This window comes from Hypomesus transpacificus, chromosome 15, assembly GCF_021917145.1.
Source record: "Hypomesus transpacificus isolate Combined female chromosome 15, fHypTra1, whole genome shotgun sequence".
NCBI classification, from domain to species: Eukaryota; Metazoa; Chordata; class Actinopteri; order Osmeriformes; family Osmeridae; genus Hypomesus; species Hypomesus transpacificus.
Window position 1 is genome coordinate 2,199,228 of NC_061074.1, and position 284,378 is coordinate 2,483,605.

At 45.4% G+C, this 284,378-nt stretch overlaps 16 protein-coding genes, 2 long non-coding RNA genes and 8 other non-coding genes across 38 annotated transcripts in view; 11 read left to right on the forward strand and 15 right to left on the reverse strand.

Moving 5' to 3' along the window:
- Window positions 1–821, forward strand: part of ccdc150 (coiled-coil domain containing 150) — an 8,971-nt gene extending 8,150 nt beyond the window's left edge. For all 4 annotated transcript variants that reach the window (XM_047036605.1, XM_047036608.1, XM_047036606.1 and 1 more), the window contains exon 26: window positions 758–821. The gene's annotated coding sequence lies outside the window, so the exon portion shown is untranslated. The remainder of the gene's footprint in view (window positions 1–757) is intronic.
- Window positions 822–6,572: 5,751 nt separating this feature from the next.
- On the forward strand, window positions 6,573–12,969 carry LOC124477802 (von Willebrand factor A domain-containing protein 7-like). The gene is made up of 15 exons (XM_047035825.1): window positions 6,573–6,978; window positions 7,069–7,338; window positions 7,500–7,593; window positions 7,703–7,828; window positions 8,200–8,386; window positions 8,480–8,652; window positions 8,738–8,850; window positions 8,954–9,070; window positions 9,350–9,559; window positions 9,803–9,935; window positions 10,122–10,268; window positions 11,149–11,235; window positions 11,346–11,620; window positions 11,788–12,081; window positions 12,266–12,969. The coding sequence occupies exons 1-15, from the start codon at window positions 6,781–6,783 to the stop codon at window positions 12,743–12,745; spliced, it is 2,904 nt and encodes a 967-aa protein (XP_046891781.1). The 5' UTR covers window positions 6,573–6,780; the 3' UTR covers window positions 12,746–12,969.
- Window positions 12,970–13,163: 194 nt separating this feature from the next.
- LOC124477809 lies at window positions 13,164–15,379 on the reverse strand. The gene is made up of 2 exons (XR_006957186.1): window positions 14,606–15,379; window positions 13,164–14,492 (listed from the first exon to the last, which is right to left on the reverse strand). It is a non-coding gene; the product is annotated as an uncharacterized LOC124477809 (long non-coding RNA).
- Window positions 15,380–24,973: 9,594 nt separating this feature from the next.
- Window positions 24,974–28,365, forward strand: LOC124477808. Its single transcript, XR_006957185.1, has 3 exons — window positions 24,974–25,119; window positions 25,299–25,463; window positions 27,682–28,365. It is a non-coding gene; the product is annotated as an uncharacterized LOC124477808 (long non-coding RNA).
- A 2,162-nt stretch (window positions 28,366–30,527) lies between these two features.
- LOC124477892 (von Willebrand factor A domain-containing protein 7-like) lies at window positions 30,528–38,757 on the forward strand. The gene is made up of 16 exons (XM_047035963.1): window positions 30,528–32,446; window positions 32,522–32,791; window positions 32,987–33,080; window positions 33,190–33,315; window positions 33,687–33,873; window positions 34,077–34,249; window positions 34,335–34,447; window positions 34,545–34,661; window positions 34,937–35,116; window positions 35,395–35,590; window positions 35,641–35,662; window positions 35,767–35,861; window positions 36,511–36,597; window positions 36,709–36,983; window positions 37,165–37,458; window positions 37,623–38,757. The coding sequence occupies exons 1-16, from the start codon at window positions 32,249–32,251 to the stop codon at window positions 38,292–38,294; spliced, it is 3,099 nt and encodes a 1,032-aa protein (XP_046891919.1). The 5' UTR covers window positions 30,528–32,248; the 3' UTR covers window positions 38,295–38,757.
- A 340-nt stretch (window positions 38,758–39,097) lies between these two features.
- Window positions 39,098–43,896, reverse strand: LOC124477807. Of its 2 annotated transcripts, none has more exons than XR_006957184.1 (4): window positions 43,411–43,888; window positions 42,889–43,046; window positions 40,077–40,153; window positions 39,098–39,993 (listed from the first exon to the last, which is right to left on the reverse strand). XR_006957184.1 is itself a non-coding variant. In XM_047035832.1 (4 exons), the coding sequence occupies exons 1-4, from the start codon at window positions 43,555–43,557 to the stop codon at window positions 39,735–39,737; spliced, it is 624 nt and encodes a 207-aa protein (XP_046891788.1). In that variant the 5' UTR covers window positions 43,558–43,896; the 3' UTR covers window positions 39,101–39,734. The 2 variants fall into 2 exon arrangements, 1 of the variants encoding a protein (XP_046891788.1); XM_047035832.1 differs by having other exon boundaries at window positions 39,101–39,993; window positions 40,094–40,153; window positions 43,411–43,896.
- A 12,097-nt stretch (window positions 43,897–55,993) lies between these two features.
- LOC124477805 (G-protein coupled receptor 4-like) lies at window positions 55,994–58,189 on the forward strand. The gene is made up of 2 exons (XM_047035830.1): window positions 55,994–56,422; window positions 56,910–58,189. The coding sequence occupies exon 2, from the start codon at window positions 56,932–56,934 to the stop codon at window positions 57,787–57,789; it is 858 nt and encodes a 285-aa protein (XP_046891786.1). The 5' UTR covers window positions 55,994–56,422; window positions 56,910–56,931; the 3' UTR covers window positions 57,790–58,189.
- A 3,733-nt stretch (window positions 58,190–61,922) lies between these two features.
- Window positions 61,923–67,296, forward strand: aamdc (adipogenesis associated, Mth938 domain containing). Of its 4 annotated transcripts, XM_047035826.1 has the most exons (11): window positions 61,923–62,546; window positions 62,734–62,808; window positions 63,193–63,318; window positions 63,421–63,536; window positions 63,785–63,972; window positions 64,240–64,518; window positions 64,663–64,885; window positions 65,039–65,309; window positions 65,400–66,528; window positions 66,617–66,712; window positions 66,916–67,296. In XM_047035826.1, the coding sequence occupies exons 1-9, from the start codon at window positions 62,495–62,497 to the stop codon at window positions 65,483–65,485; spliced, it is 1,416 nt and encodes a 471-aa protein (XP_046891782.1). In that variant the 5' UTR covers window positions 61,923–62,494; the 3' UTR covers window positions 65,486–66,528; window positions 66,617–66,712; window positions 66,916–67,296. The 4 variants fall into 4 exon arrangements, with proteins under 4 accessions (XP_046891782.1, XP_046891783.1, XP_046891784.1 ...); XM_047035827.1 differs by having other exon boundaries at window positions 61,923–63,318; XM_047035829.1 differs by lacking the exons at window positions 61,923–62,546; window positions 62,734–62,808; window positions 63,193–63,318; ... (3 more) ...; window positions 64,663–64,885; window positions 65,039–65,309 and having other exon boundaries at window positions 66,007–66,272; window positions 66,355–66,528.
- ints4 (integrator complex subunit 4) lies at window positions 67,163–75,006 on the reverse strand. Of its 2 annotated transcripts, none has more exons than XM_047035824.1 (24): window positions 74,878–75,006; window positions 74,184–74,378; window positions 73,890–74,007; window positions 73,675–73,781; window positions 73,428–73,536; window positions 73,212–73,318; window positions 73,059–73,109; window positions 72,878–72,966; window positions 72,647–72,767; window positions 72,331–72,402; window positions 71,820–71,994; window positions 71,393–71,598; window positions 70,895–71,037; window positions 70,680–70,795; window positions 70,428–70,561; window positions 70,140–70,306; window positions 69,785–69,878; window positions 69,608–69,688; window positions 69,367–69,497; window positions 69,132–69,191; window positions 68,799–68,958; window positions 68,563–68,706; window positions 68,283–68,403; window positions 67,163–68,035 (listed from the first exon to the last, which is right to left on the reverse strand). In XM_047035824.1, the coding sequence occupies exons 1-24, from the start codon at window positions 74,929–74,931 to the stop codon at window positions 67,839–67,841; spliced, it is 2,952 nt and encodes a 983-aa protein (XP_046891780.1). In that variant the 5' UTR covers window positions 74,932–75,006; the 3' UTR covers window positions 67,163–67,838. The 2 variants fall into 2 exon arrangements, with proteins under 2 accessions (XP_046891780.1, XP_046891779.1); XM_047035823.1 differs by having other exon boundaries at window positions 73,212–73,321.
- A 61-nt stretch (window positions 75,007–75,067) lies between these two features.
- Window positions 75,068–77,037, reverse strand: kctd14 (potassium channel tetramerization domain containing 14). Its single transcript, XM_047035831.1, has 4 exons — window positions 76,917–77,037; window positions 76,083–76,307; window positions 75,854–75,988; window positions 75,068–75,636 (listed from the first exon to the last, which is right to left on the reverse strand). The coding sequence occupies exons 1-4, from the start codon at window positions 76,968–76,970 to the stop codon at window positions 75,325–75,327; spliced, it is 726 nt and encodes a 241-aa protein (XP_046891787.1). The 5' UTR covers window positions 76,971–77,037; the 3' UTR covers window positions 75,068–75,324.
- A 256-nt stretch (window positions 77,038–77,293) lies between these two features.
- rps3 (ribosomal protein S3) lies at window positions 77,294–80,768 on the reverse strand. The gene is made up of 7 exons (XM_047036417.1): window positions 80,691–80,768; window positions 80,034–80,164; window positions 79,705–79,798; window positions 79,261–79,355; window positions 78,536–78,723; window positions 77,796–78,000; window positions 77,294–77,369 (listed from the first exon to the last, which is right to left on the reverse strand). Exons 1-6 carry the CDS (start codon window positions 80,718–80,720, stop codon window positions 77,801–77,803), a joined length of 738 nt encoding a protein of 245 aa, XP_046892373.1. The 5' UTR covers window positions 80,721–80,768; the 3' UTR covers window positions 77,294–77,369; window positions 77,796–77,800.
- LOC124478377 lies at window positions 77,481–77,627 on the reverse strand. Its single transcript, XR_006957231.1, has one exon. It is a non-coding gene; the product is annotated as a small nucleolar RNA SNORD15 (small nucleolar RNA).
- Window positions 78,233–78,377, reverse strand: LOC124478382. Its single transcript, XR_006957235.1, has one exon. It is a non-coding gene; the product is annotated as a small nucleolar RNA SNORD15 (small nucleolar RNA).
- LOC124478383 lies at window positions 78,908–79,054 on the reverse strand. Its single transcript, XR_006957236.1, has one exon. It is a non-coding gene; the product is annotated as a small nucleolar RNA SNORD15 (small nucleolar RNA).
- LOC124478384 lies at window positions 79,454–79,598 on the reverse strand. The gene has a single exon (XR_006957237.1). It is a non-coding gene; the product is annotated as a small nucleolar RNA SNORD15 (small nucleolar RNA).
- Window positions 80,769–81,243: 475 nt separating the features above from the next.
- Window positions 81,244–87,734, reverse strand: LOC124478249 (NACHT and WD repeat domain-containing protein 2). Of its 2 annotated transcripts, XM_047036467.1 has the most exons (8): window positions 87,543–87,734; window positions 87,355–87,443; window positions 86,683–86,790; window positions 86,294–86,497; window positions 86,054–86,201; window positions 85,403–85,938; window positions 84,694–85,306; window positions 81,244–84,580 (listed from the first exon to the last, which is right to left on the reverse strand). In XM_047036467.1, exons 1-8 carry the CDS (start codon window positions 87,613–87,615, stop codon window positions 81,357–81,359), a joined length of 4,995 nt encoding a protein of 1,664 aa, XP_046892423.1. In that variant the 5' UTR covers window positions 87,616–87,734; the 3' UTR covers window positions 81,244–81,356. The 2 variants fall into 2 exon arrangements, with proteins under 2 accessions (XP_046892423.1, XP_046892424.1); XM_047036468.1 differs by lacking the exons at window positions 87,355–87,443; window positions 87,543–87,734 and having other exon boundaries at window positions 86,294–86,508; window positions 86,683–86,773.
- A 79-nt stretch (window positions 87,735–87,813) lies between these two features.
- Window positions 87,814–117,921, reverse strand: LOC124478250 (F-BAR and double SH3 domains protein 2-like). 2 transcript variants are annotated; one of them, XM_047036469.1, is made up of 21 exons: window positions 117,661–117,921; window positions 115,237–115,334; window positions 110,795–110,840; window positions 104,746–104,825; window positions 104,397–104,541; window positions 104,059–104,192; window positions 103,066–103,120; window positions 102,696–102,824; window positions 99,769–99,891; window positions 99,491–99,586; window positions 97,226–97,342; window positions 97,028–97,132; window positions 94,620–94,709; window positions 94,426–94,488; window positions 92,876–93,010; window positions 92,467–92,550; window positions 92,155–92,332; window positions 91,565–91,773; window positions 90,738–90,909; window positions 90,279–90,373; window positions 87,814–90,146 (listed from the first exon to the last, which is right to left on the reverse strand). In XM_047036469.1, exons 1-21 carry the CDS (start codon window positions 117,679–117,681, stop codon window positions 90,063–90,065), a joined length of 2,259 nt encoding a protein of 752 aa, XP_046892425.1. In that variant the 5' UTR covers window positions 117,682–117,921; the 3' UTR covers window positions 87,814–90,062. The 2 variants fall into 2 exon arrangements, with proteins under 2 accessions (XP_046892425.1, XP_046892426.1); XM_047036470.1 differs by lacking the exons at window positions 115,237–115,334; window positions 117,661–117,921 and adding an exon at window positions 110,993–111,167.
- Window positions 109,872–109,945, forward strand: trnat-agu. The gene has a single exon. It is a non-coding gene; the product is annotated as a tRNA-Thr (tRNA).
- trnam-cau lies at window positions 112,048–112,120 on the forward strand. The gene has a single exon. It is a non-coding gene; the product is annotated as a tRNA-Met (tRNA).
- trnat-agu lies at window positions 112,404–112,477 on the forward strand. Its single transcript has one exon. It is a non-coding gene; the product is annotated as a tRNA-Thr (tRNA).
- trnat-agu lies at window positions 112,610–112,687 on the forward strand. The gene has a single exon. It is a non-coding gene; the product is annotated as a tRNA-Thr (tRNA).
- Window positions 117,922–118,894: 973 nt separating the features above from the next.
- LOC124478251 (P2Y purinoceptor 2-like) lies at window positions 118,895–122,099 on the forward strand. Of its 2 annotated transcripts, none has more exons than XM_047036473.1 (3): window positions 118,895–119,160; window positions 120,588–121,450; window positions 121,702–122,099. In XM_047036473.1, the coding sequence occupies exons 2-3, from the start codon at window positions 120,605–120,607 to the stop codon at window positions 121,894–121,896; spliced, it is 1,041 nt and encodes a 346-aa protein (XP_046892429.1). In that variant the 5' UTR covers window positions 118,895–119,160; window positions 120,588–120,604; the 3' UTR covers window positions 121,897–122,099. The 2 variants fall into 2 exon arrangements, with proteins under 2 accessions (XP_046892429.1, XP_046892427.1); XM_047036471.1 differs by lacking the exon at window positions 118,895–119,160 and adding an exon at window positions 119,449–119,606.
- Window positions 122,100–124,633: 2,534 nt separating this feature from the next.
- Window positions 124,634–145,789, reverse strand: relt (RELT TNF receptor). Its single transcript, XM_047036338.1, is given in 11 exon segments — window positions 124,634–126,701; window positions 127,371–127,517; window positions 127,616–127,978; window positions 129,022–129,100; window positions 129,516–129,596; window positions 132,294–132,540; window positions 132,542–132,617; window positions 133,374–133,558; window positions 134,286–134,378; window positions 134,627–134,701; window positions 145,438–145,789. Coding segments are annotated over 10 exon segments (1,320 nt in total). The 5' UTR covers window positions 134,672–134,701; window positions 145,438–145,789; the 3' UTR covers window positions 124,634–126,697.
- A 985-nt stretch (window positions 145,790–146,774) lies between these two features.
- On the reverse strand, window positions 146,775–189,037 carry LOC124477381 (rho guanine nucleotide exchange factor 17-like). The gene is made up of 24 exons (XM_047035100.1): window positions 183,465–189,037; window positions 158,510–158,587; window positions 157,127–157,309; window positions 156,331–156,447; window positions 155,586–155,678; window positions 155,245–155,421; window positions 155,057–155,107; window positions 154,802–154,911; window positions 154,431–154,516; window positions 154,215–154,333; window positions 153,848–154,055; window positions 153,638–153,711; window positions 153,389–153,472; window positions 152,884–152,987; window positions 152,513–152,634; window positions 152,247–152,366; window positions 151,744–152,011; window positions 151,470–151,556; window positions 151,315–151,382; window positions 150,890–151,038; window positions 150,164–150,338; window positions 149,860–149,955; window positions 149,377–149,559; window positions 146,775–149,145 (listed from the first exon to the last, which is right to left on the reverse strand). The coding sequence occupies exons 1-24, from the start codon at window positions 188,559–188,561 to the stop codon at window positions 148,931–148,933; spliced, it is 8,064 nt and encodes a 2,687-aa protein (XP_046891056.1). The 5' UTR covers window positions 188,562–189,037; the 3' UTR covers window positions 146,775–148,930.
- A 563-nt stretch (window positions 189,038–189,600) lies between these two features.
- On the reverse strand, window positions 189,601–195,945 carry LOC124478140 (P2Y purinoceptor 3). The gene is made up of 3 exons (XM_047036306.1): window positions 195,591–195,945; window positions 192,488–192,923; window positions 189,601–191,690 (listed from the first exon to the last, which is right to left on the reverse strand). Exons 2-3 carry the CDS (start codon window positions 192,904–192,906, stop codon window positions 191,018–191,020), a joined length of 1,092 nt encoding a protein of 363 aa, XP_046892262.1. The 5' UTR covers window positions 192,907–192,923; window positions 195,591–195,945; the 3' UTR covers window positions 189,601–191,017.
- A 9,654-nt stretch (window positions 195,946–205,599) lies between these two features.
- Window positions 205,600–216,369, reverse strand: fam168a (family with sequence similarity 168 member A). Of its 2 annotated transcripts, XM_047035662.1 has the most exons (8): window positions 216,149–216,369; window positions 211,309–211,417; window positions 210,832–210,923; window positions 210,606–210,686; window positions 209,843–209,988; window positions 209,445–209,622; window positions 209,165–209,298; window positions 205,600–208,993 (listed from the first exon to the last, which is right to left on the reverse strand). In XM_047035662.1, exons 2-7 carry the CDS (start codon window positions 211,368–211,370, stop codon window positions 209,186–209,188), a joined length of 672 nt encoding a protein of 223 aa, XP_046891618.1. In that variant the 5' UTR covers window positions 211,371–211,417; window positions 216,149–216,369; the 3' UTR covers window positions 205,600–208,993; window positions 209,165–209,185. The 2 variants fall into 2 exon arrangements, with proteins under 2 accessions (XP_046891618.1, XP_046891619.1); XM_047035663.1 differs by lacking the exon at window positions 211,309–211,417 and having other exon boundaries at window positions 216,149–216,368.
- Between the last annotated feature and the right edge of the window lie 68,009 nt (window positions 216,370–284,378).

The following is a 284,378-nucleotide window of genomic DNA, read 5'->3' on the forward strand; positions in this document are numbered from 1 at the left end:
GGTTCTTCAACCATAAAGTAGATTTATTTTGTAAACACAGTGAATTAAATGGGGTTAAAAACAACTAATGAATAATGCCACTGAGAACTATATGCTGCAGTTGACACAGCAAGTGGCAATATTGTGTTAAATATGTGGAGAAGATAAAACTGGTCATTATCTTATATTTAAGTGCTTTCAGATTCCCAGGCAGCCTTTGCTGATTGCACGACCCCCACGTTTTTTCTTTCAGAACCCGAACATTTTCTCAGTTGCGAAAAACCAGGCCTTTCACAAGTGTAATCGAATGTGTCCGACTCATTTCTGAGCGTAAGAGAGAAACATTGACAGAATGTATAATGTGGAGTGTTGAGTTGAGGGAACTGATAGCCAGCATTCTGGGCCAAGCCAGTACAACCTGAGAAACACTGCTAATATAGGAACATATCATGACTATTGAGCAACCTAGTCTATATTAGTACTAGTAAAGTACATAAGTACTTTTATGTTCATTGGGTACATTACTGTAGTATGTGCATCACTACCAGAAAGCCTGTGGTTTTCCCCCCCAAATTGGATCCCCTAAATCCTTGTAAAAAAAAATGGCGAGGGCTGTGCAAGGGCTGTGTGTGAGGCAGGATTAGTCTGAGCAGAGGCACATGGCTGTGGTGTTTTTCTAACCATGTTTGCCCAGTGGCAGTAGTCGTTAGGGTATTGCAGTGTTTTGCCACGGTCGCTAAATTGATAACCGCCTATTTGGTTGCTGTCCTCATTGCAGCCGGCGAGCGACAGTGTGGAACCAGACTGGCAGAGATGGACCTCCACCATGCACCGCTGGGAGACCAAGAGAGAGCTGGCACGCATCGCCAAAGGATACAAACCTGGACAGAGCAGCACAATGACACACACACACTGACACACTCACACATATGCTTGCACTTTCAAGCATAAACACTCACACATAAAGGACATCATCTCCACAGTAATTGCTTTTTTATTTGAGTTTGAATTGAACATTGACACCCATAAATGTTATATCAGCCATATGTATGATATAGCCATATATATCAGCTGTATAGTTGAGAAGTGTTTGTAAACTGTTTAACTTGGGGGGGGGGGGGGGGGGGGGGGGGGGTTCATCATATCAACTGTACTATCATTACCAACTTCTTCTGATATGTCTGTACAAATGTTGTTTTTTGTATGAGTAGTATTTTAAAAATAAAAAATATTTTCAATAGAACTGTGTGTAATTGTATTCTGGTTTCACCAGTACCGTTTTGTATGTACAGTACACATTGTGATTGTGGTATTATGTGCATGTGTTTGAACATGAAATTTCAAATCATACAGATTATTGTACTCAAGTCTTCTACAATCACTCCATGTTTGGCTGGTGAGGGGCGGTCTGAGTTCATCAAGCAGGGAGGAGTCACTGCAGTTCTCAACAGGGGTTGTTAAAGTTCTGTATGCCATGTTTCCATTCCTGAGACCATTTTACAAGTTTGGCATTTTCTGAAGAAGGTTGACACATCTAAGAAGGTCATATGAACAGAGAGAACAAGCTGGTGAGGCTATGTAATTTATTTGTTAACCAGTGTTGACAGTACGGTGAAATACCATGTATAGAAACTATATGTAGCCACATTGGCATGATGAAGTCAAGACAAGGGAAAATATACAAATGCAAAACCATCCTTCACCTTAATGCCATTGATTGCCCAATGTGAAAGTAATGTGGTCACAATACCAGATGAATGTAAAAAAATATATATATATATTGCATTACACTCTCTACTACACCATTCCTGGTAGTGATGAGAGCATGTTCTTACGCAAACAAGACATCTGTGGTTGTTTACATAGAAAGTTACCATCATTCTGCCAAGCCGACTGAATTGTTCTTTTTGATGGCTCATTTATGGACAGACAAATGCTGTGAGACTCACATTTCACCAACACAGATAAAGGAGCATTTGCGTTCTGGGTAGCTTTTAGCCTCTTTAGGCACATGTCATCTGCAACAGTCTATATGAGAAATTGTCATTTAAATCAACCGACAATTTATTCAAAGGAAGCATACCACTCATGTACAAACCCCATTGGTTCACAGAACTAAGGGTCTCAGGAGGTAGGTCATTCTCAAACCCCATTGGTCACAGACCTCAAGATGCCTGAGGAGTTGGATCTTTCTTCGGACACGCACGCACAGATTGACTTAAACTGCCCTTTATACCTGAAAGAAATGTGGATGTGTGGCGGATGGACACTTTGCTGCAGCACGGATGATGGAAGAGTGAGTTTAAGAGGTTTGGATGGCTGCGGTGTGGAAAATAGCACAGCCACACCAAGACGGTGTCTCATATTGAATCAGTGTGAGAGGTGGGAACTTCAAAATGGCAATCTCTGCCAATGAGTTGAGAGATGAGCGAATCAATCCCTTTATGTTAGTGGGTCTTTGGCTCAGGCTCCAGACGGTCATCAGGGTCTCAGATATCTTCAGAGGGATTCTTAGTTCTTAGTACAGTAGTTCTTACTGTAGACCTCTCACTCTGTGTGCCAGGATGATGGACATCTATAAAAAGAGAACATTGAGGCTGAAAGCCCAAGAGCTTGCTAAAACACTAACTACTTAAACTAGCATTCAATACCTTGTATGCAGACATTTGACATCTATGACCACAGCATATGGCCCTGGCCCCTGTAGGCCCCCGTGTAGAACCGCCCCTGGCTGGTCAACAAAGGACACAAAAATTGTTTGGGTTGAGGACATGTTCTGGTTCTTCTGGCAGGGCCAGCATCAACCTGAAGGGTCAGGGGTACTGGGGAAGCTCTGGCTAGGAGATTGGGTTGTTTGACAAATACTCCTCCTCACCCCCTGTGAGGTTGTTCAATCACAGGGTCGAATGATTCTCTCCTCAATACATTTCTGATGCCCTGTGAAGAGTCATTTTTAGGTGTGGTCCCTTATCAGGAGTAGCCAGCTGTGGGCACTTGGGCTTTGATTGATCTTACTTACCTAATTGACCTAATCCCTAAAAGTCTACTTGTCTGTGATGTGGTGGCAGATTGCAGGATTTTTGATCTGAGATGTAGAATGCTTTTTCTTCTACTATTGTAAAAGCGGACCTCTTAATCACAAGAGAAACATATAAACTGATGTGCCAGTAACATTGCCAGATGCAATATTTTCTGTATATTCATTTACCAAAGGATTGTTTATTACTCTCTCTCTCTTTCTGATACATATCTCAAATAAATGTGGTCTTTAATTCCAAGTGTCTGTCATCTCACACCCAAAAATATTTCTACAGTCAGAGTAACTGGATTTACTGGAATTAGGCAATGTTGCAGGCACAGTCTCTGTGAATGAGCCTTTTGGGAAATGTGAGGTGAACAATACTGAAAATGAAAGTGAGTGTATTTCAACAGACCGACTATTGTTTGTACCACTCCCAACTGTCAAATATGTGCCAAAGATCATTGTCAGCACAACATTCTCAAAAACACAGAGTTAAAGATTCTAACTGCTGGTTACGCTGAGCGTTTAGCATCCAACCCAAAATATAAACCTCTACTGCAGTCCAGTCATTGTTTCTACTGTCTCTGCAACCGTGTGAGACAGGTGGCCTGATGTGGCACCACTTAGAGTCCACCAGCTCCAACCTAGTACCTAAATGGCCTAAAGAACCACAGACTTGAATTTTGTGTTGGCGTCTTGTGTTACACTTGCACCTCCTTCTTTCTCAGGTGACTCTCCTGCAGGCTGTCAAGACCCCTGAAAAACCAGATCATCATCAACCAGATCCCCCCCCCCCCCATGTAGTAACCATTTTAGCAGATCATATCCTGTACAGTATGTATTTGTGCTGAAGAAGGCATGTACTGAGTATCTTTGGAAACCAACTTTTCATCTTGCTGTGGTTTTCACAGGTGCGACCCAGAGTACTTTAGTCGCCAGAGGTTCACAGGCAATGGTCCAAACCGTGGGAAACTTCAACACAGTGCAGAGATGATTAAACAAGTGGGGTTATAGGCATTCAGAATTAACTATACTCAGTCCTACAATCTGAAAGTTGTTGGTGAGAAGGATCAGACTGAAACTTATATTAACAAACATTGAGCATATCTGAAAAGGAACATGGATATATCATACATAACAATGGATAGATTTTTTTGTTAATCTAACCCTGAGAGTTCTATGAATGTGGGCATAGGAGAAATATGCAAAGCTTTTAAACCCCCCTACAATCATTATTCACGTGCTTTCAATGCTCAAATGAGCACAGTCCAAACATTTTGAGACAGTCTTGCATGCGGGTTGTAGGAGCCAGATACAAAATAGGTACTTGTTTAGTACTCTTCATGTAATCTTCTTATTGACAAGAGTATATTATAGGTATTTGCATTATTTTATAGCCTGGCTGCCAGCCCAACTTCTCCCCGCCCACAAAAAAATGTGTTCGGAAAGTTGGGTCTGGAGGGTCTCGTATTGGGGACAACTACAGAAAACCAGAATCGGGACGGACCAATGAAATTGCCAGGGCGGGCTTTATACGATGATGGACAGATGATCAACAGTAACGTAATCAACAACGTCACGAAAGAGCGCTTGGGTTGAATTCGTTTTCAACAAACAACATATTACGTTGCTCTGATTGGTTGTAGGTCTATCCAATTGAGCGAAGAGGCATTTGTTTTACGAGTTCGGTTGAAACATGCCCCGTAGTCACAGCCCAACGGAGAGTTTTCAGACTCATATTCTGACTAGAATTATGAGTATGACAACGTCAGGCTAATTATTTATGTAATGGACAGCCTTTCTTAAATCCAATTTCTTGTGTCCAGTAGATTGAGTCGTGTTGTAAAGTGAACCAAGAATATGTCCTCAGAAAAGTACATCAACAAGCTTTACCAGCAAGCCTAGCTTTATTCCAAATCTGAAATAAAACATAATTTGTATGTCCCGGTTTTCTCAAGATTGTAACATGTATCAAAGTACATAAATAACTGAATTCATATTGACTCAATTTAATTTCCGTCTTCTTTTAATCAAGGAGATCTAGTTGAATATTGTTTACTATATCTTTTCTGTTCCATCAGTTTTCTATTTGATTTTGTGGAGGTGAATCAAAACCCTAGTCAGGTTTATGCTGTTTTAAACACCCATCCAATATCTGGTGAGTTATTAATAATTAAGCCACACAAAGTCAAAATAATTCAACCAGTTAGTTGCCAATAGCAATCATCAATTCACTACATGGCATTCAGTCATTTTTTTATTCTGAAAATGAAAGTGTTTGTGTATGGCACAACATGAGAGATGATTGATGCGTGTATTGTTTTTAAAAGACTGGCTATCATTTTTCCACTCGCAACTGTTAAATCTGTGTCAATTGTCAGAACAACATTCTCAAAAACATAGTCTGAGATAAGATACTAACTTCTAGTTACAGGTTTCATTTCTTTGAGTTAATCTAACCCTGAGAATTCTATAGATGGGGGCATCCATAGAATGCTCAAATGAACAGAGCACAGTCGAAACATTCAAGACAGTCCTGCATTAGGGTCGCAGGAGCCACATACATAATGGGTACTTGTTTAGTACTGTAAACGGTCGGGGAGATACATGCCTGTGCTGTGGAGCGGCTCCACAGTCCTCCACTCGAGTCTGAACATCCGTTTCACGGTTATGGTGATCTGGTCATTCAGATATCACTTTGGCACAGCTCTTCCACCTGCTTTCCATCAAGAGAGACACATATCTAGGGGTTATGGTATTAATGCATCATCTGACTTGTCACATTGGTGTGCACTTTGTGTAACAATACAGATACACTGTTGGGCCTGTCTTCTCTGTCTCACTGCAGTTGTCTTTCTGATACTGGGCAACTAGCTAGCTGGTGTGTCACATGACGCAACTGCCAGTTCGATTGACCGATGGATGTCATTGGACAATTGAGTAAAAGTCAGGTGATCTGTAACTCTCGATTGGCATCTGCTTCATATTTACGACCTGCTTCACATGCATAAATGTACCATAAACTTGGCACAGACACTTTACACATCCATTCAGTGCAAGACATCTCTAGACATGCGACAGGACATTCCCACAACAAACATGGAAATAGGGTGCTGAAAGCAACCATTAATCGTTAAATAACCATTCAACTTAGTGTTAGCTATATGACGTAACATTTCTACTATCTTAATGCTATGTGAGTGGTTTGATAACTTACATAATGTATTTTTCTCTGCAAAAAAAAATAATATGGTGTTTTTGGACATCTTAAATAAAATAATTTGTTTATGGATGGATGAAGAATCAGGTTACCTTTTTATAGCTGAAAGATGTTTTCAGTATCCACATTCCAGAGCACTCTAAATGAAAGGTTTTTCTCTGTTAAAATCTAATATCTTAGGTCACAAAACAACATAATCATATCATCAATCAATCATCACCAAGCAGTAGATAAGTAACCATGGTACAGGATAAACACTGATTACAGTTAACTGGCAAACATTCCAAAGAAACCAGTTAAACTTGTAAACCACTTGCATGATTGGCATGCATGACACCCTTTATTATGTAGTTCCATGAATTGCAGATCACTGCAGGATGAAACACTTTTGAGACCTTAAGTGGCGTATACGCATAATACTCTAAAGGCTGACTACTTATTCACAAGAGAAAGCTATAGACCGCAGAAATATTTAGTCGACATAGATGACTTGCTTGATGAAAAAATTGCTTGATTGTGCCGGATTTTGTCTCTCTCTGTCTGTGTCTTAGGTCGGTCAATGATGCTGTCTGCTGTGCCATTAGTCTTTCTCCTCATTCCTTTCCTGCAGAAAGGAGCACTTGGTTTCAAGGCGATTTCTGTGTTTGAAAGTGGCTCAAAAAATCACCAACAAATCACAGTTGAAGCAATCTTGGAGACCACTCTACAGGTCTGCAGAGATGTGGCCATCGCTGAGGGACGAGACTTTTCATCAGCGGTAAGTAGGTTGTCACTAAGGATAACAAAAAAAAAAGTTTTGGGATTGTACGTAAATGTGAAATGTGTCTGTGTTTATGTGTCTGTGTAGCCCAGACCCTTGACTACTGAGGGTGTTGCTCTGGCCTGCCAGTCCTCAGGGTCTGAGAGTTTCTCCAGAGCCCAAGGAGACTTAAAATGGAGCAACACATTTGTGGACGCCCGGAAGCTGTTTAGTCCCAGTTATCACTTTGACAGCGAAACTTTCCAGGAGGGACGTAAACTTATTACTGATGGCATGTCAGTGGTCAAAAAGAGTATCGACCAAGGAAACTTACAGGCAGCAAGAGAGAAGCTGGGAGAAATCTCACACACTTTGCAGGTGATTACATTATAATTGACTGTAATTCTCACAATTGAACATAACTTTGTAAATGTTTTGCCATGTAAACATTTTCAATATAGAAATGACTTAAGTTGGAATTTTGTGGCCTTTGAATGCTGTTACATAACGTATGAATCCTTCATAATTTATCCCGGAAGGATTTCTACAGCCACAGTAATTGGATTGAATTAGGGAACAAACTTCCCCATCCCAGTCTTATCAGATCAGACATTTCCATTGGCCCAGTTGCAGGTATATGTACATACCCTGCCAAAAGTACAATATATGATCAAGAGCAATACCATTGCCATCATTTCAATTTCATATGATTCGTTCATTCATTAATTGTTCTCTTCACCAGATAGCAGCACACCCACCTGTAGGAGCTGTGTTGATGATGACTGTCGGAACAACATTCTGGACAACATTTTTAGAGACAAGATACTAACCTCAGGATATTTCAGCTTTTTACCATTCAAACCCGAAGGTAAATCGCCATCTGCATTTGTAAGAAACGGTAGGGGATTTAATATTGGCCAAACAACCAATACTAATTCCCCTATGTTTGAAGGAAAAGGGGCAACTGAAAGGTGTTTTAACCATTATGCCAATAGCAATGGAACTGCAGTTATTTGACTCTATGGGTTGAAACATAGCAAGAGTGGTCAAGAGTAAAGTTAAATGAAACATATATTTAATAACATTGCAAATTAATTAAATAAATTAAGGCAAAATAAAAGCTTTAAATCGTACCTACTCTACCACCATGATTATTGTAAATCAGAGAGAGAGAAAAAAACTGTTAAAAGCTTTTCTCTTTTTTTCCCCTTTTCTCTCATGATCTGCACTTTTTGATAGGGAAGTGCAGCCATGGAGACTTATTGGACACAGCCAGTTTGATTGAGCCAACGGGAGGCATTAACAAGGACGACCTTGACGCAAGGCACGGGTTTTTACACCTGACTGCTGCGGACATGGCGATGGCCGCCACCAGAGAACTCCTGGAGGACATCCGAGGTGCTGCTGGAGACAGAAACTTCCTGCAGTACGAGACCGAGAACACATGACAATGGTGTGTTAAACAGATATAGCATGGTTTACTTGTACACTATTGTAATCTCTCTTATCTCTCTCTCAGGATGATTGGGATTTCCAATGGAACCAAGGCTCTATGTTTAGTGATCGACACCACAGGCAGCATGTCTGATGACATTGCTGAGGTGAAGAGGGTGTCTTCCCTCATTGTTGACAGCAGGAGAGGAACAAAAGCTGAGCCCTCACTCTACATCCTGGTCCCCTTCAACGATCCAGGTGGGACATTCTCATTGGTTGAAGATCAATAGATTATTTAAGGGTGCCATTTCTTGTGATCATGGTTTCTCTGTTTCTAATCCAGAATTTGGGCCACTAATGAGGACAACAGATCCAGACTACTTCAAGACCCAGATCAATAGTCTTACTGCTTCAGGTGGTGGAGATTTTCCTGAGATGAGTCTGTCAGGACTCCAGGTGAGCGTACAGTTAAAACACTTGTCACGTGACAAAAAGGCTTGACCAGGTCCACACTTAGAGCACCCAGTGTCCTCAGTGGCATTTCCCTTGTGTTTTGCAGCTGGCGCTAACGGGTGCTCCTCCATCCTCTGAGATCTTTCTCTTTACTGATGCCACGGCCAAAGATACTTACCTGGCAGGCACGGTGCTTGCACTGATAGAGCGCAGCAAGTCAGTGGTGAGTAGCCATTCTTTCTTGAGAGGAAAGCAACTACTCATCCAACATATCCTCCCAAACACCAAACTTGAGGCCCAGAGACAGTGTACTGATGTCTGTACTGTCATGAATACAGTATGCTATGGTCACAAACACTCCCACCGGTGTGTCTGACAGTAGATATTTCATACTGAATATGACAGGAAAAAATCCAGCAAATTTTCAACTAGAATTTTCTTTGTCAATCCCTATATGTACCTTTTGATGTAATCTATCTCTTTCCCTTTTGACTAATTCTAGGTGAATTTATTGTTGACTGGGAGCCTCGCGTCCAGAAGGAGAAGAAGCAGCGGAAGTATTGACCAAGGGCAGACCATGCAAATGAGATCGGTGGACATCCAGCTGTACAAGGACTTGGCCCAAGCCTCCGGGGGACAGGCCATCCAGGTCACTAAGACCCAGCTGCCCGAGGCGACCAGCCTGATCTTGCAGTCCACCAGCTCCAACCTGGTACTGTACCACTGAGATGAGAAACTACTCCGTAGTAACTGACTCAGACTTGATTCCTCTGTGTTGTTAGCTTATCTGTATTTTACTGTGGCATCCACACCCCTTTCATTTCATTTAGATGCAGTTCTATGGGCTTGTGTGAAGCCCTCTGTGACATTGCTTGTAAAAAGGGGCTATACAAATAACATTTGATTTCTTTCTTTCTCGTGCTTCTTTCATTGTCTTTTGTTCTCTCTTTCTCAGGTGACTCTTCTGCAGGCTGTGAGGAGCCCTGGAAAACCAGATAACTTCTCCTTTGTTGTGGACGTGTCTGTGACAAACGTGACCGTCTACATTGTTGGCTCCGCCCCCTCTTTTACTCTTATTAATCCTGCAGGTGACAACAGTCTTTACAATATGTATTTTTCTTGGTCCAGCACATAGCTCTAGTTCAAAATACTAATATTACTAAAGATTTTGCATTGTGTGACTTATATAGTGATGAAACCAGAGCCCATATTGTTTCAAACAAACTTTCAATCCTTACAGGATATCATGTTATTTCTGGTTGCTTTATCCATAGGTGTGTCACAGAGTAACCTTGACATCAATGGTACGCTGGCATCGTTCCAAAGTGTGGGGACATTTCAAACATTGCTGCTGAATAAAAAAGTGGGGCTCTGGGAAATCAGAATTGACTCTGCGCAGCCCTACACTCTAAAGGTTGTAGGTGAGAATGATTACATATTGGAAGAGGGTTAAATAAGCATTCCATGCCTTTGCTATATATTTTCTAATATAATGGAACTGTGTTTTACTTAAGTGACATTCCCTAACATTGTTATCTTATTAATCAGCTGTGTCAAAAGAGTAATTTAAAAATGTACTTTATGACTTAGCAGCCAAGGTTGTTGGTAGATGAATACAATTACCAGACAGATTTTTTTGCCAGTCCCAAAAAATACATTGCTTTTGACAAGCTATTTCAATTTGCTTTTGGCAGTATATTGGTCTCGTATGCGATCCCAATATTATAGTCGTGTGCAATGGTAGTAAACACATCCATACAAAGTCCAAATAGGGTCTTGCTTTGGCATTGGCGTGTGTGGTTCAGAAAAGGATGGTCATGGTCTTAGGGTAGTGCATTGTTACAAATTTGGCAACTTTGTTATTAGATTTAGACTTTTCACATTTCCTAGCGACATTTCCTTTTCTTTACTTTGGTGATCAACTTTTTGTTGTTGAGCAGCAGCACAATGACAGTAATTATATTTAATTGGGTTTTAGCTACTATAGGCCTACATCACAAAAACAATGCTGTAAGATGGCTGATGCGATTAACGTTAAGTACGCAAGCGCACAACACATAAAACGCAGCAGATCCAATCAGATTGAAGTGACAGCAAACCAGCAACTTTCTCAAGTGCATTTAGGAAATTATATTTTCCCACCCACCTGTGTGGTGTGTAGTCTTCATAATTTACCTGACAAAAACAATGTATGCATTTGGTGACTGGTGAGTGCTCATTTTGGACGCTGGCTGTGAGTGTGATCATGTCATCTTTCTGGAGACTAGTGTTTCCCAAATTCCCATATTATTCTACTTCCAGGTCAGAGCACTCTCAATTTTCTGTTTAAACTTGTGGAGGTTGCCGAAGGCTCAAGTCTGGCAATTTTAAACACCCGTCCAGCATCTGGTGAGAGAGGAAGATTCTATGTGCCATTGCAAATACATTCATATCAATACATATATATTGATATTGGCTTTCTCTCAGTTTCTCATCATCCTCGTTTAATCTGCTCCCAGGCAGCAACGCCACCCTGGTGGTCACGGTAACAGGCAGCGACTCTGCGGAGGTGACAGAGGTAGTATTGGTAGAGTCCTCAGGGACGCAAGAGATCAAAGGCGGCGTGCAGCCAATGGGGGGCGGAGATTTCCTGGTGACGATGGGTAAACTACCCGCCGGCGACTTTTTAGTGCGTCTTAGTGGAGTAGACAGCAGCAGCAGAATCCGGGCAGCACCAATCAGCTTCCAGAGACAGTCCTCCACTCGTGTCAGGACCTCCAGTTTCATGGTTACGGTGAGCCCTCAGGACATTCATATATCACTTTATCACAGCTCCACCAGCTTTCCATCCAGAGAGACACCTATCCTGGGATTATTGTATAATCTCGCCTCATTATTCCATGTAATTTACTGTTTGATCACAGTATGGATGACTGTCTTTGCTGTGTCCCTCAACATCAGGCTGTATCTGATGGTGTCTTTGAGCCAGGATCCTCCCCTGTAGTCCCATTCACAGTGTCAACCAATGGCACGGGAGGAGACTTTGTTATCCAAGCCACCAACAACCAGGGGTTCAGATCATCCTCTCCGCCCAGCCTGTTTGTGGAGACTGGGGGAAGCGCTAACGGAACTGTCACCCTCACAGTGCCCGCCGACACGCCCTCCGGCAGTGACGTCACCCTGACCATTGAAGCTCAGGCCCCAGGGACGGTTGACACCAATTATGCCGTGCTGCGCCTCTCTATCACACGCCAGGTAACACACCAAAGACACAGGAAATCCTTAAAAGTTAAGTTTTTTTCCCCCAAACAATCCTCTCACAAGGTCAGAATGTGGGTCAGGTAGCTTGTTTGTATAACATTTAAACCAGCGACTGTTTTAAATAGACGTCACTTCAAACAGAGGTGAACCTCCTGTTCTTGTCGGTTCCTCCTCTAAGGCGACAGACGTGACTCGCCCTGTCTGCCAGATCGTCAGCGTAACGGCCAACTGTTCCGCCAACTGCAGCCTGTCCACGTGGCAGCTCTCTGCCAACCTCTCCGACGGTAACGGGACGGGCATCCAGCGGATCAGCCTGCGCCAGGGTGACGGCACCCTCAACACCACTAGGGTGTTGGAACCTGGGGGTGAAAACGTCACCCTGGCACTTTACAGTGCCTCCTGCTGCTCTCCAGATGTAGAGCTGGTGGCTGTGGATGGTGAGGGGAATGTGGGCACGTGTTTCCAGTCCATCAGGGTTGCGACGACAACAATGGATACCACCAGCCAAGCACCTAACACCACTGTCTTTCCCCCTCTGCCTATGACCAATGCTATAACGGTTCCTGTAAGCAATCCCACCAGCAGTGGGAATGCTTTAGATGTGTTTGCTTCAATCTATTTTACTGTTCCTCTTGTAATCCTGAAGCTTGGCATTTAGCTAGTTGGTGGAACACATTGTTCTATTGCGAGTATCACAACAGTATGTCTGTATGTAGAAGTTATGATTACTATCGAGTAATTATTCTATGGTGGATTCTATATTATTATTAGATCAAGGGGCCAATTATTATCATTATTTGGTATCCATACAATCATCATCTTCTGTTTATCCAGGGTCGGGTCAGGTGTGTGTAATTTAAATAAATTAAAATTATGTCTTAATTTGTTTGTTTCATAACCATGCTTTACTTCCTGCTTTGTAGAGTTACCATGGACATGTCAGTTGCAAAAACAAAGTAGGGTATATTCAGAATTCCTGTTTAAATGATAGACTAGGCCTATAACAGTGGCAGTTAATGAAAAAGAAGTCAGATAAAGATGTTGAAAAAAGTGCAGTTATAAGAACTAAATTCACATTTTTGCTGCTTTCTGTTATTTTGTGGCCTAGATTAAAAGGCAAATGTTATTTGACAATAATGAATTATTCATTTTAGTATCACCTGTGTGCCAGTGTAGGTCAGTTAGCTGTAGCCTACTGATTTCTAGCCTAGTTCAATAGTGTAAAAACATTCTGTCCGGTTGTGCTTGCCTTTTTTCATTTTTATATCTAACTATTAGGCTGCAAATTAGCGTACTTCCAAGTTTATTCTGAGCAACAGCCTCAAAATCGACAAAGGTCAGAAGCTACTCCTGTAGCACACAGAAAATATAACTCTAGTGCTACAGACATACAAAATTGAAATTAAAGTTTAAAAGTCGGTTCACCAATGATTATCAGTGGGCTTATTTGTCTACAATCATCAATTGACAGTTGTTTGGTTGATTGTACATAGGTGACAAAATTTGATTTTCTCGCCCTCTAGATGATTGGAGGAAGTGTGTATGGTTTGAACGTGGGGGAGAGAGACAGTTGTCTGCCTCACCGAGAGAGGCGTTAAGCCTCAGGAAACCCAAATCCACAATATCCTTTTTTAATTCTGAAAGTTTAATTTAGGTTGTGGGCTAAAATATTATCGTATGTGAAGCAATAATATTAACTTCTGTTAATCACTTTTCTTACAAAATTGTTCATACCTTGATGATGCTGGTGATGATCATTACACATTGTAACTCACCGTAGGGCCTACTGTTCAGAAAATGTTCGGGTTAGAGTTGAGGCTCACCTTTTCTATGGCAAGCCGATACAACAGTGCCCCCTCACTTGTCAGTTTTCAATAGGTCACCAATTTTGGTACAACACCCGGACATCTTGAATCCAAGACTATTTTACTAATGAAATACTGTCTAGCTAACTAAGGAAAAGACAATATTTAAAGTGGATGGTTTATTAGCTATCCGCTGAAAAGTGGATGTCCCTGTCTGAGCTAGCAAAACGATGAACGCCAAGCCGTTGCTTCATAATAAGTTCTTCGACCTGTTGCTTAAGATGGAGAATCTCTTCTTTGAGAGACTCATTTTCTTGGAGTGCAAGAACAGCGGGATCCGGAACCGAAGCGTAGTCGTGTTCTGCCAGTAATTCATCCATCTTCTTACCCTGTGGTGGGTCTTCTCCCACGCCTCGATCTATCCTCTCCCACACACCCAGTCTGAGGTGAAACAGTATTATGAACAAATGAAAGTGATGGCAGAAAATGAATGTACATTACAGTGAACCAATTAGATCATATAGGCTTTGGGTGTTTTACCCTGACTCATCTGATTCTTCACCCAGTGCATCCTCTCCACAGGTGGGAGTGGTCCCATGACTGAAAAACAAACTGTCGCCTTAATTCAATTTAGGCTATTTAGTTCAATCGATGGTCACAGGTCAATACTGACTGTTGGACGAAGGTTGTTAAACGTTGCCAAAAATAAATACCTTGCCGTTCTAACAATCGCCCGCCTGCCATGCTTGATCGAGGACCATGTAAAAAGAGTTGGTACAACTCCCTCCTTAAGTTTCCTGATGCCACATAGCGTCTTTGTAATTGACTCTTCAGGAAAGTGATCGGAACACACTCTGGTGTTATCTGCGATCTGTAAAAACAATGATCATAACAACTAGTATCAAAACAAATCAGTAATTGATACAGATCTATCATCCCGACTTGCATTTGGCTGGTGTCTTAGGTAGCGGAGCTAACATTAGTTAGCTGGCTTGTCACTGATGTCAACAACAACAACAACAACGTTAACAATATCTATTGTTTGCTTTGTGTTAATGTTGACTAGTTTTGCTTGAGTAACATTATGCTCTTAAAATAAAATAAAAATATATTTAAACCAATCATTCACGATGTTACGTTAAGGAAGAGTATGAGAGGAAAAACCTTGAGCAGGTAGGACACACACACACAGATACCATAAACATTCAGGCACTTTCTCACGCACATGTAAAACATACACACACACAGACATGCACTGTGTGCTGGTGTGCAGGGCCAGCAGATCCAGCAGTTCCGCAGTGAGACCACTTTCCTCCAGAGGGAGCTGCAGCGCCTGTCATTCAGCCAGGAGGGGGAGCTAGAGGCAGAGAGGGAGATGAGACTGGCGATGCAGGACAAGTGTCAAGTAAACTAGGGTGACCGGCAGACGTCCTCTTTTACCTGGACATGTCCTCTTTTCGAGACTTATAAAATGCGTCCGGCAGGGATTCCAAAATTGTCTGGGATTTAGCCCCGTCAAATATTTGTGTTTCTCTGTGTCTTTCACAGACTAGTTATTACGCCCTTACAAGTTTTGGAAAGGGTATCTCCCTTACATTCCACCTTCTTGCGCGAGCTCTGACTGTAGAGAGAACTTTCATTGGTCAACCGCCTTCTCAATGTTGCCAGATGCACAATAATTATCCTCTCAATACAATCATTTTGAGCCTTTGGTTTGATACTTTGCCATTTCCAATCTGGCAACACTGTGAGCACCTTGCCGCCTTTGTTATCATTATTGCTTCAATATATGAGGACTGAAAAGTGTCTTTATTTTCAAATTTTAATATGTGGCCATATACAAAATGTATTATTTAAATATTTAAAATGTGTTATTTGTTATCATTATTGCTTTAATATATGAATAAGACACTTTAAAGACATTAAACAACCACTGAAAGCCACATAAGCACTGGACTAAATGCAAAACCAAAAGATTTGTTTTACATTTGCACTTAGCAATTTTGTTAAGGTTCAAAATTGAACCCCCCCTCCCCTCCACCCTGCGTGACGAAGTGTCCTCTTTTTTGCAAACTCAAATCTGGTCACCCTACGTAAACTAGAAGACCTGCATAAAAGGTTACGGTTCACCGAGTCACGTTAACAAAGATAACACGATCAACTCTCCCAGTCATTATGGAAGCAAATCGTGACCAAAATTCAAGAACGTGGCTGCAAAATTGTAGCCTGACGTTGTCATACTCATAATTCTAGTCAGAATATGAGTCTGAGAACTCTCCGTTGGGCTTTGACTATGGGGCCTGTTTCAAACGAGCCTGGAAAACAAATGCCTCTTCGCTCAATTGGATAGATCTACAACCAATCAGAGCAACAGAGTATGTGACGTATGTCAAGCGCCTCATAGTTGTTGTCAACAGAACTAAACTGAGAGGCAGCTAAATCTTTACTGACTAAACTGCAAGCAGACTTGAACTATGCTTGAAGAATGAATACAAATGATTTTTGCCTGTGTTGTAAAATTAATGGTGGGGGGAGTACTTGTTCACACGGTCAACCTTTTTGAGCTAAACAATAAAGGGCAATGCGTATACGAACGAGTTCTCCGTTTAGGATTACAACTCCACAAAAGAAAAGGAGAAACCACAATGACCACTGGGTTTTCATTGTGTCCCATCTTCTTCGCGACCATCGGGCCAGCTGATAAATTAAACTTTTACCGAATCCCGTAGGAAGGACTGCAAAAACATATTTTCCATCGAAAAATGCCTTGATTGCGTCTCTCTGTTCCTCTTTCAAAATTAATGCGCTGTCGATGTCTTCTAAAACAGACTCGATGGCAGAATCATAACATCCCAGATCTCCAGCGGTAGCCATGTTTGTTCAAAACGAATTCAACTTAAGCGCTATTTTGTGTCGTGGGTGATTACGTTACTGTTGATCATCTGTCCATCATCGTATAAAGCCCGCCCTGGCAATTTCATTGGTTCGCCCAGATTCTGGTTTTCTGTAGTTGGTCCCCAATACGAGACCCTCCAGACCCAACTTCCCGACCAAATTTTTTTGTGGCGGGGAGAAGTTGGGCTGGCAGCCAGGCTAGCAAAATCGTGACCACAATTCAAATTAATTTATATATATATCTATGGAGCTACCCATCTTGTTCGGTAGGGGGCGGTGTGCACATACGCATTGCATTACATGGCAAATGTGCCGGGAAATTGATTGAAATGCCGGGTCTTTAGAGGACGCATCACAGATCATGGCACTCCCTCAAATTGTCCAGACACTGATAGAATTAGCTGAGCTGGTAGACACTAATAATATATTTGAGTCTGATGCCCGTGACCGAGTAGAACAAACTGAGTTGCTAGTTTGAGGAAGACCCAGATCATCTGGGATAGCACATCTTGCCGACGTCGGCCCGGTGTGTAGAAGATACGTCGGCAAGATGTAGTATAAAGATCGTTGGTATTTCGAAACTGACTTCCAGACGATGTGTGGACGATGAATCAAATCACACCCGGCCGCACTACAGATTTATTCTGATAGATAACTCCTTATATGCTGTTAAATACTAGGCAATGTCTGATCTCTCAGAGAGCAAATATTTCACTATCCATAACCGATATGAAATGTCACTTTGCAAATGAACATAGCCTATAGGCTGACCATTGACTTTGATAGGAATAAGGAGACAATGAAAAATATGCTTGAGTACTATACTACAGTAATATGCTTGATGCAGTACAGTAGCTAGCTAGCGTGACTTGATTCAACCTGGATTTTCTGTGTGGGTATTATAATTAAGAGACACAATTGAAGTTCATGATTTTATATCAGGCTATGTTGATGGCATAAGCTCTTAAAAGAACTCCAACACAGAAAAGAGAACAACGGAACATAAATATATAGGCTATAGCTTTGCCAGTTGTTCCACGCCTTCCATCGGTCTAACTGCCGATCTTGGCAAAGGAGAAGACACAAGTTTTTACAAGTTTCATAAGCACTTGCTCCATACTGTTCCTCCAACGAGCAACTTAGCTTTTGTCCTGAGGTAAAGTTTGGTCGTTCTGAAATCGTTTACTTTTCCCTGTGAAAGCAAGCTGTTTCACCTTTGGCCTAGTTCAGACAAAATCTGAATTTCCGCAATCTGAATTTGAATTTCCGCAATCTGAATTTCAGAAATCTGAATTTCAAGAATCTGAATTCCTGCAATCTGAATTTCAAGAAGCTGAATTCCTGCAATTTGAATTTTAGAAATGTGTATTTTTGGATCAAAATAATTCAGTTGTATTATATTCGGCATACAAATAATTCAGATATTATATATTCAACAGCAAAATATTTAAGTTTTCTGAAATTCGACACACAAAAATTTCAGATATTTCATTTTCAAATGTAGATACTTTTGTCAGCTTTCTAGCTCCATGAATCCGTTGCTTTGCATCCTCCGATGGATGGTCTGGTGCCTTACGCCGAACAGCTCCGCTATGTCCTTTATTTTTAAACGATTTATTAAATAGTTTTCGATGGACTCGAACGGAATGTGGATGGTTGGTCGTCCCCTTCCCATCATTTGAGGCTCCACAGCATCCAGCCGTTCCAGTACTGAAGAGAGGTGTACTATGGCAACCTCATTAATGTGTACGTCTGTGACGGCAGAGTATGCAGCCAAGCTCTCTGTGACTTGTTCTACTCGGTCACGGGCATCAGACTCAGATATATTATCAGTTTCTACCAGCTCAGCTAATTCTATCAGTGTCTGCACAGTTTGAGGGAGCGCCTTGATCTGTGATGCGTCCTCTAAAGACCCGGCATTTCAATCAATTTCCCGGCACATTTGCCATGTTATGCAATGCGTATGTGCACACCGCCCCATACCGAACAAGATGGGTAGCTCGGTCAGCAGGGAGCTGAAGAAGAGCGGCTACTGACGTCACTCTCCTGCGCCGCTCAGAATGCATTTTCGTTTTCGAATTATGGGCAGTTCTTTGAGGGCAGAACATGAAAATGAAAATGCAATGTCCGCTCTGTTTTCTTTTTGATTATGGCATAACATTTGCAGTCTTGAGGAAGAAAATGCAAATGCAAATAGGATGATTGATTACTAATTTTATTTATGAGTCAAATAATGCAGCCACATTCTTAAAATGAAAATGCATATCTGGAAATACATTTGAATTTGAATTGTGGTCACGATTTTGCAGCCACGTTCTTAAAATGAAAATGCATTTCTGGAAATGCATTTTCAAATTTTACATTTCAAATTGAATTTTGGTATCTATTTGCTGGGGCATATTTTGAAAATTAAATTTCAATTGTCTTTTTTGTTTTCATTTTAATTAAGGGAAAGAATGAGCAGTCTTAAAGAAGAAAATTAAAATGCAAATAGGATGATTGATTACTAATTTCATTTATGAGTCAAATAATGCAGCCACATTCTTAAAATGAAAATGCATTCCTGGAAATGCATTTTCATTTGAATTTTGGTCACGATTTGCTTCCATAAGTCTTCAGAGGTAGAAGACAAGGAAAAGTCAGAAGGAGGAATGACAGCAATGAAGGAAACACGGGTGTTAGAGCCAGTTCAATGATTTGTCATTCTTGTAAATTAATATTAACTGCCTGTTATTTTCTGTACTCTTAATTATTACAGGTTTAAGATGTAATAGATGTAAAGATGTAAGGTGTCCCAGTCTCTCCTGCAGCCTTACACCCCCACCCGCCACCTACGGTCTTCTTCAGACAACCGCCTGGTGGCCCCACCTCTCAAGACCGCCCGGTCCCAGCACAAGCTCTTCTCCTGCCTGGCACCCCAGTGGTGGAATCAACTCCCCACCTCCATCAGAGACACGGACTGTCTCTCCACCTTCAAGAGAAGGCTCAAGACGCACTTGTTCCGGGAGTACAATGGTACTTAGGAATGGTTTGCTGAATCCAACGCTAGTTCCCTCAAGGTTCACAATGACTCTTGCCTAGACTGTTGCTCTTGTTGGTTAGTGGTAGCTGATTTAAACTGTTGTATTCTTTTTTAGTTAATCCTATTCTTTATTGCTTTCCTACAGGTACACCTGCACTCAGAGATTAATGTTGTGTAATTTTAACTTGTTTAACTACATGCTCTTATGGTTTCTTCCCTTTAGCACTATTTTTTGGTTGTTCACAATATGTACTTCTTGTTTTTTGACTACCCGCAATGCTGTGGGGCTATCTTGTTGTTATTATCAGTGACCTATGCACTTTGTGAAGCTCTCTCTTGGAAGTCGCTTTGGATAAAAGCGTCTGCTAAATGAATAAATGTAAATGTAAATGTAATTGTGTGTATTTCTTTCTTATGTATAAGGTGTATACACAAAGGGGGACTGGCGGAGACAGAGGTAGGCTAGTTGGCGCGTGAGCACTTTGGGAGGCGGGTGGCGAGCGTTCGCAGTTACAAGGGCTGTTTATCAATCCGAAGAACGCTGAGAACGCAAGTACATTATTTTGAAGAACCTTCTTGCAAGCGTCCTTACAAGAATTGTCTTGCAAGGACGCAAGGACGGAGAATGAATTGAGATTAGGATTGAGATTTCCTGGACTCGCAGTATTATGATAACACTGACTAACTACAAAGACTAGATAACAAAGCTAAAAAATGGTCCGTCTACCTGTAGTTTTACGTTTTCTGTAGCCCTTGCTAACTTACAGTACCTAGTGTCTGCACTGAGATGCTAGCTAAGTTATCGACAAGTCGGTGCAAATTTACAAATTAGCCGTTTCATCAATAAAATAAGAAAAATTTCAGCGACTGAACTGCTTATTTCTCGTCACATTTTAATTCAGATGCTGATTTACACGTACCTTTTAGCTGAAATATGAAAGGTAAAAAATTACAGTTGAGAGGTTTGTCTGCCTCGCTTGACATCTTGCAATGACTTCTGGGAAATCAGAAGCGTTCTTTTGTCTTCCAAGATGGCATCCCCATTCATTTCTATGAAAAGTGCTCAGTGGCGCAGTGAGGCAAGCGAGAGCGCGAGACTGGACGCGGCCATCTTTCCACTTCCGTGTCTTCCTGTCTAGCTTTAAACAATCCGAAGAATGCTGAGAATGCAAGTACATTCTTTTGAAGAACCTTCTTGCAAGCGTCCTTGCAAGAATTGTCTTGCAAGGACGCAAGGACGGAGAATTAATTGAGATGGTTAGGGTTTTCCTGGACTCGCAGCATTATGATAACACTGACTAACTACAAAGACTAGATAACAAAGCTAAAAAATGGTCCGTCTACCTGTAATTTTTACGTTTTCTGTAGCCCTTGCTAACTTACAGTACCTAGTGTCTGCACTGCACTGAGATGCTAGCTAGGTTATCGACAAGTCGGAGCAAATTTACAAATTAGCCGTTTCATCAATAAAATAAGAAATGTTTCAGCGATTGAACTGCTTATTTCTCGTCACATTTTAATTCAGATGCTGATTTACACGTACCGTTTAGCTGAAATATGAAAGGTAAAAAATTACAGTTGTGAGGTTTGTCTGCCTCGCTTGACATCTTGCAATGACTTATGGGAAATCAGAAGCGTTCTCTCAGGTCAAGTCACCATCCGATGCATCCTCGATAAAAGGGGCGGATCAGGAACATTTCCGGGTATTTTTGGTGTTCTTGGTGACTTGTGTTCTTTGGATTGGAACCGTACTTGTGCAATAAAAGATGATGTCAAACGAGTTCGCAAGAACACAAGAACGGAAAAAACGTGGATTGATAAACAGCCACTGGCTCTTTTTTTCCCTAGCTCCGAGAGCTCATGTAAATCGCCTATCGGCCAATGTGAACTTTTGTGCTCGTGCCCTCTTAGTTTCCGCGATCACATTTGCAGGCAACTTTCATTGACCAAGCAAATAAATGGGTTGCTAGTTTACCCATTTCGGATTGGTTTCAAACTTAACAAAAAATTAGGAAAAATTCTTCTATGAAAGCTAGTAGTATGAGCCAGATTCGAGAATCAAACAAAAATTATTGGGGGAGATAGAATTTTGTAAATGTTGAATGGAGTTAATAGAATAAAAACGACCGGAAGAGTCGGAAACCTAACCGTACATGCAATACCACCTACATCCACCGGGGCCGTTGCTTCAAGCCGAGGGGCGAGGGGTGGGGGCTTGGTTCTCTCTGGTCAAGTCACCATCCGATGCATCCTCGATAAAAGGGGCGGATCAGGAACATTTCCGGGTATTTTTGGCATTCTTGGTGACTTGTGTCAGAGAATGTCTAATAAAGAGAGAACTCCCACTCTAGGGAAACTTCCGGGTTCTGAACTGGTTGCAGTTCCACACAAGTTCCATATGAGGGCGCTAACGGTCGAGTGCAGAATGAATGGAGGTCTATGGAGCTATACCCCTCAAAATCCACTTTTCTCAGGATATGATTTTTTGTCTAGTAATTTTAATTCTGAAATCGAAAGGGGAAGCAAAAAAAATACACACCACTGGGTGTTAGATTTTTTTAAAGTCGCCTTTCTGTTCTAAAAAGCCTTTGAAAATGGCATTGACGTCATACACATTGTACGACAAGAGCTACTGCTTAACGGCAAGCTCTGGTTACTTCCAATTTACTCTCGAGGCATCGACAACACAGCTGACAGGTTAGGCTCTCCCTGTCAATACACATGCTAGAAAGAGTTTTGGCTTGCTAATGTTGTTCCTAATGTTGCTAATGCTCTGACATTCTGGTTCTGCTTCGGATGCCATCAAGTGGGATCTCTGGTCGTAGTCAGTCCTTCACTAACCAATCAACATTCGTTAGCAGAATGCTAGCGTGTTATGGGCAACAACGACTTACCCTGTAAGAAATCAAAAGGACATAAGTAGGAGTCAGGTGGCTGAGCGGTTAGGGAGTCGGGCTAGTAATCTGAAGGTTGCTAGTGCTACTGTTCGATTCCCGGCCGTGTCAAATGACGTTGTGTCCTTGGGCAAGGCACTTCACTCTACTTCAGGGGCGTGTTCAGGGAGTGGCCTAGGGTGGCACGGGCCACCCCTGAAATCTGATTGGCCACCCCAATATATGATTGGTTATATTCCCAGTCAGAGGCGGGCCACTATATATTCCCAGTCAGAGGTGGGCCACCCCTGGTGCCACCCCTATCAAAAATGTCTGGACACACCGCTGCTCTACTTGCCTCGGGGGAATGACCCTGTACTTATTGTAAGTCGCTCTGGATAAGAGCGTCTGCTAAATGACTAAATGTAAGTACTCGTTCATACAACTTTTGACCTGTAATCCATGTTGAACATGCAAAAACTATAATCAAATCTGAGATTTATCAGTGACAATCAGGCGTTTTTTTCCGCTCTTGTGTTCTTGCGTACTCGTTTGACGTCATCTTTTATTGCCCAAGTACGGTTCCAATCCAAAGAACACAAGTCACCAAGAACACCAAAAATACCCGGAAATGTTCCTGATCCGCCCCTTTTATCGAGGATGCATCGGATGGTGACTTGACCAGCGAGAACGCTTCTGATTTCCCATAAGTCATTGCAAGATGTCAAGCGAGGCAGACAAACCTCACAACTGTAATTGTTTACCTTTCAAATTTCAGCTAAACGGTACGTGTAAATCAGCATCTGAAGTCAAATGTGACGAGAAATAGGCAGTTCAGTCGCTGAAAATGTTCTTATTTTATTGATGAAACGGCTAATTTGTAAATTTGCTCCGTCTTGTCGATAACCTAGCTCAGTGCAGTGCAGACACTAGTTAACAGGTACTGTAAGTTAGTAAGGGCTACAGAAAACGTAAAATTACAGGTAGACGGACCATTTTTTAGCTTTGTTATCTAGTTTTTGTAGTTAGTCAGTGTTATCATAATGCTGCGAGTCCAGGAAAACCCTAACCATCTCAATTCATTCTCCGTCCTTGCGTCCTTGCAAGACCATTCCTGCAAGGAGGCTTGCCAGAACGTTCTTCAAAAGGATGTACTTGCGTTCTCAGCGTTCTTCGGATTGATAAACAGCCCCGGTTTAAGGAGAGCCTGCCCACTCCCTATTAAGCCCCATTGTACCGAATTTTGTTGCAGTTCCACCCGAGTTCCACCGAGAGTGATCGCGGTCGAGTTCAAAATAAATGGGAGTCTATGGAGCTAAACGGCTAAATTTGTCTCTTTCGCCTGATTGTCGTTGATAAATCTCAGATTTGATTATAGTTTTTGCATGTTCAACATGGATTACACGTCAAAAGTTGAATGAACAAGTACTTAAGTCCTTCTGATTTCTTGAGGGGTAAGTCGTTGTTGCCCATAACACACTAGCATTCTGCTAACGAATGTTGATTGGTTAGTGAAGGACTGACTACGACCAGAGATCCCGCTTGATGGCATCCGAAGCAGAACCAGAATGTCAGAGCATTAGCAACATTAGCAACAACATTAGCAAGCCAAAACTCTTTCTAGCATTTGTATTGACAGGGAGAGCCTAACCTGTCAGCTGTGTTGTCGATGCCTCGAGAGTAAAGTGGAAGTAACCAGAGCTTGCTGTCAAGCAGTAGCTCTGGTCGTACGATGTGTATGACGTCAATGCCATTTTCAAAGGCTTTTTAGAACAGAAAGGCGACTTTTAAAAAAATCTAACACCCAGTGGTGTGTGTTTTTTTGCCTCCCCTTTCGATTTCAGAATTCAAATTACTAGACAAAAAATCATATCCTGAGAAAAGTGGATTTTGAGGGGTATAGCTCCATAGACCTCCATTCATTCTGCACTCGACCGTTAGCGCCCTCATATGGAACTTGAGTGGAACTGCAACCAGTTCAGAACCCGGAAGTTTCCCGAGAGTGGGAGTTCTCTCTTTATTAGACATTCTCTGGTTGTGCTTTCGACGTACATGTTAAAAAATACAGGATCGTTTTTCGTTGTCGTCCGCAATGAATGGATAGTAAAAGCACTGCTTATTCTACCATTTTGTTGTATTTGATTATGCGTAACTGCTACATTTGTCATCGTAACGTCTAAACAATTGGAATAACACACATATTGCATATATAAATCACAAGAATAATCAGTAAAATTACAAATACAAGTTTAGTAAATACAATTATTTAATAAACATTTTTACGTTTGAATTTTGGCAGGGTAGGCAGTGCCTACCTTGCCTACCCTGACTGCACGTCACTGATGTGCAGAGGTTGGAGGAGGAGATCCGGAAGCTGCAGGAGGCCAAGGATGAAGCCGAGCAGAAGCTGTGGGACGTGAGTCTGGAGTCCCAGCAGGTACGAGGCGACCTCCGCTCTGTCACCCTCTTTCATTTGAAGGCCTGTTCCAATTTTGCCACTTTTTTTCGTCCTTCGTTTTCCACTCGATGTACACTTTTTGTGGGTTCGCTCGTGGGCAGTGTCGCGTTGCCCCTCCCACCCAAGTTCAGACCTAAACATTCATATCCCTTCTGTAGATCTATGAGAACTTGGAGGAGGCTCACCACTGGTTTCGCTCTAACTTCGACGTCCCGAGGACCAGGACTCCGGGGGGGGGGGGGGAACCACAGCAGAGCAGGCTGCGTTCCCCAAGCAGCGCTAAAGAGGGCGAGCGCACCGCCTCTTCCAGACACCGCAGGAAGGTACTCGTGCTCTGACCACACTTCTAAAAGATTCCACACTCATCCCAGTCCAGCTTCTATACAGACATTACTTGGTAGTTTAATGATTCTTCAACCATAAAGTAGATTTATTTTGTAAACACAGTGAATTAAATGGGGTTAAAAACACCTAATGAATAATCAGGGTGACCAGATTTGAGTTTGTGAAAAAGAAGACGCTTCGTTACAGGGGGGGGGGGGGGGGGGGGGGGGGGGGGGGGGGTAGTAATGTGTCTTGTCCTTATATTAAAGCAATAAATGTAATAGCAATAGATGTAGCGTATTTTTGGCGACATAATAAAATAAGAAAAATCATACAATTTTACGTTTTGGCATGGCTGCAGATGTCATGTGCTGTTGTAAATAATGCAACTGGAGGCGCAGGGTGCTCAGTGTTGCCAGATTGGAAATGCTAAGTATTGTACCAGAGGCTCAAAATCATTAGCCTGACGTTGTCATACTCATAATTCTAGTCAGAATATGAGTCTGAGAACTCTCCGTTGGGCTTTCACTACAGGGCGTGTTTCAAACGAGCCTGGAAAACAAATGCCTCTTCGCTCAATTGGATAGATCTACAAGCAATCAGAGCAACAGAGTATGTGACGTATGTTAAGCACCGCATAGTTGTTGTCAACAGAACTAAACTACAAGTAGACTTGAAGTATGCTTGAAGAATGAATACAAACGATTTTTGCCGGTGTTGTAAAATTAATTTAAGGGTAGGGAGAGTACTTGTTCACACGGTCAACCTTTTTGAGCGAAACAATAAAGGGCAATGCATATACGAAGTTCTCCGTTTAGGATTACAACTCCATCGGGGCCAGCTGATAAATTAAACTTTTACCGAATCCCGTAGGAAGGACGGCAAAAACATATTTTCCATCGACAAATTGCCTTGATTGCGTCTCTCTGTTCCTCTTTCAAAATTAATGCGCTGTCGATGTCTTCTAAAACAGACTCGATGGCAGAATCACAACATCCCAGATCTCCAGCGGTAGCCATGTTTGTTCAAAACGAATTCAACTTTAGCGCTCTTTTGTGACGTGGGTGATTACGTTACTGTTGATCATCTGTCCATCATCGTATAAAGCCCGCCCTGGCAATTTCATTGGTTCGCCCAGATTCTGGTTTTCTGTAGTTGGTCCCCAATACGAGACCCTCCAGACCCAATTTCCCGAACAAATTTATTTTGGGCGGGGAGAAGTTGGGCTGGCAGCCAGGCTACAAAATCATTGTATTTGAAGGATAATTATCGTGCATCAGGCAACACTGAGAAGGCGGACGACCAATGACAGTTTTCCCTACAGTCAGAGCTCACGCAAGAAGGTGGAACGTAAGAGAGAAACACTTTCCAAAACTTTTAAGGGCGTAATAAAAGTTTTTGAAAGACCCAAAGAAACACAAATATCCGACGAGACATTTTTGTCTCGACGTTTTTGGAATCCCTGACGGACGCATTTTTTAGGTCTCGAAAAGAGACCTGTCCGGGACACATGTCCGGGTATAAGAGGACGTCTGGTCGCCCTAGAATAATGCCACGGAGAACTGTATGCTGCAGTTTACACAGCTAGTGGCAATATTGTGTTAAATATGTGGAGAAGATAAAACTGGTCATTATCTTATATTTAAGTGCTTTCAGATTCCCAGGCAGCCTTTGCTGATTGCACGACCCCCACGTTTTTTCTTTCAGAACCCGAACATTTTCTCAGTTGCGAAAAACCAGGCCTTTCACAAATGTAATCGAATGTGTCCGACTCATTTCTGGGCGTGAGAGAGAAACATTGACAGAATTTATAATGTGGATAGTTGAGTTGAGGGAACTGATGGCCAGCATTCTGGGCCAAGCCAATACAACCAACCTGAGTAACACTGCTAATATAGGAACATATCATGACTATTGAGCAACCTACTCTACATTAGTACTAGTAAAGTACATACGTAATGTATGTCCATTGGGTACATTACTGCAGTATGTGCATCACTACCAGAAAGCCTGGTGTTTTTCCCCCCCAAATTGGATCCCCTAAATCCTTGGCGAGGATTGTGTTTGAGGCAGGATTAGTCTGAGCAGAGGCGCATGGCTGGTTGTGGTGTTTTTCTAACCATGTTTGCCCAGTGGCAGTAGTCGTTAGGGGATTGCAGTATTTTGCCACGGTCGCTAAATTGATAACCGCCTATTTGGTTGCTGTCCTCATTGCAGCCGGCGAGCGACAGTGTGGAACCAGACTGGCAGAGATGGACCTCCACCATGCACCGCTGGGAGACCAAGAGAGAGCTGGCACGCATCGCCAAAGGATACAAACCTGGACAGAGCAGCACAATGACACACACACACTGACACACTCACACATATGCTTGCACTTTCAAGCATAAACATTCACACATAAAGGACATCATCTAATCACTGTGGAAAGAGGAGCGTTCTTTCGATTTATCGCGAACTGTTGCTCTTTGGGTGTTTGAGGAGAAAAAAATATCACGGTCTGTGAGACCTTAGCTGTATTTTCGGTCTGTGAGACCCTAAGCTGAGTGTGCGGTTTTTGAGGCCTTAGTCGTGTATTGTTGGTCCTGTTACCTAGTAGCGCTAAAACCCTGTTTTATTATCGTTCTGTCCGATACACTGTATCGTGTATTATTTGTTCGCCAGTTGTTCACTCGCACAGGGGGGGGCTCTGGGATAGGCAAGCTGCCCATGGGCTTACACACCATCACGCAGTAAACCTCCTGTTTTGCACACTAGGTAAGGAACGGGTGCCACCCCATGTATGTTTAGTTAGGGATAATTATGGTTTAGTAGACAGGGCACTTTTCTGGTATTTTCTTTGGCACCGTTCGTTGTTCCATTGTTTCTCCCCTGTGACGAAATAAATATCTATATTTCCGATACCGCTGCGCTTCGTTTTATCCGCACCATGATTCCCTCTGTGTTAGGCCAGAGGGGTCGTAACAGATCCAATTTTACAAGTTTGGCATTTTCTGAAGAAGGTTGACACATCTAAGAAAGTCATATGAACAGAGAGAGCAAGCTGCTGAGGCTATGTAATTGATTTGTTAAAAAGTGTTGACAATACGGTGTAATACTATGTACCAGAAACACATTGGCATGATGAAATCAAGACAAGGGAAAATATACAAATACAAAACCTACCTTCACCTTAATGCGATTGCCCAATGTGAAAGTAATGTGGTCCTAACACCAGATTAATGTAAAAATATATATATTTATTGCATTACGCTTACTCTCTACTACACCATTCCTGGTAGTGATGAGAGCATGTTCTTACGCAAACAAGACATCTGTGGTTGTTTACATAGAAAGTTACCATCATTCTGCCAAGCCCACTGAATTGTTGTTTTTGATGGCTCATTAATGGACAGACAAATTCTGTGAGACTCTTTACATTTGACCAACACAGATAAAGGAGCATTTGTGTTCTGGGCAGCTTTTTGCCTCTTTAGGCACATTTCATCTGCAACAGTCTATATGAGAAATTCTCATTTAAATCAACTGACAATTTATTCAAAGGAAGCATACAACTCATGTACAAACCCCATTGGCTCACAGAACTAAGGGTCTCAGGAGGGAGGTCATTCTCGAACCCCATAGGTCACTGACCTCTAGGGTTCTGAGGAGTTGGACCTTTCATCTGACACGCACGCACAGACTGACTTAAACTGCCCTTTATACCTGAAAGATATGTGGATGTGTGGCGGATGGACACTTTGCTGCAGCACGGATGATGGGAGAGTGAGTTTAAGAGGTTTGGATGGCTGCGGTGTGGAGAATAGCACAGCCACACCAAGACGGTGTCTCATATTGAATCAGTGTGAGTGGTGGGAACTTCAAAATGGCGATCTCCGCCAATGAGTTGAGAGATGAGCGAATCAATCCCTTTGTGTTAGTGGATCTGGGGCTCAGGCTCTAGACAGCATAGAGTCAGTCATCAGAATGACTGACTCCAGACAACTGTCAAGTCTGTGTCAAAGATAATTGTCAGAACAACATTCTCAAAAACATTGTCCGATATAAAATACTGGTGACGCTGAGCATTTAGTTTCCAACCCCCCAAAAAACTCTTCTGCATCCCAGTCATTGTTTCTATTCTCTGCTCTACAGTCTTTCCGTGTGAGACAGGTAGCCTGAAGTGGCACTGTCACGCCAAAAACTGTCCAAGTGCCCAAAACTGTCCTAGCTGACGTCACAATGCCGTTCCGATGACAGCACCACTTGAGAGTCCACCAGCTCCAACCTGGTACCACCAAGATAATGACATAAAGAACCACAGACTTGAATCCTGTGTTGGCGTTTTGTGTTACAAACACTTGCATTTCCTTCTTTCTCAGGTGACTCTCCTGATCTGGTTTTTCAGGGGTCTTGACAGCCCCCTGAAAAACCAGATCATCGTCAACCAGATCCCCCCCCCCCCCCATGTTGCTGACTGAATGTACTTTTTGATGGCTCATATATGGACAGACAAATGTTGTGAGACAGACTCTTCACATTTGACCAACAAAGATAAAGGAGCATTCGCGTTCTCGGCAGCTTTTTGCCTCTTTAGGCACATTCATCTGCAACTGTCTATATGAGAAATTCTCATTTAGATCAATTCATTCAAAGGAAGCATACCACTCATGTACAAATCCCAATGGCTCACAGAACTAAGGGTCTCATGAGGGAGGTCATTCTCGAACCCCATTGGTCACTGACTTCTAGGGGCCTGAGGAGCTGGACCTTTCTTCCGACACGCACGCACAGATTGACTTAAACTGCCCTTAATACCTGAAAGAAATGTGGATGTGTGACGGATGGACACTTTGCTGCAGCACGGATGATGGGAGAGTGAGTTTATGAGGTTTGTATAGCTGTGGACTGGAGAGTAGCACAGCCACACCAAGACGATGTCTTATATTGAATCTCTGCCAATGAGTTGAGAGATGAGCGAATCAATCCCTTTGTGTTAGTGGATCTGTGGCTCAGGCTCCAGACATTCATAGAGTCAGTCATCAGAATCCTAAGGACAACAAGAGTTCCAGCCTCGGAGATCTTCACAGGGATTCTTACTGTAGACCTCTCACTCTGTGTGCCAGGATGATGGGCATCTATGAAAAGAGAACTTCGAGGCTGAAAGACCAAAAACGTGCTAAAACACTAACTACACAAATTAGGCTTCATTACCTTGTATGCAGACATTTGACATCTACGACCACAGCAAACATGGGCCTACAAAGAGCAACCGTTTAGAACCCCCACCAAAATGTGAGACACCTGACATCAGATTTACTGGATTTAGGCAATGTTGCATGTACAGTCTCTGTGAATAAGCATTTTGGGGAATGTGAGGTGAGCAATACGGAAAACGAAAGTGTGTGTACAAGGAACATGACACGTATTGAGCATGTATTGATTTTAACAGACCGACTATTATTTTTACCACTCCCAACTGTCAAGTCCGTGTCGAAGATAAATGTCAGAACAACATTCTCAAAAACATTGTCGGAGATAATATACTGGTGATGCTGAGCGTTTGGCATCCAACCCCCCAAAAATACCTCTTCTGCATTCCAGTCATTGTTTTTACAGTCTCTGCAACCGTGTGAGACAGGTGACTCTCTTCCAGGCTGTCAACAGCCCTGAGAAAAATGATCATCATCAACCAGATCCCCCACTCCCCACCATGTAGTAACCATTTTAGCAGATAATTAATTTATCCTGTAGAGTATGTATTTGTGCTAAAGAAGGCATATACTGACTATCTTTGGAAACCAACTGTCATTTTTCTTACTGTTGAGCTAGGCAAAAAAAACATTACAAAATTAAAGAAAGTTTCTAAATGGTAGGTCAACCGATCATCTTATTTTGATTAAAACATAAAAACAATATTAGGCACATGAAGCTCAAAAAAACGGTATTTGCGCTTAAATGAATTCAGAATTAACTATACTCAGTCCTACAATCTGAGAGTTGTTGATGAGAAGGATCAGACTGAAACTTAACTCAAAAGAACATTGAGCATAACTGAAAAGGAACATGGATATATCAAACATAACAATGAACACATTTTTTTGTTAATCTAATCCTGATAGTTCTATGGTGTCAGCTATCTGACTTAATCTTAATATTATTTTAGCGGTTTGCTAACTTACATGATGTATGTTTCTGTGCTAAAAAAGCAAATATGGTGTTTTTGGTCAATTTAAAAAAGAAATTGTCTATGGATGGATGAAGAATTAGATAACCTTTTCGTAGCTGAAAGATGCTTTCTGTATACACATTCCAACAGTCTATGTTTTTTTGTAAATGAAAAGTTTGTCTCTGTTACTGAAAATAGAGGTCATTCTCTGGTATATCTTGGTTCTCAAAGCAACATAATTATAGATCACAAAGCAGTAGGTCAGTAATCATGGGACTGTATAAACACTCATTAGACTGGGGTCAGATGGCTGAGTGGTTAGGGAATCGGGGTATCGATCAGAAGATAGCCGGTTCTATGCCCGGCTCTGCCAACACGTTGTGGCACCTTCACCCTACTTGCCTTGGGGGAATGTCCCTGTACTTACTGTCAGTCGCTCTGGAGTGTCTGCTAAATGACAAAATATAAATGTATTGATTACAGTTTCCTGGAAACATTCCAGAGAAACCAGTCAAACTTGAAAACCACGTGCATGATGCCCACAGTGACACCCACTATCATTCTATAAATTGCAGATTACTGCAGAATGAAACACTTTTGAGACCTTAGGTGGCGTATGCTCGTAATACTTGGTCAATGATGCTGTCTGCTGTGCCATTAGTCTTTCTCCTCATTCCCTTCCTGCAGAAAGGGGCACTTGGTTTCAAGGGAATTTCTTGGATTGAAAGTGGCTCAAAAACTCACCAACAAATCACAGTTGAAGCAATCTTGGAGACCACTGTACAGGTCTGCAGAGATGTGGCCATCGCTGAGGGACGAGACATTTCATCAGCGGTAAGTCACCAAGGATTAAAAAAAATACAATTTTGGAGTGTACGTAAATGTGTCTGTGTTTATGTGTCTGTGTAGCCCAGACCCTTGACTACTGAGGGTGTTGCTCTAGCCTGCCAGTCCTCAGGGTCTGAGAGTTTCTCCAGAGCCCAAGGAGACTTAAAATGGAGCAACACATTAGTGGACTCCCAGAGGCTGCATAGTCCCAGTTATCACTTTGACAGTGAGACGTTCGAGGAGGGACGTAAACTCATAACTGATGGTATGTCAGTGGTCAAAAAGAATATAATCCAAGGAAATTTACAGGCAGCAAGAGAGAAACTGGGAGAAATCTCACACACATTGCAGTTAATGACATTATAATTGACTGTAATACTTACAATTTAAGATAACTTAAACATTTTACATTTATTCATTTATCAGATAGTTTTAGCGATATAAATAATTATTTGTCTATATTAATAGAAATGACTTAATCTGGAAGTTGGAATTTTGTGGCATTTCAATGAATAACGTATGAATCTTTCATCATTTACCCTAAAGGATTTCTACAGCCACAGTAATTGGATTGAATTAGGAAATCAACTTCCCCATCCCAGTCTTATCAGATCTGACATTTCCATTGGCCCAGTTGCAGGTATATGTACATACCCTGCCAAAAGTACAATATGTGATCAAGAGCAATACCATTGCCATCATTTCAATGTAATATAATTATTTTATTCATTAATTGTTTTCTCCACCAGATAGCAGCACACCCACCTGTAGGAGCTGTGTTGAGGATGACTGTCGGAACAACATTCTGGACAACATTATTAGAGACAAGATACTAACCTCAGGATATTTCAACATTTTTTCATTTAAACCCAAAGGTAAATCGCCATCTGCATTTGTAAGAAACTCTAGGGGATTTAATATTAGCCAAACAACCAAAATTAATTCCCCTATGTTTGAAGGAAGAGGGGAAACTGAAAAGTGTATTTACCATTATGCCAATTCTAATGGAATTGCAATTATTTGATTTCAAATCATAGCATAGAGTGGTCAAAAGTGAGGTTAAATCAAATATATATTTAATAACATTGCAAATGAATGAATGAAATCAATTACGAGGCAAACAAAATGAAGACTTTAAATCTTACCTACTCTACCATGATTATTAAATCAGAGAGAGAGAAAAAGCTGATCAGAAAGCTTTTCTCTTTTTTTCCCCTTTTCTCTCATGATCTGCACTTTTTGATAGGGAAGTGCAGCCATGGAGACTTATTGGACACAGCCAGTTTAATTGAGCCAACGGGAGGCATTAACAAGGACGACCTTGACGCTAAGCACGGGTTTTTACACCTGACTGCTGCGAACGTGGCGATGGCCGCCACCAGAGAACTCCTGGAGGACATCCGAGGTGCTGCTGGAGACAGAAACTTCCTGTGGTACAAGACCGAGAACACATGACAATGGTGTGTTACACAGCTGTAGCATGGATTTCTGTACACTCTTGTAATCTCTCTCTCTTTCTCTTTCTCTTTTTCTCTTTCTCTTTCTTTCTCTCTCTCTCTCTCTCTCTCTCTCTCTCTCTCTCTCTCTCTCTCTCTCTCTCTCCCTCTCTCTCTCTCTCTCTCTCTCCCTCTCTCAGGATGATTGGGATCTCCAATGGAACCAAGGCTCTATGTTTAGTGATCGACACCACAGGCAGCATGTCTGATGACATTGCTGAGGTGAAGAGGGTGTCTTCCTTCATTGTTGACAGCAGGAGAGGAACAAAAGCTGAGCCCTCACTCTACATCCTGGTCCCCTTCAACGATCCAGGTGAGACATTCTCATTGGTCGAAGATCAGTAGATTATTTAAGTGTGCCATTTCTTGTAATCATGGTTTCTCTGTTTCTAATCCAGAATTTGGGCCACTAACGAGGACAACAGATCCAGACTACTTCAAGACCCAGATAAACAGTCTTACTGCTTCAGGTGGTGACGATATTCCTGAGTTGAGTCTGTCAGGACTCCAGGTGAGCCTACACCAACAATTAAAACACTAGTCACATGTGACAAAAAGGCTTGACCAGGTCCACACTTACAGCACCCAGTGTCCCTTGTGTTTTGCAGCTGGCGCTAACAGCTGCTCCTCCATCCTCGGATATCTTCCTCTTCACTGATGCCCCGGCCAAAGATACGCACCTAAGAGGCACGGTGACTGCACTGATAGAGCGCAGCAAGTCAGTGGTGAGTAGCTATTCTTTCTTGAGAGGAAAGCAACAACTCATACAGCATATCCCCAACACCAAACTTGAGGCCCAGAGACAGTGTACTGATGTCTGTACTGTCATTAATACAGTATACTATGGTCACAAACACTCCCACCGGTGTATCTGACAATACATATGTCATACTAAATATAACAGGGAAAAATTGAGGTAATTTTTAACTGGAATTTTCTTTGTCAATCTTAACCCTACATGTACCTTTTGATGTCATTCATTTGATGTGTCTAATTTTAGGTGAATTTCATGTTGACTGGGGGCCTTGCGTCCAGAAGGAGAAGAAGAAGCATTGGAAGTATTGACACCCAGCTGTACAGGGACTTGGCCCAAGCCTCCGGGGGACAGGCCATCCAGGTCACAAAGACCCAGCTGCCCCAGGCGACCAGCCTGATCTTGCAGTCCACCAGCCCCAACCTGGTACTGTACCACTGAGATGAGAAACTATTCCGTAGTAACTGACTCAGACTTGATTACTCTGTGTTGGTAGCTTATCTGTATTTTACTGTGCGCATCCACGCCCCTTTTATTAAATTTATATGCAGTTCTATGGCCAAAAATTTTAAAAATACTAAATATCTATAGGCGTGTGAAGCCCTCTGTGACATCGCTTGTAAAAAGGGCTATACAAATAACATTTGATTTGATTTATTTCTTTCTCGTGCTTCTTTCATTGTCTTTTGTTCTCTCTTTCTCAGGTGACTCTTCTGCAGGCTGTAAGGAGCCCTGGAAAACCAGATAACTTCTCCTTTGTTGTGGACGTGTCTGTGACCAATGTGACCGTCTACATTGTTGGGTCCGCCCCCTCATTTACTCTTATTAATCCTGCAGGTGACAACAGTCTTTACAATATGTATTTTTCTTGGTATGACATATATAACTATTGTTTAAACTGCTAATATTACTAATGATGTATTAGTATTTGTATTCTGTGACTTGTACAGTGATGAAACCAGAGCCCATTATGTCTGTTTCAAACAACCTTTCAAAACAAGTATATTGTTTTATTTATCCACAGGTGTGTCACAGAGTAACCTTGACATCAATGACCTGCTGGCATCAGTCTAAAGTGTGGGGACATTTCAAACATTGCTGCTGAATAAAAAAGTGGGGCTCTGGGAAATCAGAGTTGACTCAGCGAGGCCCTACACTCTAAAGGTTGTAGGTGAGAATGAATACATATTGGGAGAGGGTTAAATAATCCTTCCATGCCCTTGTTAAATCTATTCTAATATAATGTAACTGTTTTACTTTTGCTCATTAATGATAATACCGGTAAGTGACATTCATTAACATTGTTATCTTATTAATCACCTGTGTCAAAAGTGTAATTTGTTTTAATGATGTATGCAGAGTCCAAAATGTACTTTGTACATAAATAATCAGACATATTTTTTACCAGCCCCCAAAAATATATATTGGTTTTGACTAGCTATTGTAATTTGCTTTTGGTAGTAATTATCATGTCATCTTGGTCGCATATGCGATTCTCAATCAATATTATAGTCATGTACAGTGATAATGGTTATTATGGTAATTTACCATTAAACTACCATAACTTAATGGTTTTAGCTACTATAAGCGTACATCACAAAAAAATACTGTATGATGACTGACGTGATTAACGTTAGGTATGCGCACAACACATGCAGCTAGGCATACCCAATCAGATTAAAGTGACAGCAGAACCAGCAGCTTTCTCTAGCGTATGTAGGAAATTATATTTTTTTACCCCCCAGTGTGGTGTGTAGTGACTGTAATTTACCCACCGAAAAGAAAATGTATGCATTTTTACTATATTATTCTACTTCCAGGTCAGAGCACTCTCAATTTTCTGTTTGAACTTGTGGAGGTTGCCCAAGGCTCAAGTCTGGCAATTTTAAACACCCGTCCAGCATCTGGTGAGAGAGGAAGATTCTATGTGCCATTGCAGATGCGTTCATATCAACACAGATTGGGCTGATATTGGCTTTCTCTCAGTTCCTCATCATTCTTGTTTAATCTGCTACCAGGCAGCAACGCCACCCTGGTGGTCACGGTAACAGGCAGCGACTCTGCGGAAGTGACGGAGGTGGCATTGGTAGAGTCCTCGGGGACGCAGGAGATCAAAGGCAGCGTGCAGCCAATAGGGGGCGAAGATTTCCTGGTGACGATGGGTAAACTACCCGCCGGCGACTTTTTAGTGCGTTTTAGTGGAATAGACAGCAGCAGCAGAACCCGGGCTGCACCAATCAGCTTCCAGAGACAGTCCTCCACTCGTGTCCGGACCTCCAGTTTCTCGGTTACGGTAAACCCTCGGGTCATTCAGATATCACTTTATCACAGCTCTTCCACCAGCTTTCTATCCAGAGACACCTATCCTGGATTATCTACATTATATAGTATAATCTCACCTCATTATTATTTAATGTAATTTGCTGTCTGACCACAGTGTGGATGACTGTCTATGCTGTGTCCCTCGTCATCAGGCTGTATTTGACGGTGTCTTTGAGCCAGGATCGTCCCCTGTAGTCCCATTCACAGTGTCAACCAATGGCACGGGAGGAGAATTTGTTATCCAAGCCACCAACAACCAGGGGTTCAGATCCTCCTTTCCGTCCAGCCTGTTTGTGGAGACTGGGGGGAGCGCTAACGGAACTGTCACCCTCACAGTGCCCGCCGACACGCCCTCCGGCAGTGACGTCACCCTGACCATTGAAGCTCAGGCCCCAGGGACGGTTGAAACCAATTATGCTGTGCTGCGCCTCTCTATCACACGCCAGGTAACACACCAAAGACACAGGAAAACCGTTTTTTCTCCAAAAAATCCTCTCACAAGTAGGGCAGTGTGGGTCAGATAGCTTGTTTGTAGAATACCATTTAAACCAGTCTTGACTACACGTCACTTCAAACAGCTCCTCCTGTTCTTGTCTTTTCTTCCTCTAAGGCAACAGACGTGACTCGCCCTGTTTGCCAGATCGTCAGCGTAACGGCCAACTGTTCCGCCAACTGCAGCCTGTCCACATGGCAGCTCTCTGCCAACCTCTCAGACGGTAATGGGACGGGCATCCAGCGGATCAGCCTGCGCCAGGGTGACGGCACCCTCAACACCACTAGGGTGTTGGACCCTGAGGGTGAAAACGTGACCCTGGCACTCTACAGTGCCTCCTGCTGCTCTCCAGATGTAGAGCTGGTGGCTGTGGATGGTGAGGGGAATGTGGGCACGTGTTTCCGGTCCATCAGGGTGGCGACGACAACGGCACCTAACACCACTGTCTTTACCTCTCTGCCTATGACCAATGCTACAACGGTGGCTACCACCAGCCAGGCACCTAACACTACTGTCTTTACCTCTCTGCCTATGGCCAATGCTACAACGGTGGCTACCACCATCCAGGCACCTAACACCACTGTCTTTACCTCTCTGCCTATGACCAATGCTACAATGGTGGCTACCACCAGCCAGGCACCTAACACCACTGTCTTTACCTCTCTGCCTATGACCAATGCTACAACGGTTCCTGTAAGCAATCCCACCAGCAGTGGGAATACTTTAGATGTGTTTGCTTCCATCTATCTCACTGCTGTTCCTCTTGTAATCCTTAAACTTGGCATTTAGCTATTTGGTGGATTACAATGTGATATTGCGAGTATCACAACAGTATGTGTGTATGTAGAAGTTATGATTACTATTGAGTAATTATTCTATATAAGATTCTATATTCGAGTATTCTTTATTATTATTAGATCAAGGAGCCAAATATTATCATTATTTGGTATCCATCCAATCATCATCTTCTGTTTATCCGGGGTCGGTGTGTGTAATTTAAATACATGAAAATATCTATTTCTGAAAAAAAAATCAGAATTCCTGTTTAAATGATAGACTAGGCCTATAAAAGTGGCCTAGTTAATGAAAAAGAAGTCAGATAAAGATGTTGAAAAAAGTGCATTTATAAGAACTCAATTCACATTTTTGCTGCTTTCTGTTATTTTGTGGCCTAGATTAACATTTAAAATTTTAACATTTAGTCATTTAGCGGACGCTTTTATCCAGAGTGACTTACAGTAAGTACAGAGACATTCCCCCCGAGGCAAGTAGGGTGAAGTGCCTTGCCCAAGGACACAGCGTCATTTAGCACGGCGGGGAATCAATCCAGCAACTTTCTGATTACTAGCCCAACTCCCTCACCACTCAGCCATCTGACTTCCGCCAGGTTAAAAGGCAAATGTTATTTGACAATAATGAATTATTCATTTTAGCATCCCCTGTGTGCCAGTGTAGGTCAGTTAGCTGTCGCCTACTGATTACTAGCCTAGTTCAACCCTAGTGTAAAAAATGTTTGTTCGGTTGTGCCTGCCTTTTTTCAATATTATCGCTAACTAGTTTATTTTGAGCAACATCCTAAAATCGACAAAAGTCAAAAGCTACTCCTGTAGCACACAGAAAATATAGCTCTAGTGCTAATGTGACAGACACAAAATTAATTATTAGTGGGCTTATTTGTCTACAATCACCAATTGACAGTTTTTTGCTTGTACAAAAGGTGACAAAATGTGATTTTCTCGCCCTATAGAGAATGATTGGAGGAAGTATGGTTTGAACATGGGGGAGAGGCAGTTGTCTGCCTCTCCGAGAGAGGCGTTAAACCTCAGGAATCCCAAATCCACAATATCCTTTTCTAATTATGAATATGTAATTTAGGTTGTGGGCTAAAAAATTATCATGTGTGAAGCAATAATATTAACTTCTTTTAATCACTTTTCTTACAAAATTGTTCATACCTTTATGATGCTGGTGATGATCATTATACATTCTTACTTGCCATAGGGCCTACTGTTCAGAAAATGTTTGGGTTCGGGTTGAAGCTCACATTTTCTATGGCAAGCCGATAGAACAGTGCCCCCTTCCTGGTCAGTTTTCTAGGTCAACAATTTTGGTGAACATTCGGACATCTTGAATCCAAGGCTATTTTACTAATGAAATACTGTCTAGCTAACTAAGGAAAAGACAATATTTAAAGTGGATGGTTTATTGCAGTAGGTAGGCAGGAAGGTATTAGCTATCCGCTGAAAAGTGGATGTCCCTGTCTGAGCTAGCAAAATGGTGAACGCCAAGCCGTTGCTTCATAATGAGTGCTTCGACACGTTGCTTAAGATGGAGAATCTCTTCTTTGAGAGATTCGTTTTCTTGGAGTGCATGAACAGCGGGATCCAGAACCGAAGCGTAGTCGTGGTCTGCCAGTAATTCATCCATCTTCTTACCCTGTGGTGGGTCTTCTCCCACGCCTCGATCTATCCTCTCCCACACACCCAGTCTGAGGTGAAACAGTATTATGAACAAATGAAAGTGATAGCAGAAAATGAATGTACATTAGAGTGAACCAATTAGATCATATACGCTTTGGGTGTTTTTACTCTGACTCATCTGATTCTTCGCCCAGTCCATCCTCTCCACAGGTGGCAGTGGTAACATGACTGAAAAAAAAAACTGTCGCATTAATTCGATTCAGTAGTAGGCTATTTAGTTAAATCGATGGTTTGTTTGTTTGTTTAATTTGGATACCCATTAGCTCCAACATAAGCTGAAAGCTATTCTTCCTGGGGTCCTACAATCTATCATGTGACAACACAATTTACGACATCACATTTCACACCATACACATTATTCAGATTACAAATCATATTTACAATTAACACAATTAATCACACACACAAAAAGAAAAAATCTAAAAATAAATAATATTGAGAAAGTTGACAAGATACCGCTACCCCAAATAGATTTTTAAATGTTATATTAAATATATTTTTAAATGAGATATAACAAAAGCCCTATGACTGAATATTTCTTAACTGATCTTAATTATTGCAATGTCTTTGAAGGTAATAGTTCTTCAGTAATTTTTTAAAACCATACTCTGGGTGTTTTGTTGTTTGATGGTAGTTGGAAGAGAGTTCCATTCACACATTGCTCTATACCTGACTGAACGTTGAATTGATTTGGTTTTCACTTTAGGTGACATAAAACTACCTCCTACTGCATGCTTTGTTGGATAATGATGTATATCATTGCTAAACGATAATTTTGAATATACAGTAAAAGGTGTTTTGTTTGTTATAACATTGTAAAAAAATGTTTATATTAGTGAATACAAAAATCAGTTTTTAACTGTAAACCATGAGAGGCTTTCATGCATTTTATCCACATTTTATCTAAACCCACATGAGAGAGCCACATGTGCCACTTTATTCTGTATTACTTGTAGTTTTCTTATATTAAGTGTTGAGGTGCTGGACCAAACAACAGAACAATAATCAAGGTGTGAAAAAAACTAAGCATGAATTACTTGTTTGACAGTCTGTGATGTAAAGTGTTTAGCACACCTTTTAATAACAGACAAAGTGTTGCCCATTTTAGTTACCAGTTTTTGAACATGTCTATCCCAACACAATCTATGATCAATCGTCACTCCCAAACGTTTAGCCTCTTCTTTTTGCTCTACAGAATTTTTCTCTATGCTGAGTTCAAGTTTTGGTTTGGAACATAAAGAAAAAGGAGTTCCAACCACTAAACAAGTAGTTTTAGAGATATTGAGAATCAATTTGTTACTCCTTATCCAGTCCACCACAAACTGTAGCTCTTTTTGTAGGTTTGTATTTAAATCACCAATATCAGTTCCTGCTAAATATATAGTGGAATCATCAGCAAACATTGAAATGCTTGCTTTATCTAAAAACAATGGAAGATCATTGGTAAAGATTGAGTAGAGGAGCGGCCCAAGACAACTTCCTTGAGGCACGCCATGTTCTACAACCCTTACCTCTGAAAAACTTCCATTAAAGTAAACTAATTGTCTTCTCTCTGTCAAATAACTTTCCATCCATAATAATGCGGTTCCTGAAAAACCATAATATTTCAATTTTTTTTTTACAGTAAATCATGATCAATGATATCAAATTCTGCAGTCAAATCCAGATTTACAACACCTATTATTTTCCTTTCCTCCATATCCTTGAACCAGTCATTTACCATCTGAGTCAAGGCAGTGGCTGTTGAGTGTTTTCCTCTATATGCATGCTGAAAATGTGTAATTAAATCGTTGTTAAAAAAATAAGACTGAATCTGTTCATAAACAATTCTTTCCATTATTTTACTGAGAATTGGTAATAAACTTATTGGTCTACTTTTTGAGCCAGAGAAAGACATTTTCTTATTTTTAGATATTGGCGCCACATTACATATTTTCCATGCTTGCAAACATATATTTTCCATAAAACACATATTAATTATATGAGCAATAGTAGGAGCAATGATTGAAACTATTGGTTTAAGCAACTTATATTCAAGATAGTCAACATCAGGCGGTTTGTTTTTACAATTCATCAGAAGTAATTCCACTTTGGAATCACTGACACATTTAAAACCAAATGTTTTACCTTCCATCATCTTAATTATCAATGTAGTTGATACATCTATTTTATATGACTGTGTTATATTTTAAAGATTATTTATTTTATTTATGAAATAGTCGTTGAGATGATTCGCTATATCACTTGGATTAGTAAAAAATTCACCTTCACTTTCTAAATAACCTGAAGTTGATTTATTATTTCCTCTTACTATATTATTCAATGTATTCCATAATTGTTTACTATCATGTTTTGTTTCTGTAATTTTCTTACAGTAATACAATTGCCCTCCGTCCGTCTCTCTGTCACTCATGCGTCTTTCTCACATATGCACAGTCACAACGTCAGCACACGTTAGCAACAATGCATACATACGGCGTTCTAGTAAGACCGAAAGCTATATCAGCGAGCTTTCAGCATTAGTGTCGTAGCTAAAAGTCGAGGAAAGTTGAGGCTACTTTTCGCTAGGTACCTTACTCGAAGGTTCCCCTTCGTTCTTTTTGTGAGAAGTCTCAGGAGCTAGCTACTTACCCGGCGTCCTGGAGCCGACCAATTAAATAGTTGTTTAGCACTAGCGTGGCTATATGCATAATGGAGAAATTATATCTGACAACCCCTACCCCCCTCCCCGCCACAACTAGATTTCTAATCTGTGGGAAACACTGCATGATTTTCTACTATTGTCATTAAAGTTCTAACAAAGAACTGAAATGCTTTTCTCTGGATCCTTAGGTACCTCTGACCAATTTGCATTTCTAATATCATCTAACAGGTCCTACTGACTGTTGGACTGAAATGAATACCTTGCCGTTCTAACAATCGTGCGCCTGCCATGCTTGATTGAGGACCATGTGAAGAGAGTTGGTACAACACCCTCCCTCAGTTTCCTGATGCCACATAGCGTCTTAGTAAAGGACTCTTCAGGAAAGTGATCGGAACACACTCTGGTGTTGTCTGCGATCTGTAAAAACAATGATCATAACAACTAGTATCAAAACAAATCAGTAATTGATACATATCTAGCCAGCCCGACTTGCATTTGGCTGGTATCTTCGTGTCCTGCTTGCTAGCTAGCGTAGCTAACATTAGTTAGCTGACTTGTCACTGATGTTAACGAAGTTAAAAATATCTATTGTTTACTTTAGTGTTAATGTTGACTAGTTTTGCTTGAGTAACATTATGCTCTTATAATAAAAATATATTTACACCAATCATTCACGATGTTACGTTAACTAGCTCTAACTACTACTTGCTAACTTTTGGTAGCTAATGCACCGGTTGCTAGCTACTGTGACGTTAGCTGTTAACAGTAGCCTTTGTCTAACCTTAAAATGCGGACCAATATCTCTCCTTATTTTAATAACCCATTCTCGACGAATTGCAGAATTGACAGGGAAGCGGTGAAATGTTTTCCGTTTGCCAGATTCCTTCTTTTTGTTGGACTTGCACTCGGGGACGCAGCAGTAGGACATCACTCTGTTTTGTTGTCCAATCGAGCCTCCTTTTCGTTGAGCTCGATATCAAAATGGCGACGCATGTGAAGCTGAAGGGCGGAGTCAGACGTTCTTAACATTTTAGGACCTAGTCAGAGCCTGTTTAAATAACAAGTCACAGGTGATGTTGTGCTGAAAAAAAGATACCAAACATTGGAATGGTAAACATTTCTTCATGTATTATATCAAGGGCAAATCAAAGGCCTACTCAAAAACGTCCGTGTGAATAGGTGTGTTCGACTTCATGCAGCACCGGCGGCGCAGAGAGCCGTCTGGCTCGAAGTTGAGAATGCCATTGGCTATGGCGAGCGGATATGGCGAGCGGAAAGGGACATTCCTAGGCTTACCAGGAGAAGGAGCAATCTAACCATACGTCGCCGCCAGACCGTGTGGATTTTTTGAATGGAAGTGAATGGGACTGCAAACGAGAGACTGGCGGCGACGTGGCGGCGACGGCATGTAAGGGACGTCTACCGGCGGCGACGTCGCGGCGACGCATGTTCGAAAGTATACAAAATTCTTACGCCTACTAAGTACGTCTGAGATAAGTACGTCGTCACTAAGCCGTCGTCGCCAAACAACACACCTACTAAGTAGCTACGTCGCCGCCGTCACTGACTTTTTTTTTCAAACCTTATTGAGTGAAATAAAGTCGCAAAATTCGCCAAACAACACACCTACTAAGTAGCTACGTTGCCGCCGTCACTGACTTGTTTTTTCAAACCTTAATGAGTGAAATAAACTCGCAAGGCTACATGTTTCATATGTTAAAATGTCTTTATTTAGAACTATAGTGTAAGAGTAGCCAACTGTGCACAGTCTATAGCATAGAGGATTTTACAACAGGTGCAGGGGGTGCTTTTGCACCCCCTACTGTTGGGATGAAAAAAATACATTTTCAAACTAATGTAGGCTACACAAACGATTAAAGGTTTTTAGAACATGTTAAAGTGATGTCGGAGTTTTATGTTCTATCATGGTTTGTTGTACTCTAATAATTAATTATACATTGTAAGATCCAGTATTCATTTTGAGCATGTTTTAAAACCTAGCCTGTAGTATGCTAATTGTTTGTAGGCTTTTTGAACATTTTGACATTTAATAATTATAGATTGATATGTGGATATAATCATTCAAACCTTTCAAAGTGCCAATACACACATCTGTACAAGCCCAGCATGAGGTGTGTAGCCAACCAGTGCTTATTTAAAGCTGTCATAACCGGGTTCATATATGAAGGAAGAATAGATAGATACGTAGGCACTCCAGGCAGTGACAAGGCACAGAAAATAAGGATAACAGTGTATTTATTCAATAAAAAGGGCTTCCAAAGAAACAGTTGGATGTGAGGGTCATGTAAATTAGTAGTGAAGGGAGTGGATGTGGGATCAGTGCAAGTGTAGAGTGTGTAGAGAATCATTACAAACTAAAAAGCAAGCAGTGATGATGTTTCTGCTATAGAGAGACTCAGCATATTAAGAACCGAGGCACAGATCCCAGGTGTACCCTTGCAGCAATCACAGCTCCTCTACCTGCCTGCCATCCTGCAACAGAAACAGACACAGAAACAGACCAGGAGAAGAGAACCAAACAATGCTCAGAGCCAACAATCTAACATGGTTTATGCCATCATCAGAACAGGCATAACCTCCCGATCACTACAAGTCATTCAGGTAATTGTAATGTCCTATTGACATCTGTGAACATATGCTTTCTCAAGTAGTATTTAGCCAACTGAAGAAGCTGTGCTTTCACTGAACCACAACCTAGCATAGTCTAGGTGACCACAATACAGTGTATTTGGTGCTTGTAAAGTTTGCATTCATTACAATTGTTATATTGCTTGTATTTGGTTATTTCCCAACATGTGGCAACAGTATAGTCTAGTTGTATTGAGTTTGTTTGATGTGTTTGCTAACTTGGTGGTTCTAATAAATTACTAATGAATGTAGCCTATTGCTAATGGAGTTTTAATTGATAATTTTGCCTTCTGACTACACTTTTCTGCTTAGCTCTGGTGTAGAAGTGCAAGACAGCAAATTAAACATATTCAGACCATCAGTGAAGGTTTTCATTTTTTGTGTGGACGCTACACTAACAGAACCTAGCACACTGTTATAACAGGATACCAAAGTTTATTTGTCACTAGCCTATTGATATTGCTTTAAACATGATTCTATACCATTAAATTCACAACTTTCAGGGTTAATACTGAAGATGTATTAGATAGTACCCAATTGCTGTGAAAGTACCAAGTCAATGAAGTGAATCACCAAGTACAAGTTCAAGATAAATTCAACGTTTTTATTATAGATCTATAAAGTGCAGGTGTCTGCACCTTTAGTACTGGTGTCTTCCAGCTCCTCAGCTCTCTCAATACCTAGATATGTTTCTGTAACTTTTTTATTTACTGGGGCAAAAAAGGCTGCAATGTCCCTTCCACAGTTCATGATGACTACTCGAAGAAGAAAAACAATGTAATGTGTAAAATGACTAGTGAGTGTGTCGACAATGTATCAATATACATATCAATGTGCATTCTGAAGGCAACAGGGGGAAAAGACTCAAGGATGGGTGCTAACAGTCTCTTAGGATCCTGCCAGCTTTCCTGAGGCATCGTGTGTCGTAGGTGTCCTGTAGGGCAGGGAGCATCCTGCCAATGATGAACTTAGCAGGCCGGACCACACTACGTGGGGCCTTGCGAGTGAGTCCCATCAAGCAGAGACTGTCTCCAGATTTTAGAATGAGAGGTGGGGACAGGGTGACACCCAGCCTTACAAGCTCTATAAATTATGATGGTGTCCAACCATCAATGTGCTTTGTAGGTGAGATGAAGGATTTATTATTAGATTCTGTATTTACAGGGAGGCAGTTGAGAGAAGCTATTAATGGAAGAAATATGATCTCTCTTCCTAGTTAAATTGACATGTTTAGCAAAATATTAGCCTAATTGTTTATACAGGTCTATCTTATTGTAAGGCCTGGGCTATAAATCAGTTATTCTACTTAGTCCATAGATGTAAAGTGAAGAAAACTTAAGGCCAACTCTAAATGATCTGGCAGGCTAGTTAGTAGGCCTATCTAGCAATAGATAGAATAGGCTGTTACTTTCATATGGGCTTCTCCCGCCATCCACTCTTGGAACTGGAGTCCCAATGTTTCTCAACACATTCTCAACCAGTATTTTATCCACTGCCTGTCTTGTCCTTCTGAAGTTGTTAAATTGAATAGGCTAAACATCAACATGTAACATAAAGTATAGCCTAGACTGTCTAAGCTATACTTTATAACGTCGTCGCCATACTTTCCTACATTTTAGAGTAAATTTATAGTTATAAGGTTTTTGCCAGTTCATCATTTTGGAGCTTTTAACACGAAGCAAAGGCATTGTCAGAAGATGACTAGTCGTAGCCCGACATTAAAAACATTTTATAGTCGGTTGACTGATCGCGTTGTTGTACCCAGTCAAAGGAATAAACACACAGGAACATCATGAACATTCAATGGTCTAGCCCAGTTATCCTGGCAAAACATGTAACATAATGTTCTATATGTATTGCCAGGACACGGAGTAGCCTAGGCATACGTAAAATTGAAAGCTAATTCGTTTGGAATGTCTAGGCTATACTTGATGTTACATGTTGATGTTTAGCCTATTCAATTTAACAACTTCAGAAGGACAAGACAGGCAGTGGATAAAATACTGGTTGAGAATGTCTATTGTGATGCTATTACTAGAAACATTGGGACTCCAGTTCCAAGAGTGGATGGCGGGAGAAGCCCATATGAAAGTAACAGCCTATTATATCTATTGCTAGATAGGCCTACTAACTAGCCTGCCAGATCATTTAGAGTTGGCCTTAAGTTTTCTTCACTTTACATCTATGGACTAAGTAGAATAACTGATTTATAGCCTAGGCCTTATAATAAGATAGACCTGTATAAACGATTAGGCTAATATTTTGCTAAACATGTCAATCTAACTAGAAAGAGAGATCATATTTCTTCCATTAATATCTTCTCTCAACTGCCTCCCTGTAAATACAGAATCTAATAATAAATCCTTCATCTCACCTACGAAGCACATTGATGGTTGGACACCATCATAATTTATAGAGCTTGTAAGGCTGGGTGTCACCCTGTCCCCACCTCTCATTCTAAAATCTGGAGACAGTCTCTGCTTGATGGGACTAACTCGCAAGGCCCTACGTAGTGTGGTCCGGCCTGCTAAGTTCATCATTGGCAGGATGCTCCCTGCCCTACAGGACACCTACCACACACGATGCCTCAGGAAAGCTGGCAGGATCCTAAGAGACTGTTATCACCCATGCTTCAGTCTTTTCCCCCTGTTGCCTTCTGAATGCACATTGATATGTATATTGATACATTGTCGACACACTCACTAGTCATTTTACACATTACATTGTTTTTCTTCTTCGAGTAGTCATCATGAACTGTGGAAGGGACATTGCAGCCTTTTTTGCCCCAGTAAATAAAAAAGTTACAGAAACATATCTAGGTATTGAGAGAGCTGAGGAGCTGGAAGACACCAGTACTAAAGGTGCAGACACCTGCACTTTATAGATCTATAATAAATACGTTGAATTTATCTTGAACTTACTTGGTGATTCACTTCATTGACTTGGTACTTTCACAGCAATTGGGTACTATCTAATACATCTTCAGTATTAACCCTGAAAGTTGTGAATTTAATGGTATAGAATCATGTTTAAAGCAATATCAATAGGCTAGTGACAAATAAACTTTGGTATCCTGTTATAACAGTGTGCTAGGTTCTGTTAGTGTAGCGTCCACACAAAAAATGAAAACCTTCACTGATGGTCTGAATATGTTTAATTTGCTGTCTTGCACTTCTACACCAGAGCTAAGCAGAAAAGTGTAGTCAGAAGGCAAAATTATCAATTAGAACTCCATTAGCAATAGGCTACATTCATTAGTAATTTATTAGAACCACCAAGTTAGCAAACACATCAAACAAACTCAATACAACTAAACTATACTGTTGCCACATGTTGGGAAATAACCAAATACAAGCAATATAACAATTGTAATGAATGCAAACTTTACAAGCACCAAATACACTGTATTGTGGTCACCTAGACTATTCTAGGTTGTGGTTCAGTGAAAGCACAGCTTCTTCAGTTGGCTAAATACTACTTGAGAAAGCATATGTTCACAGATGTCAATAGGACATTACAATTACCTGAATGACTTGTAGTGATCGGGAGGTTATGCCTGTTCTGATGATGGCATAAACCATGTTAGATTGTTGGCTCTGAGCATTGTTTGGTTCTCTTCTCCCTGTCTGTTTCTGTGTCTTTGTTTCTGTTGCAGGATGGCAGGCAGGTAGAGGAGCTGTGATTGCTGCAAGGGTACACCTAGGATCTGTGCCTCGGTTCTTAATAAGCTGTGCCCTAAAATGCTTGGTCTCTCTATTACTAGCAGGAACATCATCACTGTTTGCTTTTTAGTTTGTAATGATTCTCTACACACTCTACACTTGCACTGATCCCACATCCACTCCCTACACTACTAATTTACATGACCCTCACATCCAACTGTTTCTTTGGAAGCCCTTTTTATTGAATAAATACACTGTTATCCTTATTTTCTGTGCCTTGTCACTGCCTGAAGTGCTTACGTATCTATTCTTCCTTCATATATGAACCCGGTTATGACAGCTTTAAACAAGCACTGGTTGGCTACACACCTCATGCCGGGCTTATACAGATGTGTGTATTGGCACTTTGAAAGGTTTAAATGATTATATCCACATATCAATGTTTAATTATTATATGTCAAAATGTTCAAAATGTGAATAGCCTACAAACAATTAGCAAAGGCCTACTACAGGCTAGAGGCGATTCTAGGTTTTAAAACATGCTCAAAATGAACACTGGATCTTAATGTATAATTAATCATTAGAGTAGCCTACAACAAACCATGATAGAACATACAACTCTGACATCACTTTAACATGTTCTAAAAACCTTTAATCGTTTGTGTACATTAGTTTGAAAATGTATTTTTTTCATCCCAACAGTAGGGGGTGCAAAAGCACCCCCTGCACCTGTTGTAAAATCCTCAATGCTACTGACTGTGCACAGTTGGCTACTCTTAAACTATGGCTCTCAATAAAGAAATGTTAACATATTAAACATGTAGCCTTGCGACTTTATTTCACTCAATAAGGTTTGAAAAAACAAGTCAGTGACGGCGGCGATGTAGCTACTTAGTAGGTGTGTTGTTTGGCGACGACGGCTTAGTGACGACGTACTTATCTCAGACGTACTTAGTAGGCGTAAGTATTTTGTATACTTTCGAACATGCGTCGCCGCGACGTCGCCGCCGGTAGACGTTCCTTACATGCCGTCGCCGCCAGTCTCTCGTTTGCATTCACTTCCATTCAAAAAATCCACACGGTCTGGCGGCGACGTATGGTTAGGCTGCTCCTTCTCCTGGTAAGCCTAGGAATGTCCCTTTCCGCTCGCCATACATTGGCTGCTTCAAGTCAGCCGGGCTGCAGGCGACGCCGGCGCTGCTTGAAGTCGAACGCACCTGTTGTATTTGTATGATCTATCATTTATTGTAACCCGTAGTACGGTGGCCGACATGTGCAAACGCGCTGCAAATTAAGAAAACACATGCAAATGTACAAAACACAAGCAAATTAAGAAAACGTCTTCATTAATTTGACAACACATGCGCAGCCTTCAGCAAAGGCGCTGCAAATACACACAACACAACCAAATACACAAACGCGCTGCAAATACATAAATGCGTTGCAATAACGAAAGCAGCAAACCAAAAACGTTGCAGTACACATACGCTTTGCAAAAACGTCCGTCCGTCCGTCATCTGCCGCTTGTCCGGGATCGGGTCGCGGGGGCAGCGACCTAAGCAGGGAGGCCCAGACTTCCCTCAACCCGGCCACTTCCACCAGCTCTTCCTGGGGGACCCCGAGGCGTTCCCAGGCCAGCCGAGAGACATAGTCCCTCCAGCGTGTTCCTCACCAGGGAGGCGTCCAGGAGGCATCCTTATCAGATGCCCGAGCCACCTCAGCTGGCTCCTCTCAACGCTAAGGAGCAGCGGTTCTACTCTGAGCCCCTCCCGGATGACCGAGCTTCTCACCCTATCTCTAAGGTAGAGCCCGGACACCCTGCGGAGAAAGCTCATTTCGGCCGCTTGTATACGCGATCTCGTTCTTTCGGTCACTACCCATAGTTCGTGACCATAGGTGAGGGTAGGAACGTAGATCGACTGGTAAATAGAGAGCTTCGCCTTTCGACTCAGCTCCTTCTTCACCACGACGGACCGATGCAGAGCCCGCATCACTGCGGACGCCGCACCGATCCGCCTGTCGACCTCGCGCTCCATTCTTCCCTCACTCGTGAACAAGACACCGAGATACTTGAACTCCTCTGCTTGGTTCAGGATCTCCTCCCCGAACCGGAGATGGCACTCCACCCCTTTCCGGTCGATTACCATGGCCTCAGATTTGGAGGTGCTGATTCGCATCCCAGCCGCTTCACATTCGGTTGCGAACCGCTCCAGTGAGAGCTGAAGGGCACGGCCCGATGAAGCCAACAGGACCACATCATCCGCAAAAAGCAGCGACCCGGTCCTGAGGTCACCAAACCGGACCCCCTCAACACCCTGGCTGCGCCTAGAAATTCTGTCCATATAGGTAATGAACAGAATCGTTGACATAGGGCAGCCCTGGCGGAGTCCAACCCTCACCGGAAGCAAGTTCGACTTACTACCGGCAATGCGGACCAAACTCTGGCACCGGTCGTACAGGGACCAGACAGCCCCGATCAGGGAATCCGGTACCCCGTACTCTCGGACCACCCCCCACATGAGCCCCCGAGGGACACGGTCGAACGCCTTTTCCAAATCCACAAAACATGTGTAGACTGGTTGGGCGAACTCCCATGTACCCTCCAGGACTCCGCGGAGGGTATAAAGCTGGTCCACTGTTCCACGGCCAGGACGAAAACCACATTGCTCCTCCTGAAAGCCGCGTTCCGCTTGGCCTGCCGGTACACATCAGCTGCCTCTGGAGTCCTACCAGCCAATAAAGTCCGATAGGCCTCCTTCTTCAGCTTGACGGCATCCTTCACCTCCGGAGTCCACCACTGGGTCCGAGGGTTACCGCCGCAACATGCACCGACCGCCTTGCGGCCGCAGCTCCGGTCAGCCGCTTCAACAATGGAGGCCTGGAACATGGCCCATTCGGACTCAATGTCCCCGGCTCCCCCCGAGACATGATCGAAGCTCTCCCGGAGGTGGGAGTTGAAGCTCCTTCTGACAGAGGGTTCCGCCAGCCGTTCCCAGCAGACCCTCACATTACGTTTGGGCCTGCCAGGCCTGACCGGTGTCCTCCCCCACCATCGAAGCCAACTCACCACCAGGTGGTGATCAGTTGACAGCTCCGCCCCTCCCCACACCCGAGTGCCCAAGACTTGCGGCCCAAGTCCGACGACACGACTACAAAGTCGATCATCGAACTGAGATCTCGGGTGTCCTGGTGCCAGGTGCACATATGGACACCCTTATGCTTGAACATGGTGTGAACATGGTGGACAAGCCGTGTCTAGCACAGAAGTCCAACAACAAAACACAACTCGGGTTCAGATCGGGGGGGCCGTTCCTCCTAATCACGCCCCTCCAGGTCTCACTGTCATTGCCCACATGAGCATTGAAGTCCCCCAGGAGGACGAGGGAATCCCCGGGAGGAGCGCTTTCCAGCACCCCCCCCCCAGAGACTCCAAAAAGGGTGGGTACTCTGAGCTGCCGTTTGGTGCATAAGCACAAACGACAGTGAGGACCCGTCCCCCCAACCGAAGGCGGAGGGAGGCTACCCTCTCGTCCACCGGGGTGAACCCCAATGTACAGGCGCCGAACCGAGGGGAAACAAAAATTCCCACCCCAGCTCGACGCCTCTCACCAAGGGCAACTCCAGAGTGGAAGAGAGTCTGGGCCTGGCTCCAGGGCAGGGGCAACTGAGAACCATTGTTGTTTTTCTTCATGGTTGGTTTTTTGAGCCAAACGAAAGCACGAAAACCAAAAACGCTGCATCCAGTTTTCACAACGGAAGTTGTCCAGGCCTCTAGGGGGAGCGCTAAGTGGAACAGCTTGATTTTCGACCCCACGGAGCAAGAGAGAGAGGCTGTGGCTGTTTATCAATCCACGTTTTTTTCCATTCTTGTGTTCTTGCAAACCCGTTTGACGTCATCTTTTATTGCCCAAGTACGGTTCCAGTCCAAAGAACACAAGTCACCAAGAACGCCAAAAATACCCAGGAATGTTCCTGATCCGCCCCTTTTTTCGAGGATGCATCGGATGGTGACTTGACCAGCGAGAACGCTTCTGATTTCCCAGAAGTCATTGCAAGATGTCAAGTGAGGCGGACAAACCTCACAACTGTAATTTTTTACTTTTCATGTTTCAGCTAAATGGTTCGTGTAAATCAGCATCTGAATTAAAATGTGACAAGAAATAGGCAGTTCAGTCGCTGAAAATGGTCTTATTTTATTGATCAAACGGCTCATTTGTAAATTTGCTCCCGACTTGTCGATAACCTATCTAGTAGCATCTCAGTGCAGTGCAGACACTAGTTAACAGGTACTGTAAGTTAGCAAGGGCTACAAAAAAAACTTAAAATTACAGGTAGACGGACCATTTTTCAGCTTTGTTATCAGGTTTTTGTAGTTAGTCATATGTGTTATCATAATGCTGCGAGTCCAGGAAAACCCTAACCATCTCAATTAATTCTCCGTCCTTGCGTCCTTACAAGACCATTCTCGCAAGGAGGCTTGCCAGAACGTTCTTCAAAATAATGTACTTTGCGTTCTCACTGCAAAACAGTGCACTTACATATTCAGTGCACTCCGTCGCTGATAAGTGCTGTCTCAAATGGAACACTTACGTTAAACACTTCGCGACCCCCGCAAAACCTGTCAAAATGAACGCGCTTCTCCACTCAAGTGGAAAAAGCTGCCGAAAGGGCTCCTCCTTTTCCGCTACGTAGCCAAGATGGCGCCTGTTTAGGGCGAGTAGTGTCCACCGTTGTACACTGTTTTTTTGGACCGTTTGCAGTGCGCCATCCGGGTACATTCAGTGCACTGAATTCTGCAGGTTTTGTGAATGAAGCGCCCTAAGCACTGAAAGTTAGTGCTCGAAGTGCACAAGTGCGCGGTAGTAGACACAGCTAGAGAGAGCATATGAGAAGTTTGTTTTGGAAATGGGACCAAAATCGAAGTTGCTCTTTTGAAAACCTGTAAAAGAGGAGGGCCACATGTAAAAATGATTATAACATTTTTGTGTCGCCTCTTTACTTCGATGTTGGTCCAAACTTCTCATATGCTCTCTCTCTCTCGCTCCGTAGGGCCGAAAATCAAGCTGTTCCACTTATGAGAACTTCCGTTATGTATAGGTGCTTTAGTTTTTGCAACGCCTTCATGTAGCTATTGCAGCGTTTTTGTTTTGCGTGCTTTCGTTTTTGCAATGTGTTTATGTATTTGCAGCGCGTTTATGTATTTGGTTGTGTTGTGTGTATTTGTCGCGCGTTTGCTGAATGCTGTAGCCTGGCTGCCACCCAACTTAGCCCCGCCCACTAAAAAAGGTGGTCGGGAAGTTGGGTCTGGGAAATCTCCGTTGGGGAAAAAGTATGTCCGAACAGGAGCTGTTCGGACCAATAAAATTGTCAGGGCGGGCCTTATACGATGATGGACAGATGATCAACAGTAACGTAATCAAGTACGTCACCAAAGAGTGCTTGGGTTGAATTCGTTTTCAACAAACAACATACTACGTTGCTCTGATTGGTTGTAGGTCTATCCAATTGAGCAAAGAGTTATTTGTTTAACAGATCGGTTGAAACACGCCCCATACTCACAGCCCAACGGAGAGTTCTCAGACTCTATATTCTGAATAGAATGAGATTGACAACGTCAGTCTATGAATACTGCGCATGTGTTGTAAAATTTATGAAGATGTTTTCTTAATTTGCTTGTGCTTTGACTATTTGCATGTGTTTTCTTAATTTGCCTTAAGTTCCCTTGAGAATGTATTTATTTATTTTTTACTCGCTGTGATATTTGACATTTAGACATTTAGCAGACACTCTTATCCAGAGTGACTTACAGTAAGTACAGGGACATTCCCCCCGAGGCAAGTAGGGTGAAGTGCCTTGCCCAAGGACACATCATTTGGCACCAGCGACCTTCCGATTACTAGCCCGATTCCCTAACCGCTCAGCCATCTGACTCCCTTATGACTTATTTTGTTTTTATTGTTGCTTGTTGCTTGTTTTTCTACAGGTACACCTGCACTTATAGCGGTTCATGTTGTTTAGTTGTAACTTGTTTAACTACATGCTCTTATGGTTCTTCCTTTTGTCACTTATTTTGTTTGTTCAGAATATGTGCTCCATGTTTTGTCTACTCGTTATGTTTTGGGGCTATCTCGTTGTTATTATCAGTGACCTATGCACTTTGTAAAGCTCTGTCTTGGAAGTTGCTTTGGATAAGAGCATCTGCTAAATGAATACATGTAAATGTATTTGATAAGGAAGGTTGGCTTTCAAACAAAAAATTCCTTTAGTTATAACCAATAACAATTTCCCTTAGTTATTAACTATAGTTATTACAGTAACGTAAAAAAATTATTTGTTATATTCTCTCACCAACAGAATGGTCCATTCAACGTAACGTTCCATTGTGATCAAGCAGGTGCACGTAAGCCAGCAAGAACAATTATAGAGACAACAAAATGGCGAAACGGTTGGGAAAGAGAAAGTTGATTCAGAATGCAGGCTATTTAACCAAAAGTGGACAAGTGATAATTTTTTTGTTCAATGCAAAGAAATGTCTGTTTGTCTCATCTGTCAAGAAACTGTCTGTGGCAGCACGTATATCAGTGAGCAAACCTTTTCACGCATGAAACTGATGAAAAATCCAATGAGATCAAGACTCACTGATGAACATTTGCATCAGTCTTTGAGACTGGCTGTGACAGGAATGGAACCTGACATTTGACTTCTCACTAGCCAAAAGCAAACCCACAGTTCACACTGATTAATATGCATAAGTTCATTTTTGATTTCAATAGCAATGAATATGAAAAAAGGTCATTACGATATTAATAATGTTCTTTTAATGTCTATATATCCCTTAATATGTACGGATGTACGGTGCATAACAAAATATTAAACCAATCTAGCGTAATCAATACATTTAAAATCTTCACAATAATACTGGTAGTCACTCCGGCCCATGTAATGTTCTGTTACAGATCGACCCGGCCCCACAATAAAGAAAGGACAAATTATCTGGCCCTCGCAGAAATAGGTTTGGAGACCCCTGATGTAGTCCAAATATTGAGGAAGGAGATAAGGTGGAAAAAGAAATAACAACAATAAATAAATGTGAGATAACCTAGTGTTTGCCTTGCTGACACAAGCACACCCAAATATGTTATGTGGAAGTAAGTTGTTTCTCATGAGTCACAAAGGCTTTTCTAAAATGTGGGTTTTCTGTGTGTGAGTGTATATGTGTCTGTCTGTAGGAAGTTATGATAATGTACTGTGTTTTTATGCTGTGTGCTATCTCATAATCATGCAAACTAGTTGACCTTTGCAAATGCAAACATTGACCTACGGACTTTTGTAAAGATCTCTCTTTGTAGTCGATTTGGATAAAAACGTCTACTAAATGAATAAATGTAAATGTAGTTACAGTGGAATGAATTTTAGGTTGTTAACCATTTAAATAGCAGACACCCATACATGAGAAGCAAAACATTTCCAACCCACCTCCAGGTAAGAACATTGCAATACTTTTTTTATAAAAAAAAGTTTGATAAATGTAAAACACCAGGAACATAAAAAACGCATAATAAGAGTTAATGAGAATTGTCTTCAAATTTCAAGTAGATGAATATTCTTCTACATTTGGAAAGGTTTTATGAAACAATTTGAAAATATTTCTCTTCAGAAACATTCTATTTTGATTTGGTTGTCAAATATTTGTAGTTGACCTGCAGAGACAGAGTAGGAAACAAACTTCCCTATAGTTTTTCTACAGTTTTAGCGGAATTATCCATATCTATACTATGATGTGTGTGGAGAGATACACAGTTACACAAATACCAAGATCTGGGTTTGTTCTGATAGTGTTTTGCTCAGGTATTTTTACACTGTATTTCACTGCAGGAAAATCCTATGAATTAGTTATATCATCAGATCTGGTAGAACGTAACAAAACCTTGTGACTCATTACAGTAACTAAACTAAACTGTCTCTTTAGCACCACAGAACACAACTCAAGAATGGACTTAATTTGCTTCGAAAACGTTGAAAACGACACACTGAATGAGTTTGGCCATGCGGTTTACGTGATGGGCTGGGTAGTCTTTTCCTTGGGCATCCCAGTCACCTTCCTGGCCATTTGTCTACTCTACTGCCTGATCTGTGCTAATCACGTTGCGCCCATCTTCATCATCAATCTGCTGATCTCAGACCTCCTACAGATGTGTGTTATACCGCTCAGCCTCAAGGGCTACTGCCATTTTGTGGTGTCGCTTGGGTACTACATTGGCCTGACAACAAGTGTGTGCTTCATGGTGTGCATCGCTCTGGAGAGGTACCTGGTGGTTGTCTTTCCCCTCTGGTACCGTTTCCGATGCAAAGTTAAGTATTGCGTCATTGTGTCCTCCATCATCTGGCTGTTCCCCTTTGTCAAGATCGGCATGGAATCCTACCTGCTGTCTGGTGAGGCCTCGCTGATCCTAACCTCTGTCCTGATCCTGATCCCACTTCCGCTGCTGATCTTCTTCTTGGTGGGAACGCTGAGAGCTCTGTCCGTCTCCATTTCTGTTCCCCTGCTGGAGAAGATACGCATTATTGGCGTATTGGTGCTGGTTCTGGGGATCTACTGTCTTCTCTTCCTCCCACGAGTCATATTTTTCCTGTTGGTTGCTATGCACAGCCCTGTGGCGACACCGCTGGGGGGATTCCTGGTGCTGCTCAACCCCTTGGTGGATCCCCTTCTCTATGTGTTTATACGGAGGGGGGCCTGTCCCTGTTCCTGTCTGGATAGGCTGCTGCCTGGAGAGCACAACCTTACCCAGACCACCACAAGCGTGACTAATAATCCCACTTTGACCACTGTGACTGGAACCTTGTGAGGAGGAAATGAGATAGAGCACAAAGGTTTGGTTGCAGGAAGTGTGGTACTAAAATCAACTAAATAAAGTGTTGGTAGTGACCATGATTCAACTGGAAAAAAGCCATCAGATGGTTCCAGACATTTACAGACCAAACTATAAAAATAAAAAGTTGGAGAACATTTATTGATATAAGACATAAGAAATTGAACATTTACAAAATAAATTGTGTTTTATTGGAATTGTATTCATAAATCAATAAGATTCCCAAAAACAGTTTTCATCTTCATAATTTAAGCTCCTGGTATCACCAGATGATTAGTAATAGGCAGGCTCAAAAGCCATTTGGGTCAAGTTCAAGTCTTTTATGTGTCAGGTACACAGAACAACACAAGGTTAGACTGGGCACTGAAATTCTTAAGACAAGACAATGCAAGCACCTGGCATTACATAACATATAAGTACACGGAACACAATTTACATCAATACTGAGCTTAGATAAGTGAAACTTCCTAAATATACAGAGAGCAATAAATATCGACTATACTAACCCTAATACTAAAACTTCCTAAATTACAGATAACAATAGATAGTACACTATACTAACCCTAAATGCACAAAAAAAACTGTTTCAACCCTATAACCTATTCTAACCTAAGTGGAGTACAGTACAAAAGTGCAAATTTGCAGATCAGTGACTATGTCAATGACCATACAGGAGCCTGTTGGCGAGGTACAGTGAGGTACAGTAGTGCAAGTTACTGATTGAGCAACCAGTAGCTGAAAGTGACAGTGTATAAGTGACTAGTGTGCAGAAAAACAATGTCCATATCAGTGTCCACTCAGAAGCCTGATGGCCCTTGGGTAGAAACTGTTGTCCAGTCTGCGTGTGCGCGACCGGATGCTGCGGTAACGCCTGCCAGAAGACAACGGGGTAAAGAGACTAAAGGATGGGTGGGAACAGTCTGTTAGAATCCTGCCAACTTTCCTTAAGCAACGTGTGTGGTAGGTGTCCTGTAGGGCTGGGAGCTTCCTGCCGATGATGAACTCAGCAGAACGGACCACACTTCGTAGGGCCTTGCGGTCCCGGTCTGTGCAGCTCCCATACCACACTGTAATACAACCAGTCAGAATGCTCTCTATAGTGCATCTGTAAAAGTTAGTGAGGATGACTGAGTCCATAACAAACTTCTTCAGTCTCCTCAGGAAGAAGAGGCGCTTACGGGCCGCTTTGACCACCTTGTCCGTGTGAACAGACCAGGTGAGGTCATTGCTGATGTTCACCCCGAGGAACTTGAGGCAGCTGACCTTCTCCACTTCCGATCCATTGATGAGTAGGGGTGCATGCTCCTCCTCCTGCCGCCTCCTATAGTCCACAATCATCTCCTTGGTCTTGCTGATGTTAAGAGAGAGGTTATTGTCTTGACACCATGATGTCAGGGTGTCAACCTCCCCTCTGTAGGCTAACTCGTCACTGTCAGAGATGAGGCCTACGATGGTTGTGTCGTCAGCAAACTTGACAAGGAGGTTGGAGCTGTGCGTTGCCGCACAGTCGTTGGTGAACAAGGAGAACAGGAGAGGGCTGAGCACACAGCCCTGGGGGGTGCCTGTGTTGGTGATCAGTACGGATGAGGTGCGGTCCCCGATTCTCACCACCTGTGGCCTCCCCGTCAGGAAGTGGAAGATCCACTTGCAGAGGGAGGTGCTCAGTCCCAGGTCCACAAGCTTGGAGACCAGTCTGGAGGGGATGATGGTGTTGAATGCAGAGCTGTAGTCAATGAACAGCATCCTCACATATGTATTCCCCTTGTCCAGGTGGGAGAGAGCGGTGTGCATAGTTAGAGCGATGGCATCGTCTGTAGACCTGTTGGACCGGTATGCAAACTGCATAGGGTCCAGTGTGGGGGGCAGCGAGGAGCAGATGAATGATTTGACTAGCCGCTCAAAGCACTTCATGATGACAGAGGTCAGTGCTATTGGGCGATAGTCGTTCAAACATGTGACCTTGGTATTCTTGGGCACAAGGATAATGGTGGTCCTCTTGAAGCAGGTGGGCAGTACAGACAGGTTAAGGGAGAGGTTGAAGCAGGAGTCTGGCTTCAGACTCGATGGGGCAGTCCATGGTGTCCATGGTGCACATGTTGCATTCACAGCTCAGCGCTACGGGGAAGGTGACAAAAGGGTCGACATTGGGGGGGCAGTCAGGCAGGCGAGCCTCCCCAAGCATATACAATGCCTTTTAAAATTCAAAATATGATGTCACTGATTTGCTTCTGTGACGGTATGTAATGGACGTTGCCACGCTCCGTCACTACAAGGCGTCGTTCGCCACTCGCTGGGCTTGAACGCACGACCTCTGACTTGCCAAGCGCGACCACTACCAGCTACGCCGAAGAAAAACTAGCTATTCTTTGACGCGGGTAGCCCATCAATACCTGAGGAGTGAGTTTCACAGGTTCGCATCCGTTACACTTCCATATCCTTGTCTTTGTCCCGTATCCATGCAATAGTGCGGTCCTGAAACTGCAGCTCTCCGGCTCTCCTGGGAGCCAGGGCTAAAGTGAGACTGAGGACTTCAAATTGACGTCAAACCTTTTGACTCAGAGAATGTTTATTTTTCCGCTAGAGATCCTCAGTCTCACTTTAGCCCATGGATTTTTTCACAGAAATATGTGTGTGTCACTGACATCATCATGGGCACTGTGCCCAATAATTACAGGAATCTGTGTGTGTGCCACCAATTTTATCACAGGCACTGTGCACTATCTACAGTTCAAGTAATCTGTATTTGTGTTTCACTGACATTTTAATCACCAACAGCATCACGGCACTGTGCACTAGTCGATCTATAATTCCAGAAATGTGTGTGCCACCAACTGCATCATGGACACTGCAATAGTCAAGTAAAGTTCCCACATAAATTGTTTTGGATGAATTTGAGCGCTATTGTAATATAAACACGAAGACTCATATTATTATATTTGCCGAAAATTACAACCAAAATGTTTACCTAAAAGATTCAGACTTTTGATAAAATATGCAGGGATCAAGCCTCAGTTCTTATTTGTGCGAAATGGGAACAGAAAATACAATACTATTTTACAGCATTGCATAGCACCAATAAAAAAATACAGACGTTAATGTAAACTCAGCAAACGTCCCTTAGGCAGATCTGTACGTGCAAGAGCTGTATGGTGAATTTCGCCAACAATTATGACAACTGACTCAACCATTGGCATGTAATGACGTTTGTTATGAACTAAATGTCTAGATGTTTGTCTAAGTCTAAGACTGTTATAACAGGAAACCAATAAAATACATTTTGATCAACATAACACAAGCAATTGATAACATAGGAAACAAAAGACAATACATAATAATTTGCATGAAGATTTGTTGCATGAAGATTAGTTGCATAAAGATTAGTTATGGAGTTAGATTAGTTTCATAATTCAAACAAACAAACGCAACACGATTCAAACAAACTTAACATGATCCAAACAAACGTAAATTGTAGCTAAAATTGTAGACATCTGATAGGCTGCAGAGGATATCTTTTAGAAAAAATGCATTTGTGGATCAAAGCGCGTCAGGAAAGTTCCAAAAATCCACACGAACGAATGCAAGGATTCACACCAACGAATGCAGGGATTTGTAACTTGTGTTTGTCAGGTTGCAAACGAATGTAATAGGGTCATTTATTTGTGAATCGCGTTACATTTGTGAATCACGAAATACATTTGTGAATCGTGTTACGTTTGTTTGAATCGTGTTACGTTTGTTTGTTTGAATCGTGTTATGTTTGTATGAATCGTGTTACGTTTGTTTGGATCGTGTTAAGTTTGTTTGAATCGTGTTGCGTTCGTTTGTTTGAATTATGAAACTAATCTAACTCCATAATTAGTTGCCATCTAGCAAATGTGTTTAAAATAATGAGAAATTGCTTCTGTGATGTGCAAAAGTGACTAGAATTGATGATGTGGAGGTTGAACAACTAGCCTACTTCAGAGATGACAGACAAAGCCTGAGAAGGATTGTCATCACCAGTTGCAGCACAGGAACTACACTATCTAGCCTACCTATAATTCCAGAAATCTGTGTGTGTCACTGACATAATCACGGGCACTGTGCCCTATAATTACAGGAATCTGTGTGTGTGCCACCAATTTCATCACAGGCACTGTGCACTATCTACAGTTCAAGTAATCTGTATTTGTGTTTCACTGACATTTTAATCACCAACAGCATCACGGCACTGTGCACTAGTCGATCTATAATTCCAGAAATTTGTGTGCCACCAACTGCATCACGGACACTGCAATAGTCAAGTAAAGTTTTAACGTTAGCTACCTAAATTTAGTGTCGTCCTTGCACTTACATATAGCCTCGTTTTGTGGAACTCAATAGTAACTTAGTCAACCATGTCCTTTTTTCACAACTTGCAACTCTAAAGCCTAAAGCCTGAACTAGCCATAACATCAACTTCAGCTAGCGTTAGCTATTAGCTACGGAACCTATGCCAGTGAAAGAGCGACTTGTGATTGGATAGAATATTCGCTGGAGGGGGGCGTGTACAGTGAAAGGTTTATTCGTTTCAAGTTACTAGACCTCTCTACGGTGCACTTTAGTACACCAAATACTTATATGCATTAGCTGAACATGAAGGCTTTACAAAATAATTTTTGAAATGCATATGCTTACTCCTGTCGTCGGTTATGTTATCTAGATGTTTTATGTACTTCTACTGCCCCTGGACAGAAAACAAAAACTCAAAAGTGGTAAGGAAATAGAAAAGTAAAAAAAAAAATGGATACCGTCTCTTAAAACTTTGTTTATTTTGTTTTAAACATCTCAAATCTTTCCAATTTGAAACAAAAACGGCCTACAAACAATTATGTAAATATTTGTTGAAGGTTTCACACAAACGTACCTGAAATTTGAACATAATTAACTCTATGGGTAAAGGAAGGAAGGATGGAAGAGGACAAGAGAGGAATATTCGAACAACGTTTTGGAATGTAGCCGCACATCTTCCGGAAGGTAGGTAGTAGCAACATCAAAGTTGCGAGAAGAAAAGTTGTTGATTGTCGTTGTTGTTCAGGACTCACTATGATTATATTTGCAACCGAGGTCGGGCTACTGGCTACATGAATTAAACAACTTGAAAGAGTTTGGGTAAATATAAATGAAAAGTTATTTAATTTCAGAGGCTTTAGCCTACGTTAAACTTTTCGAAGCGGTTTCTACAATGGCCCGATTCCATCTCAAGGGCGCATGATCTACAGAAAAACTTCTAACTTAGTTTCGATTTAATTTGATCTACGATCAACACTACGGACTTAACAATTGAGAAAAATACAACAACAACCATGGCAATCGCACATGTCGCAACTGAATACATGTTCAGCGATTTTCTCCTGAAAGAGCCTGCTCAGGGAGGCTATCGCACCCTGCGCACAGACCTTGCCGTGGATAAGATGGTCACATGTGTGGCTGTGGGACTCCCTCTCCTTCTCATCTCTTTAGCCTTCGCGCAGGAAGTCTCAGTTGGTGAGGTTACGTCTGATACAGTTAATGCTGTCTGTTGTGTTTAAGTTTCATGTGGTAATTTGTCGTGATCTGATGATCTCCCTGTTAACTACTCTCTCCCAGGTGCTCAGATAAGCTGTTTCCCACCCAGCAATTTTTCCTGGCGGCAAGCAACATATGTGGATTCCTATTGTTGGGCAGCAGTACATACACACACACTACCTTTATGGTTACATAAGGTGAGACAAGCACGCGCACACACATTCAGACTTCATGTCACACATTTGGTTATAAATAGCCTACTACAAAGGCACACTAATGATAGTTTATTTGTCTAACAACAATCTAGTTCTTCAATGCATTTGATAGTTGCTATGTTAGCCCCGATACTGTATTTGCGCACCATGTTTTTGGGCCTGTATGCGTTCAACCCTCTCCAACTCTTGATATTTTCCTCTTCTCCCTCCCCCTCCGTCCCTCCCGGCAGTTCTTCCCTTACATGTTGCTGCTTGTTGCGGTGATGATGTACGGCCCGGCACTGTTCTGGCGTTTCTCCGCGGCTCCCAGACTGCAGTCTGACCTCAGCTTCATCATGGAGGAGCTCGACCGCAGCTACAACCGGGCCGTCACTCTGGCCAAACGCATGGCCACCTCAAGGGTCCTGGCCACCGACAGGTAGCCACAGAAGCTGTTGTTAGTAGTCCGTTGAAATTGAATTGTTTATTATGATGTTTAACACAGCGCTATTCACGGAAGGTATGACGATCGGAAAACAAAATCCGGCCAATCTTTCTACTTACTATGTGCGTTGTTATGCGCCAAAGCAAAGCAAATTCTTCATGTGTAAACCTACTTGGCAATAAACTAGATTCAAATTTTGATCTACTCTTCCCCTTGACTTTGCCATCTGTTGCGGTCTGTCTCTCCCCCGCCTCCCTCCAGCGACCCCACCGAGGGGTGTTTCATGTACCCTGTGGTGGAGAAGTACCTGATGACCAAGCGCTGCTCACGGGTGTTGCTGTGGCGCTACCTGTTGTGTCGTGGTCTGACCCTGATCACTCTGCTGTGTGCCTGCGTCTACCTGGGCTACTACCTCCGTCTGGCGTCCGTCACAGACCAGTTTGGCTGTCGGCTGCGCTCCGGCCTGCTGGCCTCAGACATGTCCATCCCAGAACAGGTCCAGTGCAAACTCATTGCAGTGGGGGTGTTCTCATTGTTGAGGTAACTCAAATGACTCAAATCACCTGAACTAATTACCTCTAGCGAAGAGTTTTTTATTAATTTGTTTTGTGCCTGTATTCAGGCTTGTCAGTATTGTTGTAAATGTGTACACGTTCATTTCTAAATTTGAGTGTGTCATTTCAGCTTCGTCAACCTAGTGCTGTTCATTGCACTGGTTCCTGTGGTGATATACGCCAGTATCCGACCTCTCCTCTGCCAAAGATTTGACTACTTCCTAAAACCTTACCAATCCCTGCCCACTGTGAGTGTTCTGCCCACTCCTGATGGCCATTGGGACGACCTTGCCCTGTATCTGCTTTTCCTGGAGGAAAACCTCAGCGAACTCAAGTCCTACAAGTACATTAAGGTGTGTGTGTGTAACCTGTGATGAAAATCAATTTATATGTTTTATCAATATAAATCTGCATGTTTGTTCACATGCCGGTGTGTATGTTGAAATATGAAATATAAGTGTGTATACTGTACGATATATATTAATATAACACTAACTGTGTTTCAGGTGTTGGAGTTGCTCAGGAAGCGGGGTTTGTGTGAGGGGGAGGACTTTGACTCAATGGGACTGCTACAAACGCTCTGTCTGGTGAAAACAGATACCATTGATGGGAAGAACCCCAATACTAGCGATACCATTAAAACGAATGCTAACCCCAATGGGAACCCTGATTCTAAAGCTAACCCTGGATTAGCCAGACCGAGCAATGAGGCTGTAGCTCCCAGGACAATCTCCCTGAACCCAGACCAGGGTCAGGGCGAAGGAATCGAGATGGAGGGTAAGTCTTGAAGTCTAATGAGTTGTTAGCATTTTTTATCTCCTCCAATCATGGTCTCAATTTCACAAATGTGTTTGCGTGCCTTTTCAGAGTTATCTGCTATGTTGCGTAGAACCAGTGGGATGACAGGCAGTACAACAACTGAAGAAGGGGGTGTGCGACAGCGAGTAATCTGAGTTTCTGCTGACATGACGATAAAAGGACAGCCCCACCGAATTCACATCAGGGTCACCCGTATTGTCTCTGGAACTGTTGACCCTAAACCTGGAGGACAGTACTTGTTTACAACTCTGCCAATGCCATGCCAAGCTGTTTATGACTTGGTTGCACTGCTTTAAAAGTTTTATTGCTGCAAAATTGGGAGAATTTGCTCTGTGTACTTTCACTGTTTAATCAAGTTAACAGGAATAATATACTTTGTATTATTGAATCTGTATTATTGGTCACTGAACACTGAATGTAACTCTGACTGCAGTTCAGTGACTTGACATTATCTTGCCATTGCTCAGGAACCTTGCCAACATTATGGCTCATAATTTGGCTTTTTGGGGGGAAGGTGGGGAGAAGTAATTTTAATGCGACTGAACCACGAAAGCTAAAGGGGATGAAGATCGGGGTTTTGGTGCCTAGGTACATTTGTGTAAAATATTGAACCTGCATATCTGAAGAAGATAGTTTTTGTGTATTTGTGTTTGATGGTTTTACGTAGTAAATATAGATTATTATTTAGAAGAATTGTGTGTCTAATTATTTTCTCTCTTGTCTTATTATTTTCTCTCTTTTTTTATTGAGTTATTATTTCGGATAAGTTTAGGATTTAGGAGCAACGTTAAATACTCCACCCACCCGGCCAACGCCGTGTAACGAAACGTGGTTTATTATTGACGTCACTATACCAAAAGGCGAAACGCGTTGTTTACTTTGATTAATCGTAGCAAACGATTTTATATCGTTGCTTTTTTGGTATGTAGAATTTTACATAATTCGAAAGACCTAAAAGCTAAATAGCTGTTGTTTGTTTTCTACTGCTGTTGTATTGTAACAGCTCACCCACACACCAGCGACGTTACTCCGCGGAGTTATTTCGATGTTGTCACCGGAGATAGCGTCCCTCTCCTGGGGCCACATGAAGGTAAAGGGCTGTTCTTCAGCTTACAAAGACTGCAAGGTTTGGCCAGGGGGTAGCCGCGCCTGGGACTGGCGAGAGACCGGCACAAACGTGAGTTAATGCAGCTTCTGAACCAACATTAAAAGTAAGATTATCCTGTCTAAATGCCTACAATTTGTCGTTATTTGGACTTCTCAAGCACCACCCATGGGTTCAGCCTGCAGACCTGGAGGAGGTGCTGCAGAAGGGAGTCAATACACTGGTCATCGGCAGGGGCATGAACGAAGCTCTGCAGGTATAAACGCATATCGACTACCCGTCAATGTCCTCAAATAGCCACTTACATACGGAGCTACCTCAAATGCCCTACTACCACATAAATCCTGTTAACACTTGAAAAGGTTGAGGAGTTTCATCAGATATAGGATGAGGAAGATAACCTACCTCTTTCCTCATTGATTTAAGGGAAACTTCATCTATCCATCCATCTCTTTCCAGGTCCCATCATCCACTTTGGACTTTGTGAGGCAGAAAGGAGTGGAGGTGAAAGTGCTCCAGACAGAACAGGCTGTGGCTGAATACAACAACCTGGTTGGCCAAGGAGTCAAAGTGGGTGGGGTGTTCCACTCCACCTGCTGATGATGTCATAGCTGTCAGGATGTTAACTCACCTGTGCCAACGCTGTGGAGGTTAATAGAGTACCATAACTGTGCCTGTGATGCAAAAAACAAAGCTGGTCAATTAATGACATTTGTGTTGTACAACCTTTTATTATGGTGTGTGAAGCCAAGTACATTTAAAACCAGAAAAATTGACAATTAATAATGCACCTTTGCAGTTCATTTGCACTCCAAATAAAAGTCTTATATTTTGGCAACATCTTTAACCTACAAATATGTTCTTGCAATTGTAACAAAGGAGTATATGAAACCAGTGTGTCAAAATCCTCTGCTGTAAGAAACAAATGTAATCCTGAATAATACCAAACACTTTTATACTACTAATCAGTCTCATTGATGTTGTGGACTGTGTTGCATAAGCTTGTTTTATTACATTACAATTGAGTGAGTCATTATGGAACAAGAAGTCCCATTCATTATTTGTCTCAGACAACTGGTGGGGAAGCAAACACAGTCCTTAACTGTCAACCTGTCAGTGCTCCATACAAACTGTGGCTTTGTCTCCAAGGGACTTGCTTGAGTTGTATTTCGATCAGAAAGTCATAGAGCAGGGCAAGAACTAGCCTCTAAAACCCCTCACACTGTACACAGCTCCAGACAGGATCATCTCATTCACTGTAGGAAGGCTGTCAGCTCTTCTCCTCCCACCTCTCCAGACTCCAGCTTGGAGGTTCCTTTGTGGCCAGATCATGACTCTGCAGTGTCTGGGATATCAGGGTAGACAAGAGCAGGCTGCTGGGGCTAGCGGCGTGCCGGTTTGGGCATGATGAAGACCTTGACGGCCTTGCTGAAGGGGATGGTCCCCTCGGTGGCGCCTTCTGCGGTCGGGAGGCCCTCTGTGCTGTCGCTCCATCCGGGCTTGAAAGAGGAGGAGGAGGAGAGACGTCCGGAACTGGAGCTGTAAGCCAGGAGCAGTCTCACCTCGACCTGACAAGGCTCTGGTGGAGAGATTTAAAGACAGACAGAAACGATGAGTTACTGCTCTAGTATCAGTTACTGCTGTAATATTGACAAGATTTCTTTACTTACTCCTTGGACATGCTTGCTTTAACTTTGATTGTATAAATATCTAAGACATTCTGTCTTACCATTGTCGAAAAACCTCCAGAGACACAGCTTTTCACGACTGGAAGGACAATAATGTGGATAGGAGGACATGAGACGGTGTGGTGTGTGTGTCCTCACCCGTCCATGCGGTGTGCGAGAGGTAGACTTGGGTGATGAGGCGGTGTCGACCCGGCCCAGGGTTTCTAAAGTCTCCTGGTTTGGGGTGAATCACATGGGACTGTCCATCCGGATACAGCACCTAGGTACAGTGTGTGTGTTTGATCGAGTGAGGGGGTGAAGAAAGAAAAACAATTCTGTCGATTTTTTGAACAAAAACACATGGCCCCGAGTCCAGACACACACAGAAGAAGAAGAGGAGTAACTCGGCCACAGTGAGGCGACAGCCCCTATCGCTCACCTGCACTTTGACGGTAGTCTGAGGGTCCTGGACGTGCTCTAGAGTGGCGTCGATGTCCAGCGCCACCACCAGGCCAGTGGTGAACTTCAGAGGGTTGTCTGACTCGCCCGTTGGCTCGATGATGGTGGCGGTCGCCCTCTGAACCTGTCAGCCCGTATGGAGTCAGATCGGTTCATGGTGGATGTGGATATAATGCTTTGGTTGGTAGAAAATGGGAGTATGTTTGTGTGACAGACCTGTTTTGGCAGTTTGAGGTGTAGCAGGCTACTCTGCCTCAGCGTGGTCTGCAGGATCTTGACGAGCTCCACCGGCTTGCAGGCCGTGAGCCTGGGCATCAATTCCAACAGCTTCTCCACGAACGTGTCCTGGAAGTGGGGCAGCTCGGAGACAAACAACCTGGAGGAACGGGAGGGAGACGTGGGAGGGCGGCATGACGAGTTGAAGGCTTGTACGTTCAAGACGAGGACGGCGCATCACAAACCACGTTTGGTGTTGACGGGCTAGTTTCAAAACTCGGGGAGTACGGAGAGCTTTTGACACTTAAGTTGGCAGCATGTGAGCACACATACCTCTGGAAGGTCTCCACCTCCTGTAGGAACTTCTCACAGAGGCCGATGAGGGGTTCCACCCTGAGGAGGAGGTTGGAGGGTTGAACAGGGTCAGAACTCGCCCTCCTGAGCCATGTATTCTAACTGACCAAGTCACTGGGACGAGTAGGCGTTTATTCAACAGAAGCGCGTTTCGAAAATGCGCGGCTGGTCTACACGGCTGTTCTGGCATGTGTGTGTGCGTGCGCCTACTAACCCACGCTTGGTCCTTGCAGTGAGGACTAGCTGGAGGGCCTTAGCCTGCAGGCGTACGTGGTGGATGGTGGCAACCAGTCTGTTCTCCAGCCCGCTATACAGGAACTCCAGCTTATAGGTCTCCTCCAGGATCTACACAAACACACACACAGTTTACAGGTTATTGCAGATGAGCGTCTATGTAGGTCTACGGGCATTTCAGTGTGCTCAAGCGTACTGATGTCCCCCCCCCCCCCCCTCACCTGTCGAGTGGCAGCGGTTGCCATGGCGTTCTGTTTGAGGCAGAGAGGGACAGCCATGTTCCACAGCTTCTCCTGCAGGGCCTGAAGGGAAGAAGTCACAAAAGGTCACAAAAACGATACGGGTGAACACTGAAATAACTATAGGTCGGTGGACAGGCCCACGACACACACACACACCTTCATGAGAAGCAGCTGGCAGCGCAGGTAGGTGGCACAGAAGTGTGCCACCCCAGCCAGCTCCGTCTGCAGCTCCCCCAGCCTCAGCAGGTCTCTGGGAGAGACACACAGGAGATACACGCTACTGACGCTGACACGGCACCGGCAGGATGAGCCGTGGGAGGTAAACAAACACGCGAGGGCTACGGCTACGAATATGGAAGAGAAACCCGGAGTGAGAGACACCGTGTGCATAGTATGAACGAGTGTATTGCGTGTAAAAGGAGAGAGCGATCATGCATCGAGTGTGTGTCGTGTATGTGTGTGTGTCGTATGTGTGTGTGTGTGTGTGTGTGTGTGTGGTGTGCGACCTCACCTGATGGTGAGGTCCAGGAGGTCCTGGGCTCCTGGCGTCTCCAGGTTGTGGATGGTGCTGACCCGGCTCAGGCTCTGCTGCAGGAACTGCTCTGCCGCCTCCACGCTGCCCGAACCAGAGGCCGCCGCTGCACCCTCCAGCCCAAACATCTGCTTTCTGCCCGGCAACTGCGGCACCGGAGAAACAAACCATCGATGGCTGTTTCACTCTCACTATTGTCTCTCGTGCTTATCGTCATTAGACCTGGTATGGGTTGGATTGTAGAGGAGAGGTGTGTGTGTGTGTTACCCTGAGAGGGGGCACCAGGTGAGACAGGCTGTCTCGGAGGTAGGCGTAGTGTCTGAAGGTGTGGTCAGAGAACAGGGCTGACATGGTGGGGCAAGATGTAGCAGCGTTGAACACCAACACCAGCACAGCTATGTCTGATACACACACAGTCAAGGATGCAGATGAGGATGTGTGTGTGTGTGTGTTGGTATTGATAGGTCGGGGGGAGGAGAGTGTCCTAGGGGAGGTGTGTGTGTTTGTGTGTAAGGATACAGGCTGGGTCGTCCATATCGGGCTCTGGCGTGTCAAAGTAAGGGTGTGTGCTCAGGAGCTCAGGAACCAGGGGCAGAACCAGGTTCGGATGACGACAACCCAGGAACTTCAGACACCTGGGAAGACAGGGCCATGAAAAACACACACGCCCACGCACCCACACAAACAGAGAGAGAGACAGAGAGAGAGATAGAGAGAGACAGAGAGAGTCTTACTTCCACACAGAGTTGCGGTCTGTGGGGTACTTGGTGAGGTTCTTGAGCAGCTCCAGCAGGGCCATCTGGATGCACTCCTTGGTGGACACGTTGGTGTAGCACAGCAGCTCGTGGAGCGCCTCCCGGATGTCCCGGGACGAGTCCTACAGGGGCGCATGGGTCACAGGTCAAGCCCACCACGTCTAGGCCTAGGGTATGTTTGCGTGATCCTGTGTCTAGATATATTTTTTTGGGGGGGAGGGGGGCGGGTGGTATTTCTACCATAGAACGTTTCTCTATTTATGAAAGAGATGGTGTGTGTTTTGGAGAAGACTGCAAATGTGGAAAGAGAAAGAGAGGGGGGATGACATGTGGTAAGGGACCTGGGTCGGATTTGAACCCAGCCTCAGGTGCATGCAATGGTCAGGTGAGACACCAGGCCACCCCCATGTGCCTGTTTCTATGTTAGAGTGTGTGTCTGTATCTGCGCGCGTGTGCCTGCGCGTGTGGCAAATCTACCTCCAGCACGGCCAGCACGGTGTCCAACTGGTCTTCTCTCAGGGTGATGTTGGTGGAGATCTGCCGCAGCACGTGGATGGACTGCAGACGCACCTCTTCGATCTCGTCGTTGAACATGTCCACCAGGAAGTCCAGGCACTTCTCAGCGAAGCCGGCCGATGACTGGGCCAGGGCACACAGAGCCTCCACTGCTGATATACGCACCTCTGGAGGAGGACGAGAGGAGAGAAGAGGAGGGGAGATGAGGGGAAGGAAGGAGGACAAGAGAAGAGAAGAGGAGGGGAGATGAGGGGGAGAAGGGGGGGAAAGGAGGACAAGAGAAGACGGAAGAAAATGAGAAAAGACGAGGCAGACGATAATTGACGCTTTGCTGTTGTGTCCACACACACACACACACTCACTCTCGCTCTCCGTCCCTCTCCCTTACCGTACATCTCGTCCTCCAGGCCGTGCACGAAGGCCCCGCAGGCCCCCGAGGCGATGAGGTTGACGGCGTTGGTGTCCACCTTCTCCTTGGGGGCGTCGTCCGCCCACTTCCTGCCGGAGGAGAACTCGCCGGACGCGTACAGCTCCTTGGCTCTCTCGTGGGCCGTGCGCTTCCTCTGCGGGGGCGCGAGGAAACGTCAGAAGAGACAGACGGCGCAAGAGAGGTGGGGACAACTGTGATTCGCTAGGTCAGTGGTTCCCAACCCTGGTCCTCAGGGACACCCTGCCCTGCATGTTTTAGATGTGTCCCTGCTCCAAAAACACCTGATTTAAATATATGGGTCGTTACCAGGCTTCTGCTGAGCTTGATAACGACCCATTCATTTGAATAAGGTGTATGAGAGCAGGGAAACATCTAAAACATGCAGGACGGGGGGGGGTTTGGAAACCCGGTTTGGGAAAGACTGCGCTAGATAAGGTTATGGGTAGAGCTGCCCTGCTCCTCCTCTCACCCTGAGGTCTGACATCAGCTTCTTGTCCAGAGTCTGCTCCAGGAAGTGGGGGCTCACCTGCAGCATGGACCCCTGCAGGAACACAACAGCTAGAGTCCTTATCAATTCTTATTTTAAAGATATATTTTTGGTGGCATTTCTGCCTTTATTATTGTGTTTGGAGAGGACAGGAAATGAGCCTGGGACGGATTCGAACCCAGGCCACCGCGAGGCCTCAGCCTGCATTATGCGCTCATTAGTCTGGTGAGTCACCGGGGCACAGCCCATATCATTTCTAATGGCTCGTGTGTATTTGTGTGTGTGGGAGTACACCAACCAGTGTCTTGGCCGCTTGCACTCTGACCACCCAGGAGCCGTCGCTGACCATGTGACTGATCTTCCCAAACGAGTCATCCACCAGCCTGATCTCCTCATTGGATGAGGGGATGGGAACGATGCTAAAAAAAAAAAAAAAAAAAGAAATACGTAATCGTCGAATATCGTATAGGGTGGTGCTGCCTCCAGGAGGTGGTGTGACTATGTTACTGTGTGTGTGTGTGTGTCTCACCTCTCCGGGTACAGCTGGCTCAGAACCCACACCATCTGGACAGCTGCCGAACGCACCTGCTCAAAGTCATCACACAGCAGCCTACAGGCCTGGTAGGACACACACACACAGCATCAGGTTTACCACAAGTGTGCATTTCATGATCTACTGCTGTCAGGGATAGAACATCTCATATCCTTACATGTTCATAGATGTTCTGCTGGATCTTCATCCCTCTCTCATGGAGCTGCAACTGAAAGCCAAGCAGCAATAACAATAAGACAAGAAACCGACTATGCACTTTGAATACTCTGAACTTTATCGACTACTTCAGCAGGAGGAAGTGATGTCATACCATGGCCTTGATGGCTGCTGTGCGCACTCGAGGATCCTGGTCTCCAAAGTAGTCGCTGATGATACTCTGGACATCCCTGGCACACACTCCCCCAGACGTACCCGGAACTGCTACAACAGCAATATACGTATATCAACGACAATATGCATAAACTGCTGTACTACGTGTCGAACACCAGATGGCGTGCGCTTGCCTGTACCCCCGCCTCACTCATACCTGTGGATAATCCCTCTCCATCTTTGGTTAGAGGCGTGTCCACGGTACCCAGACAGCCCAGGAGCTGTAAGCACTTGTTCCTCACCCCAAAGTAGGTATCTGACAGGTGCTGAAGGAGATTGAGGAGGGGACAATTCAAACTTTCCACAAGCAGGACCGGGTAGACATCGACGACAGGAACTTTGAAAGACGCTCTCCGTTCCTGCATGCGTGTTTTAGGTGTACGGGTGTGTTAGGTGTGTCTCACCTTGCAGGCCACCTCGATGAGTCTCTGTCGGACCGCGGGGTTGTCTGGTAGCTGGGTGCCGATCACCAGCAGAGTGTCCAGCAGCTGGGCCAGCACCTGGTGAGATTCTGGTCGAAGAAAGAGCCCACAGTCATGCAAACCAATCAATAGACACCGTCTCTTAGTCCTATGTCCACCAGCGCGTATCGGAGTTTGTGAGTTTGGCGTAGTCTTACTCTCGCTGTTGAGAGTGCCGATGGCATCGTCCACGATGCTGTCAGGACTGAAGCCCTGGGTCTTGGACAGAAGGCCCAGCAGAGAGGCGATCTTCAGCCTCACTGAATGGTCTGTCTCCTGTGGAGGGACAAGACGGCTGTGGGCTTAGACATGGCTGAGAAACTAAGACACTGAAAAGTATCTTGACAACTGGAGGAAGATATGCTTCAGATGGAAGTGTCTGCGAAATCAAAACGTGTTTAAACACGTAAAGGATGGGAAGCACTGAAGTCTTGGTCGCTATTGTGGCTTGCCTTGTAATAATGCTCCAACAGGATCCGGACAACCCCTTCTACGCTCTCCACCTCCACGGGCTTGCGGGCGAACTGGAGTAGGTACTGCAGGGCATCAGTGGAGTTGGTGGCCTTGCATAAGTCAATGTGCAGCGCCGCTGATTTGCTGGGTTTAGACAGACGGAGCTTCTTGGCCGGAACCTCCTCTGGAGGAAGCTGCAGTAAAGAACGACAGATGGATAGCTTGTTTACTACCTAGATAGGCTAGTCAAATTCCCAAGTATGAGATTAACATTGCACGAATTGATAGTCACAGTTGACATTTGGAAAACTAGTTTCTGACAAGAGTGGGTAGCAAGCTAAGCCAGGAGACCCAACTGGCAAGTGAACTTATACGAGTTGCACTTTGTCTTTATCAGTTATCTTACGTTTGCCGTCTAACAATAGCTATCAGACATAAAATGTTCCCTTGATTTATAAGTTCCTATTTGATAGACAACTTAACTAGTCTACGTGTCACCAAAAGTGCCACAGAATGATTTTGACAATCCTGACTTGATTGCTCGCTAGCTAGCTAGCTAGGCTAGTTCTAGTACTACTACTGAAACATGGCAGCCAGCACCGTTACAGTTCTAAGCAATTTTCAACATGTCAGAAGTGCCACTGTACAATATCATAAACTGGATATAAATGCACTGTGTTACTAAATAGATACCTGAACAACTTTAGAGAATTCCTCGTACACTCGTTTTTTTAGATGCGCTGCCATTTCGTAGCCGCCTGAAAGCAGCTAGTTAGCACTAGCTCACACGCTAACAACACCTCTAAATGTCCTTTCTGACGACCAGTAGAGGCAGTACTATGTCAACCTCAGTCAAGGGTTTGGTTCCAGTTTCTTTATCATATGCAGTTAAAATCCCCAAATAACATTTTGGAACATCACATTTGGGATTACAGAATGCAAAATGCTCTTTTTAATAAGACATTTAATAGCACATTTCAGAAAACAGTATTTAGATGTACCTTTTGTGTTTGCTTTTCTCTCACAGTGCAAAAGAGAAAGCATCAGTCTTTTTTCCTTATATATTTTGCACGTAAATAAATGTAATCTGTACAGTAGTCCCCAGTTTCCTGCAGCCAAGCCAGTATACACAGTACCAGTTTACCACCAGGTGAATGTGAGTTTATAGAAGCAGTCATAGCTCTTATAGAGGACCCCCCTGTTTGTGCTGTGGGGCTGGACACTGACTCTGTAGCCCTGGGCCTCAACATCCATCCTGACGCAGTCTAGGAGGTCTGCCACAGTGGGAACAGCCTTCCAGGGGCCGAAGGTCACCACAGACTCCTTGTCCGCATCCAGGCTGTTAATCGCGTCACCATAGACACTCGCGTCTTCCTCTGTCCGCAGCACACAGATGATGATTGTGGAATGGCGGGCAGCAATGGCCTCAGCTCTGGCGATTCTAATCAGCACCTGGAGTAGCACCAAGGCCATGAACCATTTGTTCATGTTAAAGGTATGTTAATTAGACTGCAATAAAGATCTAAATATCCTCAATATCATGACACACGAGGTTGGTGAACCAGTTGTGCATTGTGTTGCATGCTATATTGCATGCACCATTGCGTAGCAGTGGCAAATGTCATTGTGAGAAATTATGAAAGGATTAAGTCACGCTGACTTTAGGGACCTCAATGTTTTCCTTGTAGTTGGGCAATCTGGATAAAAAGGGCTGCCTCCCCACTGCCTCCCCGAAAAACTGTGGCGTCTCCTCCAGCTGTTTCACTAAAGGTTTGATGTTGTAGTGGACTGCCTCACTGTGTACCTGTACGCAACACACACAAACACACACACGCACAGTGTGAGTCTTGATAAAAGTCAAGTTGCCTGAGCAGACTGCTATGCTGCTGTGTGTCTACCTGTAATACGTTCTCTGTAGGCAAGCGTTCAGTGCGCAGGAACTCAAGGATGGCTCCAAAATGTGTCCCATCACGGTCAATAAAGTACCGGCCTTCAGCATCTGAGCGTAGTTTAGGCTGGCCACTGAACAAGTCTTCCAGTTTGGAACCAGGGTGTTTGCGTAGGGTGCTCAAAGTTGTTGTGAAAAAATGGCCACCGATGTTCAGTTGCACTATAGGAGAATGCTGAAGAAAGGATGTACAACCATACATTGATTCAGAGAAAGTCAACACAAGAAAATTGGCATTTCAAAACATGACTTGGAAAAAGTTAGTGTATTTAACAAGAATGTGAAGAATAGGACCGGTCCAGTCACAAGCAACAAAATGACATGGAATAATCAAACTTATTTGCTTTAAGAAAATAGCCATGACATGAGTCATTTATTCAGTTGGCCTCCCAAGAAATAGACATTGGAGAGGCGTCACCTAAATTACTGCTAAATGACTAAATGTAAATGTCACCAGATGTTTGCGCTTTATCAACAGGTGATAAGGCCCAATTCCCCTACTGTTACAAATTCAAGGATGCCTAGCCGACTGACACCGCCCGTCGCTTAGTCTTAGTTTGCAAAAATACAGTAATAATAAAGTAACGTCGTTAATTTATAAACCATTTTTGACCGGAGTTTAAGTGTTACTTATAGCATGTCGCCTTCTGCTAACAGGAGAAAAATCCTAAACCGAAAAATATGCTGCTAAATATACGCGACTGTCCCAGCGCCTGTGTACTGTCATAGCCAATCACAATGAGACGAGTTGTACTAACTCAAAATGTAAAACTAATACATTTACCGAAAGTGCAGGGGAGGACTGCTTCCCTGGAGATTTGTAGTCTGGAAGACTCATTTCGGCTTCTGGTCTTGTCGAGTGTGAAGTAAGGTGAATGTAAAACCGCAGGTAGACTTCAGTGGGTGTGGCCTAATCCTGTTTTCCCCGGTGGGTGGAAGGATAATCAGGCGTTTCTGACCATAATTTTAAATAGTGTGGTGTGATTTTCATGGTTAAAATCACTATGATGGGATTTGACAAGTTGTTAAGGCCGTTGTTTTACATTATTCATAGTTTTATCGGCTTGTCAAAATGACTAGTTTGGATATGAATAGGCTACATGCTATAAAGACACAATATGTACATGACACCTGAGTTTAAGAATACACAACACCCAAACATTTATTTTCTGGATTTTATTGTTTTTGTACAGAAAAATCACAAGGTCTTGCTTCCATCTGTTGGGGGGGTAAAAACCTGGAACAGGGGAAAGATTTCATTAAGGAAAATATGCATTTATTAATTTTCCAATTCAATCAACTATTTTGAATGTATTAATGCACAGACAATACCAATTCAACATGACACCCTTCTCAGACAAATGCCTCTATGTCTTCAACTGAAAGGACACGTTGCTCTGAGGAACTAAACCCAGAATCACAGAACGTGACCCCGGGCCAGCAACCCCAGAGAGACAGTGTCCCGCTCCGACTCGTCATCGTATCATCACTGAAGGTAGATCACGCAATCGCTGAACAAATACGAGAATCGCCCTCAAAGTAAACACCATGAACAGCTGCTTTAAAACCTATGCTTTGACCCCAGGAACCTCACCAGAGGACAAACTGATGGTGAGCATTCCCCTCTCCAAGAAGAGCAGGCCCTGTCCTGGTGGTTCCTTACCCTCTCTATGCGGTGGGTACTGGGGTTCCCTGGGGCATGGCGGGTGCCTCGGGCTTGGCTCCCTTCTGCTCAGACATGGGTGTTGTGGGCAGGGTCTCCTCCTTGGGCTCCACGATGCTGACGTGGTCGGGCAGGGGCTTCTTGGGGCCAATCTTGCCACTGGGGTCCCATGGCAGCATGATCTTCACCTTGATCCCCAGCACACCTGGAGAACACAGCAGACTTGTCAAGACAGGGTAGACCCCAAAAACATCAGGGCTCCATGTGTGGCATATTTAGACTGAGTGAGCCCTTTATCATGGGACTCTGATACACCCCAGAGTCACTGAACACTTCTACTGAGGTACTGCTCAAAGAATAGCCAGGCAGGATAGGATATTGTTTGCTTTTAAAGTGGGGTTTGTGAATTAAAATTTGGGAAACATGACTTCCCTTGCCCTTCTCAGACAAATGCCTCTATGTCTTCAACTGAAAGGACACGCTGCTCTGAGGAACTAAACCCAGAATCACAGAACGTGACCCCGGGCCAGCGACCCCAGAGAGGGTGTCCCGCTCCGACTCGTCATCGTATCATCACTGAAGGGAAAACTAATAACGTGTAACTAACTTGGCATGTATTGGTCCCTACACTGCAGTATCAGCTGCACATACGTGATTGAGAGGTCCTACACGCTAGGCACGATGCCCTCAGCCAGTGTCTCCACACCAGCAGGAGGATCTCCACTCTTCTCCATACTCACCCTGCCTCAGCAGAACGTGGCGGACAGCTGTGTCGACGTAGTAGTTGACGGGGTCGCCGCTGTGGATCATCAGGCCGTCCACAAACTTCATGGACTTGGCCCTCTGGCCCCTCAGCTTGCCAGAGACCACCACCTCACATCCCTTAGCACCACTCTCCATGATGAACCTCAGCACACCATAGCAAGCCCTGGGGGAGGGAGGGATACTACATTAACAGCTCAACATTCTAGGTGAAACCTGCTTAGTGCCAAACTGAAGACCCAATAACATTTGGGTTGATGTTTATTACATCCTATTTGGATTGCACGGTTGAGATGACCCAGACAGTGAGATTGTTGGGTTTAATATGAGGATCAAAAAAAATCTCCATCCCTTCTCAGACAAATGCCTCTATGTCTTCAACTGAAAGGACACGCTGCTCTGAGGAACTGAACCCAGAATCACAGAACGTGACCCCGGGCCAGCGACCCCAGAGAGACAGTGTCCCGCTCCGACTCGTCATCGTATCATCACTGAAGGGAGACTGTACTGCGTTTTTACAACACACTTCCAACACCATCCCAAGCTTTGCTCAGTCATGGGTAACCTGACATCACACAACGTAAAAGTCCAACATCCAAGATCAACTAGAACTATGAAGAGAACTGACTACAACACTAAACGTTTTAGTTTAGAGCAGTATTACCATGATTCTGGGTAACATGTTTAAAAAGAACTAGCTTACCTGCGTACAGCCAGACCTCCCAGCAGCTTGTAGCGCAGAGACTCAGCCTGGGCAATGGCACAGAGACCACGAGTGGCCACCTTCTCAGCATACAGCTACAGGACGGACACAGGGGTTAGGAGAAGTAGCAAAACTGTACCACATGCAACCACCATAAATCCTTTAGTCAATGTGTCATTCGTTTAAACCTATTCCTTCTCAGACAAATGCCTCTATGTCTTCAACTGAAAGGACACGCTGCTCTGAGGAACTGAACCCAGAATCACAGAACGTGACCCCGGGCCAGCAACCCCAGAGTTTGTGTCCCGCTCCGACTCGTCATCGTATCATCACTGAAGGGAAATTTGTTCAAAGTAACACATCTATACTCGGCCCTTATACTGCAGGATCAGTGGCAGACCACCAAATGGTCAAATTATAGTTATGACATTCAGGGGCCTTTACCTCCACACTGCCCTCAGGGAAGCCAAACCTCTTCTGAACCACAGCGGTCAGCTCCCTGATGCGACGGCCCTTCTCACCCAGCACATTCTGGGTCCTGAAAAAGACAAGTTTCTAGAACATTTCAGGAAATAAGACACGTGCTGCAGATGGTGTTCGGTCACTACGGTTATGGTTGAGCTACGACGCTAATACTAATGATGTCAATAGTGATTTATAACTTTTCATATTGCATGAACATCCGTAGCTGCAACTTTACTCATACATACTAGACACATGGCCAACATTGACAGCAACCGAGAGACCGTACCAGCAGCTGAGATGAGGCTCACCTTGTGGCCAAGATAATGATTTCGGTCCTGGTTGGGGTCACGCGAACCTCCACACCGGAGTATCCATCCTCGGCAAGCTCACGAGTCAAAAACTCGTTCAGCTCGGCCTTGAAGATTCCGTCAGAGACAAACTAGACAGAGAGAAAACAGTCAACATGAATTCGCACTTAACCTTAGACAATTCATACGGTCAACATTAATTCGCACTTAACCTTAGACAATTCATACCGCAATCTACTCGTTGCATAGCGGACCAGCTAACTATTATACTAGCACTCCTCACTATCTCGAACTCGGTGTGACGGCCGCTAACCAACGATTTGGCTAACTTGCCCGATTTGAGGGAGTGTTGATCCAATTACTAGAACTTTAGAAATGTGCGTATAAAAGAGTTTATGCCAGCCACCCTCCAACATCCATCAAGCGAATTTAATCTTAAAGTACAAAGCCTAGCGCCAGTTCGGAGCAGGCTCTGCCATGTTTGCCGAGTGAGGATTCATTGCACGTAGCATCTGTGTCAATCCTCCGTAGAACAACGGCAGGGGAATCAGACTAACATAACAGATTACCTGAAGCCCTCAATACTAATCCGAATTGTCCTCATTTCACAAATAGATATCTCCTCTAAAGATTATTTTACACAAAATATGTCCTAACCTTCCTCTTCTTGGAGATTTGCACCGCCATATTGCTGTAGGCCGTAGACAGGAAAGGAATTACATTGGAGGCGGAAATGAATTTATAGCACACTGGTGACTTCCGCTGACACTGCTGTTATGGTAGTTGTAGTTTACAACCCAAAACATTGCAGGCTTGAGTAGCGGAGCTTCGAAGAGATCAAACAAAATGTATCTTGCATTCTACTATATGCCTACATTGAGTGCGTTTACATGAACACTAATACGCCGATCATAACCCGATAATGGCAATGATGCGATTATTAAAGTGATCATGTGAACACCTCACTCTGCTTTCTTGCGGGTTTTGAAAACTGCGCATCTCTGGCACTTGTTTTGATGTTACAGCGCATATAAATAAACTATATGTACAGAACAAGTAGGCTAGAAGATGGATGCCGAGCAGAGGTTTTTAGTATGTAACGCTAGGCCCAACCAGTGGGATTCAACGTGTTGATTGAATAAAACATCGGCCTACACGGCGACATAAACCGAAAGATGAAAGATAACAAATGAGGCCTGTTTAATGCAAGTTATTGGACAATTGTTTTTATTTACATTTAAAAATAATAATACATGTAAACATGTTAGCCTACATAATAGTGTAACATTCATAGTTCTGACTTTGATGATGAGGAACACAATACTAGACCATTTGAGATTGCTCAAGCCATGTTGTACTAGGCGTTGCTAGTGGTAACCATGTAAGTGGCTCATTGTCACATTGGCATGGCCTCGGTAGACCAGTCAGATTCAACTTTCCCCAGACAGCCCCTCTTCTGGTCCTCATGGCATCAAAGGTTGCATACACACCCACAGACCCATCCTGAAACCCAACATACACAAAAAACTCCTTGCATATCATAAGAGTCAGAGGCATCTTACACAGACACAACCTCCCTACTTTGCTCCCGTCTCTGAGCCGGACCACAGTCAGGACTGGCTCACTGTGCAGGTCACAGGTACAGCCCTTATTCTGAGCTAGAGGTTGGGAGATGTAGACGACATAGTGCCCGGTGTCATCCAGGCAGACTTTGAGGACTGGGCCCTCAGCCCTCACTGAACACAATCTGGAACTGAAGAAATCCAGAAGGGTGATGACATCGTCATCAATGGACAGGAGAGCGTAGCTTCCATCAGAGGACATCTGGAAGACCTGAGGTTGGCACAGAAAGGGGGGGGGGAGCTGGAACTGTCGGCACACTGTCTCCTCTGCCACCCTCCATGTGTACAGTGCCCCTGAGGCAGTCATCACCATCACAAAGTCAGGGTGTTCCGGAAGGGTCTGGAAGGCCAGAACATGCTCTGGGCATTCTGAGGAGGAGAAACGTTTACTGATGGAACCTGACCATAGACTGGCAGCCAGCAGATCACCTCGATGTAGACCAATCAGGAAGGTGCTCTCAGTTGAGATCTGGGCATCTTTCAGATACAGGTGTATGTTACAGACAATGGCCCCTGTGGCCAGCTTCCAAACTCTGGTGAGACCATGCTCTGAAAAACACACCCCGATGTTCCAATTAGGGGTGATCAGGATGTCTCTGGCCTTGCCACAATGGATACGGTGAAGGTTTTTTCCTGTTCTGCATTCCCACACGTTAACTTCGCGCCCTGACAGAGTCACAAGATGGCTGCCGTCTGGAGAAAGGCAGAGCTTTTCCACAGGGAGGTCATGCAGAAATATCGCTTCTGGACTTCCTGTCTGTAAGTCCCACCTCCACACTCTCTCTGACCCGTCAGACACATAGAAAGTGGATCTCTCTCCCATTGGCTCAGTCACTACCTGCCTCACCCCAGCCTGCATTCTTGGGGCCATGCCTGCAGCATACACCAGCTCTGAATCCCATGTTGTGAGACTACCGTTTCCAGTGACAGCACAGAGGGTGGACCCCATTTTGAGGAGTGTGAGGGGCTTAGAGAGTGTGCAGGTGTCTAAGGAGAGAACACACTGGCCTGTAGTGATCCTCCACACCAACACTGAGGGACAGGCCTCTACCGTAGCCAGGAGGAGGTGACTGTCCTGGGATACCATCACCTGGGTGAATGCCCTACCTTGTGGAGCCAGGAACTGGTCCCATTGTTCCCAGTCATGGGTATCCCATAGTAAGATTTGCTGGGCTTCACACACCAGGAGAATGTGAGCCTCCTTTGAATGATCTATGTTTCTAATGGCAGTAGAGCAGTTCCTGCTATAGCATTCTCTGATGAAACTGGGCTCCTCCCCTTTGTTTGTCATCTCCCATAAGAAGATGTTTCCTATGTGGTCAATGCATGCCATTTCCTCCTCATCCTGACTGAGAATCACAGAGATGAAGGCATTTTCCGTTGGCCCAGAGCATGACGCTAGAAGACTGCAACTCTTCATATCAAACATGGAGACCATTCCTTTCTCCTGCCCACAGTACAATAAGCAACCACCAGGGGAGGACAAAACACACGTGACAGTGTTCTGGCACTGCAGGTAGGTGAGAGGCTCACCCTGGAGTCCCCACACACTTAAAAAGTTGAAACCCTTCCACCACACACACACCCTGTCCTCACAAACAACAAACCCTGCAACTGTTGGATGTGTATTTTGGTCTGGACCTGATTGAAGTCCCCTTGTATCCTTTAACTCCTGAATGGTTTCCAGATCCTTCACATCCCACAGGAGAACCCTGTTACACTTTGTTGTCATAAGGATGAATCTCCCACTGTTTTTCACACTGACAAAGCACATGTTGGGCTCATGGGTAAGCATCAGCTCCTGTACATTGCTCCCCTTCCACACCCAGACAGAACCGTCACCCAGGGAGATGACCACAGTCCCACACTCTGTCCCTGCCACTGCCGTAACGGTACGCTTTCCTTCCCCTGTCTCTAGAACATACCGCATGGAGGGAACTGTGGAGGGAGCAGGAGAGAGCACCGCTCCTATCCCACTGCCCGTCCTCCTCCTCTCCTGCTCCACCTCCCTAACATAACTCTCCAGCCCAGGGCACACCCCCAGGAAAGGATGCAGCTTCATCTCCATCACCGTGGGTGGCTCCAGGGGGGAGCTCCAGAGAAGGCAGGCGGAGGCTCTTAGCATCCCTGCTAATAGCACCCTCTCCCTGGACAAGGCACCCACCTCCAGAAGGCATATCAGTTCACCCAGGAGTCCTGCTCTCAGCATGGCCTGGTGGAACCCTAGTGAAATCAACAGTCCATTCCTTAGCTCCTTCCCTCTGTTACTCTTTTGTAAGTGATGGGGAAGTTCTAGAAGCTTCCGGAAGTTGATATGCGAATGCTCAGAAGAAGAAACAGAGGAAGAGCAGGAGGGGAGTTGCACAGTGTTAAACACATATGGTTGGCTGTTAGGCTGCCTGTCAATGTATATTTTTGCAGCTGGGTTCGAGACAGCCCCAGTTTGGTTGGGTCCAGTGGTTGGGTTTATGACCAACGGTTTAGCTCTCCCATAGGCCCAACGGTCGCTGAAATAGTCTGCCATTTCTGAGTGAAACTCAACTCTGGCCTCAACGACTTGCAGGTACCTCTTGCACACCACCAACCCAAAATGCCTGCTGACCCAGAACAGCACTCTTGCCCCTGCCACGGTCCTCTTCTCCAGAAACCCCTTCAGATCCAGCAGCAGCCTCTCCACATCCACCTCCGGCACCCTAAACCTGGAGGGGGGGCCCTCATTCTGCTGGACATAGCCTGCCAGCACATCATCATGGCTGGACAGCAGGTCAGTGAGCTCGCCCTCTGTGAGGCCAGCCCTGGAGAGGGTGAGGTAGCTCAGGGCTACAGAAACCAAGGTGGAGCCGTGCTTCTCCTCCAGGTGCATCAGAAGGGCCGAGATGCTGGAGTGGACTCCCACAGGGAGGGATGACTCAGTCACCTCCGTTGCTAAGAGACCGAAAGAAGAGAGAGGAGGGGAAGAGAGAGAGAGAAATGGATTCCTAACTGGACGGCTAGGTTACATCATGCGTGTGTGTGAGCGCATGCGTGTGAACATGTACCTGAGCTCCACAGTGATGTGTGCATGTGCAGGAGGCGTGCGTACAGGGTCAAAGGGCAGGAGGCCAAAGCTCGGTTGACCACCGCCTGTTGTCCCGACGTCACCTTCCTCCCCGACGCGCTCAACAGACTCGCCAGCATCCTCACACACCCCGTCCTCTCCACCGACTCCAGCTCCACACGCACACAGCCGTCTGCTGTCGAGGACTGTGGGTAGTGTAGTTTAAGGGCCCGCAGGGTCTCAGTTTGTGCGGGGGAGACGGAGAGCACAAGTTTGACGTTGGGCGGGAGGGGAGAGGGAAGATGCTGGATAATCTGGGCATCTGATGTGTGGCCACCCAGGTTCAGACCATCCAGAATGAGAATGAGAGGTCGCTTGGAGGAAGGGAGGGTGGAGAGAAGACCGAGCAGTTTGTGTCTGAGCTGGGGAAGGGAGAGGTTAGGGTCGGGATAGAGGGGGTTGGTGATGGGCCTTTGGTCAGGATCAGGGTGGTTGTAGCTTTGAGATATCTGGCACATCAGGCTGAGGAGGAGGTGTTTGGGGGACGAGTGGATTGACAGGTCAGTGAAAAAGATGATCACTTCAGGATCCCTGTCGGATAGCCAAGACCTCACCTGTGGAGAAAGAGATAGAGACCAGGCTGTCAGGACACTTATGATAATGGCAGCTGTCAGACTAACTCATACAGAGTGATAGGTCCCTTCATCCACCTGCCAAGCACAGTGGGAGAGCAGCACTGTTTTCCCGGTGCAAGGGCCTCCCACCACCAGTAGAGGGCGACGTATGTCCCTCTGATCCAGGTACTTCCTGACCTCCTCTTCCTCTGGGCGCTTGACATCGTAGAGACGAGACAAGATAGAACACAACTCCCTCCACTCAGCCTGCTCTCTGGCTAACACATCACCGGGAACACACTGCGGTGACCGTTGACCGGTTTCCAAGGTGACCGACCTGGCGATCAAACGTCGGAGGTCAGAGTGTATCTGCTCGCAGAGTTCCTCAATGTAACTCAGCTTTTTGGGTAGCGTGGAACGTTGACGGCGGTCACATTCCGAGGTCGCGGTGTAGACCTGGAGCTGACAGGAAGTCACTAGGTCGGGCAGGAAGTGGTCACAGAGCTGGGAAAGAAGCTTGTTTTCTCTCTGGCTGCTCCTGTTGGAGGTCTTGTGGACGTAGACCAGGCACCGGTTGATTATGTTTTCAGGGGGACGGTTCTCCAGAGCGAATCGTAGGTCCATATCAAGGACTGATGAGAAACACAAAAATCCTTCAATGACATCACGACAAACCAGAAATATGTGTATATCACACTGTATAACCCACACACGCATACACACACATACACACACACAAACCCTGACCTGATCTGCAGTAGGTCTGGGCTCTCTCCGTGGTCATGAGACCCTCCAGAACACACTGACTCACTGCAGCCTTCAAAGCTTCAGTCAACTTCTCCTGTCCGCCCATCTCTTCACAAAGGCTGTCTGTATCTCCTGTCGTCCCGTTTGACTGAATAATCACCCGTCAAGTACAGTTACCATCTACTTTACAGCTATCAGTGTCCTTTGATGCGTCTGCCATGCTCCGAGTTGTCCCCTCACCTGCGCACCAGGCGGCTGAGGTGTGTGCGATCGTCCCTGCAGGCGGAAGCAGGGCGGTGTGGCGTTCTCGTCCCGGACGTATGCACCTTCCAGGCCACGGGTGCTGACGCCCGCTCGCTGGCCCGTCTGAAGGATCTGCTGGAACTCTGCCACCTCCATCTGGGCAGGGAGACAGGCCGGTCCATACTTGTCCCCCAGCAAGGCCTACAGCACCCCTAACAGGACACACAGGGGACAACAGGAGATGATGCATGTTGCAAGAGGGCAGTCTAGCAAATACAACAAACAACCACAAGCACATACTCAACAGAAATACTACACATTGACTTGAAAGGGTGTTCTGTTAAGAGGTGATGAGTTGACAATGGTTGGAACAGGAAGTGTCTGACCACCAGGAAGGGTCCAGGGGAGCTCTCTCTGCAGGCCTGCAGGACGTGCTCCCTGCTCTGCTGCCCTGGCCAGCGCCTCTGGTCAGTAGCCTCGTACGGGTCCATCACCTGGGTGGGGAGACACAGGCACACAGGCACGGACACACGCACACACACACACACACACACACACACACACACACACACACACACACACAGACACACACACACACACAACAAGGTGGGTCATGCACTAAATTAAATGGCAAGAATAAAGGTGTTTATACACCTACATTGTGGCAATATCCTGATCAAACTCATTATCGGTAACGCTGAATAGAAAATGACAAGCTCAAACACACTGTAGATAATCTAGAGCCTGGGGGCTAAGTCAAACACTAAACTCCAACACTCAACACCTTTTCATTTTAACAATAGCCCCTTTCCACCCTCCTCTTCCTGTCAGTAGAGTAGTGTGTTGTTGGGAGAACTATGCCCCTCCCATTCTACTGAACACTAGCTTACATCTACTGAGAAAGGATCTGTAGGATATCACTTTTTCTTTGGCATCACCTTTCGTGAAACTGATTTGCAGTTTTTGTCTGTATAAAAGCATGTCTTTATTATAAAGTATCTACATGAGTCAATGTGTAATACATTTAGTATCAAACTAAAAGGAAGAGACGGTGTTACCCTGAAGTCCAGTCCGTGTGTGTGTCTGCAGTATTCCCTCAGTCTGGGGAACACACACTCTCTCAGAGCCCTTCGTTCCTGCACAGAGTCTAGTGCGCACACACACACACACACACACACACACACACACAGGTCATGTCACAGTTCTCTTGCTGTCTTACACCGGTGACACTAACAGTCAGACCTACCTTCTGGGTTGGAGCACAGGTAGACCTTCACACAGGAGGACCTGAAGAAGAACCCCTCTTCAGAACCTTCCATGAGTCTCTCCGAAACGGGACACGGTGGCTTGACACAGAAATGACACGTTGAACAGCAGGTCCTACTCCAACACTTTCCTCTCCTCTGCCTTCTCGCATTCCTCTCAGGGAACTCTGGGTCTGTTGTTTATAATCACGCCCCTTCACTGGGTCACACACGCGTCGGCACACACACACACACAAACGACGCCTCACGATAGACTTTTGTATCTTTTATTATTTAACATTTGTACACAATAAATACAAACTTTTTTTTACAGCCAATAATAAGCAGAAATAATGTTGTGCCTGTTCTCAACAGTGTCATCATGACACCGCCACAAAAAAGGCCTGTTGTTCAACCACATCCTTTTTAGCAGCTCTGAAACATCTCCAAATCAACTGAAATATTTTTTTTCTTTTTAACCAAAACAAAATAAGAAGAAACAAAATAAAACCCACAGGAACTAAGGACATCTCTTTTTCAGGATTATAGAGCCGTAGCTAGAAAACCAAGTGATGGGATACAGTCGTGTGTGTTTAGTCAGTCGTCAGGGCGAGGACGGACTTCTGACAGGATAGAGGTTGTCGCTGTAAACCATAAACTTCAAAACAAGTTTGATAAACACTCTAAAGATCTTAGAAAGATCAAGCGGGCATCTGCAGAGAGTCGTCCATCTGCACTGAGCAGGGGTCGGCTTCCCGTCTGCAATGACACGCAGGAAGAAGGTTCCGGGTGATCTCGGAAGTCAGAGTTTCAGAGTCATTTCTCCCGACAGGCAGACACACGCAGGCTGGGGCGGCTGCAACCAGCTGAACCCAGATCTTACCCGCCACATCTGTACTCGTCATAATCATTCCCCAAACACGCCAGTTTCTAAAAACCCAATCCCCATTTTGTCCATGTATTCTTACATACATCCCTTATTATTGTGTTGTTGAAATCTTTATTTTCACACGGAGTAACACATGGCTTGCATCTCAGATTGCCGGTGTCTCTCTCTCTCCTTCTATGAGTAGAACAAGGGGAGGGAACGACAGCTTTCAGACACACTGAAACAAGATGGAGACAATCTTACAGCGGGATGGACGGAAGGACAGACAGATGGACAAGGAGCCAGACAGACAGACACACTGTCCCCGTGTTCTGGCTCAATCAGGAGGAGTTTGGGAATCTGAACTCATGTTTCAGACTCAAATCAGATCCCAGACAATGAGAGGTGCAGTGAAATTAAGAGCTAACAATGATCAAAACCAAAGAAAACAACAGTGGCAGAGAAACGAGAGAAGATAATAAATAAAAGTGCTATGCAGCCTCCTCGGTAGCTGGGGTGGAAGGTCGGGGCGGGGGGCTCAGAGATCCGAAACTCAGTTCACCTCCATCTTCCCGCGCTGTCATTGTCGAGCAGTTGATTGACACGTTCGGGGTTCAAAGGTCAACGGCTCTCAAACGCAAAAGAAAGAACACAGCGAAAATAAGACAGCTGCCTGCTTCGTCTGCCAAAGTTTGTAAATTGAAGAATGGTTCGCGGGAGTAGGTAGGTGGTTAGAGCAGGTCTGGAGCTGTGAGCTGGGGCAGTCTTCTGAAGCAGCACAGGTATGCGTGTGTTTGTGCGCTGCTGTGTAACAACAGATAACACCAACGTCTAAGAGAAGATTGGATTAGAAAGCAGCCATTTCACCATTTAGAACAGTTCCACTGACCAATCTACCCTGCGGTTCCGGCGCGGAACGAAATATTAGGGGGAAACCAACACACGCTGTTTAACAGAGGGAGAAGCACAGAGGGCATGTATCTGTGTGTGTGTGTGTGAGGGAGCACGGGGGGGGGACTCAAACAGACTGCCAATAAACAAACAGCCTGTCGGAGGGAAAAGAGAAGGGTGGAGGTAGAAGGGAAGGGGGGATGGAGAAGAAACTCAAGACGAGAGCAATGTGTCCAGGGAGGGTCCAGCCCCCCCCAAACCCCTCTCTCTCTCTCAGTCTGCCCACCCCCCCCCCCCCATCATCTCTCCCTTCCCTTATTTTGTATGTACAATGCCCTTTCAGGTCGCAATATGGATAGACTACTACATATCAAATAGATACTCCATTCAGCGGGTTAGGCTATAGAAAACGTTGAGCATTCCTATGACAACAGTAATGTACTGTACTAATACACATTAAATACGTATGATATGACTATATATGGCGTGAATGGGGGGGGAGGAACACAGATAAGCCCCTCCCTCTTCCAGACTCTCACGTCCCGGTTCCACCGCTTTCCACCCCCTGCATCATCCTCCTACTCCGCCCGGCTGAATTCCTTCGGTCACAACGGTGAGGCGCGACGAGGTCGAGGCCACAGAGAGTCTCATGGGAGAGGAGAGGAAGCCGTCTGGCGTTCGGGGGCGGTCCAGGTCTCCTCCCCTCTTCCCAGTGGAGGGGGGTCCAGGGTGCAGCTCAGGGCACCCCCCCCCCCCCCCAGCCTCACACCAGCGTGATCTCCACCTCCTCCGTCTTCTCCGCCTGCCGGCGGGCGTGCTGCTTGGGGGGAGGGGGGGCGGCACGCACCTGTGTGTGGGAAGTAGAATTAGGGGAATGAGGTACAATGAGGGGAGACAAGGAGTCAGACACGGAGACGCTCCGTCTGTCCTCTCTGCAAACAAAAGGCTGTGGGGGTGGTGGAGGTGGAGGGGACCTTACCGGCCGTAGCTTGCTGGGGCCCACGCTATCGGGGCTGGGGCGTGGGGGCGGCTGCTGAAACCCTGGAGATAAAGGACTCAGACCTGCACTGTGGTCTGGGGGACGGAGAGAGAGAGAAAAATATGGAAAGAGAGAAAGAGAAGGAGAGAGAAAGTGAAGGAGAGAGAAAGAGAAATAGAGAAAAAGAGAGATAACGAGAGAGAGAGAGCGAGAGAAGGAGAGAGAGAAAGAGAGGACGAGAGAGAGAGAGAAAGAGAGGGAGAGAGAGACCGTCAGCAAACAAGATGCTAAAACAGTACCCGTATGCTCGACAGTCTCCCAGGACCCTAAACGACACCACCCATCATCGCCGTGTAATCCACTAGGTTGATCAAAATGGGTCGGTGACTCTTTCCAGTCGGTAAGCTCTGTGTGGAGCCCTGCGAGTGTGCGTGTGTGCGCGTGTGTCTGGCCTCTTACTGAGCACGGGCCCCTTTTGCGAGGGAGGCGGCGGCGGCCGGTGGTCCCCGTTGACGGAGGGCGAGCGGGGGAGGGGCGGGGGCGTGGCCGGGCTGGCGTAGGAGCCGGCCGGGGGCTGGTCGTACAGGGGGAGGGGCGGGAGCAGGGAGGGCGTCCTCTGAGAGGGAGAGATCTGGAGGAGGGAGAAAACGAAGAAAGCGAGGGGGGAAACACAGAGAGAGAGAGAGTTTTTTAATTTTTTAGCAAAAGTTCCAGCCGAATCGAGGACGTTCTTTGATCATTCTAAAAGACTCCATTTCCCATGGAGCCTCAGCGACAGGAAGCTTTCAACCCAGGGGAGAACACAAACAGAGATAACGGCGTTCCTGTGTGCTGTGATAGGCTGGTTCCTAATCCCGGCCAGGCCTTATCGGGACTGGGAGAACATACTTAGTTACAGGAAGGATAGGACCCCTCCTGCCCCAATCAGACCTCTAGACATAACAAGTATGGATAAACACACACACACACGCACACCCATTCACACTGCACTTGCATTGTAATGCTACCATAAATGTCTAATCTTCCATCTGCATAAGAGTTTGTGTGAGTGTGTGTGTGAATGTGTGTAATGTATGTGTGTGTGTGTGAATGTGTGTAACGTACGTGTGTGTGTGTGAATGTGTGTAACGTACGTGTGTGTGTGTGAATGTGTGTAATGTACGTGTGTGTGTGTGTGTGAATGTGTGTAATGTACGTGTGTGTGTGTGAATGTGTGTAATGTACGTGTGTGTGTGAGTGTGTGTAATGTCTGTGTGTGTGTGTGTGAGTGTGTGCGCTGCACCCACCCTCGTGTCGGCGCCGTTCTCCCCGTCCTCCGTCAGCTCCTCCACCAGCACGGAGGGGAACACCCCCGCCCGCCCGCTGAATTCGCCCTCCCAGAAGCCGTCGTCCGTCTGCGTGTCGCGGCTGAGCAGGCGGATGACGGCGCCCTCGGGGAAGGTCAGCTCCTCGTCCGTCTGGCCCTCGTAGTCGTACAGCGCCCGCACGTAGCTCACTGGTGGAGGAGGGCGAGGGGAGGGAGGGGGGCTTATTGTCTTGTTTGTTCTGGTCGGGCTGATGCGCTAGCGCTTTACAGTATGTGCTTGTTGTGTGTGTGTGTGTGTGTCGGGGTTTAGGTCGGTAGGATTGTAATTGCGCATAGACCTCCTTTTGTCAGTGTGAGTAAAATATTTTGGAAATAATTTCCCTAACTTCAGGTATGGCTTTCTAAATATGCAGTGTGTGCGCGAGTGTGTGTGTACGTGCATGTGTGTGTGTGTGTGTGCGTGAGTGTGTGCGTGTGTGCATGTGAGTGTGTGTGTTAGTGTGTGCGTGCGTGTGAGTGTGTGTTACTGTGTGCGTGTGTGTGTGTCTGTGTGTGAGTGCGTGTCCTCACCGTTGGCGTCTCCGTTGAGGCTGCTGCTGTGGAGTTCAGGCTCGGTGGAGTTGGACGAGGTGTGTGAGCGTGCGTCGAGCGCCGCCAGAGACTGGAGCATGCTCAGTAGGCTGTTGGAGGTGGGGAACTGGAGGTACTTCTCAGGTACATACCCTACGTGGCCTATCTTGTTACGAGCCTGGTGCGCACACACACACACATAGATATAAAGGTTGGAGGTTGAAACTGGGTTATGTAAGTGAGTGTTTATGGTAGGTTGTCTATCTGGTGTTGTGTGTAAATGTGTGTGTGTGTGGGTGTGTGTGTCGTTACCTTGACCCAGTCCTCCATATCTCCATCCTCTATGACCTCCAACACTTCTTGTTCATCTATGGTTAACTCATCAGGCTGGGACGCCTGGGAAGGGAGGGACGGATAGAGAGAGAGAGAGAGAGAGAGAGAGAGAGAGAGAAGGGAGGATAAGGAGTACAGGAGAAAGAATGGCAGGGAGAGGTCCATATAAAGGACTATTGAGAACTCATATTTCATAGCTCTAATGTTACATATGATGCTGGTGAGTGCAGCAGCTAGGCTTCTGGGAGTGGCTGTAGGGCGGCGAGCGTGTATGAGGGTGTAACTCGGTGACTATGTGAGAGGGATCAAGAGAGTGTGTGTGTGTGCGTGTGAGTGTGACTACGTTTGTGTGCGTGTGAGTGTGACTACGTTTGTGTGCGTGCGTTACCTTGTATGAGTAGAGGACCTTGCAGGTGAGAGGGTAGTTCCTGAGGGTTCCAGAAGGACTGGAGCTGCTGTCGTCAAACACCTCCATGCTCTCCTCGCACTCCTCGCCTTCCCCTCGCTCCAGGTCCACGGGGCCCTGCACACACACACACACGGACACATAAGAACACACACACACGTCTGTGTTATTAATCCTTGAATGCCTTGCTGTGCTTCTCTAACCCCCCTCCCTCTCTCTCTCTCTCTCTCTGTAGCTCCTTCTCCCTCTCTCCCCTTACCTGTCCAGTGTACTGGAAGTCTATCTGTGCAGCAGCCTTCAACTGCATCGTGCCCCGACCTAACCTGTCCCCGAGGAACCTCATTGGTTTAGAAGTGGATCACGTGACCACGTCAGAGCCAGGATCCGCTAGACCAAGCAACGTGACCTGGACAAAACCAAAAGTGTGCATGTCCGTGTGCGCGTCCGAGCTTATGTGTGTGTGAATACAAGTGCGCCATTTGTGAGTTTTTGCGCGAATGTAAATATGTTTTGTGCGTGTGTGTGTGTCTTCACATGTCCGAAAGTGCACTGTGCATCTGATAAGGGTTGAGTCAGCAGATCTCTGTTGACAGTGTAAACTCCACGGCCACGCCGGAGTTGGGAAAGAACATGTGCCGTTGCGTGAGTCCACGCGGGCACAGCACGTGCGCGTTGGTCTGGCATCTACACGTGCGTAGAAACAACCACCAGCATACCCTCTCTCCCATGTCTCCACATGTCTATCCTTCATCCAGATGTATATGAGCCACTCAGAAATGAGCCAAGCTATGTATCACAGTAAATACTTCCACAGCGAAGACATGTAGCCCTGAGATAGCACACTTCGTGGCTGAGACAGAGTGGACTGGAGAGACAAATAAACAGCACTGGGATGGGTTATTCCCTCCCTCTAAACACTCTGTCACACTCCACTCCCTCCATACCTCCCTTTTCACTCTCAATCCCCTCCCTTCCTCGCGCTCGTTAGCGTACAATTTCAGCCTGTCTATTATCCCGCCGTCTCTCTCTTTCTCTCTCCGGGGCGCTTCTCGGGGTTCACTCGGGCCTTCCCTTATCCCCTCCCTCCTCTCTCCCTTGTGTCTCTCTTGTTGTTCTCATCCCTCTCCATTCCTTCGTCTCTCTCTCTACGTCCTGCCAGCTGCAGTGTCATGTGAGCGGAATTTCAAATAGTCTTGGAGGAGCAGGCTATGATATATACCTCAGTACTAAATCACGCATACACACATCCATGTGGATCACCCTCTCCACACACACAAACCCAGAACGCCCCCACCCCCTCACACCGACACACACACACACACACACAGTCACCCAGACGACACACGTGGACCCTTCCACACACACACATGCACATTAAACAGACACACAAACATTCAGCAATATTTACTAAGAAGGCCAATGGCGTGTATGGGAGTGGCGACCTCCAAACTGGGCGTGCTTTAGTGAAGGTTGGTGGGGAGTGTAGTTTCACTAACAGAGGCTGGTAGGCAGAGTGAGGGAATGTGTCTCACCGCGAGTGAGGGATCGTGGGTAGTGTAGTTTGCCCAGCGTTCATTTTCCAGCTCCTCCATTACCTGGGTCATGCATAGAGAGAGCGCGGGATTACATACACACAGGGAAATCCATCAAAGCACACCTACACACATACGCAAAGACACATACGCACACGTAGAAACATACTAACACGGACAAACACACACAGTACCTGGTTCATGGCGCTCTTCAGCCACGTATCCACGGCGACTCCCACCTGTCTTAGTAGGTCTAACCGGGCCTCAGCTTTCAGCTTTACAATCTGCAGGGAGACACACACACACACACACATGTAGAGTTCACTAAGATGTCTGGAGCATACAAGCCCCATAGCCAGCCAATCACACTTAGTGTTCTTCTTTACATGATGCAGGTGTGTGTTCATGGAACACCTAGATAGCAACCTCTACTGACTGGTCCATCTGTCTCCAGAACATCTCCTGTTCTATCTAGACCCAGAACATATCCTGTTCTACCAGGACCCAGAACATCTCCTGCTCTATCTAGACCCAGAACATCTCCTGTTCTACCAGGACCCAGAACATCTCCTGTTCTATCTAAACCCAGAACATCTCCTCTCTATCTAGACCCAGAACATCTCCTGTTCTATCTAAACCCAGAACATCTCCTGTACTATCTAAACCCAGAACATCTCCTGCTCTATCAAGACCCAGAACATCTCCTGTTCTATCTAAACCCAGAACATCTCCTGTACTATCTAAACCCAGAACATCTCCTGTACTATCTAAACCCAGAACATCTCCTGTTCTATCTAAACCCAGAACATCTCCTGTACTATCTAAACCCAGAACATCTCCTGTACTATCTAAAATCTAAACCCAGAACATCTCCTGTACTATCTAAACCCAGAACATCTCCTGTACTATCTAAACCCAGAACATCTCCTGTACTATCTAAACCCAGAACATCTCCTGTACTATCTAAACCCTCTCCTCCCTACAGGGAAGATGGATCCATGGGAGGGCCCACTAAACAGTCCCACTGCCTGCTGGGTAATCTATAAGATTGACAGGCGCCCTCAATCCATGCTATCTGTCGGCCCTGTCAACACTCACTCACTCACCCGCCGCCAGTACCCCCCCCCCCCCCGCCCTTTATCTTATCCCAGCCTGTCAGCATAAGATCCAGCTGGGACAGACTGCTAGATCAGCGCTGGTCAGACAAAGAGGAGCCTTCTCTCTAATCGTCCTCGCAGATTTCAAAGCCTCTCTCTGCCACACTCATCACACCAGGCCTTTCCCTTCAGACCTAGGAGGGGTTCTGAAGAGGCATGAGAGTGCACGGCGAAGCCTCCTTACCAGGAAGTGGGGTTAGTGATGGATAACCACACTCCTCTCACTTCCTGTTATGGCCAACGCCCACTGTGTGTGTGTGTAGGCGGCTTTAGAGGTAGTGGTCTGAAAAAAGGGAATCATTTGAAAAAGATCTCGCCCATCTGGCAATAACCGTGTCGACGCCATCGTTCTCATCGCCACCGCCAACTTGTTTTCACAGTGTAGTGAATGCCATGGTGAGGCTCCATCAGGGAAAGGGTGTGTGTTTGTGTGTGGGCTCTGCTCGGCATAGGCCAGAGCTTGGTGATGTAGCTTTCTCATGTGGACCCATTAGAGCTTAATGGACTCATCAAATATTCAGCCTCTCTGAGCTGCTGGTGCCTCTGTAATGAGGAAGAAGAGAGAGAGAGAGAGAGAGAGAGAGAGAGAGAGAGAGAGAGAGAGAGAGAGAGAGAGAGAGAGAGAGACAGACAAACAGACACGAGACAGAGAGAAATTGAGATACAGAGAGACAGAAAGAGAACCAGAGAGAGAGAGCCAGATGGAGAGAGAAATGAAATGACAGGTGAGAGAAACAGGAAGAGTGGTCTGTGGTGTGGTGTGTGTGTGTGTGTGTGTTGGGTGGGAGTGCATGCGAGCCTGTGCCAACAGATGGCCTTGTAGACAGCAACTCTTTGAGGTCTAACAATCCATGGCTTATTAACAGAGTCATTATGACTCAGATACAAGGTAGGCCAGGGCTGAGACCATCCCAAACACACAGGTGACGACTATAACCACAGCAACCACAAGGAGGCGCCAGACACAATGACTCACAGATCACAGAGGCAGAGAGAGAGACAGAGGGAGAGTGGGAGCGGGAGAGAAAACGAAAGAGGGGAAGGTGAGACAAGACAGGGGAGGGGGAGAGAGGGAGAGAGAGAGAAAGCGTGAAGGAGAGATGGTAGGAGACAGTGGGAGAGAGACGTGTCGAGGCGAAGGAGGTAGACGAGCGGAGGGCGAAAAGAGGAGGAGCAAGGAGAAAGAGAGGAAAGTAAAGACGGAAGAGGAGCCGAAAAGAGAACGTGAAGAGAGAGAGAGAGACACACAGAAAAGAGGGGAGAAAGAAAGAAAAGGAGGTGATGTATTGATCTGATTCACAGAGTGACAGGCTACCGCTTGGGAGAATTGATGTCGAGATAACAGATATCTCTACTTGGGGAGAGAGAGAGAGAGAGCGACAGAGAGAAAGAAAGAGAGAAAGGCAGAGAGGGAGAGAGAGGCCTAAAGTAGCAGGCAGGAGTACCTCAGCCTTGCGCATGTTCTCCCTGGCCTCCTCGATCCTCAGCTCCAGCTCACTCCGGGCCTGCTCCGAGGGAGAGACGCCGTGCGTCTCACACTCCTCCAGAGTCTGACACACACGCACAAACACACACAAAGAGTGAGCACGCGAAATGAGCAGAGCCCGGGAAGACAGTGTGTGCGTGTGTGCGTGTGGACTCACCCTCTTGTAGTGGAGGATGTTCTTGTGTTCTCTGGCCACTCTGGTCGCCCACTTCCTGGCCTCCTTGTTTAAGCTGTGTTCCTCTGTGGTTCCTGTGTCTGACTCCAGCTGACGACTCTGCCACACGCAACACACACACACACAGACACATACAGACACACACACAGATACACACACCTTGTTAACAATGCACGTACGAGGTGTGATGCGCAGCAGCTGTTAATTAAGATAAAGAGAGAGGATAGAGAGAGGATAGAGAGAGGAGGCATTCCGACATAATGAAGGAAACGTGTGTGTTTGCAGTTCCAAAGTTATCTACCCTGGCAGGCACAGAGGTGTTATCAAACCCACATGTGCACAGTCGTGTGTGTATGTGTGTGTGTGTATATATAAACGTGTAAGGGCACACGTGTGAGTATTATAAGGACTGTGTGTTTTCCTAACGGCGCATAAATCATATACATGTGCCCCTTTCCGTTGCAGTTAAACTGAACTATGTGTCTGGTCTTTGTCTGTCCGTCTCTCCCCCCCCCCCCCACTTTCCACACATCCTGAACTCAACTTTAGAATTTAGTAACTGTGGTTCTTTTGACCCCCCCAGGTTTTTTTTCTTTCATTTTTACAATCATCAAATAATCCACTATAATGATATAATGAACGTGTGTGTTGCAGATTCCTGAGTAGAGTACATGTTAAGGTAATTGTATATTGCTACAGCACAAAAAAACCCTCATCTTTACACTGCTGCTTATTACTATGACACATAAATCTTGCTAAGTGTAGGTGTGTGAGATGGGACCTATTACACAGTAGATTTGCAGCCTAATTGCATTAAGTTTGAATGTCGGGATGTGGTGGTGGTGGGGGGGGGGGGGATGTGGGGGTGAGATAGAAGCCAAGTTGAACGACACAAGCACTGCTGTTCTTCTGTTACTGTAGCGGAGCAAGCCCCAATTATTGTCCCCGCGGCAAAGCACAGGATAACCCTTAACATGGCGAGGTTGTGGCAGCTGGAAACTGCGGTTGTGGTTTAATGGTGAGGTTTATGGTCAGACAACATGCTACGGATGAATGCGGCAAGGTCATGATAGTCAGCAAACGCTAGCCGGCGTGGTTCATCCATAGCCAAGGTGCATCTTGGGTATGGGGATGAGTCTGGGTGGTAGTGAACCACCAGCGGTCGTGGTTCAGAGAGGTTGACGTGCTGATGGTTATGTTATGCTGGCCAGGGGCCGCTAGCAAGGATGCAGGTACGCTAGCATGCCGACAAGACCACCCAACACCATGGTCACGGTTGAACTGCAGAACATTCACGGTTACGGTCAGGTTGACAGACAAAAACATGGGCTCAGATGGGATGGATGATCCACACACAATGCAAGATAAACTGGAAGTCTAGAATCTTCTCTAGAACGCCGATAAAGACTAGAATCCACATGGCTCAATCAAATCACCATCATCTATGTGCGGATTGGCTAACCACACAGTCTCAAGGGCTAACAGGCTACCAAGCGAACGGCGTCACGGTTCAAACACACAGCATTCAGGTGGTCGCAGAGCATGAGGGGCCGTGAGCAGCCGTGGAACATGCTCGTCTACGGTTGGTTTATGGTTGCGCTGCGGTTAGAATCGGAGGGTTAGGGTGTACCTGTGCCAGGGTCAGTCTCATGGCACTGACGGGCGAAGGCTCAATGTCCACCAACTGCGGCACCGAGCTTAGAGTCTGGCACAGACGCACACACACGCACACACACACGCACACACACGCGCACACACACGCGCACGCAACACGCACACATCCGGGGACAGCCAGCAAACACACAAACCGACACCCAAGAGGACAAATGCAATAACAGACACAAACACAGAGGTTAGTGGAAAAGGTTTGAGGAAAAAGAGTTAGCAAATACTGAAAAAGGTCTGGAAGGAGGTTGAAAAGAGACTGCAGCTGGATGGAGACCAGACCAGCGGGGAGGGGGGTAGAGGAGAGAGATGCAGCGGTAGTATTAGCGGTTAAAATGTCAAGACCAAGAAGTCATTAACACATTCACGATGAATGCTGTGTTCATGCACTCGTCAGAAAACGCTAAATAACACTGTTAATACGCTACTAAGTAGAACATTTCTAGGAACATGGTATCACCTGTGAGCAAAGGAACAAAAGAAAGCTGTGGGAGGGGAAAGTTGGGTCCACTGAGTCACTTGTTTGTGTGTGTGGGCGTGTGTGTGTGTGTGTGTGTGTGTGTGTGGGCGTGCAAGTCTCACCGTGTCACATTCACTGGGTTGGAACTGGAAGTCTTGTGCTTTGTGAAACATGGGGTTCTCCTTCATAAACAGCTGCTGATTGAACTCCTGCATCACCTGTCAGGGAAACACACACCTTGTAACAAGCTTACACACACAAACACACACACACACTCACAAACAAATGTTGTCAAGGCCAGACAAACAAACAGCCACACACGTGCACACATACACAAACAAATGCTGTCAAGGCAAGACAGACAAATACAGATAGCCACATACACACACAGCTGGCTCACCCTACTGGATTTGTCCAGGAGAAACTGGAAGGTGTTGTGGATAGCCTGGAAAGCCTCTAGCTCTGTTCGACAGAACGCTATCAGATAGTCCTTCACATGCTCATATATACCTCCATCCAACGTCTGAGAAAGAGAGTGAGAGAGACAGAGAGAGAGAGAGACACAGAGAGAGAGAGAGAGAGAGAAAGAGAGTGAGAGAGACACAGAGAGAGAGAGAGAGAGAGAGAGACACACAGAGAGAGACACAGAGAGAGAGACAGAGAGAGAGAGAGACAGAGAGAGAGAGAGACAGAGAGACACAGAGAGAGACAGAGAGACAGAGAGAGAGAGAGAGAGAGAGAGAGAGAGAGAGAGAGAGAGAGAGAGAGAGAGAGAGAGAGAGAGAGAGAGAGAGCGAGAGAGAGAGAGAGAGGGAAAGGGGGAGAGAGAAGCACGAGGGTAGTTTATTTGAGGGATGGATGTAGACCAGAACAGCAGGGAGTCTAAATGAGTGAGAGAGGAAGGAGAGTGTTACTGTTCGTGTCACTTGACAGTTATCTTTAGGGCTCCAGATAGATGCAGCACTAATGAAGCCAATCCATGAACCTCTGTGGCAACACTGCCAAGCTTATTACCATCGAGTCAACTGTGGACTCCAGAGGGGAGAAGGAGATGACAAGCAGTAGCATGGGAGGGATACTTAAAAAAAAAAAAAAAAAAAAAAAGTAAGATATCTTTATTGGGCAGTCAAAACTGCCAGCTAATCAACCGTTTCACCACAAAAGCCATTTTTTCAATCACTTACTCTTATTCAAACAAAGCCCATCCAATTGAAATGTCCAGAAATAACCTAAACAACGGAACCAAATCTCCCTAGTGACAGGCTCTAAACCCCCCTCCCCATCCACTGTGCACAAAGCACCCCTCAGCACCCACACATCAACAAACTCTTCCATCTTTCCCACCAGCTACTCAATATGTAACCTTGCCACGACCAGTCCCAGCAACAGTGACCCCACTCCCAAGAGCCTTCCTCGTCTGTCTCTTCCATATTGCCAACTTGGCCTGCCCAAATACATACTTCAAGAGGCATGATCTCCTCTTCCCTTGCACTGTGTTCCTGGGTCCCCCTATAAACAGCGACACTGGGAGTGTGTGGGGAGAGAGAGAGTGAGAGAGAGAGAGAGAGAGAGAGAGAGAGAGAGAGAGAGAGAGAGAGAGAGAGAGAGAGAGAGAGAGAGAGAGAGAGAGAGAGAGAGAGAGAAAGAGAGAGTGAGTGAAAGACAGAGGGAAAGGAAGAGTGTGTGTGCGTTCTTTGGATTTGATTCTCACAGCTGCTGGGAAAGGTGGTGGGGTTCAGATTCCAACTGAAGAGAATGCACAGGCCTTCAGCTCCCCAGCACACCCATCCACACGCAGCTGAAACAATGCCACGAGACGACAAGTATGGGGAAGTGATGTCACTGAGGGTGGAGGCCCTCGTCCCAAACTGGATGTCTGCCTCGCCCCTTCTCTCCTTTCTTCATCCCTCCCCTCCCTTCCCTTCCTCCCCTCCCTGTATCCACTCAGCCATCTAGGGTAGTGTTTTCAAAATGACTCAGGATCCCCAAAAAAGCACAAAGCCACATGCCTCTGTCTCACCTTCTGTGTGTGTGTGTGTGTGTGGGTATGTGTACTCATGTGTATCAAATTATGTTCTGCAAGAAACCACATCTGGCCACGATGACACTGGGTATGTGATGTAATGCTCTAGTCTAGTTGAAGGATGAGCGTTGCAGTACCTCATGCTGGACAGCAGGGGGAGGGCTCAGGTCTCACCAACGTTGAGAGCCAGAAGAGAAGTCGATGAAATTGGGCCGCGTTCAAATACTTTAGAAGAGCCCCCTTCTACAGGTTTCTCCCCTTTATTACCACTGCTGTTGAGGATTATCCTAAATTAGCTCTTCCCCAGTCATCTTGTGTCTAGGATTATGCTACTCCTCCTCTCTCTACCTCTACCTCTCTCCCTCTTTACGTCTCTCCTCCCTCGCTACTTTCTTTCTGTCTCCCTTCCCCTCTCGGTCTACTCTCCAGGGCGTTTCTCTCTCTCTCTCTGTCTCTCTCTGTCTCTCTCTGTCTCTCTCTCTCTCTCTCTCAACTCTCTATCTAGCTATCTTTCTCTCCCTCCATCTTCTAGCGCTTTCTGTTTGGGTGGAGTATGAAGACCAGCTTGCTGCCTTCCAGCGCTGTCCCTCAACGTGCGCGCGTGCATGCGCGTGCGTGATGGTGCCCTGCAGTCCTATCCGTCTGTCACCAAAATCATCGATTTATAATTCACTACGGCCTCTCATTACCCCTGACAACGCCAGAGAGATCCTAGTATATCCGTATGTTGTTTTTCTAGGATAGATTCCAGTATCGCGTCTGCTCTATTTCTAGGGAGATATCCTACTGTGCGTTGGTGTGCATGGGGGGTTTACTCAGCGGATCGTTGAGTAAACACAGGCCGACAGCGCTGACGTGTGTGTGGGACTTGTGTGCGTGCCACCATCTCTAACAAGATGATGACTTCACTACAGTGGGAGCCACAAGGCTCCTAATCAACGTCCATGGCCTACCTGTGTGTGCAGGAGTGTGTGCGAGAGTGTGTGCGCGTGCGTGAAGCGTGTGGCGTGTGTTAACAGATTTGTTCCAAGACTGACGCAGGAGTCTTGCACAGAAAGTCATTGTGAGTGTGTGTACGCGCGCGCGCGTGTGAGTCTGACAGTCTAGAGGATCAACTGTCATTTGCTCGTTTTGATAGGCAGCTGTGAGCAGCACCTGTGCTGTCACTATCACTCAACCAGCACGCAACCGCACGCTGCTGTCAACAACACACTGTTTGTGCGTCTCCCGCCTTCACCCTGTGACTCTCTGTGGTTGTGGCGGATTGTGAAGCGGTTCTGTGACCCTGTGTGTGTGTGTGTTACCTGGATGCAGTGCAGCAGGTCTGCATGGTAGTAGCGGTCATGGTGGGCGTTGGCAGCAGCCAGGGTTAACAGGTAGTCGTTCCTGGCGTGGGTCGCTCTGGAGTTGCAGTCACTTCTTTTCGCTTTCAACTAGACACGGGGAGAGACGGGGGGGGGGGGACGGGGGGGGGGTGGAGAGAGAGGGTGGGGGAAAAGGGAGAGCGAAGGAGAGAGAGGGTGGGGAGAGAGAGATGAAGAAAGAGATAGTTGGGTAGACAGTTATGAGAGAGTAAGTTTATGTCTCCTTGTGTATGTGTGTAAAAGTGTGTGTGCGTGTGTGAATGAGTGACCGGACAAAAACACAGTCGCTATCCATGAGAACCATGCTTACCTTCACACTGGCTTTCTGTAAACTGATCCGGGACTGAAAAAGCCCCAGCTTCGACCTAACCACCAGAGAGAAGGCAAGACCAGATCAATCGCTCACTCAGTAACCAACTGATACATCACAGACATTGCAAATCAGCTAAGAGTTAACTACGTTTAAGATCAGATAGGATCAGGTGAGACTATGATTTCTGATTGATGTTTAACCTCAAATGCAGTCCAGGCATTATAAATCAACAGAAAGTCTGGCTGTGGATGCGGACAGGGGGGAAGACATTATAAATCAAACCCTGATCTGGCCTTCTCGTTGAGAGCCCTACAACATCACAGAGAGCCACCTCATCTCGTTAAAACGTCAAAGACTTTGACTAACTGAGCCTCGGAGTGAGTGTGTGTGTGTTCTCCTTCTGCCACTGTGCCACTGGGTGCCAGCGTGTGTGTGTGAAATGGAAAGTGTGTATTTGTCCCAGACAGTGTGTGTGCTGGTGACTGCGTGTGAGAGCGTGTGGCTGGGCCTCCATGTGGGTTCCCTGCCCTTGACAATGATGCATGTCCCTCCTTCTCTACCTAATGAAAAAGCCTGGACACACACACACCCAGCTTTGCAGTGGGGACAGAACAGAGCACAGCTGACTGGCCAATCAATACAGTTCCAACCAAACTGTGAAATAAAGTACTGGCTCTCCACCACTGCTGTTGCTTTAGCTCTCCTGACCCCCATCATCATCATCATCATCATCATCATCATCATCATCATCATCATCATCATCATCACCACCACCATCACCACCACCACCATCATCATCATCATCATCATCATCATCATCATCATCATCACCATCATCATCATCATCATCATCATCATCATCATCATCACCACTGTCAACATTGACACCATCACCAACAGCGTCATTATCACCAACAGCAGCATCATCACCACCATCATCCTTATCTTCCCCATCACCACCATCACATGCACTAAGGACGGGGCACCTACTTGGCCTCGATGTCGGCCTTCTCTCGTACAGCCTGGGCCACCTGCTCTGACTCGTAGTACTTCTTCTTGGCCTTGGCCAGGTCCTTCACCGAGTCCTGGAGCTCGGCCTGGATATGACTCAGCTGCTCTATACTCTGGAGAGAGAGAGAGACAATCAACTATACTGTGGAGAGAGAGAAACACTACACTATACTGTGGAGAGAGAGAGACACTCAACTATACTGTGGAGAGAGAGAGACACTCAACTATACTCTGGAGAGAGAGAGACACTCAACTATACTCTGGAGAGAGAGAGATACACAAAGAAAGACTGTACACACACACACACACAGCCTTGCCTTTTTGAGCTGCTGCTCCTTGAACAGCCGCACGGTCTTGGCTGGGTCGGAGATCTCGTTCTTGTAGTTCTCACACACGTTCATGCGAGACTGGGTGACCTGCACTGTGCCCTCCAGATAGGACCTCCACACCGCATACACGTTCCTGCATCGACAGCACACACACACACGGGGGCTCAGTCACGCACACACACACAAACACAAAATACAGTGGGACAACCACACACATCCATATGCTGATATATTTACACTACACTCTTACACACTTCACATGCTATTATACACACATATGACTAAGGAACACACATACGCACATGATTGTTAACAGCTAGGTGTTTTAGTACTGTACCTGTAGTCTGTACGTTGGTCATCTGGGTTGATTCCGGGCCAGTCCCTCTTCAGGTACTGGCTGGCCAACTTCTGCAGTGCCTGAAAAGACACACACACACACACACCCTTTTAAACACTCAACAGTAAGAGTCTCTGTTGAGTTGCAGACTGGAGTAACCTCCATTGAGTGTGGGTTACTGTGTCAGAGAAAATGTAGGCCAAGCATGTGTGTGGGTGTGTGGGGGATAACTACTTCTGTGAGAAGGCTTCGGTGAGGAGGGTCTCATTTCTAAAACAGTCTTAACCAACCCTAACAACCGAAGCACATTTGTCCTCACTATACGGCGGAGTCCTCCTCCCTCTCTCCTCCGCCCTTCTCCTCTCCCCCCTCTCACCCATCATCCCTCCATCCGACTCTCCGTCTCGCAGATGGCGATTGAGGACACGACGCGAGCCCAGATTCAGAGGGTCTTTGGTTGGTTCACTACCCCCAGGGTGGGGGGGCGACGACGACACAGCACTCTACTGCCCAAGCCCAGAGGGTGAGCTCCATACTGGGACACAGTGTGTGTGTGTGTCGCCCCCCCCCCCCACCCCTCCCCCGTCCCGCTGGACAGAAGGATGTGATTGGCTGTTCAGAGCGACCGTGATTGTCAGGCTGACAGACTCAGAGTGCTGTGGAGGCAAAAAGAAAACTAGCTGAGTGGGGGGGTGTTTGCGTGTGTGTCCTTAATTCTGCACCGTGCTCTTAAGATACTGTGACGACTGGGAGATTGAAAATGAAACCATTTTCATTTGTTTCCTTTACACCATTACAAAACACCATTAAAAGCGGGTAGTTGCCACGGTGACAAGATTGTCCTTCATGTGTGGTCTAGAGACACTTCACTTAAATACAAACACACACACACACATACACACACACACGTGGTGAGAGCCCACATACACACATGCTTCCTGTTTTTGTCCAGGCCAGAGGGGCTATGAGGGCATGCAGACAGCAGGATATCCTTACCAGACAAGAGGGAGGGGGACAGGGGGAGAGGGGGACAGGGGGGGGGGGAGGGAGGGAGGGGGGGGGGGGGAGGGAGGGGATGAGAGAGATGGTGTTGGGATTGACAGTTGACTAATCAGACAGTTTTCTTCCCAGTCCAAATCGATGAGGAAGGAAAGCTATGAGAGGCCGTCGAGGGGCAAACTACTGAGACACTTCGACATGCACTCATCACTTGTGCTACCCCATGAAACACTTGGACACATCCACTCATCAGTTGTGATACTGCTGTACTGATATCATGCCAATACATCTTGAAATAACACATTCAAATATGTAATTTTCATGAGTCATTTGTTCATTTAGAAGAGAGAGTAGCAGGATTTGGACCAACAGAGGAAAGTTCCTTTCTTCCTCCTCCAAACCTCATCAGACTCACTCACCTTGTGGCTATCTCTCCTCTCCCCTGCCCCCCCCCCCTCTTTCTGACTCTCTCTCCTCTCCCCTGCCCCCCTCTCTGATTCTTTATCCTCTCCCCTGAGCCCCCATCTCTGACTCTATCTGACTTCACAACCCATCTCTCTGTCTTTCCTCTCCTCACCTCTCCAAACCTTACTAATTCAATCAATACACTGATGTGCTTCCTCCTCCTCTCCTTTTCCCGCCTCTCATATTCCCTCCTCTCCTCTCCTCTCCCCTCGTACCCTCCCCTCCTCACCTCCCTTCTATCCTCTCCTCTCCTCCCGTCCCCCTCTGCTCTGTCCTCTGTCACCTGCAAGGACTGCAATAACACCCATTTTACCGCAATCCTTCAAAGAAGGAGACCATGGGTGAGTGTGTGTGTGTTAGTGCAAGTAAAGTGCATATTGGCTTAACCTCTACAATAAGCAGAGTAAGCTGTAAGACAGAGGGAGAGACACAGAGAGAGAGAGAGAGAGAGAGAGAGAGAGAGAGAGAGAGAGAGAGAGAGAGAGAGAGAGAGAGAGAGAGAGAGACAGACAGACAGACAGACAGACAGACAGACAGACAGACAGACAGACAGACAGACAGACAGAGAGACACAAAGAGAGAGAGAGAGAGAGAGAGAGAGAGAGAGAGAGAGACAGACAGACAGACAGACAGACAGACAGACAGACAGACAGACAGACAGACAGACAGACAGACAGAGAGAGAGAGAGAGAGAGAGAGAGAGAGAGAGAGAGAGAGAGAGTCCGAGGTGTGTTAGAGGTAGCCTGACGTTGTCATACTCATAATTCTAGTCAGAATATGAGTCTGATAACTCTCCGTTGGGCTGTGAGTATGGGGCGTGTTTCAACCGAACTCGTAAAAAAATGCCTCTTCGCTAAATTGGATAGACCTACAACCAATCAGAGCAACGTATTATGTTGTTTGTTGAAAACAAATTCAACCCAAGCACTCTTTGGTGACGTGGTTGATAACGTTACTGTTGATCGTCTGTCCATCATTGTATAAAGCCCGCCCTGACAATTTGATTGGTCCGAACAGCTTCTGTTCGGACATACTTTTTCCCAAAACTAGCGATCCCAGACCCAACTTCCCGACCAAATTGTTTTGTGGGCGGGGCTAAGTTGGCCTGGCAGCCAGGCTATGTTAGAGGAGCCGGAGAGAAACAATTTGCGTCCGCCTGTGTGTGTGTGGTTGTGGGTGTGTGTGTCAACATGCGTGTGCTTGTATGAAAGGACAACCATGGAGATCACCATCTCTCCCAGGCCCTACAGTCTGTCAGTGTTGGTCAGCTGGCCTTCTCTGTGTACCTGCCTTCAGTCTGTCAGTGTTGGTCAGCTGGCCTTCTCTGTGTACCTGCCCACGGCCTCCACATTCAGAACACCCCCTCCGCCGCTCTGTCACGCTCGGAACTGCACCAAACACGCTCACTCCCCACAGTCACAACTCTGCTCCTCCCTGTCGACCTGTCGCCCTCTGTCTCTCCCACGCGCCCTACGTCATCTACGCCATCTTGGCTCACCGTCATGCTAACGTGGACTCTTGGAGGGGAAAGCCTTCCAACGGAAACAAAATGGGCCTCTCTGTGGCTGTCTGTTTGCTTGTGGGTCCACGTGTCTGTGTGTGTGTGGAGAGGTTGGGCGGGTGGGGGACCAGTCTAATTTGAGTGTGCTCGTTCACGTGCGATTGGCTTAGGACAGGAGCGCCTATCAGACAGTGGCAAAGCCTGTCACGCTACAGACAGTCGTTTATGCAAATGAGCTGCCGTTACAGCGGAACGTGGGAAGAGAGGAGGGAGGGAACCGGGGGGAGAGACGGAAGGAGGCGGGGATCAAGGAAGACGGGGGCGGGGGGGGCAGGGGAGAGAGAGAGGGAGGAAGGGAGAAAGAGAAGGGGGGGGGGGGGCACGGAGGAGGGGGGGGAGACGGGGGGGAGAAATCGAGGGGAGAGGAGAAGGGAGGCAGGGAGGGAGGGAGGGAGGCGGAACGCTGCACTGCGGACCCAGACAGCAGACTGCTCTCTAGACGGGAGGAGGAGAGAGACTCACAACAGTCTGGGAGCGGGAGACACCATCTTCCTCCTCATCCTCACCCTGGCTGAGACACCCGGGGCAATTACACCGTGGTTTCACAACGACACACACGCACACAATGAGCAAAAAAAGGGCACGCGCAAACACACCCACTGCCCACCACACAAACACACACACACACAGACCTTATTTGGCCATTTAGAGCAGTCTGATCCTACCACAAAACTATTCCAGTTATGCCTGTATGGGGAATGGGAGGAATAACACTGCAAGGTTCGGTACCCTTAACCACACACACACGTTGTGTAGGAGGGTTTTGATTGACAGCTGCTAATTAGAGATGGTGTTCCCGCAAGAGTAGACTCCTGTCTGACACACTGATAGGTCAGAGGTCAAATTACAGGGTCTCCCTCGTTCCCAACCTCATCCTCCTCCTCTGTCTTCCTCTGTCTCACTTCCTATTCACTGGTTGGTCTAGCAACCCCCCCCCCCCCCCCCCCACCAAACCCCCCTCATAGGGTCAGGTAGGGGGAGAGGGGGTAAAGGGAGCCATTGGGCCAGTAGAACAGAGGGCCTGTGATAGCATCTCTACACTGTGACCTCATCTGGTTGTACTGGCACTGCTCTGTGTACCCACACAACTGGCCAAGTGTCTGATAAAGAGAGGGATGGAGGGGGGTGGGGGAGAGAGATAAAGGAGGGAGAGGGAGGGAGGAAAGAAAGAGGGAGAGAGGGAGGGAAGGTGGGACAGAGAAGGAGGAAGAGGGAGGAAGAGGGACAAAGATGAGGGTGGAGGGGGAGAGGAGGGGGCATACAGACAGACTTGCACAATCAGGAAGAAATCCATTATTCTATAGAAAGGGTACTACTGTTGCTAGGCAACCTGTCTTGCAGAGGTGAAGAAGAGACGAGGGTACACTGTCCATTATGGCACACACACACAGACACACACACACACACACACACACACACACACAGACACACACCCGCAGTGATACACACACACACACACACAGACATACACACACACAGACAGACATACACACACACACACGCAGAGATACACCCACACACACACACAGACACACACACACTGTCTGAGCCTGTATGATGTCTGGCTGTAGACTTGGCTGAAGAGGTTTTGGTGAGAAGTTAGCTGTGTAGACCATACTTAAGGTGAAAGACACAGTTTTCCTGTTCAAACACAGGAACATGTTTCTGGGTGATGTGTCACTGTATCCTCGACAACGAGACAAAGAATTCCCCCCTCTCTCTTTCACACAAACACGCATTTCCTTTTCCATTATCGCTCCTTGTTTTATGCTATACTCCTCCTCTCCTCTCTTCCCTCCATCTCTCCGTCCAGAAGTGCAGTGTGTGTGAACCTGCTTCTAAGGATGATGGGGCCAGAAAACAATGTTTATTTGTGTGGACAGCTGCATAGCATGGAGCGGTAGGAGTGTGTGTGTGTGTATGAGTGAGTGTGTGTACACAGTGAGCTCATGCATTGCGTCATGATGTGAGAGTGTATGAATGTTCCCAGTGTTGTTGGGAAGTCTCCCCACCCACCCAGCCCTCCCTCTTGGATAGTCCAGAGGTCAGTCAGGACAGAGTAGGCCAACAATTAGCGACAAAAAATATTGTCCCACTACCTGGCGCTGTGGCTTAGTTGGTTAAAGCGCCTGTCTAGTAAACAGGAGATCCTGAGTTCAAATCTCAGCAGTGCCTTTTATAATGGGTCAATTAGTTTAAAAAACTTGCCAAATAGTTTTGACATCTCCCCATCTGAATGTTTGAATCAGTGTGTTTAAGGAATAATCCTCGTAATGCAGAGACACTGCAATTGTATACATGACCTAACTTACGCAGCAACAGCTCACTTGATTTGCCGTTTAACATGTTGGACTACAGCTGGACTACGTGTTGGACTACAGCTGGACTACATGTTGGACTACAGCTGGACTACATGTTGTCTGTGTGTCAGAGAGATGCTTACTTGCAGTGTTGGGAAAGTTCACTTTCTACATGAACTAGCTCAGTTCATAGTTCACACATTTTAAAATGATCTAGTTCAGTTCATAGTTCATAATTCAAAATGTTGAACTAAGTTCAAAGCTCCCAAAAAAACGAGTTCAGTTCTTTTTTTCAATATGTTACGAGCCATTATTTTTCAAAATTATTTCCACAGCCCATATAGAAACACAGACGGTGCGGCGGTGCGACACTGGTGGCTACCGTTGCCAGATTGAAATCTCTATCTGTCTGCAATTCCGCTCTCGGCCTCTACGCAACTTCGGCGCTCTCACACTTGCCAGGCATAGACAGTAGAATAAAGCACCCGCAGCGATTGACTTGTTAGGCAACCCTGGATACAGGACTGTTAACGGTGTGTTTTTCGCCAGGAAATCTGGCACCTTATTGAACAAAATTAAAAAGGGTGAACAGACAACAGAATGAACGCGTTCACAGTATGTTCATCAGGCAGTAATACAGTACGTTCAGTTCACGTTCACCAAAACTATGAACGAGTTCATGAACTTTCGTTCAATGAACGCGTTCAGACACAACACTGCTTACCTGTGCATAGTCCCTTTCCAGCTGTCCCTTCTTCAGGCTGTAGGTTCTGGAGTGAGAGAGACATAGAGAGAGAAAGAGAGAGAGAGAAATATCATTCCCATCGAGGCCTTCCATAAATTATAGCTTTACTTGCAAAGGCTGATTTTGTAAGTGAGGGTTAGTGTGTGAGTGTGTGTCTGGGTTTCCATCAACAGCAACCTTTTTACTGTAACAATCATGATAGTAGTGGAGAAGAGTACAGGAGAGATGAGAGGAAGAAGTGATTGGCCCGGCCTGTTCTGTGTCTCTGTCTACATAAACGGACTCAGAAACCTCATGGTTATGCAAGGCAGGAATTTTTCACCACCCCCTCCCCCAGCCTGCTCCTTCCCTCCACTCACTCTCCCACTGCCTTCAACCCTCCCCAGTCCCAACTCTCCCCTCACTGTCGCCTCCTCCCTCAAAAATCTCCCAAACATCCGGGCAAAGGGACCTCCCATCTCAACCCAGGAATGTACACCAAGGTGGAGATACCGCTACACTTATCTACCACAGCCGCGGAAAAGCCAGCTGAGGTAGACAAAAAATATTCTATAAATACATTACATCAATTAAACCCTATCTGCGGCACATATTGCCCCTGTATATATTACCCAACCCTAATAAACGGTATCATAATGTTATCATAGCCTAATACACAACACCCTCACATGACCAAAACCATCCAGCTCTCAAGTGAGATAATCTCGCGAAGACAACATTAAATCTCACTTTAAACATAAATGACACCATCATTCCTCACATCAGGCTAATTTAAACATTTCAAAACTGTTATTGCATCCTCCATTTTTTGGACAGAAGATTTAAGTAAAAAATAATAATTAAAAAAGAATCGTCTCGCGAGGTCTGGGACCCTTATCTCGAGATCAGCTCTCCAGGTTGCTGAGGGTGCAGACTGCTGACTGATTTCGAATACGCGTGTTTTGCAGAAAGAAAGTCAGAGGGACGGCGGGATGAAAAAAGTGGAAGAACAATAATCTACAATCTCCTACACAATAATCACACACAGCCCAAGTAGAAACGGCATCAAGGTTAGAGTAAAATAAGAAGAGATGCCGCTCAGTGTTGGCTGAAGCGTGTGTAATTTGCTGACATATTGCCGGAAGAGAAAGCTTAAATAAACCCTCATCACTAAACCTGAAATACCTCTCTCCAATCAAGTACACATGCTATGTTCACGTGATGATGTAGCATAAAGCTACTTAATGCTACCCGCCTCGTTGGCGCAGTAGGCAGCGCGTCAGTCTCATAATCTGAAGGTCGTGAGTTCGAGCCTCACACGGGGCATTTTTGTCGGCAGATATTTGTAATAATATGTAAAAATGAAACGTACAAATACTTGTACTTGCTAAATTGGTACGTCTGCATCAAGCCATAACTATATGATGGCAATTTTACAGGTCAACAGTATTTCGCAATGATTTTACTTTTCGCATTTGTAAATTCAAAATCTTTCATGTTCATGCTCAAAGAAAGCCGCGTGGAAATGTAATAAATATAAGAAGTCCGAGGTTTAAAATATAGACATAGTTTAGTATAAAGTCCTGCTCTTACACCATTGTCACCACAAGGCGCTGTGGCTTAGTTGGTTAAAGCGCCTGTCTAGTAAACAGGAGATCCTGAGTTCGAATCTCAGCAGTGCCTTTTACATGATTTAAGTTTGCGTGGAAGTTTTTGCCCAGTTCAAAGAACTCATCTGTATTAGTGATATTACCTACGTGATACACAATCTATACGTTGTTTACGGACCCCTAAACGATTTTTCCTTTACAACTTGGCGCTGTGGCTTACTTAGTTGGTTAAAGCGCCTGTCTAGTAAACAGGAGATCCTGAGTTCATATCTCAGCAGTGCCTTTTTCAGACAGACAACTGTAGAAATCACTAGCACACATCCCAGTGCTGAGATGAATATCCGTATGCTCTTTCATTACAAATCCTTTTACACCCTCCACACTTTGTCAAATAAGCTCTTCCTCACTCCTCCCTTTCTCTCCCTCTCATTTTCCCTTTCTCTTGCTCTCTGTCTCATACTCAGATTCTCACAGGGATCTCTGGACATGTCTCAGCCACTCACACCACTGTACTATGCTACCACGGTTACTTCCGTGCAAATCAACATAAACAACCAATAAGTCACAAGCCATCTCACACCCAAGCTGTGTTTGTGCGAATGTGCGCACCCATATGCTTTGTGGTGTTTGGATCCCATTTCAAACGCCGACTGGATTCGATTGGATTCAAATAAACAAATGAATATGGACCGGACAAGTTGTCCTCTCAGCTGTTTTTCCGTCCTCCCTCAGTATCTGGAGAAACAAGCCTCTCTCTGATCTCTGCGGTCAGACACAGCTCTCCAGAGAGACCCCTATTGCCTTGCCCCTTCCGGCCATTTCAGCGTGTGCATGTTTGTTTGCGTGTGTATATTTTAGTCTCTGTGTATCTGATTCAAGAGGCGGTGTCAGCATCAGCAGTGGAGGCCAAAACACTCCAGATGAGACCTGCATATGACTGGGTCTGACAGAGTGTACTTCAGTGTTCCGGAGTGGGTGCCAGCTGTTGTTAAGTGTATGCGTGAGTGTGTGTGTGTGTGTGCATCAACAGCAAAAGCAAAGAGAGGGGAGGATCAGCCATGGGAAAAAAGCTAGGATCGATGCAGCACTAAACTTGCACAGAGATCAATGGAAACGCCAATTCGACCATGGGTCAGAGAGGGAGAGAGAGAGAGAGAGAGAGAGAGACAGAGAGAGAGAGAGAGAGAGGCAGAGAAAGAGAAACAGAGAGGGAAAATAATGTTTTGAGGGTCTGTATACAGAGAAATGTGTACACGACAGGGCGCTGGGAGTTCTGACTGCTCTGGGATCAGCTGGGAGTGTCTGAAACAAGTTTGTGTTGTGTAGGTGTGTTTGTGTGTGTTAGGGCTTGTTTCCAAGCTTGGCTGGACAGCAAGAGTGTGTGTGTGTGTGTGTGTTTGTGCGTGCGTGTGTAAATACAGCAGGGCAGACATAAGGGAATGGCAGATTTAGCAGGATTGGGGTCACTAAGTTGACTCGAAAAGTTATTCCTCCATCGCTCCCTCTTCCTCAACCCCTTCTCCTCATCCCTCTCATCCTCACCCTGCCTCTCAGTCCCTCTCCTTGTTCGTTCCCTGTCCACCTCCTCTCTCTCCCAGGATAGACAAAGCCTACTGCTATGAAGTAGGATGCACCTACAGAGGTGTGTGCCTGTGTACTGTATGTGTATATGTGTGTGTGTGTAAGACCTTTAGACTTGTCTAAAGATGTGTTTTGTCCCCTGATTAAAGCCGGGACCAGGATTAATTAGGGTAAACAAACTCAGAGCAACTTTGGGGTTTAAGAGTTACATTTAGTCATTTAGCAGACGCTCTTATCCAGAGCGAGTTCATATCTCCAGCTTTGGGGAGGAAAGTGTATGTGTCTGACTGTACCGGGTGTGTACACCCTCTAAAAGAGAAGAATGAGAGACTACACAAATAGACTGGCTGTCATGAGAATGAAACAACAAAAACCAAAATACCATTTCAGGGTATACTGACGTGTTTTCCCGACCCCTTGTTCATGGAAACAATATGGAGAAAAAAAACAATTGTCCAAGTTCTGGGTTCCAGCGGGCATCTGCTGTGTTCTTCTGTTCCGAACGGAGCCGTAATTCGGTGGTACGCTGCAATCTGTTCGATTGCAGATGGAACTGCCCAAGACGTGTGTGTGTGTGTGTGTTTGGCGTGTCCACGTTGTCATAAATAATCAGTGCCTCGTGTGCACAGAGATCTGAGAGTGTGAGAAGTAGCTGGGCTTTCCTCTTCTGCCAAACTCAGAGGGAGAAGTGTGCCAGCAGTGCCACTAGACACTCGTTCTCTCTAACTCACTCGGTTTCTCCCTCTCCCATTCTCTCTTCCATTCTGGATTTCTCTCTTTCTCTCTCTCCTGATACACACACACACACAGAACTTTACAATACTGGACCAAAAAAATGCACATTATCATTCAATGAGAGCTTGAGAAAAGACCAAAGGAAAAAAGAAAGTGTGGTGTCTTGTTATGACTTCCAGCTGTGGAACAGTACAGACAGAGCGAGAGAAAGAAAGACAGAGAGACTGAGAGAGCAACAGAGAAAATGAATTGAGAAAGTAAGTGAGAGAGAGAGTGAGAGAAAGAGAGAGGGGAGGGGGAGAGAGAGCGTACAGGAAGGCAGCAGGAAATTCCTTCGTCATATCCCGGATCTTTATTCTTCCCCCCCAAAAAACGAACGGGAATGCTCCAGTGCTCCTCCTCCCTCTTCCTGGCGTACTCAGGCTATTCTTCTCTCCCTCTCATTCCTTTCTTTCTTCTGCTTCCTGCATTACACCTGCATGAAAAGATAGTAAGATAGTGTGTGCTTGTGTGTACCTCATGTCTTCCAGTAGGTCACATTCCGTCTGGTGTTTCAGGTGCAGTCTGGTCATCTGCTCCGTATGAATGTTCTTCATCTCCTGAGTCACTTTTACCTGGTGGTGTGGAAACACATTCACAATCAGCACGACAATCCACCCAGACTGACTCCTGTCGAAGCAGTTAGGAAGCCAGTCTATTAACTTCAGTCGGTTCATTTCAGTGTATTTTTTACACAATGTCCCCAAAAATCTAACAACTTGTGTACACACTCTCAATAGTGGGATAAAATATTATTGAGAACTTCACTGGCAATAAACAAAAGTGTTATAGACCATGTGTGATCCCTAACAAACAAAAACAACAGTCATTGGCAAGGTCATTGTCCAGAATCAGGAAAATTCCACCACTATTCACTGAGTAACAGAATGAGAGATTCATGACTGTTCCAGACCAAACAACAACAATCCAGACACACAACACACACACTCATGCACACACACACACACACACACAAACAAAGTCAGTAACTGTGGTCTGGAGACTAGCTTTCATGTCCCCTGCCTTTGAAGATAAGGAGGGAGAGGTCAATTGAATTATCAGAGAAAACTGACATCGTCCCTTATTTTACTGATAACATACCACAAAAAAAGCAAAGAGAAAGAGAGAGAGAGACAGACGGACGGACAGAAAGACTGAGAGATTGAGAGAGAAAGGGGATAGAGGGATAAAGAGAGAGAGGAGAGAAAGAGAAGATAAGAGAGGAGAGGAGGAGAAAGAGAGAGGGAGAGAGAAAGAGGAGAGAGAGAGAGAGAGAGAGAGAGAGAGATATATTCAGCGTAGTTTTTCCAGGGTTCATTTATTGGATTTCTGAGTGACTTTCCATGTGGTGCCCGTGCACAGGAGTGACCAGGTGCGTAGCGCAGTAGGACAGTAGACAGCAGTACAGTAGGGCCGATTAGCAGGTACAGCCTGACCCAGTGACATCATTGTGGGTGCATCATTAGCTCCATTTGCTCTAAAGTAGCAGACAGCAACACAGGCTGATACAGAGGTCATGATTGGGGGGTTTGTGTCTGTGAGTTTGAGAGTGTGTACGTGTGTGTGTGGCTCTTATCTGACCACACTGGGAGTGGCAGCTACAGTATGGAGGTCTCTCTCTCTGTGAAAGAACATGCAGAGACGTGTTCAACATTGCTACCTACCAAAACCAGCATGTGGCTGAGCGGTGCCTGTGTGTGTGTGTGTGTGTGTGTGTGTGTGTGCGTGTGTGAGGTAAGGACATGATGTGACACGTTCTAGTTTGTCTAGAATGTGCAGTAGGCCCAGGAGCATTTAAGCGGCACCAGGGAATAACCGGTAATTAACGGAAAACCGTGAAGTGCCGGTAATTGGTTATCGGACGCTGCTATGCGCACAGATTTATACCAACTCCCATTACAGACATCAGAGGACATGTTATGCAATCAAATCCTTGAATTGTCCATCAAGCTGTTTGTTACAGATATAATGTCACATTGGTTTCCTACAACGATCTACTACTAAGTGTGTGAAGTGTATGTCTAAGATGTGTCTAACGTAATGTGCTACATGACTAGCCTGTGTGTCAGTGTCAATTAACTTGCACTGACCGGCCCAATATTAGTCAGGGAACGCGTCACATGAGCCCATTGTTATCAGCCAAAATGTCTTGAACAATAGGGTGTGTAACCTGCAAGACTGCTAGTATTCCGGACGCAAAAGGCTAATATTACATACACTATGAAAAAAAAGGTTGTTCATCTATCCAGTCAATCAAGCGACCGTTGTCAGTACATTCGCCGAGTCACTCACAAACAAACCTGATCAGACTGAACAAGACGCAACAACACCGCGATCTGTCAGAAATGTGACATGTCGCTAGGAAAGCAAGCATACATTGTTATAATCATAATCCAGACATAGCACGTCAAATTAAATACCTGCTTGTGTCATGATATATCGCAATGATTTCAATAAGACATCCTGGCAGTCTCTGGTATTAAAATGTACAGCTCAATAGATAACTATCGATTTCGACTAGGTCCTGGGAAGCTGGCTAGACCCATCGTTTAAAGTGTGTCTGATCTGTGTGCGGAGTTATTGACAGACCTACAGCCAAGTTCTCAAATCTGTATTTCATGCTTGACCAGTTTCACTACGCAAAGGTGATCGAACAGTACTTCCAGCCTAGATAAAAGCATTGCTAGCTGTTCAAATGTTGCAATCCATGACACCTTGCAAACATTAACATCGTTGATGAGTTCAAATAGAGGAGAATATTAATGTTAGGAACGTGTATCCGTCCTATGTGTCAATGCAAATAAACAACATCACACATCTGTCAATCATCATCATCATTTAGTTTGGGTTGAGAAAGTAGCTAGCTAGCTGGCTAGCCAAAGATGGGATACAAAAACTCACCTTTCTCGGCGGTGGCTGCATATTTAGGTATTGACATGAATGGTATATTCCCTGGGAAATGTATTTAGTCCGAATAAACCTCGAAGGGTGTGGATAATTCCTTTAAAATCTCCAAGGAGGAGAACAGGGAGAAAAGAGCATTCAGATTTGGACTCTGGCGGCCATGATAGATAGCTGTGGCTCGCTACTCCGCTGGTTGAAACTCCACGCTAGCTGCACTCCAACTGATAGACCGCTGTGTACTGAGGACCAGAGGAGCGAAGAGAACTGAACAAGCAAGCCACGGATGGGGGAAAATAACGGGGCATCCCTCCAAATTAAGCCCGTCAGCGCCACTCCGCGGTGATGGAAGACAAGACAAGTCAGGACTTTTTAGGCATTACTAGGATCTCATCATCATCAGGTCATATTAATCTTTGTCTACAAAGCTTTTACACACATAGGACTTTGAAAGGAACCAAATCGGAATAACGTTAGTTCAGGGCTGTAAAGAAACTGATATAGTGAATGCTATTAAACATGGAAGTGAACGTGATTGTAGACGGTTTGCGTGACAAACAGAATAGCTGTCTGCGTCCTTGGACCTGCACAGCAACAAGAAACCGCAGTCGATCAAGGAAACATCGATATTATCTGTAATACCGTAAATAACTAAATATGAAAGCTAATCAATCCCAGATATATAGATGTCCGTTAAGCTTTTTTTACGAAGGCATTTGTTATTTGATTAAAATGCCGGAAATAATGATTTCTTAGACCTACGCATCACAGTTAAAACATTTTTGGCTATCAATCCCATCCAATTGTTATGTACTCTGTTACTAATGCACACTGTATCTACACTACAACAGTAGGCCTAACAGGAAAATGTGAATCAATCCCACAACTACCCAACCTGGTAAAATGCTAGGTTTATGTTTATCCCAGCAAGATTAGTAAGGGGCTGCTACCCTAATGAGATCCTAATGTTTAATAAATGATTAAAGAAGTCTAGGATGGAAATGCGTCAAAATCCATCTAATGAGTTGGCATCTCTGGCAATTTGATGTCTACTGTACAATGTTGGTGAGTGACACAGTACGAATGATGAGGCAGTTCCCCCCCAACACTACCCCCTGCAACCACACCTGCCTACATGTTGATTTGCATGTTTTGGGGACGGTGCTCAGTTTTGACAGACTGATTGACTCTAGAGAACAAGTGTGGGGAGTGGGTTAAGATTATAGGCCTTGCAATCATTAATGAACTGTGTTTTTAGAGCGGGTAAGACATTAATCCCACTTTCTTTGCCTTCCCTTGCCACGTCTCACACACAAACACACGCCACCACGTACAAACAATCTCACACCTCTGCCTCACACCAAGCTCAGCTCTGGCAGAAAGAAATGGCCGGCATTCACCGGACTGCGTTACATTGAGATCTGGTCGTGAATCAGTCAACCAATCAAGTCATTTATGGTCTACTCTCTGGAGGACCAGTGGTCTGAGCGTTACACTCAGGTAAGACAATGGGCTGAAGCTAATAAGGGCATAAGTGTGTGAATGACATGCGCACAGTGTTTGAAGCTATAATTGAACAAATGTAATACATCCTATGAAAACATGGATCCTGTTTTATAGGGAAAAAAAGCTCCCAATCCAAACATTTATTCGATTTTAGTTTACTAAGAAACCTCTTTTGAGAACCATGGCAGGCTAGAGCTGAACTGTAGAGGACAAAATAACTGTGCCCCAGGCTTAGCCTGTTGTGTGTGTGTGTGTGTGTGTGGTGTGCATGTCACAGCTAGTCAAACATGCCTACACCTAGACTGATCTCTCTTTTGTCAAATAGTTTAAAGAGGTAGTCACACACACACACTTAGAAACAAGCATGAAGACACAGTGCACAACATGATTACCTTACACAGCCCCTATGAGAAGAAAGTGATCGTACACACACTGGGAGGGTGAGTAATTGTTCATCTGTAACACATTTATTTCACTGCTCTGAACATTTAGAACAACATAACTTTTTGTAGTTTTTGTCTGTGGGCAGGCTTTGGAAGCAGTTGTAAACACTAACACATACTCTTATCAGTTCACTGTAATAGAAAGTCTTCTTCCAACAACTGTTTGTGATGAGGGAATGAAACAGGGAGGGAGAGAAACGGCTGAAACGTCTGCTTTGAGTTAAAATGTTCTTACCTCATTCCAAGCCCCGAGGTTTGGAAAGCTATTTTCAAGGAAATCACAATCTGTTGCGTCGGCCTGTCTCGGGACATGCTGTGTATATATTTTGGTGTGTTTGTCTACATGATGTGTATGATGGTGATGTTGGGTTGGTTGCGTGTTTGTTAGTTTGTGTATTTATGTGTTCATGTGGGGGTCTTCGTGTGCATACCTTCAATTCCAGTACAATATTTAATCCTTTGTATTGGTAAATTGATAAGCGTACTCATGTCTTGTTGGAGACATAGTGGATAGTTTCATGAAATCATTTCTAACAGGTCTGACACCTATCATTTAGGATAATGTTACTATGTTGTTACATAACAATCAACTCCTGAACTCTCTCTCTCTCGCTTAACCAGACTTAAAGGTATGTAGGGAAGTAGGATCTTGTTCAAATCCACTGTGTCTGGAGTGAGTGTGTGTCAGCCCATGCTTAGCATCTTATTTGGGCATGAACTGTATGAGCTAGTGTAACATCCTAAACTATTTTGATTAAGTTATTATTAGTTATTAATATCAGTTATTTGCTTCTTTGAGTGTTGTGCTCCATACTCCAAATTATGATATCTTTACTTCTGAGAAGTGACTGATTTAGGATTAGAAACATATTTATATACAGGGTGTGTGTCTGTGTGTCTGTATTCACTATTCACATCTATGCCCATCAAACCTAATATTTGCCTCTCCCAAAACTGGTTTGACTACAATTTCTTTAGGTGTATTTCCAACCAAGATGGCGGCTTCTTCCAACTACAGCAACGCCACCTCCAATGAGAGCATGTACTGCCAATTCGAGGAGAACTTCAAATACATCCTCCTTCCTGTCAGCTACGCTCTGGTGTTTGTGATTGGCTTAGCCCTGAACGCCACCGCCATGTATGTGATAGTGTTCCGCATCAAGCGCTGGAACCCCTCGACCATCTACATGTTCAACCTGACCGTTTGCGACACCCTATACATCTTTACCCTGCCCTTCCTCATCTACTACTATGCAGACGAGAACGACTGGCCCTTCAGCGAACCCCTCTGCAAGCTCATACGCTTCCTGTTCTACGCCAACCTGTATGGTTCCATCCTGTTCCTCTGCTGCATCAGCCTCCACCGCTTCCTGGGCGTGTGCCACCCGGTCCGCTCGCTGCGCTGGGTGAGTGCCCGCCGCGCCCGCCTAGTCTCCGTGGCGGTGTGGGCGTGCGTGCTATTCTGCCAGGCGCCCGTCCTCTACTTTTCGCGCACGCGGGACAGCGGCTCGGAGAGGGTGTGCTACGACACGACCAGCCCCGAGCTCTTTGACGACTTCCTGCTGTACAGCTCGGCGGTGTCGGGCCTGATGTTTGCCCTGCCCTTCATGGTGGTGATGGTGTGCTACGGGCTGATGGTGCGGAAGCTTCTGCAGCCCGGGTGGGGGGGGGGCTCGGGGGAAGGGGGAATGGGCGGCTTGGCGGCCCACAGGTCCAAGCAGAAGTCGGTGAAGATGATCGTCGTTGTCCTGGCGGCGTTCATGCTCTGTTTCCTGCCTTTCCACCTCACCAGAAGCCTGTACTACTCCTTTAGGTACCTGAGGCAGGTCAACGCAGCACAGGTGAGGGAACAGCTTTTGTGTTTACAGCTGAGTTCACAGCCGAGCCGAGCAAAAGTAACGTGTGGTGCGCTGGTTGTGTGTCACACTACAAATGACTTTTGTTCCTGTCAGACGTCAAATCAGACACTGTGTGTTTTTCTAATGTGTTTTGAGTTAGATTAGTTCTGTAGAAGCCTGTGAGAGCCTTTAGTCTTCCTGTGGGTGTGTATCGTATGTCTTACATTATGTGTGTGTCTGTACCTCCCCCCCAGGTAAGCTGTGAGCTGCTGCAAGCATCCAGCATAGCCTACAAAGTGACACGCCCCCTAGCAAGTGCTAACAGTTGCCTTGACCCCATCCTGTACTTCCTGGCAGGACAGGATGTCCGTAGCAACCTCAATAAGATGATGAAGACATCGCCTAGGTCACCAGGAAGTGCGAACGTGGCCCTGTCAACACATCTCTGACCAACACAGCCAAGTTGCTGTGTGTTCTGTTAGTCTTGTGCTTTGTGGACTGAAGTTCCTTAGACCTGCAACTAGTGTTTCATTGAGATGAATAACACACACTGGTGATGTTCCAATGAAGAAAAAAAAACACCTTTTTGTTCTCTGTCTATAAAATGTGTCTTTTTGTCTATAAAATGATCTCAGCTGTTTAATCAACAATACCTTATGTTTTCGACTACTGTTTGTTTGTGTCATTAAGGCATATTCTGGCCAAGCTAAACTTCTCAGGTATAGGTGGACACTATTGCATGCTTTTGCTGAAGGCGAGACCGTACAGAATTGTAGCGTGTGTCAGTCACTTTGACACATGGTTGGTGTTGGATATTTTCCATCGAAAGAGCTTACTGTAAAAGGATTTGCACTAGTTCACCTGTTACTGGTTCCTTGAAACAGCTAAAAGTCATGCTTTACAGTTTTTCTGGCTCATTTCACGAAACAGAAATGACATTCTCAAAACAACACCTGCAAACCTCCAAACCACTGGTCACTTGTTCACAACAGATTGTAATTTTTCAGTCCTTTAATCAAATTGCAATTGTATTAGCACATCCTTGCAAATTACAAGTGCAATTGCCTACAGTTGGCACAGATTTCAAATGATTTAGGAAATCTTTGCAAATGGCTAGGTACAATTGCCTTTCGTTAGACCAATTACCAATTGAATATATCTTGCTGGTCTAAACTGACTGTTGCTTCTCAGTCAAGTGGTTGTTCTCTGCAAAACATGTTGGCGTCATTTCCTTGTGTCACCTGCACAATAGTTCACTCCACTGTCAAAATCTTTCAGGCACATACAGTAACACCATGATGAAAAACATCATGGCATATACTGTAATATGGATCTCTTGGATCATTTGCTTACGGTAATTGTCAGGTGCAACTAGAACTTTCACCAATCCCACAGTAAGTTTACAGTAGTTAGCTGACAGGAGCTATCCAGGAGTATACTGTAAATGCTTCCATCAAATATAGAGAGCTTGACCAAGTTCAGTACAATTTATGAACATGGAATCACCTGGCCAAGGGCAACTGCCTGCTCGAGAAAGAGGAGGTAGAGGAGGAAGAATAGCAAGTGTGCGTGGTGGTGGAGTAGGGGGAGGAAGAGCAAGGCTGCATGGTGGTGGAGTAGAGGGAAGAGGCCGAGGAGGACGAAGACGAAGATGAAGACAGCTGTGCCATACGAAATTCGGGCTACTCTTTTTTTCTGTTTGATACACATAGTATTCTAGAAAGAAAACATCTACTACAGTAAATGTAGCACAGTGCACACAAGGGATATTTCTATGGTCCACTGCCATACTGACAAAACATCTAAACATTTTGACCTGCAGTGTTTACACAATGCCAAAGGGACTTTTCATTTTGGGGGCACTGACTATTTGTATGAGAGAAGGATTTAGTTTTGACTGATGAGTTGTCTGTTTTGGGAGAGATATGACCTTTTGCAGGTGTTCCATGATGCTTTGCTGAACCATTTAGGTTATTTTGGCAAATGCATTTAAAGCTTTTTTTTCTCGAGAGATGAGCCACAGCAATCGAGAAGGAACTTTTCATTTTGGGGGCACTGACAATTTATATGAGAAAATTGTTTTAAGCATGACTTAACAGTTTTGGGTGAGATATGAGCTTTTGAAGTTCAAGTTCAAGTCTTTTATTTGTCAGATGCACAGAACAACACAAGGTTAGACTGGGCACTGAAATTCTTAAGACAAGACAACGCAAGCACCTGACATAACATAACATATAAGTACACAGAACAAATTTACATCAATGCTGAGCTTAGATAAGTGAACTTCCTGAATATACAGATAGCAATAAATGGTACACTATACTAACCCTAATGCACAAAAAAACCTGTTTCAACCCTATAACCTATCTAACCTAAGTGGAGTACAGTGCAATAGTGCAAATTTGCAGATCAGTGACTATGTCAATGACCAAACAGGAGCCTGGTGGCGAGGTACAGTGAGGTACAGTAGTGCCATGTTACTGAAAGAGCAACCAGTAGCTGAAAGTGACAGTGTATAAGTGACTAGTGTGCATTAAAAATGTCCATATCAGTGTCCATTGAGAAGCCTGATGACCCTTGGGTAGAAACTGTTGTCCAGTCTGCGTGTGCGCGACCGGATGCTGAGGTAACGCCTGCCAGAAGGCAACGGGGTAAAGAGACTGAAGGATGGGTGGGAACAGTCTCTTAGAATCCTGCTGGCTTTCCTTAGGCAACGTGTGTGGTAGGTGTCCTGTAGGGCTGGGAGCTTCCTGCCGATGATGAACTCAGCAGAACGGACCACACTTCGTAGGGCCTTGCGGTCCCGGTCTGTGCAGCTCCCATACCACACTGTGATACAACCAGTCAGATCTATCGGGAAGGTGATCTATGTAGTTGTGCTGAACCATAAAGGCTATTTTGGCAAATGCCCTTAGAGCTTTCCATTAGAAGCAATGGAGAAAAACTGTAACTTGGAGACGCTGTGTCTTATGAACATGTTTAATGGCGACAGCTAACCACAAGAGGGTGCCAGCTGCTCATTGACGATCTTGGATTAATGGTCGTCAACATTGTTTGTAGCATGTAATCTGCATAAAATCCACATATCTACACTACTGAATAAAAGCACTGCTACATTTAAATAAACATTGACTAGAAATGTATAAAGAACAATGAGTGAGAGACATACAAAGAAATAAAGGGAGATCAAGGTCAAAATACACCACTTTATTTCAAGAGTAAAAATATCATACAGAAAAAATGGAAATGTCATAATAAATACAATCTCTAACATAGAAGAGAGGAGCATTATATATATTTTTCCTTCCTTTGAGCAACACTTTGTTACATTTAATAACATCGGAAACATGGAAACGTTCAACCAATAAATATGGTCCAATCCAGACACGTTTAGTTCTGAACTGAAAAAACATCAACATATAATGTTTGTACTAACAATCCTTGATAATGATCCAACACTTTCATCTTTAATCCTGATGTAAACTGTTAAAACAGCCCTATTGCTTGAGCCAGACCACTAAGACTACTTGTACTGACTGGAACAAGAGTGTGCAGTAAACTGTCTGTACAGTCGTAGTCATACATTTTTGCAATGACAAATGTTTTGCAAAGTTTGCTGGTTCAGTGTTTGAGGAAAATGTTTTCACATGTTTCACATGTTTCTATTGAATACAATAAGGCACATTTCATATTTTTTTAAGCTTTTTCGGGGCAAACATTTTCAATATGCCCCGAAGTCCCCTCTTTTGCAGCAGTCAATCTGCTCTTAAAATCCAATCAGAATGATAAAGTGATTTCACCTGGCTAGAACAAGTTCACACTTTGCCCTGTGCTGATGATATGACTTACTGAAATTATGTTAGCAGTCATTTAATGCTAATGCCCAGCAAGCTTTGCAAACACAAAATGTATGTCGCTCCCAATACTTTTGGCCACGGCTGTATATTCCGCAATCTTTTCCTTTGGTCAATTGGTGATATGGTCCTAAATGAACAACTGATAAAGAGTCAGTAGAGATCCAAGCTTTAGCTGCTTTCACAGACATCCACCGTACTCATACTGTAATACTTAATTAGATTTCAATGGTGTTTTGCTGCATGTTTTAGTGTGTGTGGAACTCTTGCTAATGAGTGAGGAGAGGATTAAGCTTAATCATAATTCTACCCTAAGCAGATGTGCTGCTTTGGTCAATACAAGTTGGGCAGAGAGAACCAGGCTGGGGATCTTAATGACCTGGAATCATCTCACTGTCACTAAGCCCATTTAAACTCAACATGTAAACAACCTCACTGCTTCTAGTCGGGACCCCAGCAACCACAGTAGAGACTGTGTCACCAGTAAACCTCCCCTTTAGATTGAACTCAAAGGGCACGGCATACTCTCTCACCAAACTCTCTCTAAACAATGTCCACTTCCACCTCTGCAACAACTGCAAGCCCAGGTGTGAAACCAAAGGGCAAGCCATGGCCCCTATTTACATGTATGTACATGATTTACAGTGCCTAATATGCTTCCAGACGTAATCAAATTGGACCTAGTTTTGTGCTACAAGCGTTGCAAGTTCATGCTGAAGGTGTACTGTATGATAGGGAACTGTCGATATGTTTTAGAAACCCTGCCCGTAAGCTTTTTTGGGTTAAAAACATAATTCCCCATGAGCAGGAAGACCTACAACTTCAGATGTTCTGCATTGCAAATGTAAGAAGACCTACACTTGCTAACATTGTTGTAAAACCGGTAGAGAATAACATTGTTTTTTTTTTTGATAATACTTGGTGTTTCAAATATCCTTTGTATACACGTTTGTGTTTTCAGTGGAAAGGCGTTTTTCATGTACAATACCTGTGTGTGTGTGTGTTGGGGTGTAAGTAGCTGTATTTGTGTTTGCACAGTGTCAAGGTCTTCCACCCTCCACAGGGAAGCAAAACTGTGTCTAGTAGTGTCTTTGTGTGTGTGTGTTCCACCCGTCTTCCATATTTGATATAAAAAGGGCTATTTGTTCATATCTGTCCTCTTTTCTCCCCTCTCACCCCCTCCCCCACTCTCTCTGCTATCATTTTCTTCCCTCTTGTGAAAGTTGAGGATAAATGCTCATCAAAAAGCTAAAACACGTAGTCATTCATGTTAGTAATATGAGGGGTCTCCTGGCTAGCCTTTCCTCTGAAGGCTGTTGGAACCCCTCCTCTGATGATTTCATGACGAGGCAGTGTCCTTACTCGGCATTCCTCTCTTCCAGTTGTTGGCTTGGATTTAGCTGTTAGAAAGAGAGAGAGAGATGTGGTTAGCAACATGTTTTATAATAGAGGTAGAAAGAACAAAGCTACGACTTCCAGCGCTTCACTCTAAAATATCTACAGCGACACCTGCACAGCAAAAGAACCTGCTATGCCTCTTATTGCACACCAGAGAGCAGTGGGGAGTTTCCATGTGGGGCCTGACTCAGCGCTGACAAAGCAGACAGAACGCTTCTACAAGCTGAGACAGGAAAACAGACAGTGACTAGAATGATTGGGCAAATGGGTTGACTCTCTATCACTTCCTATCTCTTCTCTCTCTCTTTCCTTCTCCCCCCCCTCCCTTTCTCTCTCTTGCATGTGATGAGGGTGCCTGTGTGGGACTCCTCTTTATCATTGATGACTACGTAGTTTCTCACATCCCCAGCGTCACAGAATGGCACTTTTCACAATTCACTAATAGCCAACAGTAGTGTCTGTGAAGGCACAAAAAAAAGTGTCCAGTGAACTGAATGTCAAAGTCAGGAGCACCGAGAGGGAAGAGAAGGTGTAGAGTGAAAACATAATATATTTGAGGGGGAACCGGCATTGGTAGACCCAACAAAGGCTAAGACGAGAGATGAGACAGAGACAAACAAGGAATTAGAGAGAGACACACGGAGAAACAAAGAGGTTTGTCTTTTACTTACGTTCCCCAGTGGGATGATGATGAGGACGATGAAGAGCTGAAGAGGTCTAGAAGAGATCTTTTCTCCTCTGTTACGTCCCTTGTGGTCCTGGACCTTGGCGTTTCCATAGCTACAGGCTTTTGTTCAGGGATCTGGGCCACTTGGAACCTGTCAATCAAACAGGAGCAATGGCCATGGGATTTGATGTCAATCTTAACGTCTCATAGATTGACATATTCGAAGTGTGCGCGTGTCTCCATCCTCACCTCCCCACTGACAGAAAAGTCCCCCCAGGCCCCCCAGGCCTCCTCTCCCCTGCTTGCCCCACCTCCCCCTGACTCTGGGCACACTTGGGTGGGGTGTCCACGCACACTCCCCCCTGCAGGGGGCTCTTCTGCAGGGCCTGGGGCTCCAGGGAAGGCAGGATGAGGGACTGGGGGGGCTGGGGTTTGAGGGGGTCCCATGTGGGAAGCAGGATTGGGGGCCACTTGCGCTGGGCGCAGCGGGAGCAGTGGTAGCCGTGGCGGGAGGCCAGGCCTGACAGGCCGGAGATGGTGTGGAGGTGGGACTGGTGGGGGCACATTCTAGGGAGGGAGTGGAATTGAGATAGAGGAGATAGAACTGGGAACCTGGTGGGGGGGAGAGAGAGAAAGAGAGAGATAGAGAGAGACAGACAGACAGAGACAGACACAGAGAGAGAGATAGTGTGAGAGAGAGACAGACACAGAGGGAGATGCACGGTTGTTTAGTTAATCAAAATAACTCGGAATGGACAAATTACAGCTGATATGTAACTGTGTGTGTGTGTGTGCACATGCGCAAACAATACCATCCAATTGTGCGTCCAAAAATGCTATCCCTAATAACCCCCACTCCCTAAACTCTAAACCCCAACCCAGCGCCCCATCCTAACCATCATTTAAAACAGCCCGCTGTTTCCCCAGGCCCCGGGTTCTGTATTGTTCCATTGTGCAGGTTACAAAGGCGTGATCCGTGCCCGTGAATACAGACATGGGCCCCAGCACTAAGCTGGCTGCTGTGACCTTCATGACCCCTGTTGAACTCCAGTAACCCAATGAGTGGGTGAACAGAGCCAGGAATAAATAGCTTTCCAGAAGCTATGTGGGTGTCCAGAGCTTTCTAGAACTTTCCACTGAACGTCATGTACCTAAAATCCATGGGACTTTGTTAGCCTGTGGGAAATCTTTGTTCTAAACTGTGGTCAGGTCGGTTTCCGTGCCCTGGTTCTTTCTGGGACATAAAAGGCAATGGAGAGGACCAGGCTGAAACAGTGCTGACTTTGCAAAATAAATAAATACATAAAACATCTTACTGTGCGTCTTTTAAATGTCGCTAGGTGCCAGTCGCACTCCATTGCGAATGTGTGCAGAGCATCAATCAAAGTTGATTGAAATCTCAATGAAAGATAAACAGTATGGGAGTGGGTTTATTTAGTCTTTTGCCGGGTGACATGGGACATCTTCTGCCATCTCTCTCTCGCCTTTCTATTTTTATCCCTCTATTTTCATATCTTTTTTGCTCTTAACTGACCTTAAGCTGCACAACTCTGCAAAACCTGTATGTTTGAGTGTGTGTGTGTGTTACGCTGTACATACAGTGCGTGTATATACAGTGTGTGTGTGTGTGTGTGTGGTCGCTGCAGGGTGCTTACTTGATTGACGAGGCTTTACTCATGGCCAGTTGTTTGCTCTCGTATTCCAGCAGCAGTTCCTCCAGTGCAGCAGCATTTTCTGGAACACACACACAGTCACACGCACACACACAGTTTATTTTTACCTTGAGGAGAAAGAATCAATGTTGTGACCACATTCAACCAATCCATGACTCTGAAGCCTCAAATAGGGAATTGGGGAAATCGATAGGTGCGTGTCTACTCTCATTGATAAAACAATTTGTCTAACCATGCTGGAGACTGGGCTGTCAATGAAACATTCATCTCAACACTTCCTGGAATTCGCTCATATGATAAACTCATAATAGAACACTATGATATGGTAATTGCCTCCACCTAGAACTCTGAATGGCAATTCCATGTGTTGTAGCAATTGATGGTTTTCAACTCGACCCCCTGTGGTGAAAAAAGACACAACTAGCAGAAATTCAAGCGGCTATTAGACAGTGACATCATCAGTGAGGAACGCATACCTTTCTTCTCGGTGATGAGGCGCACCAGAACACTGATGGTGTCCTCGTTGGGGTCATCTGCTATGTAGGGGCAACCATTGGCTGCAGACAGAGAAGGAGGGACAAACGGATGAATGACCCAATCGATGGATGAAGGTCAAAGTTGAGGTCAGCTTCTGATCGTGATACCACGTAGGCCAACGTGGTATCAAAAAATATATATATTCTCCCACTTATACACAAACACATTAGAATAAGTTTGGGCCTATTGTGCTGAAGTCTCTAAGTTGCAGGGCCCATGTATGGGGGTGGAAAAAGGAGAATAGAGGTTACTGTGGTGACCACTGCCATTCTATACTAACAGGCGGGCCTAGAAAAGCTCACTCAGCTATCACGCTCCATTCAACTCTACTGCACAAAACCACACACACACACACACACCAACATGCACATACACTGTGCACAGACGGACGGGTGTCTTTCAGCACAACTGATAATAGTGTGCTGTAAGGCATAACAATAGCTGCCTCCACGGTAACAATTGCTATCTAGGGACATTGGTATCTGTGTGACTGATCCCATTGGTAGCTGCAGCTAGCTAGCAAATGTGCTAACTCACACAGAAGACTTCATAGAAAGGGACCTAGCCTGGCCTAGCCCCATGAGTGTTCCCCTTGAGTGAAGGTGAAGAGAAAACTGCCAGTGTAAGAGGTTTGTCTTTTGCCCAGTCAAGGCGGAAGCTAACACCATACAGGCAGACTACAGAACACTTATGTAAGTGGGGAAGAGGGAGGGGATAGAGAGAGGCATCAAAACGTGCACGGCCATATCGTTTCCCCCCCTCTCCTCCTCTCCAATCACTTTCTTTTTACTCTTTTGCATAACCTCCACACCCCCGCAATTTACTTAACGCCTCCCCTCTCCTCCCCTCTTCCTCTAACCCCCCCCATCCTTTCTTTGCACCAGTGCCTCGAGCTCTCTTCAGTGATGCACGCTGCTGCAGCCCCCAAAGACCAGGGGAGGGAGGGAGGGAAAGAGGGAGGGAAAGAGGGAGGGAAGGGTGTGCAGAAGTGAGGCGAGGAACACCTGATACAGTTTTCTGGCAGAGTCCTTGTCAGTACTGGAACATTCCCAACATAACTCCAATGAGAGGAGGGGATAAAAGAGGTGAGGGGAGGAGAGAGAAGAAGAGGAGAGCAGAGGAGTGGACGGAGAAAAAGAGATGGAGGCGGAGAGGTGAGAGAGCTAATTGAATAATTGATCCAGGAAAGCAGAGACATGCGAACAGTGTCAGGTTCTATGTAGATATAGAGGGGAGGAGGGGAGGAGGGGAAGAGGGGAAGAGGAAAGGAGGATGAAAGACGGAAGGAGGGAGGTTCTCTGGTCAGGTCAGTTAAGGTTTTTCAACATTGGAGAGGAGATAGTGGCAAAACATCAGACACCCAAACTACATCCACTGACGCAAATGTTCTTAGACGAGTCTGATACCCTTACCTTACTAGAATGCAACATCTCCCTGCCAAACCCGCCCAGTCAATCCTGGCACAGCCAACACAGCTGCGTAGCGAGGCCACGGTAACAAGTGTCATGGAAACAATCGTTTGTTGCCAACGGAAGATGACAGATGAAAGGTCAGGCTTCGAGACGCAGCAGCTGTGTCATTAGAGACATCAAACACAGATGGCTGTTTGCCTCCTCTCCTTTCTCAACAGGAACAACTCGGTGTCATCTAGCTCCTACCTCCTGTTTCCTACTTCCTGACTCCTATCTCCTACTTCCTGACTCCTGTCTCCAACCCTCTAACTCCTGTTCTCTCAATCCTAGATCCTCCCTTCTGCATCCTGACTCCAGCCTCCTACCCTCTACTCTCAACATCCTAACTCCTGCCCTCTGCATCCTATCTCTTACCTCCTAACTCCTCCCTCCTATCTCCTTCCTTCTAACTCCTACCACCTACATCCTAACTCCTGCCCACAGCCTCCAATATCTTACCTCCTAACTCCTGCCTCCTATTTCCTTCCTTCTAACTCCTACCCCCTACATCCTAACTCCTGCCTCCTCTCGCCATCATTTTATCTCTGACCTTCTAACTCTTGCCTCCTGCATCCAGTCCCCTCACACCTCCCTACTGCCTCCTAGCTCCTGCCTTCTGTGTGGATCACCGCAGATTCCCAGGTGACAGTGTGGACATTACAAACAGAGGAGAGAATCCCTTATCGGCTTGATTACCACAGACGGGTGTGGTGATAGGACACACACCCACACACGCAAACACACACGGACTCAGACTCGGTGGCAGAGTGCGTGTGGCGATGCAAACCTTTTTCAAATGGGAAATGTGTGAAATGACAACAGTGTGCGCTTGGGAACACAGAGCATGGGGACAGAGCCTGACCTCAAGAAGGTCAAAGGTCAGATCTCCAGAGATAAAAAAGCATTCCACATCTCGTTGCATACTAGGGCCAACGCGCAGGCCCACCCCATACACACATACACATGGCTTCAGGGCAATGCCTCACTGGTGTACTTATGTGTTTATACCAACCTAACAGTTCATACTACGGTTCTCCCTCTGTCCCTTGATCGATCCACCTCTTCTTCTTCTCCATGTCCCTCCCTTCCAGTTTCCTCTCTCCATATCTCTCTGTCTCTGTCTATTTATTTTGATACGGCTTTCCTTCTACCTCCCACAATTTCTTTTGCAGTAAAAATTGCGCAATTTGAGCCTCTTTGTCTGTCTGTCTGTCTGTCTGTCTGTGTTTATCTGTCTGTGTGTTTCCTCTCCTCTGTCTCTCTCACCTTCTTTCTGCGGTGTGGCGTTCTCCTCGTCCATGCCCTCCTTCTCGGCGGTGCAGCGGTATCCCTTCTTCTTCAGGATGTTGCAGATCAGGATGCCTAGGAGGCCCATCACACAGAAGATGGGCACCAGGGCGAACACGGCGTACTCAGCAGTCTTCTCCTCGGCGCTGCGCACCGCCGTGCCGTTCACTGGCCCGCCTCCGCCCGCCGCACTTTTCCCAACGGTCCGCACTGCCCGCACGTGGAGGGGGGGGGGCGGCGGGGGGGGCCGGGGCCACACAGGGGGGCTGGGGGGAGGGTTTCCCCATGGTGGTGGGATGGAAGCTGCAGAGACCACCAACGAGCACAAACTCGCGTTAGCCTCGTCTACCGTCTTTAACTTCATTACTTCCTACTTTGATGCTACTAGTTTCAAAATCCAGTGTCACACCAATACTGAGAACCAATATCGAGCTTGTTATCGAAAGAGAGAGAGGCAAAGGATCGTTGGAAAGGTTGCTGCTGCATATGATTCACAGTGTTATGTTTCCACAGCACCATGTAAGGGGATACTTGATTGCAATGCAGGGCCCTGTGGCCAATCACATTTCACCAACATACTTCACTACCAGCCCTAGAGTGAAGCTTGCTGAGCACAAACAGGAGATAGCGATGCAGAGCTGCATTAGTAAACTGGTTTTGTCTGACATTACGGTTATGCGAGAGAAAGAGAGAGTATGAGACATATATATATATTGCAATGAAATCAAGTAAATATATACAGAGGGAGAGAGACATATAGAATGAAGGAGACAGCTCTCTCTCTTTCTCTCTCTCCCCCTCTCTCTCTCTTTCTCTCTCTCTCTCTCTCTCTCTCTCTCTCTCTCTCTCTCTCTCTCTCTCTCTCTCTCTCTCTCTCTCTCTCTCTCTCTCTTTCTCTCTCGCTATTGCTGTGCAGTAATGTTTGGCATGTAGTGCTTGTCTCCTTTGGTCTCCTTTAATTTAATCCTCCCGTTTTTACTCTATCTGTTTATAAAGAAAGGAGCATCTACACGAAAACAGAGCTTGTGTGTAACCACAACAACAGATTTCCCTTCTTACCCAGACACACAGTCGCCACACACAGTATCTGAGGTTGAGGTACCAGGGGTCACAACCTTTCGGCCCAGGACATCACAGGTGGAGTGTGGGCGACAAGGCTCAGGGTCCAGGGTGTTTGAGAATGTGCCCATGGGGCAAGACTGGCAACGTACCGTATCCTCTGGGCTCTCAACCCGCCCACAGTCCTGGCAAGGAGAAAGAATGGTCAGAATGGTCGAAAAGAGAGTCGATATACATTTTTGGAAAGCCATTTATTCGGATTTGTTTATGCTTTGTAAATTATATGTTGAGTTTTATGTTTGAGTTGGCGACCTGGGACAAATAAAACAACCTCGTTTAGGTACTGTATGATAAATTATTTTATTTTTTTAAAATAATTATTATGATAAAATGAATTAAAAAAAGAAGGAAAATACTTCTTTGTATTCTTCCACAAGAACTGTGAACCATGAGACGTGTTCAATCAGACATTCCAGAATAACGACCTCTCATGTCTATTCCTGTTTCACACTGAGAGCTGAAATGCGTCACGCAGGATCGGGCACATGTCAAAAGGAACAAAAACACTGCACACAGCTCTGCAGGGGTTGGCTGCATCCAGCCTGACGGGTTTGAACTGAAAACGTAGGCACGCTGGGATCAACCACAGGGAACCAGACTTTAAACAACGTCATGTGTCAAGAATACGGTTCTGTTGACACCGGATCGAGGAGGCGAGAGAGAGACTGTCGAGTAGATGGGCAGATTGGGAAGGTGGAGGAATGGGAGGGCAGAGAGCAGTAGAGAGAGGAAAGTGTAGGGAGGTAGGATAGAAGGAGAACGAGAGGGAGAGAGAGAGAGGTAGGGATAGAGAGGTTGATGGAGAGAAGTAGGAAGGAGCGAGAGAAAGGTAGAGGAGGAGGAGTCTCTCACCTTGGTGGGCTGCTGCCCAGCAGGGCATTGCAGACACACACAGCCCTCCCCCCACTGACACTGCACCGCAGCAGTCCCCCCAGAGCCAAACACCTGGAACACACACACACATACTGGTCAGTGACACACACCAGTCAGTGATACACACCCATGCACACACACACACACACACACAGACACACACACGTACACACTGGTCTAGTCTACACAATAGTTTCACTAGCCAGTGACAGACAGACAGACAGACACACACACACTCACTGGCTAGTGTACTCTCTCTCTTTCTCTCTTTCTCTCTATCTCTCTCTCTCTCGCACACACACACACACACACTCACTTACCGTGAGAAAGACAAGAGCAGAGCAGCAAAGGTGGTTCCTCGTCATCTTCAAGATATTCTGCTATGAACATATGATCTACAACAGACAAACGGACAAAAGTGAGTTTGGAAGAATCTCGATCCAGCAAGCCAGAGCGACAGCGGCAATGTCACACACACCCTGCACACGCCACGGCATCACACACCCACCTTTGTCACAATAGTGACACAATAAGCACACTGACTGCTTGGTGGCGTGGCTGGAACAGCACTTCCAGTGGATCAGCACCAGCTGACAGTGGTGTGTCAGGCTGGAGGGGTACAGGTCTAGGAGCGATACACCAGGCCAGCTCACACACACACACACACACACACACACACTCTCCAGAAGTTCATGACCGGAGGCCATAGAGAACATGAGAGGTGAAAGCGTGGCAACCCTATAGTTCAAAAAGCAGTGTCTGGACACACACACACATCCAAACACCCCCCCCCCCCCACACACACACAACTCAAGCATATGAAACTCCCTCTACCCTAGCCAGCAAGGCACAATTGAGTACACCAGGTAAAATGATTTTCCCCAACACCTCCAAGAAACCTTCTGGAACCTCTGTGACCTATGCTCCATTATCTCCCTGCCTCATCCTCCCCCTCTCCCTCGCTTCCTCCTTCTCTCCTTTCCAGAAGACACTGAGTGAGGGAGTTGATGAATGGAACTGGACTATTACATTTTACTGACCAAAACACTTTGGACCAAAATAAAGGTTTAGACACGCTAACATGAGGCACATGTCTGGAAGAAGAGTAAAGACAAGAAAGAAGGTGAAAGATAGAGAGAAAGATGGAGAGAGAGAGAAAGAAGGAGAACCTTTTTTTTAAAAAGATAGAGACTCACCCCAGAGTGACTGCAGACTTGGTTGCCCAGGCAACGGACAGAGGATGCTAAGGAGGCTGACAGAATGCAGAGTCAGCGCCACACACTTTCGCCAGTTTGCCAAGTCACACACACACACACACAGATACTCTCTATATCTTACATAAACACACAAGTGTACACTGAGACTGTACTATCACACAGTCAAACACACAAACACATGCAGCTCTGTCTACGGTCCACTATGTGACTGCTGTACTCCACTGTACCTGGTCCTGTCTCATACCATGCTTGTGACCACAGTGATGGCCCTATCTGCTGCTAGGTTACGCCCCATCTACTAGTATACCACGCCTCTATTTGACACTAGGCCACGCCCCTATCTACTACTAGACCATGCCTCTATCTGGTAGGACACGCACCGACAGTAATTGATGCCCTTCTGCACCCATGTATATACACAACACACACAAACAACGCACACACACCCAAATATATATGTTACAACAAACACACCAACACAGAAAAAAAAACACTGATACATACACAAACATACACACACCCCTCCCCATACATACTCAAATGGTGGTGCAAATACAAAAGTGCACAATCACGCACACTACAATTATGTGCACTCCAGTTAATTGTGGTTGTGAAGACAACACATTCAGAGACATCGATGAGCACAAACAATAGGCTTAGTCATGACACCTGGGAAAACAATGTGTTCATATCCCAGAGTCGAGCAGAGACACAAGATGAGGGGTTGTTGAGGATGCAGAAGTGTCGGGGAGCTCACCCAAACTAACATGTTTTGCTGTGTGGTGTAAGCACAGGAGTCATAGGGTTCACTGTTGCACACACACGAGCGCACACACAGTGAAGTTTTTTTGGACAAACAAGTAAATAAAAATGTAATGAGTTTATGATTTTGGGCACCAGCGCCCGTTTGGGCAATGACAGGGTTCCGCTGAATAATTTTAGGGAGAGATAGTATGATAAACTGAGAATTTTAAAACCACCACTTTGAAAAAACAACACAGGAATGAATGACAAGAGCTTTTTCCTCTGGCCAAGGGGACAGGATGTGAGGGAAATGGAGCGATGCAGTGAGAAAGGCTGACATTAGCAAACCAGCAGATAGGATTTTATATATAGACCCTTCGTTAAAATACTATAAGAGCTTGAGGAAGGGTAATTACAAGTCATTCGGTCCACACACACGCCAACACACACACACGCGGACACACTGAAGTTATGGGACTGTTTGTGAAAAATCCCCATCTCGATAAAAAACAGGCAAAAGAGAGAAGCATGATCTGTAATTAAGAGTTGCCTTTTTGGAGAGTGTCAAGTAACAAATTGGAATGGTTTGAAACTGCCATTTCACTAGGCTGACCTGACATGACTTTGAGAACAGAATATTCCGGCAGGCTTCGAATAGACAAAGAAAAAGGTAGAAGGAGGCAGAAGGAATGTAAGAAGTGGTCAAGGAAGGTGGATGTCTCAAAGGCTTCTTGGGTAGCTAAAGGTCCCGCCATCATCTTTCTCTGACTGTCACAGAAGGTCACGTTCAGCGTGGGTGACTGTTTTGGCATGGACGACTTTGTCGCAACTTTTCGACAGCAGTTCCTGTCAATCAAGCACAGAGTCACATCCTCTTGGTGGCTGTCTGTGAGTGCAGGTGCACCTACTGAGGGTGGTTACATATCTCCCTCCCACCCCATCAGCCCTGCCTGGTCTCAGACATGGTGGGGCGTTCCATCTCCAGCCAGACATCTGCGTCTGGCTACGTTTACCCCCAGACATGGCCACCGCACGTGGGACTTCTTTCCTTCCTGTCAGCACGTGTCACATCCTCTTCCTCCCACCACCCCCCCCCCCCCCCCCTCTATCCCACCCCCTTCTGCGTTTCGTGAGTGGCGGTTGGCGGCGGCCTCGTCTATAGTTGGACAAGAGGCAGGATGGAGGCGTCTGAAATAGACACTTTCTCCTTTGCAGACATCCCATACCATACTATGTCTGTCTTCCTTCCATCTTCCTCCTCACCCCAACTTCCTTTCCCCTCTTCATCTGCTCATCCAGTTCTTACTCTCTGGCTTTCCCTTCATTAAAGTCGTCCACCCCCAACTCCTTCAAGTCCATATTATTATCTTTTTTCTTTTCTACTCTCTTTCAGGACTCTTTCTTTGTTCCCTCTCTCTCTTCATCTCATTATTATGTTCCTTTGCTTTACAGCAGACTTGGCCCAGTATTTCATTGTTTGTATTTTGCATTTTTCATATCCTCCTTCTGCTTCATGTTAGTGCCAGACATGTGCCTGAGGTTACTGTGGTCGACAGAGGAAAGGGGGACGAACGGGAAGGAATGGAGGACAAAGAGAGAGAAATTAACACCTCCCAAAATACACGCAAGAAGACGATAAAGTCAATGTACAAAGTCAAAAGAGTTGCGGCCACTCCTACACAGAGTGATATTTTTAACTACATGAAGACAACATTACACTAGTGTGTGTGTGGATGTAACAGAGAGAGAGATAGAGAGAGATAGAGAGAGAGAGAGAGAGAGAGAGAGAGAGAGAGAGAGAGAGAGAGAGAGAGAGAGAGAGAGAGAGAGAGAGAGAGAGAGAAAGAGAGAGAGAGCGAGCGAGAGGAGAGAAGAGAGAGGGGAGGGGAGAGAGACACAGAGAAAGAGAGAGAGAGAGAGAGAGGGAGGAAGGAGAGAGAGAGAGAAAGAGAAAAAGAGAAAGAGAGAAGCAAGGGTGAGACATGCTTCTGAAAATGTCTGGTCATCCGTTCCAAACAGTAATTACTGACAAAACATCCCTGTCTTTATCCAATGAAATAGCAGGGTATTATTCATACTGGTGACCAGTTGAGGATATATTTTCTTGTTTATTCTTCACATCTAAAAATAAAAATGCGGAATGAAGGTCCGGCAAAACATGGTGGTTTTAGAGGTGAAGACTTAGGTCACGGCCAGAGCGTCGGCTCTCTTTTCTGGTCTCTTGATGTCATGCTTCAGCTACGCTATGAGGAGAAGCCTGTGGAGAAATGAATGAGGGATGACACTGGCCGATGGAAGAATATAAGAATGAGGGACTAAACTAGGACCCATCTAGAGGTCAGGGTTCCAGACTCGTAGGATGCAGGTGCCATCTTGGATTCCAGACACAACAGCTTTTCTGTCCGTAACGGATGTCATCTCTTCTGAGCTCTGTCCACACTTTAATTCCATCTGATGGTGAGACACTGTGTCTTGTGGACATGATTGGGTTATGTCACAATAAATGGTTCCTCTATCAACGTCACTCTCTCTCTCTCCATTTCACAGGCTGGTGTTGCCTGACATCTCTTGTGTCTCTATCAGTCTCACCCGCCTGTCTGGCTGCTCGCCGCCTGCTCTCACAACACAGAAAGATAGACTGGTGGAGCTGGGGATGGTGACAGAATAATGGACACAGACAGTGTTGAAGAGAGAAAGAGAGAGATGTAGAGATAAAGACAGAAACAGAGAGTGAGGGAGAGTGAGAAAGAAGAGGAGAGAGAAGGAGAGGGAGTAGGATGCATCTAATTTCGATTGTCAGGGTGACAACCTCTGATGTCCCCTGAAGTCAAGCAGGGACACCAGAGGAGCAGAGACACCAGAGTAGAGACACCAGACAAGGAGAGACACCAGAGGAGACACCAGAGGAGAAACACTAGAGGAGCAGGGACACCATACTAACCAACTGCATCTCTGTTTGGTACGGAGCTTGCTGTGCCTCTGATTGGAAGTCCCTGCAGAGGGGGTTGAGGACAGCGAGAACATCATCGGGTCCTCACTTCCTCTCATCCAGGATATTGCAAAGAAATACTGTCTGACCAGGGCTCACAATATCAACAAGGACACCTCCCACCCGCACCATGGACTGTTCTCACTGCTGGAGAGAGGTTCCGCAGCCTTTGATGCAGAACAGCCAGGTTCTACAACAGCTTTATCCAACAAGCCATGCGACTGCTGAACTTAAAATAATAATCCCCCCATTCCCCCTCACACACCCTTACAGGACTGCTTCACTGGACTGTGTCATAATATAATTAGTTAGCATTTTTATACATAATTGTACAAGCATTTTTATACATAGCTTAATACATATAACTGGCCGTAATATATGCAATATATATTTTAGACAGTTTTGATACATAGTGTCGCCCATTTATGGAAGCAGATTCCTGGCCTACACTATCCTGAGCCTCCTGAAACGAAATTTCGTTCTTATCTTACTGTAAAGTGAAATTGAATGACAATAAAGGTGACTGAACTGAACTGAAGACACCAGAGGAGACACCAGAGGAGAGACCAGAGGAGAGACATCAGAGGAGGAGAGACACCAGAGGAGACACCAGAGGAGACACCAGAGGAGAGACATCAGAGGAGGAGAGACACCAGAGGAGACACCAGAGGAGACACCAGAGGAGAGACATCAGAGGAGGAGAGACACCAGAGGAGACACCAGAGGAGGAGAGACACCAGAGGAGACACCAGAGGAGACACCAGAGGAGAGACATCAGAGGAGGAGAGACACCAGAGGAGACACCAGAGGAGACACCAGAGGAGAGACATCAGAGGAGGAGAGACACCAGAGGAGACACCAGAGGAGGAGAGACACCAGAGGAGACACCAGAGGAGACACCAGAGGAGAGACATCAGAGGAGGAAAGACACCAGAGGAGACACCAGAGGAGACACCAGAGGAGAGACATCAGAGGAGGAGAGACACCAGAGGAGACACCAGAGGAGGAGAGACACCAGAGGAGACACCAGAGGAGACACCAGAGGAGAGACATCAGAGGAGGAGAGACACCAGAGGAGACACCAGAGGAGACACTAGAGGAGACACCAGAGGAGGAGAGACACCAGAGGAGACACCAGAGGAGACACCAGAGGAGAGACATCAGAGGAGGAGAGACACCAGAGGAGACACCAGAGGAGGAGAGACACCAGAGGAGACACCAGAGGAGACACTAGAGGAGACACCAGAGGAGACACCTGAGGAGACACCAGAGGAGAGACATCAGAGGAGGAGAGACACCAGAGGAGACACCAGAGGAGGAGAGACACCAGAGGAGACACCAGAGGAGACACTAGAGGAGACACCAGAGGAGACACCAGAGGAGACACCAGAGGAGAGACATCAGAGGAGGAGAGACACCAGAGGAGACACCAGAGGGACACTAGAGGAGACACCAGAGGAGACACCAGAGGAGACACCAGAGGAGACACCAGAGGAGAGACATCAGAGGAGGAGAGACACCAGAGGAGACACCAGAGGAGACACTAGAGGAGACACCAGAGGAGACACCAGAGGAGACACCAGAGGAGACACCAGAGGAGGAGACACCAGAGGAGACACTAGAGGAGACACCAGAGGAGACACCAGAGGAGACACCAGAGGAGGAGAGGCACCAGAGGAGACACCAGAGGAGACACCAGAGGAGGAGAGACACCAGAGGAGACACCAGAGGAGACACCAGAGGAGACACCAGAGGAGAGACATCAGAGGAGGAGAGACACCAGAGGAGGAGAGACACCAGAGGAGACACCAGAGGAGACACTAGAGGAGACACCAGAGGAGACACCAGAGGAGACACCAGAGGAGGAGAGACACCAGAGGAGACACTAGAGGAGACACCAGAGGAGACACCAGAGGAGGAGAGACACCAGAGGAGGAGAGACACCAGAGGAGACACCAGAGGAGACACTAGAGGAGACACCAGAGGAGACACCAGAGGAGACACCAGAGGAGGAGAGACACCAGAGGAGACACCAGAGGAGACACCAGAGGAGACACCAGAGGAGGAGAGACACCAGAGGAGGAGACACACCAGAGGAGACACCAGAGGAGGAGAGACGCCAGAGGAGTAGGGGACAAGCATGGTGACACTAAAGTGCCCTACACCAGTTGTGACCTGCTCCATGGTGACACACATAGTTGTTAGAACTGATAAGGTCAACAACACAACATCTTGAACAATAAAAAATACATATCCACCAGCTGATGGAATTGTTCCATAATGAGAAACGGGTTTCTAGAAAGAGAGTCTGTGCCAAACATATTGAGTTTACATACAGGCTTAGCCTTAATCTAGGTCTGAAACTCAGCCTTTATGAACCGTCTGAGAATGAGAGCTTGATAGTCTGGATGAGGGATGATATACTGGCATGGGAAAAGAGCAAGTCAAAACACAAAAACAAAGAGAAAATGTAAAAGATTTGGCTGAGATTCATATGTGCGTAAATTCTAGTTTGTGGTATTCTTCCTTACAGCTTTACAAACATTAACGAAGGATCTAAATGAACCCCTTATGTTAACACACCAATACACCTATGAAGCTAGATAAATCACCTGCAGTTAAACATTACAGACCTACATGTGAGGTGCCAAATTCCTGTTCACACACACGGTGAGGGGAAAATGCAGGAGAGGAATGCAGATGTAAAGTAATAGGGGAAAATGAAGAACAAAGAAAATGTTCCGGGGTCATTCCCACACAAGAAAAGAATGTGATACATCCCTCTTGGAATGTTACATTATTCCATGTGTATGAGGGTCTGTATCTGTCTGTATGTTAATGTACTGTAGTGAGTGAATCAGTTTGTTGGTGTAACCTTGACATTGCACTATAAGGGCTTAACTAAAGAGTGTCAAGTCCACATGCTAGTCAACACGGGTGGCACTTTCCTCTTCTCCTACCACTCCCTGGATTCCCTAACCATGAGTTTGCAACCCTACGGTCTGCTCCCATATCACACACACACACACATATACTTATGTATTTAAAATATGCTAGCTCGTGCTTGGCTATGCTCAATATCTTCATGAAAAGGCAAGCTAGAGGGAGTCTCAATTTCCTGTTGAGCAGATGCCGTGTCATTACTTTGTGCTTGATCTGTTTTCCAGTTGGCCATCAAGCCTGTCTGCGTCTCGCGCATGAACGACTCCCAGTGGGTTGAGGCCAAACCAACACCTCGTGTTCAGTACTGCCTTGTCACAAAGTACTGAACTCTAGGTTGTGTGTGTATGTGTGTGTGCTTGTGTGTGGTTCGGTTTGGCTGGATGTAGGCAGGGGGTAGGCATTTATTTTTGCCTCTCCTTTACTCCTTTACCGCCACTGGGCCATTTCTGCGGCCTTTCTACTCTTGTTTCAGTTGACCGAAATGCCACCAACCCATGTGACCTCCGACACACCAACTTTGACTACTCTGAGAAAGACAGGTCATTGATTGTGTATTGACCTCATCGGAGAGAGATGGAGTACAAAGAATGTGCACCATTCCAGAAGTTTCATAGCTATGGTCTCTGGAATCGATTTAACTGTTGCTGTCTAGGAGGGTGCATGTGTTGTGAAAAAGCTTACACATCACTCCGATGTGGTTATTCTGAGCGCCTTCTGAAAGTTCTGCTGTGTGATCCAAAACCCACCAGGGTCACTCCACTCACTGGTCTATAGAACATTCTGGGTCAGGGATATCTCGCCTACTTGTATTTGTATACTTTATCATGGTGGGTATGTGTTTGTCCTAGATTAGCTGTCTTGTAATTATGCCATGTCCAGGTCGGATTGGGATCCGGGATTCTTGAAGTGGGAATTTCCTTGGCGGGAAGGTTCCTGGCTGACATTGGGAGAGGGACCGCAGTGGCACGAGGCCAGTACAACTTCTGGCTGCATTCCTGGCCGCCGTGATGGACGGCGGGAACCACGGCTTAATTAGATGCCGGACGTGTTTCGCTGTTCTTCTGATATGAACGTGCTCCAGCCTAGGTGTGTGTATGTCTCTCTCTCTCTCTCTCTTATCTGCCTCTTTATCTGTGTCTCTGCACATCCTTCTGATTATGTTCTGTCTATAGCCAGGCTAGCAGCTCTCACCATCTCTGCACCAGTCTCGCCTCAGAGATAAAGAACTGGAGAGAACAGCTTCGTTTCACAGCCCACACCAGAAGATACCCCAAAATAGCCAGGCAAGGGTGGGACTATAACGGGATCATCCTATACTCTCATTTCAACCCCACAGTGATAATTATAGCTGGTGGTTGTAAGAACAATTTGTGTGTGTGTATGTGTGTGTGTGTGTGTGTGTGTGTAGAGGTGTGTTATACATAATTATAGTTGTGTTTCAGGGGTGTACCAATGTTGTCAGCTGGTTGCATGTGGCGTGATAGGATGTTCATTGTCTACTTCCTACCCAAGAGTGGGGCCTAGCCACATACACACACACACACATTCAGACAGATCAAGTGTAGATACTGGATAGACAAACTGAGCAACTCTTTAGTGCTTTGTGGAAAATCCAAGACAAAGTCATGAACTTACAGGCAAAGTTATAGACCACAGAAGGATTTGAAAAGTGACACTTTTCCTCTGGTTGACTTCTTCCTCTTTCTATTTTGCTCTGTCCCCCTCTCCCTCCTTCGGGATTTTCCTCAGATGGAACCATCGCTTTCATATAATGCACAAACACATCCAGACACAACAACACTCAAATGACAGACACTGTGGTAGCAAGGAGCTTATCATCCTCCTAATGATGATACAGTGATGAACAACTGAACATAGCTTCACGTCTATCATTCTCTTATTGACGAGATGAAAACCTTTCTGTTAGCAGCCAGTAAAGGGAAACATGGACAAACATGGTCAGGCAAGGACACTGAGACAGAGGCAGGGGAGGTTAGTTATGAAAGCACCTCTGCTCTGTAGTGGCGGAGCAGGAGAGGTGGGGTCCTATTGATATAAGCAAGCAGGAATGTGATCTTCTACAATGGAACTTACTGCCAAGAATTCCCCTTGCTTCAAGACTGGCTGCACCAGGGTCGGACTGGCCGTCGGGAGAGTCGGGAGATTTCCCTAACAGTCGGTCAAACGGCCATGGCATAATGCAAAAAAATGTATAATACACGGTCGTGGGCCGGTCTGTGTTTCAAAGTCCCGGGCCGTTTTTCAGTCCCAGTCCAGACCTGGGCTACAGCCTGACAACATGACGCTTGTCAGCTTGGGGATAGGGTGAAAAGTGAAAACCAAGGTGTTTAGGTGTCATTTTTGAACAAATAAATAATAATATGACATTTATTTGAACATGGACCACAAGCTAAAACTCAATTAACTAACTTTAGGAGGTGACACAGAGAAATCAGTAAAAACGGTAGTCCAGCCTCTTTCCAGACCGACTGGAACACGAGGGCGACAGTCTCCATCGTGTCGGGTTCCACCAATGATTATTGCAGTGAGGTCATCAAAAACCCATGGGTGGCCGCGTGGAGCAGTGTGCAACACGAGTTACAGTATAAAGTACACCGTATATGACGCCCCCTGTCACTTATGGAGGAGGAACACGAAGACAGTTATGTCTCACTTTTAACTTAATTATTGATCGGAAACAACAGACTCACTTTTCGCAATTAGCTACATTGGGTAGGCTACAGTGTACTCATACTATTCCAATTATTATATAATATTATAAAATAGGAAGCTATAGTCTAGGTAGATACTATACGTAGGCCTAGGCTGCTTTGCATAGCCATCCGCATTGCCTCCAGTGGCTAAATGTACAAATAAAAATGCGTCAACTTTTAAATTGTTATTCATTCTCTACAGTCCGTAAAAAAAGGTTAGGTTACAACCAATACAAAAAATCAGATACTTTGCCATATAAGCTTGCTTAACTTATGTTCTGTTAAAACAGCCTACTTTTGGTAAACTTATTAATTCATAACCCTGATTCAAATAATCGGTTTAGCTGAGATGGCAGTTGAATGCACCATTTAAGACAGCGATCTCAATTAGACTATCGGTGGAAATTCTAAGGACCACACACATTCGTGATAAACCGACGTAACTACGTGGTTCACCGCTAACGGACAATGCTGCAGTAAAAAAAAAACTGTCCAAAATGCTTAGTAAAAGTTCACAAACTTACCAGTTTGATTGATGAATGGGTTTAATCAATGGTCAGGGACGGGCATTGTCAGCTGTTTGTAAATACAAATTTGATTTCTCAATATACACATAAACGCCGGTAGGAAACGAGTTCCACTCTTTGTGTTAAAAAAGTACATACAAAAACTCACTGGGTGAGCTCACCGGCCGCTATACGTCACTAGTGAAATCCGAGCGTGTATGGTGAGCGGTCTCTTTCTTTTCTCCTTCTCTATCTGCACCCTCGCCGGTTCTCACGAGCCAATGCGGGGAATTAACGCGCACCGATGAGTGCACGGGACAGAGAGCCATCTGTCGGGATTCATCCGTCCTAGCCGGTTTAAGCGTCAGGGTGCCAGTACCGTTAACATGACGACAGAGGTTGCTTCTGTGAACTTAAAAACTATGACGAGTTCCTGCAAACAATCTGTAAGACTCCATTGTCACGGAAAGATAGTCATCATCATAAATCTTAATTCACTTACCGTCAGCACCAATTAAAGACAGTAACAATGCATAGCTGCCTGTTATGGCAGTGTGCAAGTCTTTTTAATTAAATAAATTAACGGTATAAGATTTATGATGCTGCTTTGATGCCGTAAGGTCTGACATTCTGCCTTCGAGGAAGTAACCTCCAGACACATTTGAAAAGTCATTTTTCTCTTTCTATGTTTGGGATTCTCTTTAAGAGCACATGGTCTTTTTGACTTTATTTTGAGAAATGATTTCTTGATGAAACTCCCACTTTTATTCAAATGAGAAATGTTTCCACTGGACTGAATGACTCAGTGTGAGTCAATGACACACATACACTATCAACATCTCATTCTACCCAAGCATAGGAGGCACACTGTGCATCTCTTCTCAATCGTTACTGTGTCTTCATTCAACGAGTGTGTGAGTGTGTACATTCATTCCCAGCCCCCCTGTATGAAACACACACACACACACGTGGATGATTTCTTATACGTGGGTGTTTTAAAAAGTGTGTTACAATCCATTTGTTTGCTGTGTGAATGATAGGAATGTGAGGGGTGAATAGTTTAAGTGTGTGTGTGCGTATGAACAGTACCTTATGAACAGTTTGCATTCATTTAGTCTCGTTATATCTCATGACATGATATCTCAAGACAATACATGCCATTGTGTTGGTTTATAGTGAGGTTTGTGCTCAATTTACTGAGGTTGTGTTGGGTTTCTCTCTTTCTCAGACCTTCACACGGTATTATATCTTATTATGAGATGATATAAATGTATATATAATCTAATACTGTGTACCAATAAATAAGATTACCTTCTATTCAAACAAAGAAACAGACACCTGCACCAGACACTGGCACCAGTGAACTGATTTAATTACAAAGAGCAACCCACAGTGACAAAACAGAAACAGCTACATACAGGAAGGAACTGTTAAGTAAACCATAGCGAATGGAAATTGACGAGGCCATTTTGCTTCTCTTTTGAAATTTCTGTGGCAGTTATAATTTAAATGTGACTGACAGCGCATGCCGGGGGGGAGGGGGGGGGGGGGTACACAAGTATATAAAAATATGCCATTAGATTAATTTCAACAATTGAGGACTGTGGGCTCACTATTTACAGAGAAAGGCAATATATACCAATATTTACATGACACAATCAAGACTTCTTTCACATATGGGCATAAGGTTACTTACAAGAGTTACTGCATGAAGAGTGAATTCATCTGGTGAAGGCCTAGCACGAACTGTCAATCTGCAGTACAGTGGCAATAATACGGCAGGCTATGCTGAATTCAGTTTCTGTATAAGGCCATTATTGAATTAGCATGAAAGCCACCATGAAACCTAACATTTATGTTTTTACTTCATATCCAGAATGGAGTGCCAAAGCAATGAACTTTGAAAACAGAAGATTTGGAGAGCCATTGAGATATAGAGAGCAGGCAAAACACATATTCGAATCTCTGGTTCTCAACTAGTCACGGTTCACCAAACATGACCGACACAAGTGTCTGCGGGTAATGGAATTTGAACATTAACACAAGAATTCCATACCTGAATAAAGAAGAGAGCACTTGACAGGAACACGGGCGGTTCAACTAAATATACATCCACAGCTAGCAGCAGACGGCCATGATAAGACCAGGTATTGTAATTAGCCATTAGCTCCCTCATTACCTCACAGTAGGAGAGTTAGCCTCATGCTACAACGTTTGGATGTTGAATTTCCTAGATGGTTTCTGAGCTGCCGTGCAAGTTTCATCTGACAGGATGTTGTGCGTGAAGCTATACATGACAGTCTCCCTCTCTCTTCTCTCTCTCTCTGACAGTTTCCTGTAAAACAGTTACATCAGGATTCAAGCCAAAATGACACACATTAATCATTCTATATTGAAGACTGGGGGGTTCCTCTTTCTGAAACCTCAAACAAGGAGGAGAGAAAGAAGACACATTTATAAATTAAGTGCAGTAAGAGGAGAAAGCTAAAATCAAAAACATAAATACTGTACAGAGATCAACTAGAGGCTCTTAAGAGGAATGGTTTTAATACACTTTTACTCCAGTAGTGGGATGCTGTTTAATTTCATTAAATAAGAAAATAACTGTTAAAACGACGGGAAACACAAAGAAAAAAACGTGTGAAAAAGAGGTGTGTGTAATTATGTGTGCGTGTTTGGTTGCCTGCTATGAGGAGACTGGCTATGATCTTTCAAACAAGCTAAATGTGTGTATGTGTGTATAATGTGTGTGTTTATATAGTTGTAGTAGGTACCCTTGCCATATATTGCACATTGGTTGATGTTTTTCTTTTTCAGCTGTCTACCACTCCTCTAAGTTTGGCAGGCGTTGAACCCAGCCACTGATGCAGGATCAGACACAGTAACATCCGCTTGCAGAAGCAACATGACTGGAGCAAGCCTAAACTGATCTTAGAGGCCACAGTCCACCCCTCAGTTTGATGTGACCCATGGTTAACTGTCTGTTTAAAGGTCAAGGTTGAAAGACCGCTCCTCACTCCTTTCCTCCTCTCCCCTCATCCTTTTCTTCCCCCCTCCCCTCCCCCAGATGGAGTGATCACATGGGGTCCAAAGTCTTGTACATCCAGGATGTCTTCTCACTTTGTAACCCGTCATTTAGGTTCTCACTCTTCCTCACTTCCACTCTCAGTCCATCTCTCTCTCTCCGTAAAGGTCGAGTTTCGTTACAACACAAGGAGAATGGACCAGCATGTGCCGAGCCTGCGATTTACATCCAACGCCAAACATGTCGAACACACGCTACTTAGAGATACAGATCGACACACACATATATGCACAGAGTTCATCATGCCAGAAACAAACTAGGACATGGACGTTGTTTAAAGCGACCCGATGCATACAGACATCAAGAGATCCAGCAAAGGATGAAATCAGATAAAAGGGGAGGTGCTTAAGAATAAAGAGGGCGGGGCTTGTGTGCGATTCTTCTGTCGAAGGGAGAAGAATCATGAACTTGAAATGTCTGATTGGATCAGACCCTCCACAGCAGTAAGTGGTTTGTGCTGTCATCCCGCCCCACTGTCTCACTGCTATTGGTCAGACGGAAGTCCTCATAACCGTCGCCCCCAGAGATCACCAATTGATTGGTTTTCGCAGGTAGGAGGGCGGAGGCTCGGCGGCGAGAAGAATCCCTCCTCTTAAGAGCCCCGTTGCTCGTGTCAACGTCAACATTATGGGATGGGTTTCCTAGGAGATGGAGAGTTAAGGTCAGAGGGGATGGGAACTGGAGAGCTGGAAGCAACAAATATAAAAGAAAGAGAAAGAAAGACAGAGATAGATAGAGAGAGAGAGCGAGCGAGCGAGAGAGCGAGCAAGAGAGTGAGAGAGTGAGCGAGAGAGAGGCCTAAAGTAGCAGGCAGGAGTACCTCAGCGGATAAACACAGCAGGAGAAAGCAGGAGGACAGAGGTTGCAGTTACCTGTGCCATCTGTGGGCGGTTTGGGGAAGTTGACGTCAAAGCCCTCGGGAAGTTCTATGGCGGTGAGGAACCGTACGTGACCCGTGTGTCCGTGAGCCGAGCCCATGGGGATCAGGGGGGATCGCAGAGTCCCTGCCCCAGTACCAAAGCTCACTGCTGGGATAGCCAGGGTCAGGACCACCCCTGGAGAACCATAGAGGAAGGTCACACACAACTTAGCACAATGTCTGCATTGTCAGAAGCCGTCTTTCTCCAGGGCCGGTTTAAATAATAACAATGATGATCGTGAAATGTTCTATGATGTGAACAAATCTATTTAAGACAGAGAGATTGGGTGGCAAGTCTTTTTGGATCCACCAGAGTCTTTCTCCTGTTCTGTTTCTCCTGTCTTTCCCATGGGTTAATGGCTTTCTTTCTGACGCTCTTATGACAGCTGGGATGCGATGGGATGCGATGATGCATGATGATGATGTGGTGACTAACCTGCGCTGGTGCCGATCCATAGCAGGTCCTTACAGGCCAGCAGGGCGGTGATCCTCAGACAGGCCGCTTTGTGCTGCCTGATGATGGCATCAGAGCCTGAGGCAGGGTAAGAGGAAAGGAGGGATGGGGGGCGTGGCAGGAAGAAGAATGAGAATCAGAGACAAGGGGCAAAGAGAAAGATTAAAAGGCAGAATGCTGCTCCATCAACGAGCCATCGCCATCTAGTGGTGAATTCATCTTTATGCTATGTGTGTGTGTGTTTAGGATCTTTATGGGTGTAAATGTGCGTGAATGTGTGTGCTACCTGCAAGCATCTTATGCACTGCGGGAGCCACGTCCACCTCGACGAGGCTCTCCCAGGTCTGGGCGTGGTAGAGACGGACCTGGGCGCTGCCCTGTAGCGCCAGCCAAACGCCCTGGCCATAGCTCACCATGCAGGTCACACACCTGCTGCTGTCTGAGCCCACCTGGAACCAGTGCTGCAGACACGACAAACACCCGTGTCAAATCAGCCAGCCATCAAACCATCCACCCATCCAGCCTGCAAGCCATCAAACCATCCATCCATCCAACAAGCCATTCAAGCATCTATCCATACATCTAGCCAGTCAGCAAACCATCCACCCATCCAACCATTTATCAATCCATCCAGCTAGAAAACCAGCCATCCATCCATCCAGGTAGTCATCAAACCATCCATCCATTCGTCCAGGCAGCCAGCCATAAAACCATTCATCCATCCAGCCAGCCAGCCAGTCAGCCAGCCAACTATCAGCCAGCCATTCAACCATCCAGTCATCAAACCATCCAGTCAGTCAGCAAGCCAACAAACCATCCACCCAGCCTTTCAAACATCCATCCATCAAGCCTTTCTATACATTCCTCCTTTTACATCCATCTGTCTATCCATTAATCTAACAAGTTTTTCATACACTCATTTATATTGAATCCATAAGGAATCTTGATTTGTGTTATGTAATTCAAGTTCTATCTGAATAGAGATGTGCTGATACGGCCAGGCCCAGCCTACCTCCTGAACCAGAGAGCTGGTGTTGATGATGAGGACGCGGTTCTGGGATCCACACCACAGCCTTCCGCCCACGGGCACCATCTTGGTGACAGGACCACTGGGCGTGCCCAGACACAACGTCTGGGACGACTGGGCGTCCCAGAAGCTACCTACAAAACAGAGAGAGGAAGGAGAAAGAAAAACAGATGACGGCAAGTATCATTTTTAACTTTTAAATCCCATCCCATAATTAGGTGTGGAGGCTCTGGAGACTTAAACATACACTGTAACCATATTTTGACATATCGAGACTGAACCCGTTTTAGATTCAAATTTATCTTCTATATTTTAATTTCTTTCCCTTTTGATGTTGTAATTATTTCAGTTAGTCTAGACAGTAAACCCGAGTTGCCACAGAGGACATTGTGTGTGCTAGCCCCACCTACCTGCTTCTCTCTGGTACACGATCACTTCCCCGTTGGCCAGAGACACGAACACTTTGTTGTCCAAATACCTGCCAATAGAAAATCCCCCCAAATTGAAAAGGAGAGGATTATGCAGTACTGAGATTTGACACACGCGTACACACACGCACACTCACAGTATACACAGGATAGAGGCAGAGTGCTGCATCTTCATGCTGTTCTTGCGGTTGCGGATGTTGTCCGATGACTGGTACACATGGATACTGCAACACAGAGTAACACATTAGCAACACATCACAGCAACACATCAGGAGTTCATAGTGTTCAAGAAAATGGCACTGTGAAGAACACAATAGATGTTTGTGCAAGTGTGCCTCTGTATGCGTCTCTGTGCATGTGTGTGTGTGTGCGTGTATGTGCATCAGTGTGTATTTCTGTGTGTGTGTGTACCATCCGTCTTCTGTGCCCAGCCAAACAGAGCTCTGGTAGGCCTCGGGGTCGATGCTGAGCAGGTCCTCCAGACTGGCCCTGGTGAAGGAGCCCCGGGAGGAACGGCGCATGGCTCTCCCGTCCATGGGGCTCTCGCTGTGGGCCCGGCCGCCCACGCCTCCCCCTAGCCCCCCTGGAGCTCCGTAGGAGCTGGCCACCGGGTACTCCTGCTCCTCCTCGCTGCTGGTGGTCTCTGTGGCCATGTCCTTTGAACCGGTGCCTTCCTCGTCTGGGGAGGGACAGGGGAGGAGGTTAGAATGTGTGTGTGTATGTTTGTGTGTTTGTGCTTATGTGATGTGTGTTGGAGTAAGCTTATGTGATGTGTGTGTGTGTAAGCTTGTATGAAGTTAGTGTTTGTGTGTGCAGGCTTACGTGATGTGCATGTGTGTATTGTATGCTTGTTTGTGTGTGTGTGTGTGTATAGACTTGGGATGTATGCGTGCGTGTGCCGGCTGTACACTCACTCCCATAGCTAGAGGATATGGTGGAGTGGCTAGCTTGGCTCTGCAGAGTAGAGGAGGGACTAGGAGAATCTTCATCATCCGTGTCGTCACTGTCAAATGGAACAAGTTCTGGGCCCGCCCCTGCACACGATACACACATTTAACTACAGACAAGTCAAGAACATAAATACTGAGAACTCTTAACTATTAGTATATAGTTATATTGGGATGTAACTTTTCATCCGTGGAACAACACATAACATCTGTGGGACTTCAGGGAACCGGACCTGAGGGGGGCTCGGCCATCTCCAGTGACGAATGAGAGATGGAGATGTGCAGCTGCTGCTGGGAGGGGGCGGAGTCAGCCAGGGGATGGGGCGTGGCGGAGGAGGGCTCTGCTACCCGTTCCCTAGGAGACCAGAGCAGAAAACAGATTGGTGGCTGTTCCAGTTGACCAATTGGGACATACCTTTGTCCGAACCTGCGTTCATAATATGTATGTGTTTCCCTGCAAGTGTGTGTGTGTGCTTTTGTGGTTGTTATTATATCTATTTTTTAAAAGGTTTGTTTTGCTTTGTAATTGTAGGGTTGGAGTTGAAACTTCAAACTTATTGTGACTACCCTGAGTGAAGTTGACAAACGGTGTGTGGGTGCTCACCTCCCCTTTAGCCCAGGTACAGCTGCTATGCAGATGATCCTGGCTGAGCAGACAGCAATGCAGGCCTCCACTGTGGGCTCGTCTTTGATGTTCAGCAGACACACCTGGACGACGGACAATGAAAACACGCCCCATAAATGAAGGGTAGCAGAGATGACGTGCTCAGCTGTCTTTGTGTGAGCACCTACATACTGGGGCGCGCGGTTCTTGATGCATATTTTCAAAAAGGAATACCTCAACTAATGGGAAAAGGATAGATGTTACTGGGGGTCAGATGGCTGAGCGGTTAGGGAGTTGGGCTATTAATCAGAAGGTTGTTGGTTCGATTCCCGGCCATTCACCTTACTTGCCTCGGGGGGAATGTCCGTACCGTACCGTTTTCAGTAATTACTGAAAGCCACTCTGGATAAGAGTGTCTGCTAAATGACTAAATGTAAATGTTACTAAATGATTGTGTGTGTGTTTGTGTGAGTGAGTGCGCGTGTTTGAGGGGGCTCATACACACCTGACCAACATAGCCATCACTGTTACACACCCACACCTCGCAACTGCTGTCAGGACAACTGTGGCTGGGGGACGCGCATGAGAACTGGAAGGAGGAGAGGGAGGGATAGAGGCAGATCAGATGATAACCCACAGTGAAAATAGCTAGTGTGAGTGAGGCCTGTATTGTAAAATTGTATTCGGCCTGTGCTGTGTGACACCTGATGGAGCAGGGAAGGGTTTGGGGGGGTAGGGGTGGGGTGTGACTCACCTGCATCCCACTCCGAGTCTTCATGATGGGGATAGCCTTCAAGAACTCTGGGTCCCACTGGTCTTTGTTCATTGCTATACATAAACAGGTGCACACACACACATAAGCAAGCGGAGAGAGGATACAACATCCGCCAACCCCCCCCCCCCCCCCCCCGTCTAAAAGAACCTGGAAAGAAATCGTCGAGCGTTCCCGCCACGGCGTCCTCACCCAGCTTCTTCTTGGCCTCCTCGAAGGCCTGCTCGAAGCTGCAGCGCATGTCCGGGGAGGAGAACTCGAACACGAAGCTGCCGTCCGCTGAGGCGGTGGTGAGCTCCAGCTTGGTGGGCAGGAAGGTCATGCTGAACGCCAGCGACTGCTTCTCTGCCAGCTCCCTGTGCACCGACGCCATCAGGTCCTTGATCACGTCGTCGAGCGACTAGGGAGGCGGGTGAGCGAGAGACAGAGAGGGGGATTTGAAGAGGATGCTGCTGAGACATATAAGTGCCTAGTACATTGACCATGTATTGGTACTTCATGCGTGTCATTGGTAACTGGTGCATTGACCATGTATGGGTAACATCCCGTGTTTTGATACCTGGTGTGGGAAGCTAAGCGTCTCAGACAGCTTGCTGATCTGCCCCAGTGTACTCAGGTCCTCGTCCAGCCGCCCAATCATCTTCTGGATGCTCTCTCTGTTGGTTGCCTGGGAGGAGTCTGTCACACAGGTAGAGGCAACTTAGGATCTCTGGCTAAAAAACTACACTTCCCAGCTACTAGGACTACAAACCAGGGGGGGAAAGGGAGGCCTTACTTTTCACCATCTCTATGTCTTCTAAAGGAAGTTTCCAGAGGAATTTGTATTTGCTGGAGGTATCAATCACGCTGGCAGCAGAGTAGCTGGGAAAAGAGAGAAGAGACTGTTAAACGCTGCCGACACATTGCTGTGGATGTTCACCAGATGGACATGGCCACTGTAAACGCTGCCACTAAAACACTAGGGGGCAGCAAAGTTCTGTCGGGACAGAATGGACTGGTTTCTCACATGTGAAAGTGTGTGTTTGCGTGTGTGTGTGTGTGTGTGTGTGTGTGTGTGTGGGGGGGGGGGGGGTATTGTATGTATCTTTGTGTGTGGAAGAAGGTGTGTATATGTGTGTAAGTTGGTGTGTGCGTGTGTTGTCTTACAGGCTCATCGAGCTGCGTCGCAGGGAGCCCGACTTCCTCTTGAGTGTGGTGCAGATGAGCAAGTCACTGAACAGGAAGAGAGAACGGTCCTTCTTACCCCCCACCGTCTTCTACAGAGAGAGAGAGAGAGACAGTGGAAGAGAGGAAGAGGAGGAGAGGCAGATAGAGCACACAAACTCAACATGACACATCAAACAGAATCTAGAAGAATCCAGCCGGAGCGATGCAGTGCCTCTCAGTGTCTCTCAGACTCACCGCCTCCATGACCATCTCTTGTCTCACAAACTTCCTCTGAGGGTTCAGGATCTGACACAGACACACACACACACAAGTAACCATCATAACAAACAAAAAAATCCTTTGACTAAATGACCCTCTGACACATACTCTACCACGACTAAGATACCGAGAGTCAAACAGCTCCAAGAAGCTCAGAGTCTTACATGCTCCACCCCCTCTATGTGGGCCTCTATCTCCTGCATGACCCTGGTCTCTCGCTCCACCTCTTCCGCAGAGCGCCGCCCCTTATTGATCCGCTCTGCCAGGCGTTTGATGCCCCTCTGAGCGTCCAGCAGAAACGGGTGATCTGGATGGTCCTCTGAGGTATGCTTTAACAGGTCCTGTCACACACATGCGCACACACACGTCAGAAAATCAACTGCAGCGTTTCTGAATACAAAAAAGGAGGTCCACATAGGTGCGAAAAGCATGGGCCATGTCTGTTGTCCTAGCCCAGTGAGAGCCGGGGGCGTGGCCTGGGGCGAGGCCGGGGGCGAGGCCTCACCTTAACCAGTAGCTCATAACGAGGGATCCTCTGGACGGGCTTTATCATCAGGTCACCCAGAGCCTGCTTCTCCTTGTTCTCACGCATACTTTGCTATGTGCATGACAGAGATAGAGAGACAGAGACAGAGAGGGAGAGAGAAAGAAATAGGAGAGTAAGAAAGAGAAAGTGTTTATAACTTTTTAACTGACATCCTGAGCTTTCAGTCCGGTCAAAGGTCAGCTATCGTAAAGAATGGTGTTACATCATGTGAAGCAAGCACAATGACACACACACACACACACAAAGGCGATTTTATATGGCTTTTTCATACTGTTATCTTAACAATTGTGTCATGTTAACAGAATGATTTAAGAAAGGAGAGGGTTTCTAAGGACAGATCTCACATTATCAATTCTTTTGGAATGACAAAATCTACCCAGAGAAGGATCGTCTGCCAAGTGTGTGTGTGTGTGTGTGAGCGCGTTTGTTAGGCCTAGCGTGTGTGTGTGTGAGATTCGATGAGCTCTGTCCCTCTAGGGGATCATAGCTCAAGTGTCTCTTTCCGAAACAGCTCCTGGGAAAACCAACATGGAAGAACTGGAGAGACAGGATGCGCGCACACACAATGCAAATGTGCTCATAAAACACACATATAGTGGTAGGACACATACTGTAGGCTACATGTAGACAATGGATATATTTTTCAATGCATGAAGTACATCCTCTTTTATAGACAGCATTTTGCAATCACACACGCACTTACCTCTAGAAACTTGTGGAAAGCTGGTTTGGCCTCCTTAGCAATTCTCACAGCGTCTTTGGCGTTTAGAAAGTTGTCGATGTATGCTGAATAAATATTAGCCAGAATCTCTTTGGAGAACTGTGTGAGAGAAGGGAGGAATGAAATGGAAAGATGGAGGAGGGATGTAGAGAGAGAGGAAGCAAGAATGTTAACATGCAAACATTACAATCATATATCATGGTGATCTCAATAATAGTCACAGACGTAACGGCCACAGCTGAAATAATTCTGCCCAGCAACAGGTGTCTGGCTGTCGTATGATTGGTCGGTGTGGTATATAGATACACACAGGAAGATCACCTTCCAGGTAAAAAACCTAACACCAGCTGTTATGGTGCCAAGTATGAATGTTGTCACTGTCTACACACTCTCAAACAGATCCCCCTCCACACAGCATGTCTCTCTGTCCTGCTTTCCTGCCCACAATAAAGGCTTCATAGGGGGGAAACAACAAAGAGAGAGACTGCTACAGAGCAATAAAGAGACATGTTGTTGGTAACAAGCCTTCCAACCCCTGATGAAAGAAGGCGCTCTTTCGATCCCCCTCTCCTCCGACTGTGAGGAACGACAAGGCAGCAAGGAAAAAAAACCCTGTCATTGGCCCATCCATCCAGTCATTCATCCAGTCAGCCAGCCATCCATCCATCCCCAGAGATGAGGTACATAAGCATTTATCCTCAGTTCCCAAACCTCTATCTCATCATTGTTATCTTCTTAACACACACACACACACCTCTGAAAGAGAGCCATTACTTACTGATTGAATGAGGATGTGGCCCACGGTCTGTCTGTCGTGCCATTGGCTGACGCATCCAGAGACCTGTTCCAGGAAGTGCTCGTGGTGCTCCAGGATCTCAGGGATCTGGTAGAACATCTCATCCACCAGAGAGGGATCTACCAAGGATCCACTGTCAGGCTGCTTCAGGGGCTTCATGTACCCCTGGAGGGAGGGAAGGAGAGAGAGAGAAAGGGAGGGAGGGAAGTATGTGTTTGAATGTTTGAGTGAGTGTGTGTGCATGCATGCGTACGTGCATGTGTTGTAGGACAGGCTTTGATTAAAGGAAATACCTATTTTCCCCCCAATGGGCCCACAGTATCTGCCTTTTAAAATATCTTCCACTTTCCAAAGACAGGATAACATTTGTCAAATTTTCCTCTCTCTCTTCCACCCTTTATCACCTCCTCTCCTGTCATCCCTCCTCCCTCTCTAACACCCTGCCTCACTCCCTTTCCACTACATTTAGTCATTTAGCAGACACTCTTATCCAGAGTGAGTTAGTCAGTACAGGGCATTCCCCCCAAGGCAAGTAGGGTGAAGTGCCTTGCCCAAGGACACAAAATCGGAAAACTTGGAACCCCCAAACACTGGAAAGCAGTCTGAAGCAGCACATCACTGGGGCACAGGCAAATTGTAACGTCCGAAGTGCTGCTATTTCGGATTGAGTGTGTTTGTGTAGGAGATGTGTGTTCATTTCAGTGGTGGTTGTGGATATTGGAAGTGTTTGAGTGCAAATGGACAGTGAACCTTTCTTTTAAAATGTCTTTGACTTCATTCTTTCACTTCCTACATGATGTCCGGAACTCTTCGGGGGAATCCATTTTGGAGGTGCTGTGACATGGCTGTTTTACTGTGGTAACCGTGGTAACCTGCTCCCTCACATTGCCATGGGAACCACTGGGCTTGTCATTTTATTGCCGTGCGGGTATAAATGTGCTTCTCATCTGCTTCTCCTGCTCCATCCATCGCTCTCTCTCACCATGTTTCCCTCTGTCTCTCCCTCAAATACATTTTTCTTTCTCCTCACATGTCTCTGTCTTGACTTACCAGAAAGGTCTGTAATATTGCTCACTTTAATATAAATTCATCTCTGCAGAGTACAGCAAGCTTCTGTCTCTGCCCCTTTCATTTCCCTCACTTTCACACCCTCCCTCCCTCTCGCTCGCCCTCCCTCCCTCTTTCATCAACACAAACACCGTTCGCCTACACATTGACTGGTGCAGTGTTACGTAACAGCAGGATCAGCATATAGACCGACACAGACAGTGTCCCTCTGATGAGATTGGACAGGGTTTGTGGCCCTAGGTTAGGTGAGGTCAACACTTTGCCTGTGTGATCAAGTTAAGGTTGTGTGTGCGTTACCTGGATGAGTGTCCGCAGAGACTCCACATACGACTGCTCAGTGTCCAGGAGGGTCATCACGACATGTCTCCTCATGTCCTGCAGGGGGCGACAACACAGACAACACAGCTCGTCACTCTGCTGCTGCAGGACCTGACGCACGCGCTCACGCACACACCATGGCAAACACACAAAGACCAAAACACACACGCACTAAGTGAACAATTTTGCCTCATCCCTCCCCCCTCCCAAAATGTATTGCTTCCTGTTTACATAGTTTGTCTCAGTCCACTGAGGAGAGGAGATAGGAAAAGAGAAGATAAAAAAAGGCACAAAAAAGGAAGGATGAAAGGAAGGAACAAAGAGAGAGAGGTAAAGAGACCAAAGAACAGGAAGTGATGAAGATGGTGATTATGGTCAAACGCTGCTGTCGGTACACGGTCCTCCTCACAGGCCAACCTGACTTCAAATATGAATGTCATGAAATCATTCACCAACAGCAGTCATGTATCTCTCCTCACACCACACTCACCAGAGACCACACACACACACACAAACACACACACATACAAACACATACACTAAAATCCCATTTGAGTTTCATATTCCCAGCCAAACACATCACAGATCTTATGGTCAGATGCAACAAAACAATTTATGAAACTGGGAAGGTATGATCCCACATAGCTCATGACAACTTCTGGTTCTGATTGGACATGATGACGCACATGATATGTACAGTCTTCTGAGGGCACACTTGGTAGAAGTCAGAGAGACTCGGTCTCTCTTGACACACACAGTATACATACAGACAGAGAGAGAGAGAGAGAGAGACAGAGTGAGAGAGAGGGAGAAAGAGAGAGAGGGAGAGAGAGGGAGAGAGATAGAGAGAGGGAGATAGAGAGAGAAAGAGAGAGAAAGAGAGAGGGAAAAACAGAAAGAGAGAAACAGAGAGAGGGACTAATGAAACCAACCTCCTGAGCTCCATTCATTGTTTCCTTGCCAACCAGCAGCATCCTCCATATCTATCTCAGTGAACACTCACCACACACACACACACACACACAATAAAATCACCCCAGTAACTTTTCTACCCACTGAAAGCATTTCAGCTCTTTCTAATCACCATTGAAACACACACATACAAACATCATCTGACCGGATCAGTAGTTCAGTAATTGATTGTTTACATCCCAGAACCCCAGGATTGTGTGTCACTGTGTACTGACAGTAGCAGTACAGTACAGACCAAGGCATGACTAAGGGATTCTGAAAACAATATTCCACATCTTGGGTACTTTAAACTCCTACTCAGACAGAAAGATAGTTAAGGATGAGAGGAGGAGAGAGAGAGATCATCTGGAGTGGGAGGTTACTAAAAGATGACCAAAAAAAAGGGATGAGGTGGGGATGAAAGGTGAGAGACAGACAGGCTAGGAAGTTTAGTTAGGGAGGAAAAGTGCTGTTGCTTCGGTGGATAGACACCCCCCACCAACCAGCATATCACAGAGCCAGAGGCAAGCCTGAAATATCACAGGAACAGCATGAACACACACACCTGAAATCTAACAGAGCCAGAGGCAAACCTGAAATATCACTGTAACAGCATGAACACACACACACACACCTGAAATCTAACAGAGCCAGAGGCAAACCTGAAATATCACCATAACAGCATGAACACACAATCACACACACAATTCTCTCTAAGGACATATTTACATTTATGCCTGAACATCTCTGTCCCCTGCCAACCCCTCCCTCCTCCTCCCCAACACAGACACACACACAGTATTCAATGCCAGGCTACAGCTAAAAATAAGCACAACATCCCAAAACTCCATATTTAGTGTTTTACATCTTGATTTCCCAGTAGTCTCTGCGGGTGGGGACCGGAGAGAAGTTTGGACAAGGTTTGTGTGTGTATTTTTGGTAAGTGTGTGTGGTGATACAAAAGATGGAAAACTCAATCTCATAAACACACTGTGTGTAAACAAATCATATAGTTGGGCAGACTCATTTTAGGGGTAACCAGGGATTTAATAACTTAACAGGCATTTTGCTTTATCAAAGCAAAATAACGACTGTGTCATTGGGGGTTCTGAGTCGGTTGGGTTGAACGATGTCCCTGGACAACTGGTTATATGGTTTGAAGCAGGAAGAAAACTAAAGAGAGACAGAGGGAGAGAATTGGACAGAGTGAGGGCTGGAACAGGCAGCGGGGTCAATACCCAGTCCATTATCCTGTCTGTGGCATGGGTATGTCCACACACCCATCCAACCATCTCAAAACAGCTACGATGTAAACAGTTCTGTAATGTCAAGGTGACACACACACCTCGATGTGACTGGTATGAACCATCAGCAAGTGGAAGTAGTGGCTGGCTGAGCTGGGATATCCCATGCTGGGTTACTTCTCTAAATAAGACACACATACACACACTGTACTGACGCAGGAGATGTATGCTGAAGCACAAAGGCAAACACACACACACACACACACCATAATAATCCACACAGGAAACGTTTCCTTCACACACATATTCCATTTTGTCAAACCTTCCCAAACGAGAACACGCACACACACTCGTCAGAACGGTGAGACCGGCTGTGGTTTCCCCAGATCCGACCACACAGTCTCACCCCCTTGACCTTCTCTCCTCTGCTCCGCCTAGGAGTGAAAGGAATGTCCCACACAGCTTAGATGTGTGTGTGTGTGCTGTTAAGATAGAAATTGGGTTTCTTTTTTGAAATAATGGTCTCAAGTGTGAACGAGTGAGCAGAGGACATGACTGAGGTAGAACCTGAGAGGAACTGCCCTCAACATCAGGAATGGGTTTCTATTCTGGCTCTGCTGCCTTTATTTGATCATGTTTCCCCCTCTCTTGCGCACACACACACACACACACACACACACACACACACACACACACACACACACACACACACACACACACACACACACACACACACACACACACACACACACAGGAACTTCAGGGAATAATGTCTGCAATGCTGGTTTCATTTTAATGGCAGGACCTGCATGGCCAAATCTCACAACAAACTGGAGCTCAGAGAACATATAGATCAAGAGAGTCCGATTATATACCATATATGAGCATATAAGGGTTGCATGAGGCATAACTCTGACACACACATATTCATGTCTGTTCTTCTAACAAAGCAAAATGTCTGTTGGGCCTCTGTTCAAAGGCAGATGTCGAGCCTATGGCACTGGGCTCATTTTGATTGGCTAAGAGACCAAAGCCTCACTCTCTCTGATGGTTACGATTGGCTCAAGGGGTTTAGCCTGTCTCTTATTAGACCCTTGTGGGGATACGAGTGTGTGTGCGTGCGTGTGTGTGTACACTATTCTTGAAGAGGGGCTCTCATATCCCAATAAATACTTCACCACATGGGGTCTCCAATGTTAAACAGAGTCCTGCCAGACAAACAGTACCAGAGGTTACCAGCTAACGTTCTGGCAAAGTTGAGCGTAGCCGTGCAAACAGGCAGGTTCTCACACCAACCAACCTGATAATTTACATTAACACGAGGCAATGATTAAAGCTGCAAACACACACCCAAAACACAGGGGTACACACACCTCTGAAAGAGAATGTCCTCGCTCTGCTGTCATCAACCCCCACCCTCCCCCCCTGTCCGCCCCTTCCTTGACGATGGTAGTCCCTGACAACAGGGCTCTGGCGACAGCAGCCAGTGTGACTCCGCCCACTCACCAACTAACAACCTCTCCACCAGCCCGCCTCTCGCCACCCCCCCCCCCCCCCTCCCTTCCTCTGACAGACTATTCATTGCTCCCAGTGTGATTTAAACCTCCAGGGTTGGGGCGTACCCAGGGGGGCCTTCAGTGCTTGAAAGGTGTCTGACTGTCTACTGCCAGTCCCGGCTTCGCAGGCCTCTGGAGCTACTGTCTCCCAACACAGTTATGGAAGAGTGTCGCAGCTGATGTGAAGGGCACACGAAGAGAGAAAGAGAGAAGATGTGTTTGTGTGTATGTCTGTCAGTCCGTGTACCAGGCAATCAATCGGAAACAGAGCTTTCCAATTAATATTGATCCATGTCTTTTCTCATGACATCACACAACAGAATCAAGCCGCGCACACACCCACACCCGATGGAAAGCGACCTGCCGGAACATGAATTCATACCCTTCCAGACCACAAGCAGACCCTGCACTCCAGAACCCCACCTCTCTTCCGACCTCCAGCTGTCATCTTCCTGTTTTTTCTTCCCCTCCCGCTACGACGCACACAGGGAAATCCTCTCTGTGTGGATTAGGTCTGGGTGTCCGGATTAGAGACTCTATGAGTGGTCTGTCGTATCTGTTCCCGTATGTGTGCATGTATGTGTTGTGGGTCATGCGTGTGTGTGTGTATGTACAGAAGCATGATCCTCTTAAATCCATGTGTGTGTGGTGCTGGGATATGTAGCAGAGGTCCAGTTTGCTGTGTCAGAAAGACTTTGAGACTTGTTAGAGACAACACACACACAGTAGGTGATGGGACTAACCGTATGATTCACTCAGCTCTAATTATATTACAGAGACATGAGAGAGAGAGAGAGAGAGAGAGAGAGAGAGAGAGAGAGAGAGAGAAGGGGGCGGGTAAGTGACAAGGACTGAAAGGAAACTTGGAGGTAAGCAGGGAGGTAAGAAGAAGAAAGCAATAGAAAAGAGTCAGGAAGAAGATGTGAGACAGCAGAGCGGCACAGGGAAGATATGAAGAGATGGAGAGCTAGAGAGAGGGTCATCTCCAGGTACAATAGAGGAGGCTGGAGACGACGGCTTTGGTGGTATTCCTACTCTGTTTCCGAGTAAGAGCTGTGTAACAGCAAAAACCTGCGTGTTGCAACAACATACGTCACACACACACGCATGGCAACAACATACACACCATCATCCATCCCAGATACACACACATGGCAACATATACACATACAGCCACCCCCAAACCTCACACAAAACACACACACGAATAGCAAGACCCCCCCCCCCCCCAACACACACACAGTTCTACCTCGCCGTTAGAGTGGGAACTCCCTGCTCCAATCCTGTTGCCATTCATGCCCCCACTGGAGTTCATATTCCCATTCCCAACGTTGTTATTCCCGACGTGTTCGGCCACATCCCGGTCTGTCACCTCCTCCGCTCCTCCTCCTCCTCCGCCTCCACCCCCCTCATCGCTGGCGCTCTCTCCATTCTCCTGCATCTCCTCAAGAGCGATGGTGAACTGGGCAAGGGTCCGGACCATCTGCAGCATACGGAACAGTCTGTGTGTTTCCACACACACTCGCGCACACACACACTTACACGCGCGTCGAACTCACGCGTCCTCCCCCCCCCCCTCCCCCGACCCAGAAAAAGCACCCACGTAGCGTGTGCGCAGAAAAAAAGCACACCTGTTGGTGCCGGGGAGAAAAGCGTGGGTGCGTGTGTCCGATTGTTCTTTCGACGGAGGTACACACCAAAAAAAGACGTGTCGCCACCCACCCCCCACCCCCCCCCCCTCCCAAAGGAAAACCTTTTGGGCTACTCCGCCCGTTTTTCGAAGTCCTACAGTTAGTCTGAAGGAGACGATGACTCCAGCTCCCCTGGGGTCCTTCCCCTTCTAAAAACAAGCAGGATCCCAGATGATCTTGGTACTCTGCCGTGTTCAGCTCCTCCCTCCAGAGAGATCCCAGATGACTTTGGAGCCTTCAAATCCACCGCCGGTTGCAGGGATCCATCCTCATTCAGACTGCCTTTCCGTAGATTCCAGATTCCAGTCATCTGTCAGTGTGTGTGTGTGTGTGCGTGCGCGCGTGTCTGTCACGCTCCTCACAGGCAGGTAGAGCTGGCTCCGCCCGTGTGTGTTCCCGTGCGGCTGGTGTGAGACAGATGCCGTTTTTTCCCTCCGCGACTTGTGTGCACTCAATTGGTGTTTGTGTGTTGCAGCCCTCCCCCTGAGTGTGTATAATGAGAGACAGCAGGCAGGGCAGACGCTCACCGCTCAGCCCAGCTCAGGCTCTACCAATCCATCCACGAGTCATTCATCCCGGCTTGGCAACGGGAGGAGAGGAAGAGCCAGGCACGGCGAGTGGAGACCCGAGTCATCCACCCACCAGCGACTTTCAGAGCTCAGACTGGCAACGCTCGCTGATCACCATAGCAACAGAGAGGCTGACTGGAACTTCAGGGATTCATATGCACACACATTTACACTCAAAAACACAATGAGCTGCAACACAGCCCATAGGCTATTTCTTTTGACCCCGTTGCCTTCTGGCAGGCGATACCGAAGCATTCGGTCTCGCACACGCAGACTGGACAACAGTTTCTTTCCAAGGGCCATCAGGCTTCTGAATGAACATTGATACACTGTCGACACTCATACTAGTCACTTTACACACTGTCACTTCAGCTACTGGTTGCACAATCAGCAATATTGCACTAATTGTACCCTACTTGTCTCTAGGTTAGTATAGGTTATAAGGTTAGTATAAGATAGTATGTGTATTAAAGGTACTGTATTGTTCATTATTTTGTATATTTAGGAGGTTTGTTATAGTACATGTTAGCTTATCATAGGCGCAACCCAAGTTCTGAGTACTTATATGTCATGTTATGTTGCTTTGAGTTGTCTTGCTCAAAAGAATTTCAGTGCCCAGTCTGACCCTATGTTGTTATGTGCATCTGACAAGAAAAGACCTGAACTTGCGACAAAGCAGATTATACAATGTCCACACTAACTAGATCAACTCATTTAGCCTGCAGGCAGGGAAAGTGAGTGTGTGTGTAGGGAGGTTGAGGGAACGTGTGCAAAACCAAACCGCTGCATGAGAACCGCAGTTGAACTCCTGATAGCTGCTCATACATGATCAAAGCACACTGCTTCAGCAGTTTGGATGTCACACACACTCCTGCCCGGCCCTAAGATTATCCTATCACCTAACAGAAGGGGGTGGAGACTCATCCAAATATCCCAAGACCAAGTAAAGTAAAGTCAATACAATTCGATTGAAACTGGGTAGCCCCCCCGTCTGCTCCCCTCCCAGCCGGCCCTGATGGAGATCACACAGAGATTGGGGAGCGGGCTGACAGTGACGGGAAAGGTCGCGCGGGGACAGGACGTATGCCACCTTTCATCTTTGTTGCCATGGCGACAACAACAGGGGCTTTTAGGTCTGATGATACAGATGAAACGTGAACACACACAGCAATTTATAGATCAAAAGGCGTCAGGTCCAAAGGCTGTGATGAGAACTACGCAGGAGAGAGACCGAAAGAGAGAGAGACCGAAAGACAGACACAAAGAGAGAGAGAGAGACAGAAAGAGAGAGAGACAGAAAGAGAGAGAGACAGAAAAAGAGAGACGGAAAAAGAGAGAGAGAACACAGACAAGAGTGTGTGAAGACCGACTGAAAAGCCTCTTCATTTTGTGGAGCAACGTTCAATGTGACGTTTTGGAAAGCGGACACACGTGTGAAAAAAGGAGAGGGGGATGAGAGGACGAGAAGGAGGAGGGGAGCCATGACAAGACTGGGATTTTTTGCCCTGATAAAAAAAACTGGCTGTTTACGAAAACAGGTGCGTGTGTGTGCTTGAACACTGACTGAATAGAGAAAAAGCAAAGGGCAATTTCAAAAACACTAAAAGCCACCGACAGCTTTAACCAGTCACAAGCTGGCATAACAAAAGCATCCACATAACTAGCTAGGAAGGTCAGAACCTATGGTATCCATAGCAATCCCTCATCCTTGCATCCACTGCACTTCCTGTTTAGCATGGACCTGCCAATGGTTGCCAGGCAGCAAGCACAAGAGCACCTGACAGACCATAGCAGACCTAGATTTTAGACAGATCTATGACTGAGACTCTCTCTCTCTCTCTCTCAGACACACACACACACAAACTGTTACTGGCTCATGTGACTGCACCATCAATCCAGATGTGTCTGTAAATTGGGTGAGCGTTCAAAATGAGACATCACAATACGCTGCATAGCCCTGCATCCCAAAGCCATTAGGAACAAATAGTCCTCTCAACCAAAAGTCGACACACACACTAAAAACTGGACCAGCAATGGACATTTAACCACATATAATCCGTGTCCTCTTAACCCCACAGTATACGAAATAAAACAATTGACAAACACGCCCACACACTTACATACACACGCACACACACAATCTAGATTCAGATTCAGCAGGCTGTTAAATAGTTTCTGCAGCGGTCAGACCTCATGTTTCCTCCCCAGCCTGTTCAGAAAAGGGTGTGTGTGCGCGTGTGTGTGATTGTACGACTAGTAGTGCCTGGAAACACCAGGCCTTAGTACTGAACACCTGCATGGGCCTAGTACCATATCACAAGGATGCATCTATCATGACTTTGAGACACACACACACACACACAGACCTGTTGGGGGAGATGCACGTGACCATGTCCACGATTACTCCTGTCAACACACCCGCTTTCTCACACAGGTGTGTGTTGCTCTTCACTAATGTGTGGGGTAGGATGCATGGTTTTCCTTGTTGTACTGTAGCTGGTACCTAGACTCTGGTACTACGGGCCAACGCATGGACACAAATCCATCAAAACAAGGTTGTGTGTGTGTGTGTGTTAAACACTACCCACCTGGTGTTTCTTTAAGCACACCTGTATGGACACACACACACGGACACACCCTTTCCCGCTGGCCCCCTCGCATGCATGCATGCACGCACACACGCACACACACACACACACACACACACACACACACACACACACACACACACACACACACAGTGAAAGACAGAATGACGGCAGACAGATGTAGCCAGAGACAGAGGGTGTTTTATATATCAGGGGCACATGTCTGTCACTTGGTGCCAGGTGCGTGTGTGTGTGTTCCAGGTGTGCGCATGTGTATCTACCGGTGATCGAGTGCCACACTGATTATCTTCCCCATTTTCTTTTTCAATAACTGACCCGTTTGTGAGCGATGAAGGAGGAGAAGGTTCTAAAGCACTGTGGGGGGTCCTGATGAAGTAGACAAGGTAAAGATGGACAAACGGCACACAGACACTCACACACAGAACACAGCACACACACACATGCATAAAGCACAAGAAGCAACTGCTCAGAGGTTTAAAAATCACCCGTATAAATAAGAAACCTTCTCCAGAACACACTGCCTGTTTCTTCTCTCCTGTTCTCTGTCATTCTGCCCTCCTCTCTCTGCCCTCCTCTCTCTGCCCTCCTCTCTCTGCCCTCCTCTCTCTCCCCTAGCTCTTTCCTCTTCTGCCCTGTCTCACATCTTACTCTAACTCTCTCTCTTTCTCCCTGGCAGACAAATATTTTTTGAAGCTCTTAAAGAACACTTTTGACCACCGAATTATCCCTGTGCTGTTCTTCTATTTACAAAAGCAGACGTACACACATACACACACACACGGCTATTGCAAACAACTACACAGTTGACTATGGTGATGGATGATGTGTTGTGAGGCCAGTGTATACCAAGAGTTAGAGACATGAAGACTAGGAGGAGGAGAAGGTTTGAGTAGTGTAAGGAGACAGCAGTCTACTGACCCTGTCCTGAGTTGACACTGTTTAGGAGTTGGACAGAGGGTCAACTTGGCAGGTCAGATTCTCTCTGAGGATGAGTCACATGCACACACACACATACACACACTAAGAATATACTGTACCCTAGGGAGAGATGGTCATTTACCATCATTTAAATGATCCATCACACATTTTTTGACGTGTGTGTGGGTGTGTGTTTAGATATACTGTATGTGTAGACTTTGGGTGTTCTCTTGAGGGCAAATTCAGAGAACAGGTAACTAGATACACTTGCTCTGCAAATACGCCCTTATGGTCTGTGTGTGTGTGCGCGCGTGCGCGCGCGCGTGTGTGTGTGAGATACCCGTGCAGTGAAAAGAGTCTTTGTCCCTGAAAGATGGGGTTGAGTAGAGGAGAAAAGCAGTGCTTTATTTGAGAGAAACTGTGCACACACACACACACACACATGCGCGCAAACTCATGGGTATAAAGACCAAAAGTATTTAGCAACCCAATAGGAGACGTGACAGGTTTTGAAATGCCACAGACCAGGGTGTGACACAGCTAGTTCTGTCTGGACAGCTGTCAGCTTCTTCTGTCCACCTGACAAAACAGCTAGGCTTCTCCGATCCAGAGAGACTGTGGTGATAGCTGACAGAATGCATCCCATCAGGCAGGCTTTCTGGTGGAGGTGTTGGATCTTAACTGGGTCTGGGATTGAGGATTGGGAGGGTCTGGTTAGTATGGGCAACTTCTAACCCCCTGCCTCCCCCTCCCTTCTCATCCACAGCCAACATCCCACAATGCACTGGGATCCACCGACAGATATCTGCATTAGTCCAATCCCAACCCCACACCGGAAATTCCAGTTTCTGACATGATTCCCCCATTCTTCACCCCTCTCCCCCTCTCTCTCTGCATCTGTGTTTCCCTGACAGGCAGGCAGCCAGTCTACCACCTTTTTAGCTTGTGCATGCGTAAAAGAGAAAGAAAGTGAGAGAAAAAAGAAAAAAACGAAATCTCCAGTCAGTGTTTAGCAGATTAGCTTCTGTATTACAAAAAGCTACACCCCCCCCAGCAGGTCTGACTAACTGGCTACAAGGCTTAAACTAAGCTTCTGCAAAGCCCCCCCCCCCCCCCCCGCTCCTCATCGCCTCCTCAACTTCCCTCTAGCCTCACGTCCTCCCCCTTTCCTTTAACCCCCCCCCCCCCATTTCTCCATAGCATCTTTCTCCCCTAAAGAATGGATGAGTCTTTGTGAAACTCTACAGAATGGCACATGGGCCTGGTCTGAACAGGTAGGGTTTCATATCTCACCCCCCCCCCCCTCTTTGTCTCCTACCTCCTCTCTAGATAGGTCTGTCAGGGACATGAGCACAGGAACTAAATTTAGGACAGGAGAGGGCCAAGACTCTCTCTCTCTCTCTCTCTCTCTCTCTCTGAGGCAGGTGACGGACAGGTCCTGAGCAGCTGTTGGCCGATCGGAGGACACGCCCACATACCACAGGCCATTCCGGAACTCCTGCCGGTCCCCGTTACCATGACAACCACCGGACTGTGGCTTAGCCTTGCTCGGTCAGACTCGGACAATTAGTTTCAATGAATGAATGAACGAACAAATAGATAGAGGGAGCGAGGGATGAATGAAGAGAGCCTTGAGAGCATTTGAGGAATAGGGGAAAACAAGAGAGAGATGGATGGAGAAAGGGAAAAACAACCTGAGCAGAGACCTAGAGGAGGGCTTTTAACTGAAGGTCAGGCCATAGCTCATCTATCTTTCTGACTCGGGACACAACACCACCACAAGTACACACACGCGCGCACACACACAAATGATGTCACCCAGGAATCTCCGATCCTGCTCTCCTTCAGGACTGAGCGCTAAAACCAAGAAACGCGAGGAGGGCAAAGTCTTGCGTGTGTGTCCGTGAGATTGTATGTGTGCCTGCCTGCCTACGCACATGTGTGAACGATGCTATTAGTCGGAATCACATGCATACTCTCACATGCACACACGCTGCACGATGATGTGAAGGTGTGTGCACGTAAGGACCAGTTCACCATTCCTTACCAGCATGGACGTGTGTGATGGATCAGTCAGTCACACTCACACTACACACAGCAGACTTGCAACTTCTGGCACACACAGACACACTCAAGCGTTTCTGTGGCAGGAGGAGGAAAAGAGAAGGATGAGGGGTAGGGGAGAAGGAGGCAGAGAGGACAGAAGAGCTACTGTATTTGTGGGGCTCCCTCCCAAACAACCCCTGTTTCACTGTTATTAAAACCCACTGAGAGAAAGAGAGAGAGGGAGAGAGAGAGACAGACAGACGGCAAAAGAGAGAGAGTTTCTCACACTCCTCCCAGAATTCCACAGCCACTGAATCCGGCTCTGTTATTGGCCAGTGAGTTGCTATGTGACACTGGTTGCCACAGAAACATCTTAATGGAATTCAGTGAAACTACAACTGCAAGCGAGACGGAGAGAAAACCTTCACTGGAAAGAGAGAATGAGGGTAAAGGGGAGACAGAGAAAAGGGAATGAGGGACAAAAAGGGAGAAGTACATTAGCTGGTCCAGTGTCTTCCCTTTTCCTCTGCATCCCCCTCACATACTCCCTCCGTCACAACTCAACGAACAACTGAAGCTAAATAAGACAGGCATGGATGGAAGGCAACAGTGCACCTGGGAGATAACGTGTGTGTGTGTTTCAGTGCGTGTTTTATGGTCTGATCATTAGCAACACATACCACCTGGAGTACCAGGTTATTTGATCGTTTCCATAACAACCCCTTTCAACTGAGCCCTAAGGAAAATTCACCTGTGAGAGATCTACTACACATGCATACATGAACACACACACTTGATATCGCGATCTTCACTGGTCTCCACTTCCTCTGTACCCCAAAGTCTGACAATTCAGGCCAACAAATAAACACGCGCACACACACACTACTATGAATACTGTAGAACAAACCAAATCCCCAAATCCTTGCTGTCATGATGAAGTTGATTTGTGGCCAGCCAGTCATATGTAGATCAAAACTGACACCATACACTGCACATCACCCTCCATGATATCCGGTTTGACTCAGCGTTAACAGTCTAGCAGAGTAGCACTGTCCGTGTGTGTGTGCATGTGCACGCAGGTTGAGATCAAAGACAAAACGATCACTTCCATAGGGCACGGCCATGGGAGCAGGAGAGGACCTGAGTGAAAGCATGCTGTCTCTCAACCCGCGCACGCCAACTCTCCGAGAGAGAGACAAAAAAGGGAAAAGTTTGCTTTTTCTCTGTAGCCACACACACACCCAGATACCGGATACTCCTAGGAAAGGGGATCTGTATATAACTGCACCAATGAACACACACGTCCATAGAAACACACACAATCCTGGAACTTCCCCAGAGAGAGTGAAAGAGGAGAAAGATGGAGGGAGAGTGATGACGAGAGTGCAAAAAGAGGGGGGGACTGAGGAAGACAAACTGAAGGAGAGAAACAGAGTCGACACTGTCACGTGTCATTGACCATTTTCAATTCCGTTTGAAAATAAGGTGACAGACATCACCGCGAGAACGAAGGAGAAGAAATGCGGAGGAGTGGAAGAGGAGAACCCAGCTGTACTTTGGGAAAGTGACAAAAGAAACCAAAGTCTGCCATACCACTAGTGCCCATCGGGGGCCCTCTAACACCCTTGGGCTAGATCTCGCACTAGTCTTCTTGCCATTGATTCCATCTACCCTTCTGACTGTCAGGTCCACTGACAACTCTAGACCAGGACATATTCAGATATGAATATGAAACTGAGATGAAGAGCTGTGTGAACTTTATCAGGCTGTCTTAAAAGCAAGGGAAATACAAATGCAGTGGGAGGGGAGGGAGTGCTTTAAGAAATGTGACTCTGCCCTCGACGGAGAAATAGATATGTAAGGGGAAGAAGGTGGTGAAAAGACAAAGATTGATGATGTGGTTAAATGTATAAGGGAGGATTTTGGGCAAAAAGAGAGAGAGAGAGACAAGAGAGGGAGAGGGAGAGAGAACTGAAGTGAATTAAAGAGACCCCCTGTTCCAGTCTCCCGCTCGCACCCTTTTCCTGACTCACTCTCTCCTTATATGGCTGTGTTGTGTGTGTATATGTGTATGTGTGTGTGTGTGCGTGCGATGCGGGCTTCGTTTCAGCTCTCCTCTGAGATTATATCACCCAGTACTGCAGCCTCACAACCCTCCGACACAACTCCTACCGCCCTGCCTCCCCCCCCCAATTCCTCCAGCTTCCCCCTCTCTGTAACTTCACTTTAAACCTCTCTCCCCCTCAACCCGGAGAACGCTCTCCGGAACGTTCTTAACTTGGGGAAAGGAAAAAGTGTGTGCGTGCCCCATCATAGATGACCAGACTAACCTGGGCAAAACATTGGACATGGAGAAAAAATTCAAAATCCTCCTCTTGCTCAGTTTTTCTGTCCTCCCATCTTCCCTTCCTCCCCTCTCCTCTCTTTCCCAGAATGCTCTGGCTGAGACCCAACGCATCAGGAATGAAACACTGGAATCCAGGTGATACACACACACGCATGATGAGCATAATATAAGCACACACATATCTAGTTAGACAGGTAGATGGGAAATAGTACAACACATTCACACATTTACGACAGTGCAGAAGTCTATATACATTATGAAGTGTTTTGTGAATTGTGTGCACATGTACTGTATGTGTGTGTGTTTGTGCACACACACGTCTGAGACATGGTCTGTGCATACCATGCCAGGGAAAAAGGAGAGCAACTGGAGAGAGGAGGACGAGAGAACAGGAAGAGTGGAGGAGAAGAGATATTAGATGGCAAAGACACAACCATTTTTATTAAATCGTTGAAACTATGTGGGTGCTTTCTCATACAGCTTTGCTTATTTCCCTGGGTCTGAGACTGCCCTTGAATGGGTGAAGTATTTCCTAACTAAACACAGTTCACAAACTCACAGAAAAAGAAAACAGAAACAGAGAGGGAAGCGCCTAGAAAGGAAAACAACAAGGCAGAACAGCCCTGTCACAGTCAGAGGTACTGCCAACAGGTCAGAAAACCAAGTCCATCCCTCCCTCTCTCCCTCCCTTTCTCCTTCCTCTTCTCAGTCGCTTCTCTCTCTCCCTTTCTCCCTCTCTCCTTCCTTCCTTCCTTCCTTCCTCTCTCCCTCCCTTTCTCTGTCTCTCTTCTTCTCCTCCCACCTCCTGTCCTCCCCTCTCATCCATTATTCCTGTATGTATTACCCTCCCTTTGGCCCGAAAGAAAGAAGGAGAGAAAAAGAGGCAGAGAAAGAGGAGAGTAAAAAAAGGAGGAGGGATGGAGGGAGCATTAAAAGGAGGCAGAGAGAGAGAGAGAGCTTTGTTTTTCCTGAAAGCACCACATTCCCAGGCCTGTACCATTTCTTTTTCTATTAATAGCATAAACACACACACACACACACCCGAAGGAGGGTGACTCCCTCACAAAACGTCCAGTCGCTATGGTGACAAAGGAGGAAATATGGAAAGAGGACAACCCTTATCTCCATATCTATACCCTCCTCTGTCCTGGTCCATACACAGCTACAATATCACACACACACACTCCCTATCTCCACCCTTATCTCAACACACATCCCCTATCCTCACACTGGGAAGACAGCAGAGGGAGAGAGAGAGAAAGAGGGAGAGAGATAGAGAAGGGGAGAGACAGACAGAGAGAGAGAGAGTACCTGAGTTAACAGTGACCTTAGTAGTCTCGCCCATGACCTCCAATCAGACTGGAGATAGGTTGTGAGTAAAGCATTGCTGAAAGCTACAGTACACACACACACACACACACACACACACACACACACACACACACACACCACCCCCCACTAAGGTTTACTTTTTAACTCTGTGTCTCATTGAGATCACAGTCCAACACACACACACACACAGGTTTTCCAAGGCACTCCCCAATGTTGGCAGCCTGACAGCTAGGGTGTCTCAGAGGTCCTTCTCAGAGGAGCCAGCTGAGTGTCTGCTCTCACCCGTCACACACAGGTGTGAAAGAGTTCAGAGGTAGTAACAATCACATCTGTTATTGGTCGCAAGGGTCAAAGTTCAAAGGTCACAGACTGGGGCGTCTCCTGAGAGGAAGGAAGATCTGATCAGATTCCCAGGAGACAAATCAGACCTCAGACTTCAGCATCAGAAGCTGCCCATTTTGCTCCTCCAGTTTGATTTTCTGAAACTGGAGGAGCAACAATACTTTTGAAGCGGTTCCATGTCACAGACATCCACTTTCCAAGTAAACCTCTTTCACAACACGTACTTTCAAAGTACTACCACTGATGTATGTGTGTCCAGGTTGGACAGTGCATGATTTAAAGAAGTTCTGTTGGCCCAGCTATTCCTCTGGGGGGGGCTATATTTAGGTCTACTCAGCCTTACCACACACACACGCGCGCGCGCACGCGCGCACACACACACACACACACACACACACACACACATTCTCAGAGTCTGTTATGGGTACTCAGACTGTCAATGGGATCCAGATGTGAGCCCAGTGGGGGAGAGGGAAGATAAAAATACACCAGAGAGAGAGAAAGGGGAGAGAGAGAGAGAGAGAGAGAGAGAGAGAGAGAGAGAGAGAGAGAGAGAGAGAGAGAGAGAGAGAGAGAGAGAGAGAGAGTGAGAGGAAGAGGGGAGATAGAGGTAGGTGGCCGAAAGCGTTGAGGAGAGACGGCAATCTGACGGGTGACGTAAGAGAGAAGGATGAAGAGAGAACAGTGGTGAAAGAGGAGTTGGTAAGAAATAAAAAATGAAAGAGGGAGTGATGTCAATAGAGAGAGAGAGAGAATGGGAGGAGGAGGAGGTAAAGAAGAAGAGAGGGAATGGTTTGGGTTTTTGTTTTCTTGTTCTGGTGTTCCAAACCCAACTGTGCCACTGAACCATGAATGCAACTTCCATGATGTCATTGCACTCGGTCCACAACACGACCATTAAAACGGTGATTCCTGAAACTGTAAACTCACCAGAGGGGGTGGGGGGGGTCACTGACGGTTTCAACCCAGTGGGATAACACCCGACCATACCTGAGCATACTCCAAGGCAGCTTCGAACGCCAATGAACAGTTTGTAACCACTAACGCAGTGGACCGCAATACTCAGTATTCCCTTTGACAGAGACATCTGAGGACATTTGAAAAGGGCACTGCGCGACACGCGTACTCCTCCCCCAACCCACTTCCTGCCTTGCCCTTTCACTGGAGCCCTCAAAGAGCTAATTATGGTTCCTCCCCTAAACATCAGAGAGAACAGGCCCCTTCACAGACCCGCCACTCAGCTTCCACCTATCGTTCAGTTTCAGACCTGTGAAAACAAGACAGAGGAGGACCAGCTGGAACCCAAACATGACTCGGTCGAGATGCACACCAGGACCCAAACACGTCACCCACACACAAACGGTTCTGTCAAGGCCCGACTCAACATGAACAAATTCCAAATCCTCACCTTTAAGGCTAAATAGACACGAGGCACAAATGAACTCCCCATTGTGTTAAGAACAATCCCCCAAACCTCCCCTTTAAGAGAGTCAGAGTGGGGGAGAAACAGTTGATTTGAATGAGGAGCCTTCGACGTGGTGTGTTGTTACAGCTGAACTGCTCTACTGTTACAGATGGCAGTGGGGGATGACGCAGAGAGGGAAAGAAAGAGAGGGATTGTAGAGAGAGGGAGGAAGAGAAGAGGAAAAATATGTTTTCATTTGTATCAGGAAATGTAACCAAACATTATCAACAACCACACCCCCCCCAAAACTAGAGAATGGTTTCTACCTTCAAGGTCACTACAATGGCAAACAGGTTGAGATAAAGCTATTCTTGGTGGTTGACTTTACCTTATCTTTCAGGTTTTGACTTCTCATGTCAGATAGTAAGCCAGCGTAAATGAAACACCACTGGCTCCCAAGAGTTAATGCAACAAAAACACAACCCACAACTGTTTAGTGTCGCAACAAAAGTGGGGTTCCACCGTCGAGTTCTGCACTGGGGAAGGTTCCAGTACTGTTGGACAGAAAAAGCCTTTTGAAGGAGGCACAGCTAAATTAGCCCTGAAATGTACTTTTTATACCAGACCCAATGGCTGTTATTATATGGCCTGATAGGAGCAGTTCAGAGGGTCCTATTGTCACACACAAGCACAGACCCTGGATCCACAGATAAACAGTGGCTGTCACCTTCATTACCATAGAAGAAGTGCTCCACTAGTAACAAAAGAAAGACAGCCAGAGTAGAGTGGACCCCACACACAATCACACACACACAGACCACAGAGAGCAAGCAGAAGTAAAAGGCTGTTTAGAAGGTGTCGCTGGATCTAGATTTCTGACTGTTACCTTTCCTCCCACCTTTATTCGTCATCACACTAAACGCACACACACACACAGGGTTAGTTAAGCAGTCATCTACTCTTATGGTTGCAGTATTCACTGTGAGTGTGTGTAATCAGTGGACTAAAACCCAATCATTAGCCACAAAACCTTTAAGATCCCCACCAATTTAGAGGGAAAAGCAAAAACATAAGGTTGAGAGAGAGAGAGAGAGATAGAGTATGTGTGTGTGTGTGTGTAACAGGTAGATAGATAGAGAGAGACCTTGTCTGACGCACTGAACTCTGTCTAACCCAAACGCTGCCAGTCTTGCCAGGACTGGGAGTGTGTGTGTCTTCTTGAAGCCCTCTTTAAGGACAGAGCCAGGGGGCCAGTGGGCCCGGCGGACGCCAACAAATACACTCCTCCCCGTCGCCTACTAACACCACATTCTTCCACTTGGCCCCACAGGGATTCTCTCTCTCACACACACACACACACACACACACACACACACACACACACACACACGCACGCACACACACACACAGGGCCCCACAGGGTCCCTGAGCCAAAGTGAGGTCAGCATTTTTGGAGGCTGAGTAAAGAGTTCAATAATTCAAATTTTCTGAGACTTTCTTAATCAAAGCTGTGAGGCAGAAAGTGTCCAGACAAGTTAGCTAACACACAGACACACACACACACTCACACACGCCCATTCGCCCGCTCTGCTCCAGTACACAACAATGCAGAGGCAGCGAAAATAGGTGCTTAAAAATGATGTCATACACGTGTTGTGGGTGATGTAATGGTAGGTTATCAAGGTCTGATGATGTCATGCACATGAGAAAAGTAAGCCACTCTTACACACTACTTCACTTTAGAAACACACACAAACTGGGACACTCTCTAGAAGCCCATAACTTCAGGTGGAGAACAGACAGCAGACTGGTCTTTAACTCCAGACAGCCAGGTCGAGTGCCCCTGACCGTGTGTGGTCCATGTGTGGCTCTAGTCTCGGCCAAACAGGCTGAAAGAACTACAGCAGCATATCCAGAGCTCATCTCCGGAAAAGCAGAGAGCAACAGTCTTCATCTCTATCAAGCTCTCTCTCTGTCTGTCTATCATCCCTTTCTCCACCTCTTTCTCTATATTCATCTCGCTCTCTTCCCTTTACTCACTATTTATCGCTCTCCCACTCTGACCATCTCCTCCTTTCTCTCCTTTTTTTTGCCCCTTTCTATCGTTATTGCTATCTCTCTCTCTCTCACACTCACTCACACACACACCCTGAAAGGACCTGCCTGTGTTGATGCTTGGGCCGGTGGAGCTGATTCCTCAAGTCGGCATGCCTCCTCCTCTTCCTCCTCCCCACCCTTAGCCTTACTGGGATATCCCAGCAGCCACTTTGCTACGGTGCTCCTGGTCTTCCTGCTCCGCCCTCTGCCACGGGCGCTGTGGGCCTGACCACCGGCGGGCGAGCCCAGACGCCTCACCGACCCCATGGAGAGAGAGGGAACGCCGGAGGACGGAGGGAAGGAGCGAGAGAAGGGGGAAAAGGAGGGAGGTGCTGCTGTTGGTAGAGCGTCACGGGAGAACCAGAAGAGATGGAAGGAGAGAAAGGAAGGAGCTGGTCAAGTCCACCTATTCCAGCTGGTCCAGAGTGTGTGTTTGTGTGTGTGTTTGTGTGTGTGTTTGTGTGGGTGTATTGAATCCAGCCACGCTGTCAACTATGCACAGCAGCGTGAGACACACTTGTGTCTTTGTGTGAAAGAGACGTCTGTGACGACAGCAGTGGGTTGAATGCTTGTGAGACAATCAACGACAGGCTTTCTGACAGTGGTACTGTAGTGCCTCAGACTTGCAGAACATACACAAACAAACTAGAGTGTGTGTGTGTGAGAGAGAAAGCGTGTGTGTGGGGGTGTGGTACTATGAATAAACTTAAGTTGCACATGTTGACAGTGAAGAAATGACTTCTAAACCTCAGCCCCAGACAGCCAAAGGTAACCATTCAAACACAAAGAAGAGTGCTGAGGTTAGGGTTATGGTAAAACTGATACTCATAGTCATGACAACACACACACACACGCACACACACTCTAGAAAGTGCTGTTTCAGGGAGAGCGCTTTTCTTACAAAGCAAACTGCTCTGTAATTAACCAGGGTGGAACCACCCAGAGGACATCTGACAGAGAGAAAGAGAAAGGGGGACAGTGAGAGACAGACAAAGAATAAATGGGTTCGTGAGAAATGGGGTTAGGACTGTAAAAAAAGAGGAATTTAGAGGAAAGTGAGTGAAGGAAAAAGAGAGAAGACGAGAAGAGACTGAAGAAAAGCACATGCATAAACTTAGTCACATCTCAAAATCTCCGTCATGGATTCATACGTACAGGTTCTATGGGACAAACAGGCCATTCAACTAGCAAGGAATCAGCTAATAGGATGACAGATGTATTTATCCTTCCATAAGGATGGTTGGATGGACGAATGGATGGATAGAGGAGGAACAGGAGTATCTGGATACTGCCCTCACATATGCTGTGATCAGAGGATGTCGTTTCTGACTGACGCGTTCTCAAACACACACACAACTCATACCGGGTCCTTAAAACCCCCGTCAGGGGAACTAACATTTAAGTAGTAGCCTCCAGCTAGACCAAAAACAGCTCGTCTGAGATAGAGGGAGAAAGAGAGGGAGTGTGTATATGTGTGTGTGTTTAGCAGGACAGGAAGCAGAGACCTAGAGGATGTACTCTCTCCCCTGAGAGCCCCTCAGAGCTCAAGACAGGAAACCATGGCAACATTAAAAGGGACAGCGCTGAGTGTACTACATCAAAACCACACACGGTTTTCATGACAGACGTACTGGTTGGAACCCCATAAAACCTTCCCAGACAATGACGTTTCAGTCCGTCATTGACACAGACAACAATGTCAGGCAGGTGAGTGCCAGCAGGGTAAAGTGAAAGACTATTTCGATCACAGAAATGAAAGATAGTCATCTTCGCAGCCCAGTGTCTGTCCTCCACTCCACGTCTCTCTCTCTCCCTATCTCTCTCACACTCTCATTATTCTCATCCTACAGACCATGGGGGGGGCTGGATGCAATCAGTGCTGTAGCATCTAAACACCAAAGGGATCGGGCCCCTCTGCTCGCATGCTGCAGTGGACGACCCGAGTAGGACAGAAGTTATCCTGACAAGTGACGTCTATATCAGTTTACACTGTCTCTGAGACAAGGATAAAACGAAAGATGGAAAGGGTGATGCAGAAAGAGAGAGAGAAAGAGTGGAGGGGGAGGGAGAAAGAAAAAGGGTGGTAGAAAGAGAGGGGAGCGTTTGATTCTCATTGGGTGGTCTGATAAAAAAGTAAGTAAGTAATAAATCTGATGCTATAAACAGTGACAGGGCGCTTTTAGCCCTAATACACACAGAGCTTAGCAGAATCTTTCAGGACATAGCCATGTCTCTTTCTTTCTAACTCTCCCTCCATCCCTTTGGCTCTCCTGTCTCCCCTTTAACCCTCTGCAGAAATGAATGGGGCACTCTGTTCCCTCCCACCCTTGACAGTGTCTCCATTATTTCCAATCGGCGGTAGACAGGGGGCGGGGCAGGGTGACCTATAAGTCTCGGTTGTGTCAAAGCACAGTAGTCTGGGTGCACCGTGCACCTTTTACAAATCAGACCGGAAAGATGGAGAGAAAGACAAAGACAGACAGAGACAGAGAGAGAGAGACAGACTGAAGTTGAACAGCATACCAAAAAAATAAAACTTTCCTCTTGAGAAAGACCAGTCCTCACACATCCACCCTCTCACTGTACACTAATAAAGGCAGACCCATTTAGACACACACTCAAACACATCGGCAGTGTGTTTTTGGAGGCGTTCAAGGCTGTTATGCAACAAGCAGAGGGAAGATAGGCCACATTCCTGCTGCCTGGTAAAGTGAAAACAACCCAGACAGTAGGGGCTCTCACTCACTCACACTTTCTACCTCCTTCATTTCTCCCCCTCTTTACACTACTCAGACTCCTTTATTTGAATCCCCGACTTCCTCGGAAGTTGCGGCCCTTTCTGTTTCATGTCCAATCATTCCCCACCCTCTTCCGTCTGTCCCTCCGCTCCTTCTCTCCCTTTTATCGTTCTCTCCATTCCACCTGATATCTGGCTCAATCTCGTTCCACGGAGCCAGAAGGAATTACCTCATCTCCCTGCAATGTTCCCGAGAGAAGAGGGAGAGAGAGAGAGAGAGAGAGAGAGAGAGAGAGAGAGAGAATAAAAAGAGCAAAAGTAGACATCTGGGAGAAGAAATAAAAGGGAAGAACGGGTTTCTGACAATATATGTGGAGAAAAAAAGAGAAGACACTTTGTCCGTAAAAAGGTAGAAAGAAAATGAAAACCCTGTATTGTTCTTTTCTCTCCCTCCTCACACTGGTTGTCACTGTACTCTAGTTTAGAGCCTCAGAACCCACATGGGGCACCCCCCCCCCCCTCCCCACGAGAACCTTCCTGCGATCGTAACACAGAGTTGGCACGACCCTGAGATCTCTGGAACAGTGCTCTGGTATCTCCTGGACACCCCCCCCCCCCCATCCACACACACACACGTAGACACACAGAAACGCATACCAATAGCCCTGGATATCATCAAACACATCAGTAACCACAACAACTTCCTGTTCCTTCAACCCATTTCCTGTCTGGGAAGGATCACTCCCTGCTAGCCTGTCACAATGGCAACTGAGACAGAGGGCAGGGTGGGGGTGGGTGGGGGTTTGGCTTCACTAACAGTTATAAAACATCCTTAATGTTTATGCCCTGATAGCTGGTTGGCATTAGCAATGAATAATGTTTATAGATATAAATTGTTGGTCTGTGAGACTCCACTTAATAGTCCGGTGCTTGTCTTGACCAGAAGGAGGGCTGAGAGGTGGGTGAACATGTGCCTGTATGTGTTCATGTGGTCTGGAATTAAGACGTGCGAGGGATGTGTTTCAATGATGGTAATCCATGGAGTACATTGAAAGATTATTCTTTACACGTACAGAAATAGGTGCCTCCAGTTACCTGAACTGTACTGTAACACGCACACACATGCAGGATTAATCCTGCATGCTCCGTCAGCACCCCACTATTACTGCAGAGTTGGGGCCCACACCCACATGTGGTGGTTATTGTTCCGCCATCACACGCACACACACACACACCCACACAATGCCCTAATACACATGCAACATATTCCTCATCATTTAGAACCATGTAGACTCGAGATTACAATGAACCAAGCAGAAACACACAGTCAAACACATCCACAGGTTTTTCCTAAGAGATCGTTTCAGGACAGGCAACTACAGAGCTCAGCAGTTTGTGTGCATGTGTAAGATCACTCCATAATTATATAAAAATATATATTTCAAAAAAGTGTAAATGTCACAAATGTCAGCTGGCATTTCATATTGTTTGCCGTGACTATTGCATGGTAACATGTGTGTGCTGTTTGTATTATGATGTGTGTGCAATGTCGTGTTTGGAGACAACAAGGATGGGGGGACTGAACTCCCCAGCTGTCAATGACGCAGCCCATCACTCCTAATAACTTCTTCCAACTGATTGGTTGGCCACTAGCAGGGGTCCTTTAAAAAAGAGCGGGGACTAAATGGAGGAGGGGAGTTTCATTCGAAAAGAACGTGGTTATGATCGGACAAAGGCTGCCCGCAACTCGAGGCCCAGGAGGAAACGACCAGCTGGATTACGCTGCCCTCAACTAGACTCCTGGGTCACAACCGCGGCTTGGTTGTCCGACGAACCTACTGCATCCAGAATCTAGGATACAGCTACGGCTCGACTGCTGATGCTTAAAGGGGGCTCGCTCCACGCATCACAAGAGGTGGGCTACGGTGGAACGAAGCGGTATTATATGGAATCGGCAGTGGAGCCTAAGAATTGACATAGCCTATGCAAAAAGACCACAACAAGAGACACCATTCCTAGGTTTTTAAAGGACAGAAAGTTTTTACTGTTGTACATTTTATCAGGTCGTATTTATTAAAGCCTATTTTTCTGTATCCTCTGTCTCTTGACTGGGTTAGGGTTAGAGTGTGACTGTAGCCCAAGCATCAGAACCTGTATTTAACTGTGTCACCAGTGTGACATAAACACTCGCTGGCTATTTACACTGTAGCCTGGACTCAGGTTACCCAACAACAACCAAACACAAAAGTCTCCAACTGGCCCTCCTGTGTATTGAGGTCATTGTTCCACCTATCACTGCTCAACCAACACAAACCTATGACTGTCTGAGAACCACGTCAGTCACAGTGAAATGGCCCTGCCATGGCACCGTACTCTGCAGTGGCACAGGAAGTAAGGCAGTACATGGCGGGGTCTAGGAGAGATGGCCAGGCGCAGGTCCAGCAGCTAATGCTCTGTGTTCAACGTTTGTTTTATGTTGCTTTCAACTCTGTCTGAGGTTTGTTTAACATTTGTACAGCTTTGTTTGATGTTTGCTTTAATGTCCCTGCTAACTAATGCATGCTAGAAAGTTAAGCCTTTCAGTTGGGCGAGTGTGCTTGCTTTGACTAAACAAGGTCATCTCAAGAGTAAGGCTAGAGAGTGATGGAAGTTGAAAGATACATTGTGAAATATACAAGGTGCCAATAGGGAACTCTCAGTCATATCTTAATCTTCATCACACACGCACAGAACATCTGTTCTAAAATATTGTTTGGCTTTTCCTGACATGATTTATAGAAGCATCCTTCCTTTGCCAGACGATTATACAAGGTAGACTATTAAAAGCATGTCAGGACAACACTTCCTCCGTTTCAGGAAACCACAAGTCAAATTTCACCACTGCCTGTGAAAACCTGACAATAAAATCATTTATTCACTGTATACACTTTCCAACTGAAAGCTCTCACTCCAACAGACACCCATCAAATCAGCAAGACAGAATAAAATGGTCACAACTTATAACAACTGTCAATTGAACAAATCAACTACACACAAACACACTTTATGCTCACAACTCATTTGAACATGGTTACTGCAGGTGTCACTCACCACTCGAGGCTTGGTTCTCTGAGGTGCTGGGGTTGGGGACTCATCACTGGTCTTCCTCTGGAGTTTGGGTTCCTTGGTCTCAGTCGGTGTAGTAGGAACCAAGGCAGACCCATCTGGTACCACTGCGGACCCAGAGCTAGTGCCAGACCCAACACCAGATTCAGACACATGCCCAAGTCCAGTTCCTGGCACAGACTCAATTCCAGCACCAGTTCCTGGCCCAATCCCAGCACCAGGCCCAGCATTTTCCATCTCCCCCTCAGGAGCATTCAGGGCCAGAATGTATTGCTTGGTAACATCTTCCAGGGAAGGAGCCACCTCGCCTCCTGGCTTACCCAGTCCTGAGGGCTCTAGTGGGGGTAGAGGGGACGACGGGCCGCCTTGAGGTGTTCGTGGGTGCGGTGGTGGAGAGATGGGGATAAAGGTTGCTGGTTCACTGGCATGTCGAACATGTTTGGATCTGGTTTTATGTTTGGGGGGTTGGAGAGGAGGGAGAGGAGGGATGCTGGCTGGGTCCAGATCCTGGTCCCTTTCTTGAGCTTCATTATCTAGACATGGTCCTGACGGGTTCTGGACCTCTGAGGAGGTATGGGTAATCCGTGCCGGGCGTTTTTTGGAAGACCGCCGACCCATTCTGGGAGAAAGGACTTCAGCTAGCTTGGGGTCAAACTTAAATTGGTCTCCCTCCCCGCCTCCATCAACTTCATTACCATGGCAACTGGAGGGTAGCACACATTCTGATCGGGAACGAGGTTTCCTGCTTTCATTCTGATTTCCATAGTAATAATGATGGGATGGATGTCGCCGTTCTTCCCCCAACTCCCACAGCTCATCTCTCTGCTCGCTCAGGATTGGCTCACTACTGGAAGGTGGGATCTGGCCAAGCTGATCCAGCTCGCTGATTGGCTCATTGGGATGATACTTTCCTTTAAACTCATGGTCAGTATAGGAGAGTAATGGGGCATTGCTGCGACGACTTGGGTCACTGAAGGACTTCTTCTTCGGTGCTTTCCCATTATTGTGCTCGTCTGTCATCAGTCGATCCATTGCTCCGGGTTCAGAGACTATACTCCTGATCACCCCACTGTAGTCACGAACACCACTGTCTTCACGGAGACAGTCATCTCGGAGACCGCCATCGCTGCACACTGACAGGTCGCTGGCGGCATTAGCTGTACACTCCGATAGGTTGGCGGCTGAGGAGGATTCTGGGATGTTTCCTCCTCCAACTCCTCCTTTGGAGGAGAGCGAGAGAGAGCCAAGGAGGTTACTATCCACGGACGAGAAAGTGTTATTCCCTTCCTCTGACACTGAGCATCGCCGGTGAGGCATGGGGTCACTGAGGGAACGGTAAACGGTAGAATCGCTGTTAGCATTTGCTGACTCCCCTAAGCTGCCATTACTGGAGTCAGAGCAAGTGTTGCCGGCTGACGAGAATTTTCGGCGACGGCGGATGGCACTGGGGGTGGGAGGAGTGTCCTGTGCTGTGGGCCCCTGGAATACATTGCTCCCTTCACTAGTGCTGTTGAAGCTAGTGATGGAGTTGGTGCACTCTGTTGCAATGATGTCACTCTCTACTCGAAGGGTAGGAAGAGGAGGAAGTGCGTTCTTGAAGCTCGAACCTGACGGATTGTCTTGTTTTTCTCTACCACCCTCATTTGCAGTCAAAATCTCCCCTTCCTGAAGAGCTGACTGCTTCCAAACTGTAAGTGGCTGACCTAGGACATCTCTGGTTATTATTGACCCCAAATTAGCTCCAGATGCCCCCACAAATGTACGTTCGGCGTCACTTGGTCCCATTTCAGGTTCTGTGACAATACCCTCGTCTGTCAAACTGGATTCATGACCTGACAACTCATCCACAGATCTGTCATAGAACATGTTTTCCTCTGAGTCACCTTTCAGTAGGGCCCTCTCGATCTCCATCTCTCCATCCCTTTTTCTTTTTATCTCTCCGGAGAGGGGGGTGACGGCAGAATCAATATCACCCTCTCGGTCTCCCCTCTCCTCTTTCACACATCCTTTCTTACCCTCTTCTTTCCTTCTAAAACACTTATCCGCTTTGATCTCTCTCCCTAGCACATTGTCGTCTTCATCGTCGTCGTCTTCGAGCGCACTCATCTGACAGATGTCTCTAATGACCTGTCTGGCCTCCTGAACATACCTGTCCTGCAAAGGTGTGGGCATCACTTCCTCATACCCATAACCCCTTGCTCGTCCTACTCTGCAGTCTCCTCCATCACTCTCCACCTCTCTGTCAGACACAGAAACCCTCCCTCCACCGCTTTCCCCATCCAGCTGCTGTTCTGATGAGCTCCTCTGGGCTGTTATGCTGGATGAATGTCGCCGGTCCAAGGGCTTGTTGGAGTAGGTGAAGGATTTGGCCCGACGAAGTGTTGCAGTGAGGTCCTTCAGAGACGGCCGAAGTCCAGACGTTAGGCTTGCATGACCTCTTGACCCCATCCTGTACACCGAGGTTGACCCCTCAATCCCCCCTGTTCCCGCCCCTGACCGATCCGGCTTACGCACCCTGAGTTCTGATAGGTCGGTCTTCAGGAAGCTGAGTAGTGTCATGGTCTCTGAGGCAATATCAGGATTGGACATGGACATCCTGTTCCTGTCTTTTATTCCATCACCCCCTAACGACCGTCGCAAAACTCTAGTCTCCGCCTTAGCAACATCCCCTGCCACATCTCCATCCCTACAGTGGGAGGGGCTTACAGGGGGTACGATTTGGGGGCGTACCCTGAGGGGAGTACGGGAGAAGTTATCCCCATGTCCGAAGCTGGGTGAGCGATACATTGTGAAGTTACCGTGGTAGGTCTTACTCAGCATGGAGTAGGAAGCAGCAGTAGGGCTGACTGAGGCTCTGCTAGCATTAGCTGCTCTGCTAGCATAGCTAGCCTGGTCCTCCTCCTTCAGAGTCTCAGTGCTTGAATACCGGCTGCTGCAATGCGAACCACCAGGGCTGGCAATAAATGAGGAAATGTTGACCTTTGCCACCCGTGACACCCCAGGTAGGCTTGCTACTGGTGTCACAGTGCCCTCTGTGCTAACGTAGTGGCGCCTGTTACCCTCTAGCCCCGCACCCATCTTGTTGTACTCCTGTGACTGAGCACCTGCTGGACGGGCTCTAGACCATTCCGGTTCTCTTCCCTGGTTACGGACGGTTGCAACAAATTCTCCTGCGGCGGTGAAGTTCTGCTGATGGTGTCTCTCCAGATTCTCCATCATCACATGCGTTTGCTCGTCGCTGTCGCTGTCATACAGTTCTCCATCATCTCGACTGCTCGCTGAGGTGGCCCCACTTGTCTTCTTCTTCTTCCTCAAAGAGCGCCGCCTCACCGCGTCTCGTCCGGGGGGTCCTAGAGAGGCCGGGCTGTCCTCCTCGCTGCCTGAAGACCTGCCCAGAGTCTTGCTCCCCCACCAGCCATTCTTACCACGAGAGAAGTAACCTCCGCCTCTTTCTGCTCCTCTAAACAAATGAGAGACACTCCTACCTCCTACTCTTCCTCCTCGAGGGTTCTGCTCCTCCTCCTCGTCGTCTCCTGAGCTGAACTTCCAGCGAATGCTGGTGGCTGGCCTGGCGGAGGCCCTGTAAGAGCTGGTCTCTACTGTATCTGGAGAGGAGGGGGCAAGTGCTCTGGAAGAGCTATGTGAGGAATGTAAACTCTCCCTGGGCAGCCAGGCCCCCTGCCTCTCCCTTTGCTGCTGCTGGGGAGAAGAGGAGGGAAGTGAGGGGTGGGCAGCGCAGGAGGAGAGGACTTGGCGCACCGAGCTGCTACTAGTAGGTATGATGGGGGCACCAGTGGAGGGGGCAGGAGGTTTGAGGTTAGGGTCAGAGGTCAAACTGGGCGTCCAGGTATCTCTCCCACTATCTCCCCCACTGTTTGGACTTTGGGCTCTTGCTATTTGTGACACCTGGGTCACGCTAAGAACGACTTTCTCAATGCTATTATCAGCTTCGAATTGTGCCTCAAACAAGCACAGCTGGTCAGGTTTTAAAGAAGAGTCAGTTCCCCGGTTCCTCTCATCTTCCCTCTCCTTGCCCTCTCTTTCCTCTCGACTGTCTCTGCGCTGTCTACTAAGTGCACCGTGCCTGCCCCTCTTGGAGAAGGGAAGGCTCGTTTCTGTCGCAGAACTGTAGGGAGACTGTTTGTCACTCCTATCTGAAATAGAGGCGCTTTCTTTGGAACTGGCGGATTGGTTGTGCGCACCGACAGTTTTGAGGTCATCCGCGTCAGAAGTTGACCTGTGATGTTTTCTCAGCCTCTCCCCGAAAATTTCTCGAATCTTTGTAACACTGGGCCAGTTAGTTAGGTCAACATGAACTGGGAGATCTCCATGATGCGCCGTGTAATAACTCCTGTGTGATTTACAAGCTGGAGCCCCACTGGCAAAAACGTCTTCCGCAGCAGCCAAAGTCTTATTAGAGTTATCAGAAAGAGAGACGCCGATTTGAGAATAATCTCTCTTACCAGATCCGCCGCCGTCTGTAGATTCCCGAGAACAAATCCATCTTTGGTCCTTCTCCGAATCCGATCCGGAGACAGAGTCAGAGCCAGAATAAAACTTTTGCTCCTGGACTTTGTCAGTTTGAGACTCTGATAAATCTGCGTCTACGGCTGGTAAATGTCCGCTGTCCTCATGAAATGATTTGCGAGCAGGAGAGACGTCTATCCTGCTACTTCTGACCCGCGGCAAGGTTGTGCTTCTCTTGTTCACTTCTTTACCAGTTCTCGGGGCTCCGTGTGTCCTCCGAGCTGAGTTAGTGCTGCTGAATTTCTCTGAGAGCTGGCGAATGGAGGGAGAAATCGTGGAGAGAGGAGTGGAGCCTTTCTTTAGATCTGCGGTCGGGAGGCTGGCTGCAGAGATTTTGGAAACTTTTCTTGACACACTAACATTACGCGTCGCCGAGGGCTGCACATTCTCGGCTGCAGACTCTACCGTAGATGGAGGGGGAAGGGCGACGCGAGCCTCCAAATCCTTTGATTTGTTTTGTTGACCTTCCAGACTTTTGTTGGCGCTCCAACATTCTAACTTCTTAAAAGAGACGCTTCGGTACACATTCTTCCTCTCCTTTTCTCTTTCTGCCATTGTTCATGTCCTTCTGGTATTATTTTCTCCACACCTTTGTCATTGATAATACATATTTGCAGTGTATTGTCTATCCCCACTGAAAACTACCACATTATACTTTCTGGCAGTCGTTTTATAAAGACTAAAATAGACTTTCTCGTCTTGGTTTTAATCTAGACGACTGAATTAAAGAGTAATTGGGCGAGAGAGCCGCTCTGCATTCTGACCTTACAGCATGTTGTCCTCTGCCGAACAGCATCCATGCATGGAGAAAAACGCTACAAGTTTGCTCAAACTTTTCCACTTCAACTTGTTCAACTACACAGACCTTCCATCGACATTCCCACATTCCACACGTTTTCCCATTGTCTGTCCACGCGCACTGCCCTATAGGCATCCTTCTCTGTATTCCCCGACTGTTTTCTGTAGTCCTTATTTTGACATAATTTAGTTTTCCGTGACTTATGTTTTTACATGCTAATGCGTGAGATAGGGCAGGGGTGGGCGGGACTTCGAGGGGTACAAGGGTTGTCATAGCCCCTCGGGAATAGAAAGGAAAAGCGTTTCCTTTTTGATGGGAGAACTGAGATATTGCAGAGAAACTGGAGATAATTATAGCCCAGGACCGTGTAACCGGCAGAAGGCAAGGGATTTGTTTAAAAGCCCACACTCCTCTCATGACTATATTGCTTCAGCTTTGGAGGATGTTTTACAGTTTCTGAAGTGATAATAAAATATGGTTATGTTGGTCTGTCGTTAATTTAAAGTATGTGTCATCTTACATTAAGTTTTCACTCAAGCACAATGACCCCTTTGTCGTTTTTCCCATGACTGTCTGGTTAAGTTGCTCTTTGTCCCTCGGATCTGACGCTGCAATGGAATGCCGACTGGAGCGCGCTCTTTTGGCCTGTCCGCGGCGGTGCAAATGAGGCTGACGTGCGCGTCTGGTCTCGGACTTAAGTTAAGATAAGTGAAAATTGTGAAACTTATCAAATCACAATAACCAATACAGTGCTTATTATTGTTAGTGTTATTCAATAACAAAGTCCGGTTATTGAAGTTCCATCTTTATTGATTGTGAGTAGTTCAGTATTATCTCACAGACAGTGCGCTGATTAGCTGGGCTATCAGACAAAGTTATAGTGGTGGATAAAAAACAACAACTTTTTGTAAAAATATACTTTGAATTCATCAATAAAAAAAAAACTATAGATTGCTATTAATATATTAACCCAAAACAGTATAGCAACCCCAAAACAATACAACACTACAGCATATTATAAAAATGAAGTTTAATACTGACACTGAAACACAAATCTTCCTCATCTTAATATACATACACAGCTTCAAATCAGATATCACACACACATGTTCCATTCCAAACAGAGTTGTGAACAAAGACTCACATTATCACACACACTTGACCAAAACAAACCAATAAATATCAGCACTATGTAATATTCTGTTGATGATGTGTGCAGACACAAGTAGTTTTGCTCCACAGTTTTTTCGGTACACCAAACTAAATGAAATTCTTAGCCATTAAATTACATCACAAACATGATGTAAACTTAAAATTAGGCCAAATTGTCAAAGCTATTAAAATGACCAAATGACATGATCAAAAGAACACAAATTGATTCAAGTGTTAACGACAAGCCAACATTTGACAATGTCAGTGAGCAATTCCAGAGTACAGCAGCAGGTCCTAACGTAGACATGCCTATCGTAGGACGTCATAGTGCTTACAATAGAAGATTACTTACTTGAAGATCCCTTTTAATGGGAAGGTTACACACATCAAACACAGTACATCAAACCGCAGTTACAACCACAACTAACAACTTATATCCACACAAACGCTGTTAAATCTATGGAACTGCTGCCTCCAAATCACATTCCCTATTCCACTATTCACTCAGTGCAGTCACTGACCTGGCTTGACTGTGGAAATGAACACACACCATGGAATCTAAAACCCATGTTTTTCTCCATTTTGGGGGGGGGGATCTTTGAGAACATTACACAGAAGACAGAGCTACTGGAACAGGGCCTTGTGAATGAGTGCAGGCGTTTCAGTGCAACAAATAAGTAAGAAACATACACCACTATGTGGTGAAATTAGTGAACAGCAGGTCGTGTAACCGAAATAAACATTTCAACCGAGAAATTAAAGTACTTCATGCATTTCAGTGTGGCCACAAGTGTCATACAGCTGCTTGTGCAAGCACACTCACACACACACCATAGCGTGTACAGTTGTCGGGGAACTAACAGCAACCATTTTCATAAAACTCTCCTCCCTCTTGTCTCTCTCCATGCTTGGCTGCTCCTTCACTGAGGACATTGTTGGAGGGTGAGGATGTGTCTCCTGTTGCTCTTTGCTCCACAAAGAGAAAGCAGGACATTTCCAGAGTGGCTCCGGGTGACCAGCTTCTGGGATCTACCTGCCAGGTTCACCAAGGGGATCGGTCTCACACCTGGGTGGCCTTGATCCTGTGTGAGGTGACCTTGAGCACCAGCCTCCTGGTGGTCTGGCGGAAGCGAGGCTGGGTGAAGTAGAACAGGATAGGGTCGAGAACACTGTTCATGCTGGCGAAGGGCCGGGTGCACTTGTAGATGACGGAGAACAGGTTCCTCGTGTGGCAGGGAGCCCCCGGCAGGGTGCGCACCAGCAAATACATGGTCTTGGTGACGTGAAAGGGCAGGAAGCTGACGGCAAACACGGCCACCACCACCACGATCATCCGCACCGCCCTGTCTCGTTTCTCCCCGGCCACCACGGAAACGCCCCCGTAGGTTGCCGGCCGGCACAAGGTGCAGGCCATCCGGCAGTAGCACGCTACCACGGCTGTGAAAGGCAAGAGGAAGCCCAGGCAGGTGAGTGCCATCCCGTAGGGGTAGTAATTGGATGAGCGGTCTGGCGGGCTCATGTCGTAGCAGACCGTGCGGTTGCGCTGCTTTCCCGTGGCGGCGAAGTGGAAGGTGGGGGCACAGAGGACGGCGACTACCAGCCACACGGCCAGGCACACCCTCCAGGCCAGCCTGCGGCCACCCTGCTTATGCCAGCTGGCCAGGGGGTGGCAGATGCCCAGGTAGCGCTGGAGGCTGATGCAGGTCAGGAATAAGATACTGCCATGGAGGTTACTGGGAGAGGGGAAGGAAAAAGCAAACACTCTAGATTAGTGGTTCTTCATCCTGGTTCAGTCAAGACACTCGCTTGATTGATTTCACCATTTATTCATTTACATAACAAATGGTTTAATATTGGCGGAATGGATGTACATGGGGAAGCGCTCCCCGCCTTCACTGCACATGCATGACATGAGGCAGGGAGCAACAAGTTAAATCCCCCAGACACCGACACTCCGCCAGTCTATACTATGTGTTGAGCGGAGCTCCTCCTGAGACCACATGACATCCCACTATTTACTAGTGACAAAAACAAGAAGTTTCTGGATTCCCAGGTCATGCTATCATTACTCGGCGACGATGCGTGTGCATGCATGGTGCGACTTTATAGCGCCACCTATGGAGCTAATCCTATGGCCTGGAACACGGCAATGGGTGACATGACGTGTGCTGGTGATATGATGAGTGCCATGCCTGAACCTGCTTCGCTCATTCCTCAAGGACTCCCTGTCCTGCATGTTTGAGATGTTTCCCATCTCCCATGAACGTTATTCAAATGAATGGGTATCTAGTTCAGCAGAAACCTGATAATTACCCTTTTCATTTGAATAAGGTGTGTTGGAGCAGGGAAACATCTAAAACATGGAGGACAGGGTGTCCCTGAGGACCAGGCTTGAGAACCACTGCTCTAGATGATACACTTGCTTTTTAAACGATGATCTGCAGTTCACACTAAGACAACATCAACAAACGCAAACCAGTGATGTTAATATTGTTTTTTCTCGAAGCAATGTGCAGTACTTTTACTGTACCTGTAGAACTGAAACCTGACCAGTTTGCAGGCCAGCTCCCCAAAGGGCCAGTAATCGTGGCTGGCATAGTTGTAGATGAGCAGAGGAAGTGACAGCACATACAGGAAGTCCGCCGTGGCCAGGTTGAGCATGTAGATGTTGCTGCGGCTCAAGTTGGTTCTCGTCCTGGAGATCCTCAGGATGACCACAGCGTTCAACGGCAGACCGACCAGGAAGACCGCAGTGTAGACTGCAGGGAGCAGGATGCGTTTGAAGTCCTCCTTGTAGGTACATCGTGGGTGGATGGGCCTCGTGGCGTTGTAAACGTCCGCCTGTTCATGAGTCTCGGCTGGGTAGAGGTCCTCGGAGTACAGTTCCGATGAGAAGGTTTCGGAAGAGAACGTTCCTGTGGGGAATACTTCTAAGGGAAACAGCTGCATGGTACCAGCTTCACATTCTGAAAGAGAAGACGGAGTCACAATATGACCCATCAAAGCTGTGTACCAAGTACCAACATGGCCAGTCAGCCTTGAGCTTTGTCAAGCTCTCCTCTTATCCCCAAACCCAAGTTCTCCACCAGAGGGAGATGGAGAGCCTGGTTCTCTGATGCAGAACCTCTCCCCGGTGTGACAGCCTGGTCTGAGACAAGATGTATGTCTACAGCTACAGCCCACTCAGTCTGAAAGACAGTTGCACCACCACAGTCAGATGACTCCATCTTGCTCTGTTCATCCCCCCCCTAACCCATCCCTATGATGGATGCTCATGTCTGCCCTCTTGGCTGTACGTAGGCGAGCGCAACACAAACCTTATCTAATCCTCGGTTACGACTGGGTTATTATATTATGTGTGATTCATGAGATTACACAAGTTGGTTTTCCGTGTTTCTGACTGGTGAGTTATTATACATCCTGCTCTTGAACTGTGACGCAACAATTAAATAAACCCCTTCTATTGAATGAGGGCCAATACACAGGAAGCCAATACACAGGAAGCCAATACACAGGAAGCCAATACACAGGAAGCCAATACACAGTAAAAACTAGTCCCCAGATGCACCAAAATACAATGATTGGCAGAAACCGAAACACATTTTTGTGTCTTTCTCAAACACTTTGAAATACTTTCTCACTGTCGACATGTTTGTTGCATTTATAATTGTTATGTTATATATTGTTTGGTAAAATGTATTCGGTCTTTTCACTTGTTCGACTGAAGACCGAAAGAGATTTTTTTGGGGGCCAAATTATTGTGTTTGCCGAACATTCGGTGCATGTCTAAATGTAAGATGTCAAACAGGCTTGGGCCCAGTAGTACAGTATTTCTGTTGGGGGACTTAAGACTGGTCTGCTGTAAGTTCCAGTGTGTCCTGTGTGGGGCTGTAGCTACTGGTGTGCCCGTCTTAGATGAGTTTCAGCAGCAGTAGCACAGTCTGTTTCACACTGGTTGACTCCATGTCTGCAGCACTGCCACATGTCTGCAGCTTTCTGGTCCACAGTCCTCCACCCAGAGAGCCATGATGAAGTGCTCCTGCCTACCCTATGTGCATGGTGTGTGTGTGCGCGTGCATGTGTGTGCATGTGGTGTAACCGTATGTATTTGGACAGTTTTAATCAGCACTCTGCAGAGCTCTTAGGCTTTTAGGTGAAGTATTTGTTCGAAGTATTTCATTGATCAGTTGCTTTCCCCTCGAGTGTGCGCAAGATGGAGCACATCCAATAAAGCTTTATAGTGCTGAAACTTGTGTGTGTGTGTGCTAATCATAGGGGCCAGTCCAGTCCTTCTCCCCCTCACGTGTATGCCCTCCTGCCAAGTGGAACACCAAGTATTTATCTATAAATAATTCTGTAATACGACCTCAACCCCAAAAAGGGGTCAAACATTGAAGAGTCTACTCAGGTGGGTTACATCCAACTACATTACCTCTCTCTAATCTCTCTCACACACAAAAAAGAAGAATGCGCAAACGCAAAGAAAGCACACACAACCAAGTTGTTAGCTCTTGCGTCCAGATAGTCCGGCCATAGGGTTTTGAAGAGCCAGTTAATGGCTAAGGAAAAGAGCGCAATTAAAGTCTAATTCGCTGCACTCCCCCTTTTCTCTCCCCCCTTTTCTCCCCCTCATCCAAGCAGTGACTACTGCTTTGGATGATTAAAAAGGATTGATACATAAATCAACTGCTCAGACAGGTCGTCAACCATCTCAAGGTGTACAAAGCCACTAAAAGTCCCTACAGGGGCGGTGTATGTGCACCCCTCTTCCCTGGGTAGGGTCACACAATCCAGGGCCTCTGGCCTGATCTGGACCCAGGGCCAGCATTGGCATGGTTTCGCAGTGGCGCAGGAAATGAATGTGGAACGCCCATCAATAAACTAGCTTAGGCCAACAGACACTGATCCAAGGAACAGAGCAAATGACTCCTATGGCATTTACTGAGTTTGGAAGTCGACAGCTGGTAGTAGCCATACCGTCAGGCTGAACACTGTCTCCCTCCTTCCCAATACAGGATTAGCCAAACATATAAACTCGCAGAAAATACACTCACAAAACACCCCTCAAGCACAAAACTGCTCTTAACAAGTCTATTTTCTTAACGCCACAATCCTGCTCCGTCTCTCATTCATGTCCGCATGCCGAGGAAATGTTTTCAATTTCTTTCACACACTGATAGGCAGTCACAACGAAGTAATAAGACGTTTGCTCCCATCCACGTTAACAACAACGTGCATTCATATTCAAAAAGAAAAGACTTGCAAGTTAACAACAAATTAAATAACAATAACATGTCTCGTACATGGCAAAGGCCATCGCCAATTTAGAAATTAAATGTCTCATGGGACAATTTGTAATCTGCCCATTGAAATTCAGCCACATGATTGTGTGGAATTAGTGGTCAAGAACAGGCCCAATTTAATAATTTCTTCAGTATTTTGAGCTGATGTTTACACACATAATAATGAGCATGCATAAGGGAATCTTGGGTAAGTTTGCCTTGCCTAATTCCCCTTCTTATCATTACATAAATCGATTACAAAGAAGAAGCAACCACGGACAGAAAACAATCATTCAAGGGGTGTGACAGTGCTACACCGACTGGGATGCAGACTAACTGTAATAACCTTACCTCCAACTACTGCAGGAAAATATCAAGTTCATGACCGGTGTAAACAAAGAAGGCGCAGGTGTTTGTTTCTGGGCTTCGGCAGTGTTCGGCTCTAGCAACCCGGTCAACAAAGTTTCGAAGGTGATGAGAAGTAAGTTAGCCAGTATCAGCCATCACACAACATTATATATTTAAAGCAAAGTAAAAGCAAAACTCGATTCTCTAAAGATGCCTTTCTCGCACCTCCAAGCAACATCTATTACTTCTAAGCTACTTCTAAGCGCTCAGGACTCCTCCGATCGTGCAGTGTTTCTTGTGAAGCGTGCACGCGCATAGGACGGGCGTGCCCCCCCGACTCGATCATCATCAGAGACTGGGCTGGCGTGCTTGTTCTGAGTGCTGTGGTCAAACGAGATTTTATGATGGATGACTCCGTCAGCTCTTTTCGATCAGATAACTTGAAAGAAGTAGGACAATTTTGCTGCTTGCCACCTGTTAGTGACGCGGTGTCGCTTGACTTGTTTTATAGATTTAGGCCTACTGTTACCTACTACCATACTCAAAATAAGTTAAGTTACGTCTGTGTTAAGGTTTAATGGACTGGCCTATCATTTTCTGGGGCGTATTATGTCTTTCTTTTTTTGTTGTAGAAAACATTTAATTAGGTAGGCTATATCTACAGAGGTGGTTCATTCACATACAATGACGATTGCCTGACTGTCAGATCTATGACTTGGACTAAGATGAGAGCTTTTCTTAATGCAAGAAAAGCAACCGAAAAAAAAGCAATCCGAAATGCGACCGTTGCAAGTCGATGCTGAATTTTAAACAGGAAAGGCTGTGTGAGTCATGGTTTTGTATGTGTGCCAAATGACTTTTGATTGACTGTGAATATGTCATAACTTAGGGCAGTGTGTATAAGATTCCTGCATTGTAGAATTTCAGTTTGAAATCTTTTCAGGGGCAAGTTGAAACAAGCCCCTAATGTGGGTGTTTCTGTGAGGTGGTGACTTAGCTGGATTGTTGTAAATGGGGGTGTTTATGAGATCAAATTGTATCCACAAATTCCCTGTAGCACACCATAACATGTTCTCCCCATTAGACACACAGACACAAACACACACGCACACACACACACACACACACACACACACACACACACACACACACACACACACACACACACACACACAGTAACTGAAGCTCTTAGTAATCAGCCTAAGAAATCAATTTGATAAAGTGGGTGTATCTAAGGGCGCCGCCAGGAATTTGGGCCCCATGAATCTTTTTTGGGATAATTTCTATTAGTTTTCTATTCTTTGGCGCCCCTGTCTAACAGAGAAATGAAACGATGAGTTGTGAGAGCAGTTCTCCATTGATTGGCACTGTGTGTGAGTGTTTTATGCATGTGTGTGTGTTGAAAGGATGTAACACAGATATGGAGTATGTGTCAGCAGTATGAAAACAAGAAGTGTGAACTGGAAAGTATAAGAATGTGAAATCTGTGATGTGCAACAAGAAAGAGTGGTCAACCATCAAAAAGGCCCAAGTGGATTTATTTGAATTCAAGACCTGTGTGAGTATGCATGTTTGAAATTTTTCCAGATCTGTTTGAGTCCATTCTTTTTTTAAAGCCAATGGAGTGCTAAATAAAAGATAAGAGAGTGTGTACATGTGCAGTGTGTGTGTATGAGAGAGAGAGAGAGAGAGAGAGAGAGAGAGAGAGAGAGAGAGAGAGAGAGAGAGAGAGAGAGAGAGAGAGAGAGAGAGAGAGAAAGGGTGAGAGAGTTGAGAGAGCGAGTAGAGAGAAAGTAGGATGGGAAACAAATAAAGAGGAAGAAAGAGTGAGACATGGTGGAGAGAAAACGAAATTGGAATGAGGTGAAAGTGAAAGAGAGAGATATAATTAAATGCATGACATAAAATGTAGGCAGGCAGGTTAGTTTACTATCCAGTATCGGCCGGGACTTAGTACGGAACGCCGAGTTAGTCAAAATTAAATAAACGTGGTGTGTAAAAGTCTCAAAAAATATACAAATGTGGCATTAGGAAATAAAAGTCCCATGAAATAAATAAATGTTACAAAAACGTCATTTTGAAATAAATAAATGTATTTATGTATTTATTTATTGATGTTGGTAAATGTGTTCAGCTATATAATTATATAATGCTATATTTATATATTATTGCCATAATTGTTTTATTTCAGAATTTTTGTCATAGCCTTATTTATGTATGTATTTATCCATTTATTTACCTATTTATTTATTCAATTTTGACTAACTCGGCGTTCCAGCAGAGGCCTCCCAGCAAAGTCGGAGCTCGAGGCCCCTCCCCTAAATCCACTCAAAATCTATCTCCATCTAAACTTCATCTAAAAAGTTCGGAAACGTTATTTCGGTCGATTATTCCTCCCCTTCAATAATATCAATTGGTATTGTATTTTATATTGTTGGAAAGCCTGATTAGTCACCTTTACAACGAAGTACAACTTGTAAGGATTGTGCTCATTCGTGGAATGAGCAACACAGCTAAGCATGTGGTAGCGGCCCAAAAACAAGTGCCAAAATCCCCTGCAATATTCTTCTGTTGGTATTCACTGTCGTTGAGTTGCGTGGTGGATTGGATGATTGCACTCTCCCACAGTAATAAGGAAAAAACAACACATATTGGCCATCTTTACACTTTATTCATTTTACACTGTCAGGGACCTCAGTAGTGTGTGGAAGATCCATACGCAGCCACAACAGCTTGGCACCTCCTTCTCATGCTGGTCACCAGCCTGGTCACAAACTGCTGTGGGATGGCATCCCATTCCTCAACAGGGGCGTCGTTAGACCCTTTTTACTGGGGCACGTGCCCCAGTATAAATTAGTTGTGCCCCAGTAAAATCTAAAGTTTGAGTTTTAACAATTAACTTTATTAGTCAGTGCATTAATTTAGGTTGATAATCCCAACCTAAAAAAAAAATCAATGCAGTATCCCAATCAACGCTTGTAAAATCAAAGCAGTTTAACCGAAAATACAAACCTATGCTGCTCTTCTGAGCTTACCAAATAGCCACTGTTAAGCTGATATCAAACTTGCATCCCTGAACTGTTGTATAGTGGGTTAAGCAAGGGGAGTTTCTATAGCCTAGCAGTGTTTTGTGCACAACACGCTTGGAAGAAAAAAAAGGGATATGAATAGGGGCCTGTGCCACAGTACAATTTTATCTCAAACAACGCCACTGTTCCTCAACCAGGATTTGTCGCAAGTCAGCCAAAATGTTTGCGTTGGTCACTGTGGCACGTACAGCACGCCCAAGCTGATCCCACTTGAAGCTCAAAACGAGAGTGAATACCAATAGAAGAATATTACAGGGGTTTTAGCAATTTTTTGGGGGCCGCAATACCAATTGGTAATATTAATGGGGAAGAATAGGGGAGAGCGGGGGCAAAAGTAACAAGGGACGAAAGTAACGAAAGTAAAGCGATTTTCTCAGAGCCCTGACTTAATTTGCTTTCCAAGTTATGACAGCGCCTTCAGCATGCAACCTTTGATGGAACTGCCAAATTTCACGTGATTTTGTCATCTTTTGCCGCTGTTAGGTGCGGAAAGCACTTTTCGAGTGCGCAAAGTAAATTACTGAGGCGGTCCTTTTTTTCTAATTAGAGATTGTGTTTCCCGTTTCATGTGTCACAGTCACAGATCAATCTACATGTTATTTAGTGCTCTAACACATTTTGAAAGTTGCCTTGTCAATAATTTTTCAGTATAAAAGTAAATCTGGTTTAAATGTCAGGAGTTCCTGTTGGGACGAAAGTAACACTTGTTACTGTTGGGACGAAAGTAACACTTGTTACTTTAGTCCCGCCACTAATGCAATAGTATGTGGTGCAGGGGCGTGGCCCCCCCTGGCCAGAGAATGGCCACCCTGCCGGCCCCCCCAACCTCAAGGCAACAAAAAAAACAACTCCTGAACAGAAACGGCATAAAACTTAAATAAGTGCATTCAATTTTTTTTTATCAAGTCGTCTTACATTGTCATTTGTCACTTTTGTCACACTACAACATAGACTTACAGTGCCCTCCAAAAGTATTGGAACAGTGAGGCCAATTCCTTTATTTTTGCTGTAGACTGAAAACATTTGGGCTTGACATCAAACGATGAATGTGAAACCAGAGATCAACGTTTCAGCTTTTATTTCCAGGTATTTAGATCAGGATCTGATGCACAAATTAGAAAATATCACCTTTTTGTTCGAACCCACCCATTTGTCACGTGAGCAAAAGTATTGGAACATGTGACTGACAGGTGTGTTTTGTTGCCCAGGTGTGTCCTATTACATACATTATTCAATCAATAAATACCACTGAATGTCTACACTCAGGTTCAGATTGGGTAAGATAGGTTTTGTCTATGCAGACTGTATTCAGAGGTGAAAACAACATGAAAACCAGAGCGCTGTCTTTGGGTGAAAAACAAGATGGAAAATCAATCAGAGCCATTGCAGAAACATTGGCCATAGCCAGTACAACCATTTGGAATGTCCTGAAGAAGAAGAAAACTACTGGTGTACTAAGTAACAGACGTCGAACAGGTAGACCAAGGAAAACATCAGCAGTTGATGACAGAAACATTGTGAGAGCTGTAAAGAAAGACCCTAAAACAACTGTTAGTGAGATCAGCAACAACCTCCAGATGGCAGGAGTGAAGGTATCACTATCTACTGTTCGCAGAAGACTTCATGAACAAAAGTACAAGGGCTACACCAGAAGATGCAAACCACTCATTAGCAAGAAGAATAGGAAGGCCAGGCTGGAATTTGCCAAAAAGTACAGAGATGAACCTCAAAAATTCTGGGACAAAGTTTTATGGACTGATGAGACAAAGATTAACTTTTACCAAAGTGATGGAAAGGCTAAAGTTTGGAGAAAGAAAGGAACTGCTCATGATCCCAAACACACAAGCTCATCTGTGAAACACGGTGGAGGTAATGTCATGGCTTGGGCTTGCATGGCTTCTTCTGGGACGGGCTCATTAATCTTCATTGAGGATGTAACACATGATGGCAGCAGCAAAATGAACTCGGAAGTCTACAGAAACATTTTGTCTGCCAATTTAAGGAAAGATGCAACCAAACTGATTGGCAGAGCCTTCATCATGCAGCAAGATAACGACCCAAAACACACTGCCAAAACAACAAAGGAGTTCATCAGGGGCAAGAAATGGAAGGTATTACACTGGCCAAGTCAATCTCCAGACTTAAACCCTATAGAGCATGCATTTTACCTGCTTAAGAGGAGACTGAAGGGAGGAACCCCACAAAACAAACAACAACTGAAAGAGGCTGCAGTGAAAGCCTGGGAAAGCATCAAAAAGGAAGAATGCAAAAGTTTGGTGACGTCAATGGGTCACAGACTTGCTGCAGTTATTGAAAGCAAAGGATTTGCAACTAAATATTAAGTCTTATTCACTTAAATATGTTTTAAGTATATCTGTTCCAATACTTTTGATCACATGACAAATGGGTGGATTCAAACAAAATGTGATATTTTCTTAGTTGTGCATCAGATCCTGATGTAAATACCTGGAAATAAAAGCTGAAACGTTGATCTCTGGTCTCACGTTCATTATTTGATTTCAAGCCCAAATGTTTTCAGTCTACAGCAAAAATAAAGGAATTCGCCTCACTGTTCCAATACTTTTGGAGGGCACTGTATATATTAGTAGACACAGCTACTTTTGTCTTCCAAGATGGCGTCTCCATTCATTTCTATGAAAAGTGCTCAGTGGCAGCGCAGTAAGGCAAGCGAAAGTTGTAACAATATAACGACCATAACAATATTGTGATCAAACATAATGACCACATCTTCCTCATCTACCTCATCTTCGTCTTTTTAATATCGCCAGATATTATAACAAATTATATTAGGCTATAATTACGTTTGTCATGCCATGAGCATAATAACGATCATTACAAATGGTTAAATCTGCTTTAAAATAACGGAAATAAACGCTACAAACAACCGTCGTGTGTGTGCAACCATTTGTAAAACTTGCTACAATAAAGAAGGCAACTGTAGATTATTAAGCCCTTTCTCCTTGTTCTCATGAATGAGAACAAGGAGAATGAGAACAAGGAGAAAGGGCTTAATAATCTAAAAGATTATCTCTGGCTAGCAAGCTAGCGCTAGCTAGTTATTTTAAATCCATTCCCAGCTGTCACTAGTCATAGATAACACACTGTCGCTAGTTTACACTCAAAATTGAAATAAAAGCATGAGCATAGAAGACAGCATATTTAAACTCAGATGAGTTTGTTGATCGGTTTGCTAGAAATCATCACAACCGGAGAATACAGCTGCTGTAAACTGTTAAGTAACCAACATCCGTTATACAGTTCTGGACCATAAACAGCCTCAACAATAAAAAGGACGAGATAGTGATATTTTTCATCTTACATTTTTTGTTTTTACTAGTGTGTATTATGGGACATAATACACAGACAGACACTCTCAAATATGTTCTTAAGAATAACATATAGGCCTAAGCTAACAAACAAAAAAGACACTCTCACACACACATTTAATATTTTTGCTTTTCTCTCTCTTTATGTATACATATGTATATATTATCGAAATGAATGGAATATTGCACTTAAAATGCTACAGTATACCTAAATAAATGATCGCCTAAAATGACAATTTATATTGTGTCTTTCTGTCACTTGCACTAAAAACATGTTCTCATGTTAAGGTCCCGAACTCCCTCACTTAATCATGACACATCGCATTCGCACATTATCTGAGCACCCATTCCAATAACATGGGATTATCAATAAGACATCATTAGTGTCCATAAAACTAGATGAGCCGTTAGAAAACTGCTGCTCTAAGTGATGCAGTGTGTGGGTTTTAAAATAGTCGTTTTTGACAATCATGTGCCACCCCAAATAAAAGACTAGCCAGAGCTGGCACCCCCAGAAATAATGTCCTGGCTACGCCCCTGATGTGGTGAATATCTGTTTGTGGAAAGCATTTATTAAAACATGTTTATGTCATATTATATCAACAGAATATGCCAAGAGTGAGGGTCAGAAAGACAGACAGAGGTCTGATTCAGTAAAAAATGATAATAAATATTTGATGTAACTGAAATGTAAAATTCATAGTTTTTTTGCAAAACTAATGGACAAAATATGTTTGCATTTACAAAATAACAAGGTCATAGTCAGGTATATATAATAAAAACAAGAGTTACACAAAAAATCTAGCTTGTATCGTTGTGTTACTTTTGACCCACCCCTGTGTTATTTTCTTCCCAACTGATGGGGTGGAAAGTAACAATGTGCAACTTGTGTTCAAAATGAAATTATACTGAAGTTGTTCGACATTTGTCCAAAATACCATCTGGTATTGATAGACCATACTTATAAATTATAGACCCAAGCAAAAATATATCTATATCTAAAACATTCTCTTTTAAAATTAAGTTTTTCTGAAAAATTTTACTTTCGCCCCCGCTCTCCCCTAATTGTTATTGTGGGGGCCGACATACTTTGAATCTCACCCAATCATTTTGGTTCAATTCTCGAACCTGGCTCATACTAGGCCTACTAACTTTTTCCGGTTTGAAAACCAATCCGAAATGGGTAGCTAAACTACTGGCACCCCATTTACTATTGCTTACGTCAAGAAAAGTTGTCTGGAAACATGTTCGCGGATACGAACAGGGACGAGCACAAAAGGGAACGAATCGCTGATTTACCTGAACTGAATGAGAACAAGGAGAATTAGGACTTGATAATCTACAGCTGCCTGCCTTTATTGTAGTGTTACAACGTTTTACAAATGGTTGCACACACGACGGTTGTTTATAGAGTTTATTTCCGTTATTTAGAGCAGATGTAACCATTTTGTAATGAACGCTATTATGCTCATGGCATGACAAACGTAATTATAGCATTATTAATTAGCCTAGTTATAACATTGTGGCATGTTACGGAGTCATTATAGATTGTTGACATGTTATTCTGGAGCAAAGACGAAGATGAATAAATCATGTCTCATAACCACAATATTGCTATGGTCGTTATATTGATAGAACTTTGTCAGTTGACACCACATCTAGGGTGACCAGACGTCCGGATTTCGTCCGGACAGTCCGGTTTTCCTAGCCTGGCTCTGCCCTCCTACGTACTTCCGCTCAATTTGGATTTTGCTTCTGTACGAGGACCAGGCTACGGTTTTCCAGGCCTGTGTCCGGACCGCGGTTGCGTGTCATCCCTTTCGCCCTCCTTTTTTACCCTTCCTGCCCACCGTCGCAATTTACTACTCGCGTAGGCTTTCAGATGCCAAAAAGAAAGACCTCCTTCAAACCTACGTGGAGTTCAGAACTACACTTTGTCAAGAGCAGCAAATATCAATATAATGCCTTCTGTATGCTCTGTTGGATTGATAAAGGATTGAGTAGTAGGGGGAATGACGCTTTAGAGCGGTATGCAACTGCACAAGGATAATGCTAGTTTTGCCGGGCACTCTTCCTTAACATCATTTTTTGCTCTTCACACAAGAGCAGATGATAAAACAACCGCTGCAGAGCTGACCAAATTATATATTTGAATTTCTGTTAGGAACTGTCTTATTTTTCTTTTGACTGACCCCCCCTCCCCCCACACACATTGGGAGGAAGTAGGCGATATAGTGGTCATTATGATGTGGACACGTCCTACAGGATTCTAACCATATATGTCTATGATTCTAACTGTCATCTGTCACTCTCTTTCTCTTGACCTCTATCTCTCTCTCACACACACACACCACACTCCGCCCCCTGTCCTCCAGAATGGGGGCTTGTCGATAAATTTGTGTGGGAGGGGGTGGATGTGTGTGGGAGGGGGGTATCAAAAACGTTCTGAGGTGGCTGCCAGAACAGATGAAACCCAGATATACTGTAATCACCTGTGTCTGTGAATTCACACAGCAGTGTTGACTTCTGAACTTAAAGGCACACCAATTGTTGTTTAGAAACACCTAAAGAATGTGTGTGATGTGAAAGCAGAGATCTTTGGCTTGAATAAAGAGATTGCATGTGTGACGTGTGTGTGTGACGTTTGGGCCTGCTATGTCTTGCTCAACCCAGGAAGTCTGGCTGGGGGTCTAAAGAGAGAAGTGAGAGAGGGTGCACTTTCCAAACCGTGGCAGAAGACACTCTGGTTCACACACACACACAAGCGCGCGCGCACGCACGCACGCACGCACACAATGTAGCATACAACCTTTATAGCCGCCAGCCAATGTAAGGCATAATCTTTTGTAAACAGACTTATCACACCCTCTCGCCCCATTAATACTCCTTCTCCTTCAATAATGTTATGTAACCTCAACAAGCACTACTAAAACAGACATATTGACCAGATAGGCCCACTGTAAAGAGACATATAACAGATCCCAGTCGATACCAACTAGTATTCAGATACAGAGCAGATTTTCTTCTCACCCAAAATAATGCAAGCATTAACACGAGGCTTCAAGCCCAGGCACACCAGGATACACACGAGCGAGGCTTGGTCTGTTACTCAGAACAGCTTGTCAGGACAGCTCATATTGGGTCCACAGAAACCAACCTGGAGATAAGTTAAGTGCTGTTTAAAGTCAACAACTGTGCTTCTGCACCATTTTATTTAGCAGCTTTTAATAGAAAAAATGTATAGTGAGTTATTGGACATGGTTTGTTTTGTAGCAAAAAATGTTTTAAGCGATGTTGAAGGAAAACTGCTGTGTCAGATTTAATCGGATATTTCCAAATGTATATCGGATGCACCATTGATAAACAATGTCCCATTTTGTGCATAGCTTCCCCATTTTAGGGCACCGAATAACCTTCATCGTCTTGTCCTATAAAGCAATCATGTGTACTTTGTTGCGTATTCAGCTTTGCTGCTCCTCCAGGTACCGCCATGTACTGTAGCAGTCCAGGTCTTCCATGTATTCTTGACGTTGTTTATTCTGAATTGAAAAAATAAATAACAGACCAGATCAAAGATGGGGTTCCTTTTATAGGAAAATTTTAATAGTTATTCAATGTTCTACATCTTACAGTAAATATTATACAATTACAAACTTGGCTTAGTTATAACTAAGATCACTAACTGATCTAAAAAACAAAACAAAAAAACAAAAAAGTGAACAAAAACATTTAAAAACCCAAATTAAAAACAGATTTACACTTCATATCACAAGCCTGATGTCGGTCCTAAACACTGGACCAATAGCTAACATACAATTCAGTTCTCACAACGTTCCCAAAAAAACGTTGTGCCATAGTCTGCCACAACTGCATGGTAACGTTAACCATAGTTTGTGCAAACTGGGTACCAAACTTCGAGGGTGGGTTGTTCCTTATTTCGCTCCAGGGACAAAAGTAGAATGGAAGACAAGGAAATTCCACTTTTTGCATCACATTTACTGTCAAATTTGAAGTTCATAAATCTCTCGACAACCAAAATTAAAAGCTGTAGAACATTGAAGACGATGAGTCTACTATTCCTTTGACAGTAGTTAAGAGTTTATGAAAACTGCTCAAATGTTACAACTGCAAGGCAGAGAGAGAGAGAGAGAGACTAGAGCAGAATGGGTGCAGTACAGAATAGAAGAAAAAGGGAACAGAAAGCACAATTATCCTTGTTCCAAGTTTACATCTTTTAATTTTTTGGAAATGCCTTCAGAGTTGGAATGATGTATAAACAGTGAGGAAATTGTTGATTAAGACCACGATGATGAAGACGTCAATTCCCCCCAAAACACAATGCGTCTGTAAATCCTTTCAATAAGTGCAGGTGAAAGTTCAGGCAGAATTCTAATGAAATTACCTTCACCTAATGGGAGTTCAGAGCTTGCAGGATGAGGTGTATGTAAGCCATGTGACAACAGCGCCACCTACACCCTGGGAAGGGTATGTGGATCAGTTATTAAACGGGTGGAGTGTATTAGACCAGTAATTCACAATTTCTGAGAACATTTTAGACTGATGCTGGGACATAGACTGGGCTGAATGTGGACGTTCTGCGGAGGGTGCTGGGGTTCATTGTGGGCCGAAGTCGAAATGAACGAACAGAGCAAGGAGAACATTGGGGTTTGATGGAGGGGTCTGCAGAACACATCACTTTGACAGTAGACGAACACCACACCAGGCGCACACACACAGACCTGACAGACAACACAGGAAGCTCAAATGAAGCCAATGGCTGAACGAGAGACCCCACCATTAGAGTAAAGACCAGAGACCAGATACCAAAACAAGACTTCAGTTACCTTATTGACAGCTACTAACATATGGCACAAAGAGGGGCTCAAAATTAAGATTCATGAACATCTCTCTCTCTCCCTTAGAGATTAGACTATTGAATATAGCTTTTCAAAAATTTGGAAATATCAATAAGACAAACAGTAGCTGCCATGTTGATGCAACCATGCTTTGCTAGAACATATTACTGCAGCACTCACTATAAATATACTGCTCTTCTCGTTAGAACCGACACTAGTGCGTACTACACCTGAATGACGCTGACCCATAAGCTCAAAAAAACCACTGACGGAAAATTAAACGATAGACTTAAAACACCTTCCACCCGTTGCCAAGTGAAAACACCAACAGAGTGGTTGATTAAATAAGATACTTATGAATAGAAACCATACACGCATTTGTTGAGTATTAGCCTATTCTACAACTACAAATATTATCAGGACTAAATCTCTCAAACACTGATTTTATCGTTTTGTTTAATTATATCACAATAAAAACCGCCCTTTTTTTTTAAACTACCTGCACTTCAGTATGAATTGTCATGTTTTTGCTTGTTTGTGCAACAATTCTTCACGAAGATATTCCATAACTTTTTTGATATGTTTATTACAGTAACTGTTCATTACCAAGGACTGGGTGGGGGGGCTGGATTCAACACCCACATTTCATAATTATGGCTGATTCTTGTTATTTTAACAGAAAGTTTTTTCCTGCTAAAGAATTGCAGTTCCACTTTCAAACGGTCATAAAACGATGCCTGGGAAGCATTCCCTCCGGTTTATTGCAATGAACAACTTGGTTTCCTCTGTGTAAATATGTTGCTACGACCTGTAGCGTTGCTCCTAAGAGCCTACATATCCCAGGATTCCTGCTGCTATGCCCTGAAACACGGCTTGGGTTTCACCCAGCAGGCCACTCCACCCCCCTGCCCCCCCCCCCCATCCCTCCATCCACCCAGTACTACTACCTAATCCCTTTATCTCTGCACCACAGGAAACGCTTTGAGTGGCGTGTCCCCACATGGCACCTTTACTTATGTTGTGTGTGTGTGTTGGCGTGTCTTCAATTTAGCAACGTCAAGAGACAGAATGAAGCGCCTCTTTCTGGTTTAAATAGGACCAAGCCTTTATAACGTGTGGGTGTGTGTGCGCATGTTAAAAGTATGTGACTGAGTGACCACGCCATGAGCACGCAGTGTTATACAAACACAGCCACATCTTGGGTCAATAATTCATCAGCCTACGCTAGCCTGACATAAAAAAAAAGCGGAATGTAGTTTCCAAAGCAGGCCAAATTGCCAACATACAGACCGAGTAAATAACATGGTGTGAAGCTAGAAGGGTCCTGCATAATTAAGTGAGCTAGTGTGAACACTGGGACACTTCCAGGGTAGTGTGCAGTGTAAGTGCTGTGGCTCTGGCTGGGACAGTCCACCATGTTCTAACAGCAGCGTCTGGTCAGGAGACGGCTAGACAGACGCCGGAAGACTACCTTCGTCCAAAGTGGTCCACCAACTGACACCAGAGGAATGAAACAAAGGATGACGACCAGAAAAGAGGATGAACACAGATGGAAGAGGTGGAGGAGTCAGCCACAGATCAATCCGCCTCAATGAAAAAGAACAGACGAGGGGGGGGGAAAGACACGATTTAAAGGAGTGTCCAAATAAATGAAATCCAAACCCTGCGCTGATACCGTGGTTGGGTAAATTGGCAGCGTAGCGTTTTTGTTGTTGTTGAGTATGACGATGAATATCGTGGAGATGATTTGAGTGCTCAGTGCACCGTCAGGGAGAACCCACAGACAGAACGCAGAACACCAGCAGAACAACACACACCCGTTATCACTCTGGAGTTGAAGGAATGACATTGTGGAGGAATGAAAGGTATATCAAGAGAAACAATTAAAAGAATTGTAGACGATTTCAAATTGGCAAATAAAAGACGAAAGAAAAAGAGTGAAAAATAATAAAAACAAGCAGCTTTTTGTTGTTGTTGTATAAACACTAGTGAATGTATAAAGTGGCAGTTGCACTTTAGGTTCTTGTTCTTGCAGACAGGTGCAGGGTTTCCATGGTAACCAGTAGAAGCCCGCATAAGACTCGAGTAGTTGCATATGATGTTGGACTCCAGATCTGGGGGGGGGGGGGGGGGGGGGGGGGGGGCAATCAGAATGTCAAGGAAAGTTTGACAGTTCTAGAACAACAAGTACACAGTAAGGTCAGACCAACATTGAAAGACAGAAGGAAGGGATGAGGAAGAGAAGGAATGAGGAGGAAGAAGAGCATCATCAATGGAGAACTCACATGAGGCTGTGGTTGGGGGCTCTACCAGTGGGGGGGGACATAGCTGTATCCAGGTGTTCCTTGAGGCCTGTAGGTTGGCATGGTTACCTGGTGCGCTCCGATCTGAGGGTGTTGGGGCGTGGTCAGCAGTGTGCCTGCAAGAAGCGGAGAACTATGTCAGCCAATCAGAACGACGCCACTCCACTAAAGCCCACGTTGCCGGGCGGGTTTCGCGCCACACTCGCCAATAAGGAGTCGGCGTTCCCAAACACATCGCCATGGGAACTTTGGCAGGACTCACCGGCGCTCATGGCCATGGTTGTCCCGGCGACCATGCCCATGGCGGCCATGCCGTTGTTCCGGGGAGCGGAGACGGGCGCGGGGTAGAGGGCGGAGGGCATGCTGTTGGGCTGCACCACGGTGGTGTGGTGGATCACATGAGGCTGGGCTGCATACACTGGCTGGGTATAGTAGGCTCCCTGGGAGAAGCACACAGCAGGTTACACAGGGAGGGGTGTGTGTGTGTGTGTGTGTGTGTGTGTGTGTGTGTGTGTGTGTGTGTGTGTGTGTGTGTGTGTGTGTGTGTGCGCAGGCGGAAGTACAATCTGTGGACTATGACAAAATGTGGGAACTTACTTGGGGTGTGTGAGTGTGGAAGTGCTCAGCAGTGTGTGTGTATGTGTGTGTGTGCGCGCTCACCTGTGCATAGAGGTTCTGCTGAGGGTAGGCACTGCGGATGGGGTACATGGTTGTGGGGTAGGGGTTGGGGGAAGGGGTGTACGGTGGGGGGGCCCCGTTCGTCTGGGTGGGAGGCACTTTATATGGAGTACCTGCTGCAGTATATCCTGGAGGGAGAGAGAGATATAGAAAGAAAGAGAATATCAATCACTTGTGGATCCCCTTCAGTCTATTAAAATGCAGCTAGTGTTTGTTCTCCCTGCCGCTTCCTGTGGTGCAGTCCACTCTAGCCACCACAAGGTGGCGTCTGAAGGTCACGTTTACTGAAGGCTTACGAAAGCACAACACATCGCCACTGAGCGCAGGAACAAAGAGAAATCAGTGCATATGGGACTGACTGTATGCGTGCTCTCTTTCTCTCTCAAAAACACACCACACACACACTCAGAAATTCCATCAATTACTACGTACACAAAAAAAAATTAAAAGCATAAAGGTGTCCGCATACTAGCTGCCGTGTCCTTGATCGGGAAACCTGTGTGTGTGTGTGTGTGTGTGTGTGTGTGTGTGTGTGTGTGGTGTCCACACAGCATATGGGTGCAGGCATCAGCCCATCTGCTATAGGGGCAGGAGGACAGCATCGTGTAGGCGTTGCAGACTACAGCGTGTGTCACTAACAGGATCGTGAGCAGCTGTTACCTGGTGCCATGTCCAGACAGCTCCATTCTCATCTCCCTAACTGACAACTGGCCGACTTCTCTCTCATCGAGAGGCTCTCTCTCACCTGGGGGATATCCAGGGCTGCCTGTCTGGTAGAGGTTGGGGGTGTAGGTGGGGGCGGCCGTCGGGTACCCTGCAGGGTAGCCTAGAGAGGGGGAGAAGCATGTGACATTGGACAAGCGTTCCCACACTAAAGACAGGCACGTTGGTTACAGACTTCTCAGGTAGGGGGGATGGAACCCTTTTTTCCATGTGTTGTGTGTTGTGTGCGTGTTGTGTGTGTGTTTCACCTGTGTAGGCCATGTTCTTCGGGTTTCCGTAGGGGGCACCGGGCTGGACTGGGCTGTAGACAGGATTCATACTGGAGGGTAACCTGTTCTTACTGGGAGGGGGGGGGGATTGAGAGAAAACGAGATATTGAACATACGGGAGGGAAAGACGGAGAGGGAGTGAGACCGTGAGAGGAAGAACAGGAGAGAGAGAGAGGGAACAGCAGAGGTGGAAGATTCACGGACGCTAAACCATCAAGCCTACTCCCACACGCGCAGCCTTTGTGCTCACCCTCCCAAATTCTAAACAAAGCTATAAGTTGAGCACGATTCCTGGAGTCTCCCCCAGGAGAACAGAGCTGCCATTCCGACGGGGTGTGTGTGTGTGTGGACACCGTCAAATCACCATGCCCTGGGTCACTCCTCGTGTGTACTCACCCGAGTGTGTCTGCCTCAGACAGTGCGTGTGTGAGTGAGTGTGTGTGTGTGTCTCCGTACCTCTTGTGCGTGTCTGGTTGGTACATGAAACTGTATTTGTCAGTAGGGTGCCCGCTCGCCATTCTTGCTGTATGCAAATGAGGAAGGAGGTGGGAGTGGATATGCAAATCTGAAATTAAAACAGCGAGAGATCATGATTACAATGGACAGAGCAGAGAAAACCACCACAAGACGAGCACACCGAGCAAAGCAAATGGTTAGTGTGTGTGTCTGTGTTGGGGTCAGATGCTCTGTGGGTGTGTGTGTGTGTGTGTGTGTGTGTGTGTGCATGACATGTGCTGTAAATAAGAACAGATCAGCCAATGACAAGACACACAAACACTGGAGAGGACGACCAGAAAGAAAGAGAGACACAGAGAGAGATAGACACAGAGAGATAGACACAGAGAGAGAGAAAGACACAGAGAGAGAGAGAGAGAGAGAGAGAGAGAGAGGGAGGGAGAGAGATATACGGAGAGAGAGGGCAGTTAGAGAGGTAGTGTGTAACAGAAAGAGAGACGTCTTTGCCAATCAATGGATCGATACATAGATGAGCCATACCCACAGCAAAGGGCACCAGGGAAATGGAAACAGAGGTTTGTGTGTGTGTGTGTGTGTGTGGGGGGGGTTCCAGTGTCTTGGCTATTGTAACGCCAAAACTATATATACATTTTTTTTTAGCAAGGTTTGTATTTGATTCAGCTATTCCTTGTAGGCTTTTAACACATGCACACCCGCCCTTAGAAGGAGGGAGAAATGAGAGGGGCTCGTATCAATTATTCAGCTTCTGACTCTACATTGAAGACGGCGCAAGCATCGCTGTTGAGGCCAGAGAGTGTGGAGCCGCACACAGAGAACCCTGTGTATGACAGTGGGCCCTCCTGCAGTGGAACAAGCCACTGCTAGCAGGAGGAGAGGATGAGGAGTCAGAGGACACACACACACTCGATTCCATGCCGACTGCTGCTGATTAGGAGTGTGGAGAGACTACCTAGGTGCACCAGACAAGCCTCTGATCACCTGTCTGATTCGTCTCCATCTGCCTCTCGCCCCCCACACTCCTCTCACCTTCTGTCTCGCGCTCCCTCTCCCAAAATAGGAAACAGTCTCTCTCTCTCGCTCTCCCCAGCGACACGAGCGAGGTGCCCGTACGGAAATGCTACTCCCCCCCCCCCCCCCCCCCCGTATCCGTCCTGACTCCAACCTGTCTCTCTCCCTCCCCACCCGCCCCCCACCATCCCCTCTTCTCTCTCTTCACCTCCAGTCGGATCTCTCCGCCCCTCCCTTTCGCTTGTTAGGTTAGGGCATAATGACAGCCAGTCAGCAGATAGGTGGCTTAACTACCCGGGGGGGGGGGGGGGGTCCTTCGATCCCTGGTACCCCCCTCCCCCCGCCCAAACCGTGCCTGAACAGAAAGAGGGAGGAACGGTGTGTTTGTCTGTGAATGTGTGAGGTGGGCCCATGTGGTCCATGTATTGGTGTGAGTCAGTTGGGGGGGGGGGGGGGGGGGGGTGCGGGGGTTGGGGGGGGTCTTTAGTGGCGGCCTGCTTTGTTTTAGTGGAGAGCTGGGGTGGGGAGATGAGGTGCTCTTGGTTGTGAAGGGCCCATTCTGAACCTAAGCCCCTCCATTCAGTCCACCGCAACCTCCGATTGTAAAGGCCATTCTCCGCAGGACAATCCCCCAACACCAACGCACAGAGAGGGCTGAGAGTGAAAGAGGGGAGGGGGAGAGAAAGAGTCCTTCCATTCCTGGAGGGAGCGACTGACAGATACCTCATTGGGTGTCGGAAACGCCACAAAGCCCACCTGTCTCCGCGAACACACACACACTCTGATGATATATTGATCTATTCACGGCCTCTGTACTGACAGCATTTTGTCTGGCCTACCTGACCCCCAGACAGGGTGCTTGGGCTCAGGGGACTTGCTTACGCGTAACACACTCCACGACAGGCCCCAGACAGGGGCTACACACCAAAGGGGAATCCATGAAGTGTAACACACTCCAGAACAGCCTGGGGTCGCTGCGCTTGAAACACTCGAAGGATGGATTTCCATGGCATTCCACCCCCAGGTGAAAGGTTCAGGGAAAACGGCAGCGACAACCAGACGAAGAGGAACCTGTCTGTCAGGCTGGCTGGAACAGTGTCACTTAATCGAGTCGGAAACAGAGTTCCAGGCTAACGTCACTTTGTCCCACCCAAGCACAACACAGGCGAGACACGGGACGTGTGTGTGTGTGTGTCTGTGTTAACAACAGTAATAATGTTCCTTCTATTCAATGACGGGAGACTATTTTTGAGCCTGGAGGGTAATCTACTCGGAGAGGGGGGAGGGGAGGATGGCATATGAATAAACCTATCAGCGCAAAGCGTTATCACTCCCACTCCTTAAAGGAAAACATGTACAATAGACATGTCTGGCTGGCACCTCCTCCTCCCCCTCTCAGCCATCACAGGCCCCCGGCATTACCATGTCATCACTGTTCACACAGGGAGTCTGTTCAAAACCAACAATGAATCCCAAATGCATACCAATATATTAGCATTGGTATTACTATTATTGCTAATCTAACTATCGAATACCACTGAACCACTGATGATATTTCTCACTGGTTTTGCCCCATGAAGCAGCCTTCTGAGAATAGCTTGGGGGGGGGGGGGGGGGGGGGGGGGGGGCTATCATGGCATATCAATAATAAAATAAAATGCCTTCCGTTCAAAGCTGCCCTGAGGGTGTAGCTCCAAAAGGCTGCTGGGCTATTTTTGATCTGGGACAGCCAACAGCGGAGATGTATTTCTAACCTCCTCATGCAAGCCACTCTTTTCTTAGGTTCTTATTTTTTTCAAGGGGTAACTACTAACTGGCTACATTGATATGTTGGGCTGAAAATCTTTTGTGTTCTAGAACAGTCTTTGGGAGGAACTTGGTCCAGGGCGAAGGTGTCTCGTCTCCGCATTACTGAATGTCTTCGGACTGAAAACCAACCTTTCAGTCGTGCCTTATCTTTGGGTTCGGATTTGCCTGATGAAATATGATGGAACAAGCTCCTTAAGAGTCAAAGTGTCCAACTCATGCTTTAAGGGCCCGTTTATTAACACAGAGAGAAAACGGGTGAACACACTGTGGTACCTTAGCCACATAAAGCACTATTGGCTCATGAACACGTTCAAATTCTAGCTGACATGCTCACTCTCTAGGGCTTCTTTTGTTTCAATCACATCCAAACACAATTACATTCACAACAATGTGCAATATTCTATAACCTTTGAATGTGATTTAAACCAAACACCTAGCGTTAATTCACACCTGATTTAAACTTATCAACCACACCTAATCACACACTGCCAAATGCTCAAATGCAGATAGCACTATGTACAATTAGAAGTAATTGTAGCGTCTGTAATTTTCAGATGTGAATGAGGAATGTAATGTTTGTCTCATGCACTCAATCCCCTTATCAAACCTGTCTAATGAACAGGTGAGCTGAATTACTCTTTCAAACAGGAAATATAATTAAGAACGTGTTCCAGTGGGCAACAGTATATAACTCCGGAGATAGACATGACAAACTCTTCAGTCTTAATAGTCACTATTTTATCTGGTGGGCATGGTCAATTGAAAGCAAATTACCTGTAATGATCTAGTCATTCACGTCGCGGAATGATAAGGAAAGTCTTCGGTCGTGCAGCCAGGAGCCGCGTTGACAGTTTTATGGCCGCATTGTTTGGCCTACAATTCAACCACGCTGCGTTCAAGCAACGTAAACATGGTTCCAGTTTCCTTGACTCAGGACAGCAATGCAACTTCACTTGCTCAAAAGTTGTAGCTGGGGCCTATACACTTGTCATGGATACGCACAATTTAACCTGCACTGGTTAAAACTAATAAAGATCCGACCAATTAATGCAATCGATAAGCACTTTAATTTAAATATTGCGGAGATATGGTGCTACCCGCTGACAAGTCCATAAAATAGACTAAAGAATTGAGCAAAATGGAAAAGTAAAACATATCAATAAAAAATGTACAATGATGGCCTAGTCACCACGTTTGTCTATATATTCCGAGTTGTAGTCAAGATGCTGGCTAGTACCAATATAACTACAGATATGTATTATTTTTTATAAAATGGTCAAAGAGATGTTAGGAAAACATCAGATTTTGGTGCAGTACATGTAATTTAGTAACAATTAGAAAGCTTGTCTGTCCATCCGCCAGTGACAAACTAGACGGCGCACATCCACTACTGCTGCATTCTGCATTCCAGTCATATCATACCAAATGGATCGACAAAAATGGTCACAAACACAAGCTTCCGACACCATTTTGAAAAACCGCTCCATTCTTAGCTACCGTGGTGGTTGCTGCTGCGAGGGGTGAAAACCCAAGCAGCACGACCTGAGAGTGTGTGGGCATCACTTTCCAACGCACGTATGCACTAACAAGGAGAAATCCCATCACGTTTGCTAATAGCTTGCTAAGCTAACGTACTTCCATCATTTCAGCGGATGGACCCAACGAGCTAGCTACATAACGTTAGCTCACGTCAACGTTATCTCGTCAACCTCACATTACAAAAAAATATATAATACAGCATATATGATACATAGTTCCACACGACGGGTTACTTGGCAAATAGCTAATACAGTGACGTTAGCCTAGCTGGTTAGCTATGTTCTAATCATAACTCATCATAACTAGCTAGCTAACTAGTGGCCTTAGCGGCAATGCATTTTTGTGTCATTGCTAGCCTAGCAATATTACAGCGGTCAAGACAATTGGAGAGAACACAATGAGCCTAGCTAACGCGTTAGCTGGAAATGAACACATTAAATACTGCACGATTCCTTAAACTTACCAACAAAACGTGGTATTTGAAGTGATTTATGATCTAATATTTCAGGGTTTGCTGTCTCTTCAAGATCGTAGATTCACGTTGATGACCGTTGGTTGTCTATTTGTAAACTCGCTCTGCTCCAGAGATTTTCGGGCTTCCGAGCGGCGTTGGGAACAGAGATTCTCACTCAGGCAATGGGTGGGGGATGGGGATGCCGACAGAGAGAGAGAGACAGAGAGAGAGAGATAGAGAGAGAGAAAGAGAGAGAGAGGGATGGGGACGTGGGTACAAGGCACTTGCAAACAGTGATTGACTGAAAGGTATGTCAAATAATTAGCAATGATGATGTAGAACAACGTTAGGGACTGTAGATGTAAATGTAAAACTTTAATAGCACTAATAAAATTGATATAATTGGTGTTGGACAACAAATTTACTCTGATCGGAGCAATATTATAACGTTTTGCACGCATGACTAAAACAGTTTTTCTCAAAAGCTGTTGTGCACATTATTTACAACCTCAGCTACAGCTCACATGCCGTAGAGAAAAAACAAACGATTGTATACAAACGCCTATTTTCATCTTGATACCAGTCTAAACTCGAACCCTATCTGCAAACGAAAATGCCTACAGATATAATCATGGAAATAGAACAGCACCATCTCGTGTTCAAAATAAATTGGGCAACATGGACAATATTTTCCGATGCTTTTATTGTGACAAGCTCTATCACACTGCTCTCTCCTCGCTCCGCTCTCTCCTCGCACTGACTTCTTTCCTCTAATGCCAGTCTTTTTTCCTGACACTGTCATCAGCTGGGTTTTGGTTGGCAGCTATGCCACAGAGAGTGGGCCGGTAGTGCCCGGAAGTTGCACCAAGGGAATTTATAGCCCCTGTGTTTACCAGGGCTTGGTAGGGTTGACAATCGAGTTGGTAGTTCAAATACAATACCTTGATGTGACCTTTTCAGCCAACCAGTGTGCATTGGACTTGGAGGTACCAGTCTCCTCACTGAACCACTCCATCGTCCTTTCTTGTCGATTGGGACGGCTCTGGCTTTCGGTGCTGGGGCTGGGCAGTCACTGGTCGGTCAGACTGTGGTCTGTCAGGCAGGGTGGACGTTGTATGAATGATGGAGGTTCACCTCTCCAACACTATGGTCAGGGCCTGGAGGTCTGGTGGGGCTGAAGTTAGGTTGAGCAGCACAGCTGCAAAAATTCTTGAAACTTGTGAGCAAACAACTTAAGGAGTTCTTATACACCAATGCCATTTTATCAACCTATCAGTCAGGCTTTAGAAAAAAACATAGTAGTACTACAGCTGCTCTATAAGTGGTAAATGACATCCCTTTTAAGCCACATGTGCAGTACCTGGTGAAATGGTTGAGGTTAAAACTGGGTTTTTATTTTCGAAATAAGATGTGCTTTTCATTTAGTGTAAAAAAGCGATTAGTTGCTGCTACTTTTTTACCTTTGTTGGACTGTGGTGATATTTTATATCTGTAAGCCTCTGCTAACTGTCTTCGTATGGTGGACGCAGCTTACCATGCTTCCCTGCGTTTTCTTCCAAACTGTAAAGCTCTGACTCACCACTGTGAGTTATACTCTCGGGTAAGATGGCCTGCTTTGGCCACCCGTAGGCTATGTCATTGGCACACCTTCATTTATAAGGCTATCCTTGGTCTGCTCCCAAACTGCCTGTGTGTTTTTACTATGCAGAAATGTGCCGGGCAGCACTCTTTGCATTCTCAGGACTTCTTGATGCTCGCTGTCCCAAATGGGGGACAGATGGGGGATGCCAGAACGGAAATGGGAAAAAGGGCTTTTATGAATTCGGCACCCTTATCATGGAATGTGTTGCAAAATGATTTAAAACTCAGAGTACTGATACCACTTACTGCTTTTAAATCTAAAATAAAAGAAATGGAGGCAGGTTCCCAAAAATGTAAATGTTTTAAAATCAACCAGGTTATGAAACCTTTAGTAGTTTACATTTTTTGTTCTAATTTTATTCTGTTCTTCTGTCTGTAACTATGTATTTTTATGTTGCTGCCTGTCTTGGCCAGGTCTTCCTTGAAAATTAGATTTTTAATCTCAATGGGACATTTTCTGGTTAAATAAAGGTTAAATAAAAAACAGTCTGTAACCACTTTCCCTCGAACGCCAGGGCCAGGTGGCTTGCAGGTTATTCGTTTTTCCAGCCCCTGTACTATACCACCAGTTCGAACTCAACCAATCAATCAAACTTTATTTATATACCGCATTTCATACCAGGAGGCACTTCACAGAGGGGAAGAAGGGGGATAGAAACAATTATGTGTGACACAAATTTTCAGGAGGGAAGCAAAAAAACACCCATTTGGGCCAATATAGGAGAACTGTAACAATTCTTATCTGACAATTACATGATCAAGCACTCTCCTGGAGAATGGAAAGTTACAACATGTTAACAACATATTACGCACAAAGACAACATCATAAGAAGCATGACCAGTTATGCCAAAACATTCTAAATAAAATAAATACAACATTTTACCATGAATGGTAGGAAAATATAAATGCATAAAAAAATATACATTACAAAACTCATTTTAAAGCTATCAATTGAAAAATATTGAACTAACTAAAGAGAGAACTATATCACCTGAAACACCATAGGACATAAAAAGCATTACAGAACTCAAGAAACATTTAACAGCAAGCTTGTAAAGCTAGTTAAAGAAAGGTAATCTATCTATCCGCCAGTGACAATACGACACAACGCACATCCATCTGCATTCCAGTCATATCATACCAAATGGATCGACAAAAATGGTCACAAACACAAGCACAAAAACTGTGTGGCAGGAGTACGCTAGAGCCTTTAGGGTAGGCTGGACAGCTTCCTTCTCTAGTTCCAAAGTTTTCTATGCGCCAACGGCTGTGCTCAATGACTTGCTCCTGTTCTGGGATCTCTATCTCTAATCTATATATATTTTTGTTGGCATTTTCCTGGCAAGCCCGGGGTCAGGTGATCGGAGGCATGTATGTCCGGTGCCGTTCCCAAGGGAGACAACAAGCTTCCCAGGTGTGGCTCATGAGTGTATTAGAGGGCGGCCACGCCATAAACGGCAGGCCAAGTCTGCTCTGGGAGGTCCCCAGAAGTGAGCAGGAGCTAGACTCCAACACATGCTTATGGCCGTAACCAACTCCGACTGCGTGGGTTTTTTCAGTGAAGAGGGGGGTCCACCATCTAAGCCGGACCAGATCGTTCCCTCAACCGAGAAAGAATCACATTTCTTTTGTGTGTTTTTCTTTGTCGTCTTTTTAAATAAACGTCATTTAGTACGACAACCGTGCTTTTGAGTGGTGCTGTGCTGTTCACCCTTGGCTACGTCCCTTGGTTGCCACAGCCTTTATTAATATTCATGACAGAGACAGTGTGTTTTGGAGAGGATAAGAAATGTGTGGAGGGAGAGGGGGGACGACATGTGATAAAGGGCCTGGGCCTTAACCCTGAGCCCACATGGTGCGCACACCAGTCAGGTGAGCCATTCTTAAGTCTAGGTTCTCAGATCCCATTTGTGACATCAATGTGGCTAGCAAGCCTGGATGAAAGCATTGGGAAACATAGATCTCCAGGTTTCAAAGCAATTCCTGTGCCCCAATACACAGTTTGAACCCAAGAATGCTGTTTAGTGTAGGATCACAACAACAACTAAATTGAACAGTGGCTGGAAGTCATCAACCAACACCTGTGTCTCGATCATGACTGTCGCAGTGCCCGTCAGCTCCCAACTAACCTCAACACTAACCCTAACCCAACCACACCAACACTGAAATCAACACACAAACAGCACAACAACCAAAACACGGACACAACAGCACAACAACACTATTAAAACACAAACATCAGCAGTCCCATGCGCCTTGTGCGCACCAGAGGGGAACTGTCAACAAACAGAGCAACTGCTTCCTTCGGTGGCATTATTTATCAGGCTGTAGTAGAACTACAGAAGTGGATCTAATAGCTGATATGATAACTTGTGTTAGACAGGTTTCTTTGTGGTGTGAGTATAGTGCTCGACAGCACCCGCGCCATAGTGAAGTCTGGGGGGGGGGGGGGGGGGGGGGGGGGGGGGGGGTACACATCTACATTCATGCTCAAACCTCTCATTTAAATGTATTGTACACATTTTGTTAAATTGTATAAATTTACAGTTTTAACAATGTTACAGGGGTTAGCGCCTTTGAACAGTCTCTAGTTACTGTAAGATACTGTGCTACAACAGCCTCATCCATTCACCCCATAACAGTATATCAACAGTATAGCAAGATTCAAATCAGTAAGAGACTAACACTGCCCACCTTGATCCAAGTGATAAAGAATGAGTTTTGATGTCACTTTTATAATACCCTAACTTTAAAACAAATCTACATGCACTTCCTAAAGGAGAGACGGCCATGAACAGACAAAGCAAGATAAAGATGGAAAGTGGTGTAGATAGGGTGGCAGACGGGAGAGGTGAGCAGTACTGTGAGACGAGAGAGACACAGTGAAAGATATAAAGAGAAAGTAAACCATGAGAGACTTTGACTTTACAAATATCTTTATTGGGCAGTCAAAACATGCCAGCTAGCCACAAGTTACATCACAACAGACATTTTGGATCCTACCTACTCACGCTGAAGTAAACACTCAGATCAAATTATGCAACAAAAAAAAATCACCAAAGCCCCCAGCTCATTCACTGTGCACAAGACACCCCTCTCCCCCCACAGCAACAAACTCTTCCATCTTTTTTCACAAGCTTACAATAAGACAAACTCAATGCCACTCTTGCCATGACCAGCCTTAACAACACTGTCTTTGCAATCAAGTGACCATACTCAGAGACAGTGAGAACGTGATAGAATAAAACACAAAATGTACCTGCAGTGGTACAAAACTGCATATTTGAAGCCAAATCAGTGACACATCATGTGATGGGAAAACAGTGTTGGGGTGCTATATCCCTAGAGCTCCAAGAGAGGGAGCCATCCCCCCTCACAACACCTCACTGACTTCTTCCTGCTGAGCATCTTACACCTGCATGTCTGTTTCTGTGTGTAACCAAGTTCAAATGGCCAAACTCATACCTCTGTATAGATGTCTGATGTCTGTGGTGTAACTGTGTTTATCCGAGGAGGGTGTGTGAGTCTTAGTCAGAGGACCTCGGGCGGAACCTGGTTAGGGGGAAGTAAGTGTCTTATTTGAAAATAGCACCTGTGTTGTTTTCAGGGATTGTCTATCGACTTATCTGAATTCTCGTACTCAGAAAGTCTGTCTTGTCTTTTTGTTGACCTGACCTGGTTTCAGTCCTCTCATCCATCGGAAATCTTGAAAAAGTTTGACTTGCTTTGACTCATTGTTCCTGACCCTATGACCAATGGCAGTTTGAATAAAGTTATGAAGATCAAAAGAAGGACCAGTAGGTAACACTTTAGATGAGCTCACCAAATTCATAATTTATTAAGCAATTTGTGACCTATTAGTTAACGGTTTGTACAGCATTAGTTATTTATTGTTCATACAAAATGTGTCATTAGTAAAGCATTAGAAAAGCATAACCCTAAACCTTAACCCTAAATGTTAACCAAAACTTAAACCCTAACCCTAACTGTGTGAACAAATGCTTTACTAATGATACATTTATTTAAACAATTAATAACTAATGGTTAACAAACTGTTAACTAATAGGTAACAAATTGGTTAATAAATTATGAATTTGGTGAGCTCATCTAAAGTGTTACCGGACCAGTATGCCATGTTAAACACACCCTTTCCTGACAGACACACTGGTATTTGACCACCTGTGTCTGTTCCTGACCAGTGATCCATCATCCTGTTCTCCACACACATCTGTCTGGTCCCTCTCTTCTGACACCGCAGCCACTTTGATCAGTGTTCATGCTTGTGCCCTAGAGACCCAGATAAAGAAGGAAGGAGGATAAAAAAAAAAAAGAAAGAAATGGAAAAAACACTTCTCTTTGTTTTCTCTCCGCGGCATTTGTCTTGAGGGAGTCAGGTTCTTGACGGGGGAATTGGACGGCTTAACACTGTGTCTGAGCGTGTGTGTGTGCGTGCGCCTCTTGGGAGCACCACAGTCTCTTCCTGACTTTTAAAAGTCCTCCAGTGGCCTGAGAGCAGCATCAGACAGGCAGGGGATGGGAGGAGAGAAAGAGTTAAAGAAAGAGCGCAATCTCGGGGAAATCAGAGGGGATAGAGCGAATGAGATAAATAGATAGAGAGAAAGTGAGTAAGAGAGAGAGAGAGACCAAAGGACAAGGACAGGGAATAAAGTCTTAGGGAGAGAGAGAAAAACAGAGGGAGATAGAGGGAGGGAGAGAGAGAGTGATGGAGAGGAGAAAGAGCGACAGAGAGATGGAGGGGGGAAAGATGAGAGAAGCAGAATGTAGTGATATACTTGAGAGTGGCAGGACTGAGTTGGATGTCAGGTAGCTGTCAAGGTGACAACGAGTACAGCTGTGTTTCTTGCTCTCGTCAGGATCGCGAGCGCCTTTGTCTCTCCTCTTCACGCCGGGTTCAAACGGCGGTTAATCGCGACGTCGGCAAGTAGAAGGCGTCACTGCCTGCGGCCATGTTGGAACATCTCAGAGACACCTCAGAATGGAATCCTGTTTTCTCTCATCCAGGGAGCAAAATCGTCGGTTGGACAGCTGTAGATTTGGTCAAATTGACCAAACTCTCGCTGTGAATCAACCCTTTTCATGAGTAGGTAAATGACAGGGCACAAGGGAGATGTGAGGGAGGGCAGATGTGGCGAGGGCCGCTTTCGTCAGCAGCCTCCCTGCCAGTCGAAAACCCCGGGTGTGCCTCAGCAGTGAGAAGTGCCTCTCTCTCCTTGAGTACTGTCCTGACAACACTGTTCAGATGCATCCACAGAGAGGAGGTACCTATAGAAGAGGTCTGCAAGGACTACAGCAGCACTGTGGATCAAACATCCTCACTGACCCCTGCTGGTGGAGCAGCCACATTGTGATGGCAAGTGAAGTCTGTGCTCAACACACTTCATTAAAGATAAAAGCACACCGGACCCTCCACTCACGCGAACACACACAAACACACATACACACGCACACACCTTGACCCTCGCACTACTAATTGGCGAAGGGAGGGTGTGAAAGCGCACTGATTTGCATGTGGTTTCGGTTGCCGTGGCGAGAGGAGGACCTTGTTTGGTTTGGCTTCCTGACTTCACAGCGGCTGTTGCAGACACCATTAACACTCCTGATGAGAGACCCTTTTTTATTTGATTTCATTCTCCCTCCCTCTTTCTCTCTTTCTCTCTCTTTCACTCCCTGCCGTCGCCCCCCCCCCCCCCCCATCCCCTCCACAAACACCACTCTCTCGCTTCTCTCCACAGAAGTAAATGCACGGCCCCACATCAAAGGGGTCAGCGGAGAGCGGAGGGATGTCTAAAGAGAAAGCATCAGACAACATAATGGAAGTGTAATGCCTGTCCGTGCTTCTCTTTGCTCTAATGATGTCTTCAGAGGGTGAGGAGGGGCAAGCCAGTTAAAACCGACACTTCAGATGAAGGGAAAGATAGAGAGTGAGAGGGAAAAGGAGACAGAGAGGTTGAGAGATGAAGAGAGAGAGAGAGAGAACACCTTCTCGCACGGTTCATCTATTTGTTCCGGGGTGTTCTGTGGCCGTAGGGCATGGGTTTGAGGTGGGGAGTGTTGGCATGCTGCCTGGCACACCAACAGGTTGCACCAATAGACAATGTTCGTCAAAGTTTGAACCAGTATGTCAGACAACACCGTGAACTGAACTCTCTCTGGCAGTGGAGAGCATGCAAAGTTCTCTCAGCAAAGCGGACCCTTTTTTTTGGTTTCTTTTTTCTTAGTCTTTCATTCTCTAGTCTCTCTGTAGTGCTGTTGGTGTGTCCCCTTCTCTCATCATTTTGCAAATACACACACACACAAACACAGAGGCCCAGAGAGAGTGGTGTGAAGTTGGATCTTTCTGTGAAACTGTGTGGATTCTCCCTGAAGTGTGTATTTGTGTGAGTGTCTTGTTCTCCCGATTTCTCTCTATTCCTCTCTATTTCTGGACATGTGTGCGTGAAATCTTGTGTGCGTGTGTGTGTGATTTGGGCAAGGAGAGCTTTCATTTGTATTCTGAACTGTTTCTGATGGCAACCACAGCAGAACAATACAAAGACATTCCCTTTCGTCAGTGGATTCCTCTCCCTCCCCTCTCTGCCCTCTCTGCCCTCTCTGCCCTCACTGCTCTCTCTCCTCTCTCTCCCCTCTCTCCCCTCTCTCCCTTCTCTCTCCTCTCTCTCCCCTCTCTCAGCTCTCTCCTTTCTCTCCCCTCTCTCCTCTCTCTCCCCACTCTCCTCCCTCTCCCCACTCTCCTCCCTCTCTCCCATCCCCTCTTTCCTCTCTCTCCCAACTCTCCTCCCTCTCCCCACTCTCCTCCCTCTCTCCCGTCCCCTCTCTCCTCTCTCTCCCAACTCTCCTCCCTCTCCCCACTCTCCTCCCTCTCTCCCGTCCCCTCTCTCCTCTCTCTCCCAACTCTCCTCTCTCTCCCCACTCTCCTCCCTCTCTCCCGTCCCCTCTCTCCTCTCTCTCCCCTCTCTCCCCTCTGACCCCTCTCTCCCCTCTCTCCTCTCTCTCCCCTCTCTCCTCTGTTTGTTTCCCATCTTTCTCTTAGGATGCACTCGTCTTCCCCCTTTATTTCATATCTTCTTTTGACTTCCTACCCTCCTCTCCTGTTGTCCTCTCCTTCGCTGCCCTCTCTCCTCAATCACAGTAGTGGGATGAATAAAACAGCCACACATTTTGCAAAGACGTAATGAAGGTGTCATTATTTAAGGTGAGCAGATTTAGATATTGGGGTACCTTAGATTGAGCTCATTTTCATTATACTACAGTATTTAGTAGGATTACAGTGTTAGAAGACAATAAAAAAAACGTTCATGTTAATTTTGACAATGGAAAACATGTAGAGGATATCCAATCAGCCACAGAGGAGCACACCAGACATTTCTCAGGCTGCTATCAGTTATCTGTTTGTATGGATTACATTGGAGATGGACTGTAGGGGAGTGCACCTGATGTTTTATAACTTTTAACTGGTGCAAAGATTTTGAATAAATGCTCATATTACTCAGAAGAGTAATGAAATCATGTGATTCTAGAATTGGTCTTTTTTACTTCAACAAAACATTCAGGGCTTTTGGATAGATTAACAAGAACATGCCCCACTCACTTTTAACCTCCTCTTCTCTCCATCAACCCATCTCTCCTTCTTTGGCCTTCTCCACTTCATTATCTTCCTTCTCTGTAGTTCCTCATCTTCCTGTCCTCTTCATCTCATTCATGAACACAAGAGGATGGATGGGGAGAGAGAGTCTGAAACAGTGGGATGGATGCAGAGAGAAAGAGAGTCCGAAAAGCTTTCTACCTCATTCTCCTACCTCCTGGCTGAATGAGAGTGATCTAATTGGCTTCTATTGAAATGAGAGAGTTTAGATTCAGGTTGCCAGTGCTTCATCAGTTCAACAGGAAGAACCACACCGTCTCCCTCATTCAACATCGAAAGAGGAGCCTAATCTTATTAGTGAGGGCTTCTGGTAAATCTAATTTGCTGTATTGTGTAACATCAAGGTAATCTAATAGTCTTTTAAGTGGTACAGGCGGGGATTACACAGTGCTCAGATAACGTAGGCCTCCCAAAATAATCATCTAGGAATGATAGTACAAAAGAACAGATGAGTCCACTAGCTGTCTCTCTCTACGTCTCTCTCACTCAGTCTCTCTTTGTCTCTTTCTCTTTTTCACTCTCTGAGACGGATTTACAGACACGGAAGTATATGTGCAAGTGCACACAAACTGGACACATGCATGCATGCACGCACACGCACGCACGCACACACACACACACACACACACACACACACACACACACACACACACACACGCACACAAACATGCACACACACAACCTCCTAAAAGACAGCACGAGTTGGCAGGCTCCTCTTTTTTTCTCTGCACACTCAATCATTTATTTTGCTGATTTATAAAAATGTCCAACAAAGCACCACATTTGGAAAACAAACTTCCCTGTCTTTCTTTGGAGATTAAGCATTGGGAATAAAGCTGTTTGGTGTGTATGGTGTGCCGAAGTGCCTCTGTGTGCATGCCTGTGTGTGTGTGTGCATGCCTGTGTGTGTGTGTGTGTGTGTGTGCGTGTGTTTGATGTTTGATGTTTGGGGACAACTGAAGCAGTAATGATGGGATAATGAAGAGCAGAAAAGCAGTTTGTTTTTCTGGGGCGCAAACTCACACACCAGTGGTACAGTCAGAAGGTTACATGGCACACCGACACGAGAAAAGGGTTTCTGTTTTAAAATGATGTTTCATAAAGGCTTTCCTACAGCCAGTGGCTCAGTGAATCATTTAGTTTCATCCATTGTGTATATTCCCCTTGTCAATTAATTGTTTCTTTATTTATTGAGTACAAAAGTTCTTTGTTTTTCCCTCTTATAAAAACAATTTGAACCCTTTTCTTCATTCCTTTGTTTCTTCTCTCCAGTCCTTCTTAGTATTCTCTTTAATTTCTAATTCAGCTACAACACATGTATACAAAAAAGCAAGACCTAATCATTAGTTTAATAATGGCTAGTTTAACTGTGGTTATCAAACTTTTCAAATGATGAAATTACAATGTCAATCACACAAACACACACACACATCTACACAGGAACAACAAACACAAGAACACACACATGGGGCAGACACTAATTAAGATGGTGATGTGTGGAGTGAGTAGTGAGGTTACCCCCTGGTTCCACCCCCATAACAGTTAATGAGAGGTAAAGACATCAGAGACACAGTCTAAGCCTGTGGAACTCTGGTGCAACTGAAGATGTAAACACACAGCCGTCTCCCAGCACTGCCTGTGACTCATAGGTCTTGTCAGTAGATAAAACATATCTAAATTATATGTGTTCAACTTTGTGTTACCAGGGACTAAACCTCAAAACCCATTTTGATTTGAAACCTCAAAGTTCTAGATGAAATCCCTGACGGTTATTGCAGTGTTATTTTGAATCATTAAAGGTCCTTTCTGACCTGGGTTTCGTGTGGGCTCTTCTGGCGTCACAGACAGTAGAACCAACAGTGTTATTCTTTTGTTTCAATAGTCATCCATTAAGAGTATGCAGCACTGGTGTTGTGTTGGTTTCAGCCCTCTGCTGTATATGACCCCCCCTTCCAAACATCAACAAACCAAAACAAATTGACAACAGACACATCCCCTGTCTCCGTGGCTTGCCGTCTGTTTCAATGAAAAGAGCAAAACAGCAGAACAGGGAATTCTTGGGATGTGCCTTGGCAAGAATGGCCTAGATCGGAGCTGGTCCAGATTTGCTCAGTCAGCTTGTTGAAGCTCAAGCGGCAACGGGTGCCAACTCACTGCCCCATATTGGGTCTCCGCCACAGCATATTTATGGGCACTGGCAGTGCCACGTCACCTCTCGGCCAGGCTTACAAGAGAAGAAAAAAATGAAGTCTCTTCTCTCTACGTATGTATTTCTGTGTTCTCTCGCCCCACAAAGCAGGCAGGGGAAGAGATGCTCACCCAGAGCGTCGGAGAGATGTTTGCAAGATGGGAGCAGACGATTTACATGACAGCTTGGTTCTGGACCTCAGATGATTCTCCAAGAGAGGCCTCCTCGCGTTCATGACACATCCTCACTTCACTTACCAAAGGCATGATTTCCATTTCGGTTTCTTTGAATGTAAGAGAGCTGAGAGAGAAAGTCTAATTGTGTGTTTATGTGTGTGTGTGTCTGTGTGCGTGTGTGTGTGTGAGTGACGAACGCCATATGTCAGGGTAGATGTCGGCACACCAGCAGGACCCAAAGAAAGAACAGAAGAAATGGTGTTTAAAGTCTGTCTTTCAGGAGAGAGGTACAGGGAGGGAACACACACGCTCTCATCTCCAAACGCATTCTGGCATCTCCCCAACCTGGAGAGACGTACGTTCTCGGCACGCCCGACGCCGAGACAGCATCTGTCTCTCCTCCCTCCCTCATCTCTCCTTCACACGCTTCAACCTCCCTCTCTCCTCCCTTTTGTTCGAACCTGCGGGCATGACTGTGTTTTTTGTGGGTTTGTGTGTGCGTTTGTGTGTGTGTTTGTGTGTGCGTGGGTAGGTGTTAGAGAGAGTTCTTTATGAAGGAACTTCTAGGCTGTGTTCTCTACGTCTCCGTGATGTGATTGACCGGAGCAAACGAATAAGCCCAAACTTAAGGTTTGACTGAAGGCAAACCTCCTCATCAGCTAGTTGTCTTAATGTACAGTCACACACACACACACACACATACACTCACACATGTATAAATGTAGGACTATTTATTTTCACCATATCCCCTACCAGCCTTGGCTGTTCCCCTTATCAAACATTCTGTCTGATCAGAAGTCATGAATTATAAATTTCAGGACAAACAAATGTGTGCATGTGAGAGAGAGAGAAGCGATAAGGATGACGTAATGAGTTTTGAATATGAGAACAAACAACAAACAAATGTTTGGTACAGTGGGAGATGAAGCTTAGAGGGTGCCTGAATATGTTTGCCTGAGTGTGAGAGCTTGTGTGAGAGCGTGAGCAAGTGTGTGTGAGTGCACTTTTGCAACCATGTGTGTGTGTGTGTGTGTGAGAACATGCATGTGCTTGGGTGAACCAGTGTGTGTGTGAGCATGTGTGTGAGCTATGTGTGTTTACGTGAGCAGGTGTGTGTTTGTGTGAACTATGTGTGTGTATGAGCAGGTGTCTGTGTGTGTGAACAAAATGTGTGTGTGAGCAGGTGTGTTTGTGTGAGCATGTGTACACAATCAGAAAAAGAGTCTGCAAGGGCCTGTGTATGTGTGTCTGTGCGTCTGCATGTGTAAGAGCGTGTGAGCTGTATGTGCTTCAGTGCCCACGTAACACCCATCGTGTAGATCCTGAATCTTCTAAATCCTGTTATAATTCCCTTCAATCCCACCTGTCACCAGGCAGTGATTCACAGCTGACCAGGGAATCGATGGGAATGTCTCAGAAATCCATGGGAATCGTCGGCAAACAGTGGGAATCTGTTTTACGTAACATTGAGAGCTGGCATAGTGATGAGTTGACCTTGGGAATGCAAAAGAAATCTGGTAGGTGTTTGATGAACATGTTGAGATTGGAGAGTGTGTGTGTGTGTGTGTGTGAGCCACAGTCAAGGTTGGTCAGATGTGAGACCAGGTGTTCCACCAGGTGTGAGGGAGGAGGCAGCTGTTGGCAGACTATGGGAATGTTGTTCAAAGAGGCAACATACACACACGTGCACCAAAGAAATGTCTGAAGCATATCCCCCATCTCACTGTGATTGACTCACTGTTTTGTGTGTCAGCAACAATGACTACTCAGTCAGACCTGGGTGTGTGTGCATTTGTGTGTGTGTGTGCATGTGTGTGTGTGTGCATACATGCAGCCTGTGTGCCAACAGCACTTAGACTCTGCCTGCAATGGTAGCACCACTTGAACGTCCTCTTCAGAGATCCACCGTTAGGATAACCACAGTTGAGAGGGGGGAGGAGGAGAATCTGAAAGTCCTCTGAAAGAAAACAAACAGATATGATTCAATGACTCAACTTCAAGGTTTTCAGAGTAGGCATTCAAAATATTCAGTCTCAAACTATTTTTTTTCTTCTTATCCTGCAGTTATCCACAGACTGCTGTGCAGTGCCTGTGCAATGTAACAAAGATGAACCCTACCCCTCAACTAACCTAACCTAGTACTAGCACTAGTAGAGTTGATGATTAATTATTAAGTAGTTCTCATGGTTAGCTTACAGCAGTTAACAAGCTTTGTTTTAAAGCCAGAAGGTACCCAAAAATGTCTTGTCCAAATACTCTGGAATGAAACACTGTTTGGCAGAATGAGCTGTAGCAACTGTGATCTGAATATCTACAGTGTGCATGGCATAGGGAGAAAGGGGAATTAACTCCCCTTAAAGGTGGTATGATGACAGAACTGGCAACCCAGCCCCCCAACCTCCATATACCGCAGTCTTTAAACTCTTTCCCTAATTAGCTAATAGCTTCTTAAAACTTTTAGAAGATTATCCAATAGGGGCTAATCACCACCATTTAAATATTCAGAGATGGACACTGCAAAAGATCACACACCGTCCCAGAGGGGATGAAGAGATAAAGGAGGGGGGGAAGAGAGCTGGAGAGAAAGATGGAGGACAGATAAGGAGGGACCAACAGAGAGGCGTGTTGAAGATTCTGTATCGGGTGAGAGGCCAGCATTTAAGAAGAGAACAACAGAAGGGGAGTGAGTGCCTGTCAGGGAAGAATGAAAAGAATGGAGGAGTGTTGGGGCGGTTGACGGAGTGTTAAAGTGTGTTCTCTTCGGTAGCAACAGGGAGGAATGGAGTCTGATGCAAGGGCCTGTAACACGAACATACATGCCATGTCAGACTCAAACTGATGCATCAACTGCTTAGTTACTCCCAAGGAGTCTGTAAACCCAATACCTCCATTTAATGTGCACACATACACATGCATGCATATACAATGCTGGATGAATAAGGTTTGGACTGATGGGGCTGGATGAGTCAGGTTTGGACTGTTCATTGTATTGGGTTGTCTCAACATGGCCATGGCTGGAAAAAAATATGCAATATGGAATACATCTGATGAAGTCTCACTTTCTTTCTGGTATGTTTGTTGGGGCATTTTTCATGCTTTATTGGACAGCTTTGAGTGAAGTGTGACAGGAAAGGCAGAGAGAGAGAGAGAGAGAGAGACAGAGAGAGAGAGAGGGTAAGACATGCAGCAAGGAGGCAAGGGTTGTGTTTGTGTTAGTACTGCAGTCTCCATACCCTGGCATTCAGACAAAACGGGATATAAACAACTCATGATGATGCTTGTTCAAGATTATCCAAAAATGTTCAGAAGAACAGATCTGAACATTTGTAGGTTCCTAATAGGGACTGCTCATGGTAGCAAGAGGTCTCTCATGAAGACCCCTGCTGGGCCTTCTCTGATTGGATCCTCTTTCAGGATTGTGGGTAGCATTACTATGGAATAAAAACCGCACAAAAGGTAGGACATGTCTCTATGGACAAGGATGTTTACTGTGAGTTTTAGTTTCTAATGCATCATTTAGTCTAATATGTTAGCTTAGTCTAATATCAAAGTTCACTCGTCCACTGAATTGCACAGTAAACAAACCAGACATTTCACAAACTTTCAAATTGATGTCTGACTGCAGAGATTAAGAATATGAGTCCAACGTTTATTGGCTCAAATAAAGCTCATACAGCTCAAAAAGGATATTTGCGCTAAAATTCATGTTTTTATTTTTATTACCCCCAAAATGGGCTTGAGTGCCACGGCACTCTTAACTATCTATAGATGACCCTATGATAATGGGAATATTTTTGATAGTTATGCTTTGACTAAGAAATGTCATTTAAACAAAAACTGTTGAAATGTAGTAAAGCTTTGCTCTTGTGTCTGTATTCATTTACATTTAGTCAATTCCAAATATAAATGTACTAGGTGTGGCTATTGAGGGGCACAGATTGTTGTTGGGCAAGGACTGGCCTGATGGTTGAGAACAGGAAATCAACATTTGTGTGTTACGTCAGATTGACGCCACCCTGACCATGTTTTTCATCGACTTGTACACACATACCCTCCACTATAACTGAGCTGTGCTTCAGAGAATTAAAGCAGGAGTCTTTCTGCTTGCAAGCGTAATAAAGACATATCTTGGTCCTACCTTAGTCTGAACTCAACAGGTGGAGGAAAAACTTCCAGAACGCTACCAAAGCTGAAATCAAACATCAATCAAACAATTGCTTTCGTATTGTTGTCATCTGTAAGTGTGCATGTCTGTGGATTTACGGACACATTTTGTTTAGATATACTGTGGTTTTATGCTTCCATTACTTGGGAATGGTGTTGCTGTCTCTCCAGAGGGAATGATGCCATACCCTAGGTTTTTGTGAAACTCTGCCACTACAAAGAGCCTAGGCTAAATTCAAACCCAGATTGCTGTGGTAAGGCCTCAGCCTACATGGTACGCACACTTATGTTCTAGCGTGGTGCCTCAAAGACAAACGTTCTGCTAAAAAGTTGTCAGTTGATTGGAATTATTCATGTTCTTCTTCTGTTCTTATTTAGAAAATAACAGACACCTTCATTTAACCTCTTAACCCCAGTAAACAAGGCCACCAAGATCACAGTCTCATTAGTAGCCAGGACCTGAAGGGAGAAAGTGGAGCTTGAGTGAAGCGCTTGAAAAAAGTCTGTTTACTTCCATGTTGAAAAAGGAATCTTGAAAAACGAACAGGTTCAAAGCAGGTGGAAAAATACGGGGGCTCTCGATAGACTAAAAGCCCAATTAAAATGGGTTCCTCCACAAACTGAGAGATGAAAACGGACGGGTGGGGTGGAAGGGAAGGAGTGGGAGGTCAGGACACGGATGGCGTCGAGTTGAAAGTGTCCGAAAGATGCCACAGCCTAGCCTCATGCTGCTGGCTAGGTGAGGGTCCGCATCAAAGTGAAGCTCTTTTAACTTGTGATCGTGTCCTTGTCCTGTGCTAGTCCATCTCACTCCCAGGCCAGACGAATCGAAAACAGTCTGTTCGCTAATAGGGTAAACCTCCAAAGATTTGAGCTGAACCTAAAACAACTTTAATTTACTCACGTAAAATACAAAACATTAATAAAAAGATACAGATGTTCAACATGTAGGAAGTGATATTGACCATTAGAAGTAATTGGAGTATTGGAAGTCCTTTGATGATGTCCGAAAGTCTCATCCCACATTAATGTTTCGTTTACGAGAACTCAGGGTGAAGCCAAAGCTCTCAGACCCCTGAACACTGAACTGATCACAGTAATAATGAAGTCATCTGCTCTCTCTCTCTCCGTTTTGCCATGGTGTCAAATACATGAGAGTATGTGTGTGAAATGTTGAACCGGAAAAGCCTGCTTAAACATAAACATTTTACATTGAACTTTGAATGGTGAATTTCTATGTATACTGATTCCACATCTGGGTTCAAGGTCTAGCCTAATTGGCATCAGCAATTGTTAGCTATTCCAAAATGTATGTGTACGTTCTTGTTCACTTTATTACTCTAACAAGGACTAATCTCCAGCAGAGATTGAGTCCACAGCTTTCCAATCAAGGTCACACGTACCCCCCCCCCCCTGCGCGCTGCCCCTGCGCACACACACACACACACGTACACACACATGCAATCATGGGATCATTGCTGTAATCTCAGTCAATCTGGTTTAAAAAGATCAAATCCACCTTCAGATAAGGCTTATGTTGAAAGATTTCCAATGGCAGTTAACTGTGTGTGCGTGCACTGCACACGTGTGTCTGTGTGTGTTTGAGTGGGTGTTTGAGTGTGTGTGTGTGTAACAGTGGTGAGTTTATCTTATCAACAGGATCTGACTCCCCAAAAACTAATAAACCTAGGCTTGTGGCTGAACGTGACTCCTAATTCATTCATTCATTGTGTCCCTCAACTCTAGAACTTGGTGAGAGGACTGTTTCCTGCGTGCCCTCTAGGGGTCACTGTCGCTCTGTCACTGCAGCGTGAAGACTGACAGAGTGCACTCAGTTCAACTGTGAGGAGATGTGAATGTAATATAAAAGTGGTGATGACTTGACAAAGCAATAGCTCACCACTCAGACCCTATTTGGCCTGTTTTCCCTGTGTGTCAGTGTGTGCGTGTCAGTGTGTGTGTGTGTCTGTGATTTGACAATTATATCCAGTTGAAACAAGAAAGAAAAAAAACAACTATTTACCTGGCCAAGGAAAATCAATTACACTGAGTAATTTCACGGTGAATGGCACTAGATTACACATTCAGACGTTTAAACAGTGGACTGAAAGGAAGTTCTGCTTACACAGTCTACGAAAGGCAAGGCAAGTTAAATGCTTACCTGGAAGATTCCAAGATACAGCTCACCTTCTCCTCTTCTTGTTGCCTGCAATTTTCTTAGCTCTTTAAAAGGAACCCTCAGAGAAAATCGATTAAAGGGGGCAAGGGCAGATAATGTGTCTTTGGTTGTGTGTGTGTGTGTGCATGTGTGTGTGTTTGCTCTTCTATTTGTCTGTATGTACTCTGTTTGATTGAAAGAGAAAATGTGATCCACTGCATGTTTGTGTGTGTCTATGTATGTGTGTGTGAAATTGTGCGTGTCTACGTGAGTGGTGTGTGTGTGGACCCTGTGCTGTGCCATTAGGCAGCAGGCAGAAGGCTCTGTTTTAGAAGAGATGAATAAATGAAGGGATGAAAGCTCCTTTCGACTGGCTCAAGTGACAGCTCTTAGCGGGTCACTGTCATGGAATGTGTGTGTGTGTTCACATGTGTGTATAGTGCCAAATGTGGCCTCATTTCCAGAAACCAAACTTGGCATTTAAAATATTCCATTAAAGACATGAAGAGAGAGAGACGGACAGAGAGCGACAGAGATAGAGAGGGACAGAGAGTGAGACAGAGAGAGAGAAAGAGAGAGAGAACAGGAGGGAGAAATGAATGAGCTGAGAATGGACCGGGACATCACAGTGGGTAGCAGAAGTGGAAATGGATCTCGGTCCATTACCAAGCCGAACCCCAGTTTCTCAGCAACACTGAAGGTGAGGAGCAGACCCGTTGGCCATGCTCAGACACTGTACCCAGGCTTTCTCCACACTCTGGCTCCTGCTTTGCCCCAGACAAACATGAATCAGGCCATCGACCCCCACCTTATCCTCTCCTCACAATGACTTGCAGTTGGAAAAGAAGCCTCAAGATTTCAGGGGGTGAGCGGTTGGCGAGGATTGGGGTGGGATTTTGGAGGGGGTGTTGGAGGAAAGGGGGAAGAGAGGAATAGACTATTGTGCTCTTTGCAGTGTGTCTGCGTGTGTGTGTTTGTTTGAGAGACTGTGGTATCAAGAAAGGCTAGACCACGATGCGGGGTGTAGGGCAGTGCGTCAAAACCGGAGAGAGCAGGCAAAAGTGGGTTCAAACAAAGTAACTGGTTTATTTCACCAACAAAAAAACGTAGGTCAGGAAGCAAAACATAAAAGTTACTTTGAACACAAAAAGTTGATCCTCGCCTTGGATCCTACCAATGGTATTATCAACTTAAAGTTCTTCTGGCATCGACCTCTGTTTGTGCCAGGTACGCTCGCTCTCGTTTGGTATCTGTGTCCAGCCTTTGGTCCTCTCTCCCCCGCCTGAGCTCCCGCCTCAATCAGAGGACTGAGGCATTTGCACCTGTCGGCGTGGTGCATTCTGGGAGGCATAGTTCTCCTGTCAGCCATCTTATGGCATGGTAGCCACTCACAGAGGGAAACATACCGCCCCTCTACAACACGTCCTCTCGTGATGCCACAAGACGGAGCGCGTGCTTGTATGTGTGTGTCCGTTCCCTCCAAGTCCATCCCAGTCGTGTGTTCCTGATTGTCTGCTTCTCTTTCCGTCTGCCGTGGTTCTCCAGCTCTCCGAGGCTGCAGTTGTCCACAGCCGACGGGGAGCTGTGACTCACGCTCTCGAGCTGTGACTCAGATTCAGGACTGGCCAGCCAGTACTCGCAGATGTCCGTGTACATCTAACCGGTATTTATACTCTGCCTCCCACTGTGGTACACTTGTATGCTTCGCTTTATGCCTGTGGTGTGAATGTTTTTTTTTTAAGTTAAAAAACGCCCTTCCAGTTGGAAGGGTTGGATGATGCATCATTAAACCACTTTCTGAACCCGGAAAACATATTTTTCTGGAAGCGTCTACAGACAATACTGGTTATACGAGATCTGAGTGTGGTTTTATTTGAGCACATTCTTAGTCTGAGTGTGTGTCCTTAGAACTCAGTCTGAAACAGCAGGACCACAGCTTGGCTCCCCTCGGCACAGATATACGAAAACAGTCAAGTCCTGCCTTCATCTTTCAAACTCATTATAACCTTAGCTTACTGAGCTTACTGTGTGTGCGTGTGTGTGTGTCTGTTTGTGTGTGAGAGACTGTGTTCCCTAAGGTTGTCTTTAACAGTCGCACACCATCCAGATAGACAGAAACACCATTGTTGTGGTCAGAACAGTGTCTGTCGGAGCTCTAAAGAGGCCAACCGTGTTGTGGACCAAACTCAGCAAAAGAGAAAACAAGAAAGAGAAAGAGAGACAGTCAGAGAGAGGGAGGGAAAGGAGAGAGAGAAAGAAAAAGGGAGAGAACAATTGCAGCGTCAAGGTCCATCTACCTCTCTCTCCCTTCTTTCTCCTTTTTCTCTCTTCCCTCTCTCTCTCTCTCTCTCTCTCTCTCTCTCTCTCTCTCTCTCTCTCTCTCTCTCTTTCTCTCTCTCTCTCTCTCTCTCTGTCTTTCTCCACTCTCCATTGCCAAGAAAAACAATCGTTCACCCTGACCCTTTGGTGATATCACATAAACTCCCGGCGGTGATGACTTGGTGAGCTGCCAGGTGAGATGAGGTGAGGAGTGGAAGGCAGAGTCCCCTGATTAACAGTCAGTCTGGAGGGTGCGCCGCCATTCCTCTCTGTGGGGTTTGGCCACAGTTCCTGAGGACGACCAAAGCACAATGACGGAGGTCGAAGGGAGCTAATGTAATTGCGCGACACTTTTTGAAAAAAGTGTCACGTCTTCAAAGGTCTCTTCTGTAACTGTGGGATGAGAGATTGAGCAGGGGCATAGGAGAAGCAAATGGTGAGAAGCGTCTGTGTGCGTTGTGCTTGAGCGTGTGTGTGTGTGTGTGTGTAAGAAAAAGACTTGACGAATGACCCCAAGTCAAACCAAATGACCGAACTAAAAGAAAGACGATGGCAACTGGTAGTTTGTTAGGCTTTACCTCTCTGTCTTTCTCTCTACCCCTCTCTTCTCTCTTCCTCTCTCTCTCCCTCACTCACTATCTCCACTTCTCTATTTCTGTCCCTGAACATTAACCCCCTGCACAACACTGATGCTGTTGTCAGATTCACTCAGTTTCGTCAGTCACAGAGGAGCGCATAGATTCAGCCAAGCACTGGAGAAGGACTAAAATGCACTTTAATATAAATATATCAAGAGTGAACTAGAAAGAAAAGCTGTGAGATGTTCTTAAAAGGAGCTGTCATGACCCTTTTCCTTGAATGAGATGCTTTGAGCACGCTCAAAAAACAGTCTGAAAAACAATTTTGTCAAGTTTCTTCGGAACTTTCTGGGAAACTGGTTTTGTCTACACATAGCAACATGGTCCATACACCTGCATAGAAATCCCAAACTCAAAAAAATATATAATATATCTACTACTGACTATATCTAGTCTTGAAGTTAATGAAGTAATCCTGTACCAGTGTCCTTCAGGTCAATACAATGTTGGTAAAATTCAGGACATGCATACTTTTCACCTTGTATGTAACAGCACAGCTGTGTTTGTCTGTTGCATGATGTTTCTTGTTTGTTACAGATTCCCAGTGTGTCCTGATGACTCTGTGAATGAGATGAAGAGTCAATAGTTTGTCGTCGGAGTGTTTTCTCGTGTTCAGTGTTTTCTTGTTTTTCCGGTGTGGTGTGTTGTTTTTGTTTTGGAGAAATGAGGCACTCTGCCCCCTCCGGGTGTGCTCCAGTTTGATGTTCCCAGTCTGGTGCCCCCTTCCAGTGTGTGCATGTGTGTGTGTGTGTGTGTTAGTGTCTGTGCTGAAGATTCAATAGAGTTGGAAATAGAGAAAGAAAAAGAAAGCTGCTGTTTTCAGGAAACATTAACAAACACTTCATTAAGTGATCACATTGAACCGTGACAACAACTGAAAAACTGCCAAATCAAATTGTGCTTCTACTGTGATTCTCCTTACCTCTGTGTACATATGCTGCAGGTTCCACGGCCTCCCTTCGTCCTGCTCTCTCTCCCTCTCCTCACTCAGCATGGGACTGGGGAAACGCAACTTCTCGGCTCTTTCAGAGGGTGAAATGGTACCACAGTTTTCTCACGTGCCGTCTTCAGAGAGCCTGGATTTGCTACCAGAGACATACAGTAGCACAAACAGTAGAACATACAGTAGAACATACAATACAACATACAGTAGCAGGTAGAACATTCTGTAGAACATTCTGTAGAACATACAGTATCAGGTCGAACAAACAGTTGAACATACAGTAGACCATAAAGTAGCAGGTAGAACATTCTGTAGAACATACAGTAAAACATACAGTATCAGGTCGAACAAACAGTTGAACATACAGTAGGCCATAAAGTAGCAGGCAGAACATTCTGTAGAACATTCAGTAAAACATACATTATCAGGTCGAACAAACAGTTGAACATACAGTAGACCATGAAGTAGCAGGTAGAACGTTCAGTAGAATGTACAGTAGGTGGTAGAACATGGTAGACTGCAGGTAGAAACAACAGTCAAAACTTTTTATCACTGTCTCCGTTTTTCTGTCTGCCTCTGTGTCTCTCTGCCTCTCATCCTGACTCTCTCTGTCTCTATCTCTGTCTCTAGCTCTGTCTCTCTCCTTGTTTCTCTCTCCCTGTGTTTTTATGTCTCTCTGTCTGTCTCTCTGTTTGTCTCTCAATCTCTTTTTGCAGGGTCCTTTCAGTCACAATTCATCTGTGAAACGGATAACCAGTGATGGGCTCAATGTCCCCACAGTTGTCTTTTCGAATCCAGATGAGGTCATGATGCCCTGCTTGAGAGCCCTGAGAGCTTGCAGAAACACCATCCACCCTGGACAGGGTGTTTAGGGTCAGAGAAAGGCCACTTCTGATGACATCAACGTCATGGTCGCTCCCTGTGGAGTGTGTGGTGATTTAGCATTATCTACAGAAGCTCATGCTGAACCCCCTGTGGCGAATGTGTGCGTGTGTGGGGAGGGGGGGTTCATGTGTGTGTGTGCTTTTTAAGGGGATGTGTGCTTTGTGGTTCACGAGTGTGCACGTGTTTGTGTATGTCTATTTATGTGTGTGTGTGTGCCGTTATCTTCGTTTTTTCACTCATCACCCCCGACCCTGGAACACAAGCTCACACAGTGTGCTGCCTTGCTACTGCTTATCTCTCTCAGCATGGGAGAGTTTACCAGCTTTCATTTTAAACACACACACATGCCACACGCACTCACTCTCTCTCTCTCACAGACACACACACACACACACACACACACACACACACACACACACACACACAAACCCTCACTCACATACACAAATAAGTTGTTCCTGCAAGACATTTCTTGCTACACAGACACAAGGACACACATGATGACAGAGAGAAGAAAGAGCACAGCAATGGCATTGACGACGATTGCAATGACAGCAATAAATAGAAATACGACTATGATAACAAAACGCTTGGATTGTACAAGGCTGACAATGATGTTCCACCTAACATCATTCCATTCAGCGGGGGTGAATGGAGCTGAAATGTCAGTGAAGCCATCACCTCCTTGACTAAACCATTCCTTTTCCTGACGATAAAACGCGGCACTCGAACACGAATATTCATCTTGAGGCACTTTGATACTCCTCTTGTAATTACACTGGGCTAATTCTATATTTTCGTACTCGAGGACTAAAGGCGAAGAACAACTCTGCATATTAATTTGACGAGCTTCCTGCCACCATGATAATAAAGTCCTAAAACTGACTTGCCTGAACTTGTCTCAGTCATTGATAAGGCGGTTCCAGAAAGGCCCATTCTAGTTCACATAATCATATTTGAGCCAGGTTCAAGAATTCAAGATAATTGCATGAGCATGGTGTTCCTTACATGGATCAAATTGATCCATCATGGCAAAAAGCAATGTTCACGTCCACATGACCCCTCGTTGAAGGTACGTTGTCATTAAGTCACGCGTACTATGACAGCTCCCTCATCCATCACCTTGTCAGTAAAAGAACAAGCCATGACTGACATGAACGGTATGTAGATGGAGGTGAGGATGAGCAGGTTTGGAGCAAGTAGGAGGAGGGAGGAGCAGGGTTGGGGTAAGGAAGAGCAGGGTGGAGCAGGGTGGGTAAAGCTGGTTAGCATCTGTGTGTTGCTAACCAACTCTGTTTTTCTTTGGCTAAACGCTTGTTTTTGTGGTGCTGCGTTCATAGTCCCCCCCAAAAAACGTTTTTAGTAATTAGTCATTAAGAACAACACAGGAATAGCGTTGAGCAGTTCATTATAAGTACATCTCTGGTGTCTCGTAACAGTTTGAGTAAGCAATTGTGCTGTTAACAGCCAGCAAAGTATTAGCCATGAGCATACAACAATGAGTGGATGTTTTTCTAATTCATGTTGGCAAGGACACTGACTATAATGCCGATGAGGATTGTGATGAGGATACTGATTTATACTGATAATTATATTTAGAAGACTATTTGTAGTCTTAAAAATGAAATGTTATGAATCACAGTAAATACAAATAAAATGCTGTGACATTTATTCGAAGGCGGCGTTTATTGAACTTTATCAGTTTTAACGTTTTTAAAGGCGGCGTTTGTTCGAGGGCGGCATTTAATGGAAGAAATATGGTATTCTAACACACAGCAATGCTATGTGGATGTGTGAATATGTAAATATGCATGGGCTGATACGAACCTTCCAGTGATGCGTTCAAGAAAATGAAGCGTTATCATGGCGTTCAAACGCCATGCCACTGGTGACACAGAACACAGGACATTTAACAGACCGCCCACCAGCACCGCCTGCCAAAATTCCAGAAGAGTCAAAGGCAGGCGGGGTCTCCACATCCCAACAACAGGGGCTCTGCCTTTGACGTTCATCCCTTTAAAAACATGACAGGAAAACTTTATTAATATTGACAAAACAGATGGGGGTATGGAGGGCGGAAGCAACTCTTATGGCTCCAACCACCACCTACTGTGGTGGATAATGAGACATTTACCCACAATCCCCCAGTCCTACCCCTTGCTCACAACTCCTCTACTCCCCCACCAGCCCTTCACTCCCCAATCCCCTTCCACCCTGTGCCTCACCCAGGCTGGTTTCCATGACAACAATAGGTGAGGTGCATCCTATGCATCACATCATCATATGCATTTTCTCTGAACCAATTTGGACTTGAGAGATGGAGAGATATACAAATTGACAAAGGGAAAGAGAGACAGGTGGACGGAGTGAGAGAGAGACAGAAGGAGAGTCTGTGAAAAGCGACCTCAGCCCTCTGATTTGAATGGTGCACCTTTGATGGAGAAGAGTGAGGGGGTGAGGAGGCTGCAGACGCTGTGCTGAGTGCAGACGGATCCCTGATGGTGATCACGTCTCTTGGCCAGGGCTCTTCACGCGCAGGCCTGGGGGAGCAGCTATCGTTCTGCTGATAACCCACGATAGCCTCATGTGTTTGTGGCTGCTGTTCAGAAACAGAAAGTTGTGCAGCTTCCCGTTTCTGCCTGATGTAAAGAGGAAGCGAAAAAAGACTTGGAGACGGAAACCGTGTGTCCGTACCGAACAAGTACAATACATCTGGAATCGCTTCCGCAAGAGATGGATCAGACTGTATTTGCCACTCATGCAAGAGAAATGCAAGTGGAATCATCCAAAGATAAACCTCTCATTTAGGGATCTTGTGGTTATAGTGGATGACACAGCCCCCCCCGGAACACATGACTAATGGGACATTGTAAAGACATTGCCACATACCAGAGGTTCTGAGCGATGTGTCCTCAACAAGACAAAGACGAGTATCCTGCAACAACCAATCAGCAACGTTGCTTGCTGATGGATGCAGCAGACAAAAGTTATTTTTAGTTGTTGTTTTTTTGCTGGTTGTTTTTTTTCTTCCGTCTAAGCCCCTCAGACCATTTTCAGTTGATTTTAAGGTAGGCTCTGTGGGGGATTTTTTGTGACCTTGTGACCTCAAGAGAGGAGTCAACTAGGACGGGGGTCAGATGAGGAGAGGAAGACTTGTTTATCCCCACACTCAATGGGGAAAGAGGGAGCTGGGAGAGTCACTCTCCCCCTCCCGTTAGAATGTTCTTTCCAGAGAGGAAATCAGATCAGAATGACCTGATAGGGTTGTGCAAGAACAACCACGGATTGTGCAAGAAGAATCATGGGTTGTGCAAGAATGGCCAAGTGAGGGAGGACATCTGTTTATCTTGAACAAACTGTGTGTTGTCTGATAATTGCCAACATATGTGTGTGACGTAGGAAGACTGTATAAAAGTTCTTGTCTATTGAATGCATGTCGGACTTCTCTGGCTAGAGAAGCTCTGCGTATGATTCCAACCTACCTGGCAAATAAAAGACAAAAGCCTTTGCAATCAATCTCCTGACTCCAAGCCTGTTAATTCTTGCTACACTAAGAACCACTTTCGAGGCTCCAACAATTGGTGACCCCGACGTGATTCGCTACATCTACATTTGATAAGGTAGGCAATGAAAAAAACCTGTAAAGAACCTAATGAATGCCTAGATACAAATCTTGAACTAAGAGAAAGTGAAAAGGCTTTGGAGAAGGTGAGTGGTTGCAAATGTTTTAATTGCTAGGATGTATGTTTCCCTGAATGTAAGAAAAGATTGAATGTTAAATGTTTCTTGCTAAAAGCTTCTCTACTGTCGTACTATTAAGCTCAGGCAAGGGGGTCTCCAGCGGCCCCTATTCATAACCTGTTAGTTTAGGTACAAACTTGCTATGGACCTCAGTTAAAACGAAATTCGGCAAACTGAGGACATAACTTTTGGGACTTTTTGAATCTAGCAAAAGGTAAAATTCAAAAAGTCTGGACAAATCGTCAATTAACCAACAAATGGTTAAAGCGTGTGTAATCACAGTAAGATGGTTACGCTTCAAAACAAGGCTGTTGAAAAAGATCAGGTTAGCCAAAGGTGTTAACAATTCGGGGAGGGCATCTGCGTGACTAGCGTTTTCAACAGATCTCAAACAAATTATTATTGTAATATCCGTCCTGGCTAAAAAGTTGCACTATTAACAATAAGTGACAGCAAAGTATAGGTGCACCTATTACTTCAGTCGAAAGTGAGTCAGGACTAGCTATCCGAAAAGATTCATCTTAATACGTGCTGAAAAAACTTGGGTTAGACGGATATCCGTAGATAATGTATATAATGTATGAATAGATGTATGTTTTTTATGACATTCCGAGAGATGGCAGTCTTGAGAAGTTCTGAAAGTTCCTAAAACAGCTGTGGTCAAAAAAGCTGTTGAGGGAGCAAGAGGAACCTAAAAGACAAAAATCTCTGTTAAAATGCTAAAAAACATATGGAAGATGGAGTCAGGTAAAAACGAAGTGATAAATCTATTGACTGTTTTTGATATTGACATGTAGAACCCTCAAAAATCAGTGAGACGAGTCTGAAAAAATGAGAGAGTACGGCTGTTGCGCAATCGTTTCAGACTCGCTTCAGGAAGGCGAGTTGTAAGGGAGGGGGTGAGCAGGGCTGTTCAAAAAAAAGGGCGTTGCCCTGAGCAATGTGTGAATATCGTAAATCAGCAATAGAAGGAGAAATAAGAACTGTTGACATGAATAAAGATGAAAGGAAGCCAGTGAACTAACTTAAGTTATTTGGAGATAACTAACAAGTACTGGACCTGGTAGAATTGTGGACTATGAATGTGCGTGTGCGGCTGAGAATATGTGGGCACACTGATTTTCAGTCTGGTTAAGAAAAACGGCCTAATTACCCGTATAAAATTAACAGACAAGCCTAAACTAAGAACATGGCTGATCACGCACAAGAAATGGTAAAGAACGATAAATATGGAAGGTTTAACATAGATGTTAACAAGGTCATAATCCTGAAGAGTTTAATGTTTGCCTATTAAGGATAGGGGTCAAGTTGTGACATAGGAAGCATTGTGTCTGTGTTGGTTTGCGGCTCGCTCGACCCCCACCTTTTTCATTAGGGACGAGTGTCCTGAGGGGGAGGGGTGGGGGCCGGACCCAGGGCCCAGAACAGAGCAGAGCAGAGCAGGGAAGCAGTGTGAACTGAACAGAATACAATCAAGTAATGATGGCACATCTTTAGACCAACAGAAGAGGGAACATTAAAAACCAAGTGAATGTATATGATTTCAAGAGAAGTCAACAATTTAAACTAGGATAGGAAAATATCTGTGTAAAGTTTGACGAAACTGACCAGAAAGGTTTCAAGGGGTTGAAATGTTTAAAGTAACTGTAAGCGAAAAATCTGAAAGTAAACTTGAAGGAATGCATATACAAGTTGTCTCACATTCTCTTCTCTCTGAATATTACAGACGGAGAGGCGAAAATCTGGCACAAGTACAACAAAAGGGTTTACACAAGCCCTTTCTCAAAGTGTTTATATAGGAAGTAATAAAAAAAGGAACTGTGTTTCTGTTGCGTGTGCAGAGTGATTTCCCGTTCAACAAAGCCACTGCCACATAAATGCTATGCACAAACACATACATACTATACAGGGGTATAGTCTTGAGAGTTTCTCCAAACTGATTCATATCTCATTATAGTTGGTGTTAGAGAGGACAAGGGTTGGTTTGACTTGTTGAATGATATACCTGTATTTAAGCTTAGATCACCGAGCTGCTGTGCCTAACAACTACCACCCCATGGCAGAGAGAGCAATGATGCAGGAGGGAAGAGCAACCCCTGACCAGACTCTCTCTACAGCGCCCCATGTGTTCCAGATGAGTACTAGCGCTGCCCCACCCAGAAGGACTTTGGTTGAGAGGGGGGCAGAGGCAATGCCAATTCCAACAGGGGCAGGTAATGAAATGCTGGAGCAACGCTTTTAGCAACATACTTCTACGTAAGATGTCTGCTGGATGAAGCCGAGCAGCGTGCCAAGGCTGGCAGGATCCCAAGACCACATGATGACGTCACTGATGTCCAAGCTGAGTTCCAGTCTGCAGCAGTGCCTTCAGATACAGGGAGTGGGAAGTACATCAATTGACTCTCTTAACAGGCGTCCTATGTCCACTGGAGAGACCCTCCAGGAGCAGCCCAACAAGCTCCCAGAGGGGGGTGTCGACACAACGGTGTATCTACTGACTAAAAAAGGACTGAAGGATCTCGTGAGAGAAGTTGGAAAAGGAGCTCGCAAAGAATGCAAGAAAGGAAAACAATCTTCGACCATCCCCCTTCCAACTGCCTCATGCGATCCACCTACTGGCCAGGAAGATTGGCCGCCCCCTTACGAGTGGGAGAATGGAGGTCAAAGGGTAATGACAGAGGCCAGGCTGTCCCGAGGAAACCCCACCCTGCAACAAGGTAAAAAAGTATGGTTTTGCTGGGGATGTGGAGAAGGTGGACATTTTAAGCAGTCCTGCCCCGGCCAAAGACAGAATGACACCCCAGTCAGAGTTCCAGTGACGGAGGGCTGTGGGCAGCCACCTAGAGCAAGGTACGCATGGGCACAGCCACAAGCGGAGTTAATGCCGCCGCCATGCTGCCAAAGGGCTCTAACACATCTGAGACGGCACACCATACATGATAATGCAACACCAGGTAGAGACACACACAACACACACAGGTTTTGTTGAATGATGGGGAAGTACTTGCATAAGCGATAAATAACATTGTTGATTGGTTATGCTCTAAATAAGTGAAATGCCTGCATCCACCACTGTAAATTCAGCTAAACACTATTTTTCCTGCTGCATGGGCCTAACCCATGATTGTGAAGTTAAGGACCAATTTGAAACTTAGCCATTGGAAGGACTGAACTAACATTGTCGGTAGACAATTTTTGTTTCAGGAACCCAGTGGTGTGAGTGATTTGCTGTGGTGGACAGGACTAAAATAGGTACAGTTATTAAAGTTAAAAGTTAAAGTTGATTAAACATCCCCAAACTCTGCTTAAGAGCAGGAGATTTAAAGAAGAGGTAAAAATATTAGGAAATATGTGAAGGTATATGAAGAATTTGGGTTGTCACTGACTAACATATTTTTTCTATCCCTTAGGAATCGCATAGATATGAACTATGCGATGGGGGGAAGGGGGGATAGGAAAAATTTGGACTATGGTCTCAGAGACAGAGGCAATTTTAAATTGATAATTTATTTGATAAACAAGTAAAGCACACCCTAAGTAGTAACATTTATAATTTTGATAGTCTAACCTTTAGACTATGGTGAAGTTTTTGTTAAAGATGTTTTGTAGGAAGTTAGGGGAGGAGAAGGAGGAGAGAACGAGCCTCGGAGAAACCAATCAGTATCCAGCCTGGTGGTCGAGTCTCCAGTAAAGGCGACCGGGGGAAAAGTCAACACCCCCGTGTAGAGACACTGCCTGAACACAGGGTCACGAGCAACGATGACCACAACACAGTTTGAAGGGTCAACCATGTGGTCCATCTGGAAGCACCGTTATAAATCCCACATCAAACTTGGTCACACCTATAACAACTATTGACTCTGATTTTCCTGATACAGTACAGGACAGTGCTGTCCTAAAGGCAAAGCACACGAATGACGTTGGTTAACTCTCAGCCTCCGACTGGGCCTGAGACTGAGGATTGAGAGCTTCCTGCTCGTGCCTCAGAAGTCAAGGTTGTGCTTAAGACCAAGGACCAAATCCAGGGCTCGAAGTTACCAAGCCACCCTGGACAACGGCGAACAGTCACTCAACCCCTGCTCCCTGTTGAGGGATCAGAAAATGAAACTCAGCCGCCGAATAACAACAATCCCTTCCTGGTTGCGTTCCAACTGGGAAGAAGGGGGGTGAGTGAAACGGGGACACATGAGGTGGATGCAACAGCAATATTGTCATTTGAAATGTGAAACTAAAGTAGTTGTTGATAAATGCCTAGGTGGTTTAGGTTGATAGAACCAGGGTTTATTGATGACATTAACGATGTTTGTTGGCTCTGAGTTAACACCTCCCAGAGTCCACTGCCCGTGCATGGAGAACAACTGGCGAGTAGCAGAGGAAAATAGGGTTTGGTGATGTATGCCTACATCCACATTGTTTCTGATGGAGTTTCACAAAAGCTATGACTAAACTAAACATCCTAAGCTTGAAGCTGTTATGACTGTATATCCATCTCTCGGTCCCGGTCTCTATAAAACTTACCTCCATTATGATGACAGAGTCAATAAGACTCTCCCCTGAACACAGAAGTATCCTGTTCCTGGACTGTATCTAATTCCAGGAGAAGGTAAAACCAGATCCAGATCCAGGGGTCCAGCCAGGGAAGGTTCACCAAAGAGGGCCAGCACCAGAGACCATCGACCTCCAACAGCCCTACTTGTGCAGCCGCTTAAAGACGTGCAGCTGAGCAAGCAGGGGACGATCCTGGCAGACCCCATAGACCCCACACCCACACTGCCCCTTCCCGAGCAAACTGCTCGGTGAGGGAGAGGTAAGTGGGCTGACATGAGATGTTTTAGGAGAAGGGGGGAGCAAAGCAGAGTTCATTGCAATATGAATAGCACATGCCGTCACCCAGGTGATCCACTTCAAACTAACCCAAACCGCAGAGAACCTCGAAGAGGCTCCTCGCAAGAGGCGGGCTTTCAAGTCTGATGTAACAATCGATGCCATAGGTCAGCCAAGGGGGGTGCCCAATGATTTTAAAGCAAGAAATGAGGTGGCGTCAGGGTTTGAGTCCATCTTACCCTGGATAACGGTAAATAAGAACACTGAATGGATTAATTACCTGTACTATAACCAGCAGCGCTTCATTAACTATACAGACGAGGCTCTCACCGCCCTGGGCCAGCAGCTGTCGGCAACATCAGCAATGACCTGGCAGAATCGACAGGTATTGGACTGGCTGCTGGCGGAGCGTGGGGGGGTTTGCACTCTGATTGGTCAGGTATGTTGCACATTCATACCGAACAACACTGCCCCTACAGGAAGATTTGCACAAGCTATGACTGACTTAAAGGCATTGAGACAGGAGGTGAAGGATAATGCTGGACACAAAACTGAATGGTTTGAGATGATGAGAGAGAGCGTGGGGGATTGGGGGTTTAGCTGGGTGAGAATAGGGATAGCAGTGCTGCTGACCTTATTGGCCATTGTATTGATTCTCTGCTGTTGCATACCCATTTTCCGGTCTCATGTCAAAACCCACTATACCTGCCCCATTGTAGCTAAGATGCAGGAGTCGGATGACTCACATGTTCTTTCTCTGTTTAAGAACAGGCTTTCTGCCCCGGCCTTGTACCCTGCCCCGGGGGGGGGGGGGGCAAGGGAGGTCAGGGAGAGGAGGGTCAAAGTGGCTGAGTGATGTTCCTAACCAGGCCACACCGGGCGATGACAAATCAATCGAGCCGCTTCGAGGCCGTGGAACATCGCTCAATGAGTATACCAAGCACATAATTTTGTTTGTTTTATGAGTTTAATTTTTGTTTTATTATGTATAATTGAGTGATGTATATGTGACTCAGTGATTTGTGCATTAATCAGTGTAGGTTTGTGGAGGACTGCCCTCCCAAACCCATTTCTGTTAAATCATCCATGGTTTCTCCCCCCTTTAAGAGAACGTGGCCTAACAAGCCAGGGGGAGTTTTACTCCAGGATCTGATGATACAGAGGATCAAAGGCAATTCTGAACAGATATTTGAGTACTGCATATGTTGTTGTAAACTTTATGTGTGGACTTGATGTTTGATCATATACCATCGTGTTTTTGTGAAACTGTGTTTGAGGTTCAGGGGGTACTTATCTAGCCAAAGGAAGGTTATATACTCACACATATTGCAGGCTTACAACCATATGAGTAGACTGAGCCAAGGTTTCCTTCAGACTGGGGACCTTGTTTACACAACATGAATCTGGACAGCTTCATTACAGACAAACACTAGCTTACTATTCTACCATATACTCACCTATTAGTCAAAATTAAAGGAAATTGGTTCTGAGAGGTTAGTTTTTTTTCAATGTTTAAATGTTTTACGGGCTACACAAAAAAGATAGATTATTGGCGAAGTGGTGTGGACAGGGATGTCCACAAAGGGGGGTATGTGGGGGATTTTTTGTGACCTTGTGACCTCAAGAGAGGAGTCAACTAGGACGGGGGTCAGATGAGGAGAGGAAGACTTGTTTATCCCCACACTCAATGGGGAAAGAGGGAGCTGGGAGAGTCACTCTCCCCCTCCCGTTAGAATGTTCTTTCCAGAGAGGAAATCAGATCAGAATGACCTGATAGGGTTGTGCAAGAACAACCACGGATTGTGCAAGAAGAATCATGGGTTGTGCAAGAATGGCCAAGTGAGGGAGGACATCTGTTTATCTTGAACAAACTGTGTGTTGTCTGATAATTGCCAACATATGTGTGTGACGTAGGAAGACTGTATAAAAGTTCTTGTCTATTGAATGCATGTCGGACTTCTCTGGCTAGAGAAGCTCTGCGTATGATTCCAACCTACCTGGCAAATAAAAGACGAAAGCCTTTGCAATCAATCTCCTGACTCCAAGCCTGTTAATTCTTGCTACACTAAGAACCACTTTCGAGGCTCCAACAGCTCCATTTCTATATTGTTGTGGAAGTAATCGTTTGGTAAACAATTAGCGGCTGGAATGTTGCAGGCATACTGAAAGTTATTGTTTTCAAGTTTGGTTCTCTGTTTGTTTGTTAGTAGGTAAAGATGACCCCTATTCGTTTAGCACCGGACTAGACCATGCAAAAGGACCACCTTTAAAAATACATTTGGGATAACTGTAGCCCCACCTCTTGGAAGAGCGCAGAGGCAGAGATTTCTGTTTGAGTTTTTGAATGAGTACTAGCAGTGTGGAGGGACACAGTTTTCGGTCATCTTTGGTTTATCGGATGCCCAAGCCTGGACTACACCAATACCCAAGCAAGCCAAGGTGCTTTCCATTCCTGCTGGCATAGTTTTTAAAGATATCATAGATTTGGGTTTGATAACCCCTACAGAGATAGAGAAACCAGGAGATAGACACACCCAAGTATGTTGTGGTGCTCAGACGGGTCAATCATTCTCAGAAAACTAAAGTGAAAATCGAATCTAAGTGTCAATACACATAAAAAGGTTCCCATTTGAACAGGAGCCCCCTAGTGTGGTTCATGGGGCGTCACGAGGCCTCTCCTCCCCATCCTGTCAGAACATCACATCTTGTAGTCCAAAGATGGCACTAGAACTACACAGTAACAACTCTTTCTTGTTTCTCTCTGGGAAAGATAAACCAGAGACACAAAGGGAGGAAAGAAAGAGGGAGAAGGAAGAGATGGTGGTTGTGAAGAGCGAGGGGACGGAGAAAGGCAGACCAGGTGATGAGAGAAAGAGAGGGGATTGAGGGGGTTGTTATATAACAGTGATTGGAGGTTAGCTTAATTGATTTACAATACCCTCTGTGTCTCTACCTGTGCATGCTACCCAGTGAGGGGTAGGAACTGATCTTCCTCCGCCAGAAAAAAAAGTGAAAATGACAATGGAACCTGATGAAGCTTCAGTGCATCAGACAGCAGGAGTAGTGGCTGCCTATCCCTGACGTCCTTCCTTCCTTCCTTCCTTCCTTCCTTCCTTCCTTCCTTCCTTCCTTCCTTCCTTCCTTCCTTCCTTCCTTCCTTCCTTCCTTCCTTCCTTCCTTCCTTCCTTCCTTCTTTCCTCCCTCCCTCCCTCCCTCCCTCCCTCCCTCCCTCCCTCCCTCCCTCCCTCCCTCCCTCCCTCCCTCCCTCCCTCCCTCCCTTCCTTCCGTCCTTCCTTCCTTCCATCTCCCTTGCTTTCTCCACATTTCCTTTCTCATAATCTTTTGTCAACCATCCATATTTACTTTTCTAACCCCTCTGTCTCTCTTTTATCACTGTTTCTCTAACCAAGCTTCAACAAGCCTTTTTCACTCTTTAATTTACCTCTCACTTATTGGTTTTCGTCTCTGTAGATCTGTTCCTGCTCCCTGCATCCCTCTATCCCCTCCGGCTCTTTCTCTTAGTCCCTCCCTCAATCTTGCTGAGCATTACGGTAAGCTTGTAGAGAACTGGAAAGAAAGGAACAATAGAAAAGGTATTAGAAAATAAACTTCCAATGAAATATTTGTGGTGTATGTACAGTATGTGTGTGTGTGTGTGTGTGTGTGTGTAAGAGAGAGAGAGACCGTTTTCATCCCTTTCCTCCTGTTATAAGACAGTGATGGATGTGTGGCTCCAGCAGAGTGTGACGGGGTTAGGAACTGTGGGGTCTAGACCTGAGCAATGTTTATGTGTGTGAGTGTGTGTGTGTGTGCAGCAAGGATTCTGTGTCATTGAAAGTAGGACTAACTTGTGCTTTCACAAATAAGTGAACAATATATTCCATTGATGTTTCCTATGTTCTGTGACTATGTGTGTCTTTAGTGTAAGGTGGTGGGTGGGATTTATGCATGTCTGTAGTGTGTGTTGGTGGAATTGCTGGTGTATGTCTCCACCGTCCCATGAGGCTACAGTCTATAAATGTGGTGGGAGAATCCATCCAGAACCCGGACTCTGAGGCATGCTGTTCCTGGTTCTTTAGGCCTGCCTGCCTGGCTCGATCGATCCTGAGGGTCTGGAGCCCCCTGACAGGGCCCAAACAGCCCTGGGAGAGAGAGAGAACCAGCCTGATGGCACATGCATGCAGGGGTGATGCAATGTGGAAACACACACACACACACTGCCCCGCTCGAGCGCTCAGACACCTGCACACATTCACACACCTGCACACTCAGACCAACACATGTGAACGCTACGTAAGTATCCACCCGTACCGCATGTAAATGCATGCGCACTGTGTTCGAATCAAATCACAAATCTGGAGTTCTTTGGAGATTGTGGAAAAAATCAGGACTCCCAGATTCTGTCGCTGAATCAGAAGTGTTGAAATGGGACCTGGACTGAACTGTCCACAGTCCAATTAACACTTGGAAACATTAACTTCACCAAACAAGGCAATGCAGATAAGACCAATCAGGAGAAAGATCAATGTGGGCCAGAAAGTTTTCTCTCTGTCTCTTTGTCTCTCTCTCTCTTATCAATAGAACCCACAGCTGTGCTGAGGGCATGAAATAGATAAATGAGAGGAAGAGGAGTGAACATGAGGGGGTGTAACATCCTCCTGTGGAACAAAGGAGAGATGAGACAGAAAGGGATGGAGGAAGGAAAGGAGGGTGGGATGAAGAGGAGGAGTAAGCCGATAGATGATAGTTAGGATGACACAATAATGATAGTGTAAGAGTCATGGCATGAAAATGAGACAAACTCAGTATACTATCACACCTTCTGAGTCACACACACAAACACAAACACAAACACCCGACACACTACCCATCGTGAGTTCGGAGGCTGTTAAGTGGCTTTTGCACTTGCCTGCCTCAGTTGAATGTTCTCTAGAGTTCAAGATTCAACTCCCATGCACACACACGTTGAATCGACATTTGCTAGCACACGTACCCACACACAAACACGCTTGCACAGCTCAGTATGTCATAGGTCACGAGTGTCAATTCTTTTCCCCATCCGACACCTAGCCTTTGTTTCCCTGGACGACCGGCTGTTGCCATGGCAACAAGGAAGAAGATGATGATGAAGATCAGGCGACTGTGAGAAAGCTGCCCCAGCGTCAACAGGGCTGATGGGATCTTAACAAGTCCGGCACCGCTTTAACAAATTAGCAACCCTCCCAAACTGGTCTTCTGAAAGAAGGAGGGAAGGATGGAGGAGGGGAAGGACATGTGTGTGTGTGGGGGTGGGGGTGGGGGGGTGAGGGTGAGGGTGGGGGTGAAGGGACCTGGTTTCCCTGACAGCACAACTCCCACATGTCATTCACGAGGCATTAGGTGTCTAACTGAGAAAAAGGTCTGACGACATTTCCCTGAGTCACCGAGGCTCAGTATCAAAATGAGATAAACAAACACGCACACACATGCCCACATACACAAACACAGTTTACACAGACCTCTGGTGGCACCCCATCTGACAGGCTGTCAAGTTCAAACAGGTCGATGCCAGTCTGGGAGAGAAGGGCAGGAGGGATGAAGAAAGAGTGTCAAAGACTTCTGTGTGCTTGTGTGTGTGTTTACGTGATGCATGGTTCCACAAGGGAACCATTCATATAGCCGCCCTTGTCCTTGTAGGGTCATGGTAGGGTCATCATAACCTTTGTTTAAAAGAGACAGAGATAGGGGAGGGATGACACAAATAGGAAGATGTTTAAGATAGAGAAAGATTAGTGCATCTATCTATCTGTATATCTGTCTATCTGTCTATCTGTCTATCTGTCTATCTGTTTATCTGTCTGTTTGTCTGTCTGCCTGTCTGCCTGTCTAGCTAGATAGCTATCTATATCATCTATTGCTTTCTTTCGTATGTCCCTCCTTGTCTCACTACTGTAAAAAACAAGATTGGGTAAAGAACAATAAAATCTTTGATTGGATTTGCAAAAGAGGGTTTGATGTTTTTGCATGTTTCTCATTTCTTACCTCCAGCTTCCTCTCTCCCGTAATACGTTCGAAGTTAGACTATACTGTAAGATTGGTGTTTGAAATCAAACAGTCTAAATGTGGGGTTCATCTGAAGTTCTGTGTTTTGGTGTAGGTATTGCTGAGTTTTATGGTGACTTGATACAGTGATGCACTATCAAATCAAGTAGTGGTCAATACTGTAGACACGTGGTGCAGGAGGCGACAGACTGGCGTGAGATTGATGGAAATAAGAAATTAGAAATTTAAATGAGAGATCTTGGATAGTTTCACCTCACTCCCCCCCCCTCCTCCCCCTTCCTCCCCCCTCCTCCCCCTCCTCCCCCTCCTCCCCCCTCCTCCCCCTTCCCCCACCCTCCCTCTTCCCCACACCTCCTGACCACAAATGAGGCCGTGATGATGAAAGGCAGCCATTATGGGTCAACCTGGGTGGGTGAGTGGCACACTTTGATGACATGGGTTTTTGGGGTTGGAAGTGGCTCTCTCACTAGTAGAGAGAATACTGATGGCAAACTCTACTACCACATCTGTGCTGTGTTAACAAGGAGAGAAGCGTATGTGTGTGTGCATGCTTTGATCTGGATTTGTATGTGATGTTGCATAGTATGTGAGGCATCAATACGTACCAAATCAGCACCCAATCTGTCCCTGATATGTGAACAGCTGTGTGAGAGCATGTGTGTGTGTATGTATGGTGTAAGTGTATGGTGTGTGTGTATGCATGGTGTTTGTCCATGGTGAGTGTGTGTGTGGTATGTGTGTATGGTGTAAGTGTATAGTATGTGTGTATGCAAGGTGTGTGTCCATGGTGAGTGTATGTGTACGATGTGTGTGTGTGGATGGTGTATGACGTTTGTGTTTGTTCTGTCTGTGTATGGTGTGTGAGTATGATGCATGGTGTGTGAGCGTACGGTGTGTGTGTAGGGTGTGTGTGTATGGCGTGTGTGTGTGTCCAATGGGTGTGTACCGTGTGTGTGAATGGTGTGTGTCTACTCCTGTTAATGATCTCAGAAGTCTACTGAAGAGAGCGAGGGGTCCAAAGATCAAAAGCACCCCAGACCAATCAACAGCTGCCAAGTTCAACAACCTACTCCCACACACACACACGTGCGCACACACACACACACACACACACACACACACACACACACACACACACACACACACACACACCAGAGCACGTGTGGCCCTGCAGGATGAAAAATGCTTATTATCAGTACATAAATCACCAATACTTTATACACCCTTACAGTAATAAACCAACTGGTGGATATATTAGCTTGGGAAAAGTCTCTATTTTATGCTGTGACTGCACACACACACACACACACACACAAATTACCAAGGCAATAAGAGAGTTTTATGTGCTTTGTGTGTGCACTGGATCCCTGACTGCATGTATGTATGTTTGTTTATCTACATGTTTATGTGTGTGTGCTTGTTTATCAGCTTTTGCTTGAGTGATCCTTTGTGTGTATTTGTGCGAATAGTGCTGTCGTTGTGGAGCACTAGCCATAGTAAGCTCTTGCAAATGCCACAGTAATACATCAGGGAACAATAACTTTCTAATGGCAGATGAACTGAACAGGACGGTAAGTGACAGTATGGTTTCCCAGTGAGACCCCCAATATCTGCTCTATTACACCCCCATCACGACCAATCAGCATCTCAAACAAACTCGTTTTTGTCCAAGGCTATTTTAGTGTGTCCTTTTGTGCGGTAGTTTTCTGGCACTTTCTCACCCATAGTGTACCTGTGTATCGAGTGTGTCTGTGTGTGTGCGTGTGTGTGTGTGTACGTGAGTGTCAATGTGTGTGTATGTAATTCGCCAGGACAGTGGCAGTGGTTTAGCCGCAGACGGTGTGACAAATCGGTCACACTCAACAAAACCTGTCACACACAAGGAAATTCATCCTCACGTTGCCAGGGTAACGGCTTTGAGTGACAGACGAAAAGGAAGAGGGAAGAGACAAGGCGATGGGGATCGCTGCTTGCATGTGCTTCTGCTTTTTACATTTTTCTGTAGGACTGTCTCCCTCTCTCTCATCTCTTTCTCCTTCTGACTCTCTTCACTCTCCTTTTCTTTCTCTGTCCTTCTCTCTCTCTCTTTCTCTCTCCCTCCTTCTCTCTCTCACTCCTTCTCTTTCTTTCTTTCTTTCTTCTTTCCTTTCCAATCTCTCTCTCTCTCTCTCTCTCTCTCTCTCTCACTCTCTCTTTTTCTGTGTCTCTCTCTTTTTCTGTCTCAATGTCTCCTTTTCACTGTCACCCAATTTCGACAGTCTGTATTCTCTGTGTCTGTCTGTTTAACTTCAGATCTGTCTGTGTCTCCCTCGCCTGACCTTTCTCTTTCTTGAGCACATTCCTGTCTTTTCCTCTCCTTCCTTTGGTGTCAGTAAAATTACCAATATTTTTTCCCATCCATTTCCAGATATTGTTCTCTCCTCTTCTTTCACCAAATAAACACCATCGCCCTCTCGCCACACCCTTCGTCTCCCCTCCTCACAGTCTATTTCTCTTCTCCTCTCTTTCTCTCCTTTCTCTCTCTTCTCCCCTCCCTCCCCCAATCATTCCCTCCCTCCCTCCCTCCCTCCCTCCCTCCCTCCCTCCCTCCCTCCCTCCCTCCCTCCCTCCCTCCCTCCCTCTCTGGGCAGTATTCCAGGCAGACTGGCCTGTCTGTGGGTCTAATTCAGGCTGACAGGACATTCATCATTAGCCTATCCACAGCCTTTAACAGAACCCAAACCCCATTTGTAGAGAGGTGGGCTGAAAAGAGCAATACCACTGAGGGTGTTGGTGGGTTTGTCCCTCGTTTCAGGGTTAGCGTGTGCTTGCATTTGTCTCATTGCAAATAAGGTGCAAAAATGGATTTAATCTCAATTTCTGCTTTTTAAACTATTGACAGTATTGTAAAAACAACTGTTAATTTAGAGATTTTTCTACTGTGACTGTTAGAATGCCCATACATCACTAGTGGTTGCATGTACCTAATAATATGCATGTGCAGGCATGTGTACATGCACATTCACATATATTTACATACACTCAAAGCCTTATCCCACCACACAAGCACACACTAACACACACACACACACACTACTGTAGTTTCCTCCTATGGTGCAGATCACACATAATAAGCACTAATTCATAACCTTCATTTGACCAGCTCCAATGATCTCTCAAAGCTTGCAGGAAGCTTGTCTAATCGAGCAATTCTGGAGAGTTTTAGCAGGCAAGTACAAGCTGCTATCCCCCCTCTCCCCTTCCTCTCTCCCCTCCACTCCCTCTCTCTGTTGCTTTTTCACTGTCATCGCCTATCTCTCCACAGTGCTCTCTGAAATCAGAAACTTCGGAATCAGAAAAATATGCCTGCTTATCCTCTTGTGTTGTGTGTGTGTGTCAGTGTGTGTCCATGGTTTGTGTCTGTGGTATGTGTCTGGTGGAATGTGTGTGTGCCTGGTGGCATGTGTGTGTGTGTCTGGTGGCATGTGTGTGTGTGTCTGGTGGAGTGTGTGTGTGTGTCTGGTGGAGTGTGAGGGCTTGTGACAGTTGTCTCTACACGTAAAAAAGTAATGACATAGACAAAGGATCAAGGTTCAAACATCTTTACAAGACGAGTGGGTGGATTACGTGTGTGTGCGCATGTTAGTAAGTGTGGCTGTGTTTGTGTGTGTGTGTTGTACCAGCACCTTCAGGGCTGCGTGGGTGAGTTGTGCCACCACACACCCTGGGGTTCAGGTTGAAGGGGCACACACACACACACATGAACTCTCACATCAGTCGCCTGCAAGAGGGCAAAGCGACACGTCTGAAGCAGAATCCTAGGCACGACCTCTGAACCTGCACTATGAGCTGCAAGCTAGGCTGCACTGGGCGATTTGTCGACCAAAATACTTTTATTTTCCTTTGTTGCTGCCATGAGTCTGATACAGGCAGGCACTTTTAAATGTTTTATTATCAAGGGTCCAAGGCCTGAAAAGAAAAAAAGATGTGAAAAAAAACATTGATTACGTAAACAATAGCAATACCAAAATGGTGTTCCCTTATTTTTGTGAAAGATGATTTTTTAGGTCATCAAGTTATTCACAGTTCCAGGTGAGATGTGACAGAGGAAAGGGAAGACTCAGGATCCATCGTACCACAAGCGGATCCCAGATTCTACTAAGTTTGCTTCTCAATGTTGCCGTTGATATTGTAGGTCATGTACTCTTTCTTTCTCTTTCTCTCTCCGTCTTTTTTCTCTCACTGTCTTCTTTTTACTTTATCTTTTCCACTTACAAAATGTATGAAAACGGAAGAGAGAGTGAGCAACAGAGAGAGAAAAAGAGAAAGTGAGCAAGAGAGACAGAGAGAGATAGAGAGAGAAAGAGAGAGGCAGCAGCTTGGAATCTAATCAAACCAAGGACACTTCACTGATTGCCTCTTCAAAAACAAGAGGGAGAAAATTGGTTTGTTTCTGTGACAAAGCCCAGAGACAATTGATACAAAAAATGGTTAAAATGTGCCTGGGAAGAAACGAATGGAGCTTAAAACCAAATAACAAAATTACTCTGTTCACAAATCGCCATTGGGGGATGGTAAAGAGGTAATTGGGAGCGTCACTTGCGTCCCCCCTTTTTTTCTCTCACTCCTGATCCCTCCCTCAAGTACATTTACATTCAGTCATTTAGCAGACGCTCTTATCCAGAGCGACTAACAGTAAGTACAGGGACATTCCCCCGAGGCAAGTAGGGTGAAGTGCCTTGCCCAAGGACACAACGTAATTTGACACGGCTGGGAATCGATCCGGCAACCTTCTGATTACAAGCCCGACTCCCTCACCGGTCAGCCATCTGTCCCCAAATAAACACACAGCTTGTCTCCATCAGACCTGCACATGCAGAAGGTGAAGCTTGGGCAGGATTTGACGAGCTCATCAATTTGTGTGCATGATGTGCTGCACAGAGTGTGTGTGGGGGGCATCGCCAGAAAATGTGACCCCCTCCCCCCTCCTTTCAGATACACATGGACCCATGATGACCAGGCGAGGCCGATCCCTCCTGACTACTCCGGTGTCCCCGAGGTCACACCCTTGGCCCCCTCCATTGACAGGGCCCCTGACGTGGTCGACTCTTTGCTGTATTGCATCATGTCTCCTCCTTTAAACTCAAAAACGACAAATGTAAAGTCAAGTCTTCAGGTAAATATATATGTGTACAGGTAAGCTTTCCTTAGCTGCAGAGCCATAAACCTTTTTCAAAGCCTTGAGGAACAAATAGATTGCGAATCGATTCATCAGTAAAACAGTGTGCGAACCGCTGCCTGTCGTTGGAAAACATCTTGGCCTTCAGGTGACTGGCAGCAGTGTGAGGAGGAGTTAGGGCTCCTTCTCTGTGGACAGAAGGGAACACCAAGGAGATGAGCAGTTTTGTGGGAACAGTCGGCTCAACCAAGCTCAAGAACCGAACAAACAGCATCAGTCGGATTGGCAACAGACAACAATGGCACCAACGAAAACAACGTCGCCCCAAACGCTAAGTGCTACGCCGGCTAATTAAAACATAAGTAAATCACAGCCTAATGAGTTGTAATTGCGGATAATTGCAGAGTTGTTGCTGTATCATGGTTAATTGGCTGGCATTGCTGAGATAATGAGAAAAGTTTGATTACTTTATGCTAAGTGTGTTAGTGAGGTAGCAGGTGGTGTTCGAGGAGGTGTCAAGTGTTCTCCCTTTTTATATCTCAATCTCAGTTCTCACTTTCAACTGGGGTGGGGGTTGGGGGCGGGGGGGGGGGGTATGTCTACCTGCCCATTTGATTAGTGTGCTCTTAGTCTCGCATAGACTTCTGGGCAGAATAGCTTTCGGTCGCTCTCTGTCTCAGTCTCTCTCTCTCTCGATCACAGAAACGTACATAATAAACTGTCAAGAAAAGCGTCTGTCTACACAAGCAGCTTGATAGGGGAAGCTAACCAGAGAGGTCACATATGACAGGGTGTTTTCAAACGTAATCAATGTTTTATTTCTGATAATTCTGATATCAATAATCAGTTATCAGGTTATGAGCTCAATAAAGATGATGCCTTTCTGTTGTGCTTCTGCTTTTTGTTCAGTCAGTTGTAGCAGGGTTTGCTCGTTTAAGATATAAATACTTAATTTATAATAAAGCATCTAGTTCTGCGGGGCACCACCATTATTTGTTTAAAGGGACTGACGAAACCTTATTTAATAATATTTAATTATAGCCTTCGTAATAGTCAATCTAATCTTAAAGTAATGAATTCTATTAAAGTAGAGCAGATCAGATAACGTGAAGGATAACGCGAGTATTATACACAATGATTTATTTAAGAAAATTTAATTATAATGAAGAAAATATCAAAGAAGTTATGGGTTAGTCTTGAGTGGAACAGTTCAATCGGGATTAGCCTATACTATAATGAGGGTGGAATACACAATGGCTTGTGGAGAGCACGTGGGGAGGGGGAAGGGAGAGAGAGATAGGCCTCTTTAGAACAATGGTGAACAGTCTATGGTAACAAATCCTAATGAAAATTAGGTTAAATCCTTTGTAAACCAAATCAAACAAATTAAATCACAACGTGCCAATATCACAAGTAAGAAATGTAGTAATCGCTACTTTTGTCGGTTTTGAAGAAGAAAAGTCGATAGTACCATTGTCAACGTCCAACAGATATAGCAAGGGAATCTTTCTTCAAAGTTCCGGGTGGTCCAGTGAATTTTCTTAATTTGAGGAATAAGTTAGGAATGACGCGTTCAATACAGTTTAACTCTTATGAAAAGCGGGGGCGATTGTTTGTCCTGGGTTTTATAAGTGTTCTGTTACCATTGAGTGCCTTGCACTTGGTTATTTTCTTACTGTATTGTTTGTGCCTTTATTTGGGCGTGGTTCCTTTAAGCATTTCAAGTTTTGAGAGAAAAAGAAATGTCATCTGATATTGACAGGAAATAATCGTGTAACGTTGGTTAATAAGTTAAAAAGGCCCTGCAGAGACCAGCGCTCTCTGCCTGCATTTTTTGTACTCGTCTCGCGTCTGTTGTGGCATTTTACGTATGTATTGGTGATTTGACAATACTTACCGTTGTAGAGCTTTATTTTGTAACAACGTTACGTTTCGTAAGTTTGTTGTTATAAGTCTGTCACTATCTGAGTTTACGATCTGCGTTGCTAGCAAGGGCATGCGCAAACGCATGTTGTAGTTTGTAGACCATTGAAGGTTCATGTTTTTCAAGTACATATAAATAAGTAATTTATAATTGTCTACAGGTATTTCTCATGATCTACAGAAATGTAAAGTTAACATGTAAAACGTAAAAGAGATACAGTTAATGTTCGTCAGAGTTGGTGCCTTTTGTACACGTCAAGACGCAGGATCAGTGCTAATTGTGTATCTTTATATGTTTCAGTTTCACTCTTTCCTTGCAACGTAAATAAACCCATGGACAAGGAGTTGACTGTCTTCGGAGTCTTTATGTTAGAAAGAGTTTATCTGTCTGTCAAGTTATATACTGGACATGTACCGAGTAGTACAGTACACCAAGAGAAAAGGGGGGTATTCTTTTGAAGGTGAGCTCTTTAATTGGTCAGTTACTCCCCACCTGGGTGTCATCCTGCGATTTGCGTGTAGGTGTGAAGTGGTTGGTAACTTTTGAGTTCAGCCATTTCAAATGTCCATGTATTGCTTATACTTCAAAATATAACAACATTCATACATGGTTTTGTTAGTATGGTACAATTATTTGGATCTAAAATGTACTGACGTAACTCTTTCTGAAGGGAAGTTATAATCAATTAATCAATCAATTAAACAACATTCTAAGTAAATAAGAAAAGCACACATTATAACACATCAACTACTGTTGTTGAAATTGTGTCCATGAATTATGTAGTACTTGGCAAATGTTTTATTAATCCAGGAAAAGTTAGTTCTTCCTCAAAATCCTTTGTCTCCATACTGCAAGACCATTTTGGTCTACCTTCTGACCCCATGCTGGGTGAGAAGCTTTGAAGCTTCTCCTGATAAGAAAGGGGGGGAACCCCTTTCTCTTGTTGGGGGTAGGAGAAGGGTGTGTAGTACCGTGGTTTGTCTGTTGGCTTTGCGTTACACAGTGTTACCTTTACCCAGAAAGGCAAGAATCATTCTGTTCCTCTTATCTAAAATGCTATGTGTAAACATACTTAAAGATGTGACACATTTCCATTAAATTTCGATTAAGAAACGAGGTTAAGTCTGGATTTGAATCAACATTGGAAGTATGTCAATCCGTTATTTTAAAATAACTTTATTTGCTTGTATTTAGTTATCTAGTTGTAAGCTAGTTTCAACCTCTTTCCTTATTAATAAATTGAAGCACATGCAGATAAAGCCCCGGAGGTGACATAAATCAAATTAAATTGTATTTCAAGGCCACAATTTATTAAATCGTGCTCATGTTACAAATTAATTCCCTAATTTTAGTTAAATCGTGCACACATTTGACTAATTCGTTTCCTCGTGTTAGTTAAATTGTTCCATCGTTTTATGTCTGTTAGGCTACTTAGAACAATACAGCCTACACTTTGGTTTCTGCTTGATTTGTTTGAACTTGGTCCTAAAGCTAATTACCAAAAAACACCGGAAAACGATTTTTATGGACCTTGAATTTATAATCAATAAGAACAAATAATATGGATTTGAGGGAATTGACAAATGTAAATAAATAAAGGCATGTTTCTATAGACACTGTAGGCTACTGTCATACAATTAAGGCACTGTGATGACATTGTGTTTCCACAGCATCCCCCTTCATTTCCATCTTAACACACTCCACTTTTGTTAAGGATAGAAACTAACATGTCCACTTCCTTAATCATGCTACGAACATCTAACAATGACAGTAAAAAATATAATTTACAACTTCATTCAAGCTGTACATCATTACATTTACATGTATGCATTTAGCAGACGCTTTTATCCAAAGCGACTTCCAAGAGAGAGCTTTACAAAAGAGCATAGGTCACTGCAGTGGCGAACCGTGAGTACTACAGCTGGGCCTTCACCTCGGCCATCTCCGCCGAGAAAAAAATCATCGTGGAAAAAAGTAACAATACGATTAATTGAATGGGTTAAACAAGTGCAATCCTTTAATTAGCTAACGATGACACGGATGTAAACAAATAGACCATAACGTCAATAATATCTGTTCAGGCACACCGAGTAGCCTACAACGCACGCCTTCTGCGTAGGAGTAACGCGTATCTATTAAGTGATAATACTTGTATCTAAAGTAGTACACTAACTAAACTGTTAAATAAATTATAGAGATGGAGCAGCAAGGCCGTAGCCATGGAGTCAACATTGGGGGGGACGAATATATTTTAAATTATAATTCTGGACAGCGTGCGTGGTTGCCTCTCGTAGCGTATAACATTTATATTTCTATATCAAAATATCGTTGTGGGACATTTTTACCATATTTGAATATTGGGGGGGATGTCACCTTCCATGTTCATCTTGACATTAGCTATAGCTATAGAGCGCAAGCTAACCCCAGTGTCATGGGGTCAGAACGTCATCGTATCTGAAAAGCTTCATGGACCCCGTCCACACTACTACGCGAACCCAGCGTTTTCAAATGTCTCCGGCTAGGGGAGCGTATTCGAAAAGCTCAATTTTCAGTGTCCGAATACGCCGTATTAGTGTGGACGGGAGGTGCAAACGGAGACATATGTATGCGTTTTTGTCTCTCAACCGCTCTCACCACTCTGCAAGAGATTAGGACTTCATTAGGACTTCATGAACGCCTAGGATGTTTTGTTTTGTTCCCGCCCACTTGAAATCAAAGCGTGATTGGTCGATTTGCCCGTCACTCTTCACACCAAAACACGTAGCTTGGCCTTCCCCAGGATTTGTGAAGTCCTAACCAATGAATGAGCCAGCTAACTGGGCCTTAATAGAGACAGACGATTCTGATTGGATAACATGTTTTCAGGACATGAACTTGACAGTAAGCTTAACTATAGAACATAGATGAGAGAAAATGTATTCAATGTATTGTATTAAATTAAATGAGATATGTATTTTTTTTAATTATTACCTATTAATTATTACTGTACCTGTAGAAGAATAATTAACAGTAAAATATTTCACAGCGAGTACAAGAGTTAACTTTTTTATAACTAACCTACAAGAGCAACAAGTCTCTCAATAAGAGTCATTGTGATCCTGGAGGAAACTAACATCAGGTCCAGCCAAGCATTCCTGAGTGCCGTTGTACTCCCGGTGCGTCTTGAGCCTTTACTTGAAGGTGGGGAGACAGTCAGTGTCCCTGATGGAGGTGGGGAGCTGGTTCCACCATTGGGGGGCCAGGCAGGAAGAGCTTGTGTTGGGACCGGTCTTGAGCGGTGGGACCACCAGGCGGTTGTCTGAAGAAGACCGTAGGTGACGGGTGGGGGTGTAAGGTTGCAGGAGAGACTTGATGTAGTCGGGTGCAGTCCCATTCACTGCTCGGAAGGTCAGTACCAGGGTCTTGAATCTGATACGGGCGTTGATGGGTAGCCAGTGGAGAGAGATGATCATTAACGATACAAAGTTAGTATTTGTTGGCCTCTGTGTTGCCATCTAGTCTCGCCATAGTTAATTTGCAACTGAAGATGGTAAGATACTCACCGCATGGTATATTCAAGAGGGATTCAAAAATGAGGGAACAATTTTACTAACATGAAAACAAATGAGTAAAAAGTGCGCAATATTTAATTAATTGTGGCCATAAAATACAATCTCTCTCCATTTCTCTCTCTTTCTCTCACACACGTGTGTTTTGAGAATGTCTGTTTGACAAAGACAAAAAAAAGGACGAAATAGTTTGAAAAGAGTCATGATTGGTAAACTGTGTGTCTTCTGTTGAAACCAAGTCAGTGTCATCATTCCCCAAGACAAGCATGAGGCATGTGATTACAAACACACACACACAGCAAAACATCCTTGGGCAGATTCAATTTATTTCTACACATGCAATTGGATATGTTGATAGACTAAGCTGACATAACAAATCACACATAACGGTTTTATCCCAGGTCCTTTCCAGACATAATAGATTTGTTATTCCTGATAATCCCTGCTGTATGATCCCAGTTAAAAGATGCTATGGACTGAAAGATTAAAAAGTGCTCTGTGGCCTTTGGCAACCAGAATATACATCTCTGCTTGGCTTGGATAAGAGTGCCTTGGTGCGCATTCAGAAATCAATGGAGATGGACCCATAAAGAAACAAACCTTGTTGCTGTCAACATTTTAGAGTTCAGAGGGTCAACATACATTTCTATGCCTATCCACAGCCTGCCTTAGACTTTGATTTGAGATTTGGAGTGTCATCATTGTAAGCTTTAGTTACAGTTAGAAAGTTAAACAATATTAGTACTAGTCTATATCTCATTTGCTTGTATTACCTTGTGTTCTATGTTGGTGAACTGTCAGGCCCTCGCCAGCTTTCGCCAGCTCTCCACTGGTGTCCCACAGGGCCGTCCTTGGCCCCCTCCTCTTCTCTCTGTACACCACCTCACTTGGACCAATCCTCACCTCCCATGGCTTCTCCTACCACTGCTACGCTGACGACACGCAGCTGTCCCTGTCGTTCCCCCCAACTGATCTGGGGATCTCAGCTAGGATTAAGGCCTGCCTCACAGACACACACACACACAAATAACCTTCAGTCTTAGGTCAAGTCTGCTTTGGGTATGTGTCGAGTATGCTTCTGAGTAATGAGCATAAGAAGTGTGTGTGTGTGTGCGCCGTATTTACCTCCTGCTGTAGCTAAGGGCATCTGCTTGTTGAGACATGATAGATGAGGGCATTTTGTTTTCTTTTGGGACAAAAGAGGTCAGGTTGATTCAATAGATTTGCAGGTCTCTGTGCATCCCTGCACTTTTCTCTCTCTGTTTTGCACCCCAAACTCTTGTCCTTCCTTTTCCCCTCATGATGTGCATGCCTCATCTCCTCTTCCTAATACGGACAGTCATGTTGAATGTTTCTGAAAACTCATAGCCTGTCTGTGGTTTAAAGGACCTACATTAGGCCATCTATGTTCCAGGTCTCTGACAAGATGACAGAACAGGCATCCCAGGATGGCTTTTAGCAGGTTAGAAGCATCAGGAGAGTTTGTGTAAAGACAGACAGATGCCAACCTGCCCCCAGCTGCAAGGGGTAGACTGGGGCATTTGTAACACGTGTGAAAAGCGTTTCAGCACCTTAGAAAGGCACAGAGAGATTTGTCCAATGAGTTCGTTGTTTAGCTTTGGGAGTTGATTTAAAAGTTTTGAGGTTTGTGTTCTTGGATTAGATGGCTGGCGGTTGTCCAGCCTAAAGATAACTGACCATCATTTGGATGGTAAATCTAAAACCGATTTGATGGAAATGTATTATTTTATATAACATGTAATTACTTTTTTGACATCTTTCAAAATAGTTTGCAGAGTACTGTAAGACAGTTGACTGCAGTCACTAACATCATTACTAAAGCTTGTGTGTGTACATTTGTGGTGGTCAATGTGTTATATGCAAACCCTACCTGAAGTGATTGGAAATATGGTTGGAATAGAGAGACAGAAAGAGAGAGTTTATATTTAAAAATATCTTTATTGGGCATCCAAAACTGCCAGGTAACCAACAGTTTCACCACAACAGCCATTTTTTCTCTTACTCACTCTCATTCAAAGAAAGTCCATTCAATTGAATGGGTTTCAATGTTTCCAGACATACCTAGATAAAACCAAATCTCCCTAGTGACAGGCTCTAAACCCCCCTCCCCATCCACTGTGCACAAAGCACCCCTCACCACCCACACATCAACAAACTCTTCCATCTTTCCACTCAACTAATAATATGACAACCTACAGTAATACCTAAACTTGCCATGACCTGTCCAAGCAACACTGACTTTGCATCAAGTGACCCTACTCCCAAGAGCCTACTCTTCCGTGCCTTCCATATTGCCAACTTGCCATAGTTCAAGAGGGATTATCTCTTCTTCTCCAGTACTGTGTACCTGGGTTACCCTATAAACAGTGACGATGAAAACTCCCACCAGAGCCTCATACACCATGCCTGCAGAACCTGAAACAAGCTTTGTAACCTGGAACATTGGCTAAAAAGATGCCTAACAGTCTCATGACCCCGCGGATAATTCAGCTGTACACTTCTCTAGCCGAGCAAGTCCAGAAGCATCTCCATCGTCAAGGGGAAGCTATCAGACCAACGCTTTCTCATTGGCGATAAGCCTATTCCAACTGTCTCTGAAGCCTGTGAAGAGCCTTGGCCGATGGTATGATGCCTCCCTTAAGAAAAAAGAGCAAGTAGATCAGCTCAGGAAGGATGTAGCCAGCGGCCTGGAGAACATCGACAGAACCGCACTACCTGGGGGGAGAGGAACTACCTTCATCTCCCATCCCGCCACTGTTTCACAACAGAGTTCTCTCTTGCCACACCCATGCCCCCGGTGAGGACAAGTCTCTGGTTATTATCACAGTCTTCTGCCATGCCGGCATCAGAGACCGGTAAAAAGAAGTTGACTCCGCTAAATCCACTACTCCAGGGCAGGTGAGGAACAGCTGTCTCTCACAGTTGAGCCCCTCAGCCCTCCTTAAAAGGGCCCAAGCAACTCCCTTCCACCTCACATCTGGTTACATCAATAATCTCTGTGCTGCTTGCAACCGAAAGGTGTTAACCCTGCTTTTTGAATCCACCCCTTTTTGAAGTCCTGACCCCCTCTTGCACTGGAAGGCAAGCACTGGAGCCCGGAAAAGTCCACTAAGGTCTTCTGCAGCTTTAAAAGAAGAACACAGGCTTCCAAACCTAGACGGCACTGCACGTTTCACTTTATTTAACACACTCCGCAGAACAATGACTCCCCTTGTCACAATGAAAGCTCATGTAAATTCCACGTTGTTCAGGACAGCTAGCATTTAGATATAGCTAATGCTAGCATATTATGCTAGCTGTCCAGAATCACGTTATGCATGCTCACATTTTAAATGATGTTCTGTAGGAGTCCGGTGATCCCTCTTGATAGCAGCAATCCATTTCTCATGACGACCAGGGTTTTTTGGGACATTGTAAAAGGTAATTTATGTATTTAAGATTTGCTGTTAACACAGCCCACAGCACAGCAGATAGATAGTATCTTACCATTCGGTCCCCAAGATGGCGCCGTGACCACTGTGTGACGTCACATGAAACCCATGAATAGGCCCTTTTTCGCATGGACGGACGGCCATCATAATTGGCCTTATTAACAATTTTATTTAATAGCCTATGTGTCTTTAACAACCATGTCAATGTATGATGTTTAAACAACTAGGCATAGGCCTACATCTGGCTCAATGCTAACTTTACCATCTCGCCGGATCCATAGTAAAAATAGACTTTTGCTGGTGCTACATGGCTAAATGCATATTTTCAAAACTTGACTAGTCGCATAGCATTGCATCGTGTAAATTTGTCTCCGCTCAAAGTGGTTTGTGCGCAAAATTGGAGTGACTGATTGGCAGCTCCAAATCCACCCATAACACACTTAACACTGACGGCTTAAAAGACCGAAAAAGCAAAACAAATGTAAATCAAAGGGTCATAACACAGTGTTTAAATCTTTATTAACAATTAACAAATTATTTAAATATATATAGCCTATATCTGGGCAAACCCTAACCCTATATATATTAAAGTAGTTTTTCAAGTCTATATTGTCATGAGATTTTATTGTTGATTAGCCTACTTCTGTATGTAAATAAATAAATGTACACATAAACGCAATTTATACAAAATAACGTGACAAAAGTTATTGAGTCATGCAAGGTTGCTGTAGCTACATTTTATGGTAGCTTTCGACGGCTCTGGTTTAGCTCAACAGCCTGCTAAACATGGCTGTCCCTCTCAACTATTCAGGTGCAATCGATGGCCGTCCATGCTAATCAGGGACAGCACTTTGAACAGCATTGCCGTCCATCGCTGTCCATGCTCTATACACTCTGAACAGCAGCGCCATCCATGCTTTATGCTCCCCCTAGCGATGACTGTCCGCCGTCTGTCCATCCATGCAAAAATCAAGCAGCCAGCGCCGTCCGTCCATGCGAAAACTCCCCCTAGCGAGGACATCCATATGGACGTCCATGACGCTCTGAGGGATTTATAGCCCCTACTGTTGCATTCAGTATTATTAAGTGACTTTGCTAAGAGTACTGTGCCTTTATTTTGAAGGCCTTTTGGAGCGCTCGTGAGTGAAAGAGTCGACAAGCTAACATCAAGTGAAGCACGAACCATTTACTGTAATGCTCCGACAAAAGATTAAAGGTCACATGATATGCTGTTTTTGGATGCTTTTATATAGGCCTTAGTGGTTCCCTATTACTGTATCTTAAGTATCTTTCCCGAAATTCAGCCTTGGTGCATAGTTACAGCCACTACGAACAGTCCCTCAATGAGCTTTCCTCAAAACACGCTGTTTCTGTGTCTGTAGCTTTAAATGCTAATGAGGAAGAGAGGGGCGGCAACATGCGCTAATTTTTACAACGGATGTATCGCAATGGCTCGTAGCCCCCGTTGCTGTAAGATGCCTCGAATTTAGACATTCTCATCTGATCACTTCAATGAGGGCAAAGTCGGATATTGCGCTCGCCATAACACCAACAGCATAACGGTTGTCCAAATAACAAAGAAGTGTACAACACTGGTGTTACAGCGTTTGTATTCACACAAACACTTGATGCGATCTATCTTTACATTAGGAACAGTAACTCACCAGTTAGCTGCAGAGCTAATGTTACAGCCACATTCTAATGGTAGCAAGCTAGGTAACCATATACAGTAAAGCAACAAAATGATATAGCGTTAGTTAACTTACTTGTCCAAGGTTTGTAGCTTGACCAAGGAGATTTAGTAATGATCCCGAATTTAATGTCAGCAAGGCCAGCTTTGTGTTGGCTCAAGTTGAGGAAACAGTAGTGGCTGAAATGTTTGTCGCAGACATACAAAACTTTGTGAAGTTGTGTCGGCGCATTTCCAGCGAATTAAATTAAGATACTGGTTGTGCAGAGGCTTGGATGAAGGAACAAAAAAAACACTTTTGTTTTGATTTGTACATCCAAACACTGAGCAACTGTTATGCTTTGTTCGTTTGCTAAAACAGATATCGCACTTGCCTTCGTACAGTTTGCGTAGCTCACTTTTTCATAGGCGGGCCAGATTATCTGGGCAGGCAAAGCAGAGAGAAGGGCGGTAGCCTGGCTCCTTGTGACGTCGCAAGGAGCAGATTTTCAAACGGAGTGTTTGAGCCTTAATTTTCTCAAAGGCGGAGAAGAACACCCAGGGCTCGGTTTACACCTATCGAAAATTCTAGCCACTGGGGGACCAAAGGCCGGCTAGGGGAACTCAGTAATGTTAAATAACCTCCTAAAATGACGTTTTCACGTCATGTGACCTTTAAGGTTGTTATCGCGTGTACTGATCTAAGGAAACCTTTATTCCCTTGTGTACAGCATGCAGCCAACGACGTATGATGTTTTGTGTCTGTATTTTACTTTGGTGAAGGTTATTTACGTGCAGTGCATGTCGTTGTATGTTCATGTTAGGCTGTGGTCTTTATTTTCTTGTTATACTGTGGGTTTAGTTTTCACGGTGGATTTGGAGAAAAAAGCTTAAAACCTGTAGCAAGAAAGCCACTTGTGTCTGCCAGCACTTGTGATTTACTTGAGTAATAAATACTGTGTTTTAATGTAATCAATTAAATAACCGTTTTCTGAGTTTTTGGGGTGCGGCATTTAATCGAGGGTGGCGTTTACACAATGTTCATTTTTGATGCGGCGTTTATTCGAGGGCTGCATTTATTTGAGGGCGGCGTAATACAAAAGAAATACAGTAGGCCTATACATGTTTTTTCCTCTTCATGACGCATTTTTTTACTGATGCGATTTATACTCCGGAGCAACTTATAGTTCGAAAAATGTGGTTGTTAAGGAATGAACAAGTAGGCTACACATGCTTGGACAAGCATTCAAATGTGTTGTGACTTGTGTAATTTTCACAGCCATTATCATTAGTATTCCAAATGAAATCCAACCACAATAAAAGTATGTTTGGGGCCAGTGGTGGAGCACAGAGGAGGTTCAGCTTCACTAGTTCACTCCAAAGCTTTCCTCATGAGACTGAACTTTGGACGAAGTTACCCCTCAACCCTTGGAGTCGCCTGCACTGCTCTCATGGATCCATGATTTTCACCCTCTGCTGTCAAAGCATCTCCCTCAACTTTATTATTTCATACCTTCCTGTCCACCATCCAATTTCTGAAGTCAGTCCCACGACACTGACCCAGAAACAATCTCACAAATAACACATTTTGTTCAGTAATGCATTTTAGTTCACCTTGGGTGAACTTCACCTTTGTTTATTTGTTGTACTTTGGCAGAGCTTGTGAGTTGTAGGCTACTGGGAGTCAGGTTCAGATGGCTCAGAATGATCACCGTCTTCAGTACATGTGAACATCTGGAGGGGTTCACTCTGGCTTGTTTAGTTTAGCTTAGCACATCTGATTTATCTTAGCGTAGCAAATAGGATTTAGCTTTGGTTAGTACATTCGATTTGCCAGCAACTATGTAATTGATGTGATATGAATATTAAACAAGATTTGAGTAGAATTAACTTGACTATTGAATAGGGCAGTCGACATGTCCGCTACCATCTGGCTGGCCTCAAACTTTTCCCCAGACACACATAATCACAAACATGTTTTTAGGTGGGATGAAAGGATATTTCCTAAGGCTTGTAAGATGTGGTGTGTTTGGGGAGGAACACATGGAAGTTGTTATCGATTCAGGTGTGTATTTGTTATGTGTCATCTATTTATGACGTTTGTACCCAGACTTCCAGACTTACACCTTTTAATGTAGGGATGAGGTATATTTCCTTTCAAGGATTTATCCTTTTGTGTTTTTCCCTACTGTGAATCACAGAAAGAGAAAGAAAGAGAAAAACAAGGGACGGGAGGGTGACAAGCATCCGTCTCTTCACCTACTCTTCCACTCCTCTCCTCTTTTTCATCCCTTAATCCCTTAATTCATTGTATTTAAGATGCCAGTGAAACACATAAATACAGATTACTTGAACTATAGATATTGCATAATGCTCGTGATAAAATTGGTGGCACACACACAGTTTCCTGGAATCATAGCAAGGGCACAGTGCCCGTGAATATGTCGGTGACACACAGATTTCTGGAATTATAGAGAGATAGTGCAGTGCCCATGAAGCAGCTGGTGATCAGGGTTGCCAGGTCCAGCAAAAAAATCCATCCCAACGAGTGCTCAAAACCAGCCCCAAAATGCCTGAAAACCAGCCCAATATTTTTTGGGGTGTATTTCATTTACATTTATGCATTTAGCAGACGCTTTTATCCAAAGCGACTTCCAAGAGAGAGCTTTACAAAAGAGCATAGATCACTGATCAAAACTAAACAAGTGCCAAAAGCGAAGACCCATAAGAGCATGCAGTTATACAAGTTACAAATTAAAACAACATGAACCACAAAAAGTGCAGGACTGTACCTGTAGAAGAACAATCAACAGTAAAATATTTCACAGCGAGTACAAGACTTAACTTCGTTATAACTAACCTACAAGAGCAACAAGTCACTCAATAAGAGTCATTGTGATCCTGGAGGAAACTAACATCAGGTCCAGCCAAGCATTCCTAAGTGCCGTTGTACTCCCGGAACAAGTGCGTCTTGAGCCTTTTCTTGAAGGTGGGGAGAAAGTCAGTGTCCCTGATGGAGGTGGGGAGCTGGTTCCACCATCGGGGGGCCAGGCAGGAGAAGAGCTTGTGTTGGGACCGGTCTTGAGCGGTGGGACCACCATGCGGTTGTCTGAAGAAGACCGTAGGTGACGGGTGGGGGTGTAAGGTTGCAGGAGAGACTTGATGTAGTCGGGTGCAGTCCCGTTCACTGTTCGGAAGGTCAGTACCAGGGTCTTGAATCTGATGCGAGCGTTGATGGGTAGCCAGTGGAGAGAGATGAGGAGTGGGGTAACATGGGAGCGTCTGGGTAGATTGTCTCTGAAGAGGGCGGGTTGCACATTCTGGGAGGCCAGCGGGCAGCGAGTTGCAGTAGTCCAACTTGGAGAGGACCAGTGCTTGGACTAGACATTCCCCCGAGGCAAGTAGGGTGAAGTGCCTTGCCCAAGGACACAACGTCATGTGCACCGACCTGGAATCGAACTGGCGACCTTCAGATTAAAGTGGTACATCATTTGAGTCGTGAAGGAGTTGTATTTATACTTAGCTTTGCATGGCAGTGAACAAAGTCATTTTTAAAGTCAAGATGGTCCCACGCTACACTTCGCAACCTCTTCATGTTTACTTGTGAAATACATGGAAACGCGCGGGTAACTGAGTCGGCCTGTGGCGTTTTTCTTCAAACATTGCCATTGTGTGGTAAAATGTTCCATTGCTGCCACATAGCGAAATCCATTGCAATCCGTCAAGACTCACACTATGTAACGGAACATGCAATAGTTTTATTGATGAAAAAATGTCATCAACAAAATTCTTAATGATCAATTAATCGACAATCAAATAATCGATTGTCGATGAATTATGCCCATCCCTACTCGCAAAATTGATCAAAATACAACTTGTATACAAAATACAAAAATGTTTATTAGACATACACATTGACGTGTAAAAACGTTTTATTATATTTCTCGAAGCCTGCTAATCTGTCGATACGACTAAGGAGTCCCAGCCGGGCTAGATAGCTAGTTACCACAGAACGAAGTTATGTAATGTGACAAGACTGAATTTGAAACCCACCAGGAGCATCGACAACGTCGGCAACCCTGCGCCAGGCCTCATTCTTTTTAGGAATGTCTCTGTATCTCAAATACAAATGTCTCAAATGTCTCAAATACAGAGACGTATCGTACAGGACTGGACATGCAGCCACCCAGGCGATTAGTTTCTCCATCTTGAAACTGAAAGCTAGAAATGTTTACCATGGTTGCTACGTTACAAGAACACTCCGATTGGCCATCGCAACAAAAATCGCAAGCGATTTGCCTGGCTCCATTGAAAATGAATGGAAAGCATGTTGTCGCGTCACTGCAGTGTGAACACACAAGGTGCGTTCGACATGGACTGCGGCTGCATGAAACGACCGGCGACAGTAGCCGCTTGCAGTCGGGAAGGAGTTGAAAACGGCTCTGTGAAGTCGGACATTCCAGCTTCTCGTGGTTTGCTGCGTTGATGTCAGTCATGGCCGATCAAGCGCTGTTTGCTTACTTTACTTTATTTATAATTTAACTCAGTCTTTCCGGTAGTGAAGAGGCTGACTAAAACTCTTTCTTCAACACATTTTTAATTCAATTAAACTTTTTTGAGCGTTGGCGAAACTGAAGGTGTCCGAATATTCCAAAACACGCGTCAAAGTTGTCGTGTGTGAGTCTGGCCAATCATGAAATTGCTGTGTCGTCACTTGAACCCGTGCAGTTGCTCTTGAGAAAATGCGCTCGGCTACACAGCAGGTTGTTCTGGAATCGATCTCACGGTACTTTGATGGCGACGTCACAGTGACGTGTCCTCGGCGCCGTCTCAAGTTGGACAAAAAGTCTAACCAGAATGCACTTTTTCAAGTCAGTCGCCTGCAGCCGGCTGCGGCGCCGCATGAAGTCGGGTCATGTCGAACGCACCTACAGTTACAGTTACACTGTTTTGACGTTAGTCAGTCAGTCAGACTCTCGTTGCTCACTGGCAATGTGTTAACAATGTTGTAGGCTATTTCACTCCATTCTACACCAAAAACGTCAGGGAAGACTACCTTTTGTATATACGAGCCTGCTGAAGATCAGAATCTCTGATTTCTTTAACTGAGCCTGTTTCATTCGTAATTTGCCTGAGAAAGCCACCTGCGTTAGCCAGGCTAGTTTTGCCCGGTTCACTCGGTCAGGCTATTTAAAGGTCTTGGACAAGTGACATGGTGCATGGACAAGTGAAACGTAAATGTACTTGTCCAAAGGACAGTGCCTCAAACATAAGCCCCCCTATTTTGACGATCTGAAATGCAAGTATCAAAACCTACAGCGCAAGTAACTTTGTGGGCGTGACTTCAGCTTTGTTGCTATTTTACCGGCGGGATAACTGACTTTGCGCCTGGCGCAAATCTAAAAAGGGTTGGTCTGAAGTAGCTACATTACTAATGGGTGTGGTTTGGGCGTAACGTGCAATAAACCAATTAGAGCATCATCTCGCATTCCCTTTAAGAGCAGCGCTTGTTCCATGGTGAATTGCTATTATAACGGCGGATTTGCCAGGCGCACGCCTGACGACATTCTCGTCAGGGCCGTAAAAAATAGAGAAGTGACATTGTATGGGAAAGGCAGAGCAGTTTTCTCAGTGCACTAAGTAGCCCCCTCATGCTGCTCATTCAAATTATTATTCTTATTTTTAAATTGTTTAGTTCTTAGAATTAGTTTAACTAATGTACTTTTGTAATTAATTTATACCCGTATTTGTTTATTGTTTGCACCTTCCTGCCACAGTAAATTGCGTATTTTTGTAACATAGGGTACATGGCGAATAAACCGAATTCTGATTCTGATGGGCATGGGAGAAGAAACCTAACCAAATTAGCTTCGGTTAAACAGTCAAGGGACGAAATTGCCACAGTTGTTACAAATCAAGTTCACATACATAGACATTTCTTATGAAAAATCTTATTATAATCATTGAAGAAATGTAACACGCCATAAATCAAAACAATGTAACGTAGCTTCGCAGATAGAAGACCTTGGCCTCGCCAGCAGTGGGCATGGACCAAGCTTGCGCCATTAAAATAGCATCTCAATAATGCGCCATTGACTTTAGACCTCGTTTTTCCTGGTCAGTAGCGGAATTGTTTTCGGAAACTGCAAGATAGCACCAGGGAACGTTTGCTCCAGAACACGCCTCCTTTTTCGCTGAACCGCCCACGGGAGCGCAAAGTCATTTCGACGTGCGTCTGTGGAGGGAAAAGTCGGCTTTGCGTCGAGTGCAAACTAGGAATGACACTTGCGTCGTTGACTAAGTCAATTGCGCTGGGTGCAAGATAGGGCCCTTAATGTCAAGCCCTGCAATACAGTGGCCAGAGATATATAATTACCTGATCGACAATCCAAGTGTATATACCCGGAAGAAGTTTGTCTTTTGCCACTGACATGCGCAGTTGAGCCTGCTTGACAGTTGTATAGTAGGGTGGTAATTGGTCTATAGTAGGAGAATTAGCCTTCAGTCTTTTGGTATAGAATGAAATACCAGTCTGGGGTTCCTCTTTAGCCTCTTGTTGCAGCCAACTGCACAACATTTTGCAGGCATGACTGAGACCAAGTCAGTTGGAAAGATGGCGGCGCAAAGTTACAGTGACGTCATGTGACCCAAATGAATTGTTCATGTATTATGCTTGATTTCGGCTCGCTATATCCATATCGTTACGGCTCGCGAGAGCTAGTTTACTGTAGCTGTGCTCAGTCAACTCAAGATGGCAGAGCGGAGAAAGCAACCAAAATGTCCCAGTTTTCCTTCCTATGAACTCGAGTGGGTTAAGCGCTTAGTTTAATTTAATTGCAAATGCCTTTGTTAATTGCATTAGTTCATTAACAAAACTAAATTCACGGAAGATATCATACAGCCTCCTACCTTTAGTCCAAGCGCTTACGAAAGCATATAGTGCGAGCTCATCATTGCTGAAAAAGATCCATGTCAGACCCCGTCTAAGGAAAGCCTATCTGTTCCACTCTCTAATAGTAAGCCCCATTGTACCTAATTTGGGTTGCAGTTCCACCAGAGTTCCACTGGGGGTGATCGCCGGCATGAGACAATGAGTGCAAAATCTATGTCTATGAGTCTATGGAGCTAGACGGGTACATTTGTCTCTTTCGCCTGATTGTCGTTGAAAAATCTCTGATTTGATTGTAGTTTTTGCAAGTTCAACATGGATTATAGGTCGAAAGTTGAATAAACGAGTACTCATGTCCTTTCGATTTCTTACAGGGTGAGTCGTTGTTGCCCATTGCACGCTAGTATTGACGTCGTAGACATTTTAAAAGGCTTTTTAGAACAAAAAAGTGACAACAAAAAAATCTAACACCCAGCAGTGTGCATTTCTTTGCCTCCCCTTACGAATGCAACATTCAAATTACTAGACAAAAAATTATATCATGAGAAAAGTGGATTTTGAGGCTATATATAGCTCCATAGACCTCCATTCATTCTGCACTCACTGGTGAGCGCCCTCATATGGAACCAGAGTGGAACTGCAACCAGTTCAGAACCTGGAAGTTTCCCGAGAGTGACAGTTCTCCCCATATTAGACATTCTCCATGCCAAACTGGCAGCATTTAGGGGAGGGGATATGTTGAAATTCTTATCCAAATGTCAAACGTGACACTGTACTGCGTTATAAAAAGGACACCACCAAAATTTGAACAGAGTGCCCGGTTCTCAAGATATTGTGAGAAACTCGCTGCCCCAAAATCCTATAAAAAAAATACACAGACACATAGTCTACACACACACACAAGTAAACACACAGATATTTGTGGCATTATTATAGATATGTCATGAGCCAATTAAGTTTGTTGTATCACATTTATCATTTGAGTTATTTGTCATTCTGAATTCATTAGTCATGCTGTGATGTCAGTAGGACTAATATTTAATTGTTTGAAATGAATAGTCATTTTGATGCATGGATACATATATGCATAGATCATCAAGTTTTCTTCCTCCCTACAGGAGGGAAGGAGAGAAGAGGATAACTGTCTGCAAATATTTTGGTGTTTGTATTTGTTCCACCTTCATTCCAATGCCCAAGAAGGTGAACTGCTTACTGCATGCATCTTTTAATAGAAGCTTTAATACTATATAATAAGATAAGTTGGTTCTCTCTTTTTTTCGTCCTTTACTTTTCTTTGTTATTTAAAGATGCTGTAAAGCAGAACTGAAAATGAGTTTTAAGTTCATCACACCACAGAATGATGTGTTGTTAACTACCCATAAAAAATAAAACGCTGACTAGTATGTTAAATTAGGTTTAAAGATTGTGAGAAAATCTGCAATCTCTGCTTGACACTGGGGGGGGGGGGGGGGCGTGTCACCTGAAGGACACGCCCTGCTCCACCCCCTGCGTGGAAGGCGCCGCCTCTCTCAAGTACCTACGACCCGGATAATGGACGCTACGGCAAGTGAGAGGAGGAGCCATGCAGTGATCTGACGTAGAGATGACGTAGGTGGCTGTGACGTAGATAGGTTGGGTTTTGCCACGCCTATACAAAACCTGAGCTGAAAACGGGTGAGAAACTGTTCAACGTTCTAACTGCACATTTCAGTGCGCCAAAGTTTTCGCGCTTTGTACATGCTATCAGCAACTCATTTCACACATATATAAAGTACTGAGAAGCAAATCATGGAATTAGCTTTACAGCATCTTTAAGTCTTGCGATTGTTAGTTGCCTGTGTGGATTTACACTTTCAGTTGACCATAGCATTCAGAAATAAACCTACCTTGTCTGTTGCACGTACACACACACATAGAGATGCATTGCTTACCACATTCAGCAATAGATATGTTAATGATATCACCTTTCACCCTGACATTTAAGCATCGGTGTTTGGTCAGACTGACATCCTGTCTATCGATCTCTACGCACACACGCACACGTACACATCAATAAAGAGAAAAAAAACGGTTGACACCAACATCGAGGGTATCTGCTTCACATGTGGAGCTTTAAAAGAAAACAGCATTTTTCTGTTTTCTGATTTGTTTCACTTTTATTATTTTCCTCAAATCACTCTTTCTCTTTTCAACGTTCAGTCTTCTTACCCCCCCCCCCCCCCATTCCCTGCCTCTGCCACCCCCCATCCAACAAATAAATAAAAACACACCAACACTTAACAGCTCTGGGCATGTGCTTGACAAAGATTCTAAGTGGTTGTGGCATCTCTTGGTAGCTTGGTGGCAAGGGCTTGATGTCTCTCTAAGTGGAATACCTGCAGCCAATCACACGCCTCTATTTAGATTCTCTTATGCATTGTAATTCATAACCTGTGTGTGTATGTGTGTGTGTTTGTGTGTGTTGTGCATGTGTGTGTCACCAAGTGTCATATTGCAAATTGGTTTCTCTTCCTCAGGCTGACAGAGTTGACAAGCAGTTTATGAAAAGCATAAACAAGAGAGGGACCTCCTCTCCTTCCGCCCTGAAATCTATTCAACTCTTGATTTCGTCAACAACTGAACCTTGGGCTCCGTGAGTATTTAGTTCAGCAGCCTATTCATCGCTTTCAAATCAGACCATTTCACTACAGAACCAGTTTTTAAGTTTTAATGAGGCTGCTATAACGAAATTATTCTGACCCAGCGTACAATGACATGTTTTAGGAACATAATTCACGTTTTTATTATATTTTTATATAATTTAATACTATTCTTAACCTTTCTGTTAAAAATTCAGTAAGAAATTGCAACAAAACTGAACTTTAGTGGATATTTTAAAACATTATTAAATGCACACATATTCCAATAAACATTTGAAGGATCTTCAGATAATAGCTTCAAATACCCCTCACAAATGTGTTATTATGATTTAATAGTGAATTTAAAAGCATGTGTCTTACCAAGGAACTATACTGAAGAAAGGGTGACATGTAGATACATCAAATATCTTGTGCCAACAGATTGTCTGAAAATACAGAAGGTCCAAATATTTGTGTGTGTGTCCCGATAATGAACAGCTTCTTTATGAAAGAAACATCCCTCTTTCATTCCACCAATCAGGAAATAATTACTCAGTGGCTGGAAACATTCGGAATCGACTTCAGGATGGATTCGTTTAGCCGTCCTGCTTTTAAATGCTGTCTCTTTTCTCCCTTCCTTATTCCCACCTCTCTGTCTGTTTCCTATCCATCCCATTTCCCTGCTCCCCCTTTCCTCACTCTCTCTCCCTGGGTGGTAATATGATTATTTAATTTGTCCAGTTAAGTGGTGGGTGATTGTAAGTGGAATCAGATTTTTGACGCTTTATTAAAACCTATTAATAGAGTTCTTGGATCTGTGTGTATGTGTGCGCCTGTGCCTATGTGTGTGTGTGTTTGCTTGTGTATGTGCCAGACTGTGTGTTTGTGTGTGTGAGTACCCAGACTTATAATAGAAGATCTTATCCACGCCGCATGGGTCCCAATATGAGCCAGTATTCACTCTCTCTTTTCCCTACATTTGTTCTCCTTTTCACAATATCCACCAACATAACACCCAGTTCTCCTCAAAATCATGTAGTTAAGGTTAGGGTTACAATTATAAACTGTCCCACGAGGGACATTAAACAAAGAACATATATTGTGTTTTTTCTAAGAACGTAAGAAAAGAAGGCAAAAATAATGACAGAGAAAAGAGCAAAAAAGATAGAAACAGTGAAACAGAAGAGGGCACTGGTGCCTTGCTTTCAACTTAACGAAAACCATTTTCTCACCCTCTCACTTTTTCACTCCCACTCATTTCAAGGGAGCAGCCCATATATCTCTGTCTCCTGAAAGGGAACCAAGTTCCCCAGGGCTGTGGATCTGGAACAACCCACCCAACACAGGCACGGGATCCCAGATCCAGACCCCGTTTCCCCTGTCCCACCATAACACAGCGTGGACCTGACCAACATCACACTTGGCTGTGAAACAGTCCATGGCATTTATTCAAGCTTTTTGATGTCAGTAATGCTTTACTGTGTTAGAGTGTCAGTCAGGGGAGTAATTGTAGGGGGTGCAGCTGCACCTGAGCCCGTGGGGTATCGGGGCCAGCATCCGGGCCCAAAGACATACATACGTCACTCCACGGGTGTATGTCTCCAAGTATCGTCGCTCAACGGGCCCTGGATATCTCTTGATAGCCCTCTTGTATATGCTTATGTTCATATATGCGCTGTTAATAACCTTATGGCAATGTCAAATGTTATTTATACACCTAAAAAGGCAGACTTATCTCAGTTATGGTTGTTATTATTTTGGGGGGAAAAGTAGCAATTCATACCAGAATCATATGCTTATCCTACATATACTATAGAAACAATAAAAAAAACATACAATGAAATGAATAAGTTCTTATTTTCTTTGGTATTTTTGTGATTAGCAATGATGATTGCTGGGTAATATGTATGTTGTTGTCCAATGTCAAGTCTCTATTTGATCATGTGACGATACAATGCGCTATAGTTAGACCAATTCGAAGGTCACGACAACGCATTTCATTGAGCACAGCACCACTTAACGTGTAGCAATGCCATTTAAGCATAAGAGTGGAAGCAGGAAAAGGCAAGAGAAAAAAGAACAAGATGAGAAGGCGGCAAAGCTGCTTAAATTAGATAATGTTTTAACCAAACCATCAACTAGTCGCCAGCCCACGAAGTCCGCAACGGACGACCCCGACACGGATGTCCTCCCTGCTAGCAGCAGTGCAGCAGTTCAGCTGGGATCAGTATCGCTGCCCTCAGAGTCAGACAGGTAACATACGGCTATTGTGATAGATATACATTTCAAGCCAAGTTATAGCCTACATACACTATGGTCGGGCAGGATAACTAGGATACAAGTTGGGTAAATAGTGGTCACTACTAGGTGGATAGCAAATTATTATGTGAAGTTAGCCAATAGCCTAGCTGGGTGCTGGGAGGCTATTCCTAGGAGGGGGAGGGGAGCCAAATGTAACAAAGTTTTTCCCCAATTATTCCAATGTGAAACCATTTTTGTGGTTGTTGCGGTTACTAGGGGGGGGGGGGGGGGGCGTCATAATATCTTGCACCTGGGCCCGTCGTTACTACGTTAATCCACTGATGTCAGTGTACATTAGGCTGGGCTTTATAGCTTTTTATAGCTTTCAAACGTTGCATAAGCACAAAACGGGGCTGAAAATGTGCGTACTCCACTTCCCACGCAAAGGTTGTGATTTATAATAAACGAATTTGATGGGAGAATGTGAGAGAGAGCCCTTCACGCAAACTGTCACCCATGCGTAGGCCTACGCATATTTTGGAGACAGTGGGAATTGGCGACGCAGATGACCGTACTGTAGTCAGACTGCAAATTAAAGTAAATGTGGGAAGAAAGATTACTCGTAATATTTATTTATTTAGTTTTCCTCACACACGTTTTTTTCCACTCCATTTCATTATTATCATGAAGATTGAATCCAGCAGTGTTATTTGCGCTTGTACTGAGTGGTAATTGTTCCATAAACACCTTGTATAATCCAACTCAAATTTTAAATCAAAATTCAGCGCTGTCTCACCATCAGATTGTCCACTACGGGAGTGCAGGAGGGGGAGATACCCCGACTTCATGGAATACAGGATAACATCACATATCCTACCTTTAGATAACTGCAGAACACCGTGTATAACAAAATATGTGTAGTTAATATGCGCATTTATCATCTTATGTCAAAAACTGGAAATACAGTCCTGCGCAATCGTTACAATTTACGTCCTCATTATCAGTCCAAACTTTAATACACTACAGTTCATAACAAATCGCTTTTGTTTTCAAATTGTATGTCGACTCGGGTTATTACTGAAAATGAGTAACTGAGTAAACGGGGTGTTGCGAAGGATGAAAATGAATGACTCAGCACCTGTACAAGACACACACGTAGGTGTACGTGTACACACACAAAGAGCCATCCACAAACACACACATGTACACATTCTCTCTCAGATCTGGAAGTGTGTGTGCCACTCTCTGTCCCTCTGTGCTGGGTCTTTCAGGTCCAAGGGTTAGAGTGCTTGTCTCCATATTAGCAGCAGAGAGAGGGAGCGCTTGACCTCTCCTCCTTCGTTCCTCCATTTCCTCTTTTATTCATTCACTTCATTATTTATTTCTGACATTTGGCCCTGCATTGCAGATGCTGTGAAATATCCTCCACGTCCCTTCAGCACCCCCCCCCCACACACACACCTTCACGTATTCCTCTCTCCCTCCCCTATATTTCCATCCTCTCTTGTGTAGCAGTGTGAGACCTTACTTCAATGGTCCTTCATCAACTACTACAAGTTCTGACACCCCAACCAACCAACCACCCACACAAACACACACACACTCTTTTCTTGGGCTCTCTCTCAGTTGCTGTTTCTCTCCTCCACCCATCCTCCTCTCCTGAGTCTGTACAGTGTGTGTGTGACACCCACAGATCCCTTCCAGCATCCCCACAACCTCCTCTCTAAATTAAACTCTGGGGAGACGTGTGTGTAGGAGGTGGGTATGATGTGTGTGGTGTGATGCATGTGTGTGTTATTTGTGTGTGTGGGTGTTCGTATTTCTATTTCTTCTTGGATAAAGTGTAACCCTCTATGTATGTGTATGTGGTGTGTGTATGTGTGTCAAGTCACAAGTGTGAATACAGTTTCATGTTTACAAACCCTCCACAATCATCAACTTTCATAAAATCTTTACTGAATCTTTACACTTTTGTCAATACCCTCCAAAACAGTCCTTTACTATTAATGCTATTAATGTAATGACTTAATGTCATATGTTAGTCCTATTTCATATTCTCTCCAGTTGATTACCTCTTTTTTCTGACAGGATGCCCCCAGACTTGTTTCCTGCTCCATTATGTCCTGGATCAATGAGGGGTCAGAACGACAGCCAATCACCAGCGAGCATTTCACTTAGGTCATCGGGTCCATCTCCCGACCATGGGGCAGGTTCAGGAGAAACAAGGAATATTACAGTAGGATTAGGAATTAATCTTAACCCTTGCGCTGCCTTCGGGTCACATGACCCAAAGGTTCATAACGAACTATCGTTGTGTTTACCCAATACAAAAACAAATACAAATAATTTTCTTTTAACCTTCGCAATGTGGGGGGTCTGAGACAGGCCAACGGTTAAAAGGAAAATTCTTTACTTTTTTTTGTATGCGGTAAAGTTGTCGCAATATGACAGTGGGTCACAATGACTGATGGGTCAGATTGACCCGAAGATAATACAAGGGTTTTAATATATAGTCCTCCGACAAAGTCCCTTAGTCTGACTTCCATGTTTATTACTTGTGTTAAACTATTACCCCCAGCTGCAGAGGTCAGATGTCACATGATATGACTGTGCTGGGGAGAAAACATGACATTTGCAATTAATTTGATCGAAAATGTAATAAAACCCAATCACATAAATATTGGACCATTACCATACCTCATTCCCTAATAAGGCCCCCTTTAATACAAGACAATCTGTGATAGGATCCCCCATCCTAATCCGTGCGGGGACAATTGTTTAGGTAACAGTCAAAATATTTATTTGAATCGTTATTAAATTTGAGGTAAACTTAGTTCTTAATTTTAAATGAATTCATTGCAAATCCAAGAATCACTATTGAATCGTTATTAAATTTGAGGTAAACTTAGTTCTTAATTTTAAATGAATTCATTGCAAATCCAAGAATCACTATTGACTCAGATAACAAAGAAATGTCATTGATATTAAATCAATTGTTTTGCCTTCATTGCTTCATTGCTTCATTAACCATCTTCTGTAGCTTTTTTACCAAGTTAAGTGCTAATTGAATCACAGTTTTAGGCGTTTTGGGTGCCATTGTACATCAATCAATGGACAAATATGGTCGAAACTCTTCTGGTTGCGTTTTGACCACGGCAGCTATGATCAATAGTTTCAAAGAATATTGGTTTACCACATAAAAACACATCTACATATTTTACAAACATATCTACATATTAACAATGATGCTCTTATTAATGCTTTACTAAGAATGCATATTTAGCTAATTATGTAACTCATCACCAGTGAGGTTTAACAAGAGGCTTCACACTTGATCCATCTACCATCCATCTACGT

What these genes read in the sequence shown, in the direction of transcription:
- LOC124477802 (XM_047035825.1), top strand. Translation starts at nt 6,781, where the DNA reads ATGATGCTGTCTGCTGTGCCATTAGTCTTTCTCCTCATTCCTTTCCTG. An exon ending in TAGAGCGCAGCAAGTCAGTG is followed by an intron (nt 9,071 to 9,349) that starts GTGAGTAGCCAT and finishes GACTAATTCTAG; the next exon opens with GTGAATTTATTGTTGACTGG. An exon ending in TACTCTTATTAATCCTGCAG is followed by an intron (nt 9,936 to 10,121) that starts GTGACAACAGTC and finishes CTTTATCCATAG; the next exon opens with GTGTGTCACAGAGTAACCTT.
- LOC124477892 (XM_047035963.1), top strand. Translation starts at nt 32,249, where the DNA reads ATGATGCTGTCTGCTGTGCCATTAGTCTTTCTCCTCATTCCCTTCCTG. An exon ending in TAGAGCGCAGCAAGTCAGTG is followed by an intron (nt 34,662 to 34,936) that starts GTGAGTAGCTAT and finishes GTCTAATTTTAG; the next exon opens with GTGAATTTCATGTTGACTGG. An exon ending in GCCTCTCTATCACACGCCAG is followed by an intron (nt 37,459 to 37,622) that starts GTAACACACCAA and finishes TCTTCCTCTAAG; the next exon opens with GCAACAGACGTGACTCGCCC.
- LOC124477807 (XM_047035832.1), bottom strand. Translation starts at nt 43,557, where the DNA reads ATGTCCTACTGCTGCGTCCCCGAGTGCAAGTCCAACAAAAAGAAGGAA. An exon ending in ATATTGGTCCGCATTTTAAG is followed by an intron (nt 43,047 to 43,410) that starts GTTAGACAAAGG and finishes TTGTTTTTACAG; the next exon opens with ATCGCAGACAACACCAGAGT. An exon ending in ACGATTGTTAGAACGGCAAG is followed by an intron (nt 40,154 to 42,888) that starts GTATTCATTTCA and finishes TTTTTTTTTCAG; the next exon opens with TCATGTTACCACTGCCACCT.
- LOC124477805 (XM_047035830.1), top strand. Translation starts at nt 56,932, where the DNA reads ATGGACTTAATTTGCTTCGAAAACGTTGAAAACGACACACTGAATGAG.
- aamdc (XM_047035826.1), top strand. Translation starts at nt 62,495, where the DNA reads ATGTTTTATGTACTTCTACTGCCCCTGGACAGAAAACAAAAACTCAAA. An exon ending in AAAACAAAAACTCAAAAGTG is followed by an intron (nt 62,547 to 62,733) that starts GTAAGGAAATAG and finishes CTATGGGTAAAG; the next exon opens with GAAGGAAGGATGGAAGAGGA. An exon ending in TACCTTTATGGTTACATAAG is followed by an intron (nt 63,537 to 63,784) that starts GTGAGACAAGCA and finishes CCCTCCCGGCAG; the next exon opens with TTCTTCCCTTACATGTTGCT.
- ints4 (XM_047035823.1), bottom strand. Translation starts at nt 74,931, where the DNA reads ATGGCAGCGCATCTAAAAAAACGAGTGTACGAGGAATTCTCTAAAGTT. An exon ending in AGCAGAACATCTATGAACAT is followed by an intron (nt 72,967 to 73,058) that starts GTAAGGATATGA and finishes GTGTCCTACCAG; the next exon opens with GCCTGTAGGCTGCTGTGTGA. An exon ending in CAACCGCTGCCACTCGACAG is followed by an intron (nt 69,498 to 69,607) that starts GTGAGGGGGGGG and finishes GTGTTTGTGTAG; the next exon opens with ATCCTGGAGGAGACCTATAA.
- kctd14 (XM_047035831.1), bottom strand. Translation starts at nt 76,970, where the DNA reads ATGAGTCTTCCAGACTACAAATCTCCAGGGAAGCAGTCCTCCCCTGCA. An exon ending in CTACAGAGAACGTATTACAG is followed by an intron (nt 75,989 to 76,082) that starts GTAGACACACAG and finishes TGTTGCGTACAG; the next exon opens with GTACACAGTGAGGCAGTCCA. An exon ending in ACTACAAGGAAAACATTGAG is followed by an intron (nt 75,637 to 75,853) that starts GTCCCTAAAGTC and finishes GTGCTACTCCAG; the next exon opens with GTGCTGATTAGAATCGCCAG.
- rps3 (XM_047036417.1), bottom strand. Translation starts at nt 80,720, where the DNA reads ATGGCGGTGCAAATCTCCAAGAAGAGGAAG. An exon ending in AAATCTCCAAGAAGAGGAAG is followed by an intron (nt 80,165 to 80,690) that starts GTTAGGACATAT and finishes CTCTCTGTCTAG; the next exon opens with TTTGTCTCTGACGGAATCTT. An exon ending in GGAGGTCTGGCTGTACGCAG is followed by an intron (nt 78,724 to 79,260) that starts GTAAGCTAGTTC and finishes TCCCTCCCCCAG; the next exon opens with GGCTTGCTATGGTGTGCTGA.
- LOC124478249 (XM_047036467.1), bottom strand. Translation starts at nt 87,615, where the DNA reads ATGGAAGGTTCTGAAGAGGGGTTCTTCTTCAGGTCCTCCTGTGTGAAG. An exon ending in CCCCTGGACCCTTCCTGGTG is followed by an intron (nt 86,498 to 86,682) that starts GTCAGACACTTC and finishes GGGGTGCTGTAG; the next exon opens with GCCTTGCTGGGGGACAAGTA. An exon ending in TCTCCCACTGTGCTTGGCAG is followed by an intron (nt 85,307 to 85,402) that starts GTGGATGAAGGG and finishes CTTTCTCCACAG; the next exon opens with GTGAGGTCTTGGCTATCCGA.
- LOC124478250 (XM_047036469.1), bottom strand. Translation starts at nt 117,681, where the DNA reads ATGCAGCCACCGCCGAGAAAG. An exon ending in GACCAACGTACAGACTACAG is followed by an intron (nt 104,542 to 104,745) that starts GTACAGTACTAA and finishes CTGTCGATGCAG; the next exon opens with GAACGTGTATGCGGTGTGGA. An exon ending in ATATGGAGGACTGGGTCAAG is followed by an intron (nt 92,333 to 92,466) that starts GTAACGACACAC and finishes TGTGCGCACCAG; the next exon opens with GCTCGTAACAAGATAGGCCA.
- LOC124478251 (XM_047036473.1), top strand. Translation starts at nt 120,605, where the DNA reads ATGGCGGCTTCTTCCAACTACAGCAACGCCACCTCCAATGAGAGCATG. An exon ending in GGCAGGTCAACGCAGCACAG is followed by an intron (nt 121,451 to 121,701) that starts GTGAGGGAACAG and finishes CCTCCCCCCCAG; the next exon opens with GTAAGCTGTGAGCTGCTGCA.
- LOC124477381 (XM_047035100.1), bottom strand. Translation starts at nt 188,561, where the DNA reads ATGGCAGAAAGAGAAAAGGAGAGGAAGAATGTGTACCGAAGCGTCTCT. An exon ending in GCCACATCCTCATTCAATCA is followed by an intron (nt 156,448 to 157,126) that starts GTAAGTAATGGC and finishes TCTCTCACACAG; the next exon opens with TTCTCCAAAGAGATTCTGGC. An exon ending in AGACTCGGAGTGGGATGCAG is followed by an intron (nt 153,473 to 153,637) that starts GTGAGTCACACC and finishes TCCTCCTTCCAG; the next exon opens with TTCTCATGCGCGTCCCCCAG.
- LOC124478140 (XM_047036306.1), bottom strand. Translation starts at nt 192,906, where the DNA reads ATGCAGCTGTTTCCCTTAGAAGTATTCCCCACAGGAACGTTCTCTTCC. An exon ending in GTCAGGTTTCAGTTCTACAG is followed by an intron (nt 191,691 to 192,487) that starts GTACAGTAAAAG and finishes CCCCTCTCCCAG; the next exon opens with TAACCTCCATGGCAGTATCT.
- fam168a (XM_047035662.1), bottom strand. Translation starts at nt 211,370, where the DNA reads ATGGCGAGCGGGCACCCTACTGACAAATACAGTTTCATGTACCAACCA. An exon ending in CAACCAGACACGCACAAGAG is followed by an intron (nt 210,924 to 211,308) that starts GTACGGAGACAC and finishes CCCCCCTCCCAG; the next exon opens with TAAGAACAGGTTACCCTCCA. An exon ending in AACCATGGCCATGAGCGCCG is followed by an intron (nt 209,299 to 209,444) that starts GTGAGTCCTGCC and finishes CGCTTCTTGCAG; the next exon opens with GCACACTGCTGACCACGCCC.